Source organism: Phycodurus eques, chromosome 6 (assembly GCF_024500275.1).
Source record: "Phycodurus eques isolate BA_2022a chromosome 6, UOR_Pequ_1.1, whole genome shotgun sequence".
In the NCBI taxonomy this organism is placed as follows: domain Eukaryota; kingdom Metazoa; phylum Chordata; class Actinopteri; order Syngnathiformes; family Syngnathidae; genus Phycodurus; species Phycodurus eques.
In genome coordinates, this window is record NC_084530.1 from 22,222,811 (window position 1) to 22,511,168 (window position 288,358).

The 288,358-nt window shown below is 40.1% G+C and overlaps 6 protein-coding genes and 1 long non-coding RNA gene across 19 annotated transcripts in view; 3 read left to right on the plus strand and 4 right to left on the minus strand.

Moving 5' to 3' along the window:
* Positions 1 to 3,689, minus strand: part of dclk2a (doublecortin-like kinase 2a) — a 31,214-nt gene extending 27,525 nt beyond the window's left edge. For all 3 annotated transcript variants that reach the window (XM_061678835.1, XM_061678834.1, XM_061678833.1), the window contains exon 1: positions 3,043 to 3,689. In XM_061678835.1, coding sequence (XP_061534819.1) covers positions 3,043 to 3,457 — 415 coding nt within the window. In that variant the 5' untranslated portion in view covers positions 3,458 to 3,689. The remainder of the gene's footprint in view (positions 1 to 3,042) is intronic.
* Positions 3,690 to 41,852: 38,163 nt separating this feature from the next.
* On the plus strand, positions 41,853 to 124,722 carry nr3c2 (nuclear receptor subfamily 3, group C, member 2). Its single transcript, XM_061679417.1, has 9 exons — positions 41,853 to 42,146; positions 43,908 to 45,599; positions 93,974 to 94,101; positions 101,643 to 101,759; positions 106,340 to 106,651; positions 109,092 to 109,236; positions 111,202 to 111,332; positions 116,680 to 116,837; positions 118,528 to 124,722. Exons 2-9 carry the CDS (start codon positions 43,927 to 43,929, stop codon positions 118,681 to 118,683), a joined length of 2,820 nt encoding a protein of 939 aa, XP_061535401.1. The 5' UTR covers positions 41,853 to 42,146; positions 43,908 to 43,926; the 3' UTR covers positions 118,684 to 124,722.
* Positions 124,723 to 125,788: 1,066 nt separating this feature from the next.
* arhgap10 (Rho GTPase activating protein 10) lies at positions 125,789 to 194,290 on the minus strand. 4 transcript variants are annotated; one of them, XM_061679420.1, is made up of 24 exons: positions 186,831 to 186,953; positions 182,307 to 182,402; positions 181,559 to 181,620; positions 179,643 to 179,714; positions 179,438 to 179,539; positions 176,502 to 176,612; positions 174,702 to 174,806; positions 173,712 to 173,841; positions 172,619 to 172,725; positions 172,426 to 172,520; positions 171,250 to 171,331; positions 171,071 to 171,113; positions 170,117 to 170,185; positions 169,722 to 169,796; positions 163,896 to 163,980; positions 158,126 to 158,191; positions 157,500 to 157,558; positions 155,469 to 155,574; positions 149,951 to 150,110; positions 144,669 to 144,810; positions 142,794 to 142,956; positions 135,683 to 135,760; positions 133,150 to 133,241; positions 125,789 to 131,569 (listed from the first exon to the last, which is right to left on the minus strand). In XM_061679420.1, the coding sequence occupies exons 2-24, from the start codon at positions 182,392 to 182,394 to the stop codon at positions 131,481 to 131,483; spliced, it is 2,181 nt and encodes a 726-aa protein (XP_061535404.1). In that variant the 5' UTR covers positions 182,395 to 182,402; positions 186,831 to 186,953; the 3' UTR covers positions 125,789 to 131,480. The 4 variants fall into 4 exon arrangements, with proteins under 4 accessions (XP_061535404.1, XP_061535406.1, XP_061535402.1 ...); XM_061679418.1 differs by lacking the exon at positions 186,831 to 186,953 and adding an exon at positions 193,766 to 194,290 and having other exon boundaries at positions 125,790 to 131,569; XM_061679419.1 differs by lacking the exons at positions 158,126 to 158,191; positions 186,831 to 186,953 and adding an exon at positions 193,766 to 194,290 and having other exon boundaries at positions 125,790 to 131,569.
* A 2,864-nt stretch (positions 194,291 to 197,154) lies between these two features.
* prmt9 (protein arginine methyltransferase 9) lies at positions 197,155 to 216,110 on the plus strand. The gene is made up of 14 exons (XM_061680027.1): positions 197,155 to 197,412; positions 198,614 to 198,817; positions 200,655 to 200,803; positions 203,115 to 203,351; positions 203,447 to 203,614; positions 203,970 to 204,072; positions 204,408 to 204,517; positions 205,842 to 206,034; positions 209,256 to 209,439; positions 211,893 to 212,248; positions 213,331 to 213,653; positions 214,301 to 214,454; positions 214,572 to 214,694; positions 215,389 to 216,110. Exons 2-14 carry the CDS (start codon positions 198,617 to 198,619, stop codon positions 215,608 to 215,610), a joined length of 2,523 nt encoding a protein of 840 aa, XP_061536011.1. The 5' UTR covers positions 197,155 to 197,412; positions 198,614 to 198,616; the 3' UTR covers positions 215,611 to 216,110.
* tmem184c (transmembrane protein 184C) lies at positions 215,777 to 223,416 on the minus strand. Of its 5 annotated transcripts, none has more exons than XM_061680028.1 (10): positions 222,988 to 223,416; positions 222,231 to 222,361; positions 221,753 to 221,789; positions 220,553 to 220,758; positions 218,905 to 218,979; positions 218,744 to 218,837; positions 218,556 to 218,668; positions 218,358 to 218,457; positions 217,732 to 217,903; positions 215,777 to 217,071 (listed from the first exon to the last, which is right to left on the minus strand). In XM_061680028.1, the coding sequence occupies exons 1-10, from the start codon at positions 223,102 to 223,104 to the stop codon at positions 216,794 to 216,796; spliced, it is 1,323 nt and encodes a 440-aa protein (XP_061536012.1). In that variant the 5' UTR covers positions 223,105 to 223,416; the 3' UTR covers positions 215,777 to 216,793. The 5 variants fall into 5 exon arrangements, with proteins under 5 accessions (XP_061536012.1, XP_061536015.1, XP_061536013.1 ...); XM_061680031.1 differs by lacking the exon at positions 222,988 to 223,416 and adding an exon at positions 221,878 to 221,995 and having other exon boundaries at positions 220,553 to 220,708; positions 222,231 to 222,317; XM_061680029.1 differs by lacking the exons at positions 222,231 to 222,361; positions 222,988 to 223,416 and adding an exon at positions 221,899 to 222,221.
* Positions 223,417 to 226,234: 2,818 nt separating this feature from the next.
* ednraa (endothelin receptor type Aa) lies at positions 226,235 to 251,669 on the minus strand. 4 transcript variants are annotated; one of them, XM_061678855.1, is made up of 9 exons: positions 246,560 to 246,945; positions 246,062 to 246,256; positions 243,291 to 243,758; positions 236,600 to 236,727; positions 231,975 to 232,173; positions 229,831 to 229,983; positions 229,230 to 229,363; positions 229,006 to 229,114; positions 226,235 to 228,190 (listed from the first exon to the last, which is right to left on the minus strand). In XM_061678855.1, exons 3-9 carry the CDS (start codon positions 243,723 to 243,725, stop codon positions 228,053 to 228,055), a joined length of 1,296 nt encoding a protein of 431 aa, XP_061534839.1. In that variant the 5' UTR covers positions 243,726 to 243,758; positions 246,062 to 246,256; positions 246,560 to 246,945; the 3' UTR covers positions 226,235 to 228,052. The 4 variants fall into 4 exon arrangements, with proteins under 4 accessions (XP_061534839.1, XP_061534837.1, XP_061534840.1 ...); XM_061678853.1 differs by lacking the exons at positions 246,062 to 246,256; positions 246,560 to 246,945 and adding an exon at positions 251,428 to 251,669; XM_061678856.1 differs by lacking the exon at positions 246,062 to 246,256 and having other exon boundaries at positions 246,560 to 246,947.
* A 4,019-nt stretch (positions 251,670 to 255,688) lies between these two features.
* Positions 255,689 to 288,358, plus strand: part of LOC133404507 (uncharacterized) — a 78,455-nt gene continuing 45,785 nt past the window's right edge. Inside the window, exon 1 of the long non-coding RNA XR_009768840.1 lies at positions 255,689 to 255,892. This is a non-coding gene — a long non-coding RNA (uncharacterized LOC133404507). The remainder of the gene's footprint in view (positions 255,893 to 288,358) is intronic.

Here is a 288,358-nt window from a genome sequence, read left to right on the forward strand (position 1 = left end):
CATGCCCAATAATCAAGATATGCTAGCTCAGGGATGGCGGAGGGGGGGGCATTGGTAGTTTACTGGTTCTCGCAGATGGCCTGGGAGATGAGTGATCAGTTTCTAATCTGGATTTGTATTCAAAGCAGGGTCATAGCCTAGTAAAGCAGCTTGTTATCCCTTTGCAGTTTTTCACTAACTACTACAAAAAAAAATTGGTTTGTGTATATAACTCTCTGAAACCACGCATTTCATTGCATTTGCATTTCATTTTCATTTCATTTCATTTCATTTCATTCAGTTAGGGGTACATTGTCTTGTGATAGGGGTATTACCATCCTCGGTTCTGGTTTTATACCCATAACATTAGTCTTTTTGGCTTGGGAACATATCCCGCACCTTTTTAGTGATAGACACGGTACAATGATTTACCCTGGAGTCCAATAATTGCTTTAGTGTTGTGTGTTAGTGTTCTACCTTGAGGGACTTCTACTGTACCTCTCTTTCTGACAGTGTATCTTCTCCCCCTCCTCTGTGTGTTTTTTTTTCACCAGAGCAGTAATGTCCGGCTCAGTAACCCCATCCAGTCGCAAGTGAATTTGTCCCTGTTGGGTTTCCACACAAAAGACCCGGTGACAGGTCTCACTCAATGGCGGCAAACTGCTGAGCAGTGTGAAAACGTTGATTCATGCAGCGTGACAGAGGACAAGAGGTTGGTAGTCAGCCTACACTGTATCTGAACTCCTTTGGATATCTTTAAAGCTCTCTTTTTTTATTGCAGTCCAGAGGTTTGCCTACTTTAATACCAACCATAAAAGTGAGTTCAACTTGCAAAGTTGGCTAAGACTTTGTTATTGGAGAAAGCACTGAGCTGATGGATGTTTAAATGCACTGGGGAAATAAGATTTTATAGTAAAACGAATTACTTTCCAAACAGAATTATGGCCAGTTACTGCTGTAAGCACCATGACTGGGCCCTCATATCCCCTTTTTCATGGTGAACCCTCAAAATTATCATCAAATGATGATGTGATGCGCTGCCCACATTAGATGGCAGAAAAGGTTTGCAATTTAGTGTTGCCCATGTCACCATTTTCACTGATTGACACGCAAATCGGTAGATGTGCCTATGATAAGAGGATGCACAAAAAGGTCACAAGAATACATACCTGAAATTGGACAGGAATGTGACCATTTTGGAGGCAAATTCCATGAAAAAGGGGCTGGAAAGTTAGGGGGGGGGAAATGCCTCCGACATCAGATTCACCAATTGACTTGAAATTGGGTGGACAGACCAATTGAACAGAAGGCCGACCTCTTAGATTTGTATTTGCCCTTTTGGGGACAAATTCCATGAAAAAGGGGTGTGGGAAGCTAGACAAAACATTCTGAACCTGATATCAGTTTCATCTATCGACGCAAAATAGGGTGGAAATGTTTGTATAACAGGACGCATGAAAAAAAAAAAAAAAAAGGACCTCTGCCCTAAATTGAACAGGAACATTTAAAAATTCTAAGTGAGGCAGCACGAACCACTCGGCCATACGGCTGGACTGACATAAGAGTCTGCCAGTGCAACTTTTGAGGCTTTGAGCGTCAACGAGCTGGCATCCAATCAATTTGATAAAACATACAGTTTCTAGTAACTTTGAAAACACAGTTGTGCTCATATGTTTGATTACCCTGGCAGAATTTGTAAGATGGGTACAATTCTTGAAAGTAAACATGAAGGACCAGGCGAAACACATTTAATTTTATTTTAATGGGATTCAAATTAAACGGTCATGAATTTCAGAAAAGCGTTATCATTCAACAAAACATAACCATAAAGAAATTCATGATGGTTGTTGTTCAGTCCTCAGTCATATTTAAAATCGAATTGAAGAACCTCTCAGAATTACATCGCATCGAATTGAAGAACCTCTCAGAATTACGGCTGTACCAGTTTATTGGTGGATATTTTTAACTGAACCATATCAGCCAAACAAAGTAGGGGTTTCCCGAGGAGCAAATGAAACCAAAGGGTCGATGAGACATGTTGAGGAATAATCAAGTTAGACTGTTTCACTAAAATTTGAAGCCGTTTTCTGAACAGATTTTCTATAGGTCACACGAAAACATTCCCAAAAAAAGCAATTTTTCCCAACACAGAAAAGTCAATTTCTCTGGGACCACTCATCCAATTTTCCAAATTCTTGGTGCTTTGTACTCAGGTTGAAGTGGTCATTCCAAACAGATTCCGCATTTTGAAAGACTGTCATTTTTGGGAAATATTCTCACAGTACTACTACAGTATTTATCTTGCTGATCTAAAAAAATGACACATATTTCAAAACATTATTAATTATGATCAATATTTGTGGGGGGTTTTTTTGTCTTCAAGGAAAGTAATATGGTGACAACCATGTGTGGAGGGGCAGCGCCTTAATGCCCTCTACTGACCAGCTGCCACTGATGGGAAAAATATAAAAAATACAAGGCTGCGATACCAATTTTACCAATCGACACAATATTGGGTGAACACGCCAATCATAACAAGATGCACAAAAGTCTTAAAGACCCATGCCCCAAATTCAACAGGAATGTGGCTATTTTGGCTTGAAGCAGACATTTTGGGGGTGAATTCCACACACAAAAAAGGGGCATGGGAAGTTAAAAAAAATCAGTTCCCCATACCAGTTTCACTAATCAACATGAAATTGGGTGGACACATCTATCATAACAAGACTCGCAAAACGCCTCAACGACTCATGCCACAACTTGAACAGGAAGCTGGCCATTTTGGTTCGGAAGTAGTTATTTTGTTGTCGGATTACATTGAAAAAGGAGGCCTGGCAAGGGGGGTTAATAAAAACAGTTCCACCAATCGACACGAAATTGGGTTGACAGGTCTAGCACGAAAAAGTCTCGGGGACCCAAAAAGTGGGGCAGTTTGAAACAGCCATTATGGGCCAAATGTAAGGGACTCATACTTTGATGAACCTAAAAGAAAAATGGTGTCCAAATGTGTGAGTTCCATGTCATTCATGAGTCATGACGCTTAAGTTTGCTTTGTCACCTTACCCTCCACCAGGTCGTCCAGGCTGCTGATCTTCCTGCCCCCGTCCAGGGCGTACAGGTTCCGGACCCCCTGCGGCAGGTTGACGTTGTCCGACAGCGAGCGCGTCAGCTCCATGAGCAGCGCGTCCATGGAGCGGAAGCGGTCGGCGGACACCGCGTACACCAGGCCCTTGAAGTACTTGTCTCCATTTCGGTAGAAGCGCACTTTCCTGGCCTTCTTCTCGGACGTGAGCGACTGCAGGGTTCGAGTCCTGTAGAAGCTGCAGTGCGCGCTATGCGCCGGGCTGGGCGTCAGTCCCGCACCCCGGGAGGAGCCGCCGCCCCCGCCGGCGTGGGAGCCCGGAGCCCTCGGCGTCCAGTGCGGCTTGCTCTCACGCTCTTCGAAGTGCTCGAATTCGATGCTCCTGCTCAGCGACATGTCGTCTTCTTTGCTTACACCGTTTTGAACCCAAACCAACTTTTTTTTTTTTTAGGTCGGGACACAGACTGAGGAATTGTGCCAACTAGCTACAAAACAAGCCCGTACGCCTCCAAAGTCACTTGTTTGGACATCCCAGTTGTCCTGAAAACGATAAAGTGGATAGAAAGAAACTTTAACGCGGCCGAGGAGAGCTCCATCCATCCGCTTGCTCTGCGACCGCTAGCGTCAAACTGTCAAATCAATGGATGGATGGAGCACCAGCCAACCAGGAAGGGAGGGAAGCGGGAGAGAAGGGAGGGAAGCCCATCTTCGCGTACGTCTCAGGGTCCTAACGCCCGTGCCGTTGAAACCCTATGGCACGAGAAGTACTGTACTGTACGCTAAACGAGTGGATCTCAACTGGTGGGTCGGGAGCCAAAAGTGAGTCGTGGGTGGGTCGCGGACAGGTAGTAAAAAAAATAAAATAAATACAATTCAGGCGGTCCTTCATTTATGACAGTGCCGACATACGACTTACTCTCTTTCATTTCATTGTTTTGTATTAATTGTTCTTCGTACAAATATAGTTTTTACAGTCATTATGACATTGGTAGTGCATTAGGTTAACGACAGACTTAACATATTCTGATTTATGTACAAATTTGTAGCAGCGGAACTCTGTTGTAAACTAAGGATCCTGTGTACAGTTTAACATGCATCCCAGGTCTGAATTGACTTTTATTTAGAAAATATCATCATTTTAACAGGCATGCATCAGAAAGTAAATATGTATTAATACATGGAACAACAAATAAGACTATTATTCACATAATATGACACATGCATTATTGTAATCTTAAAACTATTGTTCCTAAAAATGCAACTTTATTCTTAAAAATTTACTTTTTAAATGCAACTTTTTTTCCCTTCTAAATTAGATGCCTTCATCATTGCATTATTACATTATTCTTGTATTATCATGATTATTTTTAATCTGTAAAAATACAATTTTAACCTGGTAAGATTACATTGTTTTTCCTTCCAGTATGTGATGGAATATGTAATATACATTTAATATTAAAACCTATCTAAAAAAAAAAAGAAATACACATAACTTTTATCTTTGGAAAATTGTGGTTCCCTTCGTTCAAAAATGCAACTGTTTTCTTTACTGTCGGCTTTACTTTGTTCCTCTTAGTATTACAATTTCATAATCTAAGAAAAAAAAAAAGTACATTATACTTTCTTGGAAAGTAAAGATTGTTCCCCCAAAAATACTTGACTTGACCTTATTTTCACAGTAAATGCTTTTTATCTCAAAATACAGTCAACCCGGCGGCACGGTGGCCGACTGGTTAGAGCGTCAGCCTCACAGTTCTGAGGACCCGGGTTCAATTCCCGGTCCCGCCTGTGTGGAGTTTGCATGTTCTCCCCGTGCCAGCGTGGGTTTTCTCCGGGCACTCTGGTTTCCTCCCACATCCCCAAAACATGCATTAATTGGAGACTCTAAATTGCCCATAGGCGTGACTGTGAGTGCGAATGGTTGTTGGTTTGTATGTGCCCTGCGATTGGCTGGCAACCAGTTCAGGGTGTACCCCGCCTCCTGCCCGATGACAGCTGGGATAGGCTCCAGCACGCCCGCGACCCTAGTGAGGAGAAGCGGCTCAGAAAATGGACGGATGGATACAGTCAACCCCTGCTATATTGCGGTTCAGTTTTTGCATTCCTGGTGTTTCACATTTGTGTGTGTGCGTGTGTGTGTTTACGTGTTACTACAGTTGTTGTTGTTTTTTTTGTTTTTTTACACTGTTTGTACATTATTTTTGTCTTAGCCATTGCTCTTGCTCTCTGTATTATGTGTTTAAATGTGTTTGTATTGTTTTAAAACTGTTTAAAGACCTTAAAAAATTTAAGTAACGTAAATGTTATAAAAAAAATGTCTAGGGTGTGTTTCAATGGGGTATTTCAATTTTATTCAACATTAGTGTTTTTCAGTGAATAAACGGACTATACTAGCCATGTACTTGCAAGGACGCCTCCGGGATTCTCCCCGTCCGAAAGCAGCTGTGTCGGATGTGCCGCGTGAGGCCACTGCGAGGGAGGAAGTGAGCGCTCAGAAAGCAAATTGGAACACTTTTCCTGCAGGCAGGCCACAGGATATCCTGTACAGCAAGATGACAAGAGTCCCAATCTCCTCTATAAACAACAAGCAGGTAGGAGGGGAAGTGTTAAATGTGGCCTCCGTCTTCCCTTAACTGCATTGGTTAAAATGATAATATAATTAGTGATTAAGCTAATCATTACCTTCAGGCATTTGTATAAAGGAAAAAATAGAATCGCATGATCAGTTGCAGTTTTTCCCCCCGATTACATATAGACTGCCCTCCAAAAATACTAGAAAAGTGAGGTTAAGTTCGTTGTTTTTGCTGTAGATTGAATACATTTGGGTTTGATATGAGACAAGAGTTCAGCGTTTCAACCTTGTTCTTTTTTTCCCCAGAACAGTCGTTCTCAAACTTTACACACCGAACCTGAAAAAATACTTAATTACCACTGTATTGGCAAAAAACAAAAACAAAAACAACACAGTAATGTCATAGGCCCAAGTGTTCATCAAAGATGTTTTTTGTTCCTACAAAGTATCTTTCGTATTATTGTAAGCCACTGTAACATTATGCGCAGTTTGAACAGTAACACTGTGCTTAAATATGAGGGGAAAAGATAAGAATACAATTTACTGCACATAAAAATGGTGGGGTGCAGGGGGTCTCCAACAAGGCCCTATTACATCACTGCTACAGTGTATCACTGCTTCTTATATTCCATGTAGAGTTGCCACTACACTGCTGCTCTCATTCTGCTCATTCACAGCGCCTTGTGTTGTAAACATGCCTCCAAATGATATTGATGCTTGGTTTATTTGCGCCCTTACGCAAAAGCTGTCTGAGCGGAATCTGTAACTGGAAAGCGAATCATCTAGCGCTCTCTAGTGTACATTTTAGGACATTGCCAGAATGACACTGCGCGCATAGGTCAAATACTATAGTGTGAAAAATGCTCGGTTTTGACACTGCCAGAGAGAATTCAACTATATATATATATATATATATATATATATATATATATATATATATATATATATATATATATTAGTTTTTTCGTGGTATACGAATATTATGATATTTCATCTCGGGAAAAAAACAAACTCTCGCTACCAAAGATTTATTCTGGTAATATTCAAAATATTCAAAAGATGACCTATTTTTTTCTGTCATGATAGTACAACTTTTTATTTACAGTAGCCTGCCTCAGCAGAGCAAACAAATTGCATTTTTCCCCCTGTGAAAGGCTAGCCATTTTTCTTGAAAAATAAAAACCTCATCTCGAAAAAATACAGACTTCTTATGATATCATTATTTATTTGTTTATTTATTTATGTTTTTATTTATTTATCATACTCACTCATCCCTCAAGGGGAAATTCAGCTCTTATTATAATATGTATATTGTGGTTGTAGCCTGCATAGGTGTACTAAAAGCTATTTCCGATAGATGCAGCAACATTGATCAACACAATTTATCGAATTGTTTGTCTTGGTGATGTCACATCTTCACACCATCTAGGAATGAGAAGATTAATTTGTAAGGCCATGACATGTCCTTGAGAGCGATACCCCCCCCCCCCCCCTCCCGCCCACCAAAATAACATAAAAAAAGTTCTCATGGCAGACGTGGTGTAATCTGCAAAGAACCGACTTTGACGTCATGACTGTGAAAGACCTTGAGTAGACCAGCTGGCAGATAGTTACTAAACCGCCACTCAAGTATCAAAACAGACACGAGAGAGAGAGCTGTTACATCGCTTTTCTGTTTCTGCATATTAATTACTCTGACGACACTCTCTTTTTTTAAACACTCCCAAATGATATTAAAGTGCATCATTATAACACTCATAATACTGTCTATACGGTGTAAATATATCATTAATAATTTATAATAATTATTATAATTGTTGCAGGCGGCACGGTGACCGACTGGTTAGAGCGTCAGCCTCACAGTTTTGAGGACCCGGGTTCAATCCCCGCCCCCGCCTGTGTGGAGTTTGCATGTTCTCCCCGTAGCCTGCGTGGGTTTTCTCCGGGCACTCCGGTTTCCTCCCACATCCCAAAAATATGCATTAATTGGAGACTGTAAATTGCCCGTAGGCATGACTGTGAGTGCGAATGGTTGTTTGTTTCTATGTGCCCTGCGATTGGCTGGCAACCAGTTCAGGGTGTACCCCGCCTCCTGCCCTATGACAGCTGGGATAGGCTTCAGCACGCCCGCGACACTAGTGAGGAGAAGCGGCTCAGAAAATGGATGGATGGATGGATAATTGTTGCATGACGACGCTTCTCCTGATAAGTTTAGATGCATTTTTCTTTAAAATGACCCAAAACACACTGCCAGCACAACAAAGGATTTCATCAGGTGTAAAAAGTGGAAGGTCTTAGACTGGCCAAGTCAATCACCGGACATTAACCCAATAGAGAATGCATTTTACCTCCTGAAAAGGAGACTGTAGGGAGAAACCTCCAGGAACAAACTAGACCTGAAAGAGGCTACAGTAAAGGCCTGGAAAAGCATTTCAACAGTCTGGTGAAGTTAATGGGTCACAGACTTGATGCAGTTATTGCAAGTAAGGGTTATGCCACCAAATATTAATTCAGTTAATTTAATAATGTCTGTTCCAATACATTTGCTCACTTAAAAAGTGGGGGGGGGTTCAAACAAAAGGTGCTCTGTCCTGAGTTGTTTAACACATCTAGATTTAAATACTATGAAATAAAAGCTGGAATTCTGAACTTTTGTCTCATAGTCATCTTTTGGTCTGAAACCCAAATGTCTTCATTATATTAAAAAAAAAAACAACAACAAAGGAATTGACGTTGCCGTTCCAATACTTTTGGAGAGTACTGTATACTGTATAGAATTTTTTTTTATTGAACCCACTTGCTTTTTTTTTGAGGCAATGAGTTTGCATTTTTTTTAAGTCAAGTCAACGTTATGGGTTTACGGTGTTCATTGGGTACAGGACTGAACTGCATCATATCGAGAGCTGTTTCTGATACAGTATATTTACCTACTTTCAGTTAGCGAGCCAAAATATTGGAAATGAATCCAAACCTCTCAGATACTGTCAATCAAAAGTGAGCTCTTTTATTATCTTTGTAAAGGCAGAATATTTCTGATGCGGCTCTTGAATGGGATCTCAGATTTTACAGTGTGATTTTACATTGTGTCCAATACGAGCCATCGATTCTGTAGCATAAGCTTGACCTTTCATGCATTCAGGATTTACGTCATGATTAGGTCTATTCGTGTGTGTGTGTGTTTGTGTGTGTCATTTTGCACCTCCCCTGCACAATTTGCAATGATGAACTATGATGCATACATCATCATGCACATGGAATGTGTCAGAACATGAGCACGGCGAGCAGTTGGGATGCTGATGGTCTTTCACGGTGCATACCAACCAACCGGCGAGCTTGCCGGTTTGCTTTTGTGACGTCAGAGCTGCTGTATGCTCTCATTGGCTGAGCTCATAAGATTGTGCAGGTGTACCCAATGACGTCACTGGTGAGGAAGTCGGAATATTAGCTGTATAGGCACCGGTATTGAGTACGTTATTATAAACAATGAGGCTTAAATTAAATAAAATGTTATATACAGTACCAAGTAATTTCAATTTTTAATTTTGTTTTACACACATTAAACAGCGCCATTTGATCACCAGGCAGAGATGATTACTTATGATTATGTATTTCATTTAATTATATGGTGGTCCCTTGACATACAAGTGACCCGTGAATGTGAGCCGTCATTCGGTCAATTTATTGCTTTGATTTGCGAGCACAAAATTTAGGATACGAGCGCTATACGTCCTAACACAAATGGTACAGCAACACATATAGACAGACAATATGACAATACTCACAGGCAAATATTCTTTATGCGCTGCAAAAAGCAATTTATATTATTTCGGATTACTGAGGAGCGGCACGGTGGCCGACTGGTTAGAGCGTCAGCCTCACAGTTCTGAGGACCCGGGTTCAATCCCCGGCCCCGACTGTGTGGAGTTTGCATGTTCTCCCCGTGCCTGCGTGGGTTTTCTCCGGGCACTCCGGTTTCCTCCCACATCCCAAAAACATGCATTAATTGGAGACTCTAAATTGCCCGTAGGCATGACTGTGAGTGCGAATGGTTGTCTGTTTGTATGTGCCCTGCGATTGGCTGCCAACCAGTTCAGGGTGTACCCCGGCCTCCTGCCCGATGACAGCTGGGATAGGCTCCAGCGCGCCCGCGACCCTAGTGAGGATAAGCGGCTCAGAAAATGGATGGATGGATAGATTACTGAGGACAGACCAACTTCTTGTATTTCCATACACCACATAGCAGCACCACATTAAACCACATTAAACTTCAGAAGTTGTGGGTTCGTATCTGTGCTCCGGCCTTCCTGTGTCTATGCGCTCCTTGTGCTTGCGTGAGTTTTCTCTGGGTAGTCCGATTTGCTCCCACATTCCAAAAACATTAGTTTTCGTTAAAGTGAAAACCGTAAATTGTCCTTAGGTGTGAATGTGAGTATGATTGCTTTTTTGTCTATATGTGCCCTGCAATTGGCTGTACAATTTAAGTTAAATATGTAATCACTGTGTTTTTATATAGTACAATTTTGGAGTGCTATTTTTCAAATTGTTCTTTTTTTTGTGAGGTTGGAACAGATTAATGGCATTCTATTCATTTCAGTGCTAATAGATGATTTGAGAAATTAGTGTTTTGCATTACTAGCGTAGTCACAGAAATGACACCCCTCTATTAGTCATTCTTTGCTGAGGATAAGGAATATATGCCTTTGAGTTATTATGTTGTTGTTATATTATGTCTGCATGTATTGCTCCACAGTTTGTGTTCAGATATCCGTTGCTTAAAGGCGTATAATGCCGAAATACAGATGCTATTTGATAGCCAGTCTATGGCGTTTTGCATTGTTTGTTAGCATTAGCCTAAATGGACTTTTCGAAGGCAAAGCAGCAGAAGAATTGTTCAGCACCTGTATGTTATAGGATACAAAATGTAAATATTTGTTATATATTTTTTTATACAGCTATAAAAAAATATATAAATATATATATGAAAAAATTCCAATATTCTTATATTTTTAAGCCATTTTTCTGTTGTTTTATCTGGGCCTCCTTTAACCAATGAATAAACTTATTTTTAAAAAATTTAAAAAAATACCACTTGAACACAATTCAAACCAGCTACATAGGAACGCTTCTACAAAACGACTAAATTATTTGGAATGAAGGAAAAATACAGGACTGAACTGAGTCGTCTCGTTCCGTTAGAAGCTTGATCAGTAGATGGCGCTGTTTGACAGGCCTCTGTATGTACTTACAGCTCTCTTGTGACACATTTATTTGGGATATTGTTGTTATTTTTTTCATTTCCGAAAAAGAAGCAACTTCTTCAGACTTTCTGCCCAAGAACACCTGGAGCCATGTCAGTCTCAATCCTTCAGGGACTCCTACAGCGTCCAAATGGAAATGTGGACTGGATACTTTGCAAAATTGTAAGGCTATGTAAAAGACTGACAGCTCTGGAAGGGTTTCCCAGGTGCACTTTCGCTTGATAACAAATATAGGATACATTTATACACCGTTACATTATGCAGCTTGAACATTTAATTCAGTGATTCAAATCATTTGCAGTCAATTAGAGCCTGAAGTGTGAAACGCATCGACATCACCAGACATCAAATATCTTGTCTTTGTGGTGTATTCAGTTGACGAGAGGTTGAACGGGATTTGCAAATGATTGTATTTTGTTTTTATTGACCTTCTACACAACATCCCAACTTCATTGAAATTGGGTATTGTAGAATGCTCCACTTTGTGCCTGGTGCTTTTGATTGACGCTTTACTGCAAAAAAAAATGTGGCACCTCTAAGTTGCTATATTTCCAACCTGGATAGCTTGAGTGATGAGCTCCTGCGAGTGTGTGCATGCGCGCGCGTGTGTGTATACAGTACACTTAGCAATTGATTTGAAATAGTTGACATGGGCCTGTCCTGTTCGTGGATGTCACACCTTGCATCCGTTGCCTGGCAACAGCTCCCCCACTGCAGTCTGTGGCGCGGAAACGGCAGGAAGTGATGCTTTGCTGCTGCTCCCTGTGAATCACACATTTGGTCGCCGAGTGAGTGTGGCAGTGATGTAACAATGTAGACTATGGGTGTGCTTTTGAGAAAATTTATGAGACGCTTTATTAGATACACCTGCATAATCACATGCGATCATGTATATATAAAAAAAAGTGCTTTTATAAAGAAAATAATGTGCTAGTATTCATTTAAAGAGCAAGGTACCTACCATATTCTGTATAAAAATGGACGCTCCACACCTCACTATATAGCAATTCAAACATCATGATAGTATTGAAAAAGTTTGTCCATCCATCCATCCATTGTCCGTACTGCTTGTCCTCATTAGGTTCGCGGGCGTGCTGCAGCCTATTCCAGCCATCTTCGGGCGATAGGCGGGGTACACCCTGAACTGGTCGCCAGCTAATCGCAGGGAACATACTGTAAAAACAAACAACCATTTGCATTCGCATTCACACCTACGGGCAATTTAGAGTTTTCGATTTCAGTTATGTTATGTTTTTCGAATGTGGGAGGAAACCGGAATAACCGGAGAAAACCCATGCAGACATGGGGAGAACATGTCAAATCCGCACAGGTGAGGCCGGATTTGAACCCCGGTCCTCAGAACTGTGAGGCAGATGTGCTAACCAGTTTCCCTTTTTAATCTACTACTGTAAAATAAAATGTCATTTATTATTAGTATTATTTATTGTTTTTAATTTCTGCTTGTATAATTTTTTTCATTATTCTTATTATTTATTTTCAATTTTATATGAGTTATATTGTAAACTTGTATTTTGTTTTTAAATATAAGTCTTATCCATGTTCCCCATCAAAGGCTAATAATGCTATTATTCGTATTTATTTGTATTACTCACACTGATTTTTCCCCAACATTATTTACTTATTTATTATTCGAAATATTAGAAACAGCTCTCAATATTACACCGCTGTTTGGTCTAAAATATTACACTTCATAATAATAAACTTTATACATATATATATATATATATATATATATATATATATATATATATATATATATATATATATACACACACACACACACACACACACACATACACGCCCATTGTGCATTTTTTTTCTGTGGCCTGTGGCATATCCCAAAAAAAAAAAAAAAAAAAAAACATTTGACATTGCCCACAATGCTATTGCGCGTGGGCAACTACTATGACTACTACTACTAATGATAACAAATTGGTTTTATATAGAGCTTTTCTGGATATGCATAGAAAATATTTACAACTAAAATAGGAACACAACTTATTTTTATAATACCTCGGGAATAAAGATAATTCATTTTCAGAAGCAAAAATGTTTCCCTTCACTTTCTGCTCTGTGTCTAAAGCAGGGGTGTCAAACTCATTTTAGTCTCGGGCCGCATTGTCGTTATGATTTCGCTCAGAGGGCCGTTAGAACAGTGAAATGTTTAATCACCAAATCATATTATTACCATTACACAACAAATTGAGGGATAACTAGTTTTGAAATCAGAAGACAAGGATAATAGTTTGTTCAAGTTACTGTAGAAGAAGGGTTTGGTAACAGAAAAATGTATCTCAACATTATTGTTTATTATTATAACAATTTGGAATTTTGGGTACAGATTTTAGCAAAAATCGTTGACGAGCATGATTTGCTTCCGAGGGCCACATAAAATGATGTGGCGGGCCACATCTGGCCCCAGGGCCTTGAGTTTGACACCATGGTCTAAAGGATTTAAATTTGTGAACATATCACATTAATGATTAAATATGATCCTCAAGTAAACACCGTTTTAAAGATTGCTAGCTTAATACAGATTGTTCTTGTTTTAGTTCTGAATATGGAGATATGCTCAGGGCAGGGGCGGAACTATTCTCGTGGTATACAGGGCTGCGAGCCCCCCTAAAATCATGAAAAATCCCAAAGTATTTGCGATTATCACCTTTAACAGAACACTGTGGTGTCGCAGTTTCTCTATATAAGTATTATATATAATTGCTTGATGGACTGAGCGTGTTTAATAAAGTTAAATAATGTCAAAGTGAAAGAAAAAGTTTGGACACCTCTGCTCTAATGACTAAACTCATAATAATTAATGTCACTTAAGGCCAGCAGCACCATCCACTCACTCCACGTTGGGCTGGTAATTAGTTGTTAGTTATGAACCTCATTTCAACAAATTATTAAAGCATACTTTATTCAATTGACTTACTAGAAGTAAAGCAGTATTTAGCAAAATGTGGGCAGGAATGTTAAGTAAAATTGTCTTAATAATGATCAGTGAAGCTTTAATCGAGAGTATTCAGTAAGTACAACAGTGAATAACCAAGTGTTTAATGTGACATCGAATTTCTTTGTGATTAGCAGACGCCGCCTCGCTGTCATCAAAATTCAATGTTTTAGGTGAAATCTGCCTCCAAAAGCCTCTCTGGGCTCGAGTCGGCGGTGTGGTTTTCGTCTCCTCATTCCAGTCGATGCCATCTGTTGCTCATTTTTCATTTGTCTCACGTTGGCCCGGGCAAAGTCTCGCATGTTGTGAAGCTTTGGGCGTTCAAGAATTTGTTCATTTGATTCGTTCCAAATTAGGGTTTTTGTGACGAGAGCGACGTTGCGAAGCCAACACATTTTAAATAAGACAAAAATCCTGGTGAATTAAAATGAACAAAAGGCACTCGCGGTAGCGCAGTGTTAGATATATTATACAGCCTTTCTAATGTTGGTATTAGCTATAGTGTCATTGTCTGACCATTTTAGTGACTACTAATTGTCACGTTTGGGGTTTGGTCGAGGGCGAGGAAGGCAAGGCAAAAACATGGAGAACCCAAGTGCAGGGAAGCAAGGAGGCAACGCAGTAGTGCAGGAGTATATAAACAATTGTATTTAACTCCAAAAAACAAAGATCATGAAAAAGTCTAATTGCTAAATTAACAGAGTCCAAAATCTAAACACAAAGTAACAGAGAAACACTAGAGTAAACCCAAAACAAGAAACAAGACATGAAACAAGACTGGCAACTATGACATGGCGCAGACAGAGACGATGACACCTGACAATGACGTACTGCAAAGACACGTGACAATGACAATGAACCGACAAGAACTGAAAGAAACCAGGGAACTAAACACAGACAGATTGACGAGACAACGAGGAACACCTGGACAAGACACGAGTGGCTGGAGAGAGCTGATTGGTCGACACAAGGTAGACGAGAAAGATCGAATGAGCACGCGACAAACACGGAACACAGGAAAACATGGAACAAAACTAAACACAACCCAAACCAAAACACAGACCATGACACTAATACTCCGAATAGTAATGTTAGCTTCGATGCTGATGCTAACACAACATGAGAGGCGTCTTGACTGGTCCACCGACATTACAGACGACTAAGTGACAGAGCCGAGGCCGGAAGCTAAAAACACCGAGCCAACGAATCTACATGCTGACTGCTAACACAACTTCTATCTGTTATAACATCACCTCTGTATATTTTGTAGCGCGAGACGAAGACACGCAGAGACACTAATCTTAGCTTTGATGCTAATGCTAACAACACGAAACATAACTTGTGCAAGATCATGTCATTGTCTGGTCATTTTACTGACTAATAATACTCTGAACAGAAATGTTAGCTTTGACATGGAAAGTGTCCTGACTGGCGGGTGTCGCCATGGCAACGACAGATTCAGATGCCTTTGTTTACCATCATTATTTATGTCGTAGGTGAACGAGTCCAATGAGCAAAAGTTCGTGATCTAGTTCATATTTTGGGCGAACGTGAACTGAACTTAGTTCATTTCTGCCTGATGAACGTTATTGAGAACAAGCTCATACTGGCGCCACTGAATGCTTTTCCAACATCAGTTCATTTTCATTCAAGAGTGCAAGGTTTTGTGAGGGACTTCGAGGACAATTCATGGCAGGTACGTCGCGGCTGCGTGAGAACAGACAAACAATCATTCACACTCACGTTCACACCTACGGGCAATTTAGCGTCTATCCAAGCTCAACGAGGCCATCTTGTTTCTAAAATAAAAAGCGAAGTGATCGAGCAGCCAGTGTGCACGGGATGTGTTCGAGCTTGTAGAAGTAAATATTAATAGATTGCGGAGAGCAGCGGCTTGAATATTTCAAATCGGAGCGGCTCTAATGTTTGACTGCATTTCCCCGCTGCGATGCATTAACGCTGCGGCGCAACCTCCCCCAAGGCGACGGCTGCGGCGATGTCGCGTCGCAGAGCCAAGTGTGTTTGGACGTTCTGACCCTCCACAGTTGATTTTAACGCTGGCTGAGTGGAATGAAGCCGCGTCAATATATTTTCCACCATTCCCTGTAAAAACTTTCCTTCAGTGTGTCCATCCACACCAAACAGGAACCGTAGTCGACCCTCAATTGGTAAATTGCGATTGACTTAATGTGTCTCTTGTGTCTGATAGTTCTTTAGGGTTATGTAAGCCCCTCATTTGTAAACACATGTAGTTTCATTGGCTAAGCGTGGGACATTTAGGAATGAGCCCCAAGAATTCTGCCTTGCGAACGTTACGTTAACATATATTTCCTTCCAGAATTCGACACCCTGCATCGAATGATTCAATCTGTCAGCCGACAGTTTGCTGTATTGGCAGGCAACGTGCTACTGTAGTTTCGACGTCACTTACGGTCTGCAGCTCATAATGATTTTGCCCAACACGGCGCCCCCCCCCCCCCCCTTGCGTTGATTATTGATTCTGTTTAATTCTTATTCCACAAACACAATATTAATCAGAGAAACGTATTTTGACTTATGCTGGACTACAAGATGTATTCTTGCTTTAAAAATGTTGGCGTCCAGTTGAATTGCCAGCTAAGCTCTTTTATAATTAATACATACTGTAAATTAAGTAAAATTTATAACAATAATTGTTAAGAATGATACATACAACAAAATGATTAAGAAAACAAATGAGATTGAACTATTTTTTTAAAATATCTAATGAATTAATAAGATATATGTACAAATAAAAATAATGTACTATTAAATTCAACGTCACTGTAACAGCTACCAAAATAACCGATCCATAATGTACGACTTTTTGGGATCCCATCATTTCGTTATCAACCCCAGTGGAGGTAGTGGTAGGGCGGCGCAAGTAACATTGCTGTCTTTTGATTAGCAGACGATAACCGTCAATGGTGTGCGACAATGGGAATCGAACAGGAACAGTTTAACACAATAGTGTCACTCTGAAGCTCGTCCAAATGCATTAGAGACATTACACAAGCGTATTCTTTGAAGAAGTGCGCTAAAGATCCACGATAGAAACACAACCCGACATGTGCAATTACGTTTGACTCCGCAAATGACTTTAATTAGTCTTCGGGCACTTCCAATAACAATAATCTTTGGAACGAATTCCTGCACCGCCGTTCCAAGAAGCGCGTCTAAGCCCGGCGTGATTTGAATAATTCAAATAATAAAGTGTGTGAGTGAGCGCCGAGCAGCCTGGTGCAGTGTGGAGGTGATAGTTAGTGCCGTGGAGTGATTGTACAGTCCAAGTGCGGCATGATTTATACGGCCCAACTGGCCCGTGATGCACCGTGGAGTTGTGACAAATCGCTTACACCTGGACAGGCTCTACATTTGTTGATTATAATGCATTAAGTGTACTTGTATTGTTAGAGCTCCAAAACTCGAATGCGCCAAAAGTCGTAAATTTGGAGTTCAAATTCAATTTTGCGGAAGAATCTACCCCAAAAGCCAAAGAAGACATGGAGCTCATGTGTAAGCAAATATCGTGAGACTTCAGTTCAGTTAATATGAAACGGTTTTGCGTTCCTTCTTTGGATTTTTTTCCGACGGCAAAAAGAGTAAAAATTTCATAACCAGAGCCAAAATTCTTATGACAAAGCAGACGCTTAACGTAAACACGTGCCATTGTTTGATCATTTCAGTGACTAGTAATGCTCTGAACAGTACCACGAGCGCTGACGCTAATGCTAACACAACCCGAAAAGCGCCCTGGCTGGTCCACTAATATTACAAATCAGTAATAGCAAACCTCATCCATCCATTTGCCGTACAGCTTATCCTCACTATTTACACAGAAGAAAACAAACAAAATTCACAGCAGACCACCAAACGAAAAAAAAAAAAACGATCGTCAATGCTGACATACAATCCAAAACACCATAGATGGGCTGCAGGAAATTAGCAAGCACGGAGCAGCAACACAGAAAAAAACAGGCATATATTACTTTTATTATTTCTGCAATGTGGGAACAGCGGCTATTACTGCAGCTTAGTAGTTTCTCTGCCTCTTCTTCTTAGTATTAATTACACTGCATCCACTTCCAGAGCTCAGCGCTGCCCAGCATGTTGTGAAACAACACGGTACCACACTGAAGGCGCGTAATTCAAAATTTGCCTACTGTAAAAAAAATAATAAAAACGTCCATCCATCCATACATTTTCCGTACCGCTTATCAGTTGCTTAAAAATCCGCAGTACGGGGGCAAAAGATAAACTAGGAAAGGTGATTTAGTGCCGTGAATCCGGTCCCGACCTGAAATGCGTAAATGAACAAAGGCCGGCAGCTGATTCACTTCTCATCCTTCTCATCTTCCGTCGCTTGCGTTCAGCCCTTTGGATCTGAGTCACTGGAGTCATCTGGCTTTGATGTAAAGCAGGTTGACTGGTAATTATGAAGATTGCGCTCCATTACGTAGAGAGATGGTTTTAATGTCTTTGCCAGGCATAAAGTGCCGCATGCATCACGGGATCGGATGCATATTGTGCTTTACGGTGTCGTAAATGGCCGGTCGAAATGAATGGAGGGGATTTTTTTTACCCCACATGATTCCATCTAATAGTTGGATTTTTACATTAATCGTGTAAACGTTTACGTCTCTGCGTGAATGTTTCACTTAAGATGAAGCGTCCAAATATGAAACTCATGAGAGATACACTGCTTCTAAGATTTCTTGTATGAATTAACACCAACATTTGCAGCATATAAGTGGTGTAAAATAACAAACAGTAGGTTTTTCTGCACCAGGGCTCCACCTACAGTTAGGACATGTCATTTCCTTTGACGTCACTGTGCATCTGTGCCAGCACCATAAACATTGCACCGGCAAATAATCGTCATGAGTGTCTTTTGGAATGTTAGCACCAAGGCTAGTGCTAGCGCAAACTGAGAGCTGTCCTGGCTGCTCCACCAATCACGAAGGCAGGTGATTTGGTACACAATTGTCTTTATTATGAGTTACAGTATTAAGAAGCCAAATTGTTACTTCAATTGAGATCTAAGGAGCTAAATTAACATTAACATTTACATACAGGAGTGTCAAACTCATTTTAGTTCGCAGGCCGCATTTAGCCCAATTAGCTCTCAAGTGGGCCGGACCACAATATTTGTGACTTAAAAATCCATAAGTAACAGCTATTCAAAATGTTCCCCATTGTTTTCGGTGCAAATAATTACAAGTGCTTTCGGAAAATATTCACATTAATTCATTATTAGTTTGAAATTTTGAACCAAAAATTATTTTAACAATATTATGAATCAGCGTGCGTGCACCATTTAATTATGCATCCTTTGTAAATTTAAGTTGTGGCAGTGCATGGAAAAAACAACAACAAAGTTCCAACAAACTAACCTCTTTTGAAATGAAGCTTTTGACTGAAATTTTGTAATATTCAATGTCTTAAAACATTTCTACAGGAAGTATTTATCTTCACAGTGTGAACATGGCACACCATTTTATATTAGTGTACTCCTGTAACTCGGCATTGTTCGGCCTTCACAAGTGAATCAATCTCATTTGCGTTGTCAGTTGACCAAATTAGTAACAAAAATGAATTTTTATTGAAAAATAGCAGTGAATGTGTTCTCCATCCCCGCGGGCCAGATTGGACACCCTGACGGGCTGGTTCTGGCCCCCGGGCCGTATGTTTGACACCCCTGATTTACACCAATTAATAAAATAAAAATTCATTTTTTTAGTTAAATAGAGCAAATTTTTAACTTTTTAGTAAACCTTTTACTGTTTACTGTCCTTTTACTGTTAACGCTTACTGTGTGTGTGTGTGTGTGTGTGTGTGTGTGTGTGTATATATATATATATATATATATATATATATTTATTTATTTTTATTTTTATTTTTATTTTTTTTACAGGAAAGATGTTCTAAGTTTAACATTGCTTGTGTAAAGTCAACACACATTTGTTTCATTACATTGCTCCATGGCTCCCCCTACAGTTATTCTATATAATTTACTTTAAAGTCACTGCGAATTAGTATCAAAATATCGTATCTTGAAACGATCATCATGATTATCTATTGGAACGTTGGCACCAAAGCTCGTGCTGAGGTGTACCGGCTGGTCCCCCGACTAACAAAACAGGTAGGTCACAGGGGTCACCATGGCAACAGCAGGGACCCCATGGCCCTTGTTATTAGCCAGTGTAGTATCAAAGTAATTTAAAACTATTATGAAAACCACAAATCGTTACATATTGTTCTTTAATGGACCTTTGAAGTTGAAAAGTTCAACATTTAGCATTTCATTCATATGGTAAATAAAGAAGCAAAAGTAACTTTAACGGAACTTGTCCAAATACTAATGCTTTTGATTAAAAAAAAAAATAATAATAAAAATGCGTGTGGTAATTTTTGCATGTGAAGTCACCCTGTTGGATAACAGAATTCCTTGCTTCTTTAACCCATTCACACACACCAAAGTTTTCAACCATGAGCCTGTCTAGTTTTAAATGTGCGCTTGCTGAAGTTTGCTGAAGTGCATTTAAAGGTCTGGACGCCGACGGGTGGTCCGCACCCTCCCGTGTCCCTCTTTCTCTCGCTCGGTCATAGTGCTGGCCTCAGCTACCATGTTGTGCGGTGGTCTACAGTCAAGCATTAGCATCTTTACATTACGCTCGGAAATTGAGGACAAAGCAGTATTCATCGTGACTGTAAATTCAGTTTTAGCTCCCAAGAGGTGGTAGAGCAACATCAATGCCTTCTTTTCATAGAAAAAGTGTTTTTATAGTCATCATTTTACAGTCTCCTCTGCCTGCTAACTAATTGTTATTATTTGTCAGCCCCTGTTCATATTTGTCGTGTCAAATGGTGTCAAATCATTTTTCTCTTCTGTTGGACAAGGCTATATTCTGGTTAAATGAAGCTCTTGCCTTCACTTCGACATAGATCCTTGGCACTGAGATCCCACAAGATTTTGGTGAAAATCATTTTGTAGTACATGGACGGGGCTGGATAGAGACCGAGCTCTGCTGTGACTAGCAAAAAAACAAAAACAAAAAAAAAAAAAACAGTGATTTTTGTTGTGTTTTTTAATATTTCATGGTTTAAACTGTAAATATACCAAAAGACTCTGACCCAGAAAACACTTTAATATAGTGTAGTTTCAAACTCATTTTCATCACATTAAGTTTTGTTTTTTTGTTTTTTACTGAGAAAAAAATGAAGGCAATTCACAGCTACTGTATACATATTAAGGTATATTTTTTTAAAGGCAAGCTTTTTGTTTAGCTGCTTATTCCACAACCACAAATTAATTTTACACTTGAGAAATATTTCACAGTGACTTAAAAGAGAAATTCCACACGTAATGTTACCTAAACCCACTGTGTGGGAAATCTGCCCGTAATGAGTGAAATTTGTTTCATTGGCGACTTTCAAAAAGTTTCCACGATTCCAAAAACTTTGTAATTACAAAAGTTTCGAAGAATGAAGCGAGCGATAAAAACTAATCTAATGGGAGACGAGCCCTACGAGTGTTTCTTTTTTTTTCTTTTTTTGCAGACAGGCGTTGGTTGTGCAGCTGCAAATGTCTCATTAACCCAGGTGCCATTCATTAACATTCTATTATTCATATGCTTTGGACTCTCCGCATTTCCTCCATGGCGACAATTACACGCCCAGCATGGCTACATTAATTACTTCTTTATTTGTTACTAATTAGGGAGAGCTATATTTAGGCGCAATGGCAGTACCATGTAATTATATACCGCATTGACCGTATTGGAGTCAAATGAGGTGGAAAAAAGTGCATAAAAAGATATATATAATAAAGTGATTATTTTTTTCATCAATCAATGGTTCTCAAACTGGGATCCCCAGACCACGAGGGGTCCACGAGCCTGAACTTAGTGGTCTGCAAAAATAATTTGCAATAAATTATTATATGGGGTCATTTTTAAAAATAGACCTACCTACTGTACATATGCAGACCGCCAATAAAGCAAACATACTAAACCAATCATGATTGTGATGTGTCACATGATGATTCTGATAAATCTGACATCCCTGCATATGTGCACTGCATTTCCAGTTCTCTCTCACTCTTTTCTCATGTAAAGTTGGTGGTATCAGGTGTTTTTTTTTTTTTTTTTACATTTTGAAAATCATTCCTATCACTGTTCTTATTGGCGATTTTCTGGCAACATTTTCTATCTGGCACCATTCCTGGATGACCTCAAACATGGGTAGTCAACTTTTTGTCATAGTATAAAAAAAATTAAAAAAAAGAAACATCTTATATTTCCAGGTAAAAGTATTAATTAACCAAATTTAAAAAAAAAACACATTAACTTACTGTAAAATTTTGTACAGGACAAAAATAATTGTAGGTTTCACTAAATGTCAAATTTGGGGATTAAGGTGACATATTAAGGAAATGCCTACAAAAGTGGCACTGTAATCACAGTTTGTAAACATTCATATCACCATTAACTTGAATGTAAAAGAATAAAAACAACATATTAGAACGACAAATATAAGAAAAAGGGGGAAAAGAAGGAAAACAAGACAGAAAACAGAAAGGAAATGAAAAACAGGGAAAATGAAAAGAAAGACAAAAGAGTAAGTGAACAAAAAAATCAAGATAGAGGAAATGAAAAAGGGAAATGAAAGAACAATGAACAAATAAAGAAAATTAAAGAAATAAGATAAAAAGAAGGAGAAACAACAGGAAAAACGTATACATGGAAAATGAGACAAAAGGAAAAGTAAGGAGAAAAGGGTAAAAGGAAAGAAAAAATGAAACTAGAAAGAAAGAAAAAAAGCATGACAGAAAAGATAAGGAAAAGGGGAAAAGAAAAAAAGAGCAAAAAGAAAGGAACAAGGACAAATACTGATAAGAAAAACAAAGAAAAGTGGACCAAAAAATGCACCTGCTGCTGGACCTGGTGGGGGCAGTGCCACCGTTGCCCCTAATGCGCCGTAACCACTGACATCAACAGTTCGAATACACATTGTAATTCAAGCGTGTTGCCGGACATGCAATGACTTGTATTTAACTTTCTGTGGTCAGAGAGGTGCGAAGCGTTCAATAGCATCTTTTCATCTGTGACATGCGCCTCTGAACTCTATCGTCGCCCGTCCCGCCAACGTTGGCCGCTGGTAGATAAATATTACCTTCCCTGGCACGGGAACCCGCAGACCCCTTGATGAAAGCCATTCGTCACTACGGCCGGATGACCTGTCTGCTCTGACCGGCGCGGGCCGAGCAGCCGAGTGTGAAGGGGATGTCTCGGCGCGGCCGGCAAATCGTGATTTAATGCCTTTAATTTACACTGTCTGCAGGCCTTATCAAAAGGTTAGCTCGGGCAGCGGCAGCGGCAGGCGGCGGAGTGCTTTGAACGGCTATGAATTTTGGGATAGGTTTGGAAATGGCACGCGGCTTTAATCGCTGATATAAGTTCCCGGTTATTGCTTAGCGTTGCTTTTTTTTTTTTTTTTTTTTTCAAGCAAAGTGGACTCCTTTGTCATTACGTCCTGAGAGAAAAGGTTTCATGTTAAATGGTGCTTGGTGAGGAATGATGCCTGAAATTATGATAGAAATGTCCACATACAGTAAATGTAAAATGAAAAAAATCATAAATAGTAAGTTAGTAGGTCAATGAAAATTATATATATATATTTTAAAATGAAACTTGTTTTTTCATCTTGGCTAGGCTGCAGCTCATCCGTGACCCCAATGAGGATAAGCACAATAGAAAATAGATGGACGGGTGGACTTTGTCCCCACATTCAGTGGTTGTTGCCGTTTAAACCGAACAGCGAGGTGGGGAAAAAAGGCAAGAAAATGCCAGCTTTTACAGGCAGTGGAAAATGCGATACACAAAATTCTGTTGATTTGATGTTAGATCTAAAGGGAAAAAAAAAATCAACTTTGTTCTTCCAGTTCGTGTTGTAGGACAACTCCTGGCGTTACGACGTTCCCTTACTCACACTTCAATATATCTTCTTCGTACATTTGTCAGTTTGAAAGCGTTGGTAATGCACTTTATTCTCACAGCATTGAAACGATCGCAACTGCACTGTTTTGGTCTTCTAAGACAAATGCAAGACAACTAGAACAGTCCAGTTGCGATCAGTTCAACAACTGGGCTGTTCCGGTTGTCTTACAATCCTCTTGTAAGACAATCGGAACAGTCCAGTTGGGATCGATTGAATGCCCTGAGAAGGAAATGAGCTGGATGATTGAGAATATTCACAGCTATATAATGTGCTTTCCTGCCACCCGGCGTGCTGGAGTAGAACAGCATCGACTGCAACTTTATTTTCCCCCGACAGTATCAGGAATGAAATATGATCCTGACTGGTCAAAAGCAGCCTAGGTAGCAGAACAAATTAAAAACGTCGGCCATCGGGAGCGATTTACGGCTTTCGTCGTCATCACTTGAAGTCGTGTCATCGGAGGACATATGCGTTCCACTTTACCGTAAATGTTCCTCCTACACAGGTTCATGTCTTCCGGCGATGCGAGGGGAAGATTGAATGTGCCAATGTAGATCTACAACCTTAAAACTGTCTGTGCTGCATGAAGATAAAGATGCTTAACAGTGCTTAAACACTTCTGGATCAGTCATGATTTTAAGGCAACGATATCATCTAATTTGACTCTATAACACATGTTTAACATCACTTGTCTTGATTTGACTTATAATAGGATAACGTTTTCTCATGTTGCCATGGCAAGCCTGGATCACAATGGATCCCGTCTGAGATTTTACAACGAAACCAGCATAATTCATAGGTTAATGGCTCATTTAGAAACCCAATTTTGTCCTGCTAACTATACTGTTATTTTGTTACAGCCATCTGTTCAAAATATTAGGTCCATTACATAAGTTTTATATTAAATACATAAATATCATATTTATTAAATATAAATACTTAATATATAAATAGTAAGTAAATATATCAAGTCGGAAATACAGTGGTGTGTTTGCCCCTTCCAGATTTCTTATTTTGTCTGAATGTTTGTCACACGTAAATCTTTCCGATCATCAAACAAATTTAAATATTAGTGAAAGAAAATACAAGTAAGCACGAAATGCAATTTTTAAATGAATGTTTTAATTATTATGGAAGAAAAAAATCCAAACCTACATGCCTCAGTGTGAAAAAGTGACTGCTCCCTTGTTAAAACATAGCTGTGGTTTATCATACCTGAGTTCAATTTCTCTAGCCACACCTCCAGGCCTGATAGTGCCACGCCTGTTCTCAATCACGAAATCACTTAAATTGAACCTGGTTGACAAAGTGAAGTAGACCAAAAGATCCTCAAAAGCTAGACATCATGGCAAGATCTTAAAATAATTCAGGAACAAATGAGAAACAAAGAAAATTAGAGCCAGTCCTGTGGCTTTAGGACTCCAGCGAACCACAGTGAGAGGCATTAACATAGAACAGTGGTAAACCTTGCCAGGAGTGGCCGGCTGACCAGAATTACCCCAAAAGCGCAGTGACGACATATCCAAGGGGGCGCAAAAGACCCCACAACAAGAAACAACATCCAAAGAACCACAGGCCTCACTTGCCTCGGTTAAGGTCATTGTTCATGATTCCATGAGAAGAAAGAAACTGGGCAAAAATGGCCTGCATGACAGAGTTCCAAGACGAAAACCGCGGCTGAGCAAAAAGAACCTATGATCCCCAAGATCTTTGGGAAAATACTGACAAGACAAAAGTTGAAGTTTTGGAAAGTGTGTGTCCCATCACATATGGCGTAAAAGTAACACCGCATTTCAGAAAAAGAATATAATACCAAAAATAAAATATGGTGTTGGTAGTGTGATGGTCTTGGGATGCTTCGCTTCTTCAAGACCTGGACAACTTGCTGTGATTGATGGAAGCATGAATTCTGCGCTTTAACAGAAAATCCTGAAGGAGAATGTTCGGCCATCCGTTCGTGACCTCAAGCTGAAACGAACTTGGGTTCTGCAGCAGGACAATGATCCAAAACACACCAGAAGGTCTACCTGTGAATGGCTGAAGAAAAACCAAAATGAAGACTTTGGCGTGGCCTAGTCAAAGTCCTGACCTGAATCATATTAAGATGGCATGACTTTGTGGCATGACTTTAAAAAGGCGCCTCATGCTGGAAAACCCTCCAATGTGGCTGAATTACAACAATTCTGCAAAGATGAGTGGGCCCAAATTCCTCCACCGTGCTGTAAGAGACTCATTGCATGTTATCGCAAACTCTTGATTGCAGTTGCTGCTGCTAAGGCTGGCCCAACCAGTTATTAGGTTTAGGGGGAAATGACGTTTTCACACAGGGCCATGTAGGTTTGGATTTTTTCCCCCCCTTAATAAAAACCTTCATTTAAAAACTACTTGTTGTGTTTACTTGTGTTGACCTTGACTAATATTTAAAATTGTTTGATGATGGGCAACATTTAAGTGTGACAAACATGCAAAATCAGGAAAAAGGCAACCACTTTTTCACACCATTGTAACTTAACACATTCACTGCCATTGACGGCTTTAGAAGTCAAATATCCATGTTAATTGGAAAGGCTGGCGTCGAATGACTTAAGTGGCTGCCGGAAAGTCAAAGGTTTTCTATGAGGCCTTCATCGAACTGTAAGGATATTACAAAGAAACTATTTTGTCAATGCTAGCATTGCTGTTCACAGTTGGTGCATTGAAATATGATTTTCTTACTATATCTTAGAGGCTAGATAAACTGGTGTAAAAGAAATGTTGAACAGTCAAAACTGCGAGCATATGTGTTTTGTGTTTTTACAGTTTTGGCAGCCAATGGATTAATTCAATACGTGACGTTATAAATCGTGCTTCCATTGGTTGTTTTGCGCCCCAAATGTTGCAGTTCCCAAGCTTACCAAACGAGTATTGTTTTTGCTTGTTTTTTGTTTGTTTGTTATTTTTTGGCAGTGAAAGTTGTATTTCATTATTTAATTGGAGAAGAAAACAACATCAAATCATCTGTATGGGACGTTTGATCTGGTAAATTTGCGCCTCTACCTAACGTTTTCCACAAGTCATCCATAGTGCCAAACCAGTCCCCAGAATTTCCATTCCACCAGCCAGGAAAGTTTGAACCATACCAAAACACGTGCAGAAAAACAAACTGGAATGAAATGAGTCGAAATTGACCTAGATCATGCATATTTAGCTACAAAGACAGTATCACATCTGCATGCTGAATCTTCAGCTACAAGCCTTTTTTGTTTAGTTTAGCATAACGCAGCACACAATCTGCAACACCAGCACCTCTCTAAAGCTGCACGAGAGCTTGCTATTTGTTGTTGTTTTTGTCTCTTTCAATATCAAGAGTGTAAAAACAGCAAGTTGCAGCTAGCTCTGGAGTGTCTGCTTGTTGCCAGGAAACCTTGCAAATCAATATGACTCCAGGGGGCCACGAGTTATCCACATTTTCCTCCAAGATTACTTATCAGACTGTAAATACAGTGGATTAGTGTTTAAAAACAAACACAGTCGCTGCTTTTATTTTATCAGAGCTAATAAATATAGTCAGAATTTCTTTAAGCAGCTGATGAGTAACTTAAATTGGTGTATTTATATACAGTATAATATACTGTACATGTCTATAATTTTTTTTATATATACATATATATATACATTTTGATTTTATAATCTATAGTTTGTTGGTTTTCCCCCTCAGAAAGGTTTCACAGTGTCCTTTGGACATTAAAAGGTGTCTCAGGATTTTGTTACAAAATTTTTTAAACAATTTGTTTTATTAAGTATTTTAATGTTTTTTTTTAATTTTCATATTAGTTTCTCATTGTTTTTGTCCTCTTTTATCAAACTGTGATTTAAAAAAAAATATATATATTTTTGCATATTCACTTCATTAACTGTTGACCAACACGATTTTACATGAAACCCCCAACATCTTAAAATTGGCGCTACAACAATTTGAAATTGGATGAGTTAAAAAATATTTTAATGATCGTAAATGTTTTTTTCTAATATTTTTGTCTTTTTTAAGTTTCCGAAATATCAAACACTACTGTAAAATATGCACACTTTTTAATTGTTTTTATTTTATTATATATATATATTTATATTCATCTTCTTTTTAGATGAATATAAATATAAAAAAAATATATATATATATTTTTTTTCTTTTTTTTTTAACCCAAAAATTTCAAGTCAGAGATTTTAGTTAATTTTTTACCTGACTAGGAATTAGCACAATAATAATTGGTCAATTAATAGTTCGTTAAGAATTTGGTTGATTGTGAAGAGCTAATTTTCAATCTCATTTTGAAGTGAGCAAAAGGCAAAAAAAAAAAAAAAAAAAAAAGGCAAAGGCAAAATGGAGCGCACTGCTCGGCTTCTACCATTTGCTTTAATCTCAATGAGTTTGGTGTCTAAAGATGAGCAAAATGTATTTACATAAATACTTTTACCATCTTTCTCAGCTAAGCCTTTCATGTTTTACTGCAAAATATGTCTTGCTTAAAAGCTGCTGCGACTTCTTCGAAGTGACTCCACGCTTTGCAAACTGCTCTTTTTCAGTCCTTAACTGGCAAGTGAGTTGTTTCTATTGTCAGAGTAGTATTACATGGAGGAATGGATGTCAGAAATACAACGGAATACGACACACCCTTGAACCTTTATCAATTAAAACGAAGGAAATGTCGTCTCGCACGCTGAAATCACGTGCATGTAATTTTTTTTATTGAAACGACTCTTTCGTAGTAGCTCTATCTCGCTAATTAAGACGCATATACTGTTTTACTTATTCCGCTACAATGGCCATATTCTGCCATTTGCTTGCCGGTGTTTCTTATGATCTCAAACCCCTGCGACATGCCACCAGCATCCAAACGCAAAGATAATGAGTAATGTAAAAGAGAGAAAAAGTTGTTTTGCAACAGCAGCTTCATCCTTCTCCTCCAGCCTCGTTGGTTACAGCATAACTGGTGTAAAGGGGCGCGGTGTGGGGGTGGGGGGGCATGCTGATGGCCATCGATCCAAACAGAAGGTGCTCTCTGGCACTCCGGGCCATTCCCTCACACACACACACACACACACACACACACACACACACACTGCTGGCGTTCAGTGCGCACTTCCATTGACAACTTTGCCAGTTTGTGATTTATCTGAATCTGTTGTCGGATGGCGCGCGGCATGCGTGTTTTTTCGGCATTTGGTCGACGACCCGCCGCACAAGTATTTGCCAGGCCTTTCCAGCAGAAAACAAAAGCACCAAGAAGAAACAGCCGCGATTCTGACAATTTTAAGGCCTTTTGTGCAACATTTCACGATAAGGAGCAATCAACGGGCAAATGATTGGTTGTTTTTCATCAGGCGTGGTGGTTTCTTGGAAAATATAATTAGAGGTAGCCAACAAGATGGGACCAAAGAGGGCTGATTCCTCCCCCCCCCCCCCCCATTATTTTCCTCGTTATACTGACAGTTTTAACAAATATGACAAAAGGGATTTTGTTTTTTGTTTTGGAATTGCAAATATCTCCTTTAAGGTGCGTTAATGCCCTCACATGTGAACAAGGAGAGCCACAATCAGGGATGCTTTTTAAGATCAAGTCAAACTCACAAATACAAAATAAGAACGCTCGCAAGGAGCACCGCAGGCCACAACTCACGCAACGCGCCTCCAGCTCTGTACGGCACTCACTAGGCCACACCCCTTAAAGGCATTGCCTCACAAGCTTTGTCACTGAACAAATTAAACATGTAAGTCAAGGTATCAATGTATTTTGGTACCTAATTTCACCTAATTTACATGCTAAAGGTACAGGTCCGAATTATTGTTGCTTTAATGATGAAAGTTTACATTTTGTAGCGTCAAAGCCTTAGGAGGTATTGTACTAAAGTGACAGACGGATAAAAAGAGTCCATATTTTCAGTCGCATCTGACGTCCTGCCTGTCTTTCTCGCCTGCTCTCACCATTCAGACAAAAACAACTCCCCAAAGTGTTCCTGACCTGCTAAAAGTTTTCTTTAACCCTTCCTCGTTGGTGAAAAAAAAAAAAAAAAAAGCAAGGCGGCAGCGAAGAAAATGGTCATCAAAGCCAGACAAATTGACACCTTTTTGCCGAAGCGTCGCGAGTCCTCGCAATTTCGCACACTTTTCCCTCAACGGCGACGCCAGGAAGGCGGCCAAACCTCGTCGCTTTCCAGATGGACGCTCGGCATCTGAATAATGAGTCACACTATGTGGAGGGTGGGGGGGGTGGTGGGGGGGGGGACGGAAGAAAAAAAAAAAGTTGCATGGGAATGTCTGCGCGGCGTTTGCAAAGCGAGCAATTTTCCCTCTCACCTGCGCTGGAGTCGGGTTAACATTTCCCTGACTTGACAGTCTGCGATTTGTGTTGGCGCTTTGACTTTCAAGCCATCCAAAGTTGCTTGAAGCTCGAAGTGTCTGATTTTGACATTTTGAAAGGATTTTTTAGAGTCTTTTTTTTTTTAGAGATTTTTTTTTTTAGAGTCTTCATGAAAGCTCTCTGACATTATTCGGCCGCCGGAGACGTAACATCCACTCGTATGGTGGAAATCGTTCGGTTTTGGCGAGGCGGTTCTGTCTCACGCAAATGGAGAGGCCAACTTTTGTTGCCATGACAACAGAGGGTGGCACGAGGGCGCTGGGAAACGGCGACTTTTCCAACTCTCTTGTGAAAGAGCAACCAATCTAGCCATTTTTGAACTTCCTCAAGAGGTGGATGGAGATGTTCACTCCTCCATGTCCAGACTGCAAATGAATGACGCTATTGGCTAATTTAAATATAAGTGTTTTTTTTAATGAGTTTGAAATAATATATGTTTTTTAAACCTTGGCAGAGGTCTGTTCTCTGCTGTGTCCTATTCTAGTTTTTAATTTGATTTCATTGTAATTTATTTATTTAGCTTTTGTAGTGTGGCCAATAAAGGCCAATCTCCGCCACCTGGTGCCTCATTCCTGTTAGAGCGCACACTGCTGATTGCATAAATGCTTTTGGTCAACAAACACACATTTCATTATTTTCAATATTTTTTTTTAACATTCTAATTTTCATTCCATTTTTAAATCATGCCGCTAACCACAAAACAACGTGCGGTCGACAAACACAAATCCAATGACGTAAAAAAAAAAAATTCCTATAAAGTAGATTAAATATTATTGTAAGCCACTGTAAAGTTTTGCACTGTTTTGAACATTAACACTGCTCAAATATGGGGGGGGGGGGGGGCGGACGTACTTAAATGATTCAAAAAGTTAAATACAAGTGAACTGTCTTGAAGCAGTGATTCTTTCGCATACCACCAGAGGGAGCCCGCGTGCCGTTAGTGGTACAAGTATACCACACCTTGAGAATCCCTGCTCTACTGAGCACAAATATTTTTTTTAATAAGATTTGTTTTCTCTCTCTTGGTCACTTGAGTCCCAATGTCTTGAAGTGCTTCTCTAGTTTTAATGAAATGTAATTTCATGGAGTGTATTCTATTCCTTTTTGTAGTATGTCCACAGTTTTCCACAATAAAGGCCAATCACTGCCATCTGCTGCCTCATTCTTCTCTGATTGCAAAAACTAAATCTAAGACTAGATCTTTTTGGTGTGTAACTTGCTGTAGTGAGGGCTATTCTATGTTTTTTTTAAAAAGTTCATTTTGTTTATTTTTGTGTGGGTTGCTAGGCGGATTTGCGGTCACACTAAAGTTGTGTGGTGGAACAGTGATCCTCTGCTGTCAGCTGCAAATGCAAAAAAAATAAATAATAATAATAAATAAATAAATAACATGAAATCAAAAGCAGGCGCTCACTTTACGTCCGGTTTCCTCCTAAACGTTCTATGTTTAGTCTCACCAAATGTGATTATAGAAAAAAAAAAATGAAGGCTGGAATCGATCTCTCCCACAAGCTTGTTTGCGACACTCCGCAAATATTACACACAACACCCACGACACAAGTTGCGGCGGACTCCTCAAACAGGAAGTGCGCGCAACAACATGACAGCACTGGCGGGCCGCTCGCTGGCCTAGATTCTCTGAAATCCGCTCTGGAAGTGCTCACGTCCTCAGCTGCCACCGCGAGCGAGCGAGGCCATCTGGCTGCGGCGCGCAGCAAATCCCAATCTGCGTTCGTTCGACTGATACGGGGGCCATTGTTTGTTTTAGACGGATTAATAAATGCACTTGTGGTTAAATCGGCGGGTTTTAAGTTTCAAACTTTTTTGTGGTGTGTGTCGCTGCTTGCCAGGTGCGCCCCGGGTCACTGCTGAAAATTAGATGTGTCTAAGCCGGCGATATAAAGCTTTTATGAAAATGCAAGACAATGAGACTTTGCCTTTGAGGGCATTTGTAGATCGACGAAGCATGGAACCCGTGCAAAACAAAAACAAAAACAACTATATCAGTCACTACTAACTATCCTAGGAAGCTCGACTGGGGAATCTTTCAGACAAGAAATGGGAGAAATTGCATAGAGCCGCCACACATGGAATGCAGTATACAAGGTCTTGATCGGCTGTCACTCTTATGCTAAAAATAAGACAACTGCAGATCACGTTCATCCAGTGGTTTCCAGCGAAGCAGAATGGAGCAAAAGTCAACTTTGGAAATGAGCCACGTGCTGCTTCACCAGAGGGCAGCCTGCTACATGGCAAAATTAGGAGCTATTGTTTTGGCGTGTTGGTTAATTAGCGATAACGATAAGCAATATCCACACAACTAACGTTTTGGTGAAGACATTTATTTTCCATTTTCAGTGGACCCGATAAAACCACATTTTTGAAAGCTGTTCGATTTAAATTCCAATAGCAACGTACTTGACGACAACACAGTCGAAATCAGAGGCGTCGGGAGGGGTGGGCGACATGGGCAAAAATAAAATAAAATAAATAAAATCGATATTTTTATTTTATTTTAAGATAACGCTAATTTGACGATATCCTAAAAACAACAACAATAAATGTAAATAAATCTCTACTTATGCTTCGTATATTTACTGCAAAACATTGCACAAGAATATTGTATGTCAACATTTAACAATTAATAACTCATAAAAAGTTATGTCCAGGCTGTATGCAGGAGAATATGGTACAAATCAGGTTTGTGCAATAGTATTTCAATTAAGCTTTTGTAACAAAACAAAACAAAAACAATTTAGATGACATCTAAATGTAAACCTAAGAAAGTATTTTAAACCAAATCAATTTCTTTACGTCTTGCCAACGTTTACTTGCTTTGTCATATGGCTCGTGGAATCGCAAAGTTTTACGTATTCCTCATACTCAGGGTGGGAGGGTTACTTTAAATGTTACCTATGACGATGACGATATGTGACGTAATGACCGCAGAATCTTTTTTTTATTCCCGGTGACAAGTTTGCGTCACATGACTGAATCCTGTCCACTGATGTCGGCGAATGAGGACTTCTTCCTTTCTCTCTTCCTCCTATGCTGTCCATGCACCCGGTTGAAGCTGATACAAATAATTTGCTTTCGCGGGCCACAGAAAAAGGTGTGGCAGGCCAGATCTGGCCCCCGGGCCTTGAGTTTGAGACCTGTGGTGTCACTGGTTTAGTATACAACATAAAAAAGCAGTTTTTTTTTTCTGTTCACTTGTTGCTAGAGATCATTTGATACAATTGTAGCTACCCCACTTTTAATTAGCCCCTCCCCCCCCAAAAAATTGTTTTATTTTGAAAAAGCCCTCTAAAACAAGAGTTAACCCATTAAATAATTTCCCTCTTTTTAGAGTTTTTAAGTCACTACCAGATCAACCTTTTTTTTTAAACGACTTAAAATTTTCTTCCATCATTAACCTGGTTAATAACAACACATAGTCTACACGATTTAGTATAAAACTTTATTAGTAACATAACATTTTAGCTAGCTAGCTAGCTAGCAGGTACAGCAACGTAGATTATTATTTTTTTTTTTCTGGTCACTTGTTGCCAGACAGAATTCATAGGGCACAATCCTAAATGCCCCATAGGAAGTTAAAAAAAAAAAAAAAAGGCAGCTTAATTTAGCAACAGGAAATTTGTTAGGCATGTCTATTCTATCATGAGAAGACCCATAAAAAAAATTCCCTGAACCCAAGGCCGAAATAAAACATAGGAAGTCTGTCATTTTGGTTTGAAGTGGTCATTTTAGCGTCACTTTCCAGGGGTCCTACAAAACCATCCCCATGAATGTTTTAAAAATTCAGCCCCTGAAACCAGTCTCATGGAATTTGATAGGCATGCCTATCATGAGTAGACCCACAAAAAAAGTCTCAAGAAGCCCTTCCTGAAAAGACACAGGAACTCTGCCATTTTGGTTAGAATTTTCCATTTCAGGGTCATGTTGGCCGTTTCCAGGCATCCTTCAAAGGTGGACTTATCCTGTAGATTTTGTCCGACCGCTTCCAAATTTGAACCACATGATGGGTTACGCTACATTGCAAAAGTTTAAGTTTTCGTCTATGTGCGTTGGCAGGAATCTGCAGGAGATTTTGATCACATGCAAAAAAACTCTAACAAGACGACTCCCCGAGATCTGATCTTGATCAAACGTTTTCGAGAACATATCCTCACTTTTTTGTCTCTTCATCCCTGCACTCTGCCTTACACAGACACACACACTGACACATGGTATGTTATGCAATGGGTGATGCCTAATTACCACTGACATCGCTGAGCCTGTTTACTGCGAAATTAATCATGACACAGGTGTCACATTTCAGTTTTTTTCCCCCCTGGGTATGCAGCAGCCCACGAAACTTAAAAAGTGCAGAAAAATAGCCATTTGTCGGCTTATTATCGGACACAAGGTGGCGCGCGCGGGGGGGGGGGGGGGTGGAGGTGGGGGGGGGGGGGCGCGATAATTAGCAGGACGTTGTTTGTTATCTGTTCGGACTCAGGGGAACCGGATGGGAAATAATGAACTATTTCATGCGTAACGAGGCTTTACATCTGTAGAAAGTGTCTTGTGGGTCTTACAGTCTATTTATACACCTCCGACGCTGTACTGGAAAGCGCTGGCAGTCCACCCAGCTGCACGAATAACGTCAGTTCACGATTACGAATAGATGAGGTGAGACCACAACGACAAAAGCAGTCATTTTCCGCCATCTCTTCTACAGCGGTGCTGCACTTGAGATACAAATGTCCCGACTTGTAAGTCTTTGAGATACGAGCTGTCATTCATCCGCTATTTTGCTTTGGCTTGTAAGCGCAAAATTGAGATGTGAGCGATGTATGGTGGCAAAAACTCAATTCAACTCCGAAATAATCAGATGTTTGGCAAATAGTCACCAATTCGTCGAAAATGAGGCTTCGAGATGTTTCATGCCACTTCCAGTTCAAGTTGAATTTTCAAACTAAACATAAAACAAAGAGAATTACATGTCTTATATTTAAAACAACCAAACTACTTTTCTTTAAAGGTCCTGTGCGGCCATGTCAACAAAATACAAATATTTTTTCACTGCTTTATGCATAACAGTTTAAAATGAGTCTCTGACCGGGTTTAAGTTTGATATCGATACAGTTTGTCGATTGAATGTAATAGCCTATGAACACCAACGGCTTGCAATATGGGTGGATTTGAAATCGCCGTCGTCGTGACGTAGTTTCGCCAAATAATATTCAAGTACCTGCCTACTTTGTGCTTTCTACACACAGATTCTCTCCCAGGAAAAACGGCTAGGTGACAACACGGCAGCGTCTTGTGCAAAGCTTAAAGTTTGCACCTGTTTCACCTGCTGAACTCGGAGGAGCTGAGGAATAAATGAAATTTTAGAAAAATTCCCAAGCATTTCAGAACGAGAATTATACTGTGTTTGGCCTGATTTCGTGGAGGACGGCGTCGTAAAATAAGATTTCACACACTGCTGGACGTGCATTTCCGGGTTTTGAGCGAGCGACCAGGCAGCCCCAACGCCACTTTAGCATCTAAATGTGCTTAACGGCGACAATGTTTACAAGCCGGAACATCAATTCACAATCGACCAGACACAGTTATGTCGAACATATTATTTAGTGATAATTTCCGACATGTTAATGGTCTGATCCAGAGTCTGGCAGCAACCTATAAAGCCCGTGTTCCCACTGAATATGTATGTATAGCTCCAGCGGGGTAAACATGTTATTTCACTAAGCAGCCTGTCGCCCGTGTGGCGGGGTGGGTGTACAAAACCCAGGTGGCGTGCGCATAGTACGGCGGAGGCCAGGCGACGCATTTGATTGAGCATTTAGATCAGTCGTGACAACTTCGTAGTGGTGCAACTTAAGGTGAATGGAATCTGTGTCAACTTTTGAGTTGTTGTTTGATATTTGTTTGTCCGTTTACGGTGTTTCGTTTTTCATGGTATGACGGTTAAATATGAGCTGAACAGTGTTGATTTGGATTTAGGGGCAGTGCCCCACAGGGTCCGGAAACATGCCTTTATAGTAATTGGTATCTGCCAAATGTGTATTTTATATTTAACAGAGAGTGGTGATTAAATGGTCAAATGAATGCAGATGATGACACCAGTCCTTTTCTTGACCCAGTCTTACGAGCAGTGTTGGGGAGTAACTCATCACATGTAACAAGATTACATAATCTAATTATTAAATGTATGTACTGTAATTGTAATCCATTACATTGCAGGGAGAAAATGGATAATTAAATTACAGTTGAGTTTGGGAGCGTCCATGATTACAATTTTAGTTCGATTTGAAAAATACTGGAGCTGAAAAAGCGCAGACTTTTTTTTTTTTTCATATCACGTCCTCCTTCTAAAACCAACGCTCGTGAATGGCTCTCTCTGGTCACGTGCCATTCTGCTGTAGTCCCAAACGTGACATAATTTTCAAAATATGACCTCGAAGCGCTACTTTGTGGTGCAATCTATGCTTGTCTGAGATTTTGAAAAGGTTACACTTTTGAACACATAAAAGAACTGACTTTTCAACAGTTTCATCTTCATAATTTAGGACTTTTTTATGGAACCTTCACTTCTCTATTTATTTATCCATTTACTTATTTGGGTTTTCATATGAAGCGCTATTGTCTTCTCTAAATTGTGCACATTTGTCATTAGGTCAACATGGTATTGCTGTGCACATATAATGCAAAACAAAACCAACATCTTTGTATTATTTATTTATATTTAATAATTTTTTAACAGTTTATTATTTGTGTAAACAAATATGTGGTTAATTCGTATGGTTTAAATCCCCACCCCTCAACATCCAACGTATCTGTGATAGATTCATTAAAAATTAGGAAAAGTGGTCAAAATGCAATCAAATCTAATTAGTTCTATTATTTTGAGAAAGTAATTGAAATACTTACACTACTATTAAATTTTCAACGGTAACTTTGAATTGTAACCAACTACACAAAAAGTCGAACACAAAAATACACAATGAGAACAGTCGCGAGGAGCTGCAGTAGGTCACAACTGACGTCCAGACGCTCACACGCAGACGAACCGGAGAAGTTCCTGACGTTACTCACATGGCCACGCCCCTTAATGACACACTAGTTGTTGTTTGTCCAATATACAGTAATTACACGCTGTAGAACCATTATTTTTTTTGTTTTGCTTTACATTCTCTTTTATTACATTTTAGTATGTTTTTATATAATACAGTGCTATTTGTATTTGTTAAAAATGAAACAAACATTATTTTCTTACGGCGCTGGAATGGATTAAAGACATTTCAATTCATTTCAATGAGGAATATTAATTTGATATACGAGTAAATTTAGTTATAAGATGGGTCATGGAACGAATTAAACTCATAAGTCAAGGTAGCATTGTAATTGTCCCAACAGATCCAGCAGATCCATTTGTGGTCATTTTTTTCCAAAGTATGTATTTTATATAGAATACAGCCTTTTAAAAGTGATGTATACCAATGCAAACTTGCCTCCTAATCCTTATATTTCTGTTAGTGGATTAATTTCCTTTTCCTGCTAAATCTTCATGTCCCTTTTCTGCGGTGTGGGGCAGCAGAGCCCACTGCCCAGAATTGCCAAGGAAATAGCACAGTGAGCCGGTTAATGGGCAATGGGGCACAAATGACTGTGCTCGTTGTTATTAGGATATTATTTTTCCTTATGTGATGTTAGTTAAATACGAGTTACACAGTGCTTTTTAAATTGTATTTACAGGCAACTCTTTTTCTGCCCCTACAGATTCAGCAAATGCCGCTGTGATATTATTCTCCACAATGTGTATTTTATATTTAATATAGAGTGGTGATTCAGAAATGAAACTAATGTGTATGAATAAACATGGTTGAGTTTGTATTTTTGCCTGACTTCCAGGTGCTGTCAAATCTCCTTGTCCTGTCTCTGCTTTGTGGGTCAACGGGGCCCATGAGAACCCAAGTTGCCTAAAAAGCACCATAGTGAGCATGCCTTGTGTATACCTTGTTTTTTTAAATTGGGCTTTGGGGCACGAATGACTGTGCCTGATGAATTCTGCCTAGCAACAAGTGGTTGGGCAAACCGATATTTCAGTTGAGCCCTGCAATTGACTGGCGCCCATTCAAGGGTGTACCCTGCCTCTCGCCCAAAGTTAGCTGGGATAGGATCCAGCTCACAACCTTAATCAGGATAAGCGCTATAGAAAATTGATGGATGGACTTCTCCTTACTATTTCCCTAATGATTACAGAAACATAAAAAAATGATTGCGGTAATTAGCAATGCTGTTCCATTTAGTGCAACTGTACTTTAATACTGTATACATTCAAAATCCTCCACTCTGCCCCTCAGTCCTCGTGACAGACATTGCAAATTCATGACTTCCTCCTGCAGACATCTTGCGCTGAGTCGATGAGGGTGGGGGGGATTTCGTCTGAGAGTTAACACGCTCCAGTTCACCTGTGTCCTCCCCGCGAGGCCCCCCCCCCCCCCCCCCTCCCTACAAAGCTGAGCTCGCAGACAAAATGTGTCTCCCTGTCAAAGGAATCACTCATCCTGAAGCATACAAAGATAGCTATTTTAAGTTTAATGCTTTTTATTTGGCTTTTCTTTTTGTATATGGTGCCACAGAAGGGTACCTGTGATGGCAAAGAGTCAGACTGTGATGCCAACTGTAGAAATGGAACTGTAGCAGTCTATACTTCTGTGTCCAGGCTGCTCAGTACCAAACTGGCAAGTCTTCAACAATAACATTATTTGCTGGTCATCGAAAGACATCTCAAGATGAAAATATTTTTGATGGGGACATATAATATTTCCTTATTTTCCAATGGGGAAAAAATTATTGGTCGACCAAATCTATTAAAGCAAATTTTATTGAGATACTCTAGCACTTTTCATACATAAAAAAATGCAACCCAAAATGCTTCACAGAGAGAAGAAAATTACAATAGCAGGAAATACAGGATGCAAAAACCCACACCTCCCATCCCCACATATAAAAGTAAATGCACCAATATGAACACACACACCCGCATGTACACACAAACAAAAAACCTATTTCTCAATGTCTTTATGTCTCCAAAGTGTTCTCTGTCAATTGACTGTCTGTTGTCGTACTAGAGCGGCTCCAACTACCGGAGACAAATTCATCGTGTTTTTTGGACATACTTGGCAAATAAAGATGATTCTGATTCTGATAATACAGAGACAGAAGATCCTGGGCAAGGAAAGACAACCTGTGGGAGCCCTCCACACCGAGAGGTGCCACAGCCCGCAACCACAGAGGACGCTACCACAGAGACCACCACAACCGGGATTGACCGAGGGGGGCCTCCCAACATTGTGCAGAGCCCCCAAGGCCCCTACCACAGGTTGATAAGAGAAAATCCTATCAGACAGATATAATGGCCCAAGACATTTTAAAACTAATAAAATAACATTCAAATTGATCCTGAAACGCATGGGGAGTCAATGCAGTGATCTTAAAACCGGTGTAATGTGCTCCAGCCCTCTGGTCTTCGTCAGCACACGAGCAGTTCTGAAGTAGTTGTAGAGTGGAGATGTTCTGTTTTGGAAGACCAAAGACCAGAACATCTTAAACGACAAGAGATAAAAGCATGCATCAGCGCCTCTGTGTTAGCCAGAGACAGAAACGGGCGGATGCTGACTATATTTTTAAAATGGTACACACCTATGGTAGTTACATTCTTGATGTGTGGAACAAAATTAAGCTTGGAGTAAAAAATTATGCCCAGGTTCTTAACACATTGTGAGGGTTTAAAAGCTTTTAGTTTTGGTAAAAGTTTCTCTTTTTTGCCTCCAGGACTGATAAGACCTCCGTTTTGTCCTGAATGAGCTGTAGGAAATTCACTGCCATCCATGACTTAATACCTAAAATACAGTTGAGAAGGGTATCAATTGGCCCTGTGTCATCAGGAGACACGGCGATGTACAGCTGTGTGTCATCTACGCAACTGTGGAAGCTGATGCCGTGTTTCCTAGTCACCAAGGGAAAACATGTAAAGAATTAGAAATGGACCTAAAATTGACCCTTGAGGCACCCCAAACTCAATTTCATGTCTTTTGCAGGAACATGTATCCATACCTACAAAGAAACTTGGTTATGTGAGATAAGAGCTAAAGCAGTAAAAAACTAAAATATATCCATCCATCTCTCTATCTATCTATCCCTTTCTATTGATCTATTTGGGCTGTCACTATCAAATCTTTTTAGAATCGATTATTCTATAGATATTTCATCGAATACTTGCGTAATCACCACCCCCACCCTCCCAAAAGAAATGTTTTTACATACCAACATGCATTTTATTCTCATTTATGAGGGCTGGACTTCTATCCTTAAACTGCATATCTTGGTACTGAGTGTATGGTATAACCTCTGTGCAGAATTTGAGAGAACAAAATCAGCCTTTGCTAAATGGTTAGCACTCCCAATTAGTGTTCGCGCGCTAGCGATTACCATCTGAGGTAAAAAAACAAAACAAAAAAAAACACTAACTACCATTCAACTCACTCATACATCATGTTATATGTGCATCACACGTCTAATAGTGGGTTAAAATCACTCACAGACGCTCCAACAGTGCATCCGTCTGCAACAAATGTCCGTGCGGTAAATATGGCCAAATGGTTCCAGGTGGCACAAATTGGTTCCAGGCGTCGCAAATATGCTTTCATTAATATTTTTTATTGCCTCGGGGGAGAAATTTTTGCATCAAACAATTTTTGTGGTGGACTTAGCTGATGTTTTTTAAAATCTATCACATCATAATTTTTTTTAATATATATATATATATATATATATATATATATATATATATATATATATATATATATATATGTGTGGCTGGCAACCAGTTCAGGGTGTACCCCGCCTCCTGCCCGATGACAGCTGGGATAGACTCCCGCTACCCGCGTGAGGAGAAGCGGCTCAGAAAATGGATGGATGGATGGATGGATATATATATATATATATGACAGGGCCTAACTATGCACAATAATATTATGGAAATACTTTATGTTATCCTATATTTGCAAGTCTGGGTCAAGTCTGGAAGAATCCAGGTTGGGGTGGAGGGGGTGGGGTGGTTGTGGGGTTCCAGTCAGTTTTACTGAAATAGTGCGCCACCTAGTGGATGCTCCGGTTACAGGTGACTCTCAGAAGTTCACAAGAGACTCCTGTGTACAGTACGAGAATGGGAAGGTCACGTGACGCACTGGATCCGTCCCTTAATGAAGCCAGACCGACCTTAAACGAACGATGATGCCCTCAAATCCTGCCTGTCAACCAAACGACCGAGTGGGCGCACACACGCGCACGGACACGTGCACGCGGATCTCATTTGGATCACTTTTTTTTTTTTCCCCCTTCTCATTATTAGATTGAGATATACAGTCGAGCAAAGGCGCAGGGCAACACGTTAGAGCAGTCACCACCCCAACCCCACTCACGAGTTCCCTCCCTCTACCTCTCTCTCGCTCTCTCTCTCTCTCTCTCGCTCGCCCACCCCGCTCCTCTTCGTCCTCTTCTTCCTCTTCTTCCACTTCCACTCGAGCGAGAGAAGCAAAGCAGCACGCCGAGCGATACACTGTCCGACATTGCTTGTGCTTTTTGCTGCAAAGCTGGCGCTGAGGACAAGTATTATTATTATTACCGAGGCGAGCTGTGAGAGGGGAGAGAGGGGGGGGGTGGGGGGTGGGGGAGCAACAACAACCAAAAAACTGGCGCAACTATGCACCACGCGCTCTTTCGCGACTCCTATTTATGACTATTATCAGAAATTGTTTTTTCCTCGCGCCCCTGCGGATGCAAAACACCTGACAACCACTCATCGAATGTCGTCTTTAAGGTAAGCAAAAGACCCCCCCCCCCCACCCCACTCCACCAAAAAAAAAAAAAAAAACTACGCAAGATTTTTCGAGGTTTAGTATGCGTGCAGCCGCTTGAAAGGCGTTTAATAACTTTTTGACGTCAGGAACATTATACATATATATTATATATATAAAAAACACGAGCCTGCTGCAAGTTGAATTTTTTAAATGTAATTTTTGTAGACGAGTTTCACGCGCACCTGTTCGGCATCTTGCGCGGCCTTAGTGACTCCATTCCTAACGACAAATAAGATGTAAAAAAATGGCATCAACACGGTTGTTATGCAAAAATCACGCAGCTCTTGGCGTTTCCCCCCCTTTCATTTATTGACTTAATTGTAATAAGAATCCAAGGGTGGGGGGGGGGGGGGGTGTACTTGTCATGCACGCGCAGCGACAGCTTTAAACCACGTCCCTAACTCTATAAACCCCCACGTGTCGTTATTTTGACGTTTTTACACGTAAACCGTGTGTGCACGTCGCGTTTTCCGAACCAAAACAAAGCGTTCCAACTTTGTGTCGCAGCAATGTTGTGGCCGCCGAGGCTTGCAACTTTTTGATTGACAGTCGTCGCGAGCCAATCGGCGCGTGACTTCGAGAGCGCTCGTCCAATAGGAAGGAGGCACGGGACTGGGATTTAAAGTAGCCCAGGAGACGTCATGTCGGCTTGTTGTTAACCCTTACGCGACACCTACCACCTGTCAGGCTGTTTATTATTCTTTTGTACAAAAGTAAAACAATTATTTGTATTAATTAACATTAAAAAATGTATCTAAAATCAGGGATGATTTTACAAAGCTCCACTCTAGACGTATCATTTGATTAAGCGATTCATCGATTGCTCTTTAGAATTGACTACTCATGTATTGGAAGTAATGGCGGCGTGTGCAGTACTAGGCTGTGACCCCCAGAGGCGCTGTCGGTTCAGTCTCGAGTTCAACGAGCTGGAAGAAGAGCAACATTGGCAGGTGTGTCAAGAGAAGTTCAGAACATTCACCAAAGAGCGATTGTACCCAACCGACAACATAAATAAAATATGCTCGAGTAACATTACAACTTTTTTTTTTCTTGTAATATCAAAGTATCGTTCCCATAATATGGCAACTTTAGTCACATCAAATTTGCACACAAGTTCGTGTTGTAACATTTCTAGTAAAATCTAAGGTCAGATAAAATCACATCATAATTTTAATTTGAAAACATTGATCTGTAAAACTACAATTTATGTCAGGACTTTATTTTCTTACCATTACATTGTTTTCTCGCAACCTTAAATTAGGACTTTTTTCTCGTAAAAGTTCACACAGAATTACGACTTTAGTCTCATTAAAACTTCATCTCATAATATTACATTTAATTAAAAAAAAGAAATTCTCATCTCGACTTTTTTCTTGTAATATCACAACTTTATTCTCATAATATTACAATTTGATTCACTGAGTTACATTCCAACTTCAATCATGTAATATTTCGTCCTCATTAAATCTTTATTTTGAATATAGTTCATTATTGTCCTAAAATTCTGAAATTCTTGCAAAATTCCGACTTTATTCTTGTAATATTAAAACTCGGACGGTACTGGAGACAATATGTACAGCCACATGCATTCCGTTGGACCTTGAATATTTTATTTGTTTAATCTCTGGCTGGAAAAATATTGATATCAAAACCTCATGGTTGGAGTGAGTCTCACCCTCACTCTCTCGCTCTCTCTGTTTTTTTTTGTTTTTTTTTGCAAGGTGACTCCATGAGCCAGCGATGGAGACCAAAAGATACCAAAGTCTCTTTGAGGGGAGCGATACAGAGAACAGGTGGTCTCAGATCTCCGGTGCCATGGAGTTCTGCTGTGCCGCTGAGAACTCCAGCCAGAGTGGCGCTGATGTCCTGATGGACATCGCCGATGCCGATGTCGCCCACCCTAAAGAGGGCGGCGGTAAGAGGCCGGAGCAGCCGCTGCTTCGTCCCCGGTCGAACCAGCACTTTGGCTTACCGCATATCAGCAACAGCTCCCTCCACGGTCCCAAGCCGGAAATGGACTCCAAGGAGCTTTCCAAAACCGTGGCTGAGTCCATGGGGCTTTACATGAATGCTGCCAGGGAGGCGGACTTTACCTTTGGCCAGCACAGGGGCACAGCCAGCCCCGGAAAGATGCAGTATCCGGTATGTAGGCGGCCTCTTGAGGAAAGCCAGCGCGGCTCGGCCGAGAGCCCCAAGCCGAAAGGGTTTGCGTTCCAGCAGCCCGGCGGCGCCCCCGGAGACGGCACCCCGGCGAGCTCCGCTTCCATGCTGGCTTCGTCGCTGTCCGGCAGCCCCCAAACTTCCAGCCCGGGGGGCGGTAACAACACAGTGTCGTCCACCACCACCAGCCCCCCGGCGGGTTTCGGCCCAGCGTGCTCACCAGTAAGCCACCCGGCCCCGGTCGGCGTCAGGCATAAGAATTCATTGGCGTGCAGTCCCGTGGAGTCCAGCACCGTGGGCTCGCCGCCCCTCATCAGGTCCCCCATGTCCAGCCCGCGGCGTATGACTAGTGTGAGGTCCCCGCCGTCCTGCAGGGTCAGGTCGTCCGTCTCCAGCCCCAACGCGGTGCGGCCCCCCGCCTCCAGTCCGGCCGTGGCAATCGGGAGCCCGCAGAACCCTTCCTCGGGAGGCTTCCTGGCATGCAGTCCGGCCGGGGAACTGAGTTTGGTGCAGGGCGACACCCGCAGCCCCGAAGCGACGGGTCTGATCAGCGAGCCCGATTTCAAAACCTTTGAGTTCCCCAAGGCGGAGATGGTGGACGGGGAGGTGTTCAACGTGGGTTTGGACCAGATGGGCATGGTGAAGTACATCAAGAACGAGCCAGGGACTGATTTTAGGAGCATGTGCTTGGGGGGGTCCAAATGCGACACCTCCAACGTGCCGTTTATCGCGCAAATCAAGAATGAACCTGACAAAAATGACGAGTGCATGAACCCGCAGTCCTACGGCAACCACTCTCCACCGCTCGGCCTCTTCCCCGCGTCCGAGACCACCTACTTGTCCCTAAGGAATAACATAGACGAATACAGCCTCGCCGGAATCTTAGGACCCCCGGTGTCTCTCAACGGGAACTACGACCCCGATGTGTTCACCAACAACGTCCTGTCCAAAGGGGTTAAGCAAGAGTCCAGCGACGGCGGCTACTACCAGGAGAGCAACGGCCTGCCCACGTCGGCCATTGTCGGAGTTAATTCCAGCGGACACTCATTCCACTACCAGATCGGCGCGCAGGGAACAATGTCCTTCACGCGGCACGATGCCCGGGACCAGTCCAACCCTTTGTTGAATCTAATTTCGCCTGTGGCGGCGTTAATGGAGTCGTGGAAGTCACGGCCGGGCATGCCGCAGGGGTCGCTGTCGGCCCGGGGCGACGGATATCCAGGTCAGAACTGCATCGGTGAGGGCATGATGAGGTAAGCGATGGATTTACGCTTTTACAGTGTTTGGTTGGATTTGAGCTTTACGATCAGCTACTCGGGGAATGGTTGTCTTTTAAAGAGGCGGGACACTGCAGTCATGTTGCATGATGATTCTTCGACAATGTTATCTTGTATAATTACGACTTGTCTTTTTCCAGAATATTATGACGTCATTCATCTAAAATTCCCACTTCATTCTCGTAGCAGTGCAACTTTTTTCTCATATTTTGACTTCATTCACGTAAAATGATGACTCTATTCTCATATTAAGCATTATCTCGTAAAACCCAAAAAAATATTTCAACTGTTTTCTTTCTTTCTTTGTAAAATCCCGGCTCGTTACACTATTCACACATAATTCTGACTTTCTTCTCGTAACACAACAACTTTTTTTGGTCATATTTTGACTTCATTCACGTAATATAATCACTTTAATGAAAACAAATATATTTTCAACTTTTTAAAAATGAAACTATACGACTTTTCCCCCAAATATGTCACCTTTATTAACGAAAAATTATAACGTTATTCCCCCAACATTACAACTGTCTTTCATAAAATATTTAAAATCAAATTATGATGTAATTCCCGTAACATCCCAAATTATTTTCTCATAACCTTACAACTTTTCCCTCATAATATTTCATTTATTTGTTTTTGTGTTTTCTGAAGTGTTAAAGTGTTTCACAATTTGTTATATTGTTTTGCACTTCCAGGCCACCGTACATAACATTTCCGATTTATTTCTCGTAATATTTCAATATTTCATTCATTTAAAATCACAACTTTATTCTCCTATTAAAATGTTATTCTCGTAACATTCTAATCCTCATTTTTTTTCTCATTTTACGACCTAATTCTCATATTAAAAATATCTCAATACAACTTTTTTCCCGATAAAATGATGACTTTATTTTCATATTAAAACTTTAACCTGTAAAATTACACCTTTTGTATTGTAAAGCCCAACTTTATTCATCTAAAATTCCAACTTTATTCTCATATTAAAACCTTGGAACTTTTTTCACATATTTCAACTTTAGGCACATAAAGTACAACTTTGTAGCGTTATGACTTTCTCATAATATTTCGACTTTATTCACATAAAATTGTGAGTTTATTCTCGTAATAGCTACGTGAGGACACACCCGTAAATTGGGTGAAGTTTGAGTGGTACGTGTGCTTTTTGTTTTAAGTTTTTTTGATTGTGTGTGTGTTGTTTTAATAATAATAATATTTTTGTGTCTTGTATAGATAATTATCGGACTCAATTTCCATCAGGTTGTCCCTTAAGAAGGCCGTTCACTTTGTTGAAGTCGTCTTCAGTAGCATGAGGCACTTTGAGCCAGTCGCTATTAAAAAAAAAAAATGCTGGCTAAAAATGAAGAAGGCCACGCACGAGATCAAAGCATTCACGCTCACTACTGTGTGTTCTACTGTACCACAGAGTTGACCTTTTATCACAGGCTTTGCCGGCGCAAGAGGCGTTCACTGGGGGGAAAAATATGTGATTTAACGGGCCAGAGCGTTGACAGCGTCATGAATTATGAACGATTCATGACGTGCTTTTGTTGCCAGACTGACTGACGGGGCTTGATTGTATTGTAGAACAAGGCGAAAGGAAACTACTGTAACAACAGAGCAGTACGAGCAGCCCCTACAGCAAAGTTCTGCTTCCAACATGTTGCTTGTGAACTCGAAATGATAAGAATGTAAAACTGTGATAAAGTAAAAAAATATTCATTGGTTGATGAAGAGATTCTAGCGCATGTATCCTGGTGAAAATGTACGGATTTTAGGGGTCCCGAACATGCGCCCATAACACTCAGTGCGCCTCTTGGAAAGGGAGTACTTCGAGAAACTCCTACGAAGGGAACACGTAAAAATGAGCCCCAATCGGAAGCACCCTCGACAGATGTGCGTCACTCAATTGTGAAGCTTTTCTGTTTCCGCCGTTTAATGCGGGTGGATCATAAGGTCGAAGTTTGATGACCATTTCCGAGATATGCCACGCCTAGAAAGTCGTCCATCTTGGTTTGACGCAGGCCATTTTGGGGGCGGAATTCCGAGACTCGTACTTTGGTTCCGATCCGCACTGACGGGATCGCTGCCACCTTAAATCCTAACGAGATCCAGCTTAGCCCCGGTGTCAGCCAGGATGTCGGTAAAAAGAGTTGGCCTTCGTGCTCCGAGCAGACAGAAAGACAGAGATCTTTGCTACTGTATTGCACCGCGCATTGGCCCAATATTTCATTGGCATTTAAAAAAGAAATATTACGTAACCATTCAAAATCCCTACAAACTTTGATCCGCTGAGAGCTTTGGTCAATACAGTAAAAATCCCCCGGCTCCCTTTTCCCCCCTCTTTCACTATTCGTTTCCGCTTTAAGTGGTTTTAATTAAAGATGGCTTCTCATCTGAGCATTCTTTGAATTTTAACTGATGATACCCCGGAGAGGAGAGGAGGACGTTTGTCTTGTTTTACGCAAAGGTCACATGCCCGCAAAGGGGTGTAAAATCACGTTTACGTGGTGGGGTTTGAACTTTGAACTGAAAACGCAAAGGAGTTGAGTTTGATGGCACCTATTCAAAAGATGAGCAATGTATTTGAAAGCGCATCACAAAATAGAGAAATATTTGAATAGATTTTCCCATAGGAAATAATAGAAGTAGTAAAAGTCTGTTTCGCTGTCAAGGTGGCCATCCTAAAAGCATCATTAGCCCTCATTAGATGTTTGAAGGAGCATTTAAGATTGCAAAAAGAAATTGCTGCTAAATAATGAAACAATGTAAAGCAAAAATACTTACCCTTCGATGACGAAAAATGAGGGAAGAGGCTTTTTACACATGCATGAGACTCATACAAGTGTAAAAAGAAGAGATACAGAGGTTATACCTTTACTCAATTGAAAAAAAAAAGAAAACCTTTCAAGAGGGGAAGTAGAATTGAATTTATTTGGCAAGCAGTTCAGGGGTGTACCCCGCCTCCTGCCCGATGACAGCTGGGATGGGCTCCAGCACGCCCGCGACCCTCGTGAGGAGAAGCGGCTCAGAAAATGGATGGATGGATGGATGGATGTATAGCCCTTAATCAAGAGTCTTAAAGGTCTTCAGAGGCCCACAGTTGACAAAGATTGGTGACATCCCTTGATCTAACCCTCCCTGTAAAAATAAAACCAACTCCAACATCTGAACCTGAGATGGAGTTGATCAGAGGCACTTTAAATGGTGGTGGTGGTGGTCTGTCTATTGACTTCAACGTACCATGAGTTTGAAAGTGATTGAATGTTTTTTTTTTTTTTTTTGGGGTGCAAAAGTCTCAGAAATTTGACACTTTGACACTAAGTTTTCATTCTACTTCAGAGACTTTTCTCCGAAATAATGTCTGCCGCGTGGAAGTAAGCAAGGCGACCGGCTCGCGCTGGATGCTGTCCAACTCTCAATGTTCTGCGAAGGGCCGAAAAGGCGTACTCCAGAGAGCTTTCTAATGAGCCTTTAATTGTATGTTCCTCCGCTAAATGAATGGATACAAATGATTTGATAAATTCAGACGCCACAGGATACTAAATCTCCAATTACAGCTTGAGCGCGCACAAGCGGGCTCGCGGTGCATTGTGAGCGCTCGTCTGTTGTTTTTATCGTGTAATATTTCTACGGCCAAGGCTGCCCTTTGTCACCGATTCTGATCATAACCTTTATGGAAAGAATTTCGAGGGGAAACCGAGGCGTTGAGGGGGGTCTGGTTTGGTGGTCTTGGTATTGCAATCTCCAACTCTCACTGGAGCGGTTCGCGTCCGAGTGTGAAGCGGTTGGGATGAGAATCAGAACCTCCGAATATGAGACCATGGTACTCAGTTGGAAAAGGGTGGAGTGCCCTCTCCGGTCGAGGAAGAGATCCTTCCCCAAGTGGAGGAATTCAAGTTTCTGCGGTCATGCAGACTCTGTATCGGTCAATCTACCGTCCTACCCTGACCTATGGTCACGAGCTGTGGGTCGTGACCGAAAGAACAAGATCGCAGATACAAGTGGTCAAAATGAGTTCCCTCCGCAGGCTCTCCCTTAGACATAGGGTGAGAAGCATTCAGGGGGGTCTAAGAGTTGAGCCGCTGCTCTTCCGCATAAAGAGGAGCCAAATGAGGGGGCTCGGGCATCTGTTTAGGAGGCCCCCTGGATGTTCCACCCTGCGGACGACCAAGGACACGCTGGAGAGACTACGTCTCCCAGCTGGCCTGAGAACGCCTCGGGATCCCCCCCCGGAAGAGCTTGATGAAGTGGCTGGGGAGAGGCAAGTCTGGGCTACCTTGCTAAACGACTCGACACCGGATAACTGGAAGAAGATTGATGGATGGATATTTCTGTTGTGCTTGTTTTTTCAACGTGTGTATTCTCACTGGGTTTTATTCTGAAAATTTTAATAGATTAAAGTTTTATTTTTATTAAATTTTTAATCATTGTTATTTGATTATTTAATACATTTTTTATTTCATAATTTGTTCATTTATTCAATTGATAAAATCCATCCATCCATTTTCTGTACTGCTTATCCTCACTAGTGTCGCGGGTGTGCTGGAGCCTATCCCAGCTATCTTCGGGCGAGAGGCGGGGTACACCCTGAACTGGCCGCCAGCCAATCGCAGGGCACATGGAAACAAATACCATTCGCACTCACATTCTTACCTACAGGCAATTTAGAATCTTCGATTAATCTACCATGCGTGTTTTTGTGATGCGGGAGGAAACCGGAGTACCCGGAGAACACCCACGCAGGCACGGGAGAACATGCCAACTCCACACAGTTGGGGCCGGGATTTGAACCCCGGTCGTCAGAACTGTGAGGCAGATGTGCTAACCAGTCGTTCACCGTGCCGCCCCAATTGATAAAATAAAAATGAATTGAAGTTAAAGTTTTACTAATTTAGTGGTACATCGTGAAGCTTTTTAGCTATACTTAATGTACTGTAATCATTGCTTTATTTTCATTCTCATGGTGGTGAAATGAGACATAGTGGCTCATGGAGTCATTTGGTACATACACTTAATCCTTAACTCAAAATTTGGCCGAGTATAAGTCATTTTCAAATAATGAAAAAAAAAAAATGTATTTGAACATTGTTTTGAATACTTTTATATTATATTAATACATTAGTGGGCGAAATACAGAGCCTTGAAGAACACCGGATGTGATATGATGATGATACCCCCCCTCGCAGCTGGGATAGGCTCCAGCTCACCTGACCCGAGTGAGGACAAGCGCTATAGAAAATGGATGGATGGCTATTGAGTTGCTGAGCAGCACGATGCCTCACATTTTTGAGGTACTGGGTTCAAATCTCTTCCTCCCACATTCCAAAAACATGCATTTTTTTTTTACATTTCAATTCAAATTTCGTTGTGTGTTCCTTTTTACATGAGCAAAAACAGTTTTGTTTTGCATTTTCCACAAGTGCACAGGTTTACGTTGGTAAAAAAAGATTAACACGAGCTCATCCAGCATCTCGAAGACTCAATTACAGAGAGCTCGTGCTCCCCCCCCCCCCCCCTCAAACAGTAATGAGAAGGACAGCAAGCTAGCCGCTACCTCTATTGTGGCACATTTTAAGTATGACTCACGCTCTACCAGTTCACTCGTTATTTATATCAATGGCATATATACATTTTGACAACGACCTCTCGGTATGACTCCCAAAGAATTACCGTTAAAATTAATTGACGTCTCTCTGGCGCACGTTCAATAAGAGGGGGACATTTTAGTCCTCAAGAAGGGAGGACTTATTGACAGGCGAATAATGTTGCATCATTTTATCTCACCAAAGAATTGGAAAGTGGACCCCAAAAGCAGGATACAGTGAACCCCCGCTATATTGCGGTTCATCTTTCGTGGCATTGCTATATTGTAGATTTTCAAGCAATCGTTGTAATGGGTTTTTACATTATACAAGTCCAAATTTAATTCAATTCACTTGTATTTGTATGGTGCCAAATCACAATAGACGTCTCAAGGCCCATTACATATGGAGACGGCCTAGAACAAAATTAAGAGCAGGAAGATGGAGAGAAGATCCCCTATTAAGCCGTGAAATAGTCATTGTTCCCACAGAACAGAGAATATATGCCTGTAAGTAATGTTGTATGCCCTGTTTGTATGTGTTGCTGCTCCATGTGTGTTAAAGTAGCATTTGTTTGAAGGTTTATACTGTAATTACCGTAACATCCATGCTAATTTCTGTTAGACCATCCATGACATTTCTCATGAGACAGTAAATTAGCATAAAGCTATCAGACTAGACGAAATTATACGGATTGGTGTTTAAATATATAGTGTTGAATTCTACTTTGTTTTGTGTTGGCTTTATCATAAATTTCAACGGGGAGTGACAAAAACAGCTTTAGGCAACCACGCCTCTTATTTGGAGAACCATGCAAGCAAGTTTCCCCCCCCGTTTCATCAAAGTAATGTTATTCCTTGACAGCGAGAGGGTGATATATGTGTATATTGCGGATTTTCACGTATCGCGGGTGGGTCTGGAACGTGGCCCCTGAGACAAACAAGGGTTCACTGTATACATTAAAAAAAGTAAAATAAGAGTGACATCAGGGGAGTTGTTAAATTTCTAGCGGCCCCCCCCCCACCAAGTCTGCAGAAATATTCCGAAAATGTCTTGTTACGCGTTGAGGCAGGCGCATGAATAAATCACTGGCTGCGAGCAAGCAGTCCAGTCCGGTAGAGAATGAGGTGATTTTTATTTTTTTTTCACCCACTTTGGAAGTGTTCACCTAGAGCTCATGAATAGTTAGCGCGGCGGGCACAGCCCGGCTCAACTGGAGGCCAGCGCTTCTCTCATTGAAGACTCTTTTTGGAGTGAAAAGATGTTTTTCATGCCGCGCCGACAGCCGTGACGCATCACCCCGCTGGCTTGGCAAACAATTGAATCTTTGTAATTCTAGAAATATTCCCCATCTTTCACGTGTTAGGAGAAGTATGCAAGTACAGGCATTGATGGCTAAGTTAATTAAACCACAGGCACTTTTTGCAGTATTCTTGTCCCTTTTGTCACAGAGCTGCAAAAAAATCATGAAGACATTGTACAACCCCAATTCCAATGAAGTTGGGACGTTGTGTTAAACATAAGTAAAAACAGAATACAATGATTTGCAAATCATGTTCAACCTATATTTCATTAAATACACTACAAAGACAAGATATCTAATGTTCAAACTGATAAACTTGATTGTTTTTAGCAAATAATCATTAACTTAAGAGTTTTATGGCTGCAACACGTTCCAAAAAAGCTGGGACAGGTGGCAAAAAAGACTGAGAAAGTTGAGGAATGCTCATCAAACACCTGTTTGGAACATCCCACAGGTGAACAGGCTAATTGGGAACAGGTGGGTGCCATGATTGGGTATAAAAGGAGCTTCCCTGAATTGCTCATTGTTGTGTCAATTGTGTCATTCACAAGCTAAGATGGGACGAGGTTCACCTCTTTGTGAACAAGTGTGTGAGAAAATAGTCCAACAGTTTAAGGACAATGTTCCTCAACATACAATTGCAAGGAATTTAGGGATTTCATCATTTACGGTCCATAATATCATCAAAAGGTCCAGAGAATCTGGAGAAATCACTGCACGTAAGCGGCAAGGCCGAAAACCAACATTGAATGCCCGTGACCTTCGATCCCTCAGGCGGCACTGCATCAAAAACCGACATCAATGTGTAAAGGATATCACCACATGGGCTCAGGAACACTTCAGAAAACCAATGTCAGTAAATACAGTTCGGCGCTACATCCGTAAGTGCAACTTGAAACTCGACTATGCAAAGCAAAAGCCATTTATCAACAACACCTAGAAACGCCGCCGGCTTCTCTGTGCCCGCGCTCAACTAAGATGGACTGATGCAAAGTGGAAAAGTGTTTTGTGGTTCGACGAGTCCACATTTCAAATTGTTTTTGGAAATTGTGGACGTTGTGTCCTCCAGGCCAAAGAAGAGAAGAACCATCCGAACTGTTTATGGACGCAAAGTTCAAAAGCCAGCATCTGTGATGGTATTGGGCTGTGTTAGTGCCAATGGCATGGGTAACTTACACATCTGTGAAGGCACCATTATTGCTGAAAGGTACATACAGGTTTTGGAGAAATATATGCTGCCATCCAAGCAACGTCTTTTTCATGGACGCCTCCGCTTATTTCAGCAAGACAGTGCCAAACCACTTTCTGCACGTGTTACAACAGCGTGGCTTCGTAGTGAAAGAGTGCGGGTACTAGACTGGCCTGCCTGGAGGCCAGAACTGCCTCCCATTGAAAATGTGTGGCGCATTATGAAGCGTAAAATACGACAACGGAGACCCCGGACTGTTGAACAGCTGAAGCTGTACATCAAACAAGAATGGGAAAGAATTCCACCTACAAAGCTTCAACAATTAGTGTCGTCAGTTCCCAAACGTTTATTGAATGTTGTTAAAAGATAAGGTGATAGACATGATCCTGTCCCAGTGTTTTTGGAACGTGTTGCAGCCATAAAATTCCAAGTTAATGATTATTTGCTAAAAACAATAAAGTTTATCAGTTTGAACATTAAATATTTTGTCTTTGTAGTGTATTCAATTAAATATAGGTCGAACATGATTTGCAAATGATTTTATTCTGTTTTTATTTATGTTTAACACAACGTCCCAACTTCATTGGAATTGGGGTTGTAATATACTGTACATGCCAGGCCAGTTGTTGGTGATTTTAGCTTGTTAAAAAACAACATTATTGTACAATTATATATTTTTTAAATCTCACATTCTTCCTCATGACATTGCATTAATTTGAAATGTATTTATTGTTGTAAAAAGTCATATTTGTCATTGGTCGCTATTTAATTCTATGATTGTTTTAAAATGTTGTTTATCACTTTATTTTAAGTTTAACATGAAAAATGAACATCATATTTTTCATTACATTAGAATTGTATATTTCTTTATGGAAATGCAACAACTAATCAATTAAAATTATCAAATTAATGGCTAACTATTTTGAGAATCGATTCATCGTTTAGAGACCTTGTTTAACTTAAAATTGTCCAAAATTCCTCCAAAATATTCTCACATCTCAGTAGTCCGCCATGAATGCAGACTGATTATCTTTGTGTTCAATCAAACAAGGAAATTTTTAAACACGACGATATGCACATAGTGAAAGTCACGTTAACAGTCTCACTTGAGAGCAGCAACAAACACAATGCGGGCCGGACCCCATAAAAGTGCAACCGCTGTTGGCTGGCGAGGCGTTCGAAGTGGGCGGGGATAGGAGTGCTGGTCTCCCAGCATGTGTGAATGCTTGTCCTCTTTTGAACCTCTCCCTAAAAAAATATAGCGCTGTGACAAGAGCCCCGGATTTTCACGCAAGTCCGGTGCCGGAGTTGCTGGTTTAATCCACTCGGCCCACTTAAGTAACGTTAAACGCATGTTTGGCTTTGAACTAGTCACAGGCTCATGTGCCTTTTTCTTCCACTTTTTTTATGTGAAAGTATGATGATGATGACTGCCATTAGTCTGTTACTGCTTTAATTAAATTTTTCTTTATTTTTTATTCTTTTCATTTACATTCACATTACATAATTAAAAAAATAATAATTTATTTTTATTTAAAATGTGTTGTATTCTTGTTCATTACATTACATATTCTTTTTAAATTTAAATTATTTTTATTTCAAAAATATTAAAATTGTCATTCTTTTTAATTATGACATAATTTAATTACAAATTATTTTATTTTTTTCCTCAACATATGCACGACCAGTCAACAATTTTTACGTCATCATTTAACAAAATTCTCACACTCGTTTTCATTACATAACATTTGCTTATTATTTTAAATTTTTTTTGTTATCAAAAATCTAAACAAAATAATGTGATATTCCTTTTACGTTGTAGCCGTTATTCTTTATCCACCCTTCGTTTATTTCGACAAAAGAATGTCAGAGGCCGGTTATTAAGACACGTTCAATTGTGGAAACCGATGTATTTTATGTCCCCTTTAACAGAGTGTATAAAGAAGTGTACATCGTTTTTAACGCATTCAAAGACAAAAAAGTTCCATCGGATTGATCACGCCTCCTCTAATTTTTTAACGTTTAACTAAAGCTTGACTCAGTGTTGATGCTACAGCGCCCACGTTTACTCCGCTCGCTGTTTGTGCCTTGGGACGTCGCTTCCGAAACATGCTGAGTGAAACCGTTTCACTGCCAACTGCAATTAAACACATTCATGCCATCATTTGCCCATGACTCAAGTTATTTGGCACCATTAAAACACCTGAATAAACAGTACGGAGTCATTCGTGGTGGAAAAAAAAGAGGCAAATACAGTACATGGGAGGCAGGTCTGAATTAATACTCAAGGGTGTGGAGTCTTTTAAGGCACCAACCTAGATTTGGGTGGTGTGCCTTTTGGTGCATTTTATCTGCGTCATTAAAACTTTTAATGGGCATTCAATGTCATTTCTTTTAGGCCGTATTAGACCGTCACTTATAGGATTGAAAGTAATTATGTGAGAAACTGAAAAATACAGTACAGTAAACCCCAGCATATTCAAATTTTTTTTTTTAACATATCTGTTTTTGTTCGCAGAAAATCCCGGCCATTCATAGTTTTTGGGTTCAGGCCGAATTTCAAGTATTACCTTCTGGTGGAATCTCGGTGCTGTTGTTAGGTTTAATTCATTGATCGTGTTCTCTCCCCCCCCCGTCTCCATTTGTTTGTGTTGAATAGTTTAACTACTGAATAGTCATTTATGATTCATGATTGTGTACATACTTGATGCATGGTGTTGATGCTTTATGATCCTCTCTGTTTTAAGTGCTTTGCTGCCATCTTATGGAATCTATATGCAATCACAAACCCCAGTTCGGGAGGATTCTTTTCGGCACTTGGTTCATTGAAACAAAAGTGAGAGCGATCGCCTCCTGTCTTGTTGAGACGCTTTGTTAAAACAAGGAAACGGAGCAGCAACTTCCAAAGGTAGACGGAGAGATTCATTGTTCATTTAAAAGTTGTTGGCACTTGGTATATTAAAACAAAGGAAAGCCGAGAACAAAAAATGGAACAAAGTAAAGGCAACTGTTCAAACAAAAGAAAACTGAGCAGCGACTTTCCAAAGGTAAAAACCTAAAAATGCAACGCAATATAATTTGTATTTATTGGCCGCACAAAAACAAATGGAACAATTGTCCTTTGTAAGGTTGTCAGCACCTGATTTAATAAAACAAAAAAAGTAATGGTGACATTTCTCAGTTAAAACCAAAAACGGAGCAGCAACTTGGAAAGCAAAACAAAAATTATTGGTTTAAAAAATTAAATTAAATAAAGTATATATATATATATATATATATATATATATATATATATATATATATATAGTACTGTATATTAATACACAGTAAGGGCAATTGTTCAAACAAAGCAAACATACTGCAGCAGTAACCTAAACCTTCATTTTTATTGGTCATTTAGAGACAAATTTAAAAAAAAAAATGTAAAATTGTCACACCTGCACATAAAGCTATAATTCCTTTATAGCTAGTGACCTAGAAAACGTGGTTTTCTGAATCCCAGTTATTCCTAGTGGACACTTAGGGAGCCGCGGTGACTAACTGAGCCAGCAGGTAAAAAGAGACTTCTGAGGATCAGATGGCATCTCCAGGTTTTGCTTTGCTGACACTGCGGCGAGGAATGAGATCACAAAATGACTCACCACGTAAATGCAAGATCGAGGAAACTGTTGCAATTAACGAGAAATTAAAAGGTGATCGGATCTCTCCCCAACACACCCAAGCTTGCAGTGGGGAGTGTTTCTTTATATTGCGAGCCAAAATTGTATTTATGTGCGACCTTCAGATACACCGCCATGTGAGTGAAGTGAAAAAAAATTAAAGGAGAGTCAGAGCTGCGCATGCACTTTCAGCCGTTTACTGAACGGGACAAACAGTCAAACACAAATACAAAATAGGAAGACAAAGCAGCAAGAGAAGACCACAACTTACACCCGAGACTCTCACATGCAGACTAACTGGCCCAGTTTCTGATGTCACTTACTAGGCCATGCCCCTTAAAGCAGGAATATCAAAGTCATTTTTGTCGCAGACCACATTCTAGTGACGGTTTCTCTCAAGAGGGATGTTATGACAGAGAAACTATAAAAATGATTGATCGCCTCATCATATTATCAAACATACACAACAAATCTATGAACTACTTTTTGGAATCAGAAGTCAAGGATAATAGTTTGTTATTATTATTCAAGTGATTGTAAAAATGGGTTTGGTAACACAAAATTGCTTGCAATATCGCATATGTTATAATTTAGGACATGACAATTTGAAATATCGGTCTAGAGAGAGAATCATGGAAGTTAACACACATGATTTGCTTTCACGGGCCACATAAACTGATGTGGTGGGCCAGATGTGGCCCGTGGGCCTTGAGTTTGACACCCGTGCCTTAAAGGCACACAATCAGCACTTGTTGTGACTCCGAAATGTACAGCAATTACGCTTTATAAAACCTTTTTTTTCCTTTACATTCTGTTGTATTATTATGTTGTATTGCTTTTTTTTTTTTTTTTTTTAACAGTTATAGTGCTATTTTTCATTCTTAAAAACACAACACATAACAAAATACATTGTGGCGGTTTTTGGGGGTTGGAAAACATGGAAAAGAATTTCAATTGGTTTCAATGGGGAATTTCCATTTCATATACCAGTACTTTTGAGTTTGGAGCTTGGTCGTCAAGGAACAATTTAAACTCTCAAGTAGAGTATTACAGTATTATGATAGCAATGAGATGAATTACAGGAGTTTTATGTAATTGTACCCAAGCACGCTAATATTCTGCTCTGCTCGGAGGCAAATTTTCGGTGACACATTAGATGGGCCGGTCATGGTTGTGGTTCACTTCTGCCACCGTGGCTTTCAAGTTGAACTGAAAACAGACAGCATGTGTTGACAAATGAAACAAGACTGAGTTTTTGGTACCTTCCAGGTTTAGTATCTCACGGTGCTAAGACTCTGAAAATGATCCTACATTTGTGATGGGTTTGTCATAACCTCTAGCTTAGCTTGTGGCTAAGGCTAGCGTGTGTATAAATGACAAATATACCCAGGGCAACTTTCAACAATTTAAATTTTTGCTCCTGTTTTTTTTGTTTTTTTGGTTTTTTTTGGGTGTGAGTTTGCGAGACCTTTTAGAGTTGACTTATTTGAGTTTTGAGTTTTATGCCGAGTCATCAAACTTTGCCGTCATGCTATGTCTCCATGCAATGATAAAAACCAACATCTTTTGCAATTTCTGGTCCCCCATTTGTCTAGTATACGAGGTTGAAGTTTGCTTGCCATCAGACAAAAGAAAAAAAAGAAAATAATAATAATTACAATGCAGTCTTTGAAAAGGCCCCTTTATACCAAAACTGGCTGACTTCTTGTGTTTTGAGATTATTATTTTTATTGTATTTTTTTGGGGAGGGGCGGGGGGGGGGGGGATGGGTCCACTCGTGATCGAGATGTTTGCCAAACATCGTGTTGCTAAGTGAAACTGTCTTTGGAAGCTGACGTTCCAAAAAACACCCACAACATAGATTTCTGCCAGGATAAAAACCGCTGCAAAATTTTGTGTTGTGGATGCTCAACTATGAATCCATTCTATCCAAATACTCATATTTATTAATACTGTAATAATCAAAACATTGCTGAGTTGTTGAATACACATGGTTGAAATGTCGTAAATTTGCAAAGTAATTTTTTTTTGCGAGGATGAACACGGCTGCAAAATATATGAATCCACTCAATCCTCCAAGTTCACCTGGTGGGGAACAATACTCGTATTTATGAATAATAAATGACATTTTGCACTTTGTCGGCTCTGAGAGGAGGGCAATTAAAGAAACCCTAAATGGGATTTTTTTCTCATCTTGCCAAGTTTTGGTTTGACAGGAATGCCTCACTAAAGTTCAATGTAACATAATCCATCCATCCATCCATTTTCTGAGCCGCTTCTCCTCACTCGGGTCGCGGGAGTGCTGGAGCCTATCTCAGCTGTCATCGGGCAGGAGGCGGGGTACACCCTGAACTGGTTGCCAGCCAATCGCAGGGCACATACAAACAAACAACCATCCGTACTCACATTCACACCTACGGGCAATTTAGAGTCTCCAATTTATGCATGTTTTTTGGGATGTGGGAGGAAACCGGAGTGCCCGGAGAAAACCCACGCAGGCACGGGGAGAACATGCAAACTCCACACAGGCGGGGCCGGGGATTGAACCCGGGTCCTCAGAACTGTGAGGCTGACGCTCTAACCAGTCGGCCACCGTAACATAATCCCCTTGGCCTTAATATTTAAACGTGGCATCATGTTGCCCTTTTGTTGTCTCGTGGGAAAAATTATACCTCACGTTCGGTGTGATCACAGAGAGAAAAGCAGGCATGTGGCGCGTTGGGTTACAAATCACCAGTTCAGTGTTACACAGCATGCAAATCTTGTGGCTTGCGGGCGCCACGGTAGAACCGGTTTTCCCTGAACTATGTAGATTCTTGCTTCTGTGGAGAAGCTTATCGACACACCGTGTCGATAAGCTGGATGGCGGCCAGAGATGGTGAGCAGGCGCAGCTAAAGGTTTCTAGTCTATCTAGTGTCTGTAGTTCTACAGATCAAATCCCATTCACCCATCTGTCGGTTATTGAGTTTTTTGGGTTAGTATTACCATTTCAAAGAGTAGCGATAAACAGGCCACATTAGACAGCGTAGGCAAAACAGTTTTTGCATTTTAGCATTTCCCATCTGTCGAGTACATAGCTCGTTTGGTTAAAATCCCTAGTTGGAGTTTGTCAAAGTATGAGCCCTGAAATTCCCCCAAAATGGCTGCTTCAAACCAAAATAGCCAACTTCCTGTTTAATTTGGGCATGGGTCCTTGAGTTTTATGTGTCCGGTGATAACAGACATTCATTCATTTTCCGTACCGCTGATCCTCACTAGGGTCAGACGTCCACCAAATATCATGTCGATCAGTCAAACTGGTGTCGGGGGTTAATTTTAACTTTGAAATATGACTTTTTTTTACTTTCCAGGGTCTGCTACTGAGTCAGTTTGGGGCAGTCATGTTCAGGGCCGCTATAATACATACATTTTCCGTAGGATACACACACTTGCAAAACTTTGCCCTAATTATCATTAATATTGATTTACTGTCTCTGGGAGTACCCGCAAACCCTCTTTGCAATATCATTAGCGATAGCATCGACATCTAACAGGATAAAGCGAGTTGCAATCAGTATGCTCCCACCAAATCATTATGCTTACATAACTACAGGTGGCGTGTAATTGGATTAGACTGCTAGCATGCTAGCAGTTAGCACACAAAAGAGGATTACACACACAATTCATGTTTTTGAAGAGCATTGGGCTATTTGCCAGCGTGTTGTAGATTCTAAAATGACCATTTCAAACTAAAATGGCAGACTTCCTATGTCTTTTCAGGCGGGGTTTCTTGAAACCTTTTTGTGGGTCAACCCGTGATAGACATGGTTACCAAATTTCATTTTTGTTAAGTGAATATGACTTCAGAGAATGAATAAAAAAAAAAAAAAAAAAGGCCACTGTTGGATTTATCTCACCAAACATTATAATGAATAAACACAAAAGGAATGAAGACGTTGGTCATTTTACTCATGAGGAGGGCGCATGGGAGATTGTTCAGGTTACAGCCTCTCAACACGCTCTAAACAATCTCCCCCGTCGCTCCTACATTTATTTGAAAATAGGAGGGTTCTACAAGACATAATGTTCTAAGCATTAAGACACAACACAAAACATAGGACCAGACGACACCTGTCCCGTCCCCGACCACATCCGATCACGTCCTTGGTCAAGGCGCCCTTCCATCAAATGTTGCTGAGTCATCTTCTTGAAGGCGAGACATCTTTCTATCTAAATATTGTCCATAATACTAATGCAAGCTACTAATGCAAAATACTAATGCAAGCTACTAATGCAAAATACTAATGCAAGCTAAGCAAATAAATGATAACTACTAAAATATATCTAACAGCCACAACGAAAATTCTCGCCATAAATAGCATGGCTGGAAAATTTCTTTGAAACGTGTTTTACGCCACGTGACAGTAAATACATGACCGCAAGGAGGACGATCGACATATTGTGGTAGAAAAATTTGTTTTTGTTTACGTACTTGATCTTAAGCAGTTAACCCCATCCAGTAACGACAAAGCGTAAATCACACTTGGCGCACTTTGTGTTTTAACAGCGCATTTTTAGCGACAAGTGAGGTCAAGCGTTGCTGTTAATGCTACAGTATGCGAAAATGTTCAAACATTGCGCTGAGGTTGAGAATTACGAATTAGCACATCTGGTCTTGTTTTGCCCGTTTTGTGCCTGATGAATGAACTCCCACTGTAGCGCTATATGCTAGCTATTACCGGGGTAAATTCAATTGCTCCTTCATGATGATTTTAAAATGTTTTTTATTTACTTGTCTTACTTTATTCATCCAGGTAAGGCAATTGACAACATATTCTCATTGCAATGCCGACCTGACACTAGACAGCAGAAATTAATGCGGTGAAACTTCACCGATTAGCGATTCAGCATTTGCAACCTCACCTACGTGCAATTTTTAAATGTAGAACCTAACATCGATTTGCTAAAAAAAAACCTAACAAAAAAAAAACTATATGCACCGATCTGCGTATTTTTTTGTTTAGTCTTAAACTATTAATGTAGAGAATTATTTAAAAAAGGGTGAAAGTTCAGGATGAATCGAAAAGGCACTTAACCGGTGAACTTCATTTGACCTTCTCTAAACCTTTGAATGCACATGTCCTACCGTTCAGTGTTTCTGGTACTTTTTTACACAACTTGCTGTTGTCATACATACAAATTCCCAAGAGGTCTCTGATCCATTAATGGACCAATAATGTCAATGGTTTTATGTCTCAAAAGTGTTCTCTGTCACTTGACCGTCTGTTGTCGTACTAGAGCGGCTCCAACTACCGGAGACAAATTCCTTGTGAGTTTTTTGGACATACTTGGCAACTAAAGATGATTCTGATTCCGATAAATGTCCTGGTTGAATTAGAACTTGTATTTAAACAGTCCTATTCGTCACCTACAAAGGTTATGGTGTATTTCAGTTTAATTCTGAAATTTCACCCAAAAGCTGAATAGCCCTTTTTGTGTGTCGTGTATACAGTGACAACAAGGTGACAACATTTAATTTAGCAAGAAAATACAATTGCGTGGAAAATTCAATTTTTCACTCGTTATATGCCAACCACTGTGCAGTGGGAAATTATCCCATTTCACTTCATTGGTGCCAAAAATGTTATTTATTTACTACAAATAATGTATTTCTGCTCATCTATCTACAGTAATATACCATATCTACAGTATGCCAGCGACATAGCGGGACGGCCAATTAAATGGTCTTCCACTTCCATCATTAACATTTGAATCCACTTTTTGTGACATTTTCGATGGGTGGTGTGTCGGGAGATATGTAGCCTAAATGCTACCAAAAACAGCGCTACGGGCTAGCGATGGCAATGAGTTATTGTAGCCGTGGTCTTCGGTCAGGGTTAGCAGTTAGCAAGTCCTTCTCTGCCGGCCTAAACACTATCAGAAGCATTGACCTACATCTGCAACCTAAATTATTTTGTTCCATGAAATTGTGTTAATTTATTCCCAACAGTCTTCATTTTGCCACGTTCCTCTTGGCTGCACTGCTTCCAATACATTTATGTGATGTTAGATTTTTGATTTCTGATCCCGACACACATGCAAGGGTGGCCAATTCTCGCTGAGTGTTACTCATTGACAACATTGATGCCATTATTGTATTATTCATAATTTCCTGTACTGTAATAAAGAGAGATAGGATGGTGTTGTTAATCAGATGGTTTGCTGCGAGTGGGACGAAGCCAGGGAGCGTGATCACAGCAGGCAGAACGGTAGAATCGGCGAAAGGAATGACAGAAGAGAAATGGCGCGATAGACATTTTTCTATTGTACCCGCAATATATATCGCCATATCACCCAGCACTCTTATTGATGGTTTCTAGAATTGTGACGTGACGGTGGTGATATTAAAATGTTTATGAAGTTGGGTAAGTCCCCAATGAAGGCCCAGGTACCAAATGCACACAGCCTGCCACTGCATTGTAGCACGTGCCTCTACTGACCTTTTTTTTTTTTTGCTGGAATGTTTCAGATACTTTTTATCATGGTGGAATTTATTGAACATCTGCGATATGGATCAGTGGTTTAGTGATTCCCTCAGAGGGCTCCCTTTGCTTTGGGTCCCCATGTGGCTAGCACACACAGACACACGGACACACTTGTAAACAAACCCAGCTGCGATGCGGACATGTTGGCATTCCGATGTGGCTTCTCGTTTGCCGTCATATCGTTTTATGATCTTATTTTACCATCCGGCAATATTGGCGCAGATTGATCTTAAAGGACCAGTACCGCTTTTTTTTTTTTTGGTTGACTAATAGCTGACAAATGACCGGACGACATCTAGTAACATTTTAATATTCTTAAGTCATTCATAAGGCCAGATGTTAGCCATGAGCTACATGCTATTAGATTAGCATCTGTCCGTCCAGTTGCACCTATTTTCAGACTCTTTGCTCAATATTGTCAATGTATAAATATAAAAAATACCAAATACCAGCCATCCATCCACACCTCTTTTCTTTTTACTCAAAACATATTTGCATCGTAATAATGAAATTCAAGATTAAGGACTGGATGGTGTTTTGTGTTGTAGGGATATCGCACCTTTCTGGAATCACAATAAATTATATTCTAAAAAAGTAATATTTCTTTATTCTAAACAAAAGCAAAAAAAAACCAATAACTAATATCCTTATAACAGTTAAATTTGTGAACTATACTGTACTACGGGTTCTATAGTTTTCCGAATATCCCTTCAATAAATTGAATCCGTCCATGTTTTGACAGACAATACGAATAGCCAATAATAATGCGAGTTGCTCCACGCTGAACCAATCTGTGGCATCAATAGAACCACCCCAAGTTAGGTTGAGCAGCAAGACGCAACTGCTGCAGCCTTGGGAAACTGCCCTGTTTCTGTTTGAGACTTTACAAAACCAAAGTAACTGCAGACTAACAGGAAACATTTAAAATTTGTTGTGATTTGCTTCATATTGTGAAATATCAATATACTGATTTGAAAAGAAATATTGTGATAGGAGTTTTACTGATGATAGTACACAGTCATAGCCATAAATGAAATGTTGCTAATTATTGGCATCATAATTTCTTTCAGTGTTTCAGTTTCCGACCTTGGTTTTCTCATTTTTTTGGGGCCAATCATTTTCAGTTTCAGTGCATCACTATTTGTTATAAAAATTACATTTCCTTGTACTTTAAACAAATGCAAAACAAAAAATACATTTGCATTATAATAATTAAATACAACAATGTGAAATATTGTAGTTTGTGTTCTATGATGAGATAAAACTTTTCCTGGAATCACAAAAAAACTCACATACTTTAGATTTAAATTGATTTAAATTTGTCATTGGACATGTCACAAGTACATTTTATAACTACCCACACCTCTTTCACTATACTTAAAATAAAACATCATAATTCCATTTGCATCGCAAGAAGTCTACACATATTCAATGATACCTAATGATGTTTCTTTCCTTTCTTGGAGGATTTAATGACTGCGTGGTGCTGCAATTTCACAATAACATCTTGAGAACTTTGGACGCAGAAGCGTGTATGCAAACATGGCGCAAAATGGATGGTGCCCTTTTTTTTTTTTTTTAGAAGGGCTCTCGTCTATTTCAAGAGATGGGGTCATGACACGAGACAAGGCGGACACCCAGGAACATTCTGACTTGTCAACGCCTCGTTATGATCGTCTTTGGTCGCGGCTGAGGTGTCCATGAGAGAATCTGGTCAATGTACTGAATGTCTAGTCACGGGTCGGGTCCTTTGCGCTGTTTCTGTCAGCCTTGCAGTCCACAAAAACCTGTATTACTGTATATTAAAAAATTTTTTGAAGTGGCTTTTAGCTTCACACATTTTAAAACACACTTTTAAAGTGTTCCGTAGTGCCTGTTATCACTCTCTCACTATCAACTACCAATGGACGACTATTGTATAACATCGCTTTGAGGAACTGAAAAGAAGACTCATTCGCACAGTTCTCCGAATAAGAGGCAAGGAGTGCTTGCTTCAAGCTGTTTGTTGCTCCCAGTTGAAGTTTACCGTACAACCAATACATATGAGAAGCAAACATTGCATAGTTTAACATAAACCACTGAAATGTTCAACCCAACCATATAATTTTGTCTACAGAATGTGTATCTTAATACTAGCGTGTAATGCAAATGTCATGGATGGGCTAACAGAAATTAGCAACGATTAGAAACCTTCAATAACTGCTACTTTAACACACAGAGCAGCAACACATACAAACAGAAGATACAACAATAATCACAAGTATATTTTTTCTCTGCTCTGTGCGAACAACTATTACTGAAGATTAGTAGGGGACCTTCTCTGCCTCTTCTTGTTGCTCTAATTACATTGTATCTCTTCCAGCAGACCTCAGCGCTGCCCTACATATTGCGGCATAACGTGGTGAAAGCACTCTGACCAAGGCTTATTTTGTTATTTTTTTTCTTCCTAAGTTATAATAATAAGTTATGATATAACTGGCTTCCTCTCTTAAGTATTAAGCCGGCAGACGATAAGAGAGGGGATCAAAAGTGGGCTTTTGTTTCCAGATGGAGGTCTCAGATTTGCCTGGGACCTATGGATCCACATGGGCTTACGTGAGCTTCATGACATTTTGTAAACAACAGCTGTGTCAATGGCAACGTGTGGGCTTTTTCCACATTGTTGGGCCCACATTTTATAACGTTTTATTCCACCACGCAGAAGAGCGTGAGCCAAACACAAAATTTGACATTAATTTGGATGTTTGTTCATGAAATGCAAGCCTAATTCATCGTTAGGAGGAAAATAACAAACAGCCGAGACAAAGAGGCAATAATGTGGATTGTATACTTTCGTAAAATGATAGTGCTAGTTTATGAGCGTAAAATTTAAAAGCGAAATATTTTCCACCGAGCCCTCATTGGATGTTGATTTCAGCGGGTTTTTTTTTGCACTGAAAATTGACAGTTACAGTAAAAGGGGACACATTTCAGTGATAAATGTATCATTGAATAACCTCATGATCATAACTGATCTGATTATTTCTATACTATGAATTGTGCTTTCATACAATCAACATAACGATGTTGATTGTATGAAACTGTTTGTACAACAGCCAAGAATGTTCACTTACAAGAAATGGGTCGATTACATTAAATACTCAAATGAACTCCACCATGGGTCACTGACCCCGCTTGGCACCGTTGCAAGCAGACTATAACGGCAAATGGTGAAAATGATAATTTACTTTTTTTTTGGGGGGGGGGGGGGCGTGCTTTTCGTGGATGTCACTTTTGTAGTTTAAAGATTTAAATGAGTAATAAATGTTGAAATCATAGGCACAACGGTATCTAAAATTTGAATCGTATCTCAAGACAAACAAATGGGCCAAGTGACGGCTCGTATCTCGAAAAACTTGCAAGTCAAGGCACTCGATTGTCAAGGCACCATTGTAATAGTGAAAGTCCGCTAGCTCAATGCTAACATACAATGTATAACGCCATAGATCAGGGGTGTCAAACTCATTTTTGTCACGGGCCACACCGCAGTTATGGCTTCCCTCTGAGGGCCGTTATGACTGTGAACCCATATAAAGGAATTATCACCTCATATAATTAAACGACAAATTGATGAATAACTACTTTTAAAATCAGAAGCCTATAAAACATTTTTTCAACTAGTACATTTCTTTTCAAAGGGGGGTTGGTAACAACAAAATGCTTGCGATATCTCAACGTTATCACAATAGAACACGATCAGCAATTTTGATTTGCTTTCGCGGGCCACATAAAATGATGTGGCGGGCCAGATCTGGCCCCTGGGCCACCAGTTTCACACCAGTGCCATAGATTGATGGTCTAACGGACATTAGGAAACACGGAGTAGCAATATACAGGCGATGCAGTTCAACATAACTCACAGGCAAATAGTCTCTCTTCTCTGTACGAACGACAACTATTAATGTCCTTTAGGCGGGGACCTTTGTGCCTCTTCTTCTTGCTTTTCTTCCGTTAAGCTTCATCTATTCTACATCCAGTAGGCCTCGTGACACAACATGGCAACACCGAAGGCCCGCAACTCTAAACTCGGACTTGGCTGTACTGTATACAGTGCCGTAAAAACCCACAAATACGATCGCTTAAAAATCTGCAAAGGTGAACCGCGTAGTGGGGCTCCACTGTACTGCAGTACTTTTTTTTTTTCTGTGCTTTTGTCACAAAGCATTCAGTCATGTACAGTAAAGTGTTTATATTAACGCAAGCGAGCGCTTTTACATAAGATGCCCAAAGCGAGCCGGGAGTGTAACTCAAACTTTGCCTCGGATCATTCCTGTCATTTTTCCTCTTGGCGAGCTGCCAGAGATACCGAACGCGAGCTTCTGCAACTTAACACAGAGTCTGTCTTTTCTCCCCGCTACGGCCAACGCGTTTCAAGTTTTGCAAGACGAAAGCGAGCCAAACGCACGCGCCAAAAACAACGACCAATTGTTAGCGCGCCGTCCGGCCTCGATAGCACGGTTGCGTCGAGCGATTGTCCAGGCAAACTTGGCCGGAAATTAGCATGTCAGTGTTTTGTTCCAAAATCAATGTGTCCTCCTGATAATTGTGTCCACATAAAATCTGCTTGTCTTTTTAGATCTGCACTATTGCATCCATCTCGTGCTTCATTATTAGCACAGCGACGCGAAATACTTATACTCAAAAAGTCAACTTATTTTGCAGGTGCATCTATCTTTATGAAAATTTGGTAGGGAATGCAGGCAGGACCCCCAAAAACTAGCTCGGCAGTACCTCCCCGAATAATAAAAAGATACATTCAAAAATTCAGCCCCTGAAGTCTGTTGCACTTAGCTACATGACATTTGGTAGGCATGCTTATCAAGAACAGACCCACAAAAAAAGTCTCAAGATCACATGCCTGGAAAGACGCTGGAAGTCTGCCATTTTGGATTGAAGCAGCCATTTTAAGGTCAATTTGGCCATATCCAGTGTTCCTACAGATTTTTCCAAACGGAAAAATGAAGGGCTATTTTCAGGGTGGGGTCGGGGTCACTCTAATAGCAATGGTCCAGTGCTTTTACGTTAAAGCCCATTATTTAAAAGCGTAGTATTTTCTAAGAGTCATGTGGTGGAAAACGATTAGAAAGTGCCTCTTTGGAGATTCCTCGCCTTCATTACGGCTAATTGGATTGAGCGGTGCCCACTCATTGGCTCACATTTATGCATTGACACCGCATTTAAGGCGCTTAATGTGAAAGGCACTGATATCACGGGACTGACATGTAAGCCTCTAAATCCAAAAGGATGTTTATAAGAGTTTTAGAGGTGGGGTAGAGGGGAAAGGGGAGCTGGGGTGGAATACCGCTGACATAATCTCAGTAACGCTAAAACAGAGTGACATAGAGGGGCTTCGACTGGAAAGACTGAGGTAACTTGTCCATCCTCATGAGATGTTTCCATCAACAGCCCCCCCTCTAATCTGTGGTCGTAACCTGACAAAAAGTTTGAAGGAAGATTGGAGGGAAGCAGGTTCTCATGGCAAATTGCACTCTGCTGCTTGGAAATATGCACGACTGGCAATGTGTACGCGCTTGACCTAGAAAACGCTGCCTGTACAGCTGCACTCACAGTGCAAGTCTGATTTTTATAATGGAACTGCATACAGTGTCGTGAGTGTGCGAGCGACTTACTGCGTCGTTTCACTACGTTCCTACATCAAGGCAAAGTATTCAAATAGTGACATTTAAAAGAAAAAAAGGGAATTGAATAATTGCCATCAAAGTCCCTGCACAGTGAAAATAATGTCCTCTAAACTTGACACAGCACAGCAAAGAGTGGTGTTGACAACCTTGGCAAATTTGAATGATTAAATAAAAAAATGGCCAAGTGTACAAAATGAGGCTTCAAAATCATGAAAAACCATGTCGTTGTCTCTGCTCTCAAATACGGTGGGCGTGTCTGCTGAATGCCACGCCCCGCCCCGCTGAACTGTCAAGTGTCAATGAAAAACCACTACTACGACCTGGAAAATGGATGCTACTCCATCACACACCTTTCTTATGCTTACACATTCCTACATGTTTGAGAGGTAAACAACATATTTGGGGAAAATAAATGTTTCCAAAAGTGTTTGGAACAAAATTTGCGTTTCTAATTCTGGGTTTGTGTGACTTTAAAGTCATATTTCTTTTCCAAATATTTGGCCAAATTAAGTGGTGATCTGTACGACTTTGAAGGCCTGTAACATTTTTGGCTTGACTTTTGGTGACGTTGTCAGACTATATTTCTCTGTACATACTACCGGTAATTGCTTTCGAGTGACATTTTGTTGCTGTCTGCTTTTTATGATCATTTAGGGAGAGAGGGAAAAAAAATACAAAATAAAAGACAAGTCGTGCTAACGCTCTTCATAGCAGTAGCCAACATGGAGATGATTTAGGTTGCTACCATGAAAGATTTTCCACGCGTGTTCTCGATGGAGACCTCGACAAATCCATTACCAAATTAAGTAATTACATAAGATTATAATGAATGTATGAGTTATCTGGGCATTTCTCCCTTATTACACATTTTTAGTCTCCAAAGTAATGAAAATGAATTAGTGATAAATCAGTAAATAAATCAAACACTGGTTCCAGCTTTTCTTGTTAGCATCAGCCAGCGAGTTCCAGACTCAAACCTCCGCCGTTTATCAGCGTCTGCGCCCTTTTCCATAAAGCCTTTGTTATATTTAGACACTTTATAACCCTACCTGTCTGTAAACAGGAAGCTGGGCAGATTGCTGGCCAACCATCTGGACATTAATACACAATGAAGAGCCAAAAGCGATTTCGCCAGTCACAGACCGGCCTTGTTATTCGTTTGCGTGGGACTCCGTGTGCGACCGGTGACACGCATTTCATCCAAAACACACCAAAAATGCACTATTCCCACTTCTAGATGCTTCTTCTGTTTATACTCAACCTAATTTCTTGTGTCTCATGTTTTGTTCACGCATAGCAGAATAATCCTGTTATTGCGTTACAGCTCACTATGAGCCCCTTCTGACAAGTGGGATGACTTTTTGTTTTAAAAATAGCAAACGCAATGACTCGCCAAATTCCGAGGTTCGAGCTTTACAGATTTTGTGTTATTTTGGAGCAAATTTTAAAGGTGTATTGTCCCTGACAATTTGGGCCAACTTCTACGTTTCTAACCCCAAGGTTTTGCGCAAGTGTAGAAGTATTTTCTCCAAATAAAAATACTCCTGGATGAATTTGGTTTGTGTGACTTTAAGCCGTTTTTTGTCTCCATTAAATTTCTGGTCCAGTTTTGGGGGTTCGAACTTTGATATTTTGCTTGACTTTAGAGGTAGACTTTCCTGGAATTTTGTCCAAATGCAGCATTTCCAACAGTGAGGTTTTGCGTGACTTTAGAGATGTATTTTCCCCAAAGATTTTGACCGTATTCCAAGGTTCAAACTAGATGAGTTTGTGCACCTTTAAAGGTGTATTTTCCCCAACATTTTGCCCAAATTTGGCAGTGATTTGTTTTTGTTTTCTTTCTGAGGTGTATTTTCCCCGCAATTTTGTCTTAATTCAGCATTTCAAAGTCCTGAATTTTTCTTTGCCCTTGTGTAGGTATATTTTTCAGCCAAATATAAAGGTTCAAAGTATTTGGCTTTATGCAAATTTGGAGGAGTATTATTACTCAATTTCAGCTGAATTCAAGGGTTTGAACTGTGTGTTTTTGTGAGAATTTGGAGGCAATTGTGTTTCTGTGAAATTGTATCTTAATTCAGGTTTCACACGTGTTTTTTTTGTTGTTGTTGTTTTTTTTGGGGGGGGGGGGGGGGGGGCAATTTTACTACTTTCCCTGAAAATATGAGCATAATCCAGTGGCTGAAACTTGGTTGATTTATGCTATCTAGATGCATCTTTGTTCCATTAGTTAATGGCCAGATTTGGCAGTGATGTGTCAAAGGCGGATTTTTCCCCAAAATTCTTTTTACCGAAATTGGTGGTCCGAACTCTTGAGTTTTGTTGTGACTTTAAGGTGTTTTCTTCCCCCAACACTTAGGGTACAATTCGTGGTGATTTGTGTGACTCACGGGTATTTTCTCCGGAAATTTCTATCACAATATTTGGATGTTTTTTTTTTGCGATTTAAGGGGTCCCTAGACCCAATAAGTTTGAGAACCCCCTGGTAGAGTACCAAGAGGGGAACTAGACACACCGCACACTGTGTTATGCTGTTTTGATGCTGCATTATTTACGTAGCCGATCCTACGCAAACGCACGTCAGAATGACTGTTCCAAACTTAACGGTGACAAAATCAACTGGACCGCTTGGTGGAAACATGGCTGCGAGCTTGCTGGCGCACAAGTTACGGCCGACTTTAAGGTTCCCTGGGAAGAGTGTAAATGAATACAGATGCGGCTTTGACTGAATGACGCGCGTAATGCCGTTGACAGCCGAGCGCTTTCAACTCTGATGTGTTTAAAGCCGTCAGTTCATCTAACCAAGTATGGCTTTATTTAACGCCCTGCAAGTATCGATGTTTGGCAGCATGTCGCTCTTGAACAAATGGTTTTAATCTGAATAAATTAGATGTTGTTCAGCGGCGCACAAAGGTGGCAGTCGGACATGATGCTCACAGCGCAGGAGTGTCCCGGAAAAACATGAAGGTGTAGAAAGGCTCCAGGCTGAGAGAACGTGAGGGATGACAGAAAGACCACCCACACAAAAAAAAGACCATTTGACCAAGAAATTTGACCTTTGAATGTACAGATTGTCGCCAATCGAGAAAATAAACCCTACAGACAAATGGAGGCCCGCAAATCATACAAGTAAAACTCAATTGAAACATTTTAAATACAGATGAAACTAATTCTAAGAATTTGTGCAATTTCCCCCCCCGAGAATTTCTGGCCAAATTGTTGAAACACCAAGGCGTATTATTTGCAATAATACTGGCCGAATTCTGCAATTCCAACCCAAAGGTTTTGTACTTTAAAAAAAAAAAAAAATTAAAATTCATGGTTCAAACTGTGGTTCCAAGTACAAGGTTTGGTTCACCTTTGAAAGCCTTTCATTCTGCAAAGGTTTAAGCCAATATCGGGAGTGATTTGTGTGACTTAAAGATTTTTAAAGAAGTTTCTAGATGAATTTGGTATTTCAAACTTCTCAGTTTTGTGTGACTTTTTTCCCTGATATTTTGGTCCATATTCAGCAGTTCTAACCCTAAAGTTTTGTGCGACTTCAGAGGCACATTTCTCCCCTGAAATTATGGAGAAATTCCAATTTTTTGTGTGCAAATGTAGAGGTGTACTTTGACAGAGAATTTAGGACATCATCTCCATTTCCAACCCTAAGGTTTTGAGCTACTTTAGCAGCATATTTCCCCCACAGATTTCTGGCCCAAATTTGTCAGTTTGAACTTAAATGTTTTATGCACTTCATTTTTTGTTTGTTTTTCCTGCAGTTTGGTCTGAATTCAGTTTCCTAATCATGGCAAACAAGGATTGTGGAAAAACCTAAATATTAAATGAACAAGGTCCCAGAAAGTCAACACTCAAAGCAACAAAGAAACACTAACAAAACAAACCAATCACAATTTTGTGTGACTTTCAAGGGATTGCTAATGAAATTTCATCCAGACTTTGGAATTTCAAACTGAGGTTTTGTGGTACTTTGTAGTGGTAGATTACTGAAATGTAGGCCGAATTTGACAGTTCAAACTCTGCGCTTTTGTGCTACTTTAAATGTGCCTTTTTCACACAAACAGAAATGAGCTCAATTCTTAATTTCCAACCCAGCAGTTGAATGAGATTTAAAGGGCTTCATTTCCCCAGAAGATTTGGGGAAAAAATGGCCTGTCCAAATTACGATTTTCCTTATTTTAGAGGTGTATTTTACATACAATTTGAACATTACTCCAAATTTCAAGACATATTTGGCAGTGCAAACTCTGAGGTTATGTGCGTAAAAGTTTAAAAGCGTAAGGATTGTGTCCAAATTTGGTCGTGATTTATGTGACTTTAGAAACATCTTTTCACTCAAGATTAAATCTGATTCCAAGTTTCCAACTCTGAGATTTTGGGTGAATTTGGCAGCTCCAATTCTGAGATTTTCCGCTTCCTTTGAGGTGCATTTTTCACAAAATGTTTTGTGCAAACTGACAGGCTGATTTGAGCAAGTTGGTCTTTTCAAATGACGATTTGCGTGATGTTACAGGTGCATTTCGACACAAAATCTTAGCACATCTCAAGCAAAGTAAAGATGGTGCGCACGCGAGAGAAAAGCAGAGCAGCAGGGAGGCAGAGGAATGACTCGACAGTCTTCCTCTCCCCTGGAAATATGGCAAAATTCCCAGCCCGGGGAGTGTTTGCTCGGGCATTTGCTGTGTTTGAACGGCGTCTTTGTGGCAAAGCCCGATTCTATCACTAATTAAAAGAGGGCGGGGCCGATTGGCGTAAGATGTTTGCGGCGAGAAGTTCATAGATGTGCATCTATGCCGGCGAACCACAACCCCAACCCATGACTGCACCGGCCCCAGGCGAGAGGCCAAGGACGGTGGGGTCAGATGATGCTGCATTTTCAACCCGTTCGGTTTCCATCGGGACGCGTGCGAGTAGCCTTACATGCTACATTAGCACTAGTGCTAGGTCTGGCTGAGGGACAACACACAGAATGCACTGAGAGTTCCATTTAAGAATTTCAGGGGTGTCCAAAGAGTCCGTCCCAGGGGTCTTTTGCAGCCTGCCGGTTGTGTGTTTTTTTTTTTGAAAAATACCTTTTCACCTCGATGTCACACATGCGTCCGAGTGGTAAAAGCTCAAGCGAATTTCCCATTGCACATTCCTTACATGCTGTTTGGCCAAGGAAGAGCAATTGGGAAAACAGGGTTCATGGCTTGAAGTGTGATTTTTGCCTTCTTCTCTAGCGCCGGAGTTTGAATGTGTCAAGTGTCAGCGGAAAAAAAGATGTTACGTGAGATAAATTACTTCCAAAGGAGCTGGAACGCTGGCCGTAATTGACATTTCAACAGGTAAAAGTTGTTTAAAAATAGACACGGTGGAAACTCATACAGTCATGATTGTTGAGAGAACGGCTGATTAGGTAAGACTTCAACTTCACATGATATCTTATACATAATTTTTCCCGATGTGGCCCTTGCTGGAAAAGCTTTAGATACACCCCGTTAAAAACAAGAAATATTAAAACATTAAAATGTTTCATTTTTGTGAATTGAAACAAAAAAACAAAAACAAAATAATCAATTTGAGTAACTTTTTTTTTGGGGGGGGCTGAAAGCATAAAAATGAGATACTATTTAAATATTAAAACATTCATTTCTTTTTTTGTGAATTGAAACCATAAAATAAAAACCAATTAAATCCAATCTGAACATTAATTTTAAAAAAATTATATAATATACAGTATATATATATATATATATATATATATATATATATATATATATATATACATACACACACACACATTGAAACCATAAGCTAAAATAATTGAAATATTACATTTGTGTATTTAAAATATTAAATAAAAACACTTATTGAATACAATTTAAATATTGATGCATTACGTTTTAGTCATTTGAAGCCAAACAATAAAAAAGCATCAATGAAATATGATAACATTATTATTTCAACACGCTGTAAAACATAGACATAAGTGGGAAAATATTAAAAAAATTTAGGCAATTAAAACTATAAAACAGAAATATAAAGGTCAACAATAAATAAAGCTCATAAATCTCCCAAATCTAACAATAGTTGAATTGTTGTGCTTGCAGTTTTGCATTGGTGTCAAGTTGCACAGCACCATACTGAGAGCCGTTGAGCTACACAAAATATTAGAAACTTAACACAATGCAGGTGTTCCCCAAAACTTTGTAATGTAACAGTTACGAGGGTCTAAAATGGCTCAAATAATGCCTAACAACAACCATCTCTCCCCACGCTCAGACTGGACTTAGGCTTTTCCAGTCTTGTCTGACATGTCCTTCAATCCCACAATCCCCTGCAGATCTGCAGGGAGACTGTGGAAAAGGACAGCCGCATGCACCACTGCAAATGCTGCACCTTATTAAATATACATCACAAAAGTACCTGTGTGGCAGCTTTCACCGGAGCCAAGGTTACCCTGACACCACCCACGCTGGCTTTGTACGCGTTGGCTTTGACTACGGGTTGGACCGATTGGTCGACTAATCGACGAGTCCGCAATGGCGTTTAAAGCTTGAACTCGACTCATCGCCATGGATGGAACAGAGGATGAGTTCGTCTCATTGAAGTGCAACATGCGTAGTCGACTACATAGTCAACTAATCGATGAGTCGACTTTACTACTCCGCATTGCAACTCGATTCAGCATAATCGTGAGTTACATTTTTAATCATTTGTTTTCATTTTTCAGTCTGTTGTAATATGTCTTTACGTCAAACCGGTAAGTTGGAGACTACTGTACTGTGCTGAAAAAAATATCAATCACGTCATCGATGAATCGACTTTCATCACATTAGCGTCAACTACAAAAAGTCTCCAGTCATTCAACCCAAAGTGGACAAATATAAGACATGCACCTCACATGCTTACATTGTGGTATTATTTGCATGAATCTTTAAAATATATATGAATTTGTTTTTTTTTTTAACTCAAATTTTCTGGCTGAATTTGGCAATTTGGTATTTCCCCCCATAATTTTGTAGAATTTGGTGTTTCAAAATCTTGAACTGGTAAAATTCTGCAGAGTATGACCTCAGAGGCATTTTGCCATTCCACTGTTCTGTATACAAACGTTGTTACATTTTAAATTGTTTTTCATTCATTAATGCTATGACAATAACCACAAGCCATTAAAAATGATGGTCAAATATGGTGCTTTTTGTGGCTAAGTATAGTCTTTAGTGGGCCCGGTGACAGACATATTGCTGTAAAAGGTTCTGAATGCAACCGAGTGCTCATCTTCTCATACCATTTCCAAGTACGTGAGGACATACTGTTCTTACGCACAGACAGCGGTTTTCCCTTTTTGGCGGTATTTTTTCAGTCAAAGCTAATAGCGTCATGTCCCTCAGCAGGTGCTGCATTGTTCATCCGACGGCCATCTGGGTTTGTAATCCTTCAGAGGTGAACAAACTGAATTTGAAAAAGGTCACTGCGCAGACACATTTAGCTTAACCACACCACTGTCCCGGTGTGTGCGTTGGTGTGTGTTTGCCATCCAACTTTCTTTTCCCAGCTTACCAGGTCGCAATCTTAGTGGTGACCTTTTTATAAAAGTAATATCAAGCGTTACAGCGAGAGGCCAGATGCTGGGCTGGGTGAAGCGTAGTCCCTGTAATCCCGCCATCTCGTTTCATGCACTCCAAATGTCATCTTTCAATTTTGGATTGGATCCTCATACGGACACATTGAGAAGTTTTCATAATAAAAACGATACAACGTGACTCAATTGTGTGTCCGTTGTTAAACGGTCATGTCATCATAGAGTGGCGGTTACCACAAAATGGACAAAAGTGTCCAACCAACCTTTACAGGTCGTTTATCCAAGTGATTCCGAAAAATCCGTCACACAAATTCCGGAGGATAGAAGCGTCAGAATTTTCAGGAAAAGTACACCTCTACAATCACAGAAAACTTTGCCGTTCGAGCAGTCAAACTTGGATTTGAAAAAAATAAATAAAAATGAAATAAATCAGGCAATATATGACTCTAAAATCACACAAAATCGCACATATTCAGGAACAATACACCTCTAAATTCATACAAACTCTCAGGGTTAGAAAACATTGAATTTGGCCATTATTTTTTAGGAAGAAATCGACTCTAAGCTTAGACAAAAGTAAAGCATTTGAACAGCAAAATTCAGCCAAAGTCTTTGTGACAAAGACACCCCTGAAGTCTGAAGAGTTTGAGAAGACACATTTGATGAATGAAATTCAGAGAAAATATGCTCTAAAGTTTGGCTCACATTTTCAGATACAGAGTAATTAGGCAAAACATTTTCTGGAACAATTACACTCTAAACTTACACAAAACATCGAAATTCGAACAGAAGAACATGGCCAACATTTGCGCAAAAAATGCGACTCTCAAGTCTTGTAAAACTACAGAATTTGACCAAACTATTTGAGAAATATTTTTCTATAGTTGCCCAAAACTTTGGAGTTTGAACAGACGAATTTCGCCCAAATTAGTGGGCAGTGTACACGACCTCAAAAATGTTGAATTTGGCCAACATTTTTAGGAATAATACATCTTTAAACGGAGACAAAACTTAAAAGTCAGAGTGGTTTATGGGCTACAGCTCGTTCGCGACCGCCCACGAGAATAAGCGCTATAGGAAATGGATTCTATTCTATTATCATGAAAACAACGCAATGCTGACTGCCTGGTGCTGATATGCCGTCAGTTACTTCCCAGGCGCTGACGAGCGAGCACTTCTCGAGCGGACGTGCAGAATGTGCAGCGGCGGTGCTAACCGCCTGGACGGGAGCCAGCCCCTCACAGCCCGCTTCTTTTAGTCTTGGTGGTTTTTGCAGCCCCGCGACTCCGGCAAGCCTCGGCTGTTAAGTGTACAAACAATAAGCACCCCCAAGGAGCCCAACTTTAGCCGTCATTTAGTCGTACAATAGTCTGTGTGTGTGTGTGTTTGTAACCTTCCCACTCGCTCCCCTAAGGTCTGCTCCGTCCACGTGCCGGGATGCTAAATGACCAGTGGGAATGGAGGATGATGACATGTGACGGTGACTGCACAGGCTCGCTGGCGACATGTGTCAGCCATCGTTAACCCACATTTGGCGTCAGGCCTTACCCCACCCTCCACCCCGTCACATGGAAGACGGAAAGGGCGCCGTTTGAAAGGGATGCGTTTTGGCATGTTCGGTTTAACTTCGCCCATTAGCTTGGTTGACTTACTTTTTGAGGTTGAGGTATCCATCCGTTTTCTGTACCTCTCGTCCTCCTTTGGGTCACTGGTGAGCCGAAGACCTATCCCAGCTGACTTCTAGTGAGAAAAGCGGCTAATACCCCAGGCTGGTAGCCAGTCCATCGCGTATAAAGCTACTCCAGTGTGATACGATACCATCCATCCATTTTCTATATTGCTTAGCCACAGTGGTTGCCAGCAACAAACAGGTCAGGCATAGGCAAACAACCCATCTATCTATCAATCATCTATAGCAGGGCTCACCAACATGGTGCCCGCGGACACCAGGTAGCCCGCAAGGACCACATGAGTAGCCTGCGCGCCTGCTCTAAAACTTGTTGTGATTTCCTAGGAGAGTTGTAGAGGTAATCGTTTGAAAATGGCTTCAAGAGATTTATAGAAATAAAAGTGCTGCTTCATGATATTTATATTTCATACCTTGCTAAATCATGATTTGATGATTACTGTGAGAAACCATTAACATGACCAGTCTCTTTACATAGCTGAATATCCGTCCATACATTTTCCAAAGTGTTTGTTACTTCAGAAGTTATGCATCGAACTGGTAGCCCTTCGCATTAGTATCGCATCAGTACTCGTCCCTAAGGAGCAGCGCTCGGTGTCAAAAGGTTGATGACCTGATCCATAGTTTCTCGACAACTTTTGAATAGTTTATATTTTGGTGAAGAATTGAGTAGTTTATTCTGAGATTTCACATGGTTACAGTCTGCTTGCATCGGGGGTCAAGTGGGGCAGTGACCCACCAGGTCAGTGCCACCCATAGGACTGGAGGGGATTATTATTATTATTACTAGGGATGTCCCCATCACAGTTTTTTTGCACACAAGTCCAAGTCACATGAATCTGAGTATCTGACGATACCTGATTCAATACCTTTAGCAATCCATTAAGAAGACAAATCATCAGGCGGCGCCTTTGTCACTTTGTGACCTTTAAAATTTGAAGCAAATGACCACCCGATACCTATCAGCTGAAAGTTGAGTGATGATCCCTGATTTGGGATCACGTGATCGGATCGAGACGACCCTAATTATTGATTTAAAATTTTAACAAGCCAGCTGGACATGTTTGGGCTGGTTCAGCCTTGGTGGAGATATGCATTGATTGTACTGAGTGACAGAAACAAGGCCCAAAACCAACAGTGACAGAGCTGTGTTATAATCTTGTTAATGCTGTATTACAACTGTGTTACAACACAATGTCTTGAAATTAACATAATCAAACGTGCCATTCTTCACTGCCACCCCGCTGTTATGTAATTAATGTGCAAACTAAGTGCCCCCACGACAAGTTTCTCCGTCCATGACATGATCAGCTTGGCTCAGCAAAAATCAAAAGCCACTTTCAGGAGAGTCCTTAGTCCGGGCACCGGACTACACTGTCTGAAGCACTATCATGCAGAGGCACTATCATGCAGAAACACCCGCATCCCACAAGGTGAGACGCCCCCACTATCATGTCAAAGCCAAAAGATAAGCAGAGCTGCATTCAGTTTTGTTGGATGCATAGATTAACGTTACCTAGCTTCTGATCAGTGTCAGACTTAATTACTCTGTGAAGTTGTCGACGCAGTGGAGGTGAGTGAGGGGAGATTTCTTTTTTTGTGATGTGTCCAAGCACCACATACACTCAGTGAATTGTATGACGTGATGCCGCCATTGGAGAAAATGCACTTCTTTTTTTTTTTTTTGTCTCTACATGCATGAGCTTTTTATCGCCACACTCTACAAGTAGCCACTTTGTTGCCTGTTCAATCCCATAGTGAAATCCCTACCTCAAAAAAAAGCTCATTTCATTAAGACAAGAAATAGGTTGTATAAAGTGACCTGTAATTAATCCTTGGGGTACTTCGGGCAAAACTTGTTATTATTTATTATTGGCAAAATTTGTTATTAAGATACCTGGGACCTGACCTGACCTAGGGGGGAAATAATATCTCCTCTAAGACTGACTTAATTGTTGCAGGGCTATCTGTTGCTAATGTGAAATGTGGAGGGTAGCGGATGGCAAGTGTGTGTGTGTGTGTGTGTGTGTGTGTGTGTGTGTGTGTGTGTGTGTGTGCATGCGTGTGCTTGCGTACGTGTGTGTGTGTGGGGCGTCGAGGTGTCTCAGGTCGGGCTGATCCCTTTCAGGATAATCTTCCTCTCCAGGGATTTGTCCCGCCGGGGACCTCTAAGCTCTTGGAGGTCACCTGTTGCGCGGACCCAATCAGTCATGTGTCGTGCCAGAGAAAGCGGTGTAAGCATTAAAGCTAGCCGCAGACGAACTAGTTTTCATGAGTTGCTGACCATCTGCAACTAATTTGGCTGCAATTCCAACGATTCCGCCGAATGGCAAGTGAATGGTGTTGCAATCCAAAATGCCAGGTTACGTGATGTGATTTTTCACAACTGAATTGATGTTCGCGGGTACCAAGCAAGATGCAGCCTGCATCAGCCGTACCGACACACAATGATACCTTGGATTTAGAACTTTAATTCGTTCTGTGACCATTACTGACATATCAAATCAATATTCACCATTGAAACAAATTTAAATGGTTTTACAACGCGAATTGACTGTGTGTGTTTTTTTTTTTTTTTCCCATTTCACCTGTCTTGAGCTCGCTTGTAAATCAAATTATGGCTCGAAATGCAAAAATAATCAGCCAAGCGATGGCTCGTAACTTAAAAACCTTGGAGGTTTTGGCACTTAGAAGTCAAGTTACCTCTGTATTTCGTTTAAAAAAAAAAAAAAAAAAATTACTTAACTACAGTGGACCCCTGCAAAGTCACCTATTGGCAGAATGTTTTGGAGAACCTATCCTCAGTTATTGATGGAAAAACTCGCCTGATTTTCTGTAATGGGTCGCTGCGTGTGCAGTCTCGTGTTTATATAAAGCCTGCCGCCGCACTTTGCGCGATGCAGCCGAACCCGACTTGGACTGGACCATCGCAAAGAAAAAAAAAAAAAAGACTAGTGGCAACTCGTTGGTTGCTGGAGAGAGGACGTGAGCAAAAATAAAAGCGAGAGTGGGGATATATTAAGAGGCTAAGGTCGCGCCATTCACTTGAATGTACCCACCGCGCGATGTACAGCGCTCGCATTCATTTTAGTGCGAGATTCACTATTTCACCCACAGGTACATATGACGTAATGAATACAGTTAAGTATTTTTGTAAAACACAGTACATGCGTACTGTATTTGTATGGCTTGGCGGCGGTGCGGTGGCTGGCCGAATCTCGCTAGTTTAAAACCTAAAAATGTGTTTTTGGCGTGTGTCAAAGCTTATGCGCATTTTTTCTTTCGTAATCTGCAACGTTGCGACATGGTGCAACAGCGATACATATTCTGAATCGCCGCAAAACCAGTGGCCAAGTGTTCGGCAATCCCATAAAAACTAGTTGCCAAACCGAAAGTAGAGCTAGCGCAGTAGTCTTGCCGCCACCGGTGGGATGGAACCAGCCGGCATGAACACAACACTGAATTCCCTTGATAGATAAAAAGGTCTGCACGTTACGATCAACAATCCAATGTAGAATTGCTCCATCACCTGAACATCTGCACACACACTCTGTAGCAGTATGGCTGAGTCTGGCGTTGTTAGGGGGCCGTAGCTATAGCTTAGCATGTAGCATGCCTCTGACCGTGTCCACACCGCCTTGGTTACGTCGGTTGACGGTTACTTTGTCCGCTCGGCATGCCAGATAGCCTCGTCCTCAGAAGTGCATAAGCTTCTCGTGGGAGGCTAACAAGTTTTTCAAAGGATAAACAAAACATATGTGGTTGTGTTTGCGCCATGCGATTTGTTGGCGATCAGTTCAGGCTGCAGCCTGCCTCTCGCCCAAAGTCAGCTGGGAGAGGCTCCAGCTCACCTGCGACCGTGATGAAGACAAGCGCAATAGAAAACGGATGGATGAATTGGGGTCAGACGCCGACTGCAATTGGTCTGCGATTGTCCAGTTCCGTCTAGTTCGGCCAGGTTTGCGGCTGGCTTCAAAATGCAAAGTCTTAAGTTGATCCGCACCGGTCCAGCGCAGCTTTGAAGCTCTGTTTATGCTATGTGTCTATTTAGTGAGATTTAGGTCTACAAGCAGGGTTACTTGTCTCCTTACCGTCAACATTCCTACACGTGTTAATCATTTTCCCAGTTTGCATCGTTTCCGAGGAGACCGCACCAGCCTCCGTCCAGCTGTTTGTTTCCGTTTTTAACGGGCAGCTAAAATTACCCGCCGCGAGGGATCAATAGCAGATGGGCGCACGTGAGGCACTCGTGACGGGCCGCCTTTCTCATCGCCGCCAAAGATACTTTAAAATAAATAAATCTGAGTGCTGCAAGGGGTGACCTGACGAGGCGGCAAAAGAGCTGCACGAATGAATAGCGATATTGTTTTCATGGTGGTTAAATTATCTCCGCAGCTCTGTGTTCATTTACATGCCAATATTTAACCATCTGATAAATGTTAGCTCAAAACAGCCCTTAAAAAAAATTATATCCTTATTGCTCGGATTACTCAGGAAGTAGGAAAAAAGACATTGGATCCAAATGTGGCATAATCAGAGGACAAATAAGCTTTTTTTGTTAAAGTGCGGAAGTACTGTGTGCAAAAGAGTCCATTGAGGAAGTCACGCACATTAAAGGTGACTTCCTGTCTAAACGTGCCCTCTGGCGCCCCCTGGCCCGAAGCGTATCCGCTGAGTTGACATTTAAATACGAGACGGACTTTAAATGCAAAGAAAGGGAGACTTTTGGTGTGTCGTGGCTCTGACGCGTGTCGCTGCACGGTGACTGAACTAGCTCCCTTGGGAGGCTTGGGCTATGCCTGTGAGTGTGTGTGTGTGTGTGTGTGTGTGTGTGTGTGTGTGCGCGCGCATGTTTATGTGCAAGCTATTGTGTGCGCACACGTGTGTGTGCTTTTGTTTACACTCAAAACAGTCTTGTCTTTATACATGAGAGTGATAATCATGATTTGCTGTTTTAGGAAAGGTCACTCCGAGTTTGCATGCGTACATGTAGCAGGGAAGCTTGAAGGTCAGAACAATGGCATCACGTGTCATGTAGCATAGCTTTTATATGTTATCAAATTGCTTTAGATTTAGAAGGAAAAGGGGTGGTGTCCAGGTTGGTACATCAGTACCACTAATGTTGGGAGACAGATGTGTTTCTTTTTCTTTCTTTTTTTTAGCAAGCTCATGTACTATCAACATCATTTTCAAGCAGTCCCATTCTACATATTGTTGCTTTAAAGTAAAATTGTTTGAATATGGGTGGTGCCCAGGCTGGTCCCATCATTATTACAGGGGTGGGATGCTGTTCCCTTTATCACTAGCTGGTGTTCCTTCAACATGGATTTTAAGCTATTATCAGAATCAGAATGAGAATCATCTTTATTTGCCAAGTATGTCCAAAACACACAAGGAATTTGTCTCCGGTAGTTGGAGCCGCTCTAGTACAACAGACAGTCAATTTACAGAACACTTTGGGGACATAAAGACATTGAATTGTGCAATTGTGCAAAAAGATGCAGAGTCCTCTAGCACTTAGAGCAGTTCGAACGACTAATATTGCAATAGTCCGGTGCAATGACCATTGTGCAAAGGGCGCCGAGACTTCAAGGAGTGTATACGGTTTAAAGTGACGAGTAGTGCGATCATCGGGGACAATGTTGGTTGTGCAAATGTTACAGATACTCCTCAATCAGTGTGCAAATGGAGCAGATGCTACTCTGGCATGAGTGGCCAGAATATGCAAATAGTGCAGCATGGCGAGACAACTACAGTGAGTGCACGAGTAATACATAATTGGCCCCACAGAAATGTGACAACAAACTCAAGTCAAAAAATGGCCAGCTTGTTGTAATGGAATTATAGGTTAGGTGTTTAAGAAGTTGATCGCAAGAGGGAAGACGCTGTTGGAATGTCTACTAGTTCTAGTTTGCGTTGATCGGTAGCGCCTACCTGAGGGAAGGAGCTGGAAGAGCCGGTGACCGGGGTGCAGACGGTCCGAGAGGATTTTGCACGCCCTTGTCTTAGTTCTGCCAGCGTGCAAGTCCTCAATGGTGGGTAGGGGGGTACCGACAATCCTTTCAGCAGTTTTGATTGTCCGTCGCAGTCGGAGTTTGTCCTTTTTTGTAGCAGCACCAAACCAGACTGTGATGAAAGAACACAGGACTGATTCGATGACCGCTGTGTAGAACTGTCTCAGCAGCTCCGGTGGCAGGCCGTGCTTTCTCAGAAGCCGCAGGAAGTTATTGCGAGGTCAAATAATTAAATATTGTAGCTTTAAATCAAAATATGCTGGAATAGGTGCGGTGTCCTGGCTGGTCCATCAATAGCACAAAAGTTTGAGTAGAGGCGCTTTTCTGTTGCTCACCGACTTGTGTACCATCAATATGATTTTGAAGTGGTCACATTTTCACATATTGTTGCTTTAAACTTTTTTTTTTTTTTTATAAACAGGGCTGGTGTCCACACTGGTCCATTTTTATTAGTGACCACTGCAGTGACCGATTCTGTTCATAACTTTTATGGACAGAATTTCTAGGCGCAGCCAAGGCGAAGAGGGGGTCCGGTTTGGACCCCCTCTTCGCCCTTAGAGATAGGGTGAGAATCTCGGTCATCCGGGAGGATCTCAGAGTAGAGCCTTTACTCCTTCACATCGAGAGGAGCCAGATGAGGTGGCTGGGGCATCTGATTCGGATGCCTCCCGGACGCCTCCCCGGTGAGGTGTTCCGGGCACGTCCCACCGGGAGGAGACCCCGGGGACGACCCAGGACACGCTGGAGAGACTACGTCCTTCGGCTGGCCTGGGAATGCCTCGGGATCCCCCCCCCGGAAGAGATGGATGAAGTGGCTGGGGAAAGGGAAGTCTGGGCGTCCCTGCTAGAGCTACTGCCCCCGCGACCCGACCTCGGATAAGCGGTAGAAGATGGATGGATGGATGGATGGACCACTGCAGAAAATTGGGGAGAAAAAAGATGTTCTTTTTATCACTTGCTAGTGTACACTCATCATGGGTTTTAAGCTATTGTGGTGAGGTAAAATCATTACATATTGTTGCTTTAAATCAAAACATGCTAGAATAGGGGCTGTGTCCGGGATGGTCCAAGAGTGCAAAGGTTGGGTGGGGGTTTCTGTTTATCACCAGCTTGTGTACTATCAATATGATTTTGAAGCGGTCTAATCTTTACATGGTTTTGCTTTTTGTTCGAATATGGTTGAGTACGGGGATTGTCCAGGCTGGTCCATCAATAGCGTTAAAATTGATGAGATTGATGCTTTTCTGTTTACTGCAACTACCATCAATATCATTTTGAAACTGTCACATTTTTAATCAGTGTTGCTTTAAATCTAAACATGCTTGAGTAGGGGTGGTATCCAGGCTGGTCCATCATTACTACATACCACAAGATTTAGGAGAAATAAGATGTTCTCTTTACCGCAAAATAGTCTACCCGCAATAATAATGAGATCAAATAATTACATATTTGTACTTTAACACAATATATAACATTGAAGCAGTCACATTTGACATAGTGTCACTTTAAATGTGAATATGCTTGAGTAGTGGCGGTGCCCAGGCTTGCCCATCAATAGCACTAAAGTCAGGAGAGATGCTTTTATCCTTATCCCAGGCTATGAACCATCGAGACGATTCCGAACTGGTCAAATGTTCACATATTGTTGCTTTAAATCAAAATATGGGCTCGTGTCCAGGCTGGTCCATCAATATTACAATCCACCAAATTGGGGAGAAATATGCTGTTCTCTTTATCGCAAGCTGGTGTACCCTGAAAATGATTCTGAAATACATATTGATGCTTTGAATGAAAATATGCTGTGGCGAACTCCTCATTTCATTCCCTCCACGCAAATGGGTAAAGGTAGCGTCCACCTTGAGAGCGGAAGGAAGTCGCAAAGTCACAAACGGGAAGTCTCGCCTTTCCGTATGCCCAGGTGCCAGACGGGCGCGACGCCAGTGTCACCTTGGCGAAGGTAACAAAATCCCCGAAGGCTCTCCTACGCCCTCACTCTCTCTCTTCCTCTGCTGAGTGGGTGTCAACCGAAATGTTTAGACTGTCTTATGTAAGCTCTCTCTCTCTCCCTCCTTCAGCTTTACTACTTTCACTTTGGCAACATGCAAAGTCAAGGGCAGTATAAATAGATTTTGAGATGCTTGCATATGCTCAGGTGTGTAAATATTACAGTAGTGCAAATGTAGACTCAAGGATGAGTAAAGGTAATGTGTTTCCAAAAAGCAGTGAGGGGGGAAAAAAAAGACTTCTCATAAGATTACTATAATTTTTCTGTTTTATTTTTTTTCTTGGAAAAAAAAATGTATGCAACCATTTCTTTTGTTTCAAACAGCCTCTTTTCTTGAAAAAATAAGTAACTCGTCCGCTTCCCCCCGAAAATCCAATTTTACTATTTAACATAAATTACGATGTTTTTCTTCTTGTAAAAAAAATAAATAAGACCTGATTGTTGAAAGAAAACAACTCTTTTTTTATTAGACTACAATTTTTTTTCCTCATAAGATTCACATTTTTTCTTGACAATTTTCAACTCTTTTCTCAGTTGTTCAGTTCAGTTCTGACTTACCGTCGCAATCCATGCTAACCCCAACAAAAAAGGGCTGAAATGTGATATATTATCTTATAGCTATAATTTTGGACTTTCAGGCTAAATTGTATTTTTTTTGTGGAAAAATATATACATATTTCTTGAAAAATGTCACCTTTTTTCGAGGTTGTTCAGTTCTGACTTACCGTCACAATCCACGCTAACCCCAACAAAAGAGGCCTGAAATGTGTGATATATTCTCTTATAGCTATAATTTTGGACTCAGGCTGAAATAGACTAATATTCATTATATTTTGGGAATTTTTAACCCTTTATCCTCCTTGCTTCCACCTGTATGTGTCTTACTATTGACTATTTTACAATGTCTGAATGAAAATGTTAAAAAGGCTGTAGCAGCAGTATAAGGTCATGAAGGACGAATCAAACAAGAATGACTAATCTCAGCAAACAGAGATGCACAGCAAGTCAAGAAACGGCGACGTGAGCAAGATAACATTGTTACAGGCGATTAATGAGCCGTGAGGTGGCGGTGGAGGTCAGCGAGGCTCACGTGGTTAAGAAGAACCCCGCAGAACCACATAGGCACATTAGCGCGGCCGCCGCATCTGTAAACAAACAGCACAAGTGCGCGCGGGCACGCACACACACAGAAAAATTTGTGCGGAACAGAAATGAGTTCATTGCGCACATATGCCATGCCTTCAGCCACGTCGCCACACACAAAGGTGTGCAGTCTCGTAGCTAACACTGCAAGAACTGCCCAATTCTACTGTGTTTCATATTAGGATCAATTTGCATGTAACTGTTGAATTTGCCCCCAAAATGGCCAAGTACCTGTTCTCTTTCATGCATGAGTCCTTGAGACTTTTCCGTGCATCCTTTTCTGATCGACATTTTCAACCAATTGTAAGTGGATCAATGAAACTGATGTCGGGAGTAAATGTTTAAAATCTTTCCAGGCCCCTTTTTTTCCCCCATGAAATTCCCTCCCAAAATGGCTGGTTCAAACCAAAATGTCCACTTTCATGTTCTATTTCACGTGTAGGTTCTTGAGACTCTTTTGTGTGTGCTGTTATTATAGACATTCCTACCAAATTTTGTGTTGATCGGCCAAACTCTCATTCAATACGCCAACCAAAATGGCTGCTTCAAACCCAAATGTCCAACTTCTGTTCAATTTCACTAATTGGTACTTGAGACTTACTTGTGTGTTCTTTTATGCTGGACATGTCCACCCAATATCATGTTGATCGGTGAAACTAGTTTCGTGGGGAAATTTAAAAAAATAAAAAAAAATAAAACTTTCCAGGCTCCTCTTTCATGCAATTGGCTCCTAAAATGACTGGTTCGAACCAAAATGTTTCGAAAATGGGTCCTTGAGACTTTTTGCCCCACCCAATTTCATGTCCATTGGTCAAACTGGAGTCAGTTTTAATTTTATCCCAACTTTCAAGGCACCTTGTTCTTTGAATTCACCCCCAAAATGGCTACATCAAACCCAAATGGCCAAATTCCTGTTCAATTTCACAAATTGGTCTTTCACTTTTCGTGTGTCTTTTTATGATCGGTGAAACTGGTGTCGGGGGCAAATCTTTTGCTGAGTTTTGGCTGACGTGTTAAATTTCACACACGGGTCTTGGAGATGTTTATGTGCATCCTATTACGAGAGAAATATCCATTCAATTTCGTTTCAACAAACCTGGTGACAGCAAATTTCCATGCCACTTTTTCATAGAATTTGCCCAGAAATGGCTGCTTCCAATTAGGGCTGTCACTATTGAATCTTTTTAGAATTCGATTCTCCTTTTGATTATTGATGGAATAATAACTGCATATGTTGGTACTGAGGGTATGGTATAAATTTGGCATGCAAAAGTGCTAAAATGCTAAATGGTTAGCAATCGCGATTAGCATTTACGCGTTAGCAAATACCATTTTAGGTCAAAAAACACATCATTCAGCTCACTGATACTTAGCATGTTATATGTACACTACACAACTAACAGTTGAAAAAAAATCACTTACAGACGGTCCTTTGTCATTTTTGGCAAAGTTTATCATTGGCCAAACGCTGTGTACGGCCGTCTGCAATAAATTTCTGTGTGAAACATGGGTTCCGGCGGCAAAAAAATGGTTCCGGGTCGAACTTTTTTTTTTTTTTTTTTTTTTTTAATAAATGGTCCCAGCGGAGCTTCGAGGCAGAAATTTTGTGTTGACTTATTTTTGAAGGCGACTCAGCAGAGTTATCCGATCCCCACCCCCAGCCCCCAAAATTTGCCCCTGACACCAGTTTTGTGGATTGATTTTACATCAATCCACAAAACTGGTGTCAGGGGCTAATTTTTTGTAACTTGTCAGTGGGTGCTACTAAGTTTTAGGGGGTTGTGTTCAGGACCCCTAAAATACATACAGTACATTTTCACCAGGATACATGCACTTACAAAAATGTGTGAGTTTTCAGGCGAGTTGAGGCCTCTAACAAGGTGATTAATTTGTCCTTGAATAAACAGCAAACGGCAAGTTCAAGAGGGCCTTCGCACCAACTGCTGCTGATGTTAGCCACCGCTACCTGACTTCTATTCTATTCCCCGGAGAAGTGTCTAGGTCATTATGTATATAGGACAGTGTAGAACAGGCAAGTTTGCAATGACCAAAAAATAATAACAAAGTAAAAAACCAGCCCCCAAACTAAACACCAGCAACCATCCGCGACATTGCGAGGCAACTCGTGCAGCCATGTTGCCACGCTTGAAGTTACTGTACTGTCCATGATAGAGTGGCTTTGAGTGGAAGCTGGGATGTGAATCACTGTTGGGACTTCCCTACTGCAATACTTTTTTGTTGTTGTTGTTTTTTCACCCAGCGTGCAGATTACTTGAGGAAAAGCTCGAGGATAAGTCGCGGCCCAAACATCTTTGTGTTACAGTTTTGGTTCTATTATTATACTGCGTGTAATCAGCCCCGCCGGTCTGAGAAGCAACAGCAAACTGGGGGCCTTGTGTACTCGCGCCGGTCGGGGGAAATAAACATCAGCTACACCAGTTAGCTCTCTTTGTGTGTTATCTTTAAGAGATGAAAGGACGCAAAAAACAATGAAGCGGCCGCCCTGGGCCTTCTGCAGGAGAAGGAAGAAAATAAAGTACGGGGAAGGGAAAACAGGGGAGGAAAGCAAACGGCGGAGCGAAGAATGAGACCTTTTGATCTGTGTAGTCGGTCCCATTCAGCAAAAAGTGTCCTCAGAAATACAGACAAGACGAGGCAGGATCAGGATAAAAAGATCATGGTTCTGGTTCACAATATTGCAGGGCATTTTTCATCATATGTGAGATGACAAAGAGGATAATTTGCCTCGCAGTTCGGCGATTCGAGTCTCGGCTCTTTCCTCCTGTGGCGGTTTCTGGCATGTGCATTATAACGTGCTGCCGCACAGGGCAGCATGGCTTGGTGGTGGGGTGTATGGGCGGCGGGCGTTCCCCAAAATGTTAAAAAAAAAAAAGGTTTTCTATTGGGTAATTGTATCAATTTTAGGGGTTTCCATGGAGAATTTGCACCCTCTTATGGAGTCGCCCTCTGTAGAAGAGATGCAAGGTGGGTAGGAGAAATAGATTAACGTAACAGAGGGCAGCATATATCATACAAGGACATTATAGAGGAATTTTGCATGAAGGAAGGCAACACTAAATTTATTTAACAATCAAATCCTGAACACAAAAGAAGGTAAGCGCACTGGGAAACCCCTTCAGTTTTGTTTTTCCATTTGTGCATTGTGAAATTTGTGTGGTTTTTTTTTGTTTGTTTGTTTGTTAAATTCTGTTTCTTTAAAGGTTCCCTTACATCAATTTTTTTTTTTTTTTTTTTTTTTTGGGCATAATCTTTGATGTCTCTTTTTAAATCAGGTTTACAAGATAATTTGGATTGAAAATGGCCAGAAAGTCCTTTTTCGAGCTATTCTACTTGGTCGGACGGATTATTCATGAATATGCGACATGTAAATAAGCTTTTCCCTGACTGCATAGCTCATCTTCTCCATGTAAAGATGGAAAACAGCTTCGCTTTGATTGACTGTTGGCGATATCTCAATGGCCGGGCCAGGCATTCATAGCAATCTCTGGGGTGGGGTAGATGTCAGCTAGATAGTGGCGTAGATAGACGTCAAACTTAAATTTGCATAAACCGTAGGAAAAAAACATTGCTTTTGATGGAAGGGGACCTGTAATTATAATTATTCTTTGCTGATGCTGTATTCATATTTGTTTTTAATTCTATGTGCAGTATTTTAAAGACAATATAAGGTCCCCTCCAGTTTTTTTCCCCACATTTTTGCAATCAAGTTGAGGTCCAGCATCATGGCTACACGCTCCTCTAGGGGTAGCAGCTGCCTAGTTGGGTAGCGGGAACAAATTCTATCTAATGCAAGCAGTAACTGGGATGTTTTTGTTGTTGTTGTTTTTGTTTTGTTTGTTTATGAATCATTTCTTATCCTGCTTCCAGCCTTATATAATTTTGATCAATTTCAGTTCGAGCAACATCGCTGCACCAGCTGCCTGGTCAGGTAGCGGCTGGTGTTTAGTTAGGGGCTTTTATTTGTGCACAGTCACTGCAGCCTGACCTGTCAGCTCTGCTTTCGTAAGCGCACAGTGAGTGACCTATATATTCCTCTGGGGGAGGGGAAGTCACCTTGCTACTGGACCGGCAGGCTGGCTGGCTGGCTGCTAATGTTAGTCGGGACGCATGTGTGTTTTTCTTTTCTTTTTTTTTTTAACCTTTCGTCACAGCGCAGAGCGATTGATCGCGATGTCAACGCCCGCGACAGTGTGATAAGGTCCGGCGTATGCTCGCATGTATGTTCTGTTGATTAAAATGCTGAAAAACATGTCTGGACATGGATTAGATTTGCACACACACACACATTAGAGGAAATGACGTGGCCCAGTGCCAGGGAGTCAGACAAACACCTCACCAGAGACTCCTCTAAGCGTCCTAACAAATTGAATGTGTGTGTAGATGGATGAGGGAGAATTAGATCAGCGCTCCTGATTGCATCCGAGTGTGCCGCCGACGGCGGAGTCCTTCCTCGCTCGGAGGAAATGTGAGCGAGCGAGAGAGAGAGAGAGAAAGAGAGAGAGGTTGGCAGCTGCTTTGATGAAGGATGGAAGGAGAATGTTAACCAGACAATCACCTTGCATCTCATTGATTCAGATGGCAGAGAGGCAATTAGTACAGAAAAGAAGAGGGAAGCTGAGGCCACTTTGGGTGTTTTGATACAAGGTGTTCTCACCGTGTACCCATCTACATCGTCTGTGTGTGTGTGTGTGTGTGTGTGAAAAAATGTGTGTGGGTTATTAGATTATCCCTTTATAGGGCACTAGGCAAAACACTTTCAAACCAGAAAACACCTGAAAAAGACTGTGACTATACTTTTTTTTTTTTTTTTTTTTTTTTACTTTTGCAACTTTTAGGGTAAAATGAATATATATATATATTTTTTTACCACAAGCTGCCTAGTTGGGTTGCAGCTGGTGTTCAGTTTTCATTTGGTGCACATTCATCAAACATTGAATGACTTGTATATTCTTCTCCTTCTCCATTCCTTCAATTTGTCTATCATTTGTGATCAACTTGAGGAGTACCAACATCACTGCGAGAGCTGGCTGGTCAGGTAGCAGCTGGTGTTTAGTTTGGGGCTTTTTGATATGGTATGAATACCGTCACTGTCCATTGAATAGCACCTATGTTCAGAAATGTCGTGGTGTATAGTATTGCTTAAGTTGTTAAGTTTTTTGACTTTTTTGGGGTGTGCATTCATCGCAGCTTCACAGCATAAACCCACAGTTTTTATGCCCCTTTTGGATTAGAAGCTGCCTGACCGGGTAGCGGTAACTTGGATGCGCGAGGCCTAGCAACAATGATCTACAAGCTGTCTGGTCAGGTAGCGGCTGGCGTTTAGTTGGAACTTTGTTTGGTGCCTGGCCTGGAATGAAAGGGACAAGTGGTCTGTTAAATCGGTTACATTTGAGCATTGGCACTAATTATTGTGAGCATAAATGGAATTGAGGATGGGAAATAGTCTCTCTTTACTTCTCGTGGCTGTGCAACATGAGCTGTCTTGTGTAAAATTCCAAATTCCTAATAAATGAACCTGCCTTGTGTTTCGAGTCTTGTTCAAGAAACCAGAGACTACGATCACTAACTAACTTGGTACAATTACTGTCACATGCGAAGTATGGTTCCCTTGTCAAGCTTGTTCAGGTCGAGCAACAATGCTGTACGCGTTGCTTGTCAGGTGGCGTCTGCTAATTGGTGTTAAATTTGAGTGAATGGTTCATACGCAACGCTGAGTTTAGAAGCTGCCTTGTCGTCTAACGGTGGCTAATATTAGCAGTAACTGTTTTTTTTCTTCTTTTTTGTATGAATGCTCTCCCTAAGCCTCCTTCCATCTTTCAATCATTTGTGATCAACTTGAGGCTGAGTAAGATCACTGCACAAGCTGCCTGGTCGGGTAGCGGCTGGTGTTTAGTACAGTGATTTTGAACGTGGCACGAATACTGTTGGTGCCTCACCAATGTCTCATATTTGTGTTGTGTCCTTGCAGCTCCCCGCTCAGGCAACCTTCGTCGACGGCCAAGGTGTGCCTAGTGTGCGGGGACGAAGCGTCGGGCTGCCACTACGGCGTGGTGACGTGTGGCAGCTGCAAGGTCTTCTTCAAAAGAGCCGTGGAAGGTAGGACGCTGAACTCGTATTATAGAAAGAGAGAGCGGCGGTGCGCCAACTCTTGTCGTGATATTGAAACAGGGGGTGCACGAGATTACTTGCGGCGTGTCGGTTTGGTATGATAACTCCACATTGATATAGTTTATTCACCACCAAGCATGGTGCTTTTACTGACGATAAATGTCCGTGTTTTCATTTTTGGAGAAGTCTGGAAAGTTATGGAAAAAATTGCCCCCGTCACCCGCTTCACCGATCGACACACACTTAGTGTACATGTCTATCATAACAGAGCGCATGAAAAGGTCTCAAGGACTCATGTGTGAAACTGAACAGGAACTTAGCCATTTTGGTGGGAAGCAGCCATTTTGTGGGGGTTGGGGGTAAGGGATTCCTGGAAAAAGAGCCTGGAAAGTTAAAGGCCCCGTAATTTGACAAACCAACTTTTTCTAGTATTTGGGATGTAATATTGTCTCTATGGTGTCTCAGTAAAGATGTGAAATATGAATTCAAATGGTCAATGCATTCCTGAGTCCCAGATGTTTTTTTGTTTTTTTGCTGAGAGGCCTGAAATCAGCTCATTCGAATTTCTCAAGCTTATCTACGTCACTAGCAAAGATCTCTGGCTCCCCTCTCTGCTAACAAACGTAACAAATGTGTGCTCTCACAAGTGGGTCTTCTGCACACAGACAACTAATTAGCGGAAAGGGGGCGGTGTTAGCCAAATATGGACAACGTGGATACAAAACTGGGTCAAACAGAAGTAGCTGTCACAGGGGCCTTTTCTGGACACACATGACAAACTCAGTGTTTTTTTAAATGGAATCGCCATTTTTATACTATTTCCATGTTAGAGGGTCACTCTATGAAGGTCTAAATAGCCAAAATATGGGACCTTTAAAATTTTTTAAAAAAAACGGACACCAGCCATTTTGGGGACAAATTCCATTGAAAATGGTTATGGAAAGTGAGAAACAAAAAATAGCCTGCATCGCAAGTGTCAACAATCAGCACAAAACTGGGTGTACACATCTATCGTAAAAGGATGTTCAAAAATGTCTCAATGACCCATGTGCGAAATTGAACAAGGCGGCGGCCATTTTGGGTCGATTTCAGGGCTCTTACTTTGACGAATTCTTACAAGATTCGCCTGTCGGAAGAAAGTTTACTAGATAGATGGGTGACGCTAAATTACAAAGCTTTTTTTTTTTTTTTTTTTGCTTACGCTATATAATGTAGGCAGAGCATGGCGTCAAACAAAAACTAATAATTTGCTGTGAAAATCGTTATCTTCGCATTTATTTGGTTATTTGCTCATTTGATGACTGAAAAGCAGACTTGCTGTTTCTGTCGCCCGCCTTGTGCGCCTCTGGCTGTTTTCCTGACAATTTCGACAAGAGGAATTGCGCTCTTTCCAAATCAAATGCCGATTTAAGCCTGATGATGTTTAAACACTGTCGCTAGGGAAACTGACTTGACGTCTTGCATTATCCTCGATCTCACCCCGTGTTTCGTCTGTTCAAAAACCACAACAACAAAAGGATGGGTCGGAGTTTCTCGACCGAACAAATCACCCGCCGCGGGCCGCGGAGGCCTAATGAGGGCGACCGGCAATGGCGCCAAGGGTGAGAGCATACGCAACTCGCCTGACCCCTCCCGTCATCTCCACTCCGAAGTGTAAAGAGAGAAGAAGGGATGCAATGAGGCGAGGCGAGACAGAGGACAGCGATACAGCAAAGAGGAAGGACAAAGAAAAAGTCAGACAGATAACGAGACGAAGGGAATTGAGAGGGATGGCAAACTATGCGTCAGCACCATGAACCCCCCACCCCCCTCCATTTATTGCACTATTTCCTTCTCTGAGTGGGTAATGGAGATCAACAGCAGAGAGTGGGCATCTGTACAAGGGAAAAAAAAACAGAGTCTGACCCTCATTTTGATTTCTTGCGGCGCATCCTGCCTGGAGGGGATGCAACATTTGGGCTGGCTCATAACAGCAAAAGTAATTAGCATTCATGGGTTACAATCCGCTGACTTTGTAGGGTCCTGTTTTGGGATCTTATTAGACGACTAAAGTTGCGTTCGCACTTGCAGTGTGGTGGTAAGCTGGACCAAAAGAAGCATTTATTAAAAATAAATAAATAAATAAAAAAACAATAAAAAAAAGAAAGCCCCCTTTGTCAAGCTGAATTCGGCCAAAGTGAATTTCCATGAAAAAGGGGCCAGTAAAGATGGGGGGGGGGGGAATAAAATAAAAAAATCCCCGTCACCAGTTTTACTGATCAACCTGAAATTCGGTGGACATCACCATCAAAGTCTCAAGGGCCCAAGCCTGAAATTAAATAGGAAGTTGGCCATTTTGGTTTGAAGCAGAACTATTTGGAGTGCATTCCATGAAAAAGGGCCTCAAAAGTTAAAAAAATAAAAATAATGCATCTCACCAGTTTCACTGATTAATGAAATTGGGTGAACATTTCTATCACAAGAGGAGGCACGACCAATTGGTCTCAAAAACCAATGTCGAAATCAAACAGAAAGTTATCCATTTTAGCCAAATTCCATCTTAAATTTGCTTCCTTATATGGCAATTTCTTTCGTTCGCAGCGTAACACGAGTTTAAAATCGCATCGCCATCGCTAACAAACTGCTGAAACGGGCACGCGGTCCTCTGTTTGAGTTTTTTATTCTTTAATAAAGAACAGCTGCGCCCAATAAACAGCTCCACGCGGCGCAGTGCACCGGCGTTGGGACGCCAGCGCATTATTCACATGTCATCAGCGGCTTGGCGCGTTGGCGCTCAGTAATAATATTCCCCTTTTAGCTTGCTTCACTTGTTTTTGCCAGCCTCTCTTATTGAAGCGCAAAGATTTACTAACGGCAGCAGCCCGCTGCCTTGCTAAAAAGACAGCGCTTTGCCAGTCCGCTTAACGTCTCCCACTGGCGTACAAGAGGGGTCACGCCAGGACGCCGGCTTGCGCTCTCGGGGCGTCCAAACGCTTTTTTTTTTCCCAGCTCGGGACGGGGCCTCCCACAGAACTGAATGGCTCAGGTTGTTTGTGTGTGTGTGTGTGTGAGCAAGAGAGAGAGAGGGTGGGTTATGTAACAAACAGCTGGAATGCAGCCACCTCGCCAACACGTCTAGCAACATACAAATCGCAATCGCAAAGGATCCAGACGCTCACACAAGTGTGCGTGTGTGTGTGCAGGAATAACGCTGCTGTAAGCATGTGTGTGCGTGAGACCCACATTGTCGAAAGGTATTTAGCTTAGAGAACGCAAGCTCTGTCTAATGCAGCCTAGAAAACATACAATACTGTATGCATGCATGTGTTCCGCTCTAGGGCTCCCCCTGTAGGGAGACATTAAAGAAGCTACGCTAACAAGCTAAATGGCTAGAAAAAAAACATTTGTTAGGTACAAGCACTGAACACATATCACAATCAACATATTTGAATAGTTTTCCAACTGCCTCGACTAATTTTACAGCCTAAAATTGTTTTTATTTAAAAAAAATAAAATAAAAAATGATCAAACCCTACCATGAATAGAAAAAATCCACAAGTCATTGACAACACCCCACAAAACGGTTTATGATGGATGCCACATAGGGCTGGCAAAGCACTACTTGTGTCTAAATGAAGAGTTTGAATAAAACATGTAAATAAAAATACAGGAATTTAAACAAAGAAAAAATACACAATGATAAAAGATACTGTATTTGAATTCCTCTGTCAATCTGATGGAGGAATGTGGATGTGTCATGTGACTTTATATGCAAAATTTCACAGTAGAAGAGGAAAAAGAAGAGGAGGAAATTCCATCACTCAGGCTTGTTTGCTCCAATTGCTAATGTGCGACCATCATGGGATTGTTAAAAGCCTTTTCTTCTGAATGAATGGATGATTAAATGGCGTAAATCCATCATCATGATGACAGATTTTAGCACATGGATGTCAACTGATGACTGTTACACAAGCAGCTGTACTGAAGCGTCGGGGCAGCCCCTTGCTGTTTCTTCGAGGTTTAAATGTTACTATGTCTTTAAAAATAAAATGTCAGCTTGGCTTTAGTTCAAAAAAGTCTCTGTGTGTGTGTGTGTGTTAAGAGAGAGTTTCCCTTGCTGAATGATGTAACAGAAAGCCCTAATACACCATAGTTGGCAAATGACCAAGCGCGACATTACATAAAAAAACAAACAAACAAAAAAACTAATAAATAAAGTTGGGATATATTTTCTGTGTACATAAACAAAAATAAGTAGTAATAAAAACAAAAAAAATACATGACAGTCAAACTCACAAAGAACGAAAAATACATATCTTCCAATATTTAACAGTTTTAATATGATAAATATATGCATAAAATTGTTTTAGAAATAAAAAAAAATCCAGATGTTTCCTTTTTTCAAAATGTACATGAATAAATAATAAAACTAAAGAAATACTGCATACTGTAATAATAAAACGTATGTATCAATATTAATTTGAATAAAATATGTAATATGGACAATAAATAAATTAGAATTTACATTTTTAGAATTACCTATTATTTTGTATAATAAAATAATATTCTGTGCTTTTTTTGATTAAAATAAAGTTCAGATATTCTGGTGTGCTTTTCCTGACATTTTTCCCCAAATCAAATGATTTTACTGAGTAATAAGTATTTGAATTATTGGAAGTGTTAATCATTTAAAAGGTAATAATTGTTTCTAATGCAAAAATATGTCCTAAAGTTCTATTTGTCACACTTTTAATGCCAAATGAAAATTCGTGATTTTCAACATGTTTTCTGAAGATGCTAATTACATTTTTTGATATGTAGGATTTTTTTCCCCCTATTGCTTAATATGCCATTTTCATGAAAACTAATGCAAATGCATTTTTTTGTGTGTTCTCAGAGTTCCCTTTTCTTGCTTCCCTTCGAATTCACTCAAGCTGTCTTTACCGTTAATGTTTCCGGAGAGAGCCTCATTGCAATACGCCAAGAGGGATCTGTGATCTGAAGTGCCAGGATGAGGCAGCCATTTTGCATTCACACAATAGCAGACAGTAAAATAAATGGTGTTATTTCTGACACATGCATGAATTTGCGAAAGTGTCAGGACAGTTGCATACAACTGTTTAAGAAATATTGTTGTTCTGATCACATTTACATTGGAGGGCCATGACATTAGTGTATTTATTACTTGATTGTCTTTACAATTACAACCTAAAATTTTAAATCATGCATAACGTTTTTGAAAATAGGACTTCAAGCATGGCTATAACAACATAGGAGATATTTATACATAAAGGTTTATTTTCCGTTATGAATCGAATGATACAAAAATGTCCCATATACATGAATGCGAACTGACATTCCAGGAATTATAGCATATATCTGACACTGGCCGAACACAAGTGCATTTACTGGCCCATGTGACAACTTGACAATCATTGACCCAACTCACGGGAACGAGACCAATGGTCAAGAGATGCAATGGGGTGTGTGTGTGTGTGTGTGTGTGTGTTTGTGTTGTGCATGTGAGGTGGTGGTGGTGGGGGGTAGGGTCTTGAGTCCACTGGCTGCTGCTGCCTGCTATGAGTTTCCTGTGTCGCAGTTTACTGCTTTTTAGAGCGGGAAAAATGGGCTTATGTAACGGTCATGTGACTTTGCCAGAAATAGTGAAGCAGGGCTACAGCTGCTGCCTCTCCTCCTGCAGCTCGCCTCCTTGGCTTTTGGCGCACACACACACACACACACACACGCGCAGAATTTGCACAGTTGCACAGTATGTAGAGCGAGGTCATGCACTGAGCTCACAGGGGTCTCCGTGCTTGTTTGTGTGTGTGTGTTGGGCAGGCCAGATACAACGATTGCAGTGTGTGTGTTTTTTTTTTTTTTCCAAAATTGCCAAGTGGAGCGGCATGGACTACGTATGTGTGTGTACGTGCGTGAGTGTGTAGGCGTATGGCGCTCGGTCTCAAGAATAAGCAAGGAATGGATGGATAGATGGAAGAGAAGGATGAGGAAAAGGGAGGGAGCCCACTGGTTGTAGCTGAGGGCCCAACATGAGGCGCGTTAGCATCACTGTCACGCCGGCCTGCTCCATCCAGACTCTTCTAATCGACTAACACTGTACATTGAAAAGTACATGGATAACAGTACTGCTTTATTTTGGCAGGTTTCTACTTCCTGTTTCCCGTTGCGTTTTATGACCGGCATCGTGCATTTCCGAGTCTGTTTGTTTGCACTGAGCGAAGATGTAGACTACCAATGTTTTAGGTAGTTATTTAGGAGTCAACGGATTATTCCAAAGATAATGAGCCACTGAAAACTAGAGTGGGATAATTCCTTTTTTTTGTCATTTTGCAGGAGAGTGATATAAAGTTTTATGGGTGCAATCAAATCTGGGAGATTTATATGGCAATCACTACTTCTTCTGGATACTTATTTTTATAGAAATTGTGGTTTTCGTCAGATTTTGATATCATGCCAAATATAATGATTTTGATGAGATAAAGTATAATGACACCCTTAGCCCCAACTGAGGTCATCATAATCTGTTTAGAGAAAAAGAATAGTGCAATAGTAGTCTTAAGTTCAAACCATCCATCAAATCTATCCCAATTGCATGATAGATGGTAAATAACAGTCACTTAAAGCATACTAACATACAGATGCAGTTGCAAGATCAAGCACTAGTGACTTTCTGAGTCTTCTATCAATCTCTGAACGTTGAATGTTTTTCCGGGAGGTGAATCCTGGTTTAAAGGGCCATCTTGAAATCGGGAGTTGTTTGAAAAGCGCTGAGTGTAATAAAGGCCTGCCCGTTTGTCAAAATCGGAACTACAGTAAACCTTGCGTTGGATCAGTGTTCATCTGAAAGATATGCATTTCTTTACATTCATTTTTGCACTTAAACTATGATAAAAATTGAGCTATTCCACTCTAGCACCTCAATTGGCGCAGCAGCTTGATAAAAGTAAAGGTGAAATACTATTTTTTTAATTGATTGAAGGCATCCCTTTAATGATTATTTGACACTATCAATGACAAAAGCTTGATCTATATTTTTTGTTTTCTGTTTCTATCCACAAAAACACATTTTTCTCCAAAATTGGGGGTGGGGGGAATCCCTTTTTAATTCTTTAAAATTAAAAGTTGTTTTCTTGATTATATAATATTTTTTTTAATATTAAAAGAAAATCTTTTTCTAAAAATAATAATGTTAGAGTATTTTCTTCAAAATAAAAATAAATAAATAATTATTTTACCTTTTTCCAAAATAAAAAAAAGAGTATCTGGGGGTATAAGAAAACATAGAAACTAATAAAAAATATTTTTTTCCGGCTAAGAATGACAAAAAAATGAAAAGATATTTTTCTACAAATTTCTGAAAAAACCCCCCACAAAATTCAGGAATACAAGCTTTGCATTGGACAAGCCAGAGTAGCTGAAACTGTATCAAAACGTACCTAGCTGTTGCCACAGTGTCCTCCACTGGCTCAGGTGGGGCACAGCACTACTTTACCCCTAATGCCATGACTTTCTCTGTTTGTTTCTGTTAGGTCAGCACAACTACCTTTGCGCGGGGAGAAATGACTGCATCATTGACAAGATCCGAAGGAAAAACTGCCCGGCGTGCCGCGTACGCAAGTGCCTCCAGGCCGGGATGAACCTCGGAGGTGAGTCGCCGCCAGATGGCGGAAGTAGCTAGGATGGCAATACAGTGAAATGTTCAATCTAATCTTTAAGAGTAACCCTTTGCGGTCAGTGTCTATAACCACTGCTCTAAAACCTCTACCCTTGCCTGTGGTGTACCCCAAGGTTTGGTTCAAGGCCCAATTTTATTTTCTATTCACATGCTGCCCCTTGACCAAATAATCAAGTGCCACAAAGTCATCTTTCACTGAGAGCAGAGGACCCTAGAAGCTTAGCTGCTGTAAAGGAAGGCCTTTCAGACATCAGTTACCGGATGACACAAAACCTTCGCCAACTCAGTAACTTGTAATATGAGAAAATTCTCTTCAACATTCACAACTCCATGTATCTTGTTACATTCGGGTTTGGCATCATTACAGACAATATCACACACACAGCCAAATATTTCGGAGTTATTTTTTGTTTGAATTTCACATTCACACCCCATATCAATTGTCACCCAGTTATGCTTCTTCCACATACAGTGGGTGAGGAAAGTTTTCAGACCCCCTTAAATGTTTCACTCTTTGTTATATTGCAGCCATTTGTTAAAATCATTTAAGTAAATTTTTTTCCTCATATGTACACACGACACCCTATATTGACAGAACAAAAAACGGAATTGTTGCAATTTTGCTGATTTAAAAAAAATAAACAAAAAAAAGTAATACTAAGACCCTTTGCTGTGACACTCATATTAAACTCGGGTGCTGTCCATTTCTTCTGATCATCCTTAAGCTGGTTCTACACCTTCATTGGAGTCCAGCTGTGTTTGATTATACTGATTGGACTTGATTAGGAAATCCACACCGCTATATAAGACCTTACAGCTCACAGTGCATGTCAGAGCAAATGAGAATCATGAGGTCAAAGGAACTGCCTGAAGAACTCAGAGACAGAATTGTGGCAAGGCACAGATCTGGCCAAGGTTACAAAAACAATTCTGCTGCACTTAAGATTCCTAAGAGCACAGTGGCCTCCATAATCCTGAAATGGAAGACGTTTGGGACGATCAGAACCCTTCCTAGAGCAATTGGGGAGGGGGGGAAAGAGCCTTGGTGAGAGAGGTAAAGAAGAACCCAAAGATCACTGTGGCTGAGCTCCAGAGATGCAGGCTGGAGATCGGAGAAAGTCGGAGATTTATAGCAGAGTAGCTCGACGGAAGCCTCTCCTCAGTGCAAGACATGAAAGCCAGCATGGAGTTTGCTTAAAAAAAAAAAAAAACATCCGAAGGACTCTTAAGATGGTGAAGAATAAGATTCTCTAGTCTGATGAGACCAAGATACAAATTGTTGGTCTTAATTCTCAGTGGCATGTGTGGAGAAAACCAAGCACTGCTCATCACCTGTCCAATACAGTCCCAACAGTGAAGCATGGGGGTGGCAGCATCATGCTGTGGGGGTGTTTTTCAGCTGCAGGGACAGGGAGACTGCTTGCAATCGAAGAAAAGATGAATGCGGCCAAGTACAGGGATAACCTGGACGAAAACCTTCTACAGAGTGCTCAGAACCTCAGACTGGGCCAAAGGCTAAAATACCGAAGGAGTGGCTTCAGAACAACTCCGTGAGTGTTTTTGAATGGCCCAGATAGAGCCCCAACTTAAACCCAATTGAGCATCTCTGGAAAGACCTGACAATGGCTGCCCACCTACGTTCACCATCCAACCTGACAGAACTGGAGAGGATCTGCAAGGAGGAACGGCAGATGATCCCCAAATCCAGGTGTGAAAAACTGGTTGAATCATTCCCAAAAAGCCACAAGGCTGTATTAGGTCAAAAGGGTGCTTCTACTAAATACTGAGCAAAGGGTCTGAATACTTATGGCTGTGTGATATTTCAGTTTTTCTTTTTTAATAGATCTGCAAAAATTTCAACAATGAAGGTTTTTATTTCCTGTCAATACGGGGTGCAGTGTGTACATTAATGTGGAAAAAAATGAACTTAAATGATTTTAGCAAATGGCTGCAATATAAAAAAAGGTGAAACATTTAAGGGGGTCTGAATAATTTCCGTACCCACTGTATGCATCACAGCCAAAATAAAATTAATAATTACTAAACCTCACAGCGAAAAAAAATATCTACGCTCTAATTTTCTCTAGGTTAGATTATTATTGCAACTCATTCCTCTCCGGTATCAGTAAAAACAACATTTCTCACCTGCAGGTGGTTCAGAATGCAGTAGCTCGGCTTCTCACTGAATCAAACAGAATACAGAATACATCACTTCATTGGCTTCTAGTTTTGTTTTAGAAGTGATTTTAAGATTTCACTGATACACTTTTAAAGCAAGCATGGGCCTGGCTCCGAGCTACAGTATATGACTGAACATTTAACTCCGTTTGAGCCAGCCCGCTCCCACACATCCTCGGGTGAGGGCGCATTCTCCGTCAGAGCGCCAAGACCATAGGTGTCAAACTCAAGGCCCGGGGGCCAGATGGGGCCCGCCATATCATTTTATGTGGCCCTCGAAAGCAAATCATGCTCGTCAACTTCCGTGATTTTTGCTAAAATCTGTACCCAAATTCCAAAAATAATAAACACTAATTGCATTTTATATTTCATTTTTCTGTGACCAAACCCTTCTTCTACAGTATCTTGAACAAAGTATTATCCTTGTCTTTTGATTTCAAAAACTAGTTATCCCTCAATTTGTAATATGTTTTGGTGATGATTAAACATTTATATGGTTTCACTGTTCTGAGGGAAATCATAACTACAATGCGGCCCGAGACACCCTGGCCTAGACTGTGAAACAACCTGGCCCAGGAACTGAGAAATCGATTATCACTTCCCAAAACTCATCTTAAAACTTAAAAAAACTTAAAACTCTCAAATGTCGTGTTGTCTTCTAACCCCTTGTTTGTATGTATATGTGAGTGTGTGTGTACTGTATGTATGCATGAATCCAGCTGATCTTTTTTTCTGTTTTATATGATATACGAGCATGACAATTATTTTATTTTTTTGTGTATGCTTTTTTGCTTGTCTTTATAAACGTTTTTAAAGCGCTATAAAGCAAAAATCATAAAGATGCCGCTAAAGCAGAGTCTTATTTAAAAGTATGTGCTTTGGCGCCACCTGGGTGCCAAGGCACAGGGAAGGGGTCGAACCGATTAGTTGACTTTACGACTCGGCATCGACGTTTATAGCTCGAAGTAGCCGAATCCCTTAGCACGTTTTTTGTCGTCTCGTCTTCCAAACGGCCAATTTAAAGAGGACTTTCGATTTGCCCGTCTGATGCCCTCGCCGGACTATATATAACACTCTGTGGAGCAGTGAAATGCCCGGCCAAATAGTTGACAGTGTGCGTATGTCTGCGCTGACAGTGTGCGTATGTCTGCGCTGGTCAGAGAGTACACAAATAAGATGGTTGGGTAACAGTTTAGCGGTTACCCTCGCTAGCTTCGGTTATTCCGATCGCTGCTAGATTTCGTACCAGCAGGAGCATGACGGTGGGACAGGTGGCGAGGAATGTACTTGTAATAGGTGGGAGCCTTGGGCATGTTCTTCTCTTCAACAAGGCGGCCGGTCTTATCTTGTTTTCCATAGCATACATAGCGTAGCAAGACTCCCAAAAATTAAGCATTTCTCTGTTTCTATTTCACTTGTATTTGAGAATGGACTTGCATATTTTGCAAGTGACCATGATCTCATTTTTGGGTCAAATATTTCCACATGCTCATAGCACAGTACAGCCATATGCTGTACCGCGACATATTGTTACGACAGTGTTGTAACAATATGTATGAATAAAGTTCTCGTTATCACACCGTTGCTTAAATTTGCGCCGCTGCTCTTGTTCCACCAGTCCCATGGTCCCGCTGGCATGAATATTTTAAGATTAGTGACGATCAACATACCCGAAGTTAGTGAGGCTAATGCTATTCTCATCCACAACCAGTTTATTGTCATACGTTCTGACCGAAGCTGACTTATGAAGACTGTGTTGCCTTGTTGGCCGGCCACTTCGCTGCTCTACAGAGCGTTATAGTCTGGTGACGGCGGCAGAGTTCAAAGTCCTCTTTAAATTGGCTAATTGGAAGACGAGATGCCAGAAACACGTGATTAGCAGATAGTCCACTTCAAGCTTTAAACATCGATGCGGCCTTGTAAATAATCGGTTCAACCGCTAATGTCAACGAGAACTTTAAACATCGTAGAAGTTGTACAATTAACAAACCGCCAGTGTATACGTCCGTATTTGACCAAAAATGACACAGATAGCATGGTCACAAAATACGCAAGTCGATATATCCTCAAATAATTGACTTTCATCACATTACAGTTGACTACATAAAGCTTAAGTCATTCAACCCTTCCAAGAAACTATGTTTAAGTGAGGGGAGGCGCTTCTATTAGACATGCCAAAGCCCTGGCTAAAATAAAAATAGTGCTTTGGCGCCATCTTGGTGCATTGATAGGCTAGTACAAGCCCTTTGTTTTGGGGAGGGGGGGGGGGGGGGCCTTAATTATTCGCGGCAGCGCTGTCCCTATCCCGCGCAAATGGTGGGGACGGTTAACTGTATTCACTAATTATGACTAAGAGTGCGCTCCTCCCAACAGCCCGTAAATCCAAGAAGTTGGGCAAGTTAAAGGGCGTCGCCGATGACCCGCAGGCAGGCAAGGAAAGCCAGGCGGAGGAGGAGCTGAACGCCAGCGCCACCAACACCGCCCTGGTGCCCCGCAGGCCCGGCGTGGTCACACCTTTCCTGCCGCCGTCCATCTGCAACGTGTTGGAGTTCATCGAGCCCGAAGAGGTGTACTCGGGCTTCGACAACACGCTGCCCGACACCACCGACCACCTGCTGTCCAGCCTCAACTGCCTGGCCGGCAAGCAGATGGTGCGCCTGGTCAAGTGGGCCAAAGTACTTCCAGGTTAGTGCGGACGTGTGGCCTCGATGCTATTTTGGTGGTTGTTTTTTTTCCATGAAAAAAAACCCCACACAAATACATTTGGAGCGATAAAGTTGAATTAAATAGTGTCTTTTGGACCTTCAAAACATATAATTTAGGGCAGCATGCCACCGTGCACATTAGTGAGCCGTCGAAGATCATCATGTGTGCTGTGGGAAATTATCTAAATGATCTAATTATCACATAAATGGTCCGAAAAGTATTATTTATTCACTACAAATAATGTACCTATGCCGGCGACGTATAGTGACAGGCATAACAATTAAATGCTCTTCCATCACACATCATCATCATTACTTCTGTATGCTTCTTTGGGACATTTTTCTAATGTAAAATATGTGGTTGGCTCCATAAAGGTTGGGAAACTCTGCTTTAGCTGCTTTAGAGGGTAACCACAGGGTCTCGAAAAATACAACAATTATGTGTATCATTTTTAAATCGTTTTTTTCCCCCCAAATGTTATTATTATTATTCACGTTATTAATACTGTTATTTTATATATGATTAACAATAATGATGACAGTGATAAATAAAATACTATGTACTGCAATACAATTTTCAAAACTGTAATTGGAGAACAATATTTTTCATTGGACACTATTTTATTTATTTATTTTTTAAAGTTTAGATATTCCTATATATTCCTGATGCTTATAGATTATCAATAGTAATAGTTATTTTGTACATAATTTTTTAGAAAAAGTCAAAAACAAATCTGAATAATTCATGATGATGATGAATTTCCTTCTGTAAATATATATTTTTAGTTTACAAAATTTGATATTCCTGCAAAAGATCTCAGCCTATCTGGTGAGACTTATATCGATTCGTTTTATTTTGGTTTTATTATACCGTGCAGAACTTCTTATTTTACATTTCTATGAAAGTTAAGAATGTTAAAAAACATAACGCCTCTGTGTGATCAGAGGCTCACGGCTCACGTTCGACCTTCCAGTTCCTATGAAATGTCAGTCCAATAAAATGTAAATGAAAAGACTCTTGTAATGCAATTCCACGTTTTAATGAAAACGATATTCATATCCGCGCGCGCTCGTGTTGTCTGTCAGGCTTCCCGCTTTTCTTTCCACTGTGGACTATCAGCCTTGGAAACCATTCCGCAAATCTTCCAATGAGATTACCAATGAAATCCTATTTGACCATTAAATAGAAATGGGGATTTATAAGAGTGAAGGCATTTACATTACTGCTCTCGCCAGATGTTGGCTCTGATGCGTCTCGTTAAAGTGCAGTTAGATGAGATAAAGATGTGCCGTGGGGGAATATGAATGAGTTAGCTTGAAAGTCAGAGGCATATTAAATCCCATTCCTGTTATATTGGGGGTCATGTTATATAAAAATAAATTACAAAATTAAAAAGGCACAAACATCTTGGGATAAAACTTCTGCTAGCCTTATTTTTGATATTTCCTTTAAATTGTGGTTCACATTTTTAAAAAGGATTTGTGAACTAGCTTCGTTTTATGAACAATGGAAACTGGAACTGTAAATCAAAATGAGGTTGGCGATCGAATTGACCCTGTAAAAATCAAGTTTTGCTTTTTATGTACAAAATTCTTAGGATAAAACTTCTCTTTACCATGTTATTCTTCTTTTCACTTCAGATTTTTTTATGGACAATTTTTCTTTAGTTTTCTGTTCTTTTTATTGAAACTATTTTTGAATTTGCCTTTTTCACGATTGCTATATGGTGAGAGGCGGATTAAAACCCGCTTGTTACATTTTCGGTCAAATTGCCTTGCCAATTTTTTTCCGTTTTTTATGTCTCCTGCTCGCCTTATTTTTGTTGGGCATTACAGTGGTGAAAAAAGATTTGCTCGAGAAATGTTTTGAGTTACGAGCATGGTCACGAAACCAATTGAACTTGTAAATTGAGACACCTCGATATAGTCATATAGAATGTTGGCGACTTGTTGAAAAAGGAGCAAGGTGACATGCCCGCAGACGGAAATAGTCCCAGCGCCTCGTAAATTGCTTGTCTGTCCTCAGTTGCCTTTTTTTGTGTTGTTATGTGGCGCATGTGGAGCTTCTCGCCAAGCATTGATTGAGAGTTTGGCACCGTTCCTATTCCTACTTCTATTTGTGGAGGCCCTCGCAAGGAGTCATAACTTGAATCCTCACTGGGATTTTGCATTTTACGAGAAGAAGGCGCGTTATCCTCGACGTGTTGCTTTTGGCGGATTAAAATTAGATAGTAGTGATAATGCAACACTTGAGAAAAGATATGCAGTACTGTATGTGTAGCTGCTGAAAATGTGCTTTTTTCGTTTGTTTACAATCGTCACCAGTACAGTAAAAAAATGTTTTCCACTTTTCTCGTGGGTTACAAACACCCAATTCCTTGTAGTTGTTTTGGGATTGACTATGTGGGTTTTTGTGCTAGGTTTTCGGGGCCTGCCCATCGAGGACCAAATTACATTGATCCAGTACTCGTGGATGTGCCTGTCCTCCTTTTGCCTCAGCTGGCGCTCCTACAAACACACCAACGGACAGTTGCTCTACTTCGCCCCCGACCTCATCTTCAACGAGTAGGTCCACAAACACACAGAAATATAGAAAATACTGTATGTATTGTAATGTCTTTGTGTTAGATATCTGCTTTCAAGAGGCAGGGCCTAGTGGGTTGGGGTGTGACATCGGCGGGTTTATGTGCGAGTGTCTGGGCGTGAGCTGCGGCCGACAGCAGCTCCTGCATGAGGGGTGCTCATTGAGTTTGTGTGTTTTACTGTTCTCCCAGCATTCAAAAAACATGTCATGTCATGTAGCTCTCCTTTCCCACATGCAGGGGCATTACAGTAAGTAAGTACACTCAACCTTGCTATTTGCATGGGAAAGATAACCCACCCCCACCATCCAAAAGGTTTGTAATTGCCCATAGATGCCACAAGACGGCAGTGTTAATGTCAAAATAAAAATCCTCAACTCACTTCAACATACTTCCTTGACAGCGAGATGCCACCAAATGGCATACATAAACAGCGAATAGATGAATTTGCGAATGCCAAAGGTTGGCTATGCAAGGGTTCACTGTATAGAGAGTTGGGGGAAAATCGAAGGTTTTAAAAGAAATATCTGTGGGATTGATTTCCAAATGGATGTAACATGCCTGTTTATTTACAAATACACTATTACTGTGCACTGCCTTCACCACTAAGAGCCGGGATAAGACGTTTGTTCTTCTTTAAAAAACAAATCTGATGTCATGCTTGGCCTGAAAAAATAAGAGCGACTAATTATTTTTTCAGCTGGACGCCGACTTGTGCGAGTTGCTTGAAAGCAAATGTGGCGCTGGGTTCTTCTTCTGGCCGAGGGAAAAGCGTTTTAGACAAGTAGAAAACATTGAGAGAATATAAAGTACTGTGAAAAGTGGCAGCTTATTTTGGACAGTGAGTCAGCAAAGCAATTCCAGGCAAGCAGCTGGAGAGAATATGTGCAACCACTCAGTACAAAGATTTTTATTATGTTGTTATATATGCGTTACATTGTATATGCTAGGTTGCATTACATTGCGTTATGTTAGATATACTTTACGTCAGACGTTACATTACATTACCCTAAGTTAGATAGACCTTGCATTAGAAACACTGTTATTTTGTTATATTGTCTTACTTGCTACATACGTTATGTTGCATTAATCAAACGAATTATATCTAAAAACATATTTTGTTAGGTATATGTTACCTAAATCTTACTTTACATTACCATATGCTACATTAGATATGTTGTTCCTCTACATCATGTTAGATATGTTACGTTACATCGTTTTGTGTTATGTTGGATGAAATCATGATACATTAAATATGTGTCATTACATTGTTAGCTGTTATATTGCCTTACGTTGTCATATATTGTAGCTGTTACATGACCTTATGTTATTGTTACCTTTCCTTACGTTACTATGCGCATATAGTCACTGTCAGGCAGAATCTACAAAATCACTACTTTCCAGGATATTAAAAAAAATTATTAAAAAAATGCCATCTTGCTTGAGTTACCACCAAACTGCATCGTTCCGGTTGGTATTATACCTTAAATTGCTATCATATACTCTGTGCACTAATGTGAACACAACGGCACCTCAAAATCCTGTTCATTCGCTAATTTAATTTGCAAAAGAAATGAAATCAATTCTTACAATGTCATTGATCAAAATGGTAGAATACAGTCCCGGTGCCAGCCATCCACATCAAAATCTACGCGCACGCAAACCCCCGACCAGACAAAAAGCCTTTAATACTTCACAAAAGTGAACGACTGTTGTTGCATAATCTTCTCTTTTTCAAGCATTCTGGTGCCTCCGCTAAAATGCTTAGAGGTCGTTTTCAAATATATATCAGTGACAAAAAAAATAACAAATCCAGTGGTTTCTAGCCTGACTAGATATCGTCAATATCTTATGCTATTCAAAATGAATATGCCTTCTGCATATAGGAACAATAAGATGCTTTTATCTCATGGCCACCGCATGAGCGTCTTTCTTCGCCCATTTTCAGGGACCGCATGCAGCAGTCGGCCATGTACGAACTGTGCCTGGGCATGAGACAGGTGAGCCAGGAGTTTGTTCGGCTCCAACTCACCTACGAAGAGTTCCTCTCCATGAAGGTCCTGCTGCTTCTCAGCACAAGTAAGTAACGCAGCCAGCTGGGAGCCCGTGTACATCTTAGCCGCTAAATGCTAACGTTTTAGAGGTATTGCGATCGGCTGGTTTTCCGGTATGAAGAATACAAGAAAAGTTAGTTTAGAAAACGTTTGCAGGCTCGATGGTAGGCATAGGCATGGCTTAAAAGAGAAACCCATGCAAAAGAGCAGCAGATAAATGCATGCAGACTGAAGGCTAAGGTTGTTTTTCATCCTCTGCTCTGACTTGCCCAAAAATAAAGCAAGTAGTGAAAAGCTGGATGGCCCTGCGATTGGCTGGCGACCAGTTCAGGGTGTACCCCGCCTCTCCCCCGAAGATAGCCGGGATAGGCTCCAGCACGCCCGCGGCCCTAGTGAGGATAAAGCGGTGCAGAAAAATGGATGGATGGATGCAAACTTGGATAATTTTCAAATCGCATTTTTACGTCTTAAAAACACGTCCTGAGAAAAATGGCACCTGGTGATCAGGACCCAATGTGCCAGCAGTGCTTTCATGATTGACATGTCGGCCACCCAATGACTGCATGGAATGTTCATTCTGACTGTGCAAGAAGGCATGATTTGAAGCAAACTCATGCTGACTGAAGGCTCACCAAGTTGTTTTCCATCCTATACTCTTATCAATAATGTCCCGGTTGGATAATCTTCCTACGTCCTAGGTCCTGGGAAAAAGAGGACACCTGGTCAGCTCTACCGATCACTTGTAGTGATGTAATGACTGACATGTAGGACACCCAATAACAGTGTGAAAAGTGACTGAAAATCTGGCTAATGATGGCACTGTCAGACCTTGCTGGAAAGTGGTACTTAAACAGAAACTCAAGCCACAGTGCAATGGAGGAATGAATACAGACTGAAGTATTCTTTGGCTCATATGTATAATGTTATTCTTTCTATATACTCTAGATTGTTCAATTATTGAAAATGCAGACAAAGTAGAGAAATGTCGAGAAGAATTTTCAAATCCTGGCAGCCCACCTTTCCTAGGTCTGAAAAAGCAGACATTCGAGGAAAACAGGACACCTGGACTGACTTGAAATATCTAGTTTCCCCCCACCCCTCTCAATAACCTCTACAGACTGTCACCATCCACACCCGTCAGTGGGTATTAAACACTACAAAAGTATCAAAAATCCACTGGGACCTGAATGGCTCTCCAGTTCATGCATTTTACATCCCGGTGGTGGTGGAGCGAGAAGGGGTGAGCTTAAGCAGCATAGCGGCGAATTTGAAAAGTCTGCATTCTGGCTAAACTTCTTTAAACCGCCAACACCGGTGCCAATCACTGGAAGTATTTATGGCTGAGGGACATGTGGGAATGCACATGGAAGTCAAGATGACGGTGATTTTTCCAGACTGCACTTTGAAAACCAACCAATGTGTTTTCAGATTTTGTTTAAAATCTGTTGTTTGGAGACTTTTTGACCCAATAAGTAGGAAAAGTCTGTTTGCCCAAGAATTACCATTCCAAACCGTACCATTTTTAGTAATAGTATTTAGTGGATCAAGATGCATACACCTGAAAACACTTTTTAGGTCCCAAAATGTTTATGCGTTCTTGGTAAAGAGGACACTTGGTCACCCAACAGCAGTAGTTCCCAGATTTAAATTATTATTTTTTTGTCTCTATAGTTTTGGTCAGGTGTTACATAAAGAAGGTGTCATAAAATGAGTATTAAATAAATAATAATGGTTTGGAGTCAGAATTACAGTGACTGACATCATAACCAATCAATCACAACGTTTGACGTGGGCCACCCAATGACTGCATGAGCAGTGACGAATAAAGAAAAAAGATGCAGAATTGAGGAAATGAAAACCGAGCTAGATACTTTTTCTAGAGTCCAAAAATGTCTTGAGAAAAGAGGATGTAGGATGGATATACATTTAGGAAAAATAGGCATAAGACCAAGATTTACTGTTGCTCACCATAACGCGGCAAACTGAACCAAAACGTGGGGGGAAAAAGCCTTTAGATATTCAGTGCACTGGAGGTGCAAAGCTATGGTACACCATCTCAAGGTATCGATCGCATTTAGCTTTTTTTTTTTTTTGGGGGGGGGGTCCCAAATAGTTGACGCATCCTGGGAAAAGAAGACACCTGGTCGCAGTGTTATGGGGTACGTTCGTAAATTCTCTCCAAGTGCGCTCTCTACACTCCGGAACGTTCAGAAACTCAGAGCGGTGCAGTTCAGTTATTCAGAGCGCACTCCCACCGCTTTGTCTGAGGAGACAGAGCAGCCGGAGCGTCAGGCAGGATGAGAAGGAGGCTTCAAGCTGACACATTCAATATGGCGAACACACTGACGTATCCCCGCCAATGGCCAACACGCTTGTACGTAAATTCACAGAAAATGGAGCGCGCTCTGCCTCTCTGAACATTGCGCAGATGCGAAAAAACACTTGAATGCAGAGCGAGTTGTGTCAGTCAAAATTACCACATACACACCAGTCTTACAACTGTGAATCATGGAAGAGGCAGTTTCTGAGATGACATCCGAGTATGCCATGTCGCAAAAAAAAAAAAAAAAAAAAAAAAAAAAAAAAAAAAAAAAAAGGGAGGGTACATTTAAGGACAAACCAATGAGCGAAAAAGGAAGCCTTCTTCGAAAAACAAAGACAAAAGGAAAGTCAAAGGGAGGCCATCGCCGGGCCTTCTGTTGCCGTGGCCTCCCACTCCGGTGCTCGCTGCTTGCCTGGAGCTTTGCCACCGAGCCCTGCCGAGCCAGGCCGTGCTCCAAGAGCTGCAATTTTCCTCTCTCTCTCTACTTTAGTAGTTGGCCATGTCATTTGTTAAAAAGAGACTACAAACAACAAGATATTCAAGGTCTTAATGCACAAGCACCTTTTGAATGTTCGTGCGAAATTCATAAGGGTAGGGTCAGAGTTAGTATATGGTTAGGATTAGGGTACGGTATGGTTGTGGTCGGGTCATGGTTGAGTTTGGGTTAGGGGTTTTACTGTAATGTATTCCTTTCTGTCGTACTCAGGAAGGAAGAGTCAGGGTAAGAGTTGGGTTAGGATTAGGTTCAGGTTAGGTAGGGAATGGGGTTATGGTAAGGTCAAGGTTTGGGTTAGAGTAGGGCTAGGGTTAAGGTTTAGAATTAGGGTAAGGTAAGCGTATGACCTTGGAATGCTAATGTACTCCTTCGTGTAATATTCAAGGAGGAAGGGTTAGGGTACAGTTAGATGGAAAGCCCATTTTCTAATCCCAAGCAGAGAAAACTGTAAAGTGTGACTGTACCATTTGAAAGCCCTGGGGAAGCAGTTGTGACTCATTTTCACAAGCGAGCGTGCCATCTCCTAGGCGACTTTTGGGGAAAGCTCCGTTAGTTCCAGCCATTCAGAGGAAGCTGGCGGAAAGGAAGCGAGTGTTTACACAGGAATTGTCAGAGCTCGTCGGCGTATGACGGCGAGCGATGAGCGCCTCTGGCCTGGAACCAACGAAAGAACGAGGGGATAAAGAGGACAAGAGAGGAGCTGCTAATGCTCTCTGACCTTGGTCTTAGGTTTCATCCCAGCCTGTGGTGTCTGATGACCCCGTTTGGCATTGGGTAGGAGAGCGCTTTCGCCTCGCCTCTGCACAAACAGATATGATAGTCCAAAAGAGACCAGAACAGGGAGTCATGGTCATGGTCGAATATAAGAACTTAAGTATTCAAAACAACCTAGTACTGCTCCGCACTCCAGCTACACCGTACCTCTATAAACAAATACAGTGCAGCTCTGCCTTTGCAATTTGCTCAAAATGGACGACTTTCTGTTCAATTTTGGGTATGGGTGCTTCAGGCTATTTCAAGTGTCCTGTAATGAGAGACAAGGTCCACCCATATCGGAGTTGATAGGTGAAACCGGTGATAAGGGCACATTTTTCCAACTGTCCTGGCCCCTTTTTCACAGATTGTCTGTTTCAAACCAAAATGGTCGACTTCCTGTTTGATATCGGGCATGCGTCCTCGAGACTTTTTCCATATGTCCTCTGAAGACAGACATGTCCAGCTATATGCGTGTCGCTCCACGAAACTGATGTCGGGGGCTATTTTTTTCTGACTTTCCAGGTCCCATTACAAGGAATTCACACCTGAAACGGCTGCTTTCGACCAAAAAGGTCGACTTTCCGATCAATTTCAGTCATGGATCCTTTAGACTTTTTGCATGTCCTGTTACAACAGACATGTCCACCTGATTTTGTGTTGTCGGTGAAATGGTGGCGGAGGCTAATTTATTCTAACTTTTCCAGGGCCGCAACTGAGTGAGTTTTAAATAACAATTTCAGGCATGTTGAGACCCCCCAAACAGGCTGAGTTACCTGCCCTCGGTACAGCTACTAAATGCCAGGTCAGTTTCTAGTCAGGATATATGTGGGTCAGCTGGGAGGGAGTGGAGGGGGGGGGGGGAGTCCAAATGCGTCTTTTGGGTATTAGCACATTCTCATCATGTCAGCCATGAAATAAGGCTTGCCCACCTCCCACTCTCCCACACCCGTCTGTTTTGGGATTTTCTTGGATAACGCCACGCCTCGAGGCCTTTGCTCATCGGCGCAGAAAGAAGCAAAAATAATCTGACGAATTCGCCAGCGCACTTCCAAAGTTATTGATCTCCAACCATCCCTTCTTTTAAACAGACACAATGCTTACCGACAGGAAGAAGGCTGTAGCCGACGGGCGAGCAGTTGCTGCACCTTATCATCCAAGCTAGTTGCTCGTCAAACTGTCACTGAATTTCACAAAGTTATGCTATAAGGCATTTATTTATTTTTGATAACGTGTCAAAAACACACAAGAATTTACGAGACAATAACGTCGCCACTGGTCCACGTTTGGCCGGTTTTCCAGCACCGCCGACAACTTGATGTCTTGCAGATGACGGCCACAGAGACACATTTTAGCTTCTATTTGAAGCTAAAATGTGGAAGCCACACTTCTTGAATGCTCTAGGAACATCATACGCTAACATTTTTGCTCAATGTATGTAGTCTGATATGTACATAAATTGTTTGTGGATTCAGCAAGCATATTGCCAAATTGAGCAATTATAAGGATACTCGGGGCATTGACATTTTTTGTGAAATTCGCCCCCAGAATGGCTGACTTCCTGTTCGATTTTAGGCATGGGTCCTGGGGAGATTTTAGTGCGTCCTGTAATGGTAAACATAATTTTTCGTGTTGATAAGTGATATTGGGAGCTAATATGTGTGGTAATAAGTCACTTGGCTCGTCAAACATTAGCATTTAAGATCCCAGTTGTCCATTGGTTCAACCCCACCCCTGCTCCCCCACCCCCAAACCACACACCCCTTTGTCTGATGCCTGTGGCATCTGCTCGCTTCGCAGTTCCCAAAGAGGGTCTGAAGAACCAGGCGGTATTCGAGGAGATGCGAGTTAATTACATCACGGAGCTCCGGCGCGCCGTGGGGAAGGCCACCAACAACTCCGGTCAGACCTGGCAACGCTTCTTCCAGCTCACCAAGCTACTGGACGCCATGCATGATGTAAGTATGCCCGGGCATGGTGGTACCAATGCCAGCCGCCGCCTACTCCAATACCCGGCCCTCCTTTGGCAGCGTTGGGCATACAAGGTGGTGTTCACTGGCAAATTTGGGCTGCTGATATCATTGGAAATGTTTTTTTTCTGGAATGGCAGCAGAGCGGATTTGGATCATACTTAGCGGTTGGCTGATGCAGTGGCTCCAAATAAGGATTACTGCATCTCAATCTGGCCCCCGGAGGGGGTTGCGGTTATTTCGGCCGACCAGAACAGAAGGGAGATCAATGCCAACTGACGGTTTTCTGGATCACAGTGGTCACTGTAAAGCTCCCGCTTGCCGAAATTTACTAACCTTAATGAGTAGATGAGTTAAGGGTTAATGAATCTTGGATGCTAAAAATCACAAGTGCCTCCTTGTGGTGAGTTATATAGAAATGGAAAGGGTCAAAGTCCATTCTGCTGCATGAGCAAGGGTACAGTCTGATTCCATTTTGGTTGCTCTAAATAAAAGTTCCCCGATGAGCTAATTTTGGACTACAATCTAGTTTTTTTTTTGTGCCTTTTCCAGGATCAAAAATATGAGCATGTGCGATAGGGCAACATTTCGTACCGAGCTGAGAAGCAAATACAATGCCATTATCGCAATAATGTAAAGATATCAATTTATTGATTTAAAACAAATTAATGAATACATTTAATTGTAATTTTATGCTAATAAAGTTTGGATATGCTAATAATGTTTAATTAATGCTTAAAAAGTAGTAATTCTAGGGGGGAAAAATTCAATTTGGTAAGAAAAAAGTTTAAATATTAAATTAGATTAAAGTTGCAATCTTAAGAAAAATAATGAATTAAATCAGGATTTTCCAATTGAAAAGACATTTTTCACACACAATTTCATTTGTCTGAGAAAGAAAACAAAATCTGAATTTTATAATTTTTAAAAAGTTTTACTTGACGAGATTATAGTTGTAATATTAGGTTTTGTGTGAGAGAAAGTTGGATTTTTTATGGTCTTAAAAAAAAAAATCTCGATTTTACGAGAAAAAAAGGTCATGTCGTAATTCTACCAACAGAGTAGAAATTCGAGAAGTCATCATTTAATCATAAAAATTGAGTAATTTTACAGAAAAAAAATCATAGTTTTTTTAAGCCGATGGTTTTTTCGAAAAAATGTCCGATTCTTTCTTTCTTGGTCATGTTAAAAAGATTGCTGCTAGGCAGAATTCATAGGGCGAATCATCTGTACCTCATTGGCCAATGAAAATATCAGTTACATAAGTGTAAAATAATATACAAGTTACAGACTGCATTATTTAACAAAAACAATTTGGGAATATTTTGGCCCCAAATTACCTAACCCTAACCAAATTAAATAAAAAGTTATCATTTAACAGAACAAAATGTCTATTTAACAACAAAAAAGTCATAATTTTGTTAGTTCCTTTTTGACATAAGAAATTTCATTTTAGGAGAATAAAATTAGCAATTAGCAAAAATAAATTATTGGATAGCAGAAAAGCTCAGTGTTTCCCCTTTGGTCGTATTAAACGTTTGTTGCTAGGCAGCATTCATGGAGTTGAATCATCAGTGCCCAATAGGCTGATGGAAAAAAGTAGACGTATGGCTGCAAAGGACTTCTAAATAAAACTGCTCTGTATTTAATATAAAACACTTTTTGTTTTGTGTGGCAGCTGGTGGCCAACCTGCTGTACTTTTGCTTCTACACCTTCCGCGAGTCGCAGGCCCTGAAGGTGGAGTTCCCCGACATGCTGGTGGAGATCATCAGCGACCAGATACCAAAGGTGGAGTCGGGCCTCACCCACACCATTTACTTCCACAAGAAGTGACGAGGGCAAACAAACAAAAAACATTCAAAAACGCGACCGAGAACTCGGAGCAACGGCAAAGGGGAAAGCGTCGCGAGCGAGCGCGTACCCGTAGCATGCCGCCGGAACACGGTGGAGGAAAAACAGGACCGGATTTTTCGGGTCGGAGTCGGGAATATATCCCTCTGCCACCCCCCCACCCCTCCCACCCCCTGTGCACCCCAAAGATGCTTACTATCTTTTCAACGGAGATAAAGCCATACATTACCTAGGCCGTGCTAGTGCTACATTCACACTAACACACCACACTACACAGATGCACTAAAAATCCCGAAAAAGAAAAAATGTATCACTCAAATTAACTGTGGCTTATGCAGCTCTCACAAACATAAATCAATATATACAGTATATCCAAATAGTTAGCCATTGCTTTGCAGCATATGTAAAGCAGGACAACAGGGCAGACAAAAACAACAACACGCTCAACTATAAGGCCAAAGGTCTCGTTGAATATAATCCAAGGGCTACATATGTAAAATATGTAAATGCATCACCATGAGCTCAGTTTGAAATTCAATTGGTGTCAAACAAACAGAAAAAAAAAAGACATATTTAACGTATACAGTCAAGTCCAAAATGATTCATACCCAAGTGAATTTTAATGGGGGATACAAGAAAGTGGGAAAATACTTTGAAGTTGTACTGGAAACGTGAACTAAATATTTGACCTTTTTTTTTTTTTTTAAACAAGCGTCTAGATATATGAGAATAAAGTTGTTTTACAAGAAACGAGAAAAAACACGATTATTGACAAGATTTGTTTTATTTTATGAGGAAAAAATAAATGTGTCACTGTGGAGTGAATGAATAATGTGTGCAACGGTAAAGCATCTGAGTGCCTAGAAAAGCGCTATATAGGTTTTCATGCATTATTATTATTATTATGTAATTTTATGTGTATTTAAGTAGTAATATAATAACGCTGTATATTAGAAATTCTGTAACTTTAAATTCCATCCAACCATCCATTTTCTTTACCGCTTCTCCTCACTAGGGTCGCGGGCTGCTGGAGCCTATCCCAGCTATCTTCGGGCGGGAGGCAGGGTACACCCTGAACCGGCCGCCAGCCAATCGCAGGGCACAGAGAGATAAACAACCATTTGCACTCACATTCACACCTATGGGCAATTTAGAGTATTCAATCAACCTACCACGCATGTTTTTGGAATGTGGGAGTAAACCCACCCAGGCACGACGGGGAGAACATGCAAACTCCACACAGGCGGGGCCGCGATTTGAACCCCGGTCACCAGAACTGTGAGGCAGATGCGCTAACCAGTCTTCCACCGTGCCGGTACTTTAAATTCTAAATTTATAATAATAATAATGTAAAGTAAATCCATGAGGGGAAAAAATTTAACGGCAAAAAAATTATTAATATTATGGTGGGGGTGGATCTTAATTTTACACGAATAAAAAAAAATATAATCGAATGATTTTAATTTTGGGAGAGAAAAAAAAATCTGAATTTTACAAAAACATAATTAGAACATTCATAATAATATGAGCATAAAGTTGTTTTACGAGAAACTAATTATTTGAAAAGAAAGTTGTAATGCTGTGGGGATACATTGAAAATCTTACATTTTTTGCAACATACTATCGACCTATCAATATAGCTCTCGATCTCAAATTGAAATATGGGAATAAAGTCATAATTTGATAATATAAATATTTTTTCAGAAACTAATTTTAATTTGCGAGAATAAAGTTGGAACATGATGAGTCACGTTGTTGAAAAGAAAAAGAACTGTCATCCAAATCAAACTACTTGCCTTTTGAAAACATGACTGACACACAAACGAGGTGTTTTGATTCCTAGTTGTGTTTTAAATGTATTTCTGACATTAATAACCAGTTTTTGTCACTTTCTTGTCCCACGTTCACCTCAAATAATTCACCTCTGATTCCAAATACTCTCCTCGGGTATGAAATATTTTGTGCTCAACTGTACATTTTTGCAGTTCAGATGTGCAGTGAAACAATCCAAACTAATATGCAAAAGGATAAAAGAGTCACTAGCTACGGTGTACAATAATCAAGACAATATTGTTGAGTGATTCAATTAGCAAAAAGCAACAACGAAATGCCGTTAATGGATTGGACGGATGGGCGGTAATGGTCGGTCATTTGTGTTCTCTCCAGAGCATCTGTCCAATTCACGTCTTTTTACTCACAATCAAACCAAGCATAGCCAGCCCTTTGTGACCCCACTCTTCCCCAAAATAATACTATTAATAAAGCATTTTTATAAGAGTTGTCTTTTTTTCCTCCCCCCAGACAAGGCGCTCCTTTTGCATTAAGGTGCTTAATTTTTTACTGATGCCAGGCAAAACATTTGTACAGCGACTTCAAATGAACGATGCAAACACACACACACACACACACACACATCGTTGCTGTCCAACAAAAATCATGTCACAATTTTGCAAATTATCATGTTTTTTGTTTTTTTTTGCAGAACCAACACCCCCACCCCTCCAAAAAAAAAATACATTTGTAGCAAATAATGTAATTTGACTTTTTAATGTTAGAAACAAATACATTGAAGTTTATTTTTGAAGCTGAAAATCCCCAAAACATAGATTTAATGTCAGGCTGAAAAACATTAAGACAATATTTTTTTTTTTTTGGAGGGGGGGCAGAAAATAGATTTGTATATCTGTAGCAAAAAATAAATATTTTGGGGGTATTTATATTTTTAACCAACCTCCCCACCAAAAATAAACTTTTTTTTAATTTATTGCAAATGACAAAAAGCCACAAAGAAATATTAAAACTAGACCCCCAAAAACACCACAGTACATTTTATGTATTTTATTCCTTCGCAAAAAACCCACGAAATAACTTTTACAAGTAGCTTTTTTTCTGTTTTTTTTTTTTTTGCTAGAATTTGGGGCCAAAATAGTCCCAAATATTTTTTTCCTACAGTTATAATTTTAGCAAAAAACTCCCAATATATTTTTTGTTAATCCTCACTCAAAAAAAACATTTTTTAGTCTATATTTCTATTTTTAGACAACCCCCCTCCAAAAAAAGAAATGTTTTAAATAAAAAAAAAGAGTGGGATTTAGTTATTTATTTTTAAATTAAATCTGACACAGTTTTTTTTTTTTTTTTTTTTAAATATTAAATACTTGCAGGTGAAAAACCACAAGAATACATTTAACGGATTTTTTCTTTTAAAGGCAAACAAAAATCTCAATTTTCTGAGAAACATTTATTTGTGTTTCAGGTAAAAACAAAAAGAATTGTAGATTGATGCTTTTAGTTGAATAGCGACGACACACACACACACACTGTACAGTTGATTTAAGACAGAGACTTAATCTGCAGTGCTTAATGTACAGCTACTAACTAACTAGTGAGAGCTCTTGTAAAATTTGGAGGTACGCTTGACCATTTACAGTATGATTTTGTACACTTGTTGCGTCCAAAAACTGTGAGTGATGCTACTGAGGAGCGTTAAGAGGGCAGCCCAAACCCCCCTTTCCATAATTTTACAGTGTGAAGAGAGTATGATGTGCTTTTTTTTTGTTAGTGGATTTTTTGCACAAAGGAGCTACGGTTGTAGGCGCAAGCAGCAGCTAGCGAGCGGGCGTTGTCGTCGCCTTACGTCGGACGCTTTCAGGATAGTGCTGTGAGAAATCGGGACATCCCTCCGTGGTCATCTTGAATACAGTGGAACCTCCATCATGTTGGTTGACTTCCAACTTGTTGTCATTTCTATTGGAATGTTTCCTCCATAAGAAATAATGTATATTAAGGTGTTGCCATCGTAAAACTTTTAACTGGAATGTTTAACAACCCAAATGCAAGTACAGAATACAAATTATGGAAAATAGTCATAATTATGAGAAAACCTGGTATTTATTTATTTATTTATTTTTTTTAAAGAAAAAAAGTTAATTTTTATAATAAGTGGAAATATCAGAAATCGTAATTTAAAAATAAAAAAGTAGTCATTTTACAGGAAAAAATATTTTTGTTATTTGAAGAATATATATATATCTTTCTGACAGGAAAAAACTGGAATCAGAATTATTAATTTTTATTAATTATAAATTATTAAAATCTTTATTTGCCAAATATGTCCAAAAAACACACAAGGAATTTGCCTACGGTAGTTGGAGCCGCTCTAGTACGACAACAGACAGTCAATTGACAGAAAACACTTTGGAGACATAAAGTCACTGAGCAATAAAGGGTTGCTAGTTATCTGGTAATGCCGGTACATTTTTTTTTTTTTTTTTTTTTTTTTTTTTACAATTGTGCAAAAAGATGCAGAGTCCTCTAGCACTTAGAGCTTTTCGAAAGGCTAATATTGCAATAGTCCGGTGCAATGACCATTGTGCAAAAGGCGCCAAAACTTCAAACGAGTAGTGCGATAATCTGGGACAATGTTGATTGTGCAAATGTTGCCGATCCTACTCTGCCATGAGTGATTCTTGATGACTCTTTCCTAGTCACATTAAAAAGCTTGTTGCCAGGGAGAATTTATAGGGTGGAACCATCTGTGCCCCATATGTCAATAAAAACATTGGCATTTACCAGTTACGCAATACTTTTTGAGAACAGTCCTAAAACCCTTTAAACAATATATTTTTAAAAAAACATGTAATATCACAAGTACAGTGTTCCCGCATATTTGGGAACCGCTTCTTTGGGGATTTATTGATTTGCAAATTTTGGGGGGAACCTATCCTCGGGTGCTCGCAGAAAAACTCACTTATTTGCTGTTTTTGTGCTTAAGCCAATGCCGTTTCATCTAAAAGTATTGCTTTGGCATCAATGAACTGTGTTGCAGTGAATTGAGGCTTCATTTAGATAAAAGTAGTCCTTTGTCCTCATTATGTGGCATCTTTATGCCGAGGAACTATGTTGGAAGTGAGGAAATTAAATTAGCGTTTTTGCAATCTTGTCACATCTATAGGCAATTGTAAATATTTTATTTACAGAACTTAACCACTGTATAATAAAACTAAAATAATGTAAAACGACTCACCGTTTCAAGTTGTCCCACAGGAAGACGTTTTTGCAGCTACTGTCACCTAGTGGCGTTTTATGTGTATTGGTGGAACAATCAAATTTTTTTCACCATCGGAAATAATGTACAATAAACAAAATTCCGTATGCTGTTCTATGCTTATCATATTTTTCGGTACCTTTTTGTGGTGACGTCAGAAACAAAATGAAGTCCCCAAAAAAAAATCATGATGTTTGAATGCCAAATGTTCCATTTCGGAGGTTCCACTGTATCTGTGAAAAATACAGGACGGCGAAGTGATCATGTTTTTGCGAGGGACCCTTAAGCTAAGCCCCTCCCCCCATTTGTTTGTCCTTTGTAAGGAATCACCGCTAACGTCTAAATATGGTCGAATGGGAAAGTATTTTTGAGAGAATTATATTTTGCTGGAAGATATTTAAGTACTTTTGTCTTAAAAAAAAAGAGAAAAAAAAGCAAACTCCTTTTTTGTAAGATGTTGATAAATGCATGCGTTTTGATGATGACGAGATGTTTACATTGTATTTAAGAAACGAAAGAAAAAAGGGAAACTTGTGCCTTTTTTTGATCGCACCTGATTTACAGTTTAACACCTGTACATAGTACAAAAATCCTTGTTCTGTTGAGTGTAAAACATTTTTACGGAATGATGTGTTGAACCCCCCCCCCACACACACACACACTCGCCATGTTCTTTTTGTGTGTTGGAAGGAGAAATGAATGTACGATATACATTGTGACAGACTTGCTACCTGAATGTGAGACAAAAGACATCTATAACCTTCTTTATTCTAATATTTTTGTTACTTTTTTTCCTCTCATCATTGCTCATGTGGCTCAAAACGAGGATAATATTGAAAAAACAAGTATTTCTTATTTTGTAACAAAATATGTGAAGTGATGGATCTTTTTTGTTTGTTTTTTTGAGTTGTTGCTGTTGAGATGATTTCCTAATCCAAGGTTGTTGACCAGCACCACAATAAAATCAACAAGTCACTACACATTGTTGCTGTTTTCTTTTGCCCTTTTTTAAAAAAGATAGACATTTTTGAAAATATTTTTTTGGGGGAAACCAAAGAAAATATATTAAATATGCGAATGAATATTATAAATTAATCTAGGATTTTGTGCTGTCCAACAAAAATATCTGTATCTTCAACTGTAAAATACAAAAATATTTTTGTTTTCCAGATAATTATTTTTTTTAAAAAATCATAATTATGATATCTTTCTTTGCTGTCCCAACAAACAAAAAAAACAGTAGTGTACAATTTCTTTAAAAAAATAAATAAATAAATAAAATCTGAAAAAACAAATTTATTTTATTTGCGTTTCAAATATAAAATGTAAATAGATGTAGTTTTTGTTTTTTTGATTAAAACTCAATATTTGAAGATGCATGCTTTATGTTGGACAAAATTTTATTATTAATCATTATTGCAGCATTTCGTGACTGCTCAACAAAAAAATATGTATAGTGGATATAAAAAGTCTCCACACCCCTGTTCAAATGCCAGGTTTTTGTGATTGAGAGAAATACATTTAAAAACTTTATCCACCATTAATTCGACCTACAACCTGTGCCACTCAATCACGGGTGGGGTAGAGTAAAAATAAATAACCTGCCAACATTTAAAGTGACTTATTATTAGCCTGAAATACAGTTCAGGATGTTCTAGCAGGCTTTAAATAAAATATGAAAATGAAAGATGCATAGTAATTAGTATTTCAAATGATACATCCTCACAATTTATTTTCCTTTCATTGCATTTAAACTGAACTTTTTCATTAAGCCAATAGACCAGTAGATTTGCTAAAAATAAGATTTCTTACTTTTTTTCCACTTATTGCTTGCCAGAACCCAAAACCAGTTCAGCTGTGGGTGAATTTAAAAGAGCTGCAATGGGCGGCACGCTGGAGCACTCGTAGGCCAACAACACAAAAGGTAGGCTGGAGAAAAAGAAAATAACCTCACGATCTACAAACTTATTTTTTTGCCAGACAGTATTGCTTTATTTTTCTATTTTCCCTTCCCCCTCCCCTTTCAAATCCACAAGCCTCTCCAAATCTCCCCCAGATTTCCAAACGCTTTCACTTGTAGTGATGCCAGATAAACAGAATCTATTGGATCAGGCCGATTTCACGGCTGCGCCCGCGCACATGGCGGCAGCGTCTTTGGCCCACTTTCCCATCCTCGACCTACCTCCATTTTCTCCAGTCTTTCCATTAAAACACTCATTTGCATTAGGATGCTTGTGCTTGTTAGTTAGTAGTGGTGGGAAGCAGATTCAGTAGATTCGTCAGGTTTCTGTACTTGAGTATTAATTTTTTTGATGACTTTTTGCTTTTACTCCCTTCATTTGAAAACGGATCTCCTTACATGGTCAAAATAGGCTTGTGACTTTATTCAACCTACGCGAATGGCCACACGAGGTTAAAAAAGACATAACCAGAGAGAGGAAAAGTCAAACACAGTTGAGACAGCCGCAACATGGAGGAATCTGAACAATGTTCTGCTTTAAAATAAAATATTTTTAAAAAGATATCTGTTTGGGAACACTTACTTTGTTGTGAAATTTAAAATATTTTAATTAGGAATACTTTAGAAGAATATTATGGACATGAATAAATGCATGTTCACGACTCTATAGTCACACAGGCTAACAATTAGCATCTATGTGGTGGTGGTGATACCCTTTAAGCAACGGATATCTGAACACAAACGTTGGTAGAACATGTAGACAGACCCTACAACGATATTCATAGGCATATATTCTTAATCCATTTCGACTAACTAATATTAGTGCTGTACTAATAAGCAAGAGGAGTTGAGATGTCTCAATGAACAGTACATCCATGTCTGTTGTACACTGTCACCAGGTTGCCACGAGGCACACGCCAGAAATGAGCAGCACAACTAACAATAGAACTATCAGAGAGCAGATATTTGGCGGTACCCCCTATCGCTACCGTAGGGCAGCCACTTGGCTAGTGGTTTTTACCTAATATCATTAATCGCCTGTGAATGGTCAACTTAGTTCGCTAAATGTAGCAATTACTCGCAAGACAGTGGTCTAGTTACTTTCCATTTGGCTTAGCTCTGGTAGGGCTGAGGGAGTCATGAAATCCTGAGTGCTAATTGTAATTATATCATTACAGTAAGTTGTCATACAGTATAATATAGTGCTAGTTTTCTCATTAAAAAAATAAATAAATTGCAGATTTTTTTTGTGAAAGGCTGCAACAGAATTTTACACGAGTATCTATACTTCTACTTTAGTACAGAATGCGAGTACTTTTGCCACCCCTATTAGTTTGTGCACCTTAATCCGGCACTTTGCGGTAAACCGCGGTGCTGTGCTGAGTCATGAAAATGGATGGGAAAACGGGAAGCGTGGGGGGGGGGGGGGTCGGGTAGTGAAAGATGAAGGACACTGCATCACAATGTGGCTGGAACATCGCCAGGAAGCGTCGAGGAAGGAGAAATCAAGACCCCCGGTCGTCCAAGACCGCTCTCAATCGACACGATGGACACACGGACGTCCGCTTTACTGATATTAACGCAATAAAAGGCGACACTACGAATAAGACACGACTGTGTAAATGTTTTATGGTGCTCTACGTGTATTGTTGGTAGTTGGTTTATTTCAACAACAAAAAAGTAAAAGTGAATGGATTTTGTCAGATTGTTTTTTGTAACTTCAGCTTGTTTATTCGTTAATCGTAGATCCTCAGTTAGAAAGTTGTAATCCAAGATTGTTGGCATTTGATTAATTCAAACAAAGTAAGGTTGTGGCTTTTCATCTTGTCTTGTTTTCAAATTTTAGCTTGCATATGCCATTTATTGTAGATCAACCACTAAAATTATAACTGATTATCCCACATTAAGATCATTGGTACTTGGTAAAATTAAGCGAACTAGTGGCAAGTAGCTTTTGTTTCTTTTTCCCATTTTAGCTACTGAATTTTTTATTTATTTTTTTACACCATTGTCGATTATCAAACAAAAACAGATCAATTTAACCAATATTGTTGGTACTTGTTTTATTTAAAGGCAAGTGTTTTTTTTTTTTTTTTTTCTTTATCTCCATATTGTTGAGTCTTTACACTTTAGCTAGAGCATGTCTGTTTACTTGTTTATTGTAGGTCATCAGGTGAAAATATTAGTTATGACCCAAGATTTTTGCTACTTGGTTTATTTAAAACAGAGTAGTGGTGAGTGACTTTCATTGTCACAATGTTTAATTTTCAAAATTATAGATTGCAAGTCTCATTTATTGTTGACTAACATCTGAAAACCTCACAATAATGATCAGAGAGAAATTATTAGTACTTGGGTTAAATTAAGCCAAGTAATAAGAGTGGTTTTGTTGCTTTCCGCCCCACATTTTAGCCACTGTACGTTTTTTTTTTTTTAATCTATTTGTTGAGTCTTTACACTTTAGTTTGTGTATGTAGTGAAAACAGTTACCGAAGATTTTTGCTACTTGCTTTATTTGAATCAAAGGTGTTGAGTTTTAAAATTGTATTTGTGATTCTATTGTAGATTTTTAGCTGAAAACATCACATTCATTATCCAAGATCATTAGCACTTGATTTAATCAAAATAATGGCGATGGGCTTCCGTCTTCCTGGTGTCTACCTTTCGCACTCGGTACGATACGTTTTTCGCTTTAATAGTAGATTAACAACTGAAAAGATAGTTGGTAATTGGTTTATTAAAACAAAGTAACGTTGTGTGGTTCTAAGGTATCAAAAGCACAAGCAATATATATGATGACCTAGCCAGTGCAAAAAAAATAATACAATCAATTGAGACTGGAGTAGAAAATAAGCATTCCGAGTAGGAATGTGTAGATGAGTCAGATAGTGTTGGAGAGGAGGAAGAGGAGGTGGAGACGGAGACTTGACAGACAGTCTGGCTGGTGTCGCCGCTATGATTCAGCACAATTTCAGAGGCAGGGAGGGAGAAGAGCGATGAAGGGCCCCGAGGGTGGATGGTGGTAGTGATGGGGGGGGGGGGGGATGTCATCCATCTCATTCGTCCTCGCTTGCTTTGTTATGTAATAAGTGTGTGTGTGAGAGAGAATGTGCGCACAGATAGATTATATACAGTGTAAACACTAAAGTTGTAGGGCTGCAGCTATCAATGTTTTTTTAGAATCGGAGATTCTATCACTTATTTCATCGATTAATCGGATCCAAACCTGTTAGGAGTTGATTAATGTGAAGGGCTACTTGTTCGATATACACTTCTGAGGCTGCTTCAGGTTCAACCACGTCAGTTACAGGTTATTCATACTACGGCTACAAATGATTATTTTCTGATTTATTTTTCTCCATAAATTGATTATGATTAATTTCCATCTGTCACTGATGGTGTAGTGGTACACTTGCCTGACTTTGGTGCAGGCAGCGTGGGTTCAGTTCGCACTCAGCGATGGTGTGAATGTGAGTGCGACTGGTTGTCCATGTCTATATGTGCCCTGTGACTGACTGGCGACCAGTTCAGGGTGTAGTCTGCCTTTCACCCAAAGTCAGCTGGGATAGGTCCCGCGACCCTGACCAGGATAAGCGGTGTTGAAAATGGATGAATAATTTCCATCAAAAATGTTGATTGTTTCCCAAAGTAAAACCAGATGTTTATCTTATTTGATTAAACAAAGATAATCTATCTGCTTTCATGGAGGACTGCAGAAATCAGAGAATATTGACTATTGAGTCTGAAATCAGATGATTTTGATTAAACAATGGCTCTAGACGATTAATCAATTAACAAAACAGTTTTTGATTATCGACTAGTTTTTGATAATCGACTAGAAAATAGAATTAGATTAGATAGAATGGTTCAAATGCCCAATATTCCAACTCAGTGAGTCAGTAAGCCTGGTACACACATGGATTTAAAAAAATAAAAAATCATGAGACATTTTTTTTTTATCTATTACACACATAACGATAAATACTACCAATTTCAAAACAGCACACCACACACACAAAGATTCTGTTCCACCACCGATCTAGAATCTTGTCGGCAACAACCAGTAAGCACAAGACGCAGCATGGAAGAGGACACGCAACAGGAGGGAATTTATGATGGTGGTCTTGGGACTTTTCTTTAGGGAAAAAAAAAAAAATCACAATCTTTATATAAAAAAATAAAAAAATTACAGTGGGATAAAATCCTGGAGACAGCATGAAATCGGACTTTAGTCTACTGAGCAAGCTAGAGGTGAGTTCTTAAATTAAGCTAATGGTTGGTGTAATAATACTAATAAAAATAGACGTAGCTATTTTAACTATGTTTGTTTTCATTTGCTCCCGCTTCCTTGTTCTTCAGTCAGGTCACTATTTTCACATCACAATTCAAAAACTCATGACTCGGGAGTCGTCAGCTTTCTCGACACAAATGATTTTTTAATTTTTTATTTTTTTTTCGTAAATATTGAACACGTTTAATATTTAAAATTATCAACCAGCACCTGATTCGGACTCTATGAGCAAGACAAATTTACTCTTAACACACCTCAGACCACAGGATATATAATCTAATCTCAGGATAATATTATGTAACAACAATCTGCCATTTGTCGACCTTAGTCGGAAGGGGAAAAATCGGGACAAAAACACCCCGATTGTCTTTGTGTGCACCAGGCCTTAAATATTACTATTAAATAATAATTTGGCACTTTCACTAGCATGTATGTTAACGCATTAATTGTAGATAATCAGCTAAACAATTGTGCTCATTATCCGAGATTATTGGTACTTGGTTTATGTGAAAAAAGTTAAGTTTTTATCCGGTTTTTTTTGACTGATTGTACTGTATATCTGTTGAAGAGATTGGGGGGAAAAAAATTATCTGGAAATAACCATTTTGGTACTTTTTTTTAAGTTATCAATTTGAACATTTATTTCACTGCAAGAATACATGTTTTATTCAACATTGGTCGAGAGACTGCCCCCATAAAAGGTGTATAAAAATGAATCCAAGACCCTTTACAAACAACAACACCACAAATCAACATTTGAAATTATTGCAACCGCCGGTGACAACTGAAATGACGTGCTTCCATTTTAAAACCTTGTGACAAAACATCGGCATTGCATTCTTCATCAAGATACCATACACACAAAAATCAAATTAAAATACTGCACTTTATGAGGTTATCTATCATAAAATCTTTTTTTTTTATGTTCCATTAAAATCATTTAAAATCGTTGGACATTGTTTTGCAGGAGTGTCTGCTCAGAAAAGGTAACCAAGCTTTAAAAATAAGCATAAAAACCCACCCCCCAAAAAAAGAAAAACAAACACTTGGTTCTGATAATAATAATAATCTCAATAGAAAATTACCCCTCCTTACGCTGACACGAACACACTCATCCTGGATTTATTTATGCGGAGAGTGGTGTGATGTTTGGGTGTCTGCTAAATAAAAGCTAACAAGGGCACCAATTTCATAAAGCTAGTTTTGGAACCCCAAAATCTATGTGCGTCTCATTTGGAACGTGAGAAATATGCAACCAAAACCCTGTTGATTTATGGCCATACATACCCGTTTACATTCAGGGCTCGACAAGGCACGTCGGCGGACCAAAACGCTGCTGTGTGAGGGGCGTGAGGGAGTCTCATGGATACCATGTATAAGTGGGCGGAACAAGAAAAAAATGTCCATGGCTTGAGAGAACACAACAGGTGAAAATAAGGCGTATGAGAATAATAATTCCATCATTGTGTCCGTTTTGGAGGCTACATCATCTCCACATAGTTCTCAGGGATGAGGCCCCGCTTGCCCTCCAGTTCCCCCTCCAGCCAGCCCGGCTCTCTAGACTGGGTCACTGCAGGAGGAGAGGACATGGAGGAGGAGGTGGTGGTGGTAGGGTGTTAAGGGGTGCAGGGTAAGATAAGAAGAGAGCACAGGGAATCAAGTGAGTGTGAGCAACTGTACTCAAGTGTAGTGTACATCTACACTTTGTTGTTTTTTCATCTGGCACTTATCTTTTAAAGTCCACTTTTATGATACACCTCGCATCCAATAAATATGACCACTTGCAGTATAAAAAACATTTTAAGAAATCATCATGTGTCAGAATTTTAAAAATACAACAAAGCGGGCTTTAGGAGAACAAATTTAAGACATTTCAAGGCCACTTTGAGCAAATTTAAGACCTTGCTTCCAATATGGAGGGGACGATATGGTTTAAATCTTGTCTCATAGTATTTTAAGCTATTTTGTGACAGTACTTTTATATACTACAAAAGGGTATAAAACGATAGAGTGCAGTTATATAGTGCCTTATTTATACCATCACGGTGCCCAGAGCGCTTTACAGATGGTATACACCGATGGGCAAGGCGCTGCCATCCAAGGTGCTGCCAGGCCTACTAGAAGAAATTTAGGATTCAGTGTCTTACCCAAAAACACTTTGACAGCAGACAGTCGAAGCCTGGATTTGAAACGCCAACCCTTCGTTGAATTGACGACGGATGACAAATTTAAAGGTCCCATGCCATCAATTTGTTTTAAAGATAATCTTTGATGTCCTTTGATTTGAGTTTTCAAGAAATGTTGAGTCAAATGCTGTTTTTCAAGCTATTGTAGTTCAAACTTCATTTCACAGAATTATTTTGACCTATGTTATGCATAAAACAGTAGAAATAAAATGTATTTTGATGGCATAGGACCTTTAAGACAAAGACATTTTAAGGCCCTTTTGATGATCCACTGAATATGACCACTCAGTGTGGGTGATATGGGTTCAGTATATTAAGATTTGTTTTCTCAACTATAAAATACCATCTACATGTTTAAGAAAGACTCCTTTTAGATGTGTTTAAGACACTTTGATCAAATCTAAGACCTTGCATCTAATAAAGATGACCATTCGGAATGGTGTCATGGGCTTAATCCTATACACAATATTTGTAAGAAATTTTGCAACAATATTTTTTAAAATATGATGGTTTAAGGAAACAACATTCATAACATTGTAAGAGCATTTTAAAGCCACTGTGATCATATTTAAGACCTCTCATTTGCTTTTAACGGCGTGATTGCTTCTAGTTCCTCTAGTTTCATCGTGGTACTGAAATGTTGAACAAGAATATTACAGGTGATTATGTCAAAGACGTAAAAAAAATAAAATAAAATGGCTATCGCAGTGATGAGCCATGCATTGTGGGATCTGTCACTATAAAGACTACAGCAAGAGTACGACAAACTAATCCTCATTTCCTGTGAGAGCGATTAAGGCTCTGTTGGTCCTCTGAGTAGTAAATCTGAGTCTCCCATCCACCAGCGCCACACTCCCTCATCCCTCTTATCTCGCTGTTCGATGGAAGATCAGATTGGGAGTTCGTTTTTCCTCCCAATCCAATATGCCGGCCGGGGCCGCCACTATTGCGCGATAACACTTACCGGAGTTGAAAATTGCGCCGACCTGGAAGGAGAGCTCCGAGTCGTGCTCGGCCTCGCACGGGTACACCGCCTTGGCTTTCCTGCCGATGACACTGAAAAATGGTGGCAATCAGTGAGCTGGCTGGTATTTGGTGGGGGATTACCGAGTGGTTCAATCTGGACCTGAGACCTAATACATGATCCTGTCGCCGCAAGAAAACGAGGGATGAGCATTTGACTACATTTCCTTGTTCGACGACTGATTGAGTGTTCTTGGGGCTGTAAAGGTACTTACTTGGTGTGAAATCTGGGCCTGTTTAGTTAAACACATGTTTAGTTCTCACATGAAACCATAACTTATTCTGATGTATGAATGGCATCCGGTGGATATACAGGTTAATTACTTTCTGCCATCTAATGGAAGAGCATTTAATTGTTCTGCCTGTTACTTACTACATGTCATTGGCATAGATAGATGAACAAAGATAGATCAAGTAGAGCAGTGATTCTCAAAGTGTGGTACGAGTACCACAAGTGGTACTCAAAAGATTCATTGAATTAAATGTTCCAACTGTGCATAATGTTATGGTGGCTTAAACATTGATTTTTAATCCAGTACAGAACACGTGTTAAGTAAAATTCCGCTGTTTTTAACTTTTAAGTACAATATATTTGATTTTAATTATTTAGAAAAAAGTCTTTCAAAAAATGTTGTATTAATCTTTGTGTGAAACACAATGCAACTGAATCATTAAAGTACAGATTTGTATTTTCCTATATTTTAGTGCAGTTTTAATGTTCAAACTGTATAATTCTACAGTGACTAACAAAAATATTGTTTTTTACTTACTGCATTACTGTACTTTACTTTGTACTGGCCATTATGGTGGTACTTTGAAAGCTGAGTATTTTTTAAGGCGGAGAAAACAAATACATTTTTGGACCAATTAAGTGAAATTGGATAATTTACCACATTTGTGGTTGATAATCACTGCACTAAGGGAACCAAATGCCTACAACATAAAATTGATTTTCTTTTGTGTAAACAAGGGCACATTTTATGACTTTAATGAATACTAAAACTGCAAATTGCCTGCAGAACATTTTCGTATAAATTCAAGTTTCTCAAATAAACAAAATAATGTATACAATGATTAACTAAATAACATAATAGTTTTATAATTGTATTTTTTGGAAAGTGCAACATCCATAGTTTGTCATATTATATACCAATATGCACTGCTTAGATTTATTTACTACTCTCCCTTTACAAAATTACCAATTTGATATTTTTGTGGAACCTATTCCCACCTACTCGCTGAAAAAGTTATCTGCGTATGTGTTTTTTGTGCTCCTTCTGAAGCACCCTAAGGTGTCACAAGATGCTGCCAAAGCCCTGTCTAATAGAAAGGGTCAAAGGAGTATGTTGAAGTGATACATCTCGACTGAGAGACAAGCTTTGAACGTTGGGGGGGGGAGGGGAGGGGCTAAGTTTAGCCTGGCTGGATGGATAGATAGATCTTCCACTATCTAGCCATCCATCCATCCATCACATTTGGAAGGGTAATGTTATAAGATTATTTAAAAATGGTACTAAAGTGTTCTGGGATCATAGCTAGTGGTAAATATGCCGTTTAAACTATAAATATAGGCAATTATAAAAACTTTACGGGCGGTGTCAATTTCATGTTTTTTCACTATTTGCGACAGGGCTTGGTCCCTATCCCTCATTGTACAATGACAGCTATCCGATTCATATCTGATTTTAATCCACACGTGGTTCAGGCCTTGTTTGGTATATCTGAGGATATTGGTCAGATTCCATGTGACGGCTTTTTTCCGCTTTACGCTGCTGTCGACGCATTTTCCGAAAACAATCCGAATTGCATCGTTTGAATTCTGAAGCGCATTTACATCAAACCACTTGAGTCGAAATAATTAAAATACAGAGCTGGGAATTCTGAATTTGGATTTCACAAAAAAAAAGTAGAGGAATGCTTTTCTTTCCAGGGAAAGATTTAAAGAAAAAAAACAAAAAACATTTGGCTGTTTTGCCTGCCATCGCAAAGTGTTATCTCCAAGCCAGCAGCATTGCCAGGTAGACGCCGCGCGCTTCCATCTCAGGGCACGGTCGATAAATATTTCATATTCTTTTCTTGCAGAGCCACAACAACAACGTGCAAGGAAGGAAGGAGAGGAGGCAGAAAAAAAACTAAACTGGAAAGCAACAGGCAGAGAGAGTTTGCATGTTAAAATCTTTGATAAACATGTTCCATTTGTGTTCATAACATTAATGGACTGGCCAAAGACAGGGCCTGACCTGTTTATAATTTTCTGTGTCACATCTAAAAGCAGTCAAATGAGCTCACAATTTCAACGCAGTCCACTCAAAATGACAAATGGGCTTTTAGGTGCCTCGCATTTGACCAAAAAGGGACCGAGGTTGATGCTTGGTGCTGCATTCATGTGACATGCAAAAATTGGCAAAATTGAGGGACAGCGCAATGAGCAAGGATGGAAGGAAACAAGTTTTTTTTTTTTTTTTTTTTTTTACCTCTCTAGTTGCTTTTCTTTGTCAGGTGTGCAGACATGCTGGCCTTCTCCTAACCAGGAGGCTGCTGCCATGGATGCTCTGCAGAATAAAATTGTACATCTTAACGCCGCAGCACTCTACACATACAAGTGTTGATATGACTGGGAAAACCATACGGTTGGCTACTGAATTTGGCTTTTTTTCCATCAAGTGACATCAGAAAGTTTTATTAGCCACCTTTAACTGGTTAAATTATTCAGCATCGATAGCAACTGCAAAGAACGGCGGACGCCCCGTTGTTATGGCGACGAGCATGAAACTTCCACAGTGCCTCACTGAGGCGAAGAAATACAGCTAACTACTGTAGGTGCAAGCGTGCCGTACGTTCAAACAGTGTGGAGGCTGACAACGACCGGATGACTTGGACTCCATCAATTCGACTCCACCCACTTCCTTGGAACAAATGACCACATGTAGGCATTGCACTGCTGTGCTCAAGTCTGACACCAACATCAAATGTGTTGCTTTAGTAATGCTATAGTGACCAAAAGTGTGTGGGGGTGGGGATGTGGGGAAGGGGATTATCGTCGTGTTATGTCATGTTTTTGTTTCTTTGTCCATCCGCTAGTTAGCAGATTATTTCCACGATGATGAATACAAAGGTCGTACACCACTGTGCCGGATGTAGAAAAGCAGCCCCAGAACCTAATACTAAAACGTAGTAGACTTCCCAGTACTATACAGAACATAATACAGTGGGTCTTCGGTTTATGACGGAGTTCTGTTCCTACGGTGGTGACAAAACCTTAATTTGTTCACAAGACGTATTTTTATTGAATATTATTTTGACAGTGGACCGCCGCTATTCGCAGGGGATAGGGACCAGGCCGGACCGCGAACGGTGACAATCTGCGGATAATTGACGCCAATTATAATTGCAGTAAAAGTTTAAAAAAAAAATAAATAAATAAAAATCCTGAATAAGAAGGGATAAACCGCCAATAACAATCTTGTTATCCCTCCTTGTCTGAGTCACATAATTTGTTTTTTCCCTTCTACGGTTTGCGCCTCGTTCTCCAAAAGACAACCACTATGTTCTGAGACACTAAACACAGTAGTAACCATAGTTACAATTAGAAATGCTAAAACTAACCGTCTGAAATGATATCACGGTTTATCGGTAAACCGCTTCATCCCTAATCCAGAGCATCAGTGGCTTCTGATGTGCTTTACACATCACCCGCTGTCAGAGCTGCCGATTCCTTGGGTGTGAACGTACAGGACCAAGCAGGGGGTCCAGGTAAATGCCGAGTTGGAAGCCAGGCGTCCCTCTGCGTTCCATGTCTGCCCCGGGGCCAGCGCTAATACATCACATAATGGGCAAATTGCTGCCTAGCTGCCGCTCCCATAGAGACGCTAATCAAGGAAATTAGGGGGAATGGCTGGGGAGGGGGCTGGAGGTCGAGAGGATGCGAGGTTACCTTGTAACCGATGGAGGAGAGAGATGGCCGTAAGGTGCAGGGATATTCTGCATGGCTTTCTCATTTTGGTTTCCCTGACCTGTCCATATCCAGCGGTGGCCGCTGTGTTGAGACAACGCTTGAGGGTGATTTATAGCTCCGCAGCGGCACTGGCCCACTGCACCATATCGGCATGGGGTGGGGGACAAAACGCCGCTGTGTAGCAAATCCACTCACTAACCCAGACCCTGGCGCAATCACTTTCTGCCTGGGTCACAGCCGTGAGGGTCAGATGAGGGGAAAGTCACCAACATCCATCAATGCTGCCCATTGTAGGACAATTAAAACCATCTACATAAATCTACACTAGGCTAACACCTAGCGGACGTGTAGCTGCCCTAGAAACGGGTTAAATGCGGCAGAGGTAAAATGGATTCATCCGGAATAAAAATTGCTGTCACAATTATGGCTAAGCCAAAGCGAGGGAAATTGCTCATTGCCGTTGCTCTGGTGGCAAAAAATAGCAACAAGCTTTTTGAATGGCTCATCTGTTGTTTCCTCCATCAGCTAAGCTTCTTCGGTAAACACGATTAAATGCAGTAAATGAGGACTTTGTGGTATAGGCGATGTGGGGAATATTTATCAGCATATACAGGTAACAGTTGGTAGATGGTGTAGAAAGTTGATGATACAATAATATTAAATATGTACAGTCATTTCGCACTATTCGAGAAGTATGTGGACAGAGCGCTGCTGTGAATGGCAGAAAAGTGCAAGTAATTGAATGCCCCTAAAAATTTTTAGAACTGCATATATTAATAGTTCAAACAACAAACATACCACAAACTATGATTCCAAAAGAGTTTGGTATCATTTCAAATACATTGTACATTATCCTTAGAAATAAATGGCTGACCAATAATTTCATTTTGAAAAAATTCACCATGGAGGTCGAGAGAGAGTCTTTGGACTTTCCACTAACAACCCAGCCTAAAGTTAGCACTCTCCAATATACAAAAATCTTAGTTTCTCAGTCGAGATGTATAACTTCACCATATTTCCTTGACAATAATTACTTTGGTGGCATCTTGTGGCATTCTAGGGCGTGACAGAGAAAACATTTGCGAATAAGTTTATAGTTTTTCATGCAAATAGTTGATGTTGCAAATGGTTTTTGCAAATTGCAAAAATTAAGTTGCGAATTACCCCCATTGTGGGACTAATAGAGGTTATCTTATCTTAGGGTTCCACAGAAAAAAAGGCAAATAGGTGAATTAGGCAAACTGCGAATTGACCCGGTTTCACTGGATGCAGTGTGGCTTGAGACATGAGTTTAATTCATTATGTGACCATGCTCGTAACTCAAAACAATAGTATAGCAAATCATCTTTCCCCAGTGAAATGAATAGAAATGCCATTAATCCGTTCCAGCCTACCCCTCAAAAAAAATTTTGCAATATGTTTTTTGATAAGAAAAATAGCACTCTATAATATTGTACATTATGAAAACACACAATGATGACATAATTATACAGAATTTAAAGAATTAAACAGTTTTTGCCACATGTTTTGGTTCAATTCAATGGACTTTGTGCTACTCCTTGTGGTTTGGGAGCAGTGTAATACAGACATACGGATATACGTAAAGCCGGTCAGTCCTCAGTAACCCGCAGTAATATTAGTAGTTCTTCACAGAGGATAAAGAACATATGCCCGTGAGTAGGGCTGCAAGATATATTGTTTGAGTATCGTTATCGAGCTGACCATTGCAAGACATAATTCTATTGGTCGACGTCAGGTGATCTGTCGGAAGGTTGCCGTTCATATGTCACACTACACGGAAGTTGTCCCAAAAATCAAACATGCTAGACTTTCCATTGTGGCGTTGTAGGGCCAAATCGTTGGTCGTGGATTATGTCACACTACAAGGAGTTTTATCAGCCATGATAGCAAATCGGACTAATAACTAGGCTACATTCTTGTAGTCTGATCCAGGCACAAGATGCACACCGCAATGTGTGCTGTTTAAACTAATGCACTGAAACATAGAATTACTAATGCATAATATGTTACAATGTGTAAGATTACACTGACTAAAAACAAATGAATAATGTTAGGAATGTGCTAAGTACTACAATATAACTGGACAAGAAAATAAATGCATTTAACTTCATGTCTGGCTGGACACTTGCCTGCTCAACACTAGACCTCACAGAAATATCTCAGTATATCTCTGTGCTCTGTTGATCATAGTTTATTTTCTACTGAAGCTAATAGAAATGATTTCAAAAATACAGAGAGGAAAAAAGAAAAATGTGTGCTGGTTTTCAGGTCACGAGTATGTTATCCTGTATTTTTTCACATTGCAATATGTATTCGCAGAGTAACAAAACAAAACAAAACAAAACAAAATTGCAACGTAATTTTTTGCCCAATATCGTACAGCCCTCCCCGTGATTTATTGTGATATTATCTGGCTGCATGTTGCTCCACCATTGGTGTTCAAATATCCATTGCTTAAAGGGTTATAACACCGCAAAAACACCCAACATTCGTCAGCCCATCTATGGCATTTTGTATAGTTTGTTAGTATTAACTAAATGGACTTTCCAGGGGCAAAGTGAAGTGTTTGTTTTAAATACATAACCTGTAATTCTGTTTATGTTTAGTTTGACAGTAAACCTCAAATAGGAGTGGCAATAAACAGTTTGAAGCCTCTTTTTTGAAGAATTGTTTACTGCCAAACTGATGCTTGTTGTGAAAAGTGAGTTGTATTCACTGCCACCATACAACACTCAAAAGTCTTTTGCACTTATATGTCTAAATATTACTAAAAACATACATTGGGTGACATTTTAAACCCCCAAATCAGAACAAATTAAAACCTCAAACTGTATTTAAGGTCTGAAGGTCCACTGTGTAAGCAGCGGTCAGAAATTCATCAGCACACGTGGCCCACTGCTTCTCGTAAAGACAGGAAACGTGCCCTGCAGCAGCTGGGGCTTTTTGATCCAGGCACGGAGCTCCAAGTAACAGGATGAGGAGGGTGATCAAGTGTCATTCCGCTAACGGGTAGGAAAGAAAAAAAGCCTAGCGATGGGATTTCTGGTAGAAAGGGGGCTAAAACTGAGAATCTGAGCTCATCGTGCCAAGAGTGATGTATTTGGGTAGGCAGCAAATATAAGTTGCGAACCACCATGACTTGAAAGCTAGGCTTGGTGAAGATCTGCCATTTTCCACACACAGCAACGCTATCATGTCAAAGTCAAAAGGTAAGCAGAGCTGTAGTGTTATTGGATGCACAAATTGGCAACGGTAAAAAAAAGGTATAAAAACATATCACGATAATAGACACCAAAATGACCACGGTTATCAGTATCATCACAATTTTGCGAAAATAAATATGTATAACTCTTCTTTTATATATTTTGAATATAAATAATCAAAACCCTATGCACGTTCTACTTTTATTAGTAAACAGCAAAACCATTTCATCTCTCATTCACACATTTGATTGTTCTACAAAGTTGTTGACATGGAATTTATTTCCCGAGCTAAATACAACTATATTAAGTTAATGTTAGTTAATCACAAAAATAGCCAAACACAAAATTGGAAATTTGTCAGATTTTTAACAAAGTTAAAGGTCAGGGCTCTCATGTTCTTCTACACTGACCTAGGTCAGAGTTCCCCAAGGAAATCGGAAGCATACAATTTTCCAAAAATCATATCGTGAAGAAAGTAGAATTCAGAGAGGGCTGACGGATCGAAACAAATTCCTGACAGATTCATGAACTAATCATGAGGTGTATCTTTGATTGTGTTCTTGCTTAGCAAAATAATCCCTCCCAATTTGAAGAAGATTGGTGAAGTGCTGACAATGAATATCTTTGAATGCCAAGATAAAAAAGATCTTTAATCAGTCCCACAATGGGGACGTTCACAAGATCTGAGGGTTTTCTTTCCCCCCCCCCACTTCACTCAGATGACAGTTGAGGGTGAAAAATCTAGGTGACAATCATGCCATTTTCTTAAAAAAAAATTTCAAAGCATGGTACTGATTCGGGATGTGTCTGTGTACGACCAGGCAGATTTTTCTGCAGCACTAAATTATCTCGCTTTCCGGAGTCACCTTCATTTAGATAAGACATTCATGAAGCCAATAGAGCAGTTTTCAGCTCTTTTTTTTGCTCAGGCTGAAGCTGAAGCTCCAGGTGCTGGAACCTGGAGCGATGCACCGCGCTAACAGGTCTCTGCTGTCACGCCCATGCTTCAATTTATGAGCGAACAAAGCCGAGGTGACACCGGGTGACATATGGCGGAAGTCTTCATAAAGGGACAGGGGCTGCGGCTATGAGGGAGTAAACAAGATGAATATCTGGCCAATGTCAATACGATTTACACAGCCAAAGCGCAGCCACCTGTCGCCCAAGCAAATAAGAGCGGAGATTTACAACCTCCTCCCGCCTTGCTTGCCTTCCGTCCTTCCAAAACCACGACACGCATGGAGGCAAAAAACTAAATAGCCACACACCCTCTATATAATTTCAGACAAAAACACCACCCCCAAAATTTCATACTAACTCAATGATTCCTTGATGGATGGAGAATTTTTCATTTATTAATTTATTACATTCCTGTTAGCTTTTTAATGTTTAATTTTAAATGTCATTCAATGTGATCCGGTTCCTGCACTTTGTTTTGCATTTTGTTCCCATGAAGCGAATCACGTCCTTAAGCTCAAGGTACCAACCAAACCGTTTACATCGCTACAGTAGGAACAAAACTCCATCGTAACTTAAGGATCGCCTGCAAAAATTAATTTGTAGTATTCATTAATTCATTCATTTTCCACACCGCTTATCCTCACTAGGGTCGTGGGTGTGCTGGCGCCTATCTCAGCTGACTCTGGGCGAGATGCGGGGTACACCCTGTACTGGTCCGCCAGCCAATTGCAGGGCACACTCACATTCACACCTACAATTTAGTCTCTTCAATTAACCTACTGTGCATGTTTTTGGAATGTGGGAGGAAACCGGAGTACCTGGAGAAAACCCATGCAGGCACGGGGAGAACATGCCAACTCCACACAGGCGAGGCTAGATTTGAACCCGGATCCTCAGAACTATGAGGCAGATGTGCTAACCAGTCATCCAATTTGTAGTTGTAGTTGTAATTTGTAATAGAATTTTGTGCTATCAGTTTGCAGAATGTCATTTTTCCCGTTTACACAAAACATAAGCACTATCGCATTTCATTCACTTGAATGTGAACCGAACCGTGACCTTAAAACCAAGGTACTTACAGAACTGTGATTTTTGGAGTACTGTTAGTCCCCTAGTATGTACTATCGCATCAGAATAGTATAATACTGGGTTAGGGAAGGTCTCCTGCATATCTTGCAAGGCAGACACACACGCAAGCAGAGAGGGGTCAGAATGAAAGAGGAAGCGCATAATCTCCCCCCTGTCAGGCACTGATGGAAGTCGACGAAGGGCGAGCAAGTAAAAGATTTCAAGGTGAATTCACAGACATGACACAGCAGAAGAAGGATGTGAAGCGTGAAGCCACAATTCATCTGTCGCATCGACATTCAGGACGACATTCACGGGCCTGTGGCGTGGGCGGGTGGGGTGGGGCGGGTGGGATGGCATTTTGTGGGGCTGACTCACCTGGAGTTGCTGCTGCCCGAGGAGACGCTGGTGCTGAGAGGCACACGCTCGCTTCTCTCCGGCGGCGTAGACTCTGAAGCCGAGGCGGACGAGGACTGCGACGACACCGACTCGTTGCTGCCCATCGACGTCTCGTCTGTGGCGAGGTTGGAGTTGTCGCAGGCTGATGACACAAATGGGAAGAAAAAGTCTTGCCGAGTACAAATTTTTGGGGCTAATGGTTTACAGCTTGTGCTCCTGTTATGAGAGATGAATAATTTATCAATATGTATGGAAATGCTACATCTAGTGGCGACGTAATGAATAAGCTTCGTGTCAGTAGTGAGAGCAACACTGGGAATAATAATGCATCTCATCTCAGGAACCTAAGAAACAATTATGTACATATTTTATGGGTATTGATTTGAAATGTGGCCTCTTAGCACACTACCAGACAAAAATGTCACAAAAAGTACATGCAGTGAACCCCCATTTAGGAGGGGATATATTCTAGACGCAGCCGCAAATGGTGAAAATCCACAATCTAAAGAGATCTTTTTTCTCCCCTTTTAAACACAGTATAAATTGATTTCAACATAAAAAAGAACAACCATAAAATGTGTAGAAAATACTCTACATATTGTACTTTTTATATATACTCTACATTATTGTACTGACTGTGTATTGGACTGTATGTACCTTGGTTTTCTTAGCGCATTATTTTGGCGAGTCTGTTATGGCCGACAGTACGTATCTAAGAGTGGGATTTAACTAAAATGCTGGCAAAAGCTCAGTCATGGCCCGACAACAAACTCAGATTGACCTCGGCAACCTGTTAACGTTTGTGACATAAACATGACGTACTACAAGCCAAAAACTGTGTGAAGTCAAGGATATTGGACACATATAGCAGCAGACTCACGTAGACACAGACTCGTGTTTCATCCGCCTTAAATTTCCTTTAACCAGACAACATAGTCTAAATCCATTATCAGGGGGCGCTTCAAAAGCTTAAAAAGGGATTACAACGAGCAACCCAGATATTAAAATTTGCCTATGCGAAGATTTAGACTAGTCCAGTCCACTTTAATGATTGCACAAAAAAAGAGATGAGGTAGTGAAATGTATCATCCATAAAAATATTTTAATTAACTGGAGACTAGAGAGCATCTGCAGTTTGGTCATTAATACAGTTTCAAAAATAGCAACCTGTCAGCAAAACTAAGCGTACATCTCCGAAATACAGTTGTGGTGTCAATAATGAATGGGGTCAAGTTAGTGTGTCCATAATGCACCAACTCTCAACCCTAGTTATCTAAGAGTACTTTCAACACTAAGCACAAGTACAAATGTAATCTTTTTAACCTTTGATTGAAAATATTTAAGCATAGCAAATTGCTAATTTACAAAATTAAAGCATCCCAATGTCTTCAAAATATATCTGACTAATTCAAATATCTCCAGACTCTGGTTCCTTCCTCACTGTAGTCACTAAAAACAGATATATTTTGCCTTTGACGTGAGCTTTAAATATACTTCTCTTGATTTTTCTCTAGGTGCTGTGCCTTCCGCGCGTCTTTTGCTAACCACTGGTATTGTATAGGCCCTGTTTCATGTTATGACGACCATAGTAAGTTGTCTCTGTAGACGATTTGAATTAAAATAAATAGGTTTGCCCTCTTTTGTCCAAAAATGACCACAACCAGATACGAAAATCATTAGCATGCCTCTGGTATGCTACAAATCAATGCAATGTCATACAGGCTACTGTATTTCAAACACTGTGATCCTCAAAACAAATCAAAATGAACTGATTTGATTGGTGCGTTCGACCATCTGCAACCGTTCAACTCTTTTGTGCATGGATACAGACGGTAAGACGGGTGCATCTCCTACCGGTCTGAATGTCCATAACTTGTGGATTGTAGACAGCCAGTGGACGGCTCTGTCGATTAAGCTTCTTGGACTGCCTCGTGGGTGCGGAGAAGACCGGGGCGGCGGGTGAAAGAGGGCATGACTCGGGAGCATCTGTAAAGATCTGAAAACACAATGCAAAGATGAGCTAAAGTTGCCTGCTAAAGTCTCTGTATCAGTACTTGTATGAATCTGTGTTGTCAAAGAATGACCAAAACATTGCTTAATTTACAAAAACGAAAATGTTTTTGTAAATTAAGCAATGTTTGCTCACACAGAAATTCAGTCTCAATTTCTTTCCCAGTTTATTGGTTATGGTATAGCAGTTCGAAGATTTTCACTCAAGTACATCCTTAGCAGCTGCCTGAAAGCATTGGGGGAGGGTCGTTATCGCTGGTGGCACGACAAAGTGCTCAAGGCAGCAGCAGACGTCATCTCCATAGCCGTAGCCCACAACAGCAAAAGCACAAACAAGGCAGGAAGAACATTGCCTTCATCAGGGCTGGAGAGAAGCCTTAGACACAACCCGAACCAGCAGGCGGCCTGCTCAACTCATCATCGTAGACTTGGGCAAGCAACTGAAGTTCCAGGACCAAATCACAACAACACCCTTGAGGCCAGCCATCGTGCTTTCTTCTGTCGCTGCTAGGCAGTGCTCATGATAGAACGGACAGTTCCACGGGTGGACCGTATCGAGGAGGCTAATGAGCGGAAATGGTCTAAGTACCAGGAGCTGGCGGAGCAATGCAGAAGAAGTGGCTGGAAGGCGCGTGGATAGCCCATAGAAGTGGGGGTGTCGAGGCTTTGCTGGCCGGACGCTGTGAAAAGTTTACATGGTGCTTGGCATCACAGGAGCTACAAAGAGGTAAGCCATGAAGAACACCCCGGAAGCTGCAGAGAGTCTCCATATGGCTTTGGATAGAGAGGAGTGATAAGTGGGACAATGCTGCTGGGACACAAACGAGGGCTTGATAACCCCGGGCCAAGTCAACCGAGGGCCGCCGCATGATGTTGAAAGACCCGAAACGCCCAATCATTTAAGGCACATCACTGAGGATATGTCCAAGAGCATCCTAGGATGCATCTCTTACTCATAATACATTTTATTTACCTTGCGAAAGGAAAGTTGAGCAGCCTCAAAGTACTCGAAAGGAACTTAATGATCTGAAGGCAGTTCTGACCTTAGAAAACTAAGAAAACAGTTGGTAACACACTGCACAAGAGGGCACATGTACAGGCCCGCCGTAAGTTTGCCAGTGAACAGCTGCATGACTCAGATGAGGCTATGGTCAGATGAAACCAAAGTTGAGCTATTTCACACGCTTCACATGCCACTCTAATTTCCAAGAGTCATGAATGCAGCATATGATGCGAATTCAGGATTTTTTTCAGACTTTCGGTAACATTGCAAGCTTAAGCATTATTTTTTTAATAATGCATGAATCTCCAGGCATATGCAGGAAGTGCATATCTATAATGGTGCACAATTTGATGCTGATCCTTGGAGTAGAAGACATCCTAGTTGAAAAATAAAGTTTCTCCTGCCAAATGTGACTTAAGTAAGTGTCCTCTTTAGGGAAACCGGCACTGGTCTCTGATAGAATAAAACAAACAGGTTCCGGACTCAATGAGGGTTAGCCTCGAGCAGTGTTTACATACAGACTTTAGAAATGAAGTTTAAAGAGAATAGGTGCAGAGAAGAGAGGAAGCCTCATCAGCAGAGCCTGCGAGAGGATCACAGAGAGAAGGAGGATAGCGGTAGGAGGAAAATGGGGGGGGGGGGGGGGGGGGGGGGGGTTGCAGCGAGAGAAAGTGGCAGAGAAAACGCGTGCGCGAGTGTGAACAGGCGAGGCAGACACACGGGGGATGGCATGAGAGAGAAAGTTTGTTGGAGCAAGGCAGACAGGGAGAGAGTGAGAGAGAAAAAAAATGTGAGAAATCTGATATGGCTGAGACTTTGGGCTGCCTCTCTCTGGGCAGATGGAGGTGAATGTAAAATGCGGCTGCTCTGCTATATCGGAGGGTATTGACAATCTGAAGTTGCTGCTCTGGCTGTGTGGAAAGTTTCTGTCTGTCAGTTGATCGGTCCAAATCTCTACACTCCAGCTTCCAAAAGGCCCTCGCTGCATTCTAACCAAGGATGGGCACTGCACGTCAGCGTTACTGATTTTGGATCATTAAGAGTTTTCTCAATCAGTGTCGGAATCAACAAGTTTACTGTATTTCAGCAACTAGTATCTGGGGGGGGTGTATTTAGCCAACTATACAGCTATTTGATAATTGACCCCCCACCAAGCTATTTATAATTTTCTTTCCAACATACACTACCGGTAAAAAAGGTTGGACACGCTTTCTTATTAGTAGCACGAGAACGTGTCCAACCTTGTAACTGGCAGTGTGCAAACATCTCTCAGTCGTGATGTATCAAGAATTTTTCAGCGCATAGCTGGAGATACGCTCCACAGAATAAAGTGTGATGGGTTTCTAGAGGGTCTGCCCACCTATCAAGTATGAAATAAAAAAACTAATATTTTGTAGGTTGCTTATTTTAAAAAATGTGCCTGTGAGCCAGTCGTTCTGAATGTTGCCTAATTGTAATTTACATAATAACCACCACCACACTGAGTTTCTCCATCCACCAATTGTCCAAAAATCATGGAAGCACCATCATTTATAGGGTATGCACGTAAAGGGTAAGCAGAGCTGTAATGTTAGCACAGATTGGGGTATTTCTGTTTGGCGATGTCATGTGCCACACCACTACAAAGTGTAAATCTACAGTTTGGTGATGAAATTCTGCCTCCACAAGAGAAAACGCAAAAGAATTTTCCTGGGCGTTCACTTTATGGTTAAATTAGCCAGTGGTGGCTATTCATTTGCAGTCTGGATGTGGAAGTAGGAACATCTCCTACCTTCTTCTATTACACCACAAAAAGTAGCTAGATTTGTTGCCAGTTGTTTTTATATATATATATATATATATATATATATATATATATATATATATATATAAATAGTTTCCATTGATGGCTATAGAAGTCCAAGATCCATTTTAACTGGGAGGGCTGGCAGTGAACGAATTAACTGTAAGGACCATTGTAATAGGTTCTTGGAATAAATGAAAAGAAAAATACTGCTAATATTAACATTAACATTATTAAAATATGCCGGGACGGTGGACGACTGGTTAGCAGATTTGCCTCACAGCTCTGGGGACCGTCGTTCAAATCGCGGCCCCACCTGTGTGGAGTTTGCACGTTCTCCCCGTGCCTGAGTGAGTTTTCTCCGGGCACTCCGGTTTCCTCCCACATCCCAAAAACATGTGTGGTAGGTTGATTGAGTACTCTAAATTGCCTGTAGGTGTGAATGTGAGTGCAAATGGTTCCTTGTTTCTTGTGTTAAATATAAAAATTTCCTGAAAAACAATCCCTAATTAAAAATGTTTTACGTATGGTTTATCTTTCTTTTAAACAGCAGCTAAATTCTCCAATATTTCACTGTAGATTTGCGAACAGGCAGATTTCTCCTTAGATCTTTCATTAAAAAAGAAAAGAAGAAAACCACACACAAAACTCTACAAGCTCTTAGTTGGCATACCGTCAGATCTCAGCGCAGCTCCAAACAGATTAGAAAACTAATCTAAAACCTTTCCTCTTCCCTCCTTTGAGGTTCTACACCAAGTAACAATTCTCAGAGAGATTATGCGATCAAATGAACACATAACCATATTACACATTCAAATCAAATGTTCAATATCTGGGATTCAGATTGACGTTTACGGCCGCCAAGAGTGGGGGAAAACACTCTTGGAGTGAGAGTTTGGATGCTTGCGTTTCATTTCTCCTTAATTAAGGGTTGCGCTAGCTAGCTTGCTAGCTGGCTGGCTGGCTGGCAGATGACGAGACTGGCACAGTTTCTAACCACGGGCAAGTGGCCATGCACGGAAAATTAGGAATGGAGTGAGTCATCAACAAGTTAGAAAGCGCAAATCTGGAGAACACTAAGGTCAAATATATTCCGAAACATTTATTTGCTTTTTATGGGGACTTTAAGAGAGATACAGGGAACTCCCGCTATATTGCGGTGCACCGACCCACAATAGCGTGAATTTTTCTGGTGGAACCTATTGACTCATCAGTCAGAAAACTCCCGCTTTATTATGGAAATTTATTTAAATGCAGTAAAAAGACTATGTATATCAAATAATAAATATATGAGCAGCCTCACAGGATTTTTATTCTCTCTGTTTGGATGCTGGTAACTTCACACATTTTCAGATATAACACTTAGTTTTGAATAGGGATACATCGATACTGCACATCTATACTCGTACTGACTCAAAAAAAAAAAAAAAATGCTCCGATATTACGACACCAATACCACTTTACCAGCCTGAAATAAACCTCCCAGACAGGTGGAGTATAGGAGCCATGTCAGCAGTGTGGAGATACTTTAAGGCAGGGGTGTCAAACTCATTTTTGTCACAGGCCACGTCGTAGTTATGACTTCCGTCGGAGGGCCGTTATAACTGTGAACCCATATGAAGGAATTATCACGTCATATAATGACAAATTGCAACACAATTACAACAAATTGATGAATAACTAGTCAAATCAGAAGCCTATAAAAACATATTTTTAACAACTACATTTCTTTTCAAAGCGGGATTGGAAACAATTGGGAACAATTGCAATATCTCAACACTATTACACTGGAACACAATTAGCAATTTTGATTTGCTTTTTTGGGCCATATAAAATGATGTGGCAGGCCGGATCTGGGCCCCAGGCCACCAGTTTGACACCAGTGCTTTAAAGCCTAGTCGACAGATATGGATTTATTAAAATTTAAGAGATTATCTGTTACATCGATCCTGATCATTTAGGAAAAGATAAAACTCACGGATATGCTTTGGAAAGGACAGAGTTATGCAGCGATTGTATTGAGAATGCTTTATTTTTATTAACAATCAGCTATGGAACGCCGTACCTTCTAAGGGTATTCATTCACAGCACTTATCTATACTGTACAGTATTTTCTATACATTTAATGCTTGCAAATTTTGTCATATAAACTGAGATCCTATGCGATAAACTGGGGTTCACTGTACTCCAAAACTGGGGTGTCAAGAGAGAACAATGTGTGCTTCTCTGCAAACAAAGCTTGTCAGAAAAAATTGAAAAAAAGAAAGTTGAGTGCATATGAAGTTGACATTTAGCTGTCATCCACATTCATCTGAAATCCCCGCCCTAGATTGTTGTTACCTTCTCTTGGTGCTCAATAAGGATCTCCACCACAATGTTCTGGAACTTGAGGTCCATGATGGCGGCCACCGTGTCCTCCTGTGGCCTCATCAGGGTTGGGCCAAACACCACGCCCAGATTGGCCACTGTCATAAGATTCTGCTTGCTGTGGGCGGCCACGCTGTGGGTTGTAAGAACATGTCAGTTAGGGAAAAAATGGTCTGTTACAGCTAACAAAGACAACAACAATGAAAATGCCTGTCAAAGGAGACTTTAACTGCTTTTTTATCTCCACAATTTAAAACAGTTCTCTGGTCTCTAAACATCTGTGACTAGCTTACACCAGTATACCCAAAGGATGAAGAATTACAGTAGTTTTTTTTTTGTCTTGTTGCTTTCAGGCTGTTTTGAACGTATGCATTTTAGGCACTAGGAATGTAAGGGGTTAGGGTTAGAAATTGGGTGCACGGTTTTTCACAGGGGTCGGCAACCAATGGCTCTTTTGAGGTCTGCATCTGGCTCGCAGAGATAAATCTTAGCTGACAGTTCATAACACGATAAATAATGAATAATTCCGCTGACATTTTAAAGTAAAACATTCCAGAAATCACAGTGTTAAAAATACCATTCAAAATATAAAGCATTCTCATCCCATCTATTTTCTACCAGAATGTGGGTGGCTGGAGCCAAGGCCAGCTGTCCTCCTAGGTACAGTAGGGTCTGACTGTATTTTTATTGGATAATGCTGTAGCCTACCCGGGTCATTGTGAGGTCAAGAGTGAACTTCGCTCTTTTTAAACAAATAGTCATTTAGCTTTTCACGAAGATGGCTAAAAGAAAAAGATGAGTACCGTACATTTCAGCACAAATGGACAGAGGAATTTGCCTTCGTAAAGAGAGCAGGTTCTGCAATGTGTCTAATATGCAATGAGAAAATTTCATTGATGAAATGGTCAAATAGAAAGCGGCACTCCACCACGCTAAAGTTGCATCGAAATATCCAACAACAAGAGGGCTGAAATCCAGAAATCGAAGAAAAAAATTGTAAATTATAGATTAATTGTAAGTAGATTGAGATGTCTAATTACACTTACTTTCCTGAACAGAAAAAAAAAACTTTTAGGTGTGAATTTTATGTTTGATTTTTATTTTATTTTTTTAACCTGTCAGACAAACCCAGTCTGGAGACTGAAGTTTGACATTCCTGTTTGAAATGGTAAAATGTTAAGAGACGGCAGAAATTCAAAGACTCCACATTAAAGCACATAAAATCCTGGATGCTCGCACGACAGGTGGTCAAATAAATTAATTAAGCACTGTATGACTATAATAAATCACCTATCCATATTAATGTTCCCCGTAATATCTCTTTTACAAAGCATATAATAAAGAAGACGTAAAATAGTTTCATATTAAATTGGAGCATTTTAGTTTGTGTTACGAGGTGCAAAAACTGGGGGGAAAGCTGGGTTTTGAAGACAGTTTTTTAAAGACAGGTGAAAGGATTTCACAGTTAAATTCTGCTGCAGTGCGGCGCATCTGCAGGGGAAACTGCTTCTTAAATAGCTCCCGATGATTCCTTTGAAGACAAAAACGCCGGTGACAACTCGCATTTATAACATCTCTGAAACCATTTCAGATAGGAGTGTGAAATTCTGGCTTTGCTTCCATTCCCCTGCAGGACATGCACACACGCCAACTTCAGGAAAGAGAAAAAAAAAACATTTATGTATATACACACACACACACACACACATTCAGAGTCTCTCCAGTCTGGAGAATTTCACGCCGGATAATCCAAATTCAATTTCAATAGCACTCTCATTCCTCCCCCCCCCCTCCAACAAGAGCCCGATCCCGCAGTGGGATTCTATGAAATAAGATCCAGCAGACTTTCGCCGCCTTAGGGAGGAGTGGGATTATTTACTTATCCTCAATTTGCTCATATTAAGTTTATAAAAAGCTTGCAGAGGTAAAATCTTGTAATGCTAGCTAACCTTATTTCTTGCTGATCTAATCTCGTTGATAAAGAGTGATGCACAATTGTTGATCACCCAGTCGTACAGTAGAGTATGGGGAAATATACCCCCAGCTAGCAAATACATATGTATCTTATCATTAGCGCCCACAGTGGATTACCATTACTAATATGTTGCAGTCTAACTTATGAGCAAATGTGCACTTAATACATATTATGGAAAAACTAATAGATAATCGATTCCAAGTGGGCATATTACGGAAAAGGGATTTTCTAAATCCTTGTATACAATGGATAGACGGGTGGTCTCTGTGAGCAAGCCGTTTGTGACATCAGAATTCAGCTTGTTTGCATAATAACAGCTTCTGCACTTTCTCCGCCCATGACTTGGCCGCCAGACTGGGCGACAATCCACCATTTTTAAGTGGCTATCATGTCAAGAGGTAAGCAGAGCTGCATTGAGTTTTGTTCAATGGACATTAGCAATGGATTAGCATAGTGCTGTCTGTACAAGTGAAAATGCTTTTGCCTTTATGGGCACTGGCCTTTTTCCCACAATGTGGGCTCAACTTCCGCAAGTGGAAGCTTCTTGCCTCCATAGCTCCACCCCCAGGCGCCGTCATGATAACAAAAGCTGTTCTCGGCATTCGTTCTGCAGTTGAGTGGGTGGGATGACCCGTTGTTCATCATCATGAAACAGCACCATCCCCTTGAAACAGGCTACACTCCAGGAGCTAAACAGTGCTTACAATTAACAAATTTAATACACCACCTGTCATAAAGAGACCATCAAGCATCATGAATTGCTTCAATGCGAACTATTTCAATTTCAATAAGCTACCGATCGTCAAATTTAACTTTTAAGTCTTGCTAGAATTAGAATATAAATACAGGGATCTCGTTTGATGTGCGTCCCGCGTACTAGATGCAAAAAAAGATCAGGGACGCAAAAAACAAAGAATCTACATCCAGATGCACAACGTTCCTTACCTACATATGTGTGCAAGGCTCGAATTGAGTGGTCTCGCTTCGCAGTTTGCGGGTCAAAATTCACATTTAGCGCATCAAAAAACCCATTGAAAAGCAAAACTGCAAATTATGTTTACCGTGGAGACTGTCGTGAAGACGGAAGCAGGCAGTGGCGTATGTGACAACACGCTTATGTCACCATCGGTATATGCGGACGTGAAAGTGAAGCGTTCGATTGAGGAGTGCGAAGACAGTGGATGTAAAATGTGGCATCGAATTGAGATGAGAGAGAGAAAAAAGACAAATGGCAAAAGTATGTTAGCATTTCATAGTGAAATGCAAGGCCATTGGATGTAACATGGACCTTTCTCACTGCTGAGTATGACGTCGACGACCCGAGAGACAGAGGTGAAGTTAACACAACGCAAATCAGTGAGTTTAACGTTGGTTTACCTTACTAACATAACTTTAGCACTGCAGGCTGCGGAATGTCTCTTTTAATTGTGAGTATCGTCGAATGTGTGGCTTTTTTTATTATTGTTATTATTATTATTATTTATTTATTTATTTTTTTAACTGTGACAAGGACAGTATAAGGCAACCATAACAGTACATACAGTGTGCTTTTTGTGTGACATATGGCCAATTTGATGATCTCTAAGTAGGTGAAAAACATTGCAAATGTGGCCAGAGTGGAATAAGGGTAAAATGGATCATCATCAAGTACCCAACCAGAGGAGGGTTTTGGTTAAGAAGATGAAGGAAACATTTTTCTCTCTTGAGGTCTCTTCGTTTTAGTTTGAACAAATGGAACAATTCCAAAACTTGTAGTAGTACAAAGAATATTTGTGTTATTCCTAGTCAGCTGGTCTAAGTTCATAAATGCACACCCATTAACCTAATGTATTAATATGTCACAAAATGCTAGCTGTTTAAGTGATGCACAAAGGCTGTTAAGACTTCTTTTATGCACAATATGAATTCAAGAAAAAAAAACCTGTTGGTTATATAAAAAATGAAACCAATTAGTTGTACGATATTAAGTGAAAGGTCTTATTTTCTCTTTTGTCTTCAAAAATTGCGCTTTAACCAAGCAAAAATATAGTTTGTCCAAATAATCGATTGTTTGATAGAATTCTAAGTACGATACTCGAGTACTAAAATATTCATTAGCTGCAGTCCTACATTCAACTCCCCCATTATATTGTCATATTTTTATTGTTTCATAAAATCCTTGCTTCGGGTCCCTGTGCGATTAAGATGCAAAAAATTGGTCCTCAAAATTAGAAAGTTGCTCTTCAAATGAAGAAATGATGAGCAAAACTGCTCCTCAAGGGAAAAAAAATATTTTGAGCCTTGTGTGTGTGTGTGTGTGTGTGTGTGTGTGTTGCTGAAGTCCTTCAGCAAATAATTTTCCACTAAAATAACAAGTCCTGTCTTGGTGCTAGCCAATCAGAAGAACAGTAGGGTGGTTTATCATTTCATAAATACAACAGACATGAGACTTTTTTTCTGGACTCGATACATTTTCATTGTTGTGGTAACACCGGGCGCGCCGCTCACTACGTAGCAACACGCTGGCGGAACGGCTTTGGCTCCATAGATGTAAATAACTTGGATATTTTAGGGAAAGTTAACTATTTATTACATCCGCTAGCGAACTAGCTAGTGTGCTACGGAGCTAAACAGCTCACTCTGATTGTTGTGACATTGTTTAAAACAGATGTCACTTACTCGTGGTCGGTGCCTAGATCCAGAAGCAGTCCCAAACACCAGAGGCAAAAGACAATGCTTATGATTAAATACATACAGGGTGCTTCTATTTTAAGCGGCACAACATATTTCAGGCTTTACGGTAGTGATGAACTGTACAGACCAATCATATGCGAGGTCTGCCACCCTTTCAGTCTATTAAATCTGCATTGCAGGCAGTAATTACTGAAATCACTGACGGTGCACAGACCAGTCAGAGACGAGGGGAGAGAGAAAGAGAGAGAGCATGTAAGTTGAGTTAAAGACGGAGAAAGATCAGAAAATGACTGACAAAGGAAAAGAAAATGTGTGTGTGTATAGTTTTGGCAACCTTGGAATATGAACTTTTACCCCACTCACCAGCTGCTACTCCACAATGTTGTGCGTGTCCATGTTTACGTCCCCATTAAGGTACCCAACTTTTTATTTTGTGTATTTTAATATACTGGTTACATTGCTAAGTATTATTCCAAAAATGCTTCTTACAACTTGTACAACTTCGCCCTAACAGAGTCAGCTCCTTTAGCAGATGCCTCCCCCCCATCTGCAGTTGAGTAAATCTACAGCCCTCTGGCCGCTATTTGTTAAAATACACGAAAAGGCGAAAGAAACACGCTAACGCGCAAGGCTGCTGGCGGCATCGGTGGCGAAGAAAGAGATGGAGTGACAGCAGGGAAGGGGGAGTGAAGACTGAAGAGTGGGAGTGAGGGAGAAGGAGAAGAAGAAGCATGTGGAGTGAGAATGAGGAGACAGACAGACAGGCAGGACGAAGTGAGTTTCGAGCTAAGATGATTGTAGATTGCATGAACTATGACCACTACGGGGACGGCAATCACTCACTTGGCCAGATGCTTCATAAACAGCCCGAGGACTTGTCGATTCTTCTCCGGCAGCTTGTGGACCAGGCAGTGGACGGCCTGGATGCGAGATTCTGGACTGCCGCTCTCTGTTTATAAAAAAAAAAAAAAAAAAAAGTAACTCGTATAAGCAGGTGGCGGGAAGCCATGAGTGGAGATTGCAATCATCCTATCAATTCAACTTATAGGACCGAAGCGCCTAATAGGACACATTACGAAAAATAAAAAGTTAGCAGATCTTTAAGGGCGCAATCATCAGGAGGGCAATAAAGCTCCAGGACGGGGGGTTAAGGGCAAGGGAATGATGCATTCTCGTTTAAGAGGTGTAATGGTAATATACGGCGTGAAGCCTGGTGGAATTTGGCAGTAGAAGAGAGGTTGGAGGGGGGAGCTATCGGGTTGGCAGAGGAGATAGATTTACATTTAAAAAAACAGAAATGGCTTAAATATCTCCTCACACATGGGCATCTGAGCGCCCACGCCAGATAGCATTACTATGGGAACGACGATGTGGGGGGGGAATAAATAAATAAATAAAATAAAAACTAAAAAGAATTCCGTCATCTGTCAAACAAATAAATAAAAAAAATCACGGCTAATCCACTTTTCAACCCTCCTCTCATTGAGAGTGCCTGATAAAAATGTCAAACCTCAGCCAATTATAGCACTTGTTTTGAATAAGATTTAATTAAAAACAAAATCATACACAGGATGAAACGAGGATGGTTTCCATTCAAGGTCACAGGGAACATTTGCAAGTAAATGAAACATTTTATTATACTGGCGTGGTTAAAAATAAATTAAAATTTAAAAAATAAAATCAATGTGGAGATTAAATGTAAAGTGTTCCAGAGTTGAGTGGCTCATGAATGTCACTTTACACTGGCACTTAACACTCAGAAGTGTCATGAACAAACTCTGAAAAGAAAGTCAGTACGATACAAAGTTAAGGTAAGCTCAGCCAGTCAGTCGGCATTTTCAACGCACTCTTGACAAGCACTGCAAAGGAGTAGAAATAAACCAATCCAGTTGTGAGTGAAGTGTAGACTTTCATCTTACGTGATTCACAAAACCATGGCCTTTACCATTCGGGAATGACGGCCATTTAATGCAGCGAACCCCCTTTTATCACAAGGGATACGTTCCAGACTCACCTGCGCTTGGTGAAGATCTACGATATAGAGAGCATAATGTTTTTAATTTTACCCCGCCAACATGGTTTGAACACATTTAAAGTCATTAAAAAACACCTACACTTATCAAAACCCTTTTTAAAGTTACTTAGTGGCTGTTCCCACTCTCGCTTGTACAGTTTTCCAAATAAGAGGCAAAGTGTGGTTGCTTCAAGCTGTTTCTTGAGGTTTACTGTAAAATTGACACATAAAATAAATGAGGTAAACATTCTGTATTAAAAATTTTTTTTTAACCAAACCGTATAATTTAATCTAATGAAAGTTTGCTAATTTCATGGTAACATTGAATGCAAAACACCATGGATGGGCTAGCAGAAATTAGCATACGTAGATGTCACGGTAATTATTCAAACACCCACTCCCGGTGAAAGGGTTCACACACCTACGTTGTTGAACACCCACACTCTACACAGAAACATTTTTCAACACCCACACATTTCCCACCATGATCAATATAAATCCCCCCTGCCCCCAACTAGAAAATGCTTTGGTATGACCAGCACTCTTCTGTACAGCATACTTTGCAGGGACACTGCACCCATGGATGTTTCATCACCCATACTTTACCCCGTGGAAGGGTTCAACACCCATACTTTTCTCAATGAAAGAGGTCTCTCACACACAGTTTTTTTCTGTGGAAAGTTTCAATACCCACACTTTTCCCACAGTCATCAAAATTCTCTACTTTCTTATTATTCTAGTGAGACGTGGTGTCGATTTTGTTGCTAAATATAGTTCTTCGCCCAATACTGGACTTGCGTTCACTCGCATTTGCATGTTGTCTGCACTCGGAAAGAGTGGTGGTTGTCGGTGGGACTTACTCGCCGGGCTGATGAACTCTTTGTAAAGTCCGTAGGTCATCAGTGGCTCGGGTAGGCTCCTGCATGGGGAGAAGGAGAGTTGAAATAAGTGAGCGAGAGAGAGCGAGTGAGGGAGAAAAGAGGGGCAGGGGGACAGAAATAGCAGCCGTAACTATTTTATGGGGTGTGTGCACACAGTCATGATTAATGTGGCCTGGGCCGGGGTGGGGGGAGAATTAGATGGCGCACGTGTTGAGATAACCAAGTTCATCTGAAGGTACTTTCACTGCAGAGCTGGATGTTGTCCAGAGGCACTTAAGTCTCGGAGGAAACTGAGGACATTGGTCTTATCCCAGCAGGCCAGACAGAGTAGACAAGTAGAAAGCATAACTCCCAAGTAATCAAATTTATCAAAAAAATGAACTGGAGAGTTTTTTTAAAAAGTACCAAATATTAAGATATACATTGTGTTCCAAATATTTATGCATGTAGGATTCAAGTTGAATAATCATTTGAGTTTTAGTTTTGCAAGTTTCATTATACATTTAGGGCCATATTGTCACGTCCGTGCCTTTTTTTTCCCCGTGCCTGGCTTGCGGACCATTACGCTACGCGCATTCTACCGTCCAGACCTCTGACGGACTCACCGTGCATAACCTGGAAAGTTGTGCGCAGCCACCAAGGAGGCGTGACTCATTGAAGTCTGAAGCTGGCTGTAAATCATGGAGCATGGAAATTTCCAGAGACTTGTGAATGTCATAGAAATACATTTCGAAATATAGCACACTTTAAATATGAAACTAACTTCCGTAGCATTTGTGTCATCAGCAGTGAGACGTGTGCACCCCTCCGTTTAATGCGCTACACTTTGAAGGAGAGCATGTGTGGTTTTTTTCAATTTTATTTTGTATGAAATACATCCAATAAACGTAATTTAATCAGAATACTTTGCTCATGACTGAATCCATGCTTGGAGGTCCATCAAAAGAAAAGCTGGTGTGCCTGTCGCCAGCAGTTTCCTGCAAACTTTCTTGCATCACAGCCTGCAAGCGAGTCACTTTATTGGATTTGACCACCAACAAGAGCAAACAAAAAAATTATTCAAATTCTAACTCACCATTGCACTATTACGATGACTAGTTGTTGTAAGTCAGCCTCGCGCTTTAAAAGTAAAACTCCAAGCAGCATGTTCGAATTGAAAAAACTCCGATCGCAGAGGGGGAAAAAAATAATAATAATTAAAAAAAAAATAATCCACGCCAATTAATATGATATAATACATTGGGATTTGCCCCTCGCCATAATGTGGTAGGGATGCAGCCCTATGGGGGGCACAAGCCAGTGCAAACTGTAGGCCGGTCCCAAGCCCAGATAAATGCAGAGGGTTGCGTCAGGAAGGGCATCCGGCTTAAAACTTTGCCAAACAAATATGAGCGTTCATCCAAAGAATTCCATACCGGATCGGTCGTGGCCCGGGTTAACAACGTCTGCCACCGGTGGCGTCAACCTGTAGGGTGCCGGTGGAAATTCAGATAATGTGGGTCGAAGTCGAACAAGAAGAGGTGGAAAGCGGGTTCTTCGGCAGAAAGAGAAGAGGAAAGCACAGAGCCTAGAACTAAATGTGGAGACTTTGAATGTTTGGACTATGACGGGAAAATCTTGGGAGTTGGTTGACATGATGATTAGGAGAAAGGTTGATATTTTGTGTGTCCAGGAGACCAGGTGGAAAGGAAGTAAGGCTAGAGGTTTAGGGGCAGGGTTTAAATTATTTTACCATGGTGTAGATGGGAAGAGAAATGGAGTTGGGGTTATTTTAAAAGAAGAGTTTGCTAAGAATGTCTTGGAGGTGAAAAGAGTATCAGATCGAGTGATGAGGCTAAAACTTGAAATTGAGGGTGTTATGTATAATGTGATTAGTGGCTATGCCCCACAGGTAGGACGTGACCTAGAGGTGAAAGAGAAATTCTAGAAGGAGCGAGACGAAGTAGTTCTGAGCATCCCAGACAGAGAAAGAGTTGTGATTGGTGCAGATTGTAATGGACATGTTGGTGAAGGAAATAGGGGTGATGAAGAAGTGATGGGTAAGTACGGCATCCAGGAAAGGAACTTGGAGGGACAGATGGTGGTAGACTTTGCAAAAAGGATGCAAATGGCTGGAGTGAACACTTTTTCCAGAAGAGGCAGGAACATAGGGTGACCTACAAGAGCGGAGGTAGAAGCACACAGGTGGATTACATCTTGTGCAGACGATGTAATCTGAAGGAGGTTACCGACTGTAAGGTAGTGGTAGGGGAGAGTGTGGCTAGACAGGATAGGATGGTGGTGTGTAAAATGACTCTGGTGGTGGGGAGGAAGATTAGGAAGACAAAGGCAGAGCAGAGAACCATGTGGTGGAAGCTGTGACAGGACGTGTGTTGTGCAGCTTTTCGGTAAGAGGTGAGACGGGCTCTCAGTGGACAGGAGGAGCTTCCAGAAGACTGGACCACTGCAGCTAAGGTGATCAGAGAGGCAGGCAGGAGAGTACTTGGTCTATCTTCTGGCAGGAAAGGAGAGAAGGAGACTTGGTGGTGGAACCTCACAGTACAGGAAATCATACAAGGAAAAAGGTTAGCTAAGAAGAAGTGGGACACTGAGAGGACCGAGGAGAGGCGAAATAAATATATTGAGATGCGACATAGGGCAAAGGTAGAGGTGGCAAAGGCAAAACAAGAGGCATATGATGACATGTATGCCAGGTTGGACACTAAAGAAGGAGAAAAGGATCTATACAGGTTGGCCAGACAGAGGGATAGAGATGGGAAGGATGTGGATCAGGTTAGGGTGATTAAGGATAGAGATGGAAATATGTTGACTGGTGCCAGTAGTGTGCTAGATAGATAGAAAGAATACTTTGAGGAGTTGATGAATGAGGAAAATAAGAGAGAAGGGAGAGTAAAAGAGGCAAGTGTGGTGGCCCAGGAAGTGGCAATGATTAGTAAGGGGGAAGGTAGAAAGGCATTAAAGAGGATGAAAAATTGAAAGGAGTTGGTCCTGATAACATTCCTGTGGAGGTATGGAAGCATCTAGGAGAGGTGGCTGTGGAGTTTTTGACCAGCTTGTTCAATAGAATTCTAGCGCGTGAGAAGTTGCCTGAGGAATGGAGGAAAAGTGTGCTGGTGCCCATTTTTAAGAACAAGGGTGATATGCAGAGCTGTGGGAACTATAGAGGAATAAAGTTGATGAGCCGCACTATGAAGTTATGGGAAAGAGTAGTGGAGGCTAGACTCAGGACAGAAGTGAGTATTTGCGAGCAACAGTATGGTTTCATGCCTAGAAAGAGTACCACAGATGCATTATTTGCCTTGAGGATGTTGATGGAAAAGTACAGTGAAAGTCAGAAGGAGCTACATTGTGTCTTTGTAGATCTAGAGAAAACATATGACACAGTATCCAGAGAGGAACTGTGGTACTGCATGCGGAAGTCTGGAGTGGCAGAGAAGTATGTTAGAATAATACAGGACATGTACAAGGACAGCAGAACAGTGTTGAATGTGAGGTGTGCTGTAGGTGTGACAGACAAATTTAAGGTGGAGGTGGGACTGCATCAGGGATCAGCCCTGAGCCCCTTCCTGTTCTCAGTGGTGATGGATAGGCTGACAGATGAGGTTAGACTGGAATCCCCGTGGACCATGATGTTTGCAGATGACATTGTGATCTGCAGTGAAAGCAGGGAGCAGGTGGAGGAACAGTTAGAAAGATGGAGGCGTGCACTGAAAAGCAGAGAAATGAAGATTAGCCGGAATAAGACAGAATATATGTGCATGAATGAGAGGGGTGGTGGGGGAAGAGTGAGGCTACAGGGAGAAGAGATAGCAAGGGTGGAGGACTTTAAATATTTGGAGTCAACCGTCCAGAGCAATGGTGAATAAATGAAGAAACGGGTCCAAGCAGGTTGGAACGGGTGGAGGAAGGTGTCAGGTGTGTTATCTAACAGAAGAGTCTCTGCTAGGATGAAGGGCAAAGTTTATAAAACAGTGGTGAGGCCAGCCATGATGTACGGATTAGAGACAGTGGTACTGAAGAGACAACAGGAAGCAGAGCTGGAGGTGGCGGAAATGAAGATGTTGAGGTTCACTCTCGGAGTGACCAGGTTGGATATAATTAAAAATGAGCTCATCAGAGGGACAGCCAAGGTTTTATGTTTTGGAGACAAAGTTTGAGAGAGCAGACTTCGATGGTTTGGACACGTTCAGAGGAGAAATAGTGAGTATATTGGTAGAAGGATGATGAGGATGGAGCTGCCAGGCAAGAGAGCTAAAGGACGACCAAAGAGAATGTTGATGGATGTCGTGAGGGAAGACATGAGGGCAGTTGGTGTTCGAAAGGAGGACGCAGGAGAAAGGCTAACATGGAAAAGGATGACGCGCTGTGGCAACCCCTAAAGGGACAAGCCGAAAGGAAAAGAATAAGATAATTAGGTAGGGAAGTCGGTGAGCATAGGTGAACGTTATGGGCCAGGTGTGCCCCACACCGTCAGTACGAGTTAGCCGTTGCCGGGCAGTTACACAGCTGAATCAAAATGTGCAATATAATGTTTCACTTTCACAAGTGGTGGAACTTACGACAGCCTCTGGAGTGTGGAAGAGGAAAAGTGCTTATGTCCATGGGAGAATGCGCGCAGCATTGAGTGCAAAGGCAGATTTGACAGGGAACGCCCACATTTTAGGGTTGCTCCACAGTGTGTACCTGGCATAAGGCTGCGTAAAAGAGATTTGAGTGGACTGGAGAGTGCTAGCAGCCAGAAAAGCGTGAAGCTGCACATCTTTTCTGACAAAAACTGTCACAAAAAGTATATAAACTGAAACAATGATGGATCTCATCTCAATTTACTAAAAAATGTACATAGTGTGAAATATGGCCTCATTGTGCACAAAGCTTTTATTCTGCTGTATGAATGGTAACAGGTGAATACACAGGTTAATTGTACCTTTTGCCATCTAGTGGAAGAGCATTTGCGTGTTCTGCCGATCACTATACGTCACTGGCATCGATAGATGAACAATACATTACTTGTGATAATCAAACAAAAAAAAATTGACTTATTAAGTGAAATTGGATAAACTGGGACACCGAAAAAAAAAATGTTTTATGAGAATTTTATTGTTTTACAACTATATGATCGCTAAGTATGTTAATGTTAATGTTATAACATACTTACTACTATAACATTGTCTGTGCAGTGCACCGCTGATTTTCGCGCAGGATAGGGACAGACTCCTGCTGCGAATAGCAAAAATTTGCTACTAATTGATGCCGTTCCTAAATTTGTAATTGCCTATAGACGCGCCACAACAGACAGGAAAAACACTTAAAACATAGAGGATCATAAAGCACCAAGGGCATGCAACTTCCATGTACACAATCATGAACCCTTGCTACATAAACAACTGTATTCAGTAGTGAAATTATTCAACACAAACAAACCACGTTAACATGAGGCTCATTAATTAGCATACGAGCCGAAATAACATGCTCGCAAACTGACGTGACATCACCCAGTAACAAATACGCGCACTAGAACTTTACACAAACGGTATTAAGTCATTACACTCACCTTTTCGTATTTACACACAATAATAAATGTTAGAGAATACAGACAAATTCTAACGGCAAAGCAAACTACGCTGGCTAATAAAAGTAGCTGCATCGGGAGAAAGAGCAGGAACATCCTTTCACTTTTGATGGTGCACAAGGTGCATTCAAATACCACCAACAAAACAGGACATCTCCAATGCAGATTAAAAAACACTATCAATGAATTCAACATAACAACAACACCGAGATTCCAAAGTAATTTTACTGCTTTGGCCAGAGCACAAAAAGACCGATTAGCAGACATTTTCTGCAATTATTGGAGGAAATAAAATCTGGGGAAATGCAAATTTGCAAGTCCCAAACTGCAAATATGTTGGGCTTCATTGTATTGTTCATAAAGTTTTTACGATGACGTTATACTATGGAACAGATTGTTTCCATTTCCAAGAGGGAAAATGGCCTCCAAACTGAACATTAACCACTGTGTTGGATCTTGGGAGCGTACACTGTATGCTTGTATAAAAAAATAAATTTAAAAGATAATCAGATTGATGAGTTCAAAGGGCAGTTTGAAAGGGGGGAAACTTGATCTGCCACTGAGTCAATCTAAAGCAAAAACAGCCTACATCTACATAGATACAGCATATTTAAACTGCCTGGGCTTCATGAAGCCAAAGAGCATTTTAATATCCACGCTTCACCCACACGCCGTCAACCTGGTCGGGCGCAGAATCGAGGAGCGACCTTGCATAATCGACTCTGTAGCAGTTTTATAAAGCAAGATTGGGCATGTTTTGTTGTATTCAACAGCTCCCACATGGTCTCCGTTATGGGCATACATACCTCAGGTATAGCTTCAGTGCGCTGGTTATGGTTTTCACGTCCCAGTCCTCGCTGGTGGACAGGTGCACTTCATTGCTCTTCTCCTCTAAACCAATCAAAAAACAATATTCTTCTAAATTTTTAAATTTCCAAAAGTGGGATGAAGTACAAATACTTTGTTATTTAAGTAGATTTTTCAGGTATCTGCATTTTACTTCAGTGCAGAGGTTGGTAGAGTAGCCAAAAATTATATTCAAGTAAGAGTACTGTTACTTTAGAATATAACTCAAATAAAAACTGGTCCGCCACATAATTGCTTGAAAATAAAAAATAATAATAACCGGTGTGTAACCGGTGAGTAACTTATAATTATTTTTTAACCAGTGCATTAACATCAAATAGAAAAAAATATATATAAAATGGGAAGATGTTCTTTTGACGCAATAAGAGCCTTAGCCAAAGTTATCCAAATGGGTTCAGTATAATAAGCAGCAAAAATGTATTTTTACTTACTTGTATAATTCTGAGTCTGTACTTTTTTTTTACTTACTTAAGAAAAGGAGCTGAATGAGTACTTCTACTTTGACCAGAGTAATTTTTTTTAACACAAGTTTAACACAACTGTACTTTCCGCCTCTGGGAATATGCACCTGCAATATAACAGCAAATTGGGCCTTTTTCTTGGCAAGGTGAGAATAAATAAATACAGTAAAGGTTGTAACGAGACGTACGAGCCGAAAAAAGCTATGCAGCTGGGAGGGCTTTCGGTCCCGACGGACGTGGAAGCAAGTTAGTTGTTCTACACTAATTACAAGATTAATTAATCCCTCACTACTTCAGAGGCTCTGCTGGGACTCTGGAGAGGTGCCAGGCTGGGAATTGAACTTGCAGAAGCGTGCTGCGTCATAAGTCAGACATGGGAATGTTAGTCATCTATTTTTGTCCCATTGCCATTTTCCAGGATACTTTATCTCACCAATTTCTTCACATTTGCTTCTCAAATTAGTTTGTAATTTCCTAAAATGGCGCCCAAGGTTAATAGGAAAGTAGCAATTAGTGTCAAGGGTTGAAGTGATACAGCTCGACTGAAAGACTTCATATGTAGGGGAGGAGTTACATTTAGCCTGGGTTGTTATGGAGAGTCTTCACCGCGTGTGTATGGTTTTTTTTGTTTTTTGGTTTTTTTAGTAATGTTGTAAGACTAGTTTGAAATGAAATTAAAGTGTTTTGTGATGTTAGTTTGTGGTACATTTACAGTTTAAACTACAGCGGTGTTTTGACATGAGTGATCTGACTATTGTCGTTCGGCCGATTTTGTGCTTTGATATGCAAGCTCAAACTTGAAATACCAGCGCTGCATAGTGGCAGTGAACTCAATTCAACTCACTTTACCATAAAGCAGTAGTTTTGCAAAAAAAAAAAGAGGCTTGAATCTGTTTAATGCCACTCCCAGTCGACGTTTACTGTCAAACTAAACATAAAACGAAGAAGTTTATTTTAAACAACTACAAAGCTCTGCCTCATGAAAGTTCAATTAGTTTAATGCTAAAATATATTGAAAACGCCATTTACATGCTAGCTCTTAGCATCGATAATCGCAAGATCCAGAGCCACTTTCAAGTGATGTGCGGATTGTCTGAAACACTATCGTATCAAAACCAAAAGGTAAGCGTAGCTCCACAATTTTGTTGGATGCACAGATTTGCGACAGCTGATGGTATTAGTGTCTGAAGGGTTGCATATTCAAAAGTTTGACAAAGCTGCGGATGGAGCGTGTGGGTTGTTTGGGGGGTGCTTGGCGATGTGCCTGCTGCATGCGCCACATGAATGGTCTTTATGCAGGCTTGCATGCATTGAGGGTTTGGGTTCGAGAGCCATACTTTGCTTTGACCTCTGCAGTAGAGGTCCCCAGGAAACCAAGTGACATCAACCACGGTGTTAAAAGTAGCTATCAAGTGAACTGTAATTTTTATCCTTGGGGTATTTTGACAAAAGCCTATTACAGACATTTTATTAGAACAGCCGGAAGCTATTAATTGGGGTTTGAGGGAATAGAATCTCTCCTTTAAAATGACAACACAGCAAAGAAAAAAAGGTGCTAAAGCTGTTTAGTTGTTATGATTTGTTTACGTTGTTCATCACATCTGAATTAATGCAAATGTATTTGTTTCTTTAATATTTACTGCATATTATTTCTGTATCCAAAAAGATGGCTCGCTAACTTTTAATTCAGGACCCCTATATGTGTATATGTGCACTACAAACATTTTTTTGTTATACAAAAATATAGTTGCAACCATGAACTCACATTTTGTGTTTTCGTTGCTTCCATATTGTCAGAAGAAGTCAGAATTATTTTTTTCTGAAGGCAGCATTCTAGTAACTAAATTAAATGCAGAAAAAAGTAGCTAACAAACTCAAAATAAAAGGTATTTAAAATAGAATTCTCTTTACTGATATGTGAACAGCAAATATTCTACAAGTGCGTCTCAATAAATTACCGGGAGAATACTGTAGGAGAGTTCATTCTATTTCAGTCATGCAATTCCAAAAGTGAAACTCAAATTATACAGCTTAATTCGAAAGAAAATACTTTTCAGAAGGCCAATTCCAACCTCATTTCCACATTAAAATCTTTTTGACAGTTTCTTATGTAACACTCTAATTACTTGGAGATGGTAATGTGGGTTTTTCATTAGCTGTAAGCTAAAATCATCAAAATAACAAGTAAATTCATAAACTAGTTTACTCTGTGTAGTGAATTTATAGGAGTTTTTGAACTGAACTACAGAAATACATGAAGTTTTCTATTTCTAATTTATTGAAATGTACCTATATAAAGGTTAAACAAAATATAATAAATAAAATAAAATATGGGAAATAAATCAAATGAATAAATGTAAAATAATGTTTAAAATTAAACAATAAAAAAGACTGATAAAATACATTGATAAAAAAAAATATTTAAAAAATATATATATTTTTTAAAAAATAAACCTGATACAAGACCAAAACAAAAAAACTTAAAAATTACAAATCCAGAATTATTATTATTCTTTTTCTTAAAATTGTGTCATGTGGCAACATTTTACGGTGATGATCATCTGGAGTGAGTAAAACTGTGGCTACCGCTAATGTTTTATCAACTACATTAGGAGACCAGTAACCCTGAAATTGTGGACCCTCCAAGGTCATTTACTGTGGGTCAGCAGTATGGGAACATTTCAGCTGGCCGGTTGAGAACAGATATAGAAATTGCGTAGTCGACAAGACCCAGACTATTTCTACTATGATAACTAAAATATATGCTTTTTGTGATAACTGCTTAAAAAAATCTTACTCAAGTCCCGGGCAACACGTCGAACGTGTTAATGCACCTTCAAAGACATCAGGCACAGTCTGACAAACAATTTATAAAAACATATTTATTACATTAATTTATTGAGAAAATTTGAATTGCGTATCAAAGCATGGTCAGAAATGGAGAATCTTAATTTTGGTGCATCGATGCAAGCCAAAAAATTGTAATAAAACAATATAGTAAAACACAATGCTAATTATTCTTATGGAAATGTAAAAACATCCTTAAAAGAAGGGACAACATTGTAGAAAAAAATAAAATAATACAATACACAAATTAAAACAATTGCAAATCTAAAATACACAACATATTTAAATAAAAATTATAAACTACATTCACAAGAAAAATTTAAAAATGCCAAAATGTTCTTAAAAATCAGAAAAAGTTATCGAAACACTAAAAAGTATATTATTTTTATTTAATCCCATTAGCCATTTTAAAAAATAACATTTGATATAGCATAATAGAAATACAAATGTCGGTAAATTAAAATAAATGATTGTATATACTGTATTCTTAAGATTATCTTTTATTGTACTTTTCCGCCTAACGAGAACTACAGCATGTTGCGAATGAATTATATCCCTTTTAAGAACTTTACTCCAAATTACACACACCTTTAAAGGAATTACGTGACTACAAGTACATTGCATCAACTCGCCTCTCGCATGAATGTAAATGAGGACACAAAAATAGAACAAACAACAATAAATAGTGTTTAATTATAATCTGACAAGTGAGCATCACAGTCTTTGTCAAGGCAGATTTCTTTAAATAGCTTTTGTATTGAATCCCATTGCTTTGCTACAGGGTCGAGTGTCAGCTAATGGGAGTGGGTATGGCATGAGTGTGCAACTTTGTGGAAGACAAGACAGGTCTGACTGCTGCCTGGGGTTTGTTGTCATTCTGAGCACAGCGCTGGAAAAGTGAGCCCCGCGTCTGCGAGAGGCGGCGGGTAACTAGAGAGCAGGCGAGGAAGGACACGAGTGGGAGAACGTCGGAGTGTGCAAACGATGAGGATGGATATTGAGTGTAAAAGACGTGTGTGTATGTAGGGAGGGTGCGGGTAGGGGTATTCGTGTTTGCTGACGTGTCCGCTGTATGCGCCATATGCACGAGTCTCCATGCTGATTGACAAGTATATGAAGTCTCATGATATTACAATTTTACCATTGATAAAAGAGGAATTTTCTTGTAACATTAAATTCTCTATTCTTGTATAATTTGATCATTTTCCATGTGAGATTACAGTTCTATTCTCATATTTTGACTTGATTCTCATCAAATTTACTTAAGTACAACTTTGTTGTAATATTTTATTTTCAATGTATTTAAAAAGTTGTTTTTTTCATAATGTCACAATTTTATTCTTGAAATAAAAAAATGCCACTCATATTTTTAGGGGGAAAAAAATCACAATATTACAACTTTATTCTGATTCTAGTAGAAATCTGACTCGTATGATTATAACTGCTTCGTAATGTAATGTATTTTATTCCCGACAAATGACAACTGTTTTCTTGTAATAGCTCCAATGTATTCTCACATGATTTTATATTTTTTCATGTAGTATTTTCACAATTTTATCTTGATTCTTGGAAAATGTACTTACTTTTACAAGTCAAACTTTGCCTTAATATTCAGACATTCTCAAAAAAAATTCTAATTTCATATGAAACATTTTGCTTTTTTTCATTTCATACGAATTTCATGTTGTAAAGTTACTACTTTATTGTCAAATTACAACATTTTCCTGTTATATTACAAATGTATTCTTGGATAATTTGATCATTTTTGTGTCATATTACAACAGTATTCTCATAATATTTGGATTTGATTGTCATAAAAGTACAACTTTGTTTCATATTAAATTACATATATTAAATTAAATATAAATTACAACTATTTTCTCATAGTTTCACAATTTTATTCTTGTAATTGGGAATTTTATTCATCTAATTAAGACAATTTTATTTTGTTTTTAAAAAATTACATTTTCTCGCAACATTACCAGTTTATACTCTTAATTCTTTTTCAATTGTTTTGTAATATTACAACTTTATTAATGTATTATTTGTACTTCATTTATTTATAATTCCTACTTTTTTTTAACTGCAACTTTGTCATTATACTACTACTTTATTCTCAGTAAATAACATGCTAAACATTTTGCATTTATATTTTATTATTACAGTTGTATCATCATAAAATTACTACTTTTACTTGTTAATACTACAAATATATTCTTATAACTTGCGCCATATGCACAGCCCCACAACGTAATTGACAAGTGTATGACGTGTAGTGTATGGCGTACTATCACCACGAGTGAAAATTTTAAATAGCTGAAGGAAACCCTAACTCTAAACTTGGGGTGCTTTGAAGAAAGCAGGTCACACACATTATTAAGACACATTTGAATATCTTTGAATTATGGAAAAAAAAATTAAAAAAAATAAAGCATAATCCATATGATAAAAACTTACCAATCATTAATGAGAGAAGCTTCTGAACCTTGGAACTGACTCCCACGACTCTGTACAAGCCTTGGTCGTTTATACCTGTGCAATGATCATAAAACGCTGCTTTAATGTCATTGCAATGGCTTTGGTGGCATGAGAACAAGCAAAAACATCAAATAAATAACTGCATGACAGGTAACACTTTGCATGTAAATACATCAACAGGAACTGTGATCATTAGCAGTAAGTAATTTTCAAAACTGGTGCACGCCTGACCCCTGGTGTACACAGAAAGACAATGCACCAAAGTCGTTTCTCCACCATAGTTGGCAGCATTTTTTTCTCAGTTTAACTAAATGAACTTTACTGGTCAGTTTTGTGCTGATCCAATTCAAGCATTTGTGCAGTATTATGCTCACCTCGTGTCTCTATGGCGCTGATGGAGTTCTTCACGAAAGTCAGACCCACGTCATCCAGCTGAGCATCGACTGCAAGAGAACTTTTGTTTTTAATTCATAACTGTCTTTTTTGTCACATTATTACAACTTTCTTCTTGGACTTTTCGATTTCATGCTTCTAAAACACTTTTCCCCCCATGTGATATTACTATATTCTGATGGAACTGACCTTTGAAGTAATATTTCATGACTATTCTAACTTTTTCTTTTACGTCTTTATTTTCATACAAGTCTGACTTTTTCCCCCCCCTCATCATTCCTACTTTATTATTGGAAAAGTTTGACTTAAGTTTTGTAAAATTGTTACTTGTTCTTATATATAATTTAAATAACAAAATTATAACTTTTTCGTTGTAATATTTCAGGTGTATTCTTGTAATGTTTCAACTTCCTTCTCATGAAAGCATGACTTTTTTCTCATACAACTATTCTCACAAATGTGTTTTTTCTTCTGTTATTAAAAGTGCATTGTTGTAACATTTTGACTTCCATCTCCATTCTCATGATTTTTAATATATTATAAAGGTTTGCTATTTTTTTCTCATATTACAATTATATTTTTGTAATACTTTTTTATTCTCATGAAATTATTTTTTCCTGCTAATATTCCAACTTAATTCTCGTCATGTTTCGGTTTTATTTTTGTCATGTTTTTGACACGATTCTTGTGAAATTACATCCTCGTCTAATTATGCAATTTTTTGTAGAATTCCGACTTTACTCATAAAATTATGACTTTTTTCTCATAATTATTACTTTATTGGCCTAAAATGATGAGCTCTTGCTTAAAAGTACAACTTCTTTCTCACAATATTTCAATATACTGTATGTCATATATCATAACATAATATTTGTCCTTTTCCTTTCAGTGCATTCCTAATACTCAAGATATCCGATTACCATTCCGACACTTACTCCCTCTCTCTTTAGAATAGGTCCTCCCAAGATAGCGCCCAAACTGCAATAAGAAATGTTTGTTATTGTGGCAAAGTGACAACAAGGGGAGCCACAGGTCAGTGCAACATTTTGGTGGCAGTTTAACAGCATAGAGTGAGTTGCGGATGATGACATAGTGCAAAGTTGTTTTGACTCACAGGTTCCTTCCCACCCATGGACTGCATCCAGAATTTGTGGTCACCCTCTGACAGAGCCTGCACTGTGAGAGCTGTGCCTGGCCTGAGAAACACCAGAAAATTAAGGCCATGGAGAACACCGGATTTCAAATAGCGGCCATCCCTCTAGAAGACATTGTTCGCCAATTATCACTGGGTGCGTCAGTCAGTAGTAAGTGTAAATACCTCCGTTTATAGAGGTTTATAGATGCTATTGTTTACACAAGGGGTTGAACTGATTAGTCGAATACTATTCCGCACCGACGTTTAAAGCTTGAAGTCAACAAATTGCCAATCACGGGTTTTTGGCATCTCGTCTTCCGCCAATTTAGAGGAGACTTCTGACTCTACACTGCTCTGTGAGCAGCAGTTTCTGACTGACCACTTTCTTTCATGGTACCTTAAGAAGAACTGCGCTTTCATTAACAAATTCCTCCACAAGCATGACACTGCACCATCTCAAAGAAATTCATGCAGAAACTCCCCAAAAACTCAAGTTTAATGGATGTAAGAATTGTGAAGCTGCTACCAAATACGGGGTCGTCAATCAAAATGGAAGTTGACTTGCTATGTTTTTGATTGAAATAGCTTTTGATTTCAGTAAATATGACCCCCTAATGCTGTAAATGGAATAAATGTCTATTTTCAGTTATTTAAAACATGTCAAATGGCTTGAAAGTCTGTTGTGCCTAATAATATGGAAGAGTCATTCTAAGTTTTTTATTTTTCCAGAAAATATTATCACTGGGAGGTTTGTTCAAAAACATGTTATATTCTGACCATTGATGACTTGAAAATTATGTTGACTGTCATTTGTACGACCTATTTAGGAGAACCTGAGAAAAATATATAATTTGCATAATAATTAAGAATGCAGTGTATAAACCAGTGTATGCTCCTGGCATGTAGACATATTTAAAAACTGAGATCGGTAGCAGTCATATGCAAAATATGCAATTCCATCCTAAAATACAATAAAAGGACAAGTGAAATACAAACAGCAAAACAGAGAAATGTTTAATTTTGGGAGCCTGCCTATTATGTCCCATCTTTCCTCAGCTCAAGGACGCTTCCCTCCAAATGAACACTTATGGCCACTATTTTTCGGAAATATGGTATGAGCCGCCATTTCACAAAGATAAACAAATTGAACCATACCGATCGGTAATGTCGAGCTCAAGGCAAAACCTCCTGTCCAGCATGTCTGTCGTTTTGCGGACGCAGGACTTAAGCGTGACTGACTCCATCTCACCCTGAAGAGTAAAACAAAAAAGAGAAAACGCAAGATGACAACAATTTCGCCAACAGGCCTGAAAGTCTGAATGTCCAATTTGTACACGTGCACACTCACACTCCTTCCACCAGATCTGTGGTCAAACGTCACCATATGCAGGATCTTCTGCTCTTTGACAAACGTGCAGTAGCGTTTTACCCAACTTGAACCGAAAGGAGGTGGCCCTGCAAAACCGAAAGAATGCTATGGATCATGAGACACGGGAGTATTTAAATTATTGTTGTTAGCATGATCGTATACACTATATATACTTACTATCCAAGGACTGCTATACCTAACCACTGGTGATCATGATACAACAAGTCCCTGAAGTCCTACTGCACTTAGCATCGCGTTTCACCCTCATGTTATGTTGAGAGTCAAATTGACACATTTTAAAGTTTAAAATCTACGGATGAAAAACATTGCTTTAAATGCCCCAAAAATTGGGAGATAAAACTTCTGCTGGTCTAATCAATTGTTACTCTTTTCTTATTATTTATTTTGGAAATTACTTTGGAATTCCTAAAAACCCATACATGGCATATTAAACCCCCCGATATGCTGCAGGTCAAATTGACATTTTAAAGTTAAAAAATCTACATAGCTCTGTGGTAAAATATAATCATAATAGTCTCTCTTTTACTATCTATAATTTTTAATATTTCAAATTGACCCACAAATATTTTTAGTATACCCAAAAAAAATAAAACCTTAACAGGAGTGTTAGGATAAATTTATTGACACAGAAAAGAAATTGGGATTTTTCCAATATTCACGAAGAAAATGTATATTTAGTAAAATTTTAGTAATGGTTTTGGGGTGTGGTAATTGTTTTATTTTTATTTTTTAGATGAATAAACCAGCAGTTTTGGTGTGCCAAAGAAACAAACATAGCTGGGGGCTTAAATCAAGCCAAGTGGTAATTTAAAAACTACTCATGATAGTACAGTGGCTTGTCAGGGAAAAGGAAATTAGCACAGTAATGTCGGACCTAGTTGAACTAGTTTGTAATTCTGTGTCGTATTGTTATTAACAGTTGTTTATGCATGCAGAGAGCAATATTTACATTGAGCATATCACAGAAACCAAATAAGGGTTTGAGCCAAGGCAAAAGAAAGGCCATCAAAACGTTTGCACTTTGCTATGATATTGGAAAAGGAATCTTTACGTTTTTCCTGGACATAAAGGTAGCCCTCGCAGCTGATGGGGCTTGTCTGTCTGTACTCTTGAGGCGCCTCTCGGATCCTTTTCATGAGTTCGTTGACCTCTGAACGCGTGCCCTCGAATCGACTCCTCGTCTGTGAGGGAGGGACCGCGACATTTGCAATGATTACAGAAAAGGTAGCTGGGCAATCCTCCTGAGTGCACATTTGGCCGCTATTTGGAAAACTGATTTCATGCCACACATTTAGACAGCCATCCATCCATTTTCAACACCGCTTATCCAGGTTAGGGTCGCGGGGCACTGGAGCCTATCCCAGCTGACTTTGGGCGAAGGGCGAACTACATCCTGAACTGGTCGCCAGTCAGTCGCAGGGCACATAGACACGGAGAACCATTCACACTCACATTCACACCGTCACTGAGTGGGAACTGAACCCACCAAAGTCAGGCGAGTGTACCACTACGCCATCAAGGACCACATTTAGACATTTACATTGAATTCATATTTATGGTCTTCATAACGTGTCTGTGACATGCTTCTGTCAAAATATCCCAAGGGTCAAGAACTACAGCACATTTTTCACCCTCTATTTTGAGAGGGCGGTCTAGTCTCATGCGAATGACCAAGTGCTATGTATGGCTTTCACTACCAGGGAGTAGAGAAACTTGTTAAATGTGTCCATCCATCCACTTTCGATAGCTTCTCATCATTCAAACTCCAATGGTTTATCAAACCATTTTTTTTCAAGTACAAGTACAGACGTAGAGTATCGGCGTCAATGCATTCCTGGATCTTTTTCATAAAAGTATTTACTGTAGCCTGATTATGACTTTAGTACTGCGTTAGCATTAGACTACACCGCGACTACTAATTCAGTATACACCGCCACTGTAGGAACGCAACTCCATCGTAATATTTAGAACCCACTGTACCCTCTATATCAGTCTAGTACAGAGAAACTATAAACAATAAGTTTGCATTGTTATTACTTACATTCTGAATATTTATCTGTAGTGCGCGTTTATAATGGTCGAAGTCCTTGGCGAGCTCAAAACCCTGGTGATAAAAAGTGAAGACTGTCTGAAAGAAGGCCAGCATCTGCAAAAGAGGACGACGGCACGTTAAAAACGACAGCACTGTCATGTGACAGAGTAGACCATATATACTGCATATACTGTACACTACTCAATTCAACTATGTCTGTACCACTTTAACAACAACTGCAGCTGTATATACTGCATATACTGTACACTACTCAATTCAACTATGTCTGTACCACTTTAACAACAACTGCAGCTGTAAAAGAATGCTGTACATACATCAACAAGAAAATCATTAAAATAATAATACATTCCTCAATAACTAAAAATATTATTTTCTAATTAAAATATACAAGCTCTCCGTTTACATTGGCATTTAGCATCCAGGAAGTGCAAAGTTTTATTCCCTCTTGTTGCACATATGTGAAGCTGTTAGTAAATGAGAGGGACGAACAAGATTGAAGTCTCCAACGACCAGTATGAGGGGGCCAGGATTATAGAGGTCTCTGCCCGGGATGCTGAAATTGTAATCTCGCGATCATAGCGTGGATGACATCACTCACATTTGCTACAAGATGGGTTTGAATGTAAATAAACAACTGCAGTTATCTAACACACATACGGAATGATTGGCTTAATTGTCCTGTCACATTTAGTAGTCTCTCTCAATTCACTTTGCTTCATTTTAGCTTGGTCTCATGCTGTTAAAATGTGAACAGTATGATGAGCAGGACTTTTTAAATAACAATAATAATAACATTGGTCCATTGATGGCTCAAACAGCTGTTGTGAATTATGCCATTCAGCTCATTGTTAGGTTGTGCAAAAAGTACAGAAAGGTTGCACATGTGCATTATTACGTGTAAATTAAGTTTACGTGCAAAAGTTATTGAGCATTTTAGGTTCATCGTGAAATTTCCCCTGAATATTATTTTTGGTTGAGTAATTCATATGCACTTTTTTTTTTTAGCACTTCCTGCTGACACAGAGGAAAAGTGGACGTGGCTGAGGACAAGGGAAGGGTGCATGAAGTAGGACGCTAAAGCCACGCCCCCAGTAGGTATTTAGCGCGGAGGTATTTTCTTACCACTTGACTGACTGGGAGCATTTCCGGGGTGTGCGTTGTGCAAAACAACATCGGTTTGGCTAAAGGATCCCCGAAAATGTCACCTACGAAGAGACATGCTTACAAAGCACAGTTTAAACTGCAAGCTATCAGTTACGCGGACGAACATGGGAATCGACCAGCCGAGAGAGATTGTGGATGCTTTGGCTAACGTGTCTGCTTGCACTGTTGTTCGAGCTTTCGCACGGCAACGAGACTGTCTTGAACCTGCCGTGTTTGATTGAGAACTTGCCCTGCTGTTCATTTCGGATACAGAAGATGAGGACTTTGATGGATTTGTGGATGAGGATTGATAGAAAAATAACATGAGTACATTGTTAAATACTTCAATAAAGTACAACCGAACTCAGTTTTGCTCCCGCTGCCTTTTTAAAAACATTGTTTTAGCATGAATGCATGCCACCGTATGTTTTAAGCTAGCTATGTTTTACCATGCCTGCGCCCAATAATATGTATGTGTTTAATACATGTATGTATGTGTTAAATTATGTGTGTTGTTTTTATTATTAAATTATGTATGTGTTAAATACAGAAATGGACCCCGTAACTGAGACTGCACCTTTTAATACGGTGCGCCCTATGGTCATGAAAATACGGTATTTAGATTTTGCTGGGCACGTCACTCACCGGCTCCACACACTCAAACTTTTTCCTTTCCTGGATCTCCTGCAGCTTGCACACATAGTCCAGCGACTCCTCCTGAAAGTGCTGCCTCATGGTTTCCACCTGGATGTCTGCCTGGAGTGAACACACACATGGCGAGATTCATTATAATCATGTACAGATGCAGTCTGGAATCCGGTGGAATATGTTGCAGTGTGGCTTTGTGGGTCCTCTTCTTGTCGTTGCTCGATCAAAACAGTTGAAATTTGAGCATGGCGCTTAAACAACTGTAAATAACGAGCTGGAAAAAGTGCCTGAGGAGAATGACTGATGCTCCAAGGAGAGTCTGAATCATTCGATCTGACTCGAGGACGATAAATTCAACCAGTGATGACTTGAAAGTCTCATTTATGAAAAAAAAAATGAGAAGAATTCAAGGACGAAAAGAGAAAACCTAAGACCAGCAAGAAGACAGAATACTCACCTTTCTGGGTAAACACTGTATATATGTCCCTGCAACTGGAGGAAGTCCCAACAAGATAATCACCATCATTATGTCTGTGTTATGATCCTGACCGCAGTAGACTATCATCAGCGTAAAATGCTGTTTACATGTCAATGGGACATATAATAATAAATGGCTACCAGGAGGATTTCCTCAGCTTCTGGGCTTCGCTTCAGGGGGTGTATGTAATTGCTTGTATAGAATAGTTGGGGCAGTAGAGTGTCTGCCCATCCATCAAGTTTGAAATTAAACACTTTTTTTACCTTGGCGACTAAGAGTAACTTGACTTATGAGTTTTTGAAATAGTGGTTTTGAAGATTACTTTCAAACTAAACATAAAATAAAGAGAATTAAAAATTCTGCACTTAAAACAAACATCACTTTGCATGTCTGCTAGCTAACACACAATGTAAAATGCCATAGACGGCCTAATGAATAGCATCTGTGGCGGTGCTATAACACTTTAAGCAATGGATATTTGAACAGTGCAACAACACGTAGGTAGACAATATAACAATACTCAAAGGGAAAAATACGTAATGCTCTCCGAAAAGCTTAATATTACAGAAGTTTACCGAGTCACTTGATTGTGAAACTCTTCTTTGTTTATGACTGTATGACTGTATTATAATGACATCTGGTGGCCAAAGTGTGCACATCAGAAGCAACGGATTAATGGCAATTCTATATTTCAATGTAGAAATATTATTTGAGAGACGTGTTTTGAGGTACGAGCGTGCTCAATCAAGAAACTAAACTTGGAAGTCAAGGCAGCACTTTATCAGTATTTAATAGAGTAGCGACAACGCCCTGAGCTAGTAATTCAAACAAGCGACTGTGCGTGATTGACATATTACGAGGTACAACTGAAGCCTATGAATTCTGCCTGTCAACAAGTAAATGTGAGCATCCAAGCAATTGTGTTTAGTTACTAGACTACAAAAAAAATTGTTGTGAAGCTGCACGTCTCGCCATTTTCGATGTGGTTCAGTTCCTTACTGTTTAAACATATATATCCGTCAGTAAAAGATGACTTTACTTTTTCTGGTATGTACCCTATATCTAAATTGTTGGTGTTCTACTCATTGTTGTCCTATAAGCATGCCACTGTGTAGACGTGTACCCTGTGCCCGTGCACCACAAAGTTTAGACAGTCACAATGTCAACAGTTTTAAGTGTCCCCTCTTATCACCTTACATGGACACATGGGACAGCAAAAACAAGCAAGCAAGAGGTGGACGGGGTCTCCATTCAGATGGCAGTATGGATTGTAGCGCACACTGCACCGGCCAAAGTTGACCTCAGTGTTACGGTCAAAGCGAGTGCACACTTCCTCTGCGAACGAGCCAGGAAAATTGTCACTCGAAGGTGCGTCACTGGGAGCCTCGTGGTCCAACAGGGCTTCGCAGCGGAACACCAGAGCCCAAACAAGGAATAACTAAACAAGAGTGCTCAGAAGCTAAAGAGCTATGCTTTGTGATTTGTCACTTGCAATAGCAATACATGAACGGAATATGAAAAAACTTTCAGTCTCTAAAGCAGGACAGAAATAATGTTTCATGATTCAGTTAAGATCACCCAATTAAGTGTTTTGTTAATTTTTCAGCCATATATATATATATATATATATATATATATATAATTTTATTTATTTATTTCCCCCCCCCCCCATGTAAAATACATATAGTTTAAAGCTTATAGTTTTTATAGTTTACTTTCTCCTACTAAATGGGTTAATAAGTCAGGGGTTTTTTTTCTTTTACTTGATTAATTTTTACTACATCACCAATGCATTGATTGTTGTCTATGAATTCTGGCAGGCAACAAGTGACCGGGGAAATATGGCCTTTGTGACCGGGGAAATATGGCCTTTGTGACCAAGTAAAAGAACCGTTGCAATTGTGTAGATCCACATTTGCTCGATTAAAAAGAAAAAAATGTTTTTTATTCATTTCATATGTGTGATTTATAACATGTCATTGGTCAATTGACATTTTGAAAAAATGCAATTTGGTCTATAGTTTATTTGGTACTATTTAATGGGTTTATAAGTGAGTTTTTATTGTATAATTTTTTTATGTCAACAATGCACTGATATTTGCTAATGAATTCTGCCTAGCAACAAGTGGCTGGGTAAATCTGAGCAATGTGACCAGGTAATTCTATTGTATTGATCTATGTTTGGTAGGTTACATATTAAATAAAAACTTTTTTTTAAAGTTTTCTGTATGTGATTTATAACAAGTCATGAAATGTATTTTAAAAAACTACAAACAAAAATTAAAAAGCACATTTAACACCTATAGTTCACTATATTTGGTTCTACTCAATGGATTTATAAGTGATTTTTGCCCTTCATTTTATTAATATTGTATCACTAATGTGTTGATTGTCACCAAAATATATTGGGTATATTGGCTTAGAATTTTACGTGCTTTTGTGCGCTTCCAAATACCTCTTGTAGCTGGGGCTCTTTCTTCTTGGCAGACATGTTGAGAAGCTTCTCAAGCGAGCTGTAGTATTTTTCTGTCTCTTTCTCGTACTTTTTCCTCTCCGCCTAGACCAAGAAGAGCAGTGTAAATCAAAACTGAGGGTGAAACAAAGCAAGCCGATCTGCTTTAGCTGAGAAAAGAAAAAGGCAATAAGCCATCATACAGTACCCTTACTGTACCGAGGTGATCTTTCCTGAACTTCTCCAGGGGTTTCATGAGGGTTTCTGTGATGTTTCTCATCTAGACAGAAGCAGAGCACCATTAACATGCCTCCGTTATTTTACGAAATTACAAACCTCATTAACATCATTTAATGACTCTTCCCCTTTATTGCCAATGCCCATTGCTAGCTAAAGAGTTTAAGGGTCCATTCAATTCCTATATCCGCTCTACTTAATATATTAATATATCTACATTAATTATTCATTTAGGTCTAGAATTGTTTTATTATTATTTAATACTAAAATTATTTGACTAATATATGTATTTAATAACATAGCTAAAAGTTATTCAATACATTTTTTTCACCTGATCTCTCTCCATGACATGTATTTCTGGCACCTTCGAAGGATGAGTAGTTTTATTTTTATTATACAACTAACCTTACTTTTACACTTGCATGACAGCTATCAGTTTAACTTAAAACATTGCCTGTAGGCTGTAGCCTGAATATAGTAAAAAGGATTAGGACCACAGTGGGAAAAAAAACACTATTGAGATTAAAGTCAGAAATGAAATCGTACCAAAATAGTTGTATATTATATATATAAATAAAAATTGCAGTTGACCCTGCCACATTCATGGTTCAGCATTTGTAAATTCATCTACTTGTTTTTTTTTGTTTTTTGTTTTTCTAAACCTGTCCTCCTTTATTTTCTGAGAAAATAACAGAAACAAGTATTACTTTGGTGCAATCTTGTGGCATTTTAGTGCAGAGGAATGATTTTGAAGTGAAATGAGGAACTTCCCTTTGACAAAAGTACTGCTTCAACGCCATTTTGGTGCCAAGGAACTATGTTGAAGTGATTTGAGGAGTTTGACAAAAAGTAGTGATATGCAGCCATTTTCTGGCATGTATAGGCAATTCTTAACATTTACTCGCAGATTTTCGCTATTCCCGGAAGGGCTCGGTCCCCCCATCCACTGCGAATAGTGGGAAAACACTGCATATTTCCAAGATAAAGTCATAATAACACAAGAAATAAAGTCAGAATTTTTTTTTTTTGGGGGGGGTGGGGGGGGGGAGTATAATTTCAGATTAAATGACAATACAAGTGTATGTTTGAGGGGAAAATACATGTCAAATATACAAACTTTGTATTTCACAAATATGACTAATCTTTTTGTGTTTTGTTTCTTTTCAATGTAGCGCAAATATGTACTAAAGAAAGGATTTTATGATTTACATTATGTTGTGGGGGGGGGGGGGGGGTGGAATAATACAACTATGACATCAACCAATGTGACAAGGTCCCACTGTGTATTCACAAATATAAAGGCAACATATTTACCCCAGTTCCTGCAGGGGTACTCCTGAAACAGTGGCCACGGGGACGTGTCTGTGCGTGCTGCCCATCCCACTTCTCTTTACTTTGCACTGTGATGTCATCCCACACTTTTTTTTTTAAATCACACTACTGTCTCGAGCGTTGGGCCTTAAAACAATCAGTTGTCAGCTCCGAGTCATTAATTTGTGACTGTCTTCTAATTACATGACGACAACAACGATGACCAGTAGCCAGTCGTAATGAAGGATTTGTATTTATAAGTGCAAAACAGCCAGTCCTAGGAAAGTGCAGCGGCAGTGAACCTTAGACAGGCAGGACTCCCAACACTATCGCATTAATGTACTCAATGAAGCAGGCTGTTTCTTCCCCCATTTTTCTCCCTGCTGCTGCTGGAGAAAATGAAATTTGCCTCCCGGGACCTCTTGCTCGATGACGGAACAGGACATTAATAGATGCGAGTACCAAATATGGATATTAATACGTGCCTGCTGTTTGGAAATACACACACTCCAACACACACATACATAGGTATTTCCCTGACTTTTTCAAGCAGGCTCTGACTGGTTGCGCACTCACCATCAGCTCTCTTTGGTCTTCCAGGTTCTTGAGGAATGAGGAGAACTCCAGCAGTGACTCATCTGGAAAACACGAGTTTAATGGTTTCTGATAACGTTAGGGGGGGAAGAAAAAAAAAACACTATAAAAGCAGATACAGAGTTTCGTGAGATACGAGTTACCCGACATACTGTAAGAGTTTTTCAAGACACATCGAGAAGCTCTTTAGTTTTTAACTTCCGAGCGCAAACTTGAGATACGAGTGCTGTATGGTGGCACTGACGTCAACTCACTTCATAATAAGCAGCACTTTGGCGAATACTGTAGTGAACAATTAATAAAAAAAGAAGCTTCAAGCTATTAACTCATTCACTACCTGCCTTCCCAGCTAACATGGATATTTGACCATATCTTATCTTTTCATGGTACCGCACTAAAGGCATGCAACTTTAAATTTGGAGTTGCCTGTGTACTGTAAAAAAAAATAAAAAATAAATAAAAATAATAACCAAAAAAAACGGTTGCTTAAAATTTTGCAATATAGGTGTGCAAAAGATGAGCAGCGATATAGCAGGGATCACTGTAGAAGCTTTTAAAACGTTTGGGGTGACATTAAATCACCGTGCTTCGCTGTCAAGAAGACGCACAGGCGTGATTATATTTAAACTCGATGTGAAATGAGTAGCCAGAGAAGAACCAAAGAAGACAAACATTTTCATTTGGTGGCGACACAGGCGGCGGGTAGGATGAAAAAAAAGGCCCCACTTACCGATGCATCGCTCGTCGTCCGTCTTGGCGTCGCCAATGTACTCGAACTGAAACTCTCCCAAGCATTGGGCGAACTTTCTCTGGGCCATCCCCAACTCTGAAAAAAATACATAAAAACTGTTATCAGTAACGCTTATTATGATTAGCATGTTTTCTCAAATAGTGGCCAATCCAGCTCTAGACACTGTATGGCCACCTGAAAAAATGATTCACTTCTAATAAATGCCTGGTTTTTACTCCTCGGAAATACACTTGTGGTAGTTACATTTACTATGTGACACAGTAGTTAAGTAAATACCCCAGGCAATCATTTGAGGATATACAGTATACTTCAACTGTGCTTGAACCAGGGAAATGTACCAATCTTGAGCATTACTAGGAATGCTTGCACTAGTCAAATAATCCAGACTTCAGGTGGCAAATGGCAGTTGAGTAAATGCTACAGGCGGCTATTTCATGAAATAAGGTACAGTCCAACTGGGCTGGGGCCAGGGAAGTCTGCCTTCCTTGAGCATGGTTCGGAACGCTCCTACTACAGAAACAAACCAGAGATTAGATGTCAAGCGTGTTTGAGCATGTACGGATTGCCCAGTGCAGTGGTTCTTTTACACAGAGTACCACCCAAAAACAATTGGCTCTCCAAGTACCAATATAAAGAGCAACATTAAAATACAGAAGCATAGTATCTCTACATATTTATCCAAAACAAAACAGAGTATTTTATTCTTAACCTTGTAATATTACATGGGGGGAAAAAAGCATAATTTTTCAAGAATAAAGTCGAAATGTCGTCATATTACACGTAAAAAAAATATGTGACAAAGTTGCGATATTATGCAGAAAAACAACACCCAAAGGTTTATAGGGAAAAAGTAAAAATATTCAGAGAAAAAAATACCCAATTATCAGAGACTAAAGTAGTAATACTAATAGAAATAGCAAAAAACATATACAGTTATTTTACATGAAAAAAACCTTTGTAATTTATGAGAATTAAGTCCAAATATAACGACAAAAAAATGCATAATTTTACAGGAATAAATTTGTAGAAATACGGTACAGTCCAACTGTGCTGGGGCCAGAGAAATCTACCATGCTTAAGCACGGTTCAGAATGCTTGCAGTAGTCAACCAGGGAAATCTACCATGCTTAAGCACGGTTCAGAATGCTTACAGTAGTCAACCAGGGATATTTACCATGCTTAAGCACGGTTCAGAATACTTACAGTAGTCAAACAATCCAGATTTAGGTGTCAAGCGTGCTTGACAATGGGCACACAAATCATTAAGTGAAAGTGCCCCAGAATAAATATAAAACTAAATGCGTAATCTGATGAATTCACAGCAATGCCAGGACATCATTCTGCATCATCTGTATCAGATGACATCAGTGCCATCAATCTGTCTGGACGTTTCTGATGACATCATGTATTTTCTTGTCTATGAATTTGCCGTGGGTATGTTTAGCAGAAAACTCAATGTGAATTATCAACTTACTCAGCTTTTCAACCACGTCATTTCTATCAAGTTGCGCAACATACATCACACTCATGCATTGTGGTTAACCCCTTTGCAAACATCCTGCTGCACGCTAAAACTTGTGTCAAGTGGTGGGCGAACGATCCACATGCAACTATGGCAACTAGTAAAAGGGAATGACTACAAATAGCTTTCACACACAGGGCAAATAAAAACTATTTCCAGAGATTCCCTGACTTGGCATGTATACGGTGGCATTCCCCCTTGGGAAGCATGGAAGAACGTGGCGAGGGTATTTTAAGACAAGGAGCTGTGCAGTGCAAGGAAGCGTCAGCGTGTCTCTGGAGCGGACTTGACGAATGGACCGGGACTCCGTGGAAAACAATCTGCTGGCAAACAGAGAACCTTTTTTTTGCTGTTCAAGTATCAAACAAAATGTTGCAATCACCTTTTCGCCTCAGGGTTCTATGAATAGTTTTCAAACACATGTTGTGGATTGACATTAAATTCACACAGAACACGTGAGCCGCATCGGTCAGTTTGACCAATGCTAGCACAAAAGGGGCAACATCAATGCACTACTACGGTTTCTCTTCAACATTAGGCTACAGAAGCACATGCGGTTAAAATAAATGGCCAAACTGCGAGTCAGAGGAAGTGGTAAGAGTCATACAAAACATTTTTGCCTATTCATGCCTAACAAGTCTTTGAGAGATTTCCAGAATGTGCCAAAGACATGATGGCAGCTCTTAAAAAGATGTGAATTGTGGCTCATGTGACCCGATACAACAACTGGCAGGAGCGTATTGCCAAAACTTTTTAATTACATGTAAAACTAGAGTGGTACTTAGTTCAGCAATGCCCTCCGTCAAGGCAGAAAAAATCCGAAACGTATGCATTTGATCAGAAAATTGAGAGATGCTCTACCGATCGAATCCCATAGGTGACGATATAGTTGCAATGTGGGTGCCGCCTGCCACTCATGGCATGGCAAGCTTTTTTCACCGCAGCTCCATTTGATGGACTTGATGGGCTGCCCAACACCCAAAAACAGAGTGGTTTCGAGTGGATATTAAACCTGCTTTAATTGTTGATCCTTGGAGGATTTTGACCAAATCGTTGCAGAAATGTTATTAGGTAACCTCGGAATTGTTTTTACTTGTGAAAAAAATGCATATCTTCTTAGTCAAACATCTCTTTAAAATTTGAGGTCATTTGAGACAGACTTGGCTTTGTCAAACTATGAAATGATGTCAGATTTTTGGAGACACCCTGCATATTCAAGGGGACTTTTCCGAGAAGTGATCGCAACCAGCTATCAGTAGAGTGAAATGTCTCCACTACCAACAACGGTCAGGAAAATGTTATGGCAGCATAATATACTGTAGTATATGGAACACTGCGATTGACTTTGAACTGATTGTTAATCTAGAACCAATCTTAAACACACACCAGGCTGGAATCCAGAGTAGGGTGTGCAAGTCCATAAAAGGTGACTCTTGTCGTGGCGCTTGCTGCACGAATAGCTCTTACTTTGCAGCACGTGGAATGACTGCAGTCTGGTTGCTAATGGTAACTGTCAGGGAATATGCCACCTTGCCCCTCCGCTAGTTTTAAACTCCATGTTTTTTTTAATCCTTTACCTCCCCCTGACATAACTTCTCTAGCGAACTGTTGCACAACTGCCAGTGTTTTTACAACCACCTTGTCAAACATTACATACGACAAGGCGGAGTGCCTAAGAGAGGATCTTTTGGTTAATATGAAAATATGCTAAAGACATCATTTGTCTCACGTGGAGACAACTTGTTCATGTTTTTTTTATGGTGCAGCTTGATTTTGCCTATTGGATCTCTTGAAGCCTGTTTGGAAATATGCAAGCCCTTACTCTGACAAATCCAGAGTAGGAACTTCATCAGCTCACACTGATGGGACAAATATGTTTTAACAACATTACACTGAATCCTGACACACCTTAACAAAGCAGAACCAATACTCATACATGATTTGACGTCAGACTGTAAAGTCGATTTGTCAGTGTATCTGTCCAGTCAAAACCTTCTATCTCCACATAAGGACAGTTTAGACTTTTTGAATAAGCAACTGCTAAATAATCATCTATCCATTTCCTCTACAGCTCGTCATCATTTTGGAGCCCATCACAGGTGATTTAGGGCGGGAGGCGAGGTATACCCTGGACTGGTCGCCAGCCAATTGCAAGGCACATGTAGACAAACAAGCATTCTCACTCACATTCACACCTATGGGCAGTTTAGTCTACAATGAACATTTTCTTTTGGGTATGTGGGAGAAAACCCACACAGAACTGTCTTTCAAAACACACACTGCCACTTAGGAACATGAAGACTAATAAAGCCAAAAAAACTCAAACAGTCAAAGACAAAAGATGATCGCCATTACTTTGTTTTAATGAACTGAACCCTGACATCCTTAGAAATAATAAAGTGTTTTGATCAAATGATTGACAAGGTATATTTTTTGCTGAACTGAGTTTGATTTACTATTCAAATCAAGTGGCTAAATTATTGATTAGCTACAAATTATGTACGCTTGTCATGGCATGTTGTTACTAATTATACCTTGCTACTAGGGCTAGTATGAGCCGGTATCAGATTCCGATGGTATGATAACAGAGCAAAAATACGGGCGGCTTCACAGTATTGTAATCACAAATCTAAAATTAATTATTTTGAGATGATTGAGTTTATAACAACTTTCTTTCATTTAACACACTCTGTAGGTACATTACTAAATGTAAAATAAAAAGAAACAAACCAATTTTTTTTCTAAATAAAATAATAATGTAGAACAATAGTAGCAGTACTAATAGAAACAGAAAATGAGTAGCTACATCTCTGCTCATCTCCACTTTGTGAAGTCACATCTGGCATTTCCCATGCTAGTCTGCTAGTTCGCTAATTACCTGTTTCGAGGGCAAGTCTAAAGTATTTATTTCACCAATTGTAGACAGGCTAACTCCCGTAACTGGTTGCAAAGACAGCGTTGTAGTAACATATTAACGTTACCTTGGATTTGTTGGAGAGTGATGGGTGGCACTCTCGTAAATCTGACCTTCTTCCTCTACAAACCCGCAGTACTCTTACAGACTGTGCGCACCACCAACGGGAGCAGTGTGCCATTTTGTCTGTACTATCAACTCAAAACTGAATAAATAAACAAAAATAAAAAACTGGTCATACCGCTGATGGAAAGTTTCAAGTTTAAAACCATGGTATATCTTGAAACCGATAACCAGCCCATGCCTTAACGGTACATGTATTTGTATTCTTCAGTATGGTACAAAGGTACACACAGTTCCCACATGTATTAAATAATTACATGTTGAGTAAGGGACAGGTGGCACGGTGGACGACTGGTTAGCAGATCTGCCTCACAGTTCTGAGGACCTGGATTCAAATCCCGGCCCTGCCTGTGTGGAGTTTCCACGTTCTCCCCGTGCCTCCGTGGGGTTTCTCCGGGTACTCCGGTTTCCTCCCACATCCGAAAAACATGCATGGTAGGTTAATTGAAAACTCTAAAATTGTCTGTAGGTGTGAATGTGAGTGTGAATGGTTGTTTGTTTATATGTGGCCTGCGATTGGCTGGCGACCAGGTCAAGGTGTACCCCGCCTCTCACCCGAAGATAGCTAGGATATGCTCCAGCACGCCCGCGACCCTAGTGAGGATAAGTGGTTACAGAAAATGGATGCATGTATGGAGTAAGGGAAAGGAAGTGAAACTGCCTTGCCGCACTTGAACAAGTACAGCACAGCTCAGCAGACTTCACTGCGAGGGAGATGTAAATATGATTTTTTTTTTTTAAGTTACAATTAATTCAGCAAATGCTTGATAATTTTCCCCCATTGTTAATAAAATGCATTAATGTCCATTAAAGGAAACATGAGCATTTTTCCACAATTTAAATCAGATTCCAGGTGTCTTGATCACGTTTGTGACCTGCTTTTGCAAGACATGCGAGAATTATATGTCACTACATACCCCCAAACTTTTGTCTTGGTGAAATTAGGCAGTGTCTCGTGCAAGCAAGCGACTATATACTCCACCGCATTTACTGCTGGTCAATGGCGAGTCCGGCTTTCGTTACCATGATGATCAGATTCCTTGCTAGGGACCTGTGACTAGGCGAACGGCTTCTACTTGCGGATGCACAGTGTGTAAAGAAAGAAAGAAAGAAAGAAAAAAAACGAGTGTAATGTCACACAGCCATGGCTTGAAAATGTCCAATCTTCACCCAGCCATTATGTAAATTAGCCAAATTGTGACATCAACATTTGCAAAATTCAGAATGGCTTGCTCACAGTCACATTTGAAGATATATGCATGCGTGATGCCCTGAATCACATCCGGTCGGCCATAGTGCGATGATGCAAGCCTTGCACATGTCTAGCAGAGTGAAGGGCGGATGGTTAACGCGGGCTGTTATGAGGACAAGCTGTGTGGACTTCATTACATAAAACACAAGGAATGAACGCATGAGATGCCGGCATTAATCGGCAACAGGCGGCATTCGAAGATGCAAAAGTGCTTTTGTGTCCCTGATTGAAGAAATTTAAAAAATAAAAGTTTGCCTAGAAAGCTGCTGTCTTTATAACGATAAGAAAATCATCTCATATACTACGCGCGCACACACACACACACAAACTTGGGTACACCAGAGTCCAAGGCCTAAAGCTCTCCGTGTTTTGTTTTGTTTTGTTTTTGCCTTTTAAAGCCAAAGCATTTTGGAACAAACCTGGGAACCGTCAAACTTGGCTAGTTTCTCCGCAGAAAGCCAGAGACCCACACTCTTGCCGGCTCAAGGCGATGAGTCATGAGTCGACTCCACCTTGCAGCCATCTGATGTTACAGGCAAGCTTTTCTTTTCTGTGAACGGGCTGAAAAACATTGAAACAAACAGGCCTGGCTGTGTCGCATGGACACGAGTGCCCCTATTCAGAGAAAGAGATGTGGAGTGCAGGACCACAAACAATTGCGGTGCATCTTTCACAGCACACAGAGAATACCAAGATTCATATTTTATTTAAAATTCAAGTTTTCATTAGGTTAGTTTATTTATTTATTTATTTTTAAACAGGGGTGATAGGCACTACAGAGTCAGTCCCACCATACACCAGTAGCACAGCCGCAATCCCTGCTCCTACCCTGTACAGTCGGATCGTGTTGTTTACCCACGCTAACGCAGTAGTAAAGTCATAATTACAGTAAATGTGTATGAAAAACACTTCCAGGCCATAAATATAAGAGTCAAACGAAAAACGGTAAGCACTGAGTCAACTGAGCGAGCCTTCTTGGGCCACATGACATATTGTTAGGTTGTCGCACAATTCATTGTGGTTCATTCGTAACCTGCAAGCCACCTAACCTCTGGACAGTTGTAAACTGAGTAAATGTTTTCTACCCCAAAATAGGTCATTTTGTGTCAAATTAGATCATTTTGACCTGCACTCCAACGGTGGCGACGTAACCCAGATTTGTACCTAACTCGGAACACGGCGTAGTCTGTCACCAAGTTCCGCTAGGACCCTTGTGAAGTCATTATTATAGTAAATATTTGTGGGAAAAATACTTTTAATCCAATTAAAACAAGTAACATTAACTAAGAATGTCTTTTTGTACCATGTGAGAATGTATTCTTAAGCCGCTGCGCATACTATTTAATTGTACTTCGTTTGTAACCTTGAAACCGCTTATATTGACACAGTCGTAAAAACCAAAATCCCTGGAGCAAACCAATCCAACTCTAATGTCATATACTGTACTACTGTATTCCTTCTGTTGTTTTCTGTTTCGCGTTTTCTCATCTGTCCCCTCTCAAACCTTGTTCATCCATCTTCTGCTAGCTTTTAAGACAAAGCTGAGACTGTTGCCTGAGTTTAGCAATGCTAGCCAATGACAGGGAAAACATTTACTGCTGGAGAGCAGTGCATCCGGGTGGTTTCAAATGTTTCCCCCAAAACAAAGCAGAAAGGGAACATATGTATCAAAGTTTAAAAGCTGAAGATGTTCTCTGTGTATCCGCCCGATGTGGTCTGTTTGTTTTGATTGCTACCCCCCTCCCGTTGGTCGCAGCTCACCTTCCCCGGACATTTGAAGAGCAGCACGACCCCTTTGCTTTGCTTTTCCACAGACCCTTCCTGTTTCACTCTCCCATATTTTCCAGTGCAAAACACGGATCCACTCCCACCCCCCTCCAACTTTTGCCCTCACTGCAGCCTTGCCCGGAGATCATAACCCCCCCGTTGTTCCCTGCCCACCGAGGACACATTACTTCATCCGACTCTTCCTGATTCTCAGAACAAGTTTGGAGAGTGAAGTCATGCTGGAAGGCCTCCTGGCAGCAATGACCATGCGGCTTGTCACAGATGTGCATCTGTTTTTACGGCGAGAGCGGTCACACGTTGTTTCTCCAGTACGAGATGAAAACCTCGAACATGGGGCTAATGCGAGTTTAATGAAAGGCTGTGATGTGGCTCTTTGGCAAAAGTTGTAATGTGATTATAGCGGGCAGTAGACCGGGCCAAAGCATACGCAGGCCGGCTAGTCCTAAAACCGAGACCCTTGCAAAGCTGACTCTTTTCTAAGGAAAAAGGCAACTGGCGCAAGGAAGTCCGGCTGCGGAAATGACGTTCAGATTTTGAACTCTCAGGTAATTCCAGCAGGGGGACGAAGAGGTCAAAAGCAAACAAGGTCTTCAGTCAGCTACATGGCTCATACTTTTCCAGTGCAATGAACCATATTATCAACATGTTTCCTAAGGACAACAGGGGTGGGGGTGTACAGACAGAACACAGTTCCTGAGAAGGAAAGCCGGAGAAACAGAAGCGCATCTGCTTGTTCCTCCTCTCGTGGACACTTCCATGTCAGCGCTCTCTTGGCCCCCGGCATCCCCTCTTCAAGTTTCCTCTCAGAGCCCAAGGACTTTCCGAAGTGGGACATCCTCCCAGCTGTGGGAGTGGAAGGGAGTTGCCGAGAAAGAAACGTCACACTGTAGTAACACCGGATCGTTCCGAGGTCAAAACGTGAGCAGTTTTTCATCTTTTTTTTTTTTTTTTTTTTAACTGCAACACAAGCATTTGGGAAAAAACGTCATCCTAAAGAGAGATAAAACATTGCTTTTACGTTGTTGGAAATGGGGAAAATAGGAATCTTAAGTTCTTCTGAAGTGCATCACAGTACAATTGACCTCGCTCTAACCTATAGTAATCTCCAAGGTCACGTTTCCAGGGCCAAAAAGGTTTTGTCCTAAACAGTAAAAGGATACAACAGCAGCTTCTTTAGCCCCATTGACATCAAGCAGAAGGAATAGTACGTATTCATTGTGTTGAGTGGAGTTGAACAAATATCTGTCTGTTGATACATCAACAACAAATAATCTTCACTTACATGGTATACGACAATGTAAGAAGACACATTTTTGTGTTAATATACTATACCCCACACAGGCTTAATTACTGAATTCTAAGGTAACGTTCCATGGCCTGAAATGTGAATTAACTGTAAAAACCTGAGTTAACTGGAGAGAAGATGAGCTTCCTGGTGAGTCCCTGGGGTCTAGGTCAACCGAGGTTTAAGTTAACTCACATACAACCCATGTCCAAAATGTAATGGCTCATGAAAGGCAAAAAAAAATAAAAAATCATCAAAAAAGCATGTGACTTTTCTAACTCTTACCAAGATATCAAAAGAATCATCGTCTGCTTTTTTATTATTATTGGTTTATAAAGGTCTTTGGTCCTGATTTGCCTTTATATGGACATTCCAGGACACTCTGGGCTTTTCTGGCAGTGGCATTTTAATCTTCCTTAAAAGTTGGATTATTGTTTTATTAGTTCATCGGATCGGCTTCAGTCTGGCTGGATAAGGGCTCAGGGAAGAATCCCCTGAGCCCGTACCTTCTAGAACACTGGTATTTTTTAAATTGTCTCTAAAGTAGGATCATTGTTTTATTACATTGTTAAATTAGTTTAATTTCAGGTAAAAGGTCAGAGAAAATCTTGAGAGCAGTTCTAGGTATCGGATATAATAGGCAGTAAGTTTTTCCAATTGGCGACAAATGATGGTGCATTAAAGTGGAATTTCTTGCAGTCTGCCTGAACAACTTGAAGCCGGTCTGCCTAGTGTGAGTAAGATGAATTCCCTAGTGTCATTATTGTTTGGACCCAGTCCAACAAACAAAGATTTTTTCTTTTCCTTGTGTCAAATGTATTTTACGTCTCAAATGGTTGTACTGACATTCGGTACTCCTGCACTAATCTAACGATAGCCAATTAAAAATCTGCACGACTAGCCTCTTTTACACAGATCCCAGAGATGTAACAGAAAATGTGGGCATTTATCTCAGCAAAGCAGCGATATTATGACACTACTTCCCACCATCACAGTCTCCAAAATACTTGTTGGACAGCAACAATTGCTATCAAATGTTTCCTTTTTGGCTTTCCCTTACACACAGCACCTTCTTACCCCGCCTTTTACGGCTCTGATAGGACTTCTAAGGCCAGTCTTTTGACACAAGAGATCCCTCCAAATTCGGTAACAATGTGTGCTTTCACTGAAACACGGTATCTCCCAATCAATTAGACCATAGTCAGCACCTGCATCTGGTGTAACATTAAATACTTGCCGGACGGCGGGAGAGACGAGTGTCAGGATTACCATCTAGTAATTTAAACAGCTTCGTGCACTCGACACTTGATGTGTGCAAACTAAAGTGTTTCATGCAATCTAAACATTTTAGACCAGTCAAACATTGTACAGCGAGTAAAGGGGAGTGTCCTGCAAGCCTTGCCAAGCCAAGTTAGCTTGTCTCGCCCTTAAATCTCTGAACCAATAATTGCCCCTGGAATAGGTCACATAGTTTCATAATCAATTGTTTTCTATTTGTTATGGAGGATTTTAAAAAGGTGTTTGAAGTGCTCATTCCACGTTTTTTTTTTTTTTTTATATTCCACAAAGATGGCAGCCACTTGTCACGTTGCTACTTAGATACAACCTACAAAGACAGTCTTTCATAGAGAGATCCCACAAAATTGCCACATCACAGGCGAAAAAGAAGACCAGCTGGCATTTATCCCGGTGAAACAGGATTTGGCCATTAACTGTATGCGCTTCAACACAGAGACCAACTGAAACTAAATGCTGTACATAAATACAAATCAAACATAAGACAAATTAAAAATAACATAATTCAGAGAGAGTAAAACAATAATAAAGAGTTGTTGATAGCCGAGCCACAAATTGACTTTAAGGTGGGTTTTAAAAATGGAGAGTAAAGGTGCTTGCCTAATTAGCACTGCGAGGTTGTTCCATAGTTTGGGACGAGCAACAGACAGGGCTCTATTCCCCATCAGCTTCCGCTTAGACGTCGGTACCACCAAGAGGAGCTGCTTAGCTGACTTGTTGCACCGGGCATCACACAATTAAATAATTAGATGACTAGCGTTGGATGTGTGTTACAAAATACAAAACTTGAGGTCAACATAAACATCTAATCATGTCCTCCAAGCCTTCTGGTACCGTCAAAAGGTACCATCTCGCCTCTTGACTCCAAAACTACCTGTTGGCCTAGAATTGCCAGGTTGCCTTAATCTCCCCATTCCATGTAATTCCTGGCAGATACATGCAGTAAAAGGGAGAAGTAATTTTGTTTTATGAAGATAATAATGCTGTTTTGATGAAGTGCGTTGATACCACATTTGGTATTATTGATAAAGTGACTGGATCACCTTGGCATGAAGGGGGAAATGTAAGCTTCTTTGTGCAATCCAAAATGAGTTGCGTAATCTCAACTGCTTTATTGCATTTTACATAAGACTCAAGTTATACACAAAGAAAGGGGGAGTGTCCTGTAAACCTGAAGACCTATCAATCAACTTGAGCCCAGATGATCAACGAGGGTTCAATGGCAAGGAGCGCTGCTGAACCTAACGAGTAGACTCACGTTTGGTGGCATTGATGAGGTTCTTGCCGTCCTTGTACAGCTCCTTAATGAACCTGTTGGTTTTGTCCAGCTCCGCTTCGTGAGCCTTGATTTTCTCCCTGAAGCAGGGACTGTCCAGATAGCATTCGCTGAACTCCAGCGGGTGCAGTCCCATGTCTCCGTTTGCTTCTCGACTTCTTTTGGAAAGGGGAGGGAGAGGGGGGAAAAAAACAAATAAACTTGTTAAAACCGGGGGTAAAACCTACGCGTTTAAGGTCAACTATCCCGCGAACAGCATAGCTACTAGTTAGCTTGGCAGCGGCTAACGTCGTTTAGCATGGTTCACTGCTTATTTGACACACGCGCAAGTGTTGTCCAAATTTGAAGGGCAAAGAGCGGCTAGCAAAAGCGAGGCGCGGTGTTGTTAAAAAACGAGGTGACTCGGAAGGAGGTCCACACTAGGGCGGGTGTCAGAAAGTTGCCGCGTCCATGTTTTCTTTGCACTCATCAAACGGAGCCCAGCTCGCAAAGTGACAGATTGAGAAACTCTGCTGACATCTGCGTGCGTGTAGCGGAAACTTTTGCCAAAGAGTGCTCAGGGCCGTCGAGATCATTACAACCCACCACTCTCGCTTTCGCACGGCGAATTGGTTACAATAGCTGTCAAAAGGCACAAGAGGAGACTACATGATAAAAACCTACATACAAATAATAATATCCTAACCTTAGTAATATTCAAACGTCTAAGGAAACTTATTTGTTCAAATAGCCTTGTGTCTTATGAGCTAGGTAATAAGACTTGGCGATGGTGTTTTGGGGAACTTTCTTGGTCGAGTCGAAGAGCTTTGGGCTTTCCAAATTTGTCTCCCCCAATTTGAATTAACCCTGTGGGCTCTGTGCTGGCTATTTGTATTCCTTTTTTAACCATTTTAGCTCTGTTTATGCAAATGTAATAAAACTTTCCAAGGTTGTGGATGTTTGTCTGATTTTGGAATATAGTGTTTACATCAAATTGTTCCGTTTGGCTCTATCGTGACCACTTAAGGCCTATTGAAACCCATGAAAACTATACTTTTAAAACCAATCCTTGTTATTTACTGGATTGAATCAGATAAATTGGGTCAAATAGTTTTCAATATAGACTCAACACTTGAAATTTCGTTGTTTTTTTTATATTTCCTACCAATGACGTGTACATTTTTGGAGAAGGGAACAATTTTATCAGTTGTTTATCAAAGTTTATCAGTTGGAACATTAAATATCTCGTCTTTGTAGTGTGTTCAATTAAATATAGGTAGAACATGATTTGCAAATCATTGTATTCGTTTTTTATGTTTAACACAATGTCCCAACTTCATTGGAATTGGGGTTGTAGTTCCAATCCAATTCACAAACTACAAGTTTTCTTCTTCAAAGTACAGTAATCCCCTTGGCATCTAACACTGTTTCTTCATCACGTCTTCAAAACAGGTTCCTCTTGTTGACCCCCTTGAGCTTGGGAAAGAGGAAAAATCACATGGAGGCAGGTCAGGTTGCTCCACCACAGTGATGTTCTTCTCCACCGGGAACTGCCAAATGCTCAGGGCTTTGGAAGCAGGCGCGTTGCCATGGTGAAGCAGCATTGTACTGCCACAACGCTCGCCTCAATGACTCGTCCACTGAATGAAGTAAACGCCACAGGATCTCTTTGTAGATGTGTTGGTCAGTGTTATACCTGAACGAGTTCAATGCACGAAAGTTCATGAACAAGTTCAGATTTCGGGCAAACGTAAACTGTACTCAGTTCTTTTCTGCCTGATGAATGCCTGTGAAACAGTTTTCATTCATTCAAGAGGGACAGATTTTGTGAGGGACTTCCAGGACAATCTCTGGCTGAAGACACTAAATAGAAGCCTTCATATGTCACGGGGAAATTGTAAACATATTTAGTGTAGCCACGGCCGCCATTCACGGCAGGCACAGAGCCCGAGGTGCGTTCAGGGACACTGCGTAAATGGAAATATTCTTTGGTGGGTCTTTTGTAATACAGTACATATTGCAAAAATCGGTTACAAGGAAAAGTATTAATTTAGTTAAAACTCTGCACAATCACACTGTCATATGAAATTTATTTTGTTTTGTAATATAAGGATAGATAAAATAGGCCTAAAAAATGTTGTTAATATAGTCAACCAGAAATGCGAGGAATGAAAATGTATCAATGTCCTTTCACGATGTTTCCTGTCATACTGTGTTGTGTGTTTTTGTTTGCACATTAAGGACAAAAGTCCTGTTTTTTGTTTGAATTCCTCATTTTAAAAAAGACCATTCAAGTGTGACGTTTTTTTCCCCTGCATTTTCTTTTCAGCTGCAGCTGGCTACCAGAGATGTCAAAAGTACTGGTATTCAGTGTTTAAGTAAAAGCATTGATACTTGTGGAAAAAACAACTCTGGTAAAAGTAAAAGTACAAACGTACACACTTGTAAATGAACTTAAGTAAAAAAAAAAAAAAAAAAAAAGTCGAAAGTAAATTGACATATTTCAACCCAATAATAAAATACATATATTGAGAATTTTGTATCTCTCCAGATGTTTGGCATGCTTTCTCTGGGGCAACAATGGCCATAAACAAAAATAAGAGGTAGGCTTAAACAAAAAAGATGAACATTTATATGTACTATTGAAATAAAGTTACATACAGTACAACATAAATAATTAAAAATGAAAAGATCGATTGGTTTCAAACATTTATTTGGGGGTGGTGGATTGACTGAAACTATAGTTAAAATGAGCAAATTATGGCTGATTTAAAATATTATATTATGTGTTAGTTCGTTTTTGGAATAGTGAATTTAGTTGAAAATTTAGGATTATGAACTTAACTAGTTCATTTTTTACTTGAATTTTGAACTAATAAATTTTGCCAACACTGGTGCTGGACCAACATTTTAATCGAAGATGTGGAAGCTCCCTGTGCTGGCCGTAGAAAGACGACTATTAGCAATACAAGAGAAGAGGTGGTACTGAGAATATTAAAAAAAAAAAGTGTAAACAAACTGGAATTTGAAGGGTTAAAACATAAACATGAAAGTATATTTTACACGAATATCAAGAATTGATATTAGTTTAACATTTCATGCAGTAAAGCAAGCTAAACATTAAAAACACTTAATTTTACAGACTATGTCGGTGGCCCCAAAAAAATGATTACGAATAAACCGAAGCTCTCAAGTCAAACAAGAAGTGATGCTGTGATTTTTTTAGGTGAGTTCTTTCTGAGTGTAGTTTTATTTTTTTTTATTGTTTCATTACTTAGTAAAATACTTAATGTCGTTCGACGTCGAGGGAAACTACATGTGGAGGCGGAACATTGTTCGCTTACGTGTTTAACACCCGAGCTCATTTAATCGAAGGACTTGAAAAATGCCATTAGCTCCGCTCAACAACGCGGCTAGTGCAAATTTGGGGGAAACCTTACGTAGTGGCGGTTTCTTTCGGCTTGGTTTGAGCCGGCTGCAGGATGCCTCCTTGGAGAAGAAGAGCCTTGACGAGGCTCACCATTAAAGACATACTTTGACGGAGAGCGTGTTCGAAACGTCACCAAAAGCATCGTTTGCATCGTGTGTTTTTAACGACAACAAGTACCTCGTTCCAGAGATCATCAGGCTGTGATCCAAACTGTATCACAGTAAGTCAAAAATCGTGACGCGTGGGGAGTTGCATTGATTTTGATTAACAAATGTCCCTGACGCATAATTGAAACCTCTCTTCTATTTCTTCAACGCATAACTAGTTACAAATCCCAAATTTGCAACATAGCTGAATGTGTCCATGTCAGTTTTTGTGCACCCCGACCACACACAAACACACAAATAAATGTAATGGATAAGTAAATCAAAACAGCACCACGGCTTTTTACGTGCATGCAAGTGGAATTGTACGTTATGAAAAATATTACAAAAATAGTTTTGATACTATGAAAATAAAATCTTAATTTTACGGGCATATCGTACGGAATTAAATGCAAAACATTAAAACAATTGTTATAATATGAGGGGGTAAAAAAAATGTAAATTTTTCAGGGATGTAATTGAAATTTTACGAGATTTATACCAAAAAACAAAACAAATATGAGATAGTCATAATACAGTATTGCAAGAAAAATAATGTAACTTTACGAAAATATAATTATATTATCAGGATTAACAGAAAAATATTTAAAGGATAAGTGTAATATGAAGAAAAAATATAAATCTAGCAGAAAAATATTTCAAGAATAAGTGTAATATGAAGAAAAAAATATAAATCTTACAGGCATGTAATTGTAATTTTGTGAGGTTAATTGCAAACATGAAAATATAGTCATAATAAAAGAAACATGTCTAAATTCTATAACAATATAATCATAAGATTACAAGATTGACACCAAAAGTTCCAAAACTAAATTAGTAATATGAAAAAAATAATAATAATTTTATGGGGGTACATTTATAATTTTACAAGGTTAATTGCAAGATGTAAAAAAAATAAAAATAATCAAGTTGTAATATTACGAGGGGCGGGGGAATCTTAACTTTATGTTGATCTAATCAGAGTTTTATGGGATTAATGGCAAATCTTGACAGAGTCATAATTTGACAGGAATGTAGTTCGTGTAATAATGTTGAAATGAGCAGCACACTGCAGTTGTGATTTGGACATCTGCCTCTCAGTCAAGATCTCCCAGGTTCCAATCCTGGTTCAGGTGCTCCTCTGTGTTTCTATGGGTTTTAGATTAAGGTTAGTTGAAGATTCTAAATTGTCCACAGTTGTGAATCCTGAGTGTGAATGTTGGTCTAAATGTGCTTTGCGATAAAATCAATAGTTGTATCATCTTGATTTGTTTACAGGGGATGCCTAATGCCAGCGCGAGGCCAAAGCAAAGTGGCAGAAGAGCCCGCAGGCGGCGCAGAGAGGACCCAGCCAGGAACGAATTGGTGTCCAGCTCCCTGGAAAGCGCCCAGCAGTGCCTCTTTAGCCAGGACTATGGCCCTGCGTTTGTGCACTACCTCCTGGTCCTCAACCTGGCGCCTGAGTTCAAGGACTTTGCCAGGGTAATTGTGTGTGAGCGCTCTGATAAACAATCCATGCGTCGTCACCAATGTTGTCACTTGTAAATTTGACACACCATACAGAAGAATGTTGTTAACAACCCTGCCACATTTGAATTATTTAAAAAATAAAAACAAAACAAAAAGCAAGTATATAAAATAAGACTTAAAAATTGTGGAAAATCAAGCTGTTCTTTCCACTCTCAGATGTTGAATACGCTGACACCATGCACCGCTCAGCTGTCACCGGTCAATCAAATATATCTATAATAAGCAACAATCCACAAAAATATATCTGCTTAAAGCCTCTGGTGGCTGGAATGTATCCCACCAGGTTGTCACGGGGCTTTTTCATGCAGCGACGAGAGACGCTGGCTACCAGCTAGCTCGCGAGCTAACCAGGGCTCCTCTCTGCTGACGGACATGCACCGGGGTTCTCCACTACATTATCGCCTTGGTTGGTGTTGTGTCAGTGTATCTGAGAAAGTATGTTTTTTTTTTACTTTTTTAAAAAAATTTAAACACATTCACTGCCTTTAACGGCTTTAGAAGTCAAATATCCATGTTAACTGGGAAGGCTGCCAGTGAATGAGTTTTTAAATAGGGCAGCACATGTTATTCAACCAGTGGCTCACGGTGCATTGCAGACTTTTGAACACATACTGTACTTCCTGCTAGTTGTAGACCCACAATGCTTTGCATTCCAACATACAAATAGTCACCTGAATATCACAGAATACATAACACTTGGGAAGTGAAATAATGACAAGGAGCTATTTTATAAATTGTTGCATTGAGGGAAAGCTGCGTTTTCGGGGGTGTAGCCATAGCAGGCTAACAGCACGCTGTAGTTGTAGAAATTGGCCCAATAATAATGTTAATAAAGTAACTCCCATCTGCGCCGGATAACCACTGATGTGAATGAAGATGTCCAAGTTTTTATATAGTGGCGGAGGGGCAACTCATGCCGTACGCCCAACTGCGTCACCAGGCACCGTTTTAGCCACATCCCAATAAATCAGGAAAACTGAAACGGTAAAACACAGTTTGATACTTTATCTCCATAATTAAGTAGGGGATATTACATGAAATATTTGTATATTTGTCATTATTTTCCATCCATAACTTCTTAAAACAGAGTATGTATGAATGGAGAAAGAAAGGATTGTATTGTTTTTTTGTTTGAGACCATGGGCCTTGAGCACTTCAGCCCTCTGTATGTTCCAGACATATTGGGGATTAACAATAAAAATCATAGCATACTGTAGTAGAGCTTTTATGCTGTTTAGACACTGAATTAGTATGTTCTTTTACATTAGTCCATTCTCTTTTTTTTCTATTGTATATCCAATACAGTAATGTTGATTTAAATTTTGGTTAGCCCATCCATGCTGTTTTGCATTATACTGCACTAACTATAGCATTAAGATCACAAATTTCCATTGAAAGAAATTACGTGGTTTGCTAGACCATTAATGGTACAGAAATGTACTATACAATGCTAGATTTTCTTTGTTTTAGGTGTCTGATTAAGAGTAAACTTTAACTGGGAGTTGTAGCACATTTTGGATGCTGTACTGTGGTTGTATGGGGCTGGCTGAATAAAACAAGCTACAGTCTACCGCCGCACGTTCGTATGGCTTTCGTTCTTTCCACATACAAATACATACAGGCGTGACTAATGAACAGCTCGAAGGAAGGCCATTTAGCCTCTTTCTTGGAGCAAATGTTCACTATCTGCCGAAGTACTGGTACTAAAAATAGATGGTATCGTTTCATACTGTGCAACCCTTTTCGTCAACACTGCAAAATATCAGCATTTTGTTTTGTTTTTTTGCAGGAGTCCTTCCACTTCACGCTCTTTAAATGGGCCGAGGAGCTGGACTCGGCGGGCCGCATTCAAGACCTCTTCGGCTGCTACGAGCAAGCACTGGAGCTCTTCCCTGCAGACGAGGTCATTCTGAACAGCATGGGCGAGCACCTCTTCAGGTATTCTGTCTCTGTATGTACATGCAACAAAACAGTTTAAGACACTTAACCGGCATGTTAAAAAAAAAAAAAAAAAAAATTATTATATTATATATTATGTATTATATAATATATTATATTATTATATATTATATATATATATTATATATATATATATATATAATATATATATATATTATATATATATATATATATAATATATATATATATTATATATATATATATATAATATATATATATATTATATATATATATATATTATATATATATTATATATATATAATATATATTATATATATATATATTATATATATATATATATTATATATTATAATGTATTATATATTATGATGACGAGGTGTGTTTTTCCCCCCTGAAAAATTGTGGTCTTTTCCCAGGTTTTACAGTGGTGCTTTGAAATAAGAGTGCTGAGTTTTGGCTGAGTTTTTTTTTTTTTTTTTTTTTGCTTTGACTTGAGATGAAAAATTTGGGTTACAAACGCTGTATGGTGGCAGTGAACTCACCGCAACTCACTTCACAGGCATCAGTTTAGCAGATGGTGAACAATTCTTACAAAAAAAGAGGCTTTAAGCTCATTAATGCCACTCCTAGTTTAAGTTTACTGTCAAACTAAACGTTAAACAAAGAATTACACTTTGTGTATTTAAAACAACCACATAGCTTTTGCTTTAAGTCCGCTTAGCTTCATGCTAACAAACAATGCAAAACGCCATAGACTGGCTCATGAATAGCATCTATGTGGCGGTGTGAAATGCTTTAAGCAACTGATATATGAACACAACTCATGCAGACAGACAATTTAACAACTTTATCTTCTGTAAAACATAACAAAAACACTAATAATACTGTAGCTTACTGAGTCACAGTCGTTGTGAAACTCTTCTGTTTGTATGTCTGCATAACTGTATTGTAGTGCCCAAGTCGCACACACCATAAGGAGCCGCAATGAATTAATCATGATGCACAAACATTTCAATTCTTTCCATTCTATTTAAATGTTATTAGTGATGTTGTTTTAAAAAAAAATACAATGTTATTATTTTCCTCCTTAAAAAAAAAAAGCACATGACACAAATTGTTGTTGTTTTTTTGAGGAAGATGGAACGGATTAATGCTACTTCCTTTTATTTTTAATGACGCCACACACTGGTACAGAACCTGTGATGGCAAAGAGGAGACGAGTCCGCAATGTGTCCACTGCATGCGCGACATGCACGGGTCCGCACACTAAACTGACGTGCCATTTGGCAATTTGGTGAAGAAGTGCTGCCTCTGCCAATGAAAATACAACCCTAGCTTTAACTGAGTTTTTGGAGGCACACATGTACTTTTCTTTTTGTACTTACTTTTTTAGATCCTTGCGCGAACTTTAGTCGTCATGGTAACAAAAAGCTGTACATGGCATTGGCCCTGCCTATATTTGTTGTATTGATTTAGCTGTTTTATTTTTAAATTATGAATTAAAATGCATTTTCCAAAGGAATGTATCTCATTAAATAATTGAATGATTGTGTTATCCATCTATCCATTTTCTGAGCTGCTTCTCCTCACTAGGCGTGCTGGGGGCTATCCCAGCTATCATCGGGCAGGAGGCGGGGTACACCCTGAACTGGTTGCCAGCCAATCGCAGGGCACATACAAACAAACAACCATCCGCACTCACATTCACAGCTACGGCCAATTTAGAGTCTTCAATCAACCTACCATGCATGTTTTTGGGATGTGGGAGGAAACCGGAGTGCCTGGAGAAAACCCACGCAGGCACGGGGAGAACTTGCAAGCTCCACACAGGCGGGGCCGTGGATTGAACCCCAGTCCTCAGAACTCTGAGGCAGACGCTCTAACCAGTTGACCACCGTGCCGCTGATTGTTTTATCCATCCATCCATCCATTTTCTGAGCCGCTTCTCCTCTCTAGGGTCGCGGGCGTGCTGGAGCCTATCCCAGCTATCATCGGGCAGGAGGCGGGGTACACCCTGAACTGGTTGCCAGCCAATCGCAGGGCACATAGAAACAAAAAACCATTCGCACTCACATTCACACCTACGGGCAATTTAGAGTTCAATTAACGTGCATGTTTTTGGGATGTGGGAGGAAACCGGAGTGCCCGGAGAAAACCCACGCAGGCACGGGGAGAACATGCAAACTCCACATAGGCGGGGCCGGGGATTGAACCCCGCTCCTCAGAACTGTGAGGCTGACGCTCTAACCAGTCGGCCACCGTGCCGCCCTGATTGTTTTATTGTCGATAAAAATGTTAATTATTATGATTATCTTTTTAAACAATTCAGAATGGGTTTCCGTGATGAAGCGGCAGGACATTTCTTCAAAGCCCTGAAGCTGAAGCCGGACTACCCAGAAGCCAGGGAGAACTTCTACCGGGTGGCCAACTGGCTGGTGGAGCGCTGGCACTTCCTCATGCTCAACGACCACGGGCGCAACCGCAAGTACCAGCAGGCCATCCAGAAGGCGGTGCGCGGCGGCTGCACTACCGTACTGGACATAGGTACTGGGACTGGGATCCTAGGGTGAGATACGGTCGCTAGTGTGCGCTTTGTGATCGGGTGTGACGTTGTCTTGGCTTATTGTTAATGTCATGTCGGAAAATTCTCCCCGCTATCAGCATGTGTGCTAAGAAGGCGGGGGCTGCCGAGGTGTACGCCTGCGAGCTTTCCAAGACCATGTACGAGCTGGCCTGCGAGGTGGTGGCAGCCAACGGGATGGATGGAGGCATCAAGATCCTCCACATGAAGTCTCTGGAAATGGAAGTGCCAAAGGACATCCCGCACAGGTACACAAAGGCTTCTCAGGCAAGGATGGAAAATTATGCTATTTGATTTGATGAATTTCCATGTCGGTAAACAGATAGAAAATGGAAAGATTAGCTATCTAGCTATTGCTATCTCTCTACCTCTCTTTCTCTCTCTCTAGGTCTTGCTGTCTTGCTGTCTTTCTCTCTTCTCTCTCCCTTTCTCTTTTTCTTTCTTTCTATCTTTCTCTGTCTCTCTACCTCTCTTTATACCTTTATATCTCTATCACTCATTTTCTGTATATGTCCATTCACCCATCCCTCCCTCTTGGTAGCTCTCGTACGTGCCATCCTAGCACGCCATCCTCTATTTACTTTGCGTTTGTTGATATATCAGGGTGTCGCTGGTGGTGACGGAGACGGTAGACGCTGGCTTGTTTGGAGAAGGCATCATCGAGAGCCTCATCCATGCCTGGCACCACCTCTTACTGCCTCCACAGGTAACGACAAAAGCAGTCATGGCAGGAACAGCAGTGTAGAGTAGGTGGCAGTAAAAATACAGTGGCGTAGCATGCCATTGCCTAAATATTCAAAAATGAGGCTGAGGTTTTATTCCTAAAAATTACATTTATTATTATTGTAAGGCACTGTAACAACCTAATACAAGAAAAAAAAACTGTGCTTAATGATTCAATTAAAAAGTATCGCACAAAATCTTAAATGGGGGGGAGAACCTTTCATGACCAAAAGAGTTTGCACAGTGAGTAATGGTGTAAGGTTTTGCGTTCGAAATACTGCATGTATCCTAGAAACTGTTGTATTATTTTCCAAATAGAGTGGGGAGAGTGCATCCAGGGACCCCTCTGCAACTGGTAGGGTCATCCCCGCCGGAGCCACTGTATTCGCTATGGCTGTGGAGTGCCTGGAGATCCGTCGGCATAACAAGTAAACAAACCACATTGGTAACCTCTGAACTATGTTGGGCATTTGTGTTGACCTCGCTTCTTTTCGATTTTTTTTATTTCCACATTAAATGTCCCTTTTGGCGGCGGCACGGTGGCCGACTGGTTAGAGTGTCAGCCTCACAGTTCTGAGGACCCGGGTTCAATCCCCGGCACCGCCTGTGTGGAGTTTGCGTGTTCTCCCCGTGCCTGCGTGGGTTTTCGCCGGGCACATCGGTTTCCTCCCACATCCCAAAAACATGCATTAATTGGAGACTCTAAATTGCCCGTAGGCATGACTGTGAGTGCGAATGGTTGTTTGTTTCTATGTGCCCTGAGATTGGCTGGCAACCAGTTCAGGGTGTACCCCGCCTCCTGCCCGATGACAGCTGGGATAGGCTCCAGCACGCCCGCAACCCTAGTGAGGAGAAGCGGCTAAGAAAATGGATGGATGGATGTCCCTTTTGGCCCTGTCGTGGCCATTTTTAGCCAACTGATGCAAATAAAACTTTTTATTTTTTTTAATTATTTTTTTATTTTTTATTTCTGATGATTTACTTGCTTGAATTGTAGTATTTTATTAAAATGGGTTTCATTCTAGACTTAATGCTCGAAAGTGTAGATTTATAGATTTCATGATTCAGCAATTTTTGGGCGAGGAAGAAATTCCATGCGATATTCTTAGTTTCTAAAAGAGGCATTTAATTACTTACTGCAGTGGTTCTCAAACGTTTTACACTCAGTACCACTGCAAAAAAATACTAAGCTTTGCAAATACCACCATTGTGCTATGTGTTAATCAAAAACAGGTTTTATTTGTAAAAGGTACGGTATATTTATAGCTATTGTAAGCCACTAACATTTTGCACAGTTTGAACATTAACACTGTGCTCAAATGACACACTAACACACACACATGAAATGATTAAATTAAAATATTCCCCAAAAAAAGTTACATTAAAATCATGTCTAAATTAAAGTTCCAAAACTCTTAAAACATTTTTGCAAATGTATTATACTAAAAAGTTAAATACAACTGAACTGTACTGCGGCAATGTTGTTTTTTTCTTTTCTTTTTTTTTTACACCACTAGAGGGAGCCTGTGCCTAATGGAACAAATGAATGACAATTTGGATGCAAAGAAGCAGAAGATGAATTACATTACATTTTCTTCTGCTGGCTGTATAGCTTGAAAATTACACACGCTCTGTACGTGGCCAAAAACGGCCACAAAGAAGCTGAAAAAGTGCTGTAAAATCCAACAAGGCTTAAAGGTTATAGGAGCTAGTATTAGTGTGTTTTTTAAAATTTGTAATTTTTTTATTCAGGCTTTGTGTGTCCGAGGTGGGCAGTCTGTCAGTGGCGACGGCCGAGCAGCTGCGCAGTCCGGTGAGCTGCAGCACCGAGCCGGATGACTCCATGGAGCCGTACACCACCGAGAGACTCAGCAGGCTGCCCGGAGGCTACACGGCCCTCACCGAGCCGCTCACCGTACTCCACATCGACTTTAACCAAGTGCAGGTGAGCTGAGATTTTAAAACTTCTCGATGATCATCCCCAAGGAGACTTTTTTTTTTTTTTTCTTTTTTCTTTGTGTGTGTGTGTGTGTAAGAGATTGTCTGTAGTTTTTAAAACATAAATGTAGATTTTTATGAGGGGGTAAGTATTCTTACAAAAGGAAGAAGCCACAACTTGACAATATTTTTAATGTTACCAAAAAATAAAATAAAAATCACATCATTTTCAGAGGATAAAAAAAAGACTGGACCTTAACAAAGAAAAAGAAAAATACCCAATAATTTGTTTTAAAATCTTGCATTCATCTCATTTTGTCTCAAAATAACTTAAAAGAATGCATTAATCCATCCCAGTTTTCAAAATGTTGCCATGATAAAACTGAACAGGTGACGTTTAAAGTAATATTTTTTGCATTGTCATGAACAATGAACTACCACATATTCACAGTCTAGCATTCACCTACCTGGTCACAAATTTTTTCGGGGGAACCTATCCTCCATTATTTGCTGAAAAACTCAGTTTTTTGTGCTGAGGCCAAAGCCATTTCTCATAAAAAGATTGCTCTGGTGACATCTTGGTCAAATGTTGAGGTGCCTTCAGAGACGTGTGACCCGACTCCGAATAAAATACATGACGAAATATTTTTATACTAAATTCCTTTTCATTCATATACAAACATTATGATTCGGGATTCGTTATTTTTTTCCAAGCAAATTCATAAATTAGTCTGAATCAGCGCTCGTACACATAAAACAAAGAGAATTAGACGTTGTGTATTTAAAGCAACCGCATAGCCTCCGCGACTTGAATGCTAATGTGCTAACAGCATGTGTGCAGACCATTTTACAATACTCACTCACACAACTAATATTGCTGCTGTACTGAGAAGCAGAGAGAGGAGCTGAGCCACAAGTACAGTATACTGTATCCACGCGTCTCTCTTGTACTGCCCCCAGGTGGCCAAGACACCAGAATGAGCAACACAATTGGAAGGACAGTGTGTGACAAAAACTGTTTATTTTAAATTGTATTTATGTCATTATAAGTATAATAACAGTGTTATGTTTCTCATTAAAAAACAGGAAAATTTGTTTTTTTGGGAGGCTGGAATGGATTAATGGCATCTCTATTCATATAATTAATTAGTGGGGAAAGATGATTTGAGATGTGTATTTTCAGTTACGAGCGTGAAAGAATTAAAAGTATCTCATGGCACCACTGTACATGACAAATTATTTAAAACAAATATCAAAAGTGGGTACAGAATAGAAAAAATATTTATTTACCTGATCAGGATGGAACCTGACATCCTTTAAACTATCAAGATCCTAAATTCGCTTCTTCCTTTTACAACCCCAATTCCAATAAAGTTGGCACATTGTGTTAAACATAAATAAAAACAGAATACAATGATTTGCAAATCATGTTCAACCTATATTAAATTGAATACACTACAAAGACAAGGTATTTAATGTTCAACCTGATAAACGTTATTGATTTTAGCAAATAATCATTAACTTAGAATTTTATGGCTGCAACACGTTCCAAAAAAGCTGGGACAGTTGGCAAAAAAGACTGAGAAAGTTGAGGCATATTCCTCAATGTACAATTGCAAGGAATTTAGGGATTTCATCATCTACGGTCCATAATATAATCAAAAGGTTCAGAGAATCTGGAGAACTCACTGCATGTAAGCGGCACGGCCGGAAACCAACATTGAATGCCCGTGACCTTCGATCCCTCAGGCGGCACTGCATCAAAAACCGACATCAATGTGTAAAGGATATCAACACATGGCTTCGTAGTAAAAGAGTGCGGGTACCAGACTGGCCTGCCTGAAGTCCAGACCTGTCTCCCATTGAAAATGTGTGGCACATTATGAAGCGTAAAATAGGACAACGGAGACCCCGGACTGTTGAACAGCTGAAGCTGTACATCAGGCAAGAATGGGAAAAACTTCCACCTCCAAAGCTTCAACAATTAGTGTCCTCAGTTCCCAAACCTTTATTGAATGTTGTTAAAATAAAAGGTGATGTAACACAGTGGTAAACATGACCCTGTCCCAGCTTTTTGGGAACGTGTTGCAGCCATAAAATTCAAAATGAATGATTATTTTCTAGAAACAATAGTTCATCAGTTTGAACATTAAATATCTTGTCTTTGTAGTGTATTCAATTAAATATAGGTTGAACATGATTTGCAAATCATTGTATTCTGTTTTTATTTGTCTAACACAACATCCCAACTTCATTGGAATTGGGGTTGTACAAGTGACACTTACAATGTTTAGTAAGTCCCTGTGTGCTGCTTTGTTGTCTCTCCCTGAGCTGGGGATATAATAACTACGAATAATAATCCAACGCATAATTCATTCACTCGCTTTGGTCTCCTGGAACCAAAACATTTTGCATCATCGGTGGCCTGCAGGGATTGCTTCGTTCATTAGCTCCTACCAGACTTTATTATTAACAACTTTATCGTGCAAGCAGACAAGCACAGATGCTGTGTAGCTGGGCAATTGGACTACAGACAAGCCAAATTTATTTATTTATCCCCATCACAGACTTGTTCGAGGGAGAACATAGTATGAATAAATAATAGTGACGGTTAGTTTTGAAAATAAGAACCACACATGGCTTACTTCATCGGTAGAATATAAGCAATACATTTTAACTGCACAAATTGCATTAAATATTACACTAAATAAAAGAATACATTTTACCAAGTATGTGTATGAATGTATTTTATATGTGTACATTGCCGTGAAAAAGCATTGGTCCCCTTCTCAAATTCTTTTATTCTTGCAGTTTCCCCACTTTAATGTTTAAGATCATCAAACACATGTAAACGTATCAGACAAATATAACCCAAGTGAACTTAATATGCTGCTTTTAACTGGTGATTTCATTTATTAATGAAAAAAATTATTCAAAGTTGTGGTAAAAGTAATGCTTCCCTTAAACCTAATAACTGGTTGGGCCATCTTCAGCAGCGACAACTAAAATCAAGTGTTCTATAAGCGGCAATGAGTCTTTAACGTCTCTACGGAAATATTTTGGCCCACTCTTCCTTCCAGCAAAAACGGAGGGTTTTCGAGCATGAACAGCCTTTTTAAGGTCATGCCACTGCATTTCAATCGGATTCAAATCTTCACTTTGACTTGGCCACTCCAAAACCTTCTTAAAAGCCAAGTCAAAAATCGGAATATTGTATGTTCTCCTCAGGAGCTGGAGGGTCTGAGCTCCAGGCCGGTGCAGCGGGTGCGCCTGCCGGTGGTGCGGGAGGGCGAGCTGGACGCCCTGGCCTTGTGGTTCCAGCTGCACCTGGACGAAGAGAGCAGCTTGTCTACTGGACCCCATGAGGACACCTGCTGGGAGCAAGCCATCTACCCGGAGCACACCAGCAAGGGTAAAACAGGAATTTGTTCGTTGCACAGCACCAAATTACAACACCAATAACCTTGAGGTAAAGTAAGAAGTCAAAGGGGCAGAGGATTGCGCCAAATGATGTCTCACATCAGTTCATTTCAATTTAAGTTCATTTTAGTTTGAATATCAATCTAAATTTTTTCATGAACAACATTTTATTTCAGGTTCATTCTAGCTAGATTTTCAGTGCATTTTAATTGAAGGTCATTTTAACTTTAAGTTCCTTTTCATTTCAATTTAAATGTAATTAAGTTTACTTTATTTCAAGTACATATTTTTAGGTAACTTACTGGTACTTTGTCAAATTACATTTTAACTTATTATTTTAACTGAATTTAAAAAAAACGTATTTTAATTGTATTCGAGACCATTTTAATTTAAGTTTCTTTTAATGTCATGATAAATAGATTTTAACTTGAGTTGATGTAAATTTGTTAGCTATGTTTCATTTTAAGTACATTTATTTTAAGTGTTTTTTTATATTAGATTAAACACATTTTATTTAAAGTTTGAGAATATCTAATGAAATGTTGTTTAATATAGAAAATAAAAATACATTTGCACTCTCTCACTTATTCTGGCTTTGCGCCCAATAGACGCCTGGTAGCCGCTGCAGTTGATTAAATAAACACGCCCTGAATATTTTATAAGGAACTGTAATAATTGTTGTCTGAACTAAACATTTTTGGTGGTTTTTCTGATTTAAAAAAAATAAAAATAAAAATAAAATAAAACAGCAAAACAAGAAAGCTCATAACATTTTGATATATTCTGCTTTTCATTAGTTCAGATTGGGTCATTTTTAAACCTGACTGACTGATTTTAATTGTAAATAATGACATGATTCCATTTAAGGCGGAACGCTGTACGACTGGTTAGAGCGTCTGCCTCACAGTTCTGAGGACCGGGGTTCAATCTGAGGACCGGGGTTAATTGACAACTCTAAATTACCCGAAATGTGAATGTGAGTGCAAATGGTTGTTTGTTTGTATGTGCCCTGCGATTGGCTGGCAACCAGTTCAGGGTGTACCCCGCCTCCTGCCCGATCATAGCTGGGATAGGCTCCAGCACGCCCGCGACCCTAGTGAGGAGAAGCGGCTCAGAAAATGAATGGATGGATGGATGGATGGATGGATGGATGGATTCCATTTAATCAAACATTTCTACACGCAATCAGAAGGGAGCACTTTTTCCTCGCATTTAACAGAGTGCGGTCATTTTGCTAATAGTCAGACTTGCAGCGCGTCACCCGCCAGACGGCAGCCGACGTTCTCATGACGACGTGTCTTCGTCGTCATGAGAATCCGTCGACATTCACGTCCATCAACTCCATGCGCTTCATTCCGTCCGCTGTTATTTGTGCGCTGTGATCAGCTGTGACAGTCTTTAACGATCATGAAATATGCACATCGCTCCCGTCTTGACATGAAGACGTGAACAGATGTTATTCCTGAAGGAAGAAGGGGCCTCACGCCGCCCCTTCTTCATTTCACGTCGCTTCACTCTGAATCTCATTGCTCTCCTTCCGCTCCCACTTGTCCTGATCTCCGATTCCATTTAATTTACAATTCTATCATCACAATGCCTCAGTCAACACTTTAGCATGATGGCTAAAAAATGCTAAACTTTTTATTATTATTATTATACTTTTCATCGTTCAACTTTTGCAGTATTTTGATGTTTGTTACAGTGACATAATTATAATATTAAGTTTGTTATCCTCGTATTATGATGATGATAATATATTTACTTTTGAAAATATAACTATATAGTGGATATATCCACCACCATAACACATTTCCCCACGTTTGGTAGATTTTGTCATGGTCCGATGAAACCAAGGTTGAACGTTTTGGCTGTAATTCCAAAAGGTTATGTTTAGTGCAAGACAAGCAAACAAACTAGGGCTGTCACGATCTAATCGTTTTAGAATCGATTATCCTATAGATATTTCGTCGAGTAATCACGTACTATTTAAACTGGCCACGTTGGTACTGAGTGTATAGTATAAACTGTACAGAATTTGACGTATTTTTGAAGTACGGGAGATTTAGCTGAGTTATTTTATTTTTATTAATTCTAATTATTTTATTATTTTATTTTTAAACACTGCTCATCACCCAAAGACCACACCTACAGTGACGCATGGTGATGGCAGCATCATACTTTGGGGCTTTTTAAAATGTTTTATTTATTTATTTATTTTCATTTGGAACTGGGCCCTCAGTCAAGGTGGAGGGAATTATGAAGAGTTCTGATTTGCAGTCATGATAATATTAGTTAATAATAATAGTGTTAATCATATCTAATATATTTTTTTTTAATTTAACAAGTACAGAACTATAAACATAATTGTATCACAGATTATATTTGCATCATATTAAAGATGAAAAATAATGGTTTTATGTGAATTGTTTTTTTTACCCCCATCAGGTTTTCTCCTAAAAGGCGGCGACGAGCTGATCGTGGAAGTGTCCTGCCGGGATGCCTACCTGAGGCTGTGCAGCGTCGCCGTGCTGCGAGCCGGCCGGGAGATCGGTCTTGGCGCACGACCGGACCCTCGCGACTCCAGCGGCTTCCTTCCCAACCCGGAAGCGGAGTTGTGCAGCGCCCTGGCGTCGCTCCAAACGCGCCGACGCCCAGACGTCTGCGTACTGGAGTGCTCGGAAATGGCGCTCTTGAATAACTCGGACTACCATCGGAGTTTTGCCGCCGCCTTGTCCAAACTCATTAGCCAGTTGAAGGCCGACTCCCGAATCCTGGAGGACCCTGCCGGAGTGCCGACGAAAGTATGTAATTTGATTTTAGAAATTGAAGGAATTTGTTATTGTAACGCTTAGGGCTGCAACGATTATTTGAAGAACTTTTAAAGCCACACTCACACACACAACGTTACAGATACTACAGTAAAACGTGAGGATGGTGGCCCTAAGTGGACAAAAATAATACCTGCACAACACATTCCCCACATCATTATTTAATAATTCTAAATCAACTTTTTCGATCAACGATCACTCGATCATCGATGGGATAACTGGTATAATGCTCTATTCTAAAAAATATTTGATAGCGGCAGGCTTATTGAAGTTAAATGTTTTTTTAAAAAAACAGGCAACCTTTTCATTTAAATATAAATCCCTTTGGCATTTAGAGATACACATGGTAGTTATGTTTAATTGCTGTTAGGATTATTGGGTGGGGGCAAAATGGCATACAGTATTTAAAGAACAATGAAAACTATTTAAAAAAAAAAAAAAAAAACATGATTGGATGATTTAAATCAGTGGATGTCAAACGTTCTACACCAACTACCGACTAAAAAATGGCATACAGTATTTAAAGAACAATGAAAACTATTTAAAAAAAAAAAAAAAAAACCATGATTGGATGATTTAAATCAGTGGATGTCAAACGTTCTACACCAACTACCGACTAAAATAATACTCTCCAAGTACCACGAGCATGACCAAAATTAAAATATCGTAGAATAGTAGTCCCAAGTGGTACTCAAAAGTGTTTCATTCTTAAAAAGTATATTTCATATCATTGTAAGCCATTGTAACAGTTTGAACATGAATATAGGAAAATAGAACAAAATAAAGTACTTGATTCAATTAAAATGTCTTGGACGTAAAAGCAAAATACAAATTGGATCTATATACATTTGAAAATTCCAATAGTTCTAAAAGATTCAATGCAAATGTATTGAAATTATAAGTTAAATAGAACTGACCTACACTAGGAATTAATTCTTTAATGTAGACAGCTATTAACTAAAATGTCACAAATTATTAGATTTATATATAAAATTATAAGTGAAAAGTCTGGTAATTATGAAAACATATGCACTGTTGTCATTTCCAATGTGTAGGAACCCTTCCCCGTGGACCCTCTGTACGTTCTGGATGTGTCGGAGGGCTTCTCCCTGCTCTCTCTCATCGCCGCCAGCTACGGCGGGGTGAAGGCCTACAGCTCGGTGGAGAAGAGCAAGCAACAGGAAGCGCTCCAACGCATGGCGCACGCCAACGGCGTACCGGAGGGGAGCTTGGCGTTCTGGCTCAACCACAGCGAGGACGAGCAAGGGGTGCTGCAGAGGCCCTCGCGGGAGAAACTGTGGAGCGCCATCTTCCTGGACTGCGTGGAGACGTGCGGACTCGTCAGGCAGAAGCTGATGGAGAAGGCGTCTCTGGCCAGGTGAGGCAACTCAGTCATGCAGTGCATGCTGAGAGATGAGCTACTCGATTGCCTTCCGATCGCGAAACTTCATCGCCAGCCTTTAATGAAACGCGAGGAATTATGAAAAACACCATCTAATTTTTTTTATTTTCATTATACTTATTGCATACATATGCTACAGAACAGTGTTTCTCAAACCTTTTTCACGGAGTACCACTGTCATGACCAATGAAAATACAGTAGCATAGAAGGCCTAAGTGTTGGTCTAAAACCAGGCAGGTGTTTTCTTCCTAATTCCAAAATATTCTAAGCAACTGAAACACTATGCAGTTTGAACATTACCCCTGCACTTAAATCTACCAAATTGGAACTAAGTTGCAGAATGTTTGGAATCAAACTGTTCTAAGAGATGAAATGCAAATTTACTTAAAGTTTTCTAAGTATAACTGGATTCTACTGAGCAAATGTACTGTAGTTGATGGGGGGGGGGGGAAAAAGGTTTAAGCCACTGTATGGATAATTTGGAGATTCGACGCATACCACGAGAGGGAGCCCGCGTACCACACTTTGAGAACCAGTGTTATAGAATATCAAACAGGCATATTTTTGGTTGAATTTCCATATTTTCCAACCTTTCTGGACGTTCCCATTTTGGCCTTCCTAAGATGTCTGCTGGAGCACGGCGGTCGCGTCTTCCCGCACAAAATGGTGGTGCTCGGCTTGTTGGTGGAGTCGGACACGCTGCTGCTGGAGAGTGCCGTCCAAGGCCGCGAGGCCACGCTCGATTTCAACATTGCGCCTTTCATCAACCAGTTCACTGTAAGTACTCGTATTTGCCATAAAACCCCACCCTCAAATAAACGTCATCCATTTTCTGTAGCATTTGTACTCAACTCTGTACAATCTCATCAATCAATAAATTAATTTGTGTTTCAGGTTCCGGTCCACGTGTTCCTGGACTTCTCCACGTTGGCATGTCGACACCTCAGCAAGCCGGTCCAGCTCTTCGTTCTGGACCTCATGGACGCTAACGCTAACTACGACAACAGGGAGGTCCAGGTAGGTTCTGTTCTGGAGCTTGACGAGGTTCTCGAAAATATTGTCTTTCAAATCTATGCGTGGAACAAAAGGTAGTATAGAAACAACAACAACAAAATCTACTCTGAAAAATATAATTTAGGGAAAAAGAGTCAGCAGCTTACTCGCGAGCAGTTAGTGTAATGTGTAAAAGTGTAATGGAAATAAAAAGAGGAAATACCAAATTAGGAACAGAAAATCTGAGGGGGAAAAATTCAACTTCACAAAAAAAAATATATATATAATATATATATAAGTATATAATATATATATATATAATTATTTTTTTTATTTAAAAAAAAAAAACAAAAAAAAGTTGGCAGCTTGCTAGCCAGTTTGCAGCAAGATGCTAACGTAGCAGTCAGGGTTTAACGGGAACAAAAAGGGGCACTAGAAACTTTGCAATAGCATAGAACAATTGAATTGGTAAAAAATAATATACTACAAGAATGAACTCCAGCCACATATCTAAATCAAACATTTTGTTTCCAAAAGTTTGGTCAATAGAGCCTCCTATTAAGTAACATGAATGTGGACAAAAACAGGATGGATAGCTAGAAACCTACCAGAATATAATTAGCAATAGTATGAGATAAAATGATGGAGTCCAGTTGAAGAAAATCCAAATCAGTGTTTTTGTTTACAAAAACTTTGCCAATATGACCACTCTTCTTAGGTCCAGACGACGTTGTCAGGCAGAATCACAGCGGTACCCTTCTGGTACGACATCCACCTGGATGAGAACATTCGCGTCAGCACACTGGCCCCGAACTCGCACTGGAAGCAGGCCGCCGTGGTCCTGCAGCGCCCCCTGGAGGTGACGGCCGGAGAGTGGGTCCGGCTGGCCGTCAAGCTCCACAACAGCAGCATCTCCATAGAGGTGCGAAGAGACGGGTGATGTTGGAACAGTGTGGACTAGTTATAAATTTGTAGCATGAATGGTTTTAAACCGTGCCATAAGGTCTTTTGTTACGCCCTTGTCTAAAACTTGCAACAAAAAGCCGCATTTTATCAATAAATGCAAGAGAGAAATAATAGTAATTATAAACAAAACCATCATTTGTTCTGATGTTGTCAGTTTTATTGGAAAAAATAAAGATGTGGAAGGCATTAGAATGGTATATTAGGCCCACACTGAAAGGAGGGTGGACTTGTAATTTTTTTCAAACAGTCCATCTTATGAGAACAAAGTTGTATTTTTGTCTAAAAAGTACAGCATTTTTATTATTTTTAAATTATTATTTAAGGGGAAAACATTGGTAAAGAAAATGTACATTTTCATATATTAAGAAAAACAACCTTACAAGAACAGTCCTAAATGAAAAAAGAAATTGCTTTTTTAGAAAGTTGTATTTTCCAAGGAAAGTCCTTTTCACTGAAAATGTTGCATTTTTCTAAGAAAAGTCAAAATTTTTAACAGAAAAAAGTATTTTTTTCTCTAAAACTAAGAAAAGAAAATACTGCCTCTTTCTGGATTTTTTTCACTTTCAAAATACCTTTTCTACATGGAATTTTATTTTTTGTTAAATTGTGACGAGTTTCTCAAATGTATTTTGCTAATTTCCCCTCGAAAAAAAACGTTTTCCCCAGCTGTTCGTGGGGCACGGGGGACCGAGTTGCGCCACAATTTTAAAATTGTTTTAACGTGACTTTTCTACTTGGATAATATAATTCTTTAATTTCTCCAACAAAGAGAGAAACTGATTTATTTTTTTTGTTTTTTTAAATTACAAAATGCAACTTTCTTCTCATAACATTGTCTTCATTTTCAGTGTAATTATTAGTCTTTTCAGTTTGGCCCTAAAATACTCCTTAGTACATGAGACACAAAAACCAAGGGGTAATTTATTTGACGTGCAGCTCCCTGCCAATAATTAACAAATGAGGTTAAATGGCAAAGCCCCTCTAGCTTTAAAATGTTACTTTAAATCCTATTCATGAGAGTTGTCAGGTTTATGATCCAACATAAAACGGAGTTAGGTGTCATTTCCTCACTGAACAGTCTTGCAGCTGTCACGTTATTGATTGGTGTGCCACAGTTAGCAAAGTCACTAGGTCCCGCCCATTCATTAGCAATTACACTAAGTGACCACGATCAGATCTGCTTGGGCCGCTTCGTCGTCCACCCCGCCACTTGCGTCAGTTCTGACTTCTTGTCCTTGGCCCAGGCCGGCGGGGGCCGACAAGGAGCGGGGTGTCTGTCCCATGCCCTGGTAGCGACCCCCAGGCGACGGCGGATCGGATGCCGCCTCGCCAACGGCGTCCTGGGAGCCCGGTGATGCGAGGAGGCCGGAGCGCTCGCCGGAGCTCTGCGCTTCGCCAAAGTACGGCTTCCGGGGTCGACCCAGCACTGTTCGGCCTGTCAAATAAGACAAAAAAATATATATAAGAATAATACAAAAAACTAAAATGTGAGTACAATTTGTTTTCCAACTGATAGGCTTTTGCATAGGCAAGGCAGCTTTATTTATATAGCGCATTTCATACACAAGGTAACTCAATGTGATTTACATGATTAAAAAGTTAAAAAAAAAACAGCAAAAGACATTTAAAAAGTACAGCAATAAAAGACAGCTTTTAGACAGTATAGAGAGTGGCATCTGTAAAGCTGAATACCCGTTTGACTCCTTGAATTTAAACAGCAAGCTTCAAAGGATTAACTCTGTACTTGTTGCTCTTTGACTTTTTGTTACACTGAATAACCTGGAATCAATTAAACTGACCTTTGACAAACTAATGGCCAAGTTAACTAATAACAAACACTAAGTGACTAACCATCAATTTGACCAGCGGCCAACTAACCGACTATACAAGACGTAAACTAACTCGTAGTAGTACTTTGACGCCATCTTGTGGTTTGTTGGTGCCAAGGAATTATGCTGAAGAGAGGTGAGGAGTTTTTGGTGGTATCTGTTGGCAGTTTATTTATTTATCTGTAGCCCACCGATTCCAATTGTGTTGTACGTTCAAGGTTCCACTTATAGTACGTAAATCTTGAAGTAAATGTGTGGTCACTGACCAACGTTGCGGACTTGCTCCGAGATGTCGGCCCTGACGTCGGAGACGTCCCACATGGCCATGAAGGAGTCAAAACAGGATCCCTCCTCGGCCTCCTGGATGTAAGGCTTGTAAGTGAAGCTCACGTGATGAGCAATGGCCGCCAGGAACATCTCCACACAGATCACAAAGTCCTGAGTCGGCCGGCGGGAGACAAACAATCATGACAGATGCGAGGTCACGTTTCGTCACGTGAGATTTCGGTTTTGGCGAACGAGATCGGTAGTGGAACTGAATCTTTATTTATACCTGTGGTGGTGTTCCGTGGAGATGGCACACCACAGACAGTATGACCACAGTATGACCACACCACAGACAGTATGACCAAAACTTTTAAACGCCTGATTATTTTTAGCTTCGAGTGGGGTCTGTAGCAAATTAAAAATAATCTTTTAAGATTTTAAAAATCCTTGTGTGTGTACCAGGCCTTAACTTCAACAAACAATAAGATAACGATCAACGCGCAAGTGAACTGTTAAGCTGAATAACCAACAAAAGCAACGAACAAGCTGACTAACTAATAAAAAGATGCTAAGTGACTACTAAAGGGCTGTGAATTTCATGAATGTGTGCGCTTGATTTGATCACCTGTAGTCCGGTGGCTACGGCCTCCACGCTTTGCCAGTCCCATGTGCGTTTCTCTGAGATGATGCCTACCTTCACCAGCAAGGCGATGAGCACCGCTTGCCTGCAAAACAAGCAACAACGCTGAGTTGCGACAACTCCCCCCACCCCCCAAAAAATGATGAAATGATGTTAAGTCGAATAACACTTGGCCATGTTTACCAAAATGAGACGAACACCACCATTTTGACACACAGGAACTTGCCCACCGGCTTGATGGGACTCAGCTCCTCTCGCAGAGCCCTGTAGAACAGCACCAGGCAGTACATGGCAAACTAGACAGACACAAGACATTAACATTAGATCCAAACGATATGATATAAATGATACAAATGGGGAATTCAAAGTACCAGCTGTGACATGTTGTTGACAATAACCAGGTAGGTCCAAGCATTGGTGGAGCTGAAGTTGCCTTCGTCGTACACTTTGCACAGCTGACAGATGCTACGAAGCAGAAAAAGAAGCGTCAAAACAAACAATATATTAAAAATATGTATGACGGGTGACTTACAGAGCGATGACTGTTGTGACTGGTCGAACCACTGTGTACTGCAGCACTCCCAGCTTGCACCTTAATAGCAAAACCCTTTGGAGGAAACACATCTCACTCAATTTAAAGTGTCTGTTCGCAGTGCATGCAACAATTACGGCCTCCTCTAATGCTTATTGGACAAAATAGTATACACAAAGGAAACGAGCTATTTCCTCAAAATGGTTCGCCTGCACTCAAATAAACGCTGTGCATCAATTACATCGCTGGGCGGCAGCACAACATGGCAGGTTGATGACTGCAATACTGTCTACCTCTATGTATTAAATATTATGCAGTGGTGCCTTGGGATATGAACTAAATTTGTTCCGTGACCACGGTCGTAACTCAAAACGTATATCTCAAATCATCGTTCCCCATTGAAATGAATGGAAATGCCATTAATCCATTCCAGCCCCCCCCACCAAAAAAGCACATTTTTTTGCATGTTTTTAGTTAGGAAAAATATCACTATAATATTGTACTTTATAAAAAGAGAGTAAGAACAATTAAATAGAATGTAAAAAAAAACAGTTTGCGTATAATTATTTAATGCTGCAATCTGATTAATTGTGGGGCACCTTCTGGTGTGCCCATCTTGACCACAAGGAGGCAGTAAAATACAGTCATGCAGACATACTCTAAATGAAGAATAGCACTTCTACGACTAAGTGACTCAGTAAAATGCTGTAATCATTGTAATTTTTCATCGAGAATAAACTATATGTGCCTCTGAGTATTGATAAAAAGATATGATCAAGACATTTTCGAGAAATAGAGCTGTTTAAATTTTACTTGAATACCCCTGGCATATAGTAATCTTGTTTTTCACAGGGCTTAACGTTCCACACCAACTGGCGAGATACGAAATCTGTGAAGTAGCGACCATTTATTTATTTTATTATTTATATAACTTTTAACGCTTTATGCGTAATACCATTACAAATTGCACGTGAGGTGCTCATATTTTTTTTTGTCCACTTGTGGTCACCATCGTTACGTTTTAAAGTACGGTATTTATGCCTGTGACTGAATGTGTGTAACTTTAAAAGGTGGGGTCTGGACAGTTGTGTGAGTGACATCGGAGTCAACGAATGAAAGTGTAGCATTGGCTGGCTGCTAACTGGCTATCAGTTAGCCACTCTTTCATGAGTGATTCGGTATCAGTTGTGGCAAACAGCAGGTCGCGTGTGAATATGTGCTTATGTTTATTTTGTAAAATGTTTTAATAAAGCGACAAAGTACATCGGCAGCTGTCTATCCTTGACCAGGAGCGGCGGGATTACAATTTATTCTATCTAGCGGTGGTAGGCTATATTAAATTAGCTAACAATATTTACTACAGCATAAAAGTGCTGTTGTGCTTTGCAATAGGCACATTGAAAATCAGCTTCTTATATGAAGAGTGAAAATATCCCAAACCTTGGACATTTTCTGTCCTTTATCCACCCTTTCGTCCTGCCTTGCACTTATTGCTCTGCAGTAACAGACAATGTGGAAAAAATAAAATCACTGCAAAATATCACAATATCAAATTTGAGATGTACGCTACATGAAGCTGCAACCCAGAACTCAGTGGAGAAGTAATATCGTTCTAAGGGAAATGTTGGCCAACACAAAGTACACTCACTCTCCCATGGGCCACGGTGGGCAGCAGCAGAGGGGTGGGAGGTGTTTCTGCTGCTCCTGGACCTCCAGCATCATGACCAGGCTGGGGTACTGGTTCTCCAGGTAGTTGAGAAGGAAAGTCATGAAGTTGTAGATCACGTAGGCCTCGTAGCACTCCCTGCACGTGTCCACGTAAATGGCGATGTGGGGATATTTCAGGGCAATCCACTGCAAGATTTTATTTATTTATTTTTTTTAAAGAGAAAAAACCCCCGGGATGTCATGGATGGAGACACGTGTTTGTGGAGTTAGTGTTATGCAAATCAGTCTACCTGTGATGTCACAATTTAAGAACAGCGCACTCACAGACGCATCCAGGGAAATCATTTTGTTGTGTAGTTTCACACTTGATGGGTGGTCAGACACTCAAGAGACCCAACTATTTGAACACAAGCCAAAGTAGATTTTCCATAATACAGTGGCGATGAAAAGTCTACACACCCCAGTTAAAATGTCAGATTTTTGTGATACAAATAAAAAAATTAGACCAAATCATTTCAAAACTTTTTCAACCATTAACCTATAACCTGTACAACTTCATTGAAAAGAAAAAGTTCCCTGCACAAAGTAAAAATAAACTAAGAATGTGGTTGCAAAAGTGTGCACGCCCTTTAATAACTGGGGATGTGACTGAGTTCAGAATTAACCAATCACATTCAAACTCATCTTAAATGGAAGTCAGCACAAACTTGCCACCATTTCTTCTTATATCACCACCACTTATATCCACTGTATGTCCCCATTTTCTTGTTTTTGTTCCCATTCTCAGTTATATCAGCCAGTATTAACCAACAGGTTTTAGATTTTGAATCTTGTGTGACCGGTGTTGTGCATTTGAATTTTATTTGTCTTATTTTTTTTTCATCATTTTCACAAATTAGCATCATACACTATGGCTAGCTACCGAATAGTGCCAGTTAGTTAAAGTTAGCGTGCTGTCTGAGTGCTACGCTTTAACATTTTACATTACCGTAGTGGTTGATTTCATTGTACACTTGTGTGACATCAACAATGTCATTACATGGCTCCTTATGCGTCATTCAGGTTAGACGACTGTTTTATTATGATAGAATGCTTTAACTGCTACTAATATGGCACATGTACTGTAACAAAGACAGTAATAAAGGTTTCATGATTATGGGGGAAAAAAAAAAAAACTCACACTGTCCAAACTGTAGATTGGCACCATCCACAATATTCTAGAAAGAAAACAGAAAAATAAAAGTTGCTAAATAATAAAAACAAGATTTTCCAGGACAATATTGAAATGGCGGCACGGTGACGGACTGGTTAGAGCGTCTGCCTCACAGTTCTGAGGACCGGCGTTCAATCCCCGGCCCCTCCTGTCTGGAGTTTGCATGTTCTTCCCGTGCCTGTGTGGGTTTTCTCCGGGCACTAGGGTTTCCTCCCACATCCCAAAAAACATGCATTAATTGGAGACTCTAAATTCCCCGTAGGTGTGAATGTGAGTGCGAATGGTTGTTTGTTTGTATGTGCCCTGCGATTGGCTGGCAACCAGTTCAGGGTGTACCCCGCCTCCTGCCCGATGATGGCTGGGACAGGCTCCAGCACTCCCGCGACCCTTGTGAGAATAAGAGGCTCAAAAAATGGATGGATGGAATATTGAAATGCTTCTTTACCTGATGATAGGTTTCTGAAGCTCAGGCTGAGTGTAGTGAACCAGATGCTGCAGGATGCCCCATAGTGATATGGGTATGGTCATGAAGACAAATATCCCAGCTATGAACCATGCCTTGTTATGAGTGCCAACCTGTCATGAAAAGAAAAGAACAAAACAAAAAAAAACTTTAGATGAAGTCTTACGTGGTAAACAAATGGCCACCATATTACTGTTGGGGACAATATTGCTCTTAAAGCCACAAAGTTCCCTGATACTGAAATTATCCATGTTATGGTAATGCTCAAAGGTGGATTTAAAGGCAGTTAGTGTGTCTTTTTTTGCATCTTTGATTGAAATTCGCCTGAGAGCAGAGATAAATATATACAGCTCACTAGTGAACTGCTAAAACAGTACCCAGTACCAACATGCCACTTTAAAAGACCCTGAAAATGTGGTAAAAATAAGATAGTCAATACTATTTAGAATAATCATGAGGGTGGTGGGGGTGGTTGTACAAAAATGCCATTTTGCCCAAAACTAATATTATATATATATAATAAATAATAATCAAAAATAAATTATATATTTAGAACAAGTGACATATAATGATAGAGTTCAAATAAAAATGTAAAAAATGACATGTTTTCCCTTTAAAATGCTGTTTTTACGGGGTGAAAACAAGATATTTGTCATTAATACTCCAAACAACTATGGTTTTGTCCAATACCAATATTGTATAAATTACGAAAACGACAAGCTTTGTTACTTTTGTTTACCTCCGACTTCTGAAGTTCCCACACGCACAGCGGCAGGACAACGAGCAACAATAGAATATACAACAGGACCACCAGAGGCCGAATCCATCTTCTCCAGTTACCGCACGAACAAGGCATTGTGACATCAAGAAGTGAGTAAAAGTCGTCGCTGTTGTTAACAAGCCATGTTCATTGTCAGCTCATGTGACTCCAATTTCCCCGAGCCGAGTGGCTAGGCTAGTGTTAGCTCGCCAGTTGTTTCGCCATGTAAACAAACGACGTACGTGGCCGCATTCAAAGCCTCATAATCTCTAGCGCATTGTTAAAACACTACACTTATACGCAGTATAGCCAAATTGTCCCAGTTTTCGGCAATTCAAATTAGCTAAAGTCGTTTTCATTGGTGGTAAGACCCAAAGTTTCCAAAATACTTCCTTCACTCGGTCGGCTACTTCCTTTTTCCGGGTTTAGCACCGCCTACAAGCTAAAGTGTGATTTGTGGCATTGTTCCTTTTAGGCCAATCAGTGAAGATTTTACAGGGGGTGGGTATAAATGCGCTTTCACGTGTTATTTTTTTTTAAATATGATAGTTGGTAGTCGTGACGCATGTTGTCCACCAGATGGCGATGTTCAACAACAATTGCTATACAGTACTGAAAGATTAGTTGTTAGTTGCTTTTGGTTTGGAAATGCAAATGCAGTATTTGAAGTAAACATTAAAAAACTATCATGTGGTCCTGTGTACTTTATAACCACAAGCTTTTTTTTATTTATTTTTTTTTTTTTTGTTAATTAACTGTTAGGTGCAGATTTGCAAGTTGTTGATAACGCAAGGATCTGCTTTCCAATGAGATTTTTCATTAAATCTTAACTTAAATAAAGTATCCAAAACGTTTACGAAAGTATACTTATTGTATGACGATAAAGGTGTACTATTCCAAGCAATGCAAGAGCAAAATCACAGAATTATGAGAACAAAGTCCACATTTTCTAAATTCTTAATACTCCATTCTACGCACATTAAATTGTAATTTTATGGGGGGGGGGGGGGGGGAATCATACTTTTAAGAAAAATAAATTTGTGGCGCTGTAATCCTTGCATGAGTAAAGTTACAGAGTAAAGTTGTAGTTATCTGAATAAAACCTTTCCAAACCATCTTAAAATATATTTGTGATGAGATTTGTCTTCATAGTTTAACTGAACTAAATACAGCATCCAAAATTTTTTTCCCCCATCAGAAATAATGGGACTAAAAAAAATTTTAATCTTTTCAAACTGTGTCTGTCATAAAATGTTTCAATTACCGCACAGGCAATGTTTTAAGTTAGTGATTTTCAAATTGTGGTATGTACCACTACAGTTCGGTTGTATTTAACTTTTAAGTTCAATACATTTGCATGTAATCTTTAAAAACTGTTTATTTTTGAACATTTACTGTTATTTACCGCAATCCTAATGAGTACGAGTGAGATAGCAGATGGATGGATTAATTTTTAGTTTAACTCTTATGTGCAATATATTTCAATAAAATTTTTATTTCAGTAAATGTGTTCTTATTTTCCTATATTTTAGTGGTGTGCTTATGTTCAAATTGCATCATGTACAGTGGCTTACAGTAATGTTAAATATTTAGAAAAAAATCGTTCCTGTATTTTAATTTTGGTCATTATGCTGGTACTTGAAGAGCTACGGTATGTATTTTTTTAGGTAGTACTTGATGTAAAAACTTTGACTTTCTTTTACGTAATACTTTGACATCGCTGCTTGCGAAACCAGACGAATAAAAATAAGTACTCCATTGTATCATATGACTAAATAAACTAAAATAAAGTAAAACCACTCACCCATTGCGGCAAAGTGAAAATCCTGCTATCTTGCATAGTGCTTTTTTAACATCTTTTCCACTCTGCCGTCAAACTTTCGTAGCATATTTTCCACCAAAAATGTCATCAAATTACAAATTGTACGACTTTCGAGGTTCTTACTGCATGTTCGTCTGCACGAGTGGCAGAACTTTTCCTCCCCGTCGCACCCACCGTCGTTGTTTCCAGACAGATTGTTCATGAATGTTTGAATTTCTCCTTTTGGCTTTATATGAATAAGACATAGGCTTTGCCACGAGTCACACAAGCGAATGGATGCCTCCGAGGGACGGTCGGGCAGGGTAAAGCCACAAGGGTTAGGGTGGATAAACATATGTCGCGTTTAATCACAGCCGAGAGGTGTTTTAGCTTAAAGGATGTGGCGTGCGTCCTGATTTTTAATTATTATTTTTTTTCAATGCTGAATGTGCCTCACAGTGGGGAATATAGCACCGATAATAAGAATGCACAACAAAGACTTATTGCATAGATGGTGTATCACCCAAAGTGCACCTGTTTTGTTTGAGCAGTACACGTTTGCAGTACTTCAACACTGACTTATTCATCCTAGTATGTTCGCTTCATTCCTTTTTTTGGCAGGAAATATGCAATCTTACTACATTTAATCTCTTCACAAGCAACAATACAATTTTGGGGGAGTAAGAACAAAAAAAACCCACACACATTTGTCTTAATTTTGTACTTCCCAGAAAAGTGTGATTTTTATGAGAAACACTAGTTATTTTACGAGAATCAATTCTAAATACTGCATCAACAAATAATGTCATAATTTTACATACAATTGAAACTTGTTGTTATGAGACAATTTTGCAATTTTTGGGGGGGAAAAAACTACATAAATTAAGGTGCCGTTTTACAGGAAAAAATATTGTAATTTTACAATCACAAACATATGAGCATTCTAAAATAATTCTCATAATATTATGATTAAAAATAAACGTAATGTAGTGTATGCACAAGAAAAAAAAGCAATATTCTGGAACATCATAATATGAATTTGCCAAAATTTGTAAATTTTTCTTTTTTGTATGCAACGCTAATCGTCTTTTCTGTTACTGACTTTTTCCTTGAGATTTTCTTAAGTTTGTATTTCACCCTTCCGACCATAAAGGTAATGTTTACGAAGAAAACAGGCGCGTTCCTGCCACGCTGAGCCGAGAATCGAGAAAATCCCAAGCTCCCTATTGATCCCGTTTTTGGCAACACTTGACAATGGAGTTATGCGTCTCAAATTCCCAACTCCTCTGCGAACGGAGATCAGGAAGCCTTAGGGCCTCGCTCGGTCACAGCGGGTCACCGTGTGCTCGCAATCACTCCCAGACGTCTTTTTCTCACAGATGCCGAGTGGAGAAACGAGCTCCCCCTGAGGAGCTTATATTAGCACGGGCTGGAGAAATAAACTTGCACTGGTCATTGATTTATTGGGATAAGAAGTGATGCTAACAATGTTAGCATCTGTACATATTTGGACGGTGCTTCTGTACACAATGTGCAAAACGCTCCAACGAAAGATACACTCATCACTCTTAAAACACACCAAAATACATACAATGTTCACAAAAGCGTTTTGTATCCGGCTTTCGGGTGAACTTTCAGGATGAACCTAAAATGGAATATAACCTTTAGAGGTGAATCTAATTTGACCTTTGCAAAAAAGTACTGAAACATTGAACAGTTAGTTGGACATGTGCATTTGAAAGTTTAGAGGCGGTAAAATAAAATTCACATGTAGTTTGTGTGACTAGTGTACATTATCACTACAAACGTATATGGAAGAATAGCTCTTTGGAAGAAATAGACATGTCTGACTTAGCTTTCTGTTTGTTGCAGCTAAGTCGCTGCTAACTTAGCGTACCAGATAGTTAGCAGGGTAGTTAGCCTGGCTAGCGTAGCAAAATCCACCTGGCAACAGAGACAGACCATCAAATAAAATTATTTTTCAATTCAATTCCTTTTTTTTTTTTTTACCCCCCCCCCCCCCCTTTCTGGCAGGGATCGGAAAGTCGGACAGAGCCAGGCTAGCTGTTCCAGTCAGGAGGCTCAGCGATGTTAGCATGATGCTTACCGTAGCTTCACCAAATAAGTAGACCCTTCTCACTTCAAGGAAACAAATTGATAATGTACTCAGGTAAGCCATTATGAAAAAATAAAAGGAAATAAAAATAAAAATGAGACTTAGCATTTACTCAGTGATATGAGTTGCAGTCTATTGCATCCTACTACTACTTCTATTACTACAGTGAACCCCCAAAAAAAGAAATTTGCGAGTGATTGTTGCCCATCCCCCAAAAATTGTTAATTGCCTTTAGATGCCACAAGATGGCAGCAAATGACTTTTTCTTTTCTATGAGACAAGGCTATGGCCCTGACTAAATGAAGCTCGTCCCCTCATTTTAACATAGTAGCTTTGCAAGATGCCACCAGATGGCACCAAAGTGCTATTCTTTTATTAGACAGGGCTTTGGCGTGAGTGCAAAAACAGCAGTTAGGTGAGTTTTTCAGCATATAACGCAGGATAGTTTCCCCCCAAAATATGCGAATTTGCAAATGCTGAACAGTGAATATGTGGGGGTTCACTGTATTACTGGTAACCTGGTAACCTTGCTAATACTGCCAAATAAAACACTTTATAAAAGTGCACATACAGGTAAATGTCTTGTGGATAACGTGAGCATAAATATCCTGAATATAGTGTCACCGTCACATTGTTCTGTGAGGAAATCTTTCCTATGTACTCAATGTGACCATTCGTTTGTGAAATATTCACGATGTCGGGCGACTTTAAGCGCAGAAGTTGGTGACACAATGAGGCTAAATGAATAATGAGTACATCCACGGGCGTGTTCAATGGAGAATAAGTCGTCGCTAACACGCGTTCCTGTTTTCCGACTCCGGGGATGGACGCGAGCGCTCATCTGCCATCATTTTCTCTGACAGACGTTTGTCTTCTTTTCCATTGCGTCGCGCCATCCTGCCCTTTTTACTGGAATTGTGACGGTAATTCACAGTTTAAATGCATCCCCTGACTTAGAAGTCCTCCAGGCAACGTGTCTGCTCCTTTGAAACCTTTTTTCCTAGGTGCCTCTGCCACTTTCATGCAAGGCGGTATCATGAGTCCTAGTATAGTTCTGAAAAAGTGTCATAATAATGCATATATTTCGGAGGGCTAACTGTTTGTAATAGTGCCTGAGTGCAAAGTGTTCAGTCGCTGTCTTTCCGCAGGCTGCGGTCGGTGAGAAGGTTGTTGGGCTCGGGACTTTTGCACTGGACGCTGGTGCCGTTCATTGCTCCGAAGCTGCTCAGCTGGCCTTCCGAGTAGCACCAGCAACACAAACACGACTGCAGGAAACATGTGGAGAGAGTATAGAGAGCGTTTCAACAACGGGGAGTATTTGCAAAGAGGTCTTTCCGTGTATTCGGTTAGGCTTGCCTCGTGGCATGTTTTGTCTCAAGACAGGCTCCCCGCAAGGCTCAAGACAGTTCTCAACAGTTTGAAAACAATTTCAATTTATAAATCATCGTACGTATCGCACAAGACACGTCATCACCTCAGTGTCAGACTTGATTAGCCTGAGAGTCGCGAGCAAAACACATGGTGAATGTTTGCCTCTTAGGGACTGTTTATGTTTACACCATTGAAAATGCCAAAAAGTGGTGTTATTTGGGACATTTGCTTACAAGGTGTTCATCTTTTGAAAATGTTAGTAGGATTTTGCCAATGGATGGGCCCTCAATCAAAATTAAATTTGACCAAAATGATGCCTTTCATCCAAAAGGCCGACTTCCTGTTCAATTTCTGCCATAATAGACCATGTCCACGACATTTCATGTCGATCACCAAAACTGGTGTTGGGTGGCCAGTTTTTTTCTAACTTTCCACGGGGTGAGTTTGGGACCCTTAAAATACATACCGTACATATTTCCACCAAGACACACGCGCTAGTAAAAGCCAATTTGGTGAATTTTCGGCTATTTCGAGGCCCTCAAAAAAGAAATCAATTCATCAGAAGAAGAATAAATAGTGATTCCAATTCATCAGTTTGCCCGTTCGGTAAAGCAGCTGCAGCTCTGGTCAAATCTAGACAACATGAGTTGGGGTTTGTTGTTTCCTATTTACTGTGCACCTCTCTTATCAGTAGGAGGAAGTACTTTACCTTAAAGCAATTTTTGAACTTTTTGCTGACAAAGTAGAGAATGATGGGGTTGATACAGGAGTTGATTGTTGCGAGGTTGATGCTTAGGTAGTCCATGACCAGAAGGAAGCTGGAGATATAGTAAACCACCATATACATAAGCTTATGCTGCAAGTATACCAAGTCAAATGAAAAACCGTCGCATGGCTTCAGGGCCATGGTGCATTGTGGTCTCCAAGACTCACTTGAACAGCTCGCAGCGTGTCTCGTCATTCTGGTAGTAAACCATCTTCTTTAGGATCCTGCTGAGATGCAACGGGAACCAGCAGAGGGCGAATATGAGGACCAGACAGAAGACAGCCTTGGCCACTTCCCTTCTCTGCAATGAGGGGGAAAAACATGACGCTTCCCTATTAGAACAGAGAGGTCTCTTAATAACAAAGGAAGCTAGAGACAGACAAGCAAACGGTCCATTGAGTTCTATCCAACTTGCTAACTATCTATTATATCTACTATACTACTGTTTACATTCTACTATCCCTTGATCTATTCTGGTTTTCTTGGACTTTTTTTTTTACTTTACCTTGTGTGAAAAAAACAAACCACCGGACCTAGTTTACAAAGGCTTTAAACATAGAAAGCGAACAATAAGTTTGAAAACACCCTTAGATATTTTTACCAAATTCTAGCCTCTGGATACTTTTAAAGGGAGGTATAGGGGGGGGGGGGGGTCAAGGTAGGGTTAAGGATGTCGTTGATCAAGAGGTGTGAGGGGGGCGAAATTCTAAATGGGTCAGAAGTGGCTTCTTGAATGAATAAATGACATTTGGAATGATTCCGTCCAACCTGTTTGAGGTGCTCGGTCAGGGCGATCCGCAGGCTGCCGTTCCTGTTATTGAGCATTTCGCAGGTCATCAGGGTATAGAAGATGGCGGTGCAGGTTAGCGGTACGCAGAAGTAGAAACCGAACAGCCACCAGTCCTTCGCATCCTTGTAGAACTAGGAAGAGACATGGGTTGGAGGAAATGGAGGAAACATCCATGTTAGCCATGGGTTACTCTGGGGTCATTATTTATTCATGGGACATACTGCCAACAGTGGCAAAAGTACTCAAAGTCTGTACAAGTACAGATACTTGTGTTAAAAAATATTCTGGTACTGATTCTACCCCAGTACTCGGGGGTGGGCCGTGCATTTGTTACCAGGGCCTTCAGTGGGCATTTAGCCAACTTAATCCACCTTTTAAGACCACCACTATCATGTCACAATTATAGAAACCATCACTGACATTGAGAAACCCAATATAACAGCATGCAACTGTGCCATGTACATCATCTGGAGTAGTTCAGAATCAATATGTATCTAATAACATGACAAAAACATAAGAAAATGTCAATAAAATACATCCTACTCACTATAAATGCTGATTATTTAATTATTAATGTGTCCAGATCGCTACAGATGTGTTTTTCTTGACGAGCTTGGTTTGATCTGACCAACCAATCAGAGGATGGAAAAATGCTGACATTATTTTTGGACCAGCTGAAATCTGGTTGGCTAAAGAAACAATCCCATTGATAATATAGTTTGAGTTTCATGGACCAGCACTACGGATTATGCAGGCCCTAGGTAGATTAAATGGACATGGCAACACAATACATTTTTTTGCTGTAAATGTAGGTCAGTGCTTTTGATAGTATTTAGACAAGCAGAGAAGACCCTGCTGGTCCTGACAATCCACCACGGCTTGTACGTAAGTAAACATAAAAAAAGTGCATCCTTGCATATGTACTTACCGTAAGTACAAAAGTAAAACAAATATTTTTTTACTGTCAATTATATAAAATACCCATTTTGATGATATTGCCTCTTAACTATTAACTTACATCGTGCTCAAACTGAGATAAAGAAAAAAACTTTACGTTTAGTATGCTAACAAAACGTGTTCCCATTGCTTTGCTAATGCTATGATCTGAGTAACCAAAATGCAAAATTAGCCAATGATTGCAATTGAAAAAATACACTTAACTCGTATCCGTTTTTTTGTTGTTGCTTTTTTTTTTTTTTCCAGATTAGACGGTTTTAGACTGGCACAAAACACAAGGCAAACAACCACGAATCATTCTCTGTAGCCAACATGAAACAATTATTTTAAATAAGGCCATGGATAAGGAATATCTTTCGTCTCCAAATCTGTTGCGGTCTTCGTTAATGCTCTCTTGATTCACGTTCCGCCATGTCACTGAAGTCCCGTTTTTTTCCGTCATTCCCCAAGATCTCAACCGGTCAATCAGTCAAGATCTCAACCATGGTTGACTTTACCTCTCTCTATTTACATCTTTTCTACGGCGTGTAGTTGTCTGTGGAGATTTAAAAAAACAACAAGCCTAGTTTGACAGTGGAAAGAACAGAAAGTACAGATCAGATACAGTTTTAAAATGTAGGGAGTAAAAGTAAAAAGTAAATCATCATAATAATTATACATATTTAAGGATAGATGTCCTCACTGTCCCTGCTTAAGTACAGTAATGAAGTATTTTTACTTAGTTGCTTCGCACCGCTGCATACTGCACCAGTCTATAGCCTCATAATCTGCCGTAAGACTCATTTTTATTTTTTTAATAAGACGCCGGTATGTTTTTTCTACTGTCTGAGAGTGATTACTCCATTAGGCTGCATATGGATTCAATCTGCACATGTGGCCTCAGGTTTTTGTGGCTTCAGGTTTCAGGTCTCGGTAATTGTACTCAGCCTGTAATCAATTATGTCCTTGGGGGGAGGGGAACAAGACCCTACAATCAACTCAGAAAATGAACACAGTAGAGTCGGTGGATTTCTTGCTTTTTGCATCCAAACAGTCAATACATGCAAGCAGGTGTGTCTCATATCTCCTTTTAAAATGCTTTGTCTAGTCAAAACACGACAAAACACATCTTGGCCCTGAGTCAACACCAAACAGTGGAAATGATAAAAGCGTGATGGCAACCTACCACCATGAAGTCCGATTTGGGCTGCAGCATGCAGGTGTGGAGGGTATCGTTCCGGTAGTTAAAGCTGATCATGTCGAAGCCGACGGCTTCGGGGATGGCCAGCACCATCGACAGGACCCAAATGGTGAGGATTTCCATGACGGTGAGGAGCGGAATCCCGACGCCCTGCACTCGACTCCAGGACGCGACGGCTCTGTACCTGCCACAGGGGAAGAAACAGAGCACTGATTTAATTCTTGATTCACACCTTGATCCAAATATGCACTGAAGCCAGTCTGCGTGTTTTAGTAGACATCGGTAATCACTTTTGGATACAGTCATCCCCCGCTACCGAGCCCTGCCGCTAATTGCGAAAAACTGCTAGCAATTGAGGCTTCCACTAAAAATGTACTCTATATAATTGCCTAGATTAATAGTTTAAACTGTAACTATACCACAAACAATGATCCCAAAAGAGTTGAATAACATTTCAAACTCATCTAACAACAATGCTGTCTCTCAGTTGAATTGGGTACCTTCAACATACTTCCTTGACACCAATGAACAGTGGACCCCCACTATGCAAATAATTGATGCCTATTATAATTGCAATGGGAGGCAATCATTTTTATAATAAAACAATATTTATATTTCAGTCAGAAAATTATTCAATAAGCGGGCATACACTGCCAGTAAACGCTTTTCACAAAAAAAAAGGACAAGAAAAAGAAAAATCTGTGAGTATGTGAATCTGCCTGTGCCGAAACGCAAGTATGTGGGGTTCCACTGTACTACTTTCTTAACAGACAGGACTTTGGCGCCATCTTGCGGCATTTTAGGGCATCAGAAAGTTGTCTGAAAAGCGTTTGTCTGTCTGTCTCCCTCCAGATCATTTCCATATCTACCAAGTGTATATCCATATCTAGAGGATATCCATATCTTTAGCCATATCTATTCGTATCTATTTTCATAGACTATCTATCCTTTCATATCTCTCCGTCAATCCATACCTATCCATCGACTGATTTAGGTAACCATCCATTATCCAAAAACAGTCATTCATTGTTTCCATAGTCTTGACAAAGCTAACAGATTGTCGCCTCTCTCTCTCTCTCTCTCTCTCTCTCTCTCTCTCCCTTTCTCTGTATAAACGACAGCGCACCAAGCAGCAGCGTAAACTGTTGAGTCAGCACGGACCCATCAAACTTTCAAGAATCCATGTGGAGGGATGATCAATTGTTTATTTAAAATATCTAATATTTATTTACGTGACGCCGCCAAACAGACCCTGGCCTCTGTCGTTGGTGGCGGTGGTGGGGGGGGGGGTCCGCCCGTCGGCGTGTTTGCTTGTTTGTTTCATTAATAGAAAAGCGCTCTTCGAAAATGTTTTAGTAAAATTACGCATCAAGATTTCATGGACAAAACAATATATTTTTCATGGCGTATTTGAATCTCTCTGTTCGACAACATGGCGGCATGTATATTTCACGAAGCGCTAAACGAAACCGCCCTTTTTTCTGTCATCCTCTAATATGGAAACATTGAAGTACATATACTTGTGTAAAACAAAACATGGGTAAAAGTAGAAGTATTGATTCAAGTCCTTTTGGCCTATTTGAGTAAAAGTAAAAATTACAGAGAGCATGAGCTTGAGTACAAAAGTATAAATGCTGTCAATTATACACAGTGCCTGTTTTGATAACTTCGCCCCTTCCAGAAAAGCTAGAACAGATGAATGTGAGTGTGCATGGTTGTCCGTGTCTATATGTGCCCTGCGACTGACTGGCGACCAGTTCAGGGTGCAGTCTGCCTTTCACCCTAAGTCAGCTCGGATAGGCTCCAGCGCCCTGCGACCCTAACCAGGATAAGCCGTGTTGAAAATGGATGGATGGATGGAAAAACGACCATCTGGATTGTTATCCACGCAAAGTTCAAAAGCCAGAATCTGTGATGGTATGGAGGTGTTAGTCCCAATGGCATCGGTAACTTGCACATCTGTGAAGGCAACATTAATACTGAAAGTTACGTACAAGTTTTGGAGCAACATATGCCGCCATCCAAGCAGCGATTTAAAAAAAAAAAAATAATAATAATTTCCAGGGACGTCCCTGCTTATTTCTGCAAGACAATGCCAAGCCACATCCTGCACGTGTTACGACAATGTGGCTTCGTAGTAAGAGCAGTCCAGGCCTCTCTCTCATTGAAAATGAATGGCTCAAATACAACAACGGAAACCTCGGACTGTTAAGCAACTGAAGTTGAAGAATGGGAAAAAATTCCACCTACAAAGCTTCAACAATAAGTGTCATCAGTTCCCAAATGCTTGTTGAGTGTTGTTAAAAGGAAAAGTGATGTAACACAGTGGTAAAAATGCCCCTATCCCAGCTATTTTGGAATGTGTTACAGGCATCAAATTCAAAATGAGTGAATATTTGCTAAAAAAAATAAATAAAAAAATACCGGACTGGCGGTGGGGTTGTCCAACTCGTCACCGCTTTGCCCCATGCAGCGTGCTTGAATCCACGCAACAGGGACACAACAGACCGAATAACACAAAACACTTAGGGAAAGATGCATTTATCTGGTTAGAGGCAAAACCTGCGAGCTAACTACATGCTGTAGTGTTATCAAAACAGGCACTGTGTATAATTGACAGTGTTAGTTATTCTAACTATGGAAATGGATGAAGGCGCTCAGTACTTATATAGTGGTAGAGGGCCAACTATTGCCAGAAAACTCAAGAGTGGACTGGGGCTTTTAGCCACGCCCAACAAATTCAGACAACTACAATGGTGAAATAGAGTTTAAAGCTATTTCGCAACAATTCAATATTGTTCTCAGTCTTTGCACATGTTTTCATCACTTATCTTCAAACATATTTAATGTATTTAGAAACAAATCACTGAAATCACTTTACAGAGTCTACGTTGCAGGGTATTTAAGTTTTTTCTTTTTTTTTTTAAACCTGCTTTGGACAAGCGTTGATCATTAGCACTAGCACTAGCAGTGCATCTAATTTGTCCAGAACGAAAGTTGTGTCATCATCCGCAGAGGTTGAAAAAAGTAATGGGAATATTTTGACAAAATAAGTAGAAATCACAGAAATCTGTTCTCGAACATAGAGAATAAAAGTAAAAAGTCATTAGAAAAATAAATACTCAAGGATAGATAACCTGAAAAATCTACTCAAGTACAGTACAATACTCTGTGTGTGTGTGTGTGTGTGTGTGTGTGTGCGTGTGTCACATCACATTACAGAGTTCATCTTTAATTTCCTGGGGACTTACAATAGCCCTGACTTTAAACAACCCTAACCCCCATCTTTTTTTATCGAACCGACTTTTGCAAAAACAAGCTCTCAAGCGCATCATCTCTGTTTCCCATAATAGAAGGTCATTAAACTCTTATCTTTCCGGTTGTGTCTGCCGCACTTGGCATCGTAATTTTTTCCATCAGGGGAGAATTCCTATTAACTGCCGCGGGATGAGAGGAACTTGACCGCACCGCATGGGCTCTTAAGACTGTTTTCGACGCTTATACATTATATCCGCGAGGCACATTTCATGTACTTAATAGTGCAAAAATAGCAGACCATTAAACGCTAATGGAAGTTTCCAACTAAAGCAAAAAATTATGAATCATCCCCCTCCATGATAATGCGCAATAAGTCCAAGGTTCCTAAAAAAGTCACAACATCATAATATCATAAAATAACACAATCTCTCTTTAATCCTCCTGTGACGTATTGCGGATCAAATTGACTCATTGAAGTTTAAAAATCAAAGAAAATAATGTTAAATGTAAAAAAAATAAAACTTAGGATACAACTTTTTTTCTGCTGACCCTATTTGTTCTTTTCTTCCTTTTTAAATGTATTACATCTGAGGCATTTTTATCATCAAGAACACAATTAGTGTTAAGTTTCTTAAAAGTGATGATGTCATCAAATAATACTTTAATAGTATCATAGGCTTAAAAATTAATTGCCAATTCCATCTTTAACCCTCGTCAGTGTGCATAGACAATGACCCGAAGCATACTGCGGAAGCAAGCAAGCAGGTTTTTTTTTTTTTTAAGGAAAAGAAATAGAATGTTATGCAATTACTAACGCAAATACCTGACCTGAATCCAATTGAGCACACATTTCACTTGCTGCAGACAAAACTAAAGGGAAAATGCCCAAAGAAAATTGAGATTTGTGTTGATGTCCCAATTTCTACGGACCTGACTGGACCTGATTCAAAATGTGAAACTGTTCTCAATTGTCTTACCCAGATAAATAAAAGTACAATAAATAAGTGAATATCTTTTTTGCCCGTTGTTTTGGCTGTTCATCTCAAACGGCAACAGCATTTTGCAGACAAAAAAGTGGAAAAGAAAAACAATCACATTTTCATTTGTTCTTCTGCGAAAATGGTTGACGCCTAGTAGAGTGTTAAAAATACACTTTTAGAAAAGACCTGGCGGACAAGTAGTTGGCAGGCCTTGGTGTGGTACTTGCCTGGCATGTACTGTATATAACTGTCTCTTCAGTCACTTCTGCAGCTGGTCTGTACACGGAAATACAAAAACCTTCCGTTCTTACGATCCCATTTTCGTTTTAAATGTGCACATCTGAGTTAAACTTTGACTGTCTAAGCACTGACCTGTCAACGCTGAGGGCGCACAGGTTCAGGACGGTGATGCCCACTGAGGCTTTCTGCAGGAAGGGAACCAGCTTGCAGAGGAACAGGCCGAAGGCGCTGTCGTAAAATGGCCACCGTGATGCTAGTAGCTGGAGGAGGGAAAAAGACAAATCACAATGAAATAAGTGACTGCAGATTTGTGGTCATTCACGGACCTAAAAAGAAGTTTGCAACAACCATTGTAGTCAAAAAATTAACTGATAAGGGGTCGGATTAGGCGGCACGGTGGACGACTGGTTGGAGCGTCAGCATCACAGTTCTGAGGTGCGGGTTCAATCCCCGGCCCCGCCTGTGTGGAGTTTGCATGTTCTCCCCGTGCCTGCGTGGGTTTTCTCCGGGCACTCTGGTTTCCTCCCACACCCCCAAAACATGCATTAATTGGAGACTCTAAATTGCCCGTAGGCATGACTGTGAGTGCGAATGGTTGTTCGTTTCTATGTGCCCTGCGATTGGCTGGCAACCAGTTCAGGGTGTACCCCGCCTCCTGCCCGATGACAGCTGGGATAGGCTCCAGCACTCCCGCGACACTAGTGAGGAGAAGCGGCTCAGAAAATGGATGGGTGGATGGATGGGGTCGGATTAGATACTTGAATCTTAATTGTTCATTTTAGCAAGCCGTTATGGACAATTGTGTCACCATTTGGAAAGGCCCTTTCATGTTCTGTATGTGTAATGATTGGCTGTAGGCTGACCAATGAAGAGAGATGGCTGCCGAAGCGCTCGGTCTGACTACGTGCTTTCGCACAGCGCAAGCAAAGACTTCATAAAACATGTCTGTTTCACACTAAACAACTGTCACACAGAGAAAGACATTACCAACATTTTAATCTTATCTACAATCATGTTAAGTATCTTAAACGAGAGCGAAAAGTGATGTTTACATTCTTCTGTATTGAGTAAGCACGACCACACTAAATCAGCATAAGCGTATGCTATTAACCAACCTTAGCAAACTTCACTTCAAAATGATGATGAGACATAAAACTTTCAATCAATAAATAGTCATTCCAGCAGTGAATTCTGACGAGCTTGACTCGACTGGACGTTGACATGCCTCTGACCTGGAAACACACTAACGCCAAATTGCTGTGTGCATAGACTGAGCCAGTATGTGACATAGTTGGTCACCTCAGGGCACTGGAGAATTGCACCCCACCTTGGTCCGATCGCATTGAAAAGGAGCTACTGCGCATGTCAAACCTTTCACGAAAGTCAATGGGTCTAGATTTCTGCACCCCAGACTGTAAATGCGTCATGATTTCAGACAACAGAGATGAACAAAACAACTTTACTCATCATTAACTATATACAAGTGTTTATCCTGCACATCTAAAAATAGCAATGCATTTTATATTTCAAAATATCTTCATTTTTTTGTCAATATTTTTTGATTTAATTTTTTTGTCTTTAAGAAAATGAATGTGGTGGTGACCACCCCTAGTGGTGGGGCAGCGCCCTAGAGCCCTCTACTGGCCAGCCACCACTGAGACTGGCCAATGTCTGAATAATGAATACGGGTAACTTTGCCCCAGCACTGACTGCATCTAATGACTGACATGTTGATCAGCCAATGACAGTGCAGCACTGACGTCAATAACACCTGGCAACTATGTGTGATTTTACATTTTGGAGATATTATAGATAATTTTGCCGTACAGGACGTGCTGTGTGGTAGGTTTGAATCTCTATGTTCTCCCCATGCTTATGTGGGATTTGTCCGTGTACTCCAGCTTCCTCCCACATTCCAAAAACATGCACGTTCATTGAAGAAATTTTCAACGACACCATCAACCTATTACTGGTAATGGCTGACATATTGACCGGCCAATGATATTGCAGCATCTCTCAGGTCCAACACCAATGATCTCTTTCCAAACATCTTTTCCAAAGTGTTCCCATAAGAGTGTGACATGATCAACCAACTACACATTTCCCTCTATTTCCCTCTTCCTGTAAGCATAATGCCTTCCCATTGCGTTTGCCCTTTACTGAGCTGACTTTTAATGTCTCATTTTATACCCAACGCATCCTGTTTCATAGTTCAAAATCACATGGAGCTCTTAAAGCCTCGCATGGCTTACTTATCGGGCTTGCGAGTCAAGGCTGTGGAGATGCATACTGTATGTCGTCTTAGCACTTTTCCTTCAAGAGGATACGAGATGCATTAGGGTTAAGATAAAGAGCCCCGCGTTGTAGCTTCCTGGATCCTCCTATTGTTTACGCCAGCTGTTTAGGTTTTCCCACAGGGGAGAGGAAAGGCGCCCGCATCACTGTTTTTACTTTACAAGTGCCTTGATTTATTTTGGGCTTCACCCTTACAGATCCGAGGAAGAGGACATAGAAGATGTTTCAAAGTGGTCCCGGCGTCATTGTTTGAGCATCGTCCGCTTCCTTTTTTGCTCCGCGCTAAAGAGTCAACGTGACACCGCGTTGTGCTTTTATCATCCCGAAACCCTCTGAGCGCTATGCTGGTCATTTGTGTTCCTTTTTTGAACCATTTTAGCTTTGTTAATGGAAATGTAAGGACATTTCCGAAGGGAGTGGATTTTTGTCTGATTTTGTTATTGCCAACGTCCGCTCAATGAATTTATCAGTCATGTACTGTTTACATCAAATTGTTCCTATTGGCCCTATCGCGGCTACTTTTGGCCAACTGAACCCCGTAAAAGTGATTTTTTTTTTTTCAAATCCTTGTTAAATACCGGATTGAATTATATAATTTAGGTAAAATAGGGTTCATTTGAGACTCAACACTCTGAACTGGTCTGCTCTGTTCTCCCTGCTCCTGCGTGGGTTTGTCTGGGTACGCCGGTTTCCTTCCATATTCCAAAAATATGGATGGTAGGTTATTTAAAATGAATACCACTAATCATCCAACCACATGAATTCCAAGGCAATGTGGGTTGAGTGTCTTGCCAAGGGGACACAACAACAACAACGTGCTCGGGTGACCCTTCGGTTGCAGGGCGTACACTTACCTTTTTCACCACAACGGCTCAAAATAAATTGTAGGTGTGAATCTTTTTTTGCCTATATGTGCCCTGCGATTGGCTAGCGACCAGTTTAATGTGTACCTCGCCTCTCGTCCAAAGTCAGCTGGGTTAGGCTCTAGGACACCCACGACCCGAGTGAGGATAAGCGCTACAGAGACAAGGATGGATGGATTCTTAGTTTCCGAAAGATGCGTTTAATGGCACCTCAATGGAGCAAATGAATGATGCAATTTTGAGTTTAAGAAGTGGAGCTATCCTGTGCTGACCATGAGGAAGTATTACATTTTAATGAAAAGCGAAGCTTATCTGCTAGCTGTAGAAATACTCTACTACTACTCTACTAGCAATATCATTTTATAATATACAAGTTTTTTGAGATATGAGATGTCGCTCAGATGATTTTTTTGTCTTGAGTTTTAAGCAAAAATTTGCTTTGCGTGTGCTAGATGGTGGCAACGAACAGTTTGGCAGATAGGGAACAATTCAACAAAAAAGAGAACAAATGCTTGCTCCAAGGTGTTAATTGCCACAAAAAAAAACTTTTTTCCAACCTGTGAATTTGAAGGGTTAAAAAAAAAAATGAATGGACATTTTATACGAATGACAAGAACTGATGTTCGTTAAACACTTGATGCTGTAAAAGTAGCAAAAAATTAATAAAAAATCGTAAATGAATATCAAAAAATTATGTGGAGAAAGAGGGCCACTAACAGGCTGAAAGGGTAGTACAGTCAAACAAGGACTGAGGGCTCAACAAACCGCTTTTTCTTTTCTTTTCTTTTCGCTTTAAAAAAAGTGATTTATCTTTCTGGAGTGGCTATTTTCATAGGCCTCCAGATAAGGATACTGACTAACGTCCCAGGTCAGCACAAGGCGACATGCATGTGCGGCTGGAGCCCTGATTCCCGTGTTTATTTTAGCCAAGCGTATCCCAGCACCTCTCATCACGCATGTGGCCGCGCGGGGGGGGGTTTCGCGGCAGCGAGAGATAACAACGGCCTGACTGATTGCGCTTTTCCGTCTATTTGCGCCCTACCCTGGCCTTTCCCGTCTGTCACGTTTTAAGCGGCTCGCAAAAGATTTGCTTGGTAGTATAATTTCACCCTTGGTGGGTGGGCAGGCACTCCAGAGACCCGACTTTTTATATACAATCAATTAAAAAGTTTATTCGCACAGCCGTTACGGCTTCCCGCATTACGATAATCGCCGGGTGCTGATGTCAGCGCCACAGCGACAGTGGCTTTTGACGTTTGTTGAGAGTTAAACGTCTCACATTGGTCAAGTTTCCCCACGATTTGGTTACATGCCACTTGTTATCCGTCTGGTAAGACCTCATAAAGCGGCAAATTTGAATTGGTACCTTTACTTAGACATGGGAGAGTGAAAAAGGCATCCAAAACATGTCGACTTAGATAACCAGTGCGTTAGAGGCTTTGGAAACCCAAATAACAGCCAGAGGAGTAATACATGCTGAGCGTGGGAAGTAAATAGGACACTTTTTATGTCACTGTGGTTGCCCAATGCCGTACAGGGGTGTCAAACTTATTTCATCATGGGCCACATTGCAGTTACAATTTGCTGTTATGACTGTGAAACCTTATAAATGTTTAAGCACCTCATTATATTATTACATACTGTACAAACAACAACATTAATATTCATTAAATATAACTATTTGAAATTTGGTCCAGGTTTAAGCAAGAATCGTGGAAGTTTTGTTTTGCGGGCCACATAAAATGATGTTATGGGCCACATCTGGCCCCCGGGCCTGGAGTTTGACACCCGTGCCATCGTAGAACACAGAAGGCCAGGTTTGGCCTGTGAAAGCGTTCCACAATTTTTGCACATCTTTCCGTTCTCTAAAAAGTAAAAGTTCAAAATTCACACCAGGTGTTTGATCTATGACTGAATCAATACATGTCCTGGTTCAATTGGATTTGGCATTTAAACAGTCCTCTCCATCGTGCTGTTCACATTTTGAGACCAAGAGGACAGCTAGCAATTGATCAACAGTATCTCAAGGCCATTGCGAGGCTTCAAATGGGATGTTCTTAGAGAAAAGACAGAAAATGTAAAGGGACAAGAAGTCTAGGGCTGGGGGGGGGGAAATCAAATAACTCGGCTAAGTTGACTTCAAAATAGGTTAAGACAAAATTTCTGCCTCAAAGCTCCACCGGGACACAAAAGAAAAAAAAAAAAGAAAAAGAAAAAAAGCTCCTCCTGGGAAGATGTTTGCGCCGCCGGAACCAATGTTTCACACGGACATTTATTGCAGACGGACGCAGTGGTGGGCCACTGATAAAGTTTGCCGAAAACGACACGAGCGTCTGTAACTGATTTTTAAGACACTGTTACATGTGTAATGTCCATAAGACGTGATTTATGAGTGAGCCGAACGGTAGTTACCTAAAATGGTAACCGCTAGCGCGCTAATGCTAATCGCAGTTGCAGTTGCTAACTGTTTAGCATTTAGCATTGTGCCGTCTCATATTCTGTCCACCAAATTTATACTGTACACTGAGTACCAACATATTCAGTTAAAGCATCAAATTCCATCCCTGATAAACGAGAATAAAATGCATGTTAGTACTAAAAATAAATAAATACATTAATAATAGTGTGTGTGTGTGTGGGGGGGGGGGGGAGGGGGGGAGGGGGGGGGCGATTATTATTTGTTTATTTGACCAATAAGCAATAGGAAAATACATTCTAAAAAGATTAAATTGCCCTAAAGAAGTGTAACTGTTCTGTTCTTTAGTAACACACCTTCTCTTTAAACAGTGCAACTTAGATTCTGGCTTGCAGAAGGTCATGGCTAACCATACGTTTACATTAAAAAAAAAAATTATAAAATAAAATAAAGGGAAATTCAGTGTAACCGCAACTACCAGCGGCTAAAAAGACAGCGTAATCATTCATACTGGTACTGTTCCTAGAAAGAAAATAAACTGTTGAGGTTGTGCTTTCCTAAAAATAAAGAAAAAAATAAAGCTGTTGATGCTTCATTTTAAATGTAGTATTTTAATGCTTGCACAAAATATAAGAAATTTACTGTTTGTTATGTGTCTCTTACTGGATTGAATGTGAACCAAACCGTACGTACAAACCCTGATATTTGTTTTATTTATTTATTTTCTGGAGGGGGTCGTACGTTAGACCGTAGCTTATTTGCTTTAATTGTTTTTAACTTTATTGTGTTGTTTTAGTGTAATTATTTCATATTTAATTGTTTTATGTTTGATTTATATTCATGTACAGCACTTAGTTTTGTTGAAGTGCTCTGTAAATAAAGCTGAGTATAGTAATTGTCACTTTCCTGAAAAAGGTTTATAACGCTACTTTTGTGTAAATGATGCTCCTCAACTCACCTTAACATAATTCCTTGCCACCAAAATGCTGCAAGATGGTAGCAAAGCAATCCTGTTATTGCGTTGGCTTGCTAAAAAAAAAAAACAGCGAATAGGATTTACAGCGAATAATGGATGTTGAAACAAAATGCACGAATATGTGAATCACAAATGCTGAATCGCATACTGTTTATGCGAAGGTTCATTCTGTACATTTACGCGGTTTCAACGTTATAACTGCGCTCCCTGTGGGCAACCATAACGTCCAAACAAGTTTGACACCCTTGTGGTAGAATTTGACGCCGACTCTACCTTGTATACGTTGATGGGAATGTCGATGACGATGTAGATGAGATCCCCCAGTGCCAGGCTGGCGATGAGGGCATTGGGCCCGTTCCTCATGCACTTGTGCTGGTATATGATCCTCAGCAGAGTGGCGTTGCCCACCAGGCCCACCACAAACACCACCACGGAGATCAGCGTGTTGATGTACTTGAAGTAGATGTTGACGGAGGTCGTCACCAAACACATGGGCGGCGGCACTGGCCTCCTCGCCACCGTGGCGTTGGCCGACACCGCCGCCTCCGGGTGGGCCCCGGGCCCCGTGCTGGGCTCGAGGGTGGAGGAGTGCTGGAGATATCCCGGGTCGGGGTCCCCCTCCTCTGCTCCAGTGCTGTTTATCTGGCACATTCCTCTGGCCGCCATACAAGCCATTAGCAGCAGCATACGCAAGGCCGCGTTGCCCATTATGGAACACTGTCTTCCTGCGCTTTGATTCCACTGTCCAGTTTTCATTCAAACAACAAACAGAAGAGAGAAGGATGTTGTTATTATAATTTTTTACAACCTGCAGAATACTGCATCTGCATGCTTTTTAATGCCAGAACATTTTTTTGTGCAACAGAGCAGTTTGATATACTCCTCCTGTCGTTGTTTGTATTGTAATGATATTTATTGGAAATGCAGTCAGACAGAAGAGAAAAGAGAGAGCAGAGCAAAAACAACAACAACAAAAAACAGCATGAGTGCTATAATTTTATATAAGAGTCCTATTTTGTCTACGGTCTACATAGACAAAACATTCTTCACTCCCTGCTCAAATGACAGGCTTCAATAGAATTAAAAAGAAAAAAACGTTTTCGAGAGGGCATGTAAAAATACACAACTGAGAAAAGTGTGCACACCCTCCTATCACTGGGGATGTGACGATTCAGAATTAACCAACCAACATTAAAACTTATGGAAATGGGAGTCAGCACACACCTGCCACCATTTAAAGTGCATCTGATTAACCCTAAATAGATTTAAGATGTTCTAGTAGGCTTTTCCTGACATTTATCTTTCACAGTAGCCTGAAGGTTTTGTGCTACCAGACTGCTATTTCAGAGTTCAGAATTCCCTTAAATTATTGGTTATTTTATTTATTCTAAATAATAAAAATAGTAAAATATTATTTTTTTATTGTATTTTTTGAAATTTTATTCCACAAGTTATTCAATAATAAACAATTTACATATTCATGTTTTTACATTTTACGTATTTTATTTCAGCATTTCTTTTTCACTGACATTTATTAATCAAACAGCATGTATATTTTGTGTTCATCTCTCATTAAATAGTTGGTTAATTGGTTTATTGTAGATAATAAAACAAAGTATGTACATTTAACAATGTTTTATTTATTTTTGTAAATATTAAAATAAACTATTTTACATAGGCATTTTAACTTTATTTTTGTTTGTTTTATTTATACCTCACCTACAAATGAACTGGCCCATATCTGTTTTAAAAATCAAATATGGCCCCTGAGCTCAATTGTTTTCCAACCCCTGGTCTAATAGGTTCAAGTAGGACCTATAATAAATAGGTCTAGCAGCCCTACTGTCCCATTCGGAAGCCGACAGGAAGTGAAACAACTTTGCTCAGGGGGCCCAAATGGATGATGTCGAGACCACTTCCAGTCAACATGGGATCTGGATTAAATATGCTGTTAAGAATGAAGAATTAAAAGAGGGGCCAGGACATTTGCAAATGAGTCAAAAAAGTTAAAATGTGTATGTAAAATGGTTAATTTTAATCATAAAATATGTATTTATTTAGTGTTTCCTCCCATTAAGAATAACATAATATAAATAAGAAAATATTATTTAACAAATTAATAATTCATCAAATAATATTAGTTATTTTTATTTTTATTATTGATTCAATTGCAATTTTTTAAGTCTAAATAACATCTACAGACCATTTAAGTATTGTTAAAACAGTTGTAACAAAAAGTTTTTTTTAAAATGTATTTCTTACAATCAAGAGAGACAATACAAAAATACAAATAGTACAAATAAATCATTTTAAACATTTGACAAAAAATATTTTAAAATTGATTAAAGTGATAAAACATTTTTTGACAACAAGAATTAAAATAATAATTGTATTATTATTATTATTATTATTATTATTATTATTATTATAACTTAATAATACAATTTAAAAGTACATAGCTATATATACCTATATATATATATATATATATATATATATATATATATGCACTTTTTAATACTATTAAAACTATTACAAATGAGAAAGTTAAAGTTAGAAAATTTATAAAAAATTTAAACTTTATTTTTCTTCAGTTGGGAAAATTTAGTAAGATGCCCAACTGTTAAGATTGATCTCCCATCAACAATCCAAAACAATCACTGAAATTTAAACTATAAAGTCACATTTTCCTGATGGCAATATTTCACGTTAAAATCAATGCAACAGCTCTGCAGGGGGGAAAAAAGCGAAAGACTCTATCATTTGTCACGTGAAAAAAAGGAAGGTAAAGTTTTAAAAAGCTGTCAGCGTGACGGTTAAAGCCCTTTGCATCATGTCGCGTCTCCTTCGCCCCCGAGTCATTCCTATTTCAAAGTCCCGCCTGTCACCGAGTACACAAAGAACTATTTAGCAGCCAGCCCTTCAAGTAGCATCACAGTTTAACATCAGCGGCGCGCCCGCCGGGACCCGTGACATCACGCAAACTGATCTGTGCATCAATAATAAATACATTTTTTGCTGTTTTTTTTTCTTCTTCCACCTACCGCTTCTTATAAAATTGTCTGCCGCCCGGCCCCCTCGGAAAGCGTCAGCCAAACTTTCAGCTGAAGCCCCCAGACATCTGTATCACATCACATGAGTAATTAACGCGCTATCAAAGCCACAGCCGGATCCCCTCTTGGATTGAGCAAAGGCGGCCGTCTGCTCCGAGGTGCCGTCACATTATGGCTCACGGTTTCCTGTGGAGAGAGAGAGAGTTTGTGTGTGTGTGTGTGTGTGTGTGTGTGTGTGTGTGTGTGTGTGTGTGTGAGAGAGAGAGAGAGAGCGCACCAACGAGACACTTTGACTGGGTGGGATAGTAAATCTCCACCTCCCTTTGGTAACAGACCGGTCTCCCCTTTGGAAACATCACCACCGCCCCCCCCCCCCCCCACACACACACAGACACTTCCCACTTCACTCCTCTCTGAGGCACCGACTGCCGAGGCACACACACACGCAGTCACATGAAAACACAATAATCATCCTAGGGTTTTTCGTACCTCTTGTCGTCTTCATAAAGGTGGGCCATCAAGGGTTGTGCCATACAAAGACAGAAAGTTTAAGTTTAAGCACACACATATTTACGCACACACTCGCACATCTGGCATAAATCCGGCGCGGTGGGCAGCGTAAATCTTTGTGGAGGCGGGTTAAACCGGGTGTTGGTAGTTTCGCTGTGGGATTGAAGTCAGCCAACTTCAATAATGTCCAACCAAAGCGGCTCCTCTCATTCCCTTTAAATGCGGCACACTAGTCACACACTGACAGTCTCGACATGGCAGAGGGCAGACAACCCAATTTTTCCTAAGATGAAAGTGATTTGCTCATTCAGAAGGTCGAAGCGTGCAAAGTACGTTTATATGCAACTGTAAGCAAACCTCCACGCGCGGATGACGTAAAGTTGGCTTTGGAGGAGATCTTCACCTTGAAGTAGGCACTTGGCGACCTCCCACCACAACCACCCTCCTCGCTTGATGTACAATTTAGGTTGCACAACAGTCTGGGGTCTCTGTTGTCGTATTTTGTGCTTCATAATGCTCCACACAATTTCAATGGGAGAAAGGTCTGGACTGCTGGCAGGCCCGTCTAGTACGCGCACTCTATTACTACGAAGCCAGGCTGTTGTAACATGCAGAATGTGGCTTGCCATTATCTTGCTGAAATAAACGGTGACATCCCTGAGAAAGATGTTGCTTGGATGGCAGCATATGTTGTTACAAAACCTGTATGTACCTTTCAGCATTAATGGTGTCTTCACAGATGTGGAAGTTACCCATGCCATGAGCACTAACACACCCCGTACCATCGCATAGAGTGGCATTTGAACTTTGCACTGATGACAATTCGGATGGTCCTTTTCCTCTTTGGCCCGGAGGACACGACGTCCATGATTTCCAAAAACAATTTGAAATGTTGACTCGTCAGATCGCAGCACACATTTCCACTTTGAATCAGTCCATGTCAGCTGCGTTTCTGGGTGTTGTTGATAAACTCGATAGGTTTCACTTTGCATGGTAGAGTTTTAACTTGCATTTGTAGATGTAACGACGAGCAGTGTTAACTGAAAATGGATTTCTGAACTGTTACTGAGCCCACGTGGCAATATCCTTTACACAATGATGCCAGTTTTTAATGCAGTGCCGCCTGAGGGATCGAAGGTCACGGGCATTCAATGTTGGTTTTCGGCATTGCCGCTGACATGCAGAGATTTTTCCAGATTCTCGGAGTCTTTTGATGATATTATGGCGTGTAGATGATGAAATCCCTAAATTACATGCAATTGTACATTGAGAAACCTTGTCCTTAAGATGTTGGACTATTTTACACGCAATTGTTCACTAAGTGGTGAACCTCACCCCATCCATACTTGTAAATAACTGAGCCTTTCGGGATGCTCATTTTATAGCCAATCACGACAATCACCAATGAGTTTCCATTTAACGTGTTCAGCTGTGGAATGTTCCAAACAGGTGTTTTGGGAGCATTCCTCAACTTTACCAGTCTTTTGTTGCCCCTGTCTCAGCCTTTTGGGAATGTGTTGCAGGCGTCAAATTCGGAATGAGAGATTATTCAAAAGAAAAAAAAATGTGTAAGACATTTTTCTTAATGCATGTTATTACACTTTGTGTATATGTGTGGGTGCGTGTGTGTACTTGCCTATCTATCTTTGCGTGGCTGAAAAAGGGGTAAACGTTTGTAGAAACTTGGTTTATTAAAACAATGTAACAACAATCAGCCCCTTGTAGATGCTTTCCTTGTGCTTTATTGTCTTTCTATCATTGTGTAGCAAAATATGTCACATTCTATCTGTTCAAGTGGACATTTTTCTTTCAGGGGCACATTCTGGCTGGTCTGCAAAAGGAACACTGTAGGATTAGCTTCTGCCAACCCTATAGGATTTTTTTTGTGCATGTCCCCATGAAGAAACGTCCACTTAGATAGGTGGGATGCCAAGGATTGCGCCACACAAAGATAAGAAGACAGGAATAAACACATAGCCTGATAGAGCCAAATAAGCTCATCCTATCATTGTTCTTGTGCGGATCAGAAAATAAAAGTCCCCACCGTACAAACTTTGAAGTCTGTCTAAAAAGAGGCCAAAGACCAAGGACAGGAAGCCGTAGCGCAGCACCATTAACCTGCCATCGCAGTGTTGACCACGATAAGGTGTGTGTCTGAATCACAATTTGGAGCCGCTTTCTACACACACTTGGACAGCAGATGCAGAAGGAAAGTCAACAAATTCATACAACCCCAAAAATAAAAAAAATAAATAAAAAGTGGAAAATAGTTTGAATGAAAGCATTTTTATTTGATGAAAATAACAATAAAAGAAAAAATACAAATGTGCATTTGGCTGGTATGCTAGCTAAAACACAACATACAATGGAGTGAAGCCCAAAAGGATGCATAGGCCGTATTCAGGCCATATTTTCAGTTAGTAGAAAATAGTAAAGTTGAATGGAGGTCTTTTAACTAGACATTACATTACATTTTAAGTACTATCGTTGTGGAAATTATTTTTATTTTTAGCAGTGTTACATTGTTTTTATGAGTTTTGAAATTATTCTTACACCTGAATCAATCTTGTTCACAATTTTAAAGGATTCTGCTAAATCTGTACGTAATATAAATATTTTGAATTTTATTTAAAACATTTCATATGCAGGTATGGTGAGAATCGGAATTATTATTATTATATTATTAAATGAAATACTCTTAACACATTTGACCACTACTTTATTGGTTAATTCCCAGTTAAACTAAACTAAAAAAAAAAAATATTATGGGCTTTATCTAACTGTATATAATTTAAAACATAACTTAAATAAAATCTAACACGGTGAAGAATAGCAGGAATTACCCATGCTGCTTTCACCTGTTCTGTTACGTACATCCCGCCATTAAAAAAAGGTTTTTTTGCAAACAATTTTTTTTTTACTCACTACTAACTGTGTGTGAAAAGTAGCAGAAAACAACCATGCTGCTTTTACTTAAGATCTATCTATCTCTTTATCTATCTGTCTGTCTGTCTGTCTGTCTATCTATCTATCTATCTATCTATCTATCTATCTATCTATCTATCTATCTATCTATCTATCTATCTATCTATCTATCTATCTATCTATCTATCTATCTATCTATCTATCTATCTATCTATCTATCTATCTATCTATCCATCCATCCATCCATCCATCCATCCATCCATCCATCCATCCATCCATCCATCAACAGCTGGTGACCATTCTCGGGAAAATAAAACCCCAGATAAACAATGGAAAGCCACAATCAAGACTGATGGTGCTCTCAGCCATGACGGATCGTCCGAATGATCGGTAAAGGCAGTTGAACGTAAGGTAGTGCGGGAGGAGAGAAGAGTGCTTGTGTCCATTATGGATTTGGAAATGGACCGTTTATCGTGACGTGAGCTGAGAGCAGGAAGTGGGCAATCGGACCCCCCCCTCTCATGACCTGTCCCTGCCTTGCATGGTGGTTGCTGAAAAGTGAAAAATCCACGTCTAAAAAACAAACCAGTGGAATAGATGAAACACTCACATAAAACTGGATACGGTGCCTTAATTTTTTAAAGGAATAATGCAGATTAAATGCATACAGTGGATATAAAAAGTCTACACACCCCTTTTCAAATGCTACGTTTTTGTGATACAGTAGAAGAAAAAATTAGACCAAGATAAGTCATTTCAAAACTTTCTCGACCATTTATGTGGCCTATAACCTGTATGACTAAATTGGAAAAGAAGTGAAACCTTTTCGAAATGCAAACGAAAAATAAACAACTGAGGTAATCTGGTTGCAGAAGTGTGCACACCCTCATAACTGGGGATGTGGCTGTGTTCAGAATTAAACAATCACATTCAAACTCATGTTAAATGGGAGTTGGCACACACCTGCCACCATTTAGAGTGCCTCTGATTAAATAAAATAAACGTCAGCGTTCTTCTAGAACGCTCTTCTTGATAATTTTGGGGTCACATCTTCCAGCACAAGCCACGCAAAGCCAAAATATGCGAGTTGTACAGGTTATAGGTCACATCGGCAGGGGTTTGCTGAGCAGGGGTACATTGACTTACAATTTGCTCTGTGACCAAGCGTGTTCACTGAATTTACTCGGATATCAAATCAATTTTCCCCATAGAAATGAACTGAAATGCTATGAATCCATTCCAGCCCCCCCCACCCCCAAAAAATATTGAAAGGTTTTTGTTTTCAATTAAGAAAAATAGCACAGTAATGGATAAAAGCATGATAAAACCTGATAAGAGAATATAAAGAAATAAACTGATCAAGTGTAATTACTGTAGGTACTATAGTACTTGTGTGTTGATATGTGCCTTTAAGGGGTGTGGCCTAGTGAGTGACATCAGGAGCTTGAGTTGTGTTGGTTTTCTTGTCTGTGTGTGAGCGTCTGGGCGTGAGCATCTCCGACTGTGGCTCCCCTTGCCCACGCGTGAGGGCATTCCAGTACCGTTAGCTTAATTGCTCCATTTCTTTTTCACTTCACTTATAACCCCCCCAATCATTCATGGTTCACTTAAAGGCGCTTTTGCCATCGTCCGATGTGACTTAATTGGGTAATGCCAATATTTACCGGCATTCAAAATTCACGGGATCGTGTCGTCTTTAATTGTACTCATGAATATGCCATGGCTGCTTAATAAGTCATGGTCAACAGCGGCGGATATTTAATTCATCGGGACGTGATTCGCTGACGGCATCTCACCCCCAGTACTCTACCCGCAACATTTTTTTAATCCTTCAAAGTCCCTCGATTGCTGTGGCATTTCAACTTTTTACGGGAGAGTCTTTGTTAGTAAAGCCATTAATATATAAATGATGAAACCTTTACCTGCTCCCCAGTCGCCGCCGCCGCCACAGCAGCTTTCATGTTGTTGTTGTTGTTTGGATGCTAATAGCGTATTAATGCCATTCCGTGTGAACTCCAAGATGGCAGGCTGCCTGGTAATTCACACGCTTGTTCTCTGATGGCATCTGTCGAAGTGTGCTCGCCTCTCTTTCTCTGCATATCGGTACATGCCCGATGGGAAATTTCAAGCCAGCCCCAGACTGTAGAGGATGTAAGCAATTTCTTAACTGGGACACTTGCGAGAAGGGAGAAGAGAGATGGGGGGGGGGGGGGGGGGGGAGCAGAACAGTGAGCGGTACAGCAAGAGAAAGACAGAAGGGAAGGAGGTTTGAGGCCAATTCTACTGTGACAGTCTGTGACAGAAGGAAGACATTTCAATATACTGCCAGGCGTCATTAATTTGGGGCATAAGAGTGGCACAAACAAAAGTTCAAGCACACAAGAGCGCCGGGTTCTATGTCATCACGGCTTCTTCTGAAAAACATCAATATATTAACAAGCTGTTTTAATTAGGAGACTGGGAAGCGACGCGCTAGCAATAATGACGATATAGGATGAAAAAGAGCTAGCGGAGAACTCGTTGTGTTCTTTTCCCCAAATTTTGGATAACTTGGATAAAAGTCTTTTTTTAAGATGTTTTCATCCCGATCAAGCTTTAAAGTGGCCATTTGATTTCAACCAGTAACACTCTGTTGCGGGGAGCTACGCACTAGAAATAATACCTTACGCAATTCGTTGCACAAAATAAAGTTTGCACAATTCCTTGTTGTTTTTCTGTATTGGTCATATAAATGGTCATAAATAGCCATTGGACTTTGTTTTTCGACGAGATAATGTAGTTTGCAGTTCACTCTAATTAACTGGACGTTGTTTTTCATATAAAACATGATTGAGATAAAAAAAAATGTGGGTGTATCCTACGAAATATATTTGTCGTCGTGTCGTTTTTTGTTTTTTCATCTCAAACAAGCTTTAAACTGATCGTAAATAGCTATGACTTCTTCCGATCAGATTTGCAAGCTCAGTATTATTTTTGTTTTGCTGGGAGTGACGAGATAAGAAAAATGAGGACATCTCATGAAAAATAGCTAGCAGACAATTTGCGGTTTTCATACAATAAAGTAGGCTTTACAGTATTGAACGCTGTAGCAGCTACACTGTAATGTACATATCTACTTGCATTTTGGTCTAGGCTGGAAGTTCCGCACAATTTGACTTTGCATAGCTAAGGCTACCCTTATGCGACAGTTACGTCGTAAAAAAAGATCGGCAATGTGGTTGATGAAAAGGTTTCCGTACAGACGATAATGTTGTCAAAACGCCCCGATTTCTTCCATGAACCTACGAAAACGCTTTTATATGTTGTAATAGGAATTTTCCTGGCCACTAGTTGGTGATGTCACTTTGGTACTAAGTACTTTTGATTTAAAAAAAACAAATACAAATACTTCAAATAAGAAATCTTCTCAGTTATCTGATCCTAGCCAAAGTTTTCCATTCTTGCGTCCTCACTCACACACATTTTCGTTGTTATTATATATACAGTCTTGTGTCATTGACGTGTCCACAGGCTAAACACAGACGTACTGATAGTGAGTCTTTAACATGACTCTTACAGCCTGGACACATTCCTGTTTATAATCTGGACTCTTGTTGGACAGACCCTTTAAAAGCGCTGATAAATCCAACTCTCTTTGCTTCCCCGCTCCCCTTGTCAGAATGCCTCTGAATACATATTTTGACTATCTGGCACATAATAAGAACATAATGCCATGGAATACTCAGAACTAGGAGTAGCTTTTTTTTCTGACCATATTTGTCGTTGTCAACATAGAAAACGTGCACTAACGACGAGGTCAAGGTCCTTACTTTGGTAATGTCAGCTTCGGGAAAAAAAAAAAAAAAAAAAAAAAAAACATCTGCAGACAATTTGAATGCGGTGTTTTTGTAAACACAGCTGCGAGGACAGAGTGGCCTAAAACTGACAATAACAGACTCAACTTAAGAGTGACTAATTGCCACGTAACAAACCAGCGTTTAGTAAATGCAGGAATCGAAAAAACAAAACAAAATTTAAAAAAAAAAAAAATTTTTTTTTTACGATGGGTTGCTTGCCGATTACAGATTATATTGTCTTGGTCTTTGGTAGTAAACTCGGTCAGTGATCTTCCATGCTTTCCCTGCAACCTGTTCCCAAATGTCCATCAAACCCAGTTGCTATTTTAATTGGTCCAACCCTCCTGACGGCTCCACCACCGACTCCCTGAAGATCACTTAATCCCTCCACTTATTCCTTTCGATTGCCAGCGGTGTTGTTTTTCAGCTCCCTTTTAGCGTCAAGTCATTGTGCTTAAAGGCAGACTCATTCAGGCCAGCTGGATGAAGTGGCTGGGGAGAGGGAAGTCTGGGCGTCCCTGCTGAAGCTACTGCCCCCGCGACCCGACCTCGGATAAGCGGTAGAAAATGGATGGATGGATGGATGGATCATTCAGGCCATCCATAGTGTTAGACACAATGGCCATTGCTTCTTCTTTTATTATTGTGTGTCTTTGGCCACATTGTACTGAGTAACCAGGACAGAGACACGTTTACTGTGTAGATATAAATCTGGTTCTGCAGTCATTTTTTCCTCTTTGCCATCTCTGATACAAAAAACAACAACAACAACAAAAAAAAGAAAAATCAAACAGATGTTCACTGAGCCGAAGTCACATGCTATTTAGTGAGAGGCCTTCGGTGATTTCTGGGGTTTTTGTGCATATTAGTTCAACTTATTTACAGTGCCGTGAAAAATTCGCAAGGAGCAAGTGGCAAAATATGACATTTGACGTTCTTCGATTTATGGTGTTTTTCATACAAATATTTACTGTCAATAATATTTTTCCACTGTATTTGTGTAGGTTAGTGATAGACACATTTGGGCGATGTCGCTGCCATAGGATTAAAATTAATGTGACGCTGGAGTTTTTTTTCATTGTTGAAAGATGTAAGGTATAACCCACATAAACAAACTTTAAAAAAAAAAAAAAAAAACTCAAAACAGAAATTGTGTGATACTGGGGGAAGGGTGTAAGTCATGGTATCTTGGTTTTGAGATGACTCTTTGACATTGGGCACACTAAGGGAACAAAACGCAGGAACACATTTAATAATGTTTGAAATGAAACAAACAAACAAACAAAAAAACGGCAAAATTCCAGCAGTAAATTCTTCCAAATTGAAACTCTCAAATGAACACAAGAATATTCAAAATTATATAGTTCATATCTTTCAACCTCAATCTTATTAGGAAAATGCAACATCAAGAGATAGCCTTTTTGGAAATGTTTTCCCACTATTTCCTTTCAGTTTTGTTAAATTAGTTCGCCATACTGTAAGCAACATACCTCTCACCATGGCTTGTGCCGGCTTGATGCTGAGCTGCACTGTATTTGTTTACAAAGTATATGTGTGGCTGGAACATAAGGCAGTTGCACCTCTTGTCCCTTCCCTAATATGTTCCATGTGGGAACGCTGTATGCCTCTGTACCGTACCTAATACATATGATTTGATTTCGAAAAATTGCGTGCGCACAAGCAGCAAACACTCACAACCCAGCCTAAACATGGCTCCTCACCGACACGAAGCTTGTCTCTCATGCGAGACGTGTCACTTCAACATCCTTCCTTGAGACCAATTCCTATTGAGACAGCGCTTTGGTGCCATCGTGTGGCATCCTAGTGTGTCATAAAAAGAGCACAAAACTGCACATAGGTGAGTTTTTGAGCAAATAATGGATAGGTTAACAACAATGCAAATAGTTGAATTTGTGAATAGCAAACCGCGAATAGGGAGGGGATTACTGAATAATGTCACATGCGATACTTTGGTTCAGGTTGGTTTTATCGTAAATATCCGTGATGAAGGGAAATATAAGGAGTACCTTAACTTTAAGTGGTCTCAGTGTCAAAACATCTGAATGTCACAAGCAGTGGAGTCTGCCTCCGTTGAGTACCCCCAACTGCAGTGGTGCAGTTCCTGAATAATGTCCCAAGGCACTTGGCGGTCTGTTGAGTGGTTGCCAGAGAATCGTGGCTGTCGTTGCAAAGTCAAAAGCTGAGATTTTGTCGCCGGGTTTAAACGTTACTTGATTTCTTCATCGTGTGGTTAGCCGCCGATGTCGTGACTCGATTAGTCCCATCTTGGTGTAATTTTGCACAGATAGTTTTTTTTTTTGTTTTGGTCCAAAGACGCGTTGATTAAAAGCATAGTTGGGAAACTTCTCTAAATGTTTATGACAGCTTGTCGAACATCCTCGCGAGCCATCATCAGAACTTCATGCTGGGTTTTGTTTTGTTTATGTTCCATTTGGATTACCAAACGCAAGGACTCATCTGGTTCTTTTGAACTGTAAAAGCTCCTACCGAGATCCGCTCGCACCACAAACGAGGCCCCTCGGACCTTATCGTAAGTAAGAAGGAGATGTTAAAGGTTAGGCGAGACAAGACTCGAAAGCATCTGGCGGTGGTTAAGTCTCTGATAAAGAGCGAATTTATCAAATGTGACATGACCCCCCATGTGTATTCAGAAATAATACAGTAACATTCTTGCAATCAGTAATGGGAAATTTTGCTCTCAGTGGCTTTCTGTGATTCAAAACAAAAAAACGTAACTATCGATTTGACTCGAGTCTAGAAGCATTTAACACAAATCCGTCACACTCAAAAGAAAAGATAAAACCCTTGATGTGTAATGGCGCTGATTAGCCACGACTGGTGGGATATGCATATCTAAGTGCCCCTCCAGTCGGCTGGCCTCAAGCACCAAAGCGACCCTTGACCCTCATAATGGGAAACTTATTCTGCCCCGAGGGCAAAAGGAAACTTAAGGGGCCCACCTGTGTTGACAATTAAATCCAGGAAGCTTGAAGAAACACACCACTAAGAAGCTGTTCACCGCATGGGGGTGGGGGGATGAGTAGGATCGTAGAGCTGAATGGCAATGACGTAGGACTAAAATGCTTAGTGAATTGGGGTGATTAAAGCATTTCTTTACCTTTGGGCTCCATTTTCATCAACGACGCAGCTGTGCTCGAGCGAAGAGCGAGAGATGCGCTCGGCGGAGTGAGAATGAGGTGTCAGACAGTTCGTCTAAACTCACGGCGTAGGTGGTCTAACACAGTTTTGGTGAATTGGATCGGGGCCCGTGCAGGCAGACAGGCACAAGCGCTCCACAGATGTATTTTAACAATGGACACTGAACCCTCTAGATTTTTGTACAAATCACTGAATTGAATGCATTATTACGTTATTATTCATTTTAATTTTATTTTATTTATTATCATTTTTTTGTCAAGGGCCACGTTGTTGGTACTGTTCCCCTCAGAGGGCCGTTATGACTGTGAAACAATCAAAATGATGAATCGCCTCACTATATTATTACATATACACAACAACTTGATGGATAACTAGTTTTGAAATCAAAAGTGAAGGATAATAGTTTGTTCAACTGTTCAAGTTACAATACAAAAGGGGTTTTGTAACCAAAATGTGCTTTCAATATGTAGTTATTAATTATTGCATATGACAATGAGACTTTTCGGTAGAGATTTTAGCAAGAATCCTGGAAGTTGACACATAAGATTTGCTTTTGCGGACCAGATAAAATGACATGGCGGGCCGGATGTGGCTCCCAGACCTACTATTTGATACCTGTGCATTATTAGTATTGTCATCATTATTGTATTTTTCAAAATCATCCCACAGCTGGGGGTGTTGGCGGTTCAGATGCTTATCCTAAAACATATACAGCCCAATGCTTTGCGCACCTTAATATCGTATGAAATACAAGTTCACATCAGTTTCAAAAGAGCAACTTTGTATCCACCTTGTGGATACAAAGTTTAGTAAATGCAACTTGTATCCACGCCGCGATATTGTATTTTGGCAGAGTTTGGCCACTGTCCTATATGGAATCAGCCCGAGTGTGGAAAGCGTGATAGTGAGTCAGCTGCTCTCTGACTGCAGTATCCTGCGTGAGATGATTAAAGCGGAGGAAATGGGAACGGCCGTCCAAAAGGGTGGACGACTAAGTTGTTCACTGCACATTGTATAGTTACGCTTCATTAACTGCCGGCTATGTGGATTTTACAGTGCTGTGTTTTCAGTCCAGCTTCCCGAGAGACCTTACGACTGCTACTTGAGAAAAGACTCCTTCTTGAGAAAAGACTCTTCACACAGAGAAGAGAAGTGTAGTGTCGACAGTCAAAAGCGCGGTAAATGTGTTCACATAAAACCTACGAGGTGCCAAATACAAAATAATAATAAAAAAAAAAAAAAACAGTCCCGGCAGACGACATGATCATTTCCTGTGCTTGTTTACTCTGAGAATTCTTGGAGACGAAGGGCGTCATGTGCGGTGGTGAAAACACAATCAAAATGCAATCTTATATTGGGGGAAAAAATAAAAAATAAAAAAAGAACAACAAACTACTTTCTTATTAAGAACATGTTTTAGCCGTTAGATGTCATTATTTTCGATATTATTTTTAACTGCCTGGCGCTTTAGCCGCCAAACACTCTGCAGCTCAGCCTCAGCCTAGTGTGGACATCATGGCGAGCGATTATGGAGCCAAAGCAATAACAAACACCACGGATGTTTTCATAGCAGAATAATTCACACTGTTCAACTTGTTACTGTTGAACTTGTCCGCATTGTTCGTTTTCCTCCAAAGAAGACAAACTCTTGGTTGTTGCACTTTCCTACAATAATCACATTTAAACTGTTTTTAACATTTTGGATTTTGTTGCATACGTTAGTTTGTAAAAAGTCATCAGAGTCATTCAGTAGTTTAAGAGTATCGTAACAAAACGATGGGGCTGTTTTCCTCTTTGTTCTCTGAAGTCTGCTTCATTATGGACCTTCTGTGACCTTACACGCGTTCGAGGAACTTCATCAGTCGCTCATGTTACACGGTCCTACTGGAGACAATTTGGTTACATTGATTCTTGTTGAGGTAACAGCATCAAAAGCGATCCATGTGCTCTGACTCCATCCACACTTAGCCTTAATGAATATGTGACTCATGGAGAGGCCAAGCAGGATTGGTACTATAGTGCATGTAATGCTGTGTACAACTCACTCGTAGCTAACAGTAGGCCCGGCGCCACTCGAAGGGCAAAATTGGCAGAAGGAGGTCCGCTTAACCCCAAAAATGCATTCACTGGTCACTTCATTAGGTACACTGGCACAATTAAATTAAATTAAATTAAATTAAATTAAATTAATAAATAAATACTACTACTAATATTAATAATCATAATGTGCAAAATACTAAGTTCAACACATCTGTAAATTAATATGTTCCTAGATATTGTGTAATTATCAAATATAAATATATATAACATTAAATGGGTATTATTGTTATTATTATTTTCTTTTCTTTTTTGTTGTTGTTTAAATATAATATCTTGTATGCATTCAAAATTTGGATCAGTTTACTCAAAACAGTTTTTTCAACACCTCCGGAGACAAAAAACATAAGCATAATATGTATCATTATTATTTAAATACAAATATTTGTATTAATTTGTTACATCAGAGTACTCAAATGTTTCACCTGTATATAAAAAAGACAAACAATAGTAAACACTATTACTTCTACTACTACTACTACTACTAATAATAATTATTATTATAAGATTTGTTCGTTAAATTCCCCTGTAATTTAACAAAAACAAAATAGTACTTATTCATAAATAATTCCTATTAGTGAATACTACGTAGTAATTTTATTAGGATGCCATATTTACTGTCATTGTTTTATTCGTACGCAATGACAACAATGATTCAAATTACATTTCAATATAAAGTATAATATATGTAAATTAGATCAGAGTAGTCAAACTGAACATCAAGTATCTTTTAAAAATACTAATAAATATTTGTTTTTGTTTTTTTGCCAAATTTGCATTCTTCCCTTTCATAATTGTTTTTTTTTTTTTTTTTTTTTTTTTAAGTATCTCATTAATAGTACTGCCTTAGTTTGCATACCTTGATATATATTACCGTCTGTTACCCTTCTCCTGTTTTATACGGACTTTTGCAAAAGCTGCTATACACACTAAATCACATTTAGTGACTTAGCTTTCTCCCATTTAAAAAGCAATAGCTGGCTCTTTCCATCACTGTTAAAGCAAAGTGTGGTGTTGATCCAAACCTCACAGTGTCATTACCAGTCCCTTAAATAAAACCGCATCAGTGCACACATGAAAGGACCCCTCATATGACCCCCAAGCATGTTGTGAACGCGAGGAGGCCACCCACTATGGAGCCCTTATCGTGTTTGCTTGTTGGTGTTGGGTTTGCTTTTGGAAGAGTCTTAGCTGGACAACTTCTCGGTGCTCCAGAATTCTATAGCGAGAAGTCTCATGACGCATGTCCAAGGGAAACATGCACCCTGCTGACCTGCGGGGGAATGTCAGTGCGGGGCCCCCGCAGCCTCTCCGGGGAGATCCCGTAGATGGAGCATGGGATGATTTCATTACGCTACACACGTACACGCATTACGCTGCGTGTACGTGTTTTCAGTTGAGTTTTGCTTCACTTGTAACCGCATAATAGCGGTTGATAGTTATATGGGAGACGTTTCAATGAGGCGTTGAACGACTATGCAGTGGTGCCTGGAGAAATTATACAAAAACGGATACAAAAATACGGAAGGATGAAAATAACACAAAATAATATTATACTTCATGAAAACATAGAGGAAAAAACACATTTAAATAGAATGTAAAGCATTAAACATTTGTGCATCGTGATTTAATGATGCAATTTAAATCCTTCACCTGCATGAACTGATGAACTCTGCTCGGATGAGAAGCCAAACATCTTCTAAGACAACCAGAACAGTCCAATTGCGATCGATTCAATTCCCTGAGAGTGTTACATGTAAACGTTAGATGGAAATTGTTGCTAAATAAAGCTTTCAAAACAAACAGTTCTAACAGTTGTACTTCAATAAAGTTGAATGCAACTGAACTGAACTCACCAAATGTACTTTCACCCACTAATATTTTATGCACAGTTTGAACATTTCATTCAATGATTCTTTCACGTACCACTAGAGAGAGCCCGTGTACCAAAACTGGTAGTCGCACCACATTTTGAGCACTACTGCTCTAAAACAAGTTCCCCTTAAATGGCCGCTTTGCCGCAAAATTGGCTTACTTCCTGTGTCTTTTTGGGCATGGCTTCTTGAGACTTTTTGTGTGCGTGTGTGTGTGTGTGTGTCTGCTCCTGATACACGTGATACACCCAAATTGCGATTGCTGTTTTTTTTCACCCATCGACCGCTCTCTGCCTTTCATGTTAGTTGCAGCTCTAACTTGCAATATAATGTCACCTTCATAGGCAAAAGCTAAAATCTGAGCGTGGACCTTCCAACATTGTTTTAATAAATACCTGGAAAGAAAAGTTGAAATGTTACTCATATTCATCTTTTGAATATGTTTTCAGTGTAATATAAAGCACTTGGCCTCACTGTCCCAATACATTTGGGAGGGAGTGGAGTGTAGTCATGTAACCAAGAGCCTTTATGTGACAATGCCTTTTTTTGTGGTTTGCTCCCATCGCCCATAATGACAAACATGTGACAGTGCCAATGGAGGCTTTCTCCTCCATGTGGTAACACTTTATTAGTAAATGGCTTCAAAGCTCTTAGATGCTGGACTTTTTTGTTTTTTTCCTTTGGCAGTCTATAGTGGTTGGTTAAAATCCAGCAATTGTATTCATTCATTGGTTGATTTTTGTAATGAAATTAGATGTTTTTACCATGGCTTTTTAAGACTTTTTTTTCATGGGTCTACTCGTAATAGACCACGCTACCAAATTCCAAATAGACAGCTCATCAAATGTAGTCTTCACAGGCAAACCCAAACCCAAATCACCTTAAAATGTTCACTATTTTGGGGGTTCTACTATTGCTCGGTACACTTACAAAATAGCAATCGCTTTTCTGACCCCACTTCCGATTTTTTTCGAGACATGATCCGTCGATCGTCGATGTTTTTTTTTCCTTTTTTTTTTTTTTGGCGCGGCTGGAACAGATTCATGGCATTCCTATTCATTTCAATGGGGACACGAACAGCTGATGTGTGATGACACTGTGCGCACACATACACACACACACACACACACACACACACTTAACACACGCCACCATTCAGCCAGTTGTCGCTGCATTAAAACATACAAATGTGTATTCTTAGCACCACGTCCATCGTCGTGCATCATGTGCATTCTCCTCCGGTCCATGTGTACGGTTATGGGAGTCTTCCAGTCTTGTATATACATGTATCGGTTATAAATGACTTGGAAGCTTAAAAGAAAGCATGAGAATTTTGTGACTGGTGGCAGAGTTCAGCCAGGCCTTCTTGGCTCAGCGCCTAGAATATCTCGATGCTAAAAAGGAGAAAATAAACAGTGAAAGTGATAGGAAGTCATTCGGTATTTAACTTTCGTTCGAAACAAACGCTCAGTGGCGTTCATGTATCTTGGTGTGCACGAAGTGAGTTTAAAAAAAATAAAAGCGTCATGGTTTCTTGTGAATCATTCAGTGTGGTAGCATGTAATTTTGTTTAGACAGCAGTCAAAACGATATGTAAAGTACGTGGGATTCACGGGTCTAATGGACAACAGCTTGCCAGCTTCCAAAATAAATTACATATCTAATTAATATTCAGTGACGTGTTCAATTCAATGAGTTAAATAATCTTTACATTTTTTTTTAGTTAAGATGCGAACAGTACAATAGTACAATAGATTTTTAAATGTTTTTATTTTATTTTTTAAAATAACTAAATTGTTAACAGTACATGCATAATAGGGCGGCGCGGTGCCCGACCGGTGAGCACATCTGCCTCACAGTTCTGAATGAGTTCGAAATTATTGAGGAAGTATGAATAGTACACAATATTTTACTTTTAAGTATCGAAAAACAACAATAAATAAATCAGATTAAAATTCTTTGTTTATGTTTGGAATAACACAATTTCACTGTGACAATGAGTTTGAAATGATTTCTTTTATGGATTGCAGATGTTAAAAGCAAATGCTACAGTGTATTACTATAAAACATTACGCATAAAACAAATACAATTGAGATAATAAATCCATTGCAACTTCATATTGATTGATTATTTTGTCAAATTTAGTGTGTAATAGCAGATTCTACATTAAGCATTGAGAAAATAAACATCCACAATGAGTAAAATGCATAATTTCATATTTTTCAATATTATAATTGGCTATGACATATGAGTACAAAATTAGAGCAATTCCGCATTTTGTTTTTAAATATTTAGAAATGTAAAAACAAAAATACAACACACATACAAATATGTTTTCAATAACCTAATTTTACTGTGACATAAATTAGTGTTGAATTACAGAATTCCATCATTAAAGGTACACTTTTTTTTGGTATTTTGATTCATCTTTAAAAATAATAAATCGATACATATTTGTGTGATATTTTTCTCTCATAATTTTCTAATGGCAAATGAGTAAAACAATGGTGGAATTTAGGGTTTAAGAGCTCATCAAAAAGTAGTATTTGTTATGAACCATATCATTTTGAAATTAATAATAAAAAAGAAAATCTATTTTATAAATAATCTATATATGTATTAATATACTGTAGGAGGACATATGGCTTTATTATTCATATATTTCAATTTAAATATTACGCGCTTGCTTTTCATCGATGCTGTAATTGTCGGAAAGCGGCACTAGATGTCACAATTGTTTCTTTTTTCGTCAAGTTCGGCCTCCTTCTGCTTTTATTTGATTGTGCTGAGATAAACATTGATCCAATCCACATATTCTTTCATATTTGTATGGAATCAAACATTTACACACTGGCGTAAAGTTTTTAGCTGATGAACTTGACTCCTTGAGCAAAGAAGCAAGCTTTTTCAATCCATTGCGGACAACAAAATAGTTGAAAATGAGTCAAAGTCGTAATTATTGCAGGGGAACGAGGATATAAATGAGTTCAGAGTCAGAACAAAAGGAAGCTGTGATGTCCTCCCGGCCCCTCTCCTCGTCTCTTTGGCTCCCACTCGGAGCGAGACAGATGCCTCTCCGTGCAACTTCACAGCCGAGGAGCGCTGAAAGTGATGAAAGCCACGAGCCGGGGTCCCGCTTGCGAAGACCCCCGGCTCCTCGTCTGCCTCACAGCCTGCCAGCCGGTGTGAAGACTCCCCTCATTTAGACGTTCCCCTGGAAAAAAAGAAAGAAAGTGGGGCTTTGCCTTTTAATGAAGGCCTTGGTGGATTAGGCCCTCGCTAGCGCTTTAAAGTTGCACTTGACAGGTATATTTAAGTTCACCAAGTTTGACCAGATGGAGCATGTATATTGTATAAAGTCTTTGAATGTGATCCTGTTGCTGCTGGTGGAGAAGAAATGTATCAAACAAGAGATGGAAGTGAGGTTCGGGGGTCCTTGTGGGTAAAAACTGCGCCTGGATCTGGCGTCGGATTAAATAAGACGGGCGGCTAATTGTTAATATTCATCGATATGTTTAATCGCATGTTAAAAAATGCATCGGGGAGCGACCCCGAGAGCTTGCCGACGACGCTTTTATGATTCGCTCGTCTCTCTCTCGGCGGGCCAAACAAACACGTTCGAGTCGAAGGGATCAAACGCGTGCGAGCAGCCCGCCGCGCGCTCTTATTGGACCGCGGCCCGAAGTTTGTTTACTCGCAAAGTTTGCTGTGAGGAGCATCAACAGTTTGGCATCTTTTCGTATCGGGATCCGTATTTGGAAGTCAAAATGGATGCCTCGCTATGAGAATGCTGGGAATCCTTTCAGTCACTCAGCAAAAGAAGTCCTGAAGCAAAATAAGCTTTGCAATTTAGCATCACGCTGTCTAGAGTACCTGCTTCCGATCAGGTCACGCTTGGATGAATTCCCTAGCAGCACTTCGTCAAAGTACGAGCCCTGGAATTCGCCGCCCCCAAAAAATGGTTGCTTCAATCCAAAATGGCTGACTACCTGTTTAATTTCGGGCGTGGGTCTTTGAACCTTGTCCTGTCGTGATAGACGTACATCAAATTTCATGCTGGTCGGTGAAATGGGTAGTTTTTTCTGCTAGTTTTTTTTTCACACCCTTTTTTCTTGGAAATTGCCCCAAAATGGTTACTCCAAACCAAAATCGTCCTCCTTCTGCTCAGTTTCATGCAGAGGTCTTTGAGACTTTTTTTTTTGGTGCATTCTGCCATGTCTGCCAAATTTTGTCGATCGGTGAAACTGGTGTCAGGTTTTTTGTTGTTGTTTATGCTGTCATAATAGGCTTTTCTACCCAGGTTTGCGTTGCCTGGCCAAACTGGTGTCGGGGAATAATTTTGTCTAACTTTAAAGGGGGCGCTACTGAGTGGGTTTTGGGGTTTTACCCCTAGAATACATTTATTTACACCAGGATACAGGCGCTTGCAAAATTGGTGCATTTTTGGTCATGATGAGGGCCTCCATAAAAGTGATTCAGAATAGCTCCTTCTGGTGCTCAAGCCCTATTTGAATATTATGAAATAAAATTATACTATACAATATATATTATTATAAATGCATTGCTAGAAATAAACAATGAGAAAAATGTGATTCAATTTAGTAAAAAAACAATTTTTTTTTAATCTATTTATGAAATATAATGATTTACTTGGGTTCAAAATATTCCACCAAGTGACCAAAAAGTGTCACATGGTCATCTCAATATACTGTATTGTAATTTGACTTTTGCCACTTGCTCCCTCTAGTGACCAAATGTGGAAGTGACATTCACTGACCACAATATTAGGTACACCTGCACCCTCTAATGAGATCCAAGGCATGAGCTGAATGCAAAATTCTGATTGACACTCTCCGAGAGGGCTTCATTTAACAATGTTTGTTTACCCTAAAGAAACGGCATCGAAACATGCTAAGAACAACTCTCAATGTCACACAGTGCCAAAAAAGTAAGTAGGTAGATGTGCTAGCATTTTATAACTGTGCCATTTAAAGCCTTTCCCGCGTTTCCGCCCCATCTGTTATGATGAGAAAATTAAAAAAAATAAAATAAATAAATAAATAAATGTCCAGTTGGTCAGTTTCCTCCCACGTAGCACACATTTTCCTTCCACTTACACTTAGGTTTCATCATCATCCTCATCATATTTCATTTTAATGTTGCAAAGGCAGCGATGCTAACCGTTTGAGCAGTCCTAATACATATAAATCTATAAGAATATGTATTGTAGTCATCCTAAAGCCATGCCAATGAATTGACGTCCGTGTTGCTAAGCGGCTCGTGCTGGGAGGAAGCGGCGCGGCGCCTCCTCCACGCCTCCTGCTGTTAATCGTCGTCTTCTTCCTCTTCTCGTGCTCAGATGGTTCATGAGTGAGCAGTTAGGATTTCAAAGCGATGGCCACTGCTCTTTTGCTTCTGTGAATTAATAATCAAAAGGAGACGAGAGAGCAGGAGGGGCGTAAAGGAAGGAACGAGGCCTTCGAAAATCAATGGCGCCATCCGGGAGACATGAGGAGGAGGAGGATGATGATGATGATGATGATGCTTTGGGGGCCTTGAGTCATCTGTGTGTGTGTTGTGTTTAGACAGACAACTCACCTTCTGCATTGTCTCCTCCGATCGGCATCACTATTACACCAGGAGGCCCGGGCTTGAATGGTGCACGGGTACATGAAAGAGTCCGTAGCAGGGTCAAACTGGGGTCATCATAACCCCTTTATGAACCGTTCAGTTAACATTTTCGCGATTATTAACATCACTGGTTATTGATTATTGTTATTGTGTAAAAAGAAGTTTACCGCTGTTGTGAGCGAAGCATGACAACATATTTGTGTGTGTGACAATGTGTGTGAGAGAGAGTGACCATATATGAGTGTTTGTGTGTGCGTGACAGTGTCTGTCTCATGTGTTTGAGTGTGACACTGTGAAACAATGTGTGTGTGTGGCAGTGTCTGACAATGTGTGTGGTTGCGACACTATATGTTACTGTGTGTGTTTGTGTGGGGGGTGGGGGGGGGGAGTGAGTGTGTGACAGTGGACAAGTTTGTCTGACAATGTAAGTCTGTGACAGAGTGTGAGCGACATTGTCTTTCAATTTGTACGCGTGTTTGTGTTAGTGTGTGTGTGCATGGCACTGTTTGTGTGTGCGACACTATATTTTACTGTGTGTGGGTGTGACAAGTGTGTCGTGCAAACTCCACGCAGGTGGGGCCGGGATTTGAACCCCGGTTCCCAGAACTGTGAGGCAGATGTGCCAACCAGTCGGTCACCGTGCCGGCTGTTTGAAAAATATATACAAAACATTTACAGAAGAACATGATTTTAACAAAGTGTGACCATGAAAAAGCTATAAATAATGACAAAACACACACGAGCGAGCAAGTTGAACTTTTTAATATTTGACGTTTGCCGGCAATAATATTTAATGATGAATGACTCGCCATAAAGAAATTGTGTGTGTGTGTGTGTGTGTGTGTGTGTGCACGCACGCGCGGTTTACCTTGATCTATTTTGATTTATTCCTTCGGCCCTCGGGTCATACCTACGAATTAGGCCTCATCGATGAGGAGGAGAGCATCTCCCTGATCCCAAAAGTGATAATTACCAACATGGTTATTGATCGCGCTATTGATGCATGGCTAATTGTTTTTCTTCTGCTTCTTCTTCTTTGCATTTATGTATTCAATCCATATTATCTTGTGAGCGCTTTGACCTCCAGCAGGAGAGGAGACGAGAGGAAAACTCTCATTAGGACCGTTAAAAAAATCACAGATTTCTTCTATCTATGCATGACTTATGTATGTTTATGAAATTTATTAATTACATATTGTAACCCATACGCAGTGTTTGACCTCAGCGCAACCTTGAAGCGAGTTAGCTGGTCTCTACAGGCCTTCCGCTAAAGCTTCATCGCATCATCCAATTGATCCGTTACATTACGCCTAAGACGCCGAATAACCGTGAATATTATTTTTTTATCATTAACACTTATTGGATTTTTTTTTTGCGCATGAAAAATATATTCTTATCTGTTCAATTAGTCGGCCCTTCGCATAATATCAAGATCTTTGTAATCAGAATGGGAAATTGTATATTGTATTTGATAAGGGGGAATATGCGCTAATTATTGAGTTCATAAAATATCGGCACAACAACGTGCAATGATGAAGTTCCACGAAAAAGTATTTGCGCCCTTCTCCAATTCTTTTGCACAGTTGAAGATCATCAAACAAATGTAAATATCAAAGATAATTCAAGTAAACATAAAATGCAGTTTTTAAATGGTAATTGAATTTATTGGGGAGGGGGGGGGCCCAAAGCTACTTGGCTGTGTGTGAAAAAGTAATTGTTCCCTTGTTAAATCATGAATTAACTGTGGTTAATCGCATTTTTTTGGAAAGCTGAGTTCATTTCAACAGACCACCCCCAAGTCTGATTACCTCCAGAACTGTTAAATCAAGAAATGTTTTTTGGCGGGTGTCAATTACTCACAGATTTTTGCTATTCGCGACAAGGCTTGCTCACATGAACGTCCATCCATTGACCTTACCGCTTATTTATCCTCACTTGGGTCACGGGCTGCTGGATCCTATCCTAGCTATCTCCGGGCGGGAGGCGAGGCACACCCTGAACCGGTCGCTAGCCAATCGCAGGGCACATAGAAACAAATAACCATTCGCACTCACATTCACACCTACGGGCAATTTAGAGTCTTCAAACGACCTACCATGCTTGTTTTTGGGATGTGGGAGGAAACCGGAGTGCCCGGAGAAAACCCACGCAGGCACGGGGAGAACATGCATTTTGAATGGATTTGAACCCCGGTCCCCAGAACTGTGAGGCAGATGTGCTAACCAGTCGTCCACCGTGCCGGCGCTCACACGAACACTGTATTTAAATTTTGCTGCATTTGTCATTTTTTTAAAGACGTTTTGAATAGCCCACATGTGGTTAGTGCTGGCATGAGGCTAAATGCCGAAACTTGTCGAGCAATCCACATCCACCGTGTTGCGTTGCAGATGTTGCTGGAGCACATCTGTGTGTGTGTGTGTGTGTGCGCGCGCACACGCGTGCGTATGTGCGTGTGTGTGTGAGTGTGTGCGCGGGCACGTGTGTGTGGCAATTGGCCGCGGAGGCAGCCGGCCTCTGCCAGGACATCTGCTACCCGTCACAGCGCTTAGCACACGTCCTGCCCACCCATCCGTCGACCCTAACGAGGACCATGTCAGTGGCACAGAAGATGCAAGCGGGTCGTGTCCTGCTCGACTCGTGACCACCTCTGAAGTCCCACGGGGGGCGGTGTTGAGCATTTGCAAGGCGAGGTAATTAGCAGGTGTTTATTTTCGCCCCGTCCCGTGTCCAATTCCCGCCCCCTCCTAGTGTTGAAGGTGTGTTTGTGCTGTTATGCCCTCTGGCTTGGCTGCCAGCATACTCCCGCTGATCTGAGCCAGGAGGCAGACTGCCGAGGAATACCGATCACCTCGCCCGGGCGCCCGTGATCCCTTTGAGCTCCTCTCTGGCATCTTTCCCCCTTCTGCCAGTTTCCTCATCTGCCGCTTGTGAAGTTGACAACAAAGACATCCTCGGGGTCCCCCTTGATGCGAGACCCGCTCTTGATCTTTTTTTCCCCGTGTTTTTTGTAGCACTGCGTTGCACTACTTTCATATTCCGCGGGCGCGGTATTTACACGGCGCAAGACAAAGAAGCAGGGCCTGCTTTTTCATGCGTTGAGTACCCCCCGTCTACATGTTAATAGCCTCATAGGGGTGCACTTGACACTAGGGCCTGACTCGACTTTAAGACAGACAGCCAGGAAGCATCACTCTGTGCGTCTATCCATCTAACATCCATTTTATTAGCATAATAGCATAATTGTCGTCAACAATTCAACAAACAAGAAGAGTCCAGTTTCCTCCATTCAACCTTTGCAGATTAACATGTCCAAGATGACTGAGAATCTACAAAGGCATGAAAAAAAAAAAAAAAAAAAATTCTTTAGCAAGTTTCAATGATATTGTGACATTAAGTTAAAAAATGACTTGGGCAATTACGCTATTAGGCTAACAATTTGTCTAACTATCAATCTCTCTATCATCCACTCATCCATCGTCAACCCATCCCCAATAAAGGATAAATACATCCATTTGTTGAGTATTACAGCCATGCATAATTAGGAATCCCACTCCTCTCCGCTCCAATATTACTGGCTGCAGGACATGCGCCGCTGCAATATTATTGGCTGCTGTATCCCAGCAGAACACGCCATACTGCTGTCAGACAGCAAAAGAAGGGACTTAAAAGAGGTGACGTTAAAAGGAATCCCGCAAGCCCATCCTAACCCTAACCCATCCTAAGCCTGCCCAACCCTAACCCTAAACCCAAACATAACACATTTTTTCTCTTTCGTACAAATGTGATACATCTTTATCATCCATTTGTCGAGCCAATTTATATATGTCTGTATGTCCATCTGTTTTTATCATACATTTGTTTTTGTCTTACAAAGCATCCATCCATCTACCTACCAAAGATCCTCGCAGCACTTGTACAGTTTATCACAGATGCATCTATAAAAAAAAATCCATCCATACTGTCTGTGTAAATTCTCAGTCTTTCATCCATCCATTTTTTTCCTCACGTCCAATCATCCATCAATCAATCATTCCATGTCTCTATAGCCCATCCCTTCATCCAACTATCAAAGATCCATTACATCTGCCCATCTCCTTATCATCTATGCACCTGTCCATCCATCTGTTGTCAACCCATCACTTTCATCTGCGCGCCCATCTATCACTTTAACATCTGTCAATCCATCTATTGCTCATCCCGTCTCATAGACATTTATCCATCTGTCCATCCTTCAATCAAACATCTATCCAACATCCGTCCATCCATCCCTCTTCATCCGTTTGTGCATGCCCCCATTCACCCATCTTTTTTTTATCATCCACAATCTGGCCAACATCTATCCATCCATCCAAGCATGTCTATCAATTTGTCAATCCCTGCATTTTTTCATCCATCTCTACATCTAACCATCATTTGGTCATCAATCCACATTTTTCTGTCATCCACCAATTCGCCCACAACTCCAACCATTAATCGAGGCATCCATCCACCTACTCTCTCAAAATGTTTATCATCTATGCAATCTTGCATCCTTTCATCCACTCGCCCATCCATCCACATGTATTAGCCATACACCGTGCATGCATCTATACAGTTATCAGTCCATCCGACCATGCATCCGTCAGTCACTAATCAGTGCTTCTGTCCATCCTTCCTTTTGACCTCTCTTTTCTGCCACCCCAGTGATCGCTGCGTGGACTGTCATTGCAGCCACAACATCCAATAATATTCGCTCCCCCACATACATCCCCGCTTTCCTCTTCTCTCCTTACCCCACCCCACACCGTGCCTCAAGGCCTCGATAACCCCCTCCCCACCACCGCCATACAACCCTCTGCCTCTATGAGGAGAAATCTCTGAAGAGCTAATTAGTGGTGGAATGGAGTCCAGGAACAGCCAGCAGAGCTGAAGAAGGGAGATTGGCACCGGCGTGAGCTTTATCGGTCACGGGCTGACAGGAGGGGTGACAGCGAGCCACGGCAAAGCACTGCCTCTCGGCTGACAGAGACAATAACGTCAGGCTTTGAGGACGTGAGTGACAGCAAGGCAGCCAAAGGCAAGAAAAAAAAAGAAAGAAATAAAATGCTGCTTGCTTCCTCAGGTTGTCCTGCAGGTCACCCACGTAGCCGTCCCAGAGAGGCGTCCTTGTCGGTGGTCACCAAAATGTCACAAATGTCGATACGGTGAACCCATAGTCATCGTGGGGGAGATGTTCCAGACCCATCCACTATCGGTGAAAAAAAAACAACAACATTTTTTAAAGTTCTATATGCGATCCACACATCCGTCCCAGAAAGGCATTCACGTCTGTGCCCATCAAAATGTTGCGAATGTTGCTAGTGAACCTTCGTTCATCATGGGGGATACGTTTCAGATCCACCCGCTATAGGTGAAAATCTTTGATGCCGAGAGCCCATATAATCCAAAGGGTATTTAGTCATATTTTTGTCATTTAGTAGAATTTTGCACAAAAAGATATACGCTGTAATGAGTTGAAGAAATATTTTCCGTTTATGTCCGTTGAAATTCTCAGTCATCCAAGTCGTGGTGATCCGCAAAAGTTGTGTCAAGGCGACTGGACTCTTCTTGGTTGTTTCACCTTGAATCCAAAAGGCTTCTTCAGTTCTACATTTTTAAGTGTGAACCAAGTTCAGATAGTCAGTAATCATTAAAGTCACTTTGTAGAATTTTGCTCAAAATGTAAAACACTGTCATCAAAAGGAGTACATTATTGGTGACATCCCCCCCTGCAAAAATATGACAAATATGAAGCGGGTAATACAAGAGGGAGTTATTTTCTGGTTTTGAACATTTACGATTATTGTTCGAATTTCGGACCACAATTTACTCACAATTTTAAGTATTTCGATGAACTTTATTGACTGAACAAATGGTAACAGTAAGCAGATGAACAGCAGTGATCTGAAAGTTTCTCAATTTTGGATTATAAATTGCTGATTAGATCAGGTGAATAGTTATTCAAATAATGCCCAAGTTTATGGCTCAGTGCCTTTTTATTGGGAATATATTTGTGGCTGATTGCTACTCCTGAGTACTTTTCCCTAAACTGCAGTTATATGGTCTTCCGAAAAGATCTTTTCTGTGTACAACCAAAGCGCTGACGAGAAGCAGCAGGCCAGGAACACCCTGGCGGGCATCAGGAACAGTTTAGTATTCAAAGTCAGAACAAACGGTTCCTGCAAACTGCGTTAGGCTTAGCGTAGGGGTGGAACTGTGAAATGACGCTTTCATGAGGATCATTTATTAATTTTGTCAGGTAAAAATCAAATCACGATGCCTGCGAGCAAGCCGGGATAGCAGACCGGGAGTAATTAGCATCGGTGGGAGAGAGGCGACGTCTCCTCGTGTACTTGGTTTGTTTGGATCAGCGGAAACCGGCGGAGGAGCTTGATATTGATTTGGCTGTCTGCACTGAACCTCGCTGTCCACATTTGTTAGCGTCTCTTACACACCGCCCGCTATATTTACAAGCTTATATCCAGCAAGCCAAAGTTTCTTGTGTATTGTCGACATTTTATAACTCAAGCCAGAGTTTCAGAGTGTTTTTGTCTGTAAGAATGACAGGTTGCATTTTAGTAACTTTGCGGCATACATGTTGAAAGCACTGTTAATGTTTTTCTGACACATAATCGTCTTTTGGTGGCATCATCATGCCTGAACACCCCCCATTTTTTGTAGACACCTCCATCTTATTGAAAATATGTATTTTAGGGTTCCCCAACATGAACCCCTAAAACTCAGTAGCACCCCCTGGAAAGAGCCCTTGATGCCATTTTCACCGGTCAACACAAAATTTGGTGTCCATGTCGATCATAACATCCAAAATTGAACATGAAGTTGGCCTTCATGGTTTGAATTATAGTCATTTTTTTGGCCAATTGTAGGGCTCGTAGTTTGACAAACTCTTTCTAGGGAATTTGCCCAAATGGACCCCAAGCGGAAGCAAGTACCCAAGACAGATTGGCAACACTAAATTGTGAAGCTTTTTTTGCCCAAGCCATCCGATGTGGGCGGCATATTTAATTGAACAGTTTTAACTCACTGCTCATCTTAGATAATGCAGTTAGCTTTTTGTAAGCATTTTTCCAATTAATCTTCATAATAAAAACAAATGTCACTTGAAAAGTGAAGACAACATGTAAACCATCCATCCATTTTCTGAGCCGCTTCTCCTCACTCGGGTCGCGGGAGTGCACATGCAAACAAACCACCATTCGCACTCACATTAACACCTAGGGGCAATTTAGAGTCTTCAATTAACCTCCCACGCATGTTTTTTGGGATGTGGGAGGAAACCGGAGTGCCCGGAGAAAACCCACGCACACACGGGGAGAACATGCAAACTCCACACAGGCGGGGGCCGGTGATTGAGCCCGGGTCCTCAGAACTGTGAGGAAGACGCTCTAACGAGTCGCCCACCGTGCCGCACATGTAAACCAAGCAGTTAAAATGGGTAGAACTTTCATGTTTTATTCTGATTAAATGTGTTGTTCAACTATCGATAACCAGGTCACAGTTCTCATGTTTTTTTAGGTACACATCGCTCTGTCATGTAATCCCATTCCCAAAATTGTCTTGGCTACCTCATCTTCGTTTGTTGGAATTTCACTGTTTCAGCATTGAATTGGGAAAAGCAAAGGGGACTCCAGCGCAAACCTTGAGGCACCCCTCAGTTGGGGAGTTTATCTTTTAGATCAGCCTGTATTTGCACAATGACAACATTTTTGTACTTTAACTGATGCTCATATTGTCGTGTATCCTTTCTCATGGTACCACTTCCTCATGAATGATAATCATCATGTCGAGTTGTCCTTCAGGCCTTTTTTTTTTAATTGAGGTATCGAGAGAAGCAGAATTGACTAGGTCTCGTGAGAGTCTGTCAAGAGGTCATTCTGGTCTTCTGAAGTGTGTTTGCGGCATTTAAAGTCTTCAAGTGATAGGAGTGAAAAAGAAATGAGGGATATAGGATAAAATGATGATTGATGGTTGTCCAAGAGAGAAGAACTGGCAACTGGAAACCGAAGCTTGGTTCGGTCTACTGGGAAATGGCATTGTCCTGTTTTTGTGCCTTACGTTGGACTCGAGACAATCTGGGAATACCATGGGGCATGATAAATTATTCATGTCAACCTAATGACAACCACAGTCCTAGATACACAAGTGACCTTAAAAGCAGTGATCATATTCCTTATCATTTTAATTTTGTATATAATTGATATTCACTTATATCGCTCTCTGAGTTAAAACTGGATTGCAATTGTTCCCCCCCCCCCCGTGTGTCAAATAATCTGTATCTGTGCAAATGTTAAAATAATTACAGATAAACGTTGGATTAGACAGAAATTCAGATATTTAAAAAGAATTGCTACTCTCCTTTAAAATGCCTTTGTTATGTTGTGGTATGTCAAACTAACACGTTTCACAGGTTAAACATCTAGGAAAAAACATAAAAAGAGGTCAATCTTCTGCTGGCCTAATATTTTATTATTTTCTTTATTTTTATTTTACACCCCAATCCCCAGACAGAACCTATTAGGTTAGGTTAGGGAAAAGAAGTGTACTTGCCCCGTGCTCTTGTCTTGCGTCTACTCCTTAAACAAACACAGTGCAGTGTGACTAAATCATAAGATTATGACTTTTCATCCTGACAAAATACATCATTGTTCTTGTGAAGATCACTTTTTTTTTTTATACCTGAAAAAAAAAATACATTAGTTATGTTTCATGGGTTTTTCCAATTATGAAGGGCTCCTTGGAAAAATCCCTGGGAGAACCCCTGTTTTACTGTCCCGAACTTTAATGAACCGTGACTTTTAAAACCAAGATATGTACCACACCGTGACTTTTGGCGTACCATAACACTTCCAGTAATTATAATGCTGCCATGTTATCGTCATAGACTGTTCGGCGGGCATAATCCCAGTAGAACAGCATTGAGTCCATCCATCAATCCTCTAGTTTACAGAGCAGATGCTATTTAATTTGCCTTCCTATTTGCTCTAGTGGGAATGTTGCTGTCGTGTGTGGTGCATTAGTTTGCGGCTAAGCTAAGTGGAGATGACAGCCTTCAAACGCGGTGACCTTGCGACGAGGCCTCCACATTACCCAGGGAACATTTCTGGAGGCAACCCGCAAGGCTTTTTTTTTTTTTTTTTCTTAAGTGCGTCATATTAAAAAAAACTTCTTTCATAGGAAATGTATATATCGATGGTGTGAAATAGGTTCCATCCCGTATTGATTTTACCAAGCCGAATACATCAAAAGAGTGTGTCCCGGACCCCGGATCGCTGATTATTTGCCGTAAAAAGTCAATACTTCAAATTCATAAAATGCTGAACACACACTCACGTGCCAAGCTTGGGGAGGGGAGCCGTCGATGGTTTTAAAGTTTGACTAAGCACGAGTCATAGATTAAAAATGTCAGTTTAGCAGTTTATTAAAAAAAAAAAAAAAAAAAAAAAAGTGCATGTCCCTCGGGGGGTGCCGTAGCCTCCGGCCGTGTTCCCCTTACCTTAGGCGGCGGGTAGAGGGTAAAAAAAAAAAAAGAGCTGATGCTTTGAGTCATTCTGCATCCCTGCATCTGTCTGAAAATAATTGGTCAGAAACCTTCTCCACAAACACACACACACTCACACAAAAAGCGGACCATGAAAGAGTAATAGCTCGCAGCCAAAACACGCGTGTCTGACAGATCACATTTTGAAACAGAGAATGTATAGATGCCACGCAATGTGCAAGCTAACACATAGTTTCCCACAGTGCGTAACAGATGAAAGTTTTTGGGAAGAAAAGTAGCATCGACGTGGTTTGGCATCCTTCGCTGCATGAAAACTTTTGCATGAAAATGATTACATCATCCCACTAAAATCCTCAAATTAGTTTCTTTTGGAAAGTTTGTGTAAAATCCCACCAAATGTCTTCCAAACAAAAAAACTGACCAGCTAGCATCATATCCAGTAGCGGGTTCAGTTTTAGGGCAAAGACAGGACTCCAACCAAACCTTTTTCTATTAATTCATTTTAAGTTTTAAAATTAAAATAAAAGTAACAAATGAATAAATACAAAGTTGTAACGTGAAAACAAAGTATAGGTTAAGCAAATTTATATTTGCTGACAATGAAATAAATTATTGAGAAAAATTCGAAAAGGGAGGTGACAGGAGTCCAATCTAACACTGTTTTTGTCTTTAGTAGAGAGCAAAATACAATTTAAAAAATGAATACATTTAAAAATAAATAACGTGTATAATTAGAATTTGTTTTAATTAGTACGCCACATTTTTTAATTAACATTTTTTTAAATGAGTAATTAAAAAGAATCAGGCCTTATGCATAGCTACAAGCTTCATTCTAATAGGTTTGATTGTATTTCTTTTTTTTATATTTTACATTTTAGTTGTAATTTAAATTCAGTTCAGTGATTATATCACAAGAGAGAGCCCGTCCACCACTAGTTGTAGTCGTACCACACTTTGAGAATCACTTAATAAATACATGAATACTATACAAATTTTTTAAAAGTTTTTTAAAAAGTATGTAAAAATAATACTTTTTACCTTCAAGAATGTTTAGAAACTGTTAGTACTCAATAATGGTAAAAATAAATGTATACAAAAATGAAAGTACTCTTCCTTTTACAAAAAGAAAACAAGTACATTCAAAAATAAAATTTTAGAAAATTAAAAATACTTTTAACCATATACCCCTTCAAAACATGTGTACCCCTTAAAAATGAAATATAAAAAGAATGAATTTTATGAATTAATAAAGATGATTTTATAGAAAGTTTAAAAATGGACAGTTTTTCACTTTTTGACATTGTGGGTGCATTGCATTGATTTGTGGTGCCACATCTCCATTTACCATTCTTTTTGGCCACGTCTAATGTGGCAGAAGAAAGGCTGGTGTGTTCTCACGTACTGCGGATGGGGAGGGGGTGGGGGGGGGGGGGGGGGGGAGAAACAATACCACTGGGCTTTGCTCTCCCTCTACCTGTATGCTCGCGGATGAGACGGGAAAGGCGGAAAAAAATTAAGGGCGGAAAATCATTATTCTCCGAATGAGACGTCTCGGGTTTGATCAGAGCGCGAATCAAAGCCCATCTCATAGACTACTTACTCATTCACTTTTAAAATTCCAACCTGATTGTACTTTTTATGGAAATTTCTCGCCATCCGTGGCTGCATCCATCCCTGTCTCCAGGTCCTCGTGCATCCCTGTAGATATCCCACTCTGCCCTTCATTAGAATTCTCTAACACGGGAGAAATGAGAGGAAGATGTAAATTCAGTCAAAAAGAAAAAAAGGTTTTAGATCTTTCTCGCCTTTCTTTTTTTCCCCTTTCTCTAACAGGGGAAAAGACACAAAAGGAAAAAAAAAAAAATCACGGGTTTACGGCGTCGTTGAGTCGAGCCTGACACCAGGGCATAAGACTCAGAATTTCATTCAGAGTGTGTCTTCTGTAATACTCTTTTTACATTGTTGCACCAAAAAAACAAAAAAAAAAGACTCATATGAGTAGGCTGAACCTCCACCATGGCCCAACAATGCTGAATTAATTGCACCTAATTGGTCATTAGTGATACACCTGCATTTGCTTGAATTTCCTCATGATGACCCATTAAAGGTGTAATAGTACCTGTACAGTTGTACCTCGGCTTACGTGTGACCCAATTTACAAGTTTTTCGAGATACCTTCGCTTGGCTATTACTTTTTTTTTTGTCTTGAGTTGCGATCAAAAATTGGAGTCACAAGTGCTAAACTTTACAACAAGCGGCAGATACAGTTGTAGATTGATTGCCATTCCCACTTTGAGTTTCAGGTTAAACATAAATAAAGAGAAGTTCACGTTAGCTTAATGCTAACTCGCCATAGACGCGCTAACAAAACTAGCATCGATGTTGTGGTTATAGCCCAAAAACAAACAGTTCAGCAATGCATGTAGACAGACAATAAAACTACTCACAGAAATATTTTTTTTTATCCTCTGCAAAAGACTTAGTTACTTAGTTGTGAAACTCTTCTTCGTGTATTATGTATGTGTGTATTGTACTGTCCCCCGGTGGCCAAGGCGCAAACACCAGAAGGAGCACATTGTCAATGGGCATTAAAGCATGAAATCACGATAAACAATTTATTTTATTTTTTTCTTCATTGTATTTAATTATGCTATTACTGTATCTTTTTGTGAAGTACATCACTATAAGAGTGCTATTTATCAAAAGGAAAAACAAATTACAAAGATTTTTTTGGGTGTTTTGTGGTGCTGGAATGGATTGATGGCATTTCCATTCATTTCCATGGGGAAAGATGATTTGCGATACTAGTGTGGTCACGGAACGTATTAAAGTTCAATGTCAAGGCGCCACTGGATTTGCATTAAGATTTTTTGGGGTATGGCACAAAGGCCTACCAAGTTCCCATCAGAATCAGAATCATCTTTATTTGCCAAGTATGTCCAAAACACACAAGGAATTTGTCTCCGGTAGTTGGAGCCGCTCTAGTACAACAGACAGTCAATTTACAGAACACTTTGGAGACATAAAGACATTGACAAAAAACAATTGTGCCAAAAGATGCAGAGTCCTCTAGCACTTAGAGCAGTTCGAATGACTAACATTGCGATAGTCCGGTGCAATGACCATTGTGCAAAGGGCGCTGAGAATTCAAGGAGTGTATGCGGTTTAAAGTGACGAGTAGTGCGACCATGTGGAAGATATCAGGTAAGGCAGCAAGTCACTCGACGTCATAGCTAGTTATTTGCTTTTGACAGTAGGTCAACCTTGTGAACTCGTTTGAAATGTCATCATGCGAAGGTCAATAGCCGTGCAGGAGAATTAAAACAGCTTTAGATGAAGACAAACCAATAATAAACGCAATTCTAAGTGCAAAAAATTCGAAGAGAAATATGCCAATTGCACAAAACATCGCACTTCGAATCGACATCAACTGAGATTCCTAAGAATCTCACCAAAACCTCAGTTCATAGCATGACATGATGGACTTTGAGTGTGTTTTGCTCTCTCTTTGGCTTTTCTTCCCCCCCCCCCACAAAGTTACACAAAATGTTTACCACCCTTAACCATTAACACAATTGGAATGACCGGAATATTGGGTCGCGCATAACTTTGTGCACAGCTGTTGTGTGTGTCATTGTGCGAAACCTAACCTCAGGTCAGTGAGCATCTGATAAAGTAACACATTAACTTATTTGGCGGTTTACAGTTTAAATGAGCATAAGAATATACACATGATGTTACGTGAAGTAAGTGGACTCATACAAAAAGGAATGGGATTTTAATTGAAATGTTGCTGGGATTATTTGAACAAAATTCCATTCAAAAGCTAATAACATGATTTCGTGTTATTTTTTTAATGCGAATTTTGCAGGAGTTCTTTTACGAAATACTGTATTGTGAGAATTTAGCATGGTTCTGTACATTTGTTTGTTGTTGCAAAATTCCAAATGATAAGTAATGAGAGAAATCTACGCCTTCTACACTTGTAATTTAATTAGAAAAATAAGAATATAATTTAATGGGGATTACTACGTATAAGAATTTAGCCAGATTTTATATAAAAAGTTATATGTTAAAGTAATGAGAATGAGATGACTTCCAACACTGAGTGGTCAGGCCACTTTCCCCATGTAAACGTCAGGATGCCAGCCGCCGTCCGCGCAGGAACACGCGTGTGACCTGCTCCCCGAAGGCGAGCAAAAGCGTCCCGACGCCAAGAACGTCGCAGAAGAGCGAAGCTTTCAAGTTACTTGGCCCAAGCGGTGGCGCGATGAAAACGTCGGCTGTAATAAGTCTTGACCGAGCCGTCGAACGGCAGCCAAGCAGAATTTCGGCTCATTAGCAAGAAGCCGCCGCGCGCCGGCTCCCGGATGCTAATCAGCCTCCCAGAGACCTTTAGAACTCATCCAGCAGCACCTCCTCAGCCCCGTCGCTTTTATCAAAGACGTACACGTCAGCTGGAGGGAGGGGGGGGAAAGATCGTTCTTGGGCCCACACGTCCAAATGCAATGCAAAGTTTTCAGCGCATGAAAGGGAAGCTGTAGGATGATTTCACGGCGAGCCCCGTCGAGGATGAAGGAGCGGAGAACGCGCAACAAAAACATCAAAAGCACCGCGGAGAAGGCAGTAAGGAAACGCGGGAGGGGCCCTGAAATATTTAGCGGGACAGCCCAACAGGTGGTCAACGATGCAACGCCAAGCTAGGCTAGCATTAGCATAAACAGAAGCGGATGATTAGGAAATAGTCCCTCATTATAAGAAGTGTTCTATAACGTTTGACTTATGATTGGTTAAGCAAGATTGTGTATATTTGATACAAAAAGTAAGCTTATAGCTTAGTGGTTTTGTCCAAAATGTTATACAAATCTGAGAATTTAGTAAGATTTTGTGTGGACTTTTACATGAAAAGTGAGATAATATTTTAGTGGAGGTGCGGATGAGGTTTCAAACAAAAAATGTAATTCAAAATGTATTAGCTTTTTCAAAATATAATTTCATACAAAATGTAATAAGAAAATTAAACTTTTTGCACATGAAATTTCAAACAAAAATACATCTGAAATTGTTAGCTGCATTGTGTACCAAATTTCATACAATGAGTAACCTGAGGATTTTGTGGGAAATAATGTAATAAAGTAATGGAAAAGTTTATTGGAATTTTGTACTAAATTTCATTTAAAGGCAATGTGAGAATTCTGTAGGAATTTTGACCAAATGTATTACAACAAGTAATCTGAGAATTAAATGGGAATTTTGTCAAAATTTAATATGAAAACAAATGTGAAAATGTGGGATTTTGAACAAAATGATATACAAAAATGAAAAGAAATTAGATGGTTTTATGGCATTTTGTAAAAAAAATGTTTTATTATGACACTGGTATAAATAAGTTTGTGCAAAATTAAAAAGTTGATTATTATGATTTTGTTTGAAATTTCATAGAAAAAGTTGTTTTTTTGGGGCTATGTTTCCTGAACGAAACGCAAAAAAAACCAAAACAAAAAAACTTTTTTATCGTATTTCTGATCAAGTTTCTGAACAGTTTCTTTATTAAAGTTCGGACAATCGACTGTAATTATTTGTTTTATTTGCACACAAAAAAATCTTCAAGGAATAAGTCGAAGAAATACATTGTTGGGTAACGCTAACCCTAAATGTAAATATAAATGTAGGCCACAGAACCTGTTTCTGTCAAAATACTGTTTGACTTTTTCTATCATTTCCTACTAAATTCTTTGGATTCAATTTGAGCGTATATACGGTATCTCGAATATAAGACGAAAAGTTCAACCTTCAATATTTTTGAATAATAGTTTGAGTTTTGATGTCGCGACCCTTGTGGGGAGATGCACATATTCCTCACAGCTACACACTACACACACATATCCGCGCACACACACACACACATACGTGCGCACACGCACGCACGCTCACAATCAGGCATGACACAGATAGATGTGACGCTGGTGCATGTTCACGCCAACCTAGTTGAGAAACTTTCTCAATTATTCATTAATATGAAATTGTGTTTCTATCAAGTGGAACAGAGCAATATTTTTTTTCCCTCCCGCGACGTTCAGACATCGTCGGAGGGGCCCTCCGAGGGGCCACCGCCTCTCAGCTGACTCGCTTCGTACGAGGAAAAATACAAAAAAAAACAAAAACAATAAAAAGAAACATCTTCCTCCTGATGGTTTGGAGGAACCCCGAATTGTCCTAATCTGGAGACCATTTGTAATACAGAAGACCGGGATGAATAATAAATTGTGTATGACGGAGTCAAAGGAATTTGTAAAAAGTAGAGTTTACGAGGAAATGTTGTATTTTCTCATGGTTGGGGGGGGAAGGAAAATATTTCTGTACAGGTGCTTTATGAAATCATGATATGGATATTGACTGTTTCAGTGAATACTAACGCAGGATGTGGAAAATGTTGTTAAATAAAATAAGGCTGCTTACAGAAACAATGCTGAAATTTCCATTTTTCCTGAATGAGACTAAAATTAAACTATTAAACTTGACTATTTATTTTGACCAGTAAATGCATTGATTTAAACACGATTTCGGAAGGTTATTAAAATGGCAAAAGCAATTCATATTCTCATTACACTTGTCCCGTACATACATTACATTGTTAATGTGGTTTCTAAATAAATCAATGCTAATCGTGTAGCTAAACAGCGGAAGAGCATTGTCACGGTCACACATGGTCACCCCAACAACCTCAGTGTGTGCGTGCGTGTGTGTGTGTGTGTGTGTGTGTATGTTGTGTCAGTGAGTTTTGGTATTCATGACTTCGTGGGGCAACGGTTTGTTGACACAGTCCTGTCATTGCAGTGCAGGGACCAAAAATCATGACCGCAGGAGCTACTCTGAAGGTATTATTTGTGAAGTTTTAAGCATTGGCTCATTCGTCAGTGTATGTATTCTTATATTCATCGCTTCGTGGCGATAAAGTCAATTTACGCAGGCCTGTCATGGGGACCTCTTACATAGCGGGGACCATAAATCATGAATGCAGGAGCTATTCTGGAGTTTTTGGGTTTTTTCTTGTTTTTTTTTTTTTTTCTTTCTTTCTTTTTTTTTCAAGCAAAGACCCATTTGACAGTGTAGGTGTGCTTGTATTCATGGGGTTTGTGACACAGTCACATTATGGGGATCTCTTGTGGTGCAGGGGACCACAAATCGTGAATGCAGGAGGTAGCCTTTTCTGAAGGGGTTTCTGAGATTTTAAGCAAAGGCCCATTTGTCAGTGTATGTATTCTAATATTCGTAATGTTGTGTGGACAAAGTCTATTTACGCCGTCCTGTCGTGGGGACCAGAAATCATGAATGTGGGAGCAATTATAGATTATGTATGTCATTGTATGTCTTCTTGCATTCATAGTTTGATAAAGTGTGTTACACAGTTCTGTTATGGGGACCTGGTATGGTGCAGGGACCATACACACACACACACACACACAAAGCTATTTTGAATGTATCTGAAGTTTTCAGCAAAGGCCCATTCGCCATTTTCTGCCGAAAGGAAAAGAAGAAGTATGTGTGTGTGTGCATATAATCTGTTTTGTGGTGCAGGGACTTTAAATCACGAATGCAGGAGTTATCGTCAAGTTATCTGTACATTTTTCGCAAGGCCCATTTGTCAGTGCATGTATTCTGATATTCACAGCTTTGTGAGGATAAAGTCCATTTATCCAATAGTGTCATGGGGGCTTAGGTACTTCTTTCGCGGAGAACATAAATTATGAATGCAAAAGCAATTCAGTTTTTCTTGTTAGCTCATTCAGTATGTATTGCTGTGAGTGTGTATGCGAGTTCGGGTGACGACAAAGTCATTTTACACAGTCCCATTACGGAGACCTCTTACAGTGCGGGGACCAAAAATCATAAAGGAGGGAGATATTCTGGTACTATCTGTGAGCTTTGTTTTGCGAAATCTTGTATTCATATCTTTGTAAGGACAAAATCTCTTTCGACAATCACGTCACGGAGACCTCTTGTGGTGCACGTCATGAATCATGAATTCTGACGCCGTCAGTGAAGTTTTGCGTGTTAGCTCATTCCGCATGTCTTGCTGTCAGTGTATGTATGTTCCCATGGAAACAAGTTGACACAGTCCTATAATAGGGAGCTCTTGCAGTGTGGGGACAACAAATCTAGAGCTATTCTGCAGGTATATCATATTTCAATCAAATACTTATCTTTCAGTGTATATGTAATTCTTGTATTCGTAGCTTCATATGGGCAACGTTAGTTTACACAGTCCAATCTTACGGCGCAGGGATCAAAAACCCTTTTTGTAGGAGCTCCTCCGAAGGTTTTTAAGCATTGGGCCATTCAACATGTTTTGGCACCTGTTGTTGTATTCATATCTGGACAAAATCCATTTCGACAATCATGTCATGGAGACTTCTTGCAGTGCGGGGACCATAAATCATGAATGCAGGATCTAGTCCAAACCCATCTGTGAAGTTTTTCACGTCTGTTTGTTTCGCATTTTTTGCCACGATTGTTTGTATGTTCCGGTGGGGACAAAGTCATCGTACACAGTCCAATCAAGGGGACCAAAAATAATGAACGTAGGAGATATTTTGAAGGTACTTCAAGGTATTACAATCCGATCAGCATGTTTTTTTGGTCTGTGCGTGTGACGATTAACCATTCTAGTGCTACAAAAACACGTCTAAGGTGTATGAATTAAAGATAAGGGACTCTAAAGACTCCCCTAAAATAACATTCAACCAATTCATTGAATGGGGGGAGAAAATCCCGTTCCAATTTCCTTTGTAATTGAGATTGAATAGCATCAGTTGCACACTTATGTTAATTAACCCCGGGTTGCCAAATGAAATTCAAACTTACCTGTAAGGCAGACACATGCGTCTGTGAGTTAAGGCAAATAAAAACACTTTTTTTTTGTGCGCGCTCAGTTGTTTTGGGATTCTGAGGTCTTAATTGCGTTGTCGTTTGTGTCTAATAACGGCCTGGGGGACGTTTGGCTTTGTGAGGCTACAGAAGGGAAGGAGAAAAAAACACAAAAAAACAAAAAAAACACCCGGCTTCATTTCAAGAGAAAATTCATAAAGTATTTGCAAGACTTGCAGTTTGCTCGACCAGCCCCCATGAGGGATTTGTTCGTAATGGCGGCGGTACAAGGAGAGGTCACTTTACAATTTTTTTCTTTTTTTCTTTCTTTCTTTCTTGTACATTAACTCATTTTGTAGACCCTGTTGAATTTCGACTTGCTACTGTAAAATATTTTTTTCTGGGGCTGAATCTTTCAAAAAGTTCTATATTACGGAGACAGTTTTAAGGGGTCACACCTGGGAGCTTTATGAGACGTAAATTAGCATGAGAACAAATAGACCGGCAAACTTTGAGGTGGTTTGAAAGAAGGGACAGCCATGAAAAAGTTGGGTAGTGATTTGAAAAACGCAGTTGCCTTTGATGGACCTCTAAAAAAACAGTGGAAATGACCCTAAAATTATCACATCAAAACACAATGTCTGACTTCCGGTACATTTTACACCACGGGTTCTTCAGACATTTTCGTACATCAAGTCATGTCGGACATGCCTGCCGAAATTCGAATACCCAAATAAAACCGTTCTCAGGGGCCGAATTTTTAAAAAGTTACGCGGGTGTAACTGGGCCAATTTTTCACACCGAGGTGCTTTTTATTTTTTTTTTATTTTTCAAAAGTTCCAATTTTTAGGTGTCACTCAGGTGCCTTATTAGACATCAATTTACACCAGTATGAATGGATCTGCAAGAGAGAGCCCCGAAAATGTGATTAATTCAGTCTGAGGTAGGGCGAGTAAACCCCATGTGCTTATTTGTGTCGAAAGGTCCAGGGTCTCGCACTCACGCCTGCATTCACATCCGGTGCTCGTTAACCTGCGCTTCACTAACAAGACCGTCAGTGACATCAGAGCTAGAATAGTGCCTTGACTGGAGAGACTCAGCACCTCCATCCATGCTAATGATCCCCCAGCAGTGCACATAATTAAAGCCCCGGTTTATACCCCCTTCTCTCCTGCCGGGTGAAACGTGAGGTGGGGGCGGTATTCGTCGTGGCGGTAGCTAGAGGAGGTTCGGAGAACTTCAGAACGTCGACGGTCCATTATGTATAATTTCAAAACGCCGTCGCAAGTGCGCGGAAAAGAAAGTTTTCATTTTTAATGACAGCATCATGAATTATTCCGTTTATGGTACACATACACGCGGCCTCATTCAAAGGTGACTGCTCGATGAAAGGTGAGCATAGGACCCGCGTGTGGCGAGTAAGTCGCACCTGTTGAACTTTAAGGACTTTATTTCTATAATAGAGAATAGATTTGGAGAGCGCCTTAACGAGGGTAATAACATCTCTCTGTGCCAGGGCTGGTTGTGTGTACTTGTGTTTGTCTTTTGGCGCATCGGATGGTTTTCTCCTGCTGGGTCACGACACTTCGCTGGAGAATGATGAAGCCAATCAATGTGTTTGCCAGACTTTGGGTAATTGTACAAAAACTTTATACACACTCGATTCAGTTGGGAATTGACTAGTTTGAACATTTTTTCTACAAAGACTCTTCGTACTACCTCCAGTTTGCTCAGATTGGAAGAAAAAAAATCTGAACGGAAATAATAGCAATACATGGAGGATAGGGACCAAACTCTGCTGCAGATCGCGAAAAACCTGTGAGTAATTAATCCAGAAAGGCTTATAGCTGCCTAAAGATGCTACACGATGGCGTCAAAGGACTACTTTTGTCTAACGGAAGCCCCTCAACTCACTTCAACGTACAGTCGTTCCTCGGCGCCAGGATGCCACAAGATGATGCTAAAGCAATACTTTTGTCTTAAGTGGGGATTCGCTGTAATCGGTTGTAAAACCTTTTGTAAACTTTTCAGGTAGTATTTGAAGTAACCTTTAAGCAGTTTTAACTGTCACACACGTGTAAAAAAAAAAAACAAAAAAAAAAAGATAGCATTATTTTAAAATCTTACCTGTCAGACAAGTGTACAAAGATTTAAATTTAAACAACAAAAACTCGTTTTTACTTCAACAATTTGATTTTTTAACATTTCTAACCAGTCATACAAGTGTTAAATAAATGATCCACTGTAACGCATAAAATAACAAAAGACTCAGTCTTCACTGACGACAAAGGTGTAATGCGTACCTGATTTGCATCGTTTACTTACCTACATTTTTTTTTCCCTCACACTGTCTTAATTGTGACACACAAGTGTGAAATAAAATTTCCCACTGCAGGGTAAAAAAAACATCAACAATATTCAGTCAAATGCGTAGTACAAAGACGATTTGCCTCGCGAAAACACCTCATATCTCTCTTTTTCTCAATTGCCATTCAAGTGTAAAAAGATGTTAACCACTGTAAAACATACATTTAAAAAACTGTTCGCTTTAACAGTGAATAATCAAGCTGAAATGTGAAGGGGATTTACGTCGCAGATGTGCCTCACAATTATTATTATTATTTTTTAAAATGTCTGATGTGTGAAAATAAGTTAACCACTGTAAAACATAAATTTAAAAAACAGTTTTAGTTTTAACAATGAATAACTAAGCTGATATGTGAAGGGGATTTACGTCGTAGATGGGCCCCGCAAATGCATTTTTTTTCAATTGTCTTAAGTGTGAAAATAAGTTAAACACTGAAAAACAAAAAAATACGTAACATTTCAGCATGCTTGACTTTGCATTTGTGCCTTGTGTGTCAAAGTCCCATAAAATGTATGTTTAAAAAAAAAAGGCAAAATTGTGAGTTTCAACTTTAATGTAAAAATGACTCATCGTAAGTTTAAACTTTAATAATTAACAGCGAAGCTTTGGGCCTCATTTAGCTCATGTTTGCAGCAATCTTACTTGTCATAGAAGTTTAAAAAGAAGTTGACAGCTGTAAAACATCCATCCATCCATTTTCTGAGCCGCTTCTCCTCACTAGGATTGCGGGCGTGCTGGAGCCTATCCCAGCTGTCATCGGGCAGGAGGCGGGGTACACCCTGAACTGGTTGCCAGCCAATCGCAGGGCACATACAAACAAACAACCATTCGCACTCACAGTCACACCTACGGGCAATTTAGAGTCTCCAATCAATGCATGTTTTTGGGATGTGGGAGGAAACCGGAGTGCCCGGAGAAAACCCACGCAGGCACGGGGAGAATATGCAAACTCCACACAGGCGGGGACGGGGATTGAACTCCGCACCTCAGAACTGTGAGGCTGACGCTCTAACCAGTCGCCCACCGTGCCGCCGCTGGAAAACATTTAAAAAAAAAAAAAAAAAAAAAAACATTATATGAAGGAGATTAGTGTCGCAAATGCAACTCACACATCCCATTTTTTGTGACATTTGTGAAGCAGTGGTCCTCAAACTACAGAAAAATAATCTAGAAATTATACTTAAAAAATGATTCAATTAAAATGTGTGGCCCATAAAACTGAAATAAAAAAATTATCTAAATAAAAGTTTAAATGCAAACAGTTCCTAAAGATGAAATGCAAATGTTTTGTACTTAAAAATGTAACTCTATTTAAATAGTGATTCTTCTGCCTACCACTAGAGGGAGCCTGAGTGCCATACATTTGGGAATCCCTGGTTTAAAGTGTAAATTAACCACTGTAAAAGGTAAAAAACAACAACAAAACCCTCAGTCATATCTTTAATGGTAAATAAGGACGT

Bases quoted from the DNA above. Each gene is read 5' to 3' on its own strand.
- nr3c2 (XM_061679417.1), top strand. From the start codon at position 43,927: ATGGAGACCAAAAGATACCAAAGTCTCTTTGAGGGGAGCGATACAGAG. The intron at 94,102-101,642 runs GTAGGACGCTGA...TGTTTCTGTTAG, and splicing joins CTTCAAAAGAGCCGTGGAAG to GTCAGCACAACTACCTTTGC. The intron at 109,237-111,201 runs GTAGGTCCACAA...GCCCATTTTCAG, and splicing joins CCCGACCTCATCTTCAACGA to GGACCGCATGCAGCAGTCGG.
- arhgap10 (XM_061679418.1), bottom strand. From the start codon at position 193,919: ATGGGACTGCACCCGCTGGAGTTCAGCGAATGCTATCTGGACAGTCCC. The intron at 171,114-171,249 runs GTGAGTCAAAAC...TTCTTATTGCAG, and splicing joins CCATGGGTGGGAAGGAACCT to TTTGGGCGCTATCTTGGGAG. The intron at 150,111-155,468 runs GTGAGTGATTGC...TACAACCCACAG, and splicing joins TTTATGAAGCATCTGGCCAA to CGTGGCCGCCCACAGCAAGC.
- prmt9 (XM_061680027.1), top strand. From the start codon at position 198,617: ATGCCTAATGCCAGCGCGAGGCCAAAGCAAAGTGGCAGAAGAGCCCGC. The intron at 200,804-203,114 runs GTATTCTGTCTC...TAAACAATTCAG, and splicing joins ATGGGCGAGCACCTCTTCAG to AATGGGTTTCCGTGATGAAG. The intron at 214,455-214,571 runs GTAAGTACTCGT...TTTGTGTTTCAG, and splicing joins CTTTCATCAACCAGTTCACT to GTTCCGGTCCACGTGTTCCT.
- tmem184c (XM_061680028.1), bottom strand. From the start codon at position 223,104: ATGCCTTGTTCGTGCGGTAACTGGAGAAGATGGATTCGGCCTCTGGTG. The intron at 220,759-221,752 runs GTGAGTTTTTTT...AAAATCTTGCAG, and splicing joins CAATCTACAGTTTGGACAGT to TGGATTGCCCTGAAATATCC. The intron at 218,980-220,552 runs GTGAGTGTACTT...TTTCCTCCAAAG, and splicing joins CCACCGTGGCCCATGGGAGA to GGTTTTGCTATTAAGGTGCA.
- ednraa (XM_061678853.1), bottom strand. From the start codon at position 251,466: ATGAAAGCTGCTGTGGCGGCGGCGGCGACTGGGGAGCAG. The intron at 229,115-229,229 runs GTGAGTCTTGGA...CTATATCTCCAG, and splicing joins ACACGCTGCGAGCTGTTCAA to CTTCCTTCTGGTCATGGACT. The intron at 228,191-229,005 runs GTAAAGTACTTC...TGTTTCCTGCAG, and splicing joins AGTTCAAAAATTGCTTTAAG to TCGTGTTTGTGTTGCTGGTG.